The sequence below is a fragment of the Gymnodraco acuticeps genome, unplaced genomic scaffold (genome assembly GCF_902827175.1).
Source record: "Gymnodraco acuticeps unplaced genomic scaffold, fGymAcu1.1, whole genome shotgun sequence".
Lineage (NCBI taxonomy): Eukaryota > Metazoa > Chordata > Actinopteri > Perciformes > Bathydraconidae > Gymnodraco > Gymnodraco acuticeps.
Genome location: NW_022992090.1, coordinates 1,572,410 through 1,826,030, shown reverse-complemented (window position 1 = coordinate 1,826,030; position 253,621 = coordinate 1,572,410). Strand labels below are relative to the sequence as shown.

The window sequence follows — 253,621 nt, the reverse complement described above, 5'->3', positions numbered from 1 at the left end:
TTTATGTCACATTCGTTAACACAAATTCTAATTCTAGAATGTTTGTCAAATGTTTACTCGCTAAGAAGTAATTTGAGGGCTTGCTGTTGAAAGGATGAATATCAACCATCAGATAAATAAATTGTTGCGTGACTTTAATGTTGGGTAAAATGATAATCACTGGATTCGATTTTTATTTAGGATTACATTTTAATGCAGCAATACAAATATTTCCAGAAAAAGGTCACAACTTTGAAATACATTTTAGAATTGATTATTGCCTTCAATGATTTTAATCCCCCCTAAATGACAGGTCGTTTAACAAACCACAGAGCAAGGCTAGTGGAATTGGATTGAATACAGTCCTGCGTCATAAACCAACATTTAGCCTGCAAATATTTATGGGAAACTCTAAATACATAGTTATTTAATGCCTTTGGGTAGATGTGCAAAATGCAGTGCTGCTGCATTCAGAAAATAGTCTTTTTGCAAATAGGGCCTACAGGTCGCCAGTCTGATTCTATTGGAGACTAATTGTCAAAGTAGATTATGGCCGTAGCCCCCCCCAAAAACTATTTATGTTGCAGGATTGTCATTAAACATCATGTGATGCTTCAAGGAAGCCTGGAAAATGATTTTAAAATGTTTTTTATTTTGGCTTTGAAACTGGATGTTCCCTTTGTCACACTCGTTATAAATATAATGAATGCAAAATGTAAAAATGTGCATAAATGTAGGAGTAACCATTTATAAGCAACATAATCCAAACTATCATTTTGAACAGATGATTATACACACATAAAATGGTACCTTCAAATGTGAATTAAGTTTAAATAAACCTTTTTTTGATGTACATAACATTTATTCAGAGAAATGCCAAAATCACATAACAAAGAAAACACATTCAAGCTCCTGGCAGGTAATGAAGTCTTACATCTCTTACCTGTTCTTCTTCTCTCTTTATTGTTTTCTGAGTGTCCCACTGTGCAAGATCTCAGCAGAATATCAGATGCCTTGACATTTTCCTGTATACTTCTTCCCCTTGCTCCCGTGTTGTTGCTGTGTGTCTGTATGATCCAAAGGGGGCTGTCTCTTTGTAGGAGCGTACTGCGTAACGGTTGTTTGTTATGATCCTTTCCACGAGGCCACATTCCTCCCCTAAAAATATATCCGTTCTTTGGAAACACGGTTGCAGACTCACATGTTTTCTCAGTATATGTCTGACTCCCGCACTAATCCTTCTGTCTATTTATCTCAGTTTCTTTCCCCCTATCTCTATATCTCTAAAACATTTTTAACAGGATTAATTTACTGCAGAAGAAACATAAACATAGAGGTAGCCACCACATGACTTACTGCCCATGACCATTGACATCACAACAAAGTCCCCATGAGCGCAGTGAATATGTCTAAGAAAACATTGTTGTTGTTGATCCGTTGAGCATAAAGAAATGTACTTTAAGCAACAACAACAACAACAGCTGCTGGTGTGTCCTTTCTTTGTACTTTTCTGGGGTTTTTTTCATACGTCCTGCAACTGAATATTTATTTTTACTTAAACACATTTTCAAGTGCAAACCATTGCCAGTTCGTTTAAGCTGGAGAATACTCAAATACTCTGGATCGTTTAATAAAGGCACATTAAAATGATACACAAACACAGTGCATTTTCAATCATCACAAAGTGTGACATGTTTTTCTTGTACTCAGACTTGTTTACAGAGTTTCAAATCAGACATAAATAGCTCCCTTATATTCAACGATCACTAGACTTTAATGTCGATTGCACAACACAGCTTAGACCATAAATGACTTGTGCTTCTATGTGGACAGCTCATCATGTTGTTGTTTGAGGGCTACACTGCAGCACACACATGCAATACAACCCAGAAATTACCAAATGGCATGCATGAGGATTACATTTAAGAGAACGTTGTAAGTGCACCACAATAACTCCACATGTGACACGGTAACCATAAGTCACAAGCAGTCAAAAACAAATAGCACCATCTAGTGTTCAGTCCACAAAAGGTCAGTTTGGCAAAACCTGGTTCCTTTTCTTTTGTACTCCCTGCCAGTTTAGTGTGTGGTCAGTGGTTTGTTTAAAGCAGGGGTGTCAAACTCAAGGCCAGCGGGCCAAACCCGGCCCGGGACCTCATTTTTTGTGGCCCCAAAAAGCTTGCAAAGAATATAATATGAGATACAATTGGTGTAATTGTTGAATATTTGCTATGAATTATTTGCCCTAGACTTCTGCTTTCAGACTTAGTTTTTTATGAAGTTATTACCAGAACTGATAATAATCCAATGCAGAGCCAATCATTTTATATAATACATTATTTAATATATATTATATATTTATATATGTATATTTATAGTCTTAAAGTTACAACCGGCCCTTTGAGTGCAATCATAATGCTAATGTAGCCCGCGATGAAATTGAGTTTGACAGTTTAAAGGTTAGATACACACTAAACAGGCTAAATTGTAAGGTAGTAAGTTGTTCTGTTTACTTAAAATGAGGACCTCCTGTTGTATAAACCCTTCATGTGTGATATTGACATTCAAACTATCTCATCGATCTGCATATTGGAGGGCAAACAGTTAACTTGTTTGCCCAGAGGACAGCAGTGTCATTTATTTTATAACACACACTCTCATATTCAAAGCCTTGATTGCATCCTTTAAAGTTAAGCACATTGTCTGCTATCTCTGTTCCCTCACCTTGGCAGGAAGGACTCATTAATGTCTGCCTTTAGGCAACAACTTATATTAAAAGTTAAGGCACTGGCACACAGTGTGCAGCAGAGCATTTACATGCAGCAGCGTTACTGTCGCTACCCGTCTGTATCTTCATATCACCAAATGATTATCTTCTCATAAGCACATGGTCTAATAGAGCCGATACCCTGGGGATTTAGATCCCACTGATTAGTATAGTGTGTGTGTGTGTGTGTGTGTGTGTGTGTGTGTGTGTGTGTGTGTGTGTGTGTGTGTGTGTGTGTGTGTGTGTGTGTGTGTGTGTGTGTGTGTGTGTGTGTGTGTGTGTGTGTGTGTGTGTGTGTGTGTGTGTGTGTGTGTGTGTGTGTGTGTGTGTGTGTGTGTATAAGGACAGACTGCTCTCCATGGTCAAATAAAAGACAATTTGAAAGCAACATGGACAGTGAGTTCACATTGAGTTTACTTCCTGTGCTGTGCTTAACTTCATTTGAATTGTTCTCTTTTATATACTCTGACTTATTTTGTCTTGGATGTGGAGCTCTTTATTTATTTTTTACAATTTGTCAGTATTCATTTCACTGTTCTGTGATAGGCTAAAGACAACCTAGGGAAAAGGAGAGCACCCATCCCTATATTGGTAATGATTTCCTTTCATCTCTGTTTGTTCAATTAAGGCCTTTTTTATTGCCTCATTGTGGAAGTGAATGAAGCCCTTTGCATCATTGCTACTTGCTTTTCCACCAGGGAAGAGTTAAAAGCCAGCACAATAACCTGGCTTTTCTGTTTAAATGAGGATGGTACCTGTTTCTATTACTCAATTGTAAGTTTCTTCCTGACTGCCTTTCTTCTTGGTTTGGTCTGAACTTTAGTAGTTTGTCACTTTGTCTTGTTGGTTTAGATAACTCGCCTTGGCCCCCGGGGGCACCCACTCTGCACTTGACTAAGTTTGCTGAGACTTTCAGTCAAAACAAGCCTCGCTTCCACAGCAGAGTCAAAAAGGACTATAGCCAGCACTTGGATCTGTGAAAAATAAATACATAATGATTCTTACAGTGCCAATGGGAATAGTTGGTTATCTGAGCTATACAAGGTCATTATTAAGCTTTATAAAGCATTGAGCCATTAATGACCCCATCGGGTCTTGTATAGCCCTTAAAGTTTTGATCCTGAATATTCTTGTTCTTGTATTTGGCTTTTAAGGGGACCCCGGTAGTATAGTAGTGTGGTTTGATAAGAACCTTAAAGATTATAACTTGCTGGCATTTCCTTATACAGCTCATCTGTTTATGAATGTTGATTTTCTTTGACAATCATTTGTACGTTGTAAGTGGTTTGACTTCTTACTAATGAATAGAAATAGTGCACAGACACAACATTCTGGTGTCATATGGCAGCTGAAACATGTGAGGTATTGTTGATTTTGAGAAATAAAAGATGGTTATGAGAGACCCAATCTAATTGTTAGGGTCTGTTTTGCTGATTCCCCTTTCAGAACAACATTATTGTATCCACTAGGTGTCAGGCCAACGTTATGCAAATTTCAAGCACTTTTTTTCCCTGTGACTTCTAAGAAGCTCTCAAGGCTAAACTCGCAGTCAGTCTGTAAACAAAACAGACGCGTACTCTGCTAAGATGAGAATTGGTTTCCTATTTTTTAAGCTATTTTTAGGTGAGCCCAAAAATGCTATTTTCTAAAAATACACAGAAAGAAAACAAAGCTATTTATCTGCTCATCTAAACATTGCACCTCTGATGTGAAATCTGAAATGGCTATTTACTCTGACACAGTATCAATTGAAACAGACAGTGAGAATAATGTGATAACCTCTTGAATCAGTCTGCCGTTGGGTAATACTCCCAAGTGCAAGAGATCAATGCCAGGCAACGCTGAGATACATCTGGCTTTGATGGAGAGACGTCCACACGTAAATCAACAAAGAGCGGGGGGGGGGAGAGATGGAGGTTTGAGGAGAAGCCTATACAGAGACAAAGAGATAGTGAAATGTGTGTGTGTGTGTGTGTGTGTGTGTGTGTGTGTGTGTGTGTGTGTGTGTGTGTGTGTGTGTACACATTCACACAGGCCCAAGCATGGATGAGGTCTTAAAGGGCTTACAGTTAGCTGCTTAAAATTCTTCTGATGTAACCAACACACGCAGGACATGTTTTTTTGAGAAAGAAAAAAGGTGCTTTGTAGAAACAAAAAGTGGAGAGGTGGAAAGGGAAAAACATTGTACCCTCCACTGTAGCTCTCCCAATGTTCCTCTCTTGATGGTATGGCGGTCATTCAGCCTGCTGTGCCACACGGAAAATACAGCCTGCCATTATGTCTACTCTAATAGAGTCACCTACACTGTGGGGGTTAGTGCTGTGGGGATGGAGATATGTGTTTGCCCTTTGAGTTTGCTATATGTTGGTATATGTGAGGGGGTGAGCATGTGTGTGTGCAGCATATATTGATATTCCACTAGCAGCAGAAGCTAAAGCCAATGTCTTTAAAGAGTCAGCCTCTCCGCAGCCAGCCAGGTGTGCCAGAGGTTCAGAAGAGAGAGACAGAGCGATAACATGTAGTAAAGGGAACAAAGGAGCAAGACATAAATATAGTGGAAAAAAGACAGATAGCAAAAATATACAAATGCAGAGAAGATGTAGAGACAAACACAGAGAGAGGAAAGCGCTGTAAACGGTACAGAGGAAAAGGGAATATATATTGAGAGGGGTGAGGAGAAGAACACTTTTGGGAATTGAAATTGCTCAGATGTCTTTGAAGGCCTCTATGATGGTCTTTGCCCTCTGTTTTCTGGCCGTGAGGCAGACGGACAGAGAAAAAATGGACACAGAGGGAATGGTGGATGCAGGGACAGGCAGAGGTTTCAAAACAGAGCAAATTAGGGGTATTAAGGTTCAACCAGGGTCAGTGAGTCCATGATAACACAAAAGAATAATTCATGAAAAGGCATGGTGTGCCGTTAAACCGACCCCCAATCAAAACTGCTGCAACACTTCTATAGGGGCTTGCATCAGACTTTATATGGAAAATATCATATACCTTACCTTACCTCTATTTAATATTGTGCTGGCCTTGTGTTTCAAACCGCAGATAAAATACTATTTTCAGCCAGTCTTTCTCAAGTATACTATTTGGAAAGCTAAATAAAATGTTTTTGTAGAGCAGCACGAACAAATGGCACCCCTCACTAAAAAGAAAGTAATACGTTTCTGATGGAAAAGAAGAATCCCCTTCCTTATCATCACTGAAGCTGCTCCATTCAATGTTTAAATGTAACAGTTGATCGAATAACAATATGTAATGTGAAACATTTTAGTATCATTGTTATCATTTCCAGGCTGCTCCAGATAATGTAATGTCAACAAAAAATGTAAAACCCAATGTGGACTACTTACCTTTTGTCAAATTATTATATTATATTATATGAAAACTTACCTTTTGTCAAATTATATTATTATATGAACATAGGGAAGCACTACAGAGTTATTTCCTTAGTAGCTGGTGGAGACCAACAACAGAGCAAAATTAAGATTTCGTATTGGACTTATATTTGCCAAGAGGCCAGAGACTTACATAAATTAACCAACGTAGCTTTAATCAAGTCAGAATGTTCACTTTGACTTCACAAAGGACACAAATGTGTGTTTCTGATTGAAAATCCTGAGTTTGTTTGACCCATTGGTGAACCCCAACCTCCACCATTAACTCTTACCACTTCCTTATTTGCCGACGTCATAATTACTCTGGCCACTAGAGGTTGCTGCTTAAAATGTTCAACCTCCCTGTGACACAGCTTCCCAAAAGATGGTAATGGCACCCTGAGCAGGGTCATACCACCTCAAAAATATGCTCCCTAAGATGATAACTGATTTGAAGCTTGTTGGGAAGCTGCCAGCTGAGTAGTGTGGAGATTGAGGGGCCTTGCTCAGTGCCTTGCTCAAGGGCCCCTCAGTAAGGGGAAGCATTTCTTTGAATTCGAACAACATTTTCGTTCAAACATAACCCTTAAATGCAAAGTTTTCAGCTCAAGCCTACCTGTTTTGATCTGACTGTTCTTCACTCATTATGCTGAACTCTACATCACCCCCTCTTCATGTCATCCATCTTTTCCTCTAAGTTCTTCTTGGCTTCACCAAGTTACCATTTGTGTTGCATTCACAGCTCCCTCCTCTTCTTCTTTGCCTCCCCATGTCCTCCTGGAAACCTATTACACTGCTCTCCCCTCACTCCTCCCGCACTCCCCACTCTTTCCTCATTCACCTCCCACACATCTCTAAACAGCATCCACATTAATGGAATGTACTTTAGTAGCAGATAATGCAGCTTTCTGATAACGACGGTTCTGACCTTGTCTAAGATGGCAGTGTTTTGTCAAACCAGACCCATTCGGTGCCTGTGTATGGATTTACGTAAAAAGAACCATCAAGAGCTAATCATCCAAACACTGATACAGGACTATTTGGATTCAGCATTCCATTGAATGAATGATGCCTCCTTCTTGTGAAAGCACTCTCGAGCCCTACATTTGTTTTAGACGCATGTATCTCTTTCCTGGAATGGCTGCATGTTGTTAAAGCTAATGTGCTGGCTCGATTTCAGCATCCAAATACCATTCTTTACATCTGATAACAGCAGAAATTGTGTTTATAAGCATAGACATTTTTTCAAAGAAAGACCCTCTTAACACTGTTAGGGATTTCGTATGCTCAGTGTGAGCATCCTTGACCTCAGGAGCTGCCTCTCAAGTTACTTTTCTGTTTATTGCCCACTGTATCATTAAACCTACATTTACAGTATTGTCCCATCTGCGCTCTGGTCTTTTTCCTCCTGACCTTAACTGTGAGTTAAGACTTGAACTAAGGGAAACATAACAGGTAAATACAGGTTTGCACAAAATGTTGAGTGGCATTTTTTGCGCTCAGCTAAATGCTCATTTTCAATAACACTCACACATTGCTTTTATTTTCCCATCAACATGTTCAGTTAGCCTCGACCTTGGGACCGTGGGATAGAGGCCTCTTGTTGATGGAGATATGGTTACATAACTAACATTTTAGCAATGCTGTTCAATTCCTTTTAGGCGCTAAAGCTGAACCAAACTTTGCTAATGCACTTCTAACAGAAGAAACATTGTTCAAATGTGTTGTTCAGCATCACAGATAAGAGGTTTATGGGTTGAGATTTCTACTTGAGACTCTTGTACAATGTCACAGTTCTTTGCCTATGTGTTACTTGAGGCCACATAGAGAAAATACTTTTAGTCTTTTTTTCTTTTCTTCTAAAGAACAGCCTGTACAAGACGTATCCAAAATAACAACCCTGGGTCCTATTCATTCGTAGCAAATAAACTCATATTACTATTTTATAAAAATATGTATATATCTGTAGACACCATTTTGAAATGAACACAGATTGGCAGAAACAAATCAAACAAATGTATTTTAAGGCACATTTTACAAGAAAAAACATATTGTGCAAACGGCTAAGATTACATTTTTTGGAGGAAGATCTTGTTGAGATGTGTGTTTAAAAGTGTAGCCTTCTTTTCTGGGATTGTGCCATGCACTGCATAGGAGGTCATTTAAATAAAAAAATATGTTCCAAAACACTCGAGCGTAATGGAGCTAAACGTTGACTGATGTGAGCAGAGCCTTTTCCTTAGGAGTCTGGCAGCAGAGTTATGACCAAGCATAAGGTGATTTATAGTTCACTGACGCACTGCATTTAAATGAATAATGCATTATAATAATATCACCAGTGAATTTTGTTGTCATCTCTTGACACAATGGATCAATTTTTAACAGTTTTTATGTCATTAAGGAATCACCACTGGGTCAATTGTGTGGTGATTGTGAGTTTTTTTGTCTAGATCTCAACCCCTGAGACATCATGAATACAAAAATAAAACGGATAATTACAATAAAATGTATACTGGAAACAGATTTATTTTGCAAATGTAGATACAGTTAACCTAGGCACATTTTTCAACCATAGCAGAGACTATGACTGTAATCTATTTTTTGTCATCATTCATCAAGTGAAAATGTTAGGCCTTCCAACCACTACAAGCAACAAACTCAGCTGAAATCAAAAATATTTTTAGTGTAGCATTTCAAATGAACACTACCTGTTTTAAATGTTTTTAATGCATTGTTTTATTATAAGAAAGTAATATGTTTAAAGAGGAAATGTATGTGTCATTGTTGTGAAGCTGTTGGTCCATGTTTGGTTTCTTTGCACAACCAGAGGACATATAGAGCTCAATAATCATATGCAGGATAAGGTCAATGCTTCCCTAAATAATGAGTTGGCACACATCGAAGGGGCTAGAGGAGATTTTCATGTGGTTATCAATGTCAATATGACGTGGGAGACAGGTGGACGAGAGTAAGGTGTATTAATGTTTGAGTCAACAGTAGTTCATCTCTTTTTGTTTACATTACATTGCATTTAGCTGACGCTTTTATCCAAAGCGACTTACAATAAGTACATTCGACCAGGAAGACACAACCTTGAAGAAAACAGAATCATATAAGTACATCAGGTTTCATAGAGCCAAACATTTCAAGTGCTACTCAACTGGCTATAGATAAGCCAGTCCTTTATTAGTATAAAAGTGCTTCGTTAATAGTTATAACGCTCGAAGTGGAGTCGAAAGAGATGAGTTTTCAGTCTGCGCCGGAAGATGTGCAAGCTATCTGCTGTCCTGATGTCAATGGGGAGCTCATTCCACCATCTTGGAGCCAGGATAGCAAACCCACGTGTTTTTGCTGATGGGAACTTGGGTCCCCCTCGCAGCGAGGGTGCAGCGAGTCGTTTGGCTGATGCAGAGCGTAGTGCACGCGCTGGGGTGTACAGTTTAACCATGTCCTGGATGTACGAAGGGCCAGATCCATTCGCAGCATGGTAAGCAAGTACCAGTGTCTTGAAGTGGATTCTAGCAGTTACCGGAAGCCAGTGAAGGCAGCGGAGGAGCGGAGTGGTGTGGGAAAATTTAGGAAGGTTGAAGACCAGACGAGCCGCTGCATTCTGGGTGAGCTGCAGAGGTCGGATGGCACATGCAGGTAGACCAGCCAGGAGGGAGTTGCAGTAGTCTAGGCGTGAGATGACGAGAGCCTGGACCAGAACCTGCGTCGCTTTCTGTGCCAGCTGGGGACGTATCTTCCTGATGTTGTAAAGCATGTATCTGCAGCAACGGGTTGTGGCAGCTATGTTTGCAGTGAAGGACAGGTTGTTATCTAGGATCACACCCAGATTCCTTGCAGTCTGAGTCGGGGAAACAACACAGGTGCCGATGTTGATTGTCAGGTCAAGAGTGGGACAATCTTTTCCCGGAAGGAAAAGCAGCTCAGTCTTGTCAAGGTTGAGCTTGAGGTGATGAGCAGACATCCACTGAGAGATGTCAGCTAGACAAGCAGAGATGCATGCGACGACCTGGGTCTCTGAGCAGGGAAAGGACAGAATTAATTGGGTGTCGTCAGCGTAGCAGTGGTATGAAAAACCATGCGGGCTAATGACTGATCCGAGCGAGTTTGTGTACAGGGAGAAGAGGAGGGGACCAAGAACAGAGCCCTGAGGGACCCCTGTAGTTAATTGACAAGGGTCGGACTCAGACCCTCTCCAAGTTACCCTGTAGGTACGGTCTTTGAGGTATGAGGTGAGGAGGGAAAGTGCAGAGCCTGAAACTCCAAGTTTTTGGAGAGTGCGAAGGAGGATCTGATGATTCACAGTGTCGAATGCAGCAGACAGGTCCAACAGGATGATGACAGAGGAGAGGGACGCTGCTTTGGCAGTGTGCAGTTCCTCAGTGACAGCAATGAGAGCAGTTTCTGTGGAGTGACCTGCCTTGAAACCAGACTGGTGCGGATCCAGAAGGTTGTTCTGATGGAGATAACAGGAGAGTTGTTTAAAGACTGCACGTTCAAGTGTTTTAGACAGGAACGGGAGTAGAGAGACAGGCCTGTAGTTTATAACATCAGACGGGTTGAGAGTGGGTTTCTTTAGGAGAGGGTTTACTCTTGCCTCCTTAAGACTGTTTGGAAAGTGACCAGAAGTTATGGCGCGTTTCCACTGCAGGCCTCGCTCGGCCTCGCTCGGTTTGGTTAGGCCTTATTAGGCCCGGCTCACTTTAATGCTGCGCTTCCATTACAGTTTAGGAACTGGTGCAGTTACTATAGTAACGCAGTGTAAGCGGAGCCGTGACGTCATCTTCAATGAGAGCCCCAGAAAAACAACATAACCGTTAGCTCTTAGCACTCAGAGCTCACAGCTCCTCATATCTGTTCAGAAACTAGACAAAAGTTAAACAAGTACAAACCACAGACTGTCTGTGTCATGGTGAATACAGTCGCTGGTTTATTTATGTCTGTATAGGCCGTTGTTGTGAGTGTGGACGGTCGGAGCATATATAACGTTAGCTTAGCCAAGCTACATTTAGAAAACACGCATTTTAAAAGGGTTTTTCGCCTGCCGTCTGTCTGCAGACTTGTCAAAGCATTAATTCATGGTTTTTACTAACCGGTATCAGTATGTTGTTACTTTGGCATCATTTTTAAACGTGTATTACAATTAAATCACGGTCAAATATGTTCATCTTGTTGTAGTTGTAGCCAGTACTCAAGTTGTAAAAAAAAATCAGGGGGGATGGTGGATTTTATCATATGGGGACATAATTTGTGCTGATAACCCGCCGAGGGTGGGAGACCTACCAGCATAAAGATGATTATTATACTCCTAAAACAACATGCATGTTATGGATGTTCAGATACTCCTTTCATTGCTCTTGACCAAGGCACCTCAGAATTAGAGTAGAATAACATTTAGGGTCAAATGCAGAGGACAATTAGGGCAAAATATTTTTTTCAATTTAATTTAAAGGAGGGGAGGGAATACAAAAATGTGGTTATAATGAAGTATATGGTACAAATCTTGTAGGTTAACAGTCCCTCATTTATTATTCAGATGGATCAACTGATTATACTAATAATAAAGTCAAAATAGTTTTTAGAATATTGAATTATAGTGTATTTTTTCAAAAAAGCAGTTACTGGTATACGATCAAAACTGGTATCTAAAGGGTTACATTTATATCGTAATTAATTAAATCATTATGTAAATTCTTCATGAATTTTTTTAGGAACAGGGCATTAAGTGCAAATTGAAATTGTTTACGAAATATGAAAATATATGAAAAGATTATACAGATAATACAAAATAGGACCAATGTTGTCAATGGCTGCCTACTCCACTTTCCCCCATCTCATAGAAGTTTCCAAAGATTTTCATAATCATGCTTTTTGGTCTCAATTTTTCTGGCTCTTGCTTTCGGATTGTTAGCTAAGCAATGGCTTTGAAGCCAAGTCTTGACATATACCTCTGGTCTGAACTTGTTCAGTGGAGGGCCTACACACTTGATGAAAAGCAAGGCTGACATGCTTTTTACCTCCAGGGAGCTTCTAGTTGTGGTTAAAATGTTCATCTGACTAAACCCACGTTCACACTCAGCTGTGGAGATGACCAGAGTGTTCACTGCTTGAAGGAGGGGTTTCAGCTCTTCTGGTGCAGGTGGTATCATTTCAGCAACAGTTTTGAGTCTTACCAGCTAGCTAACACGAGAGAAAAACGTAGCTAAACTCCAAACTAAGTTGTTATTGCTGCTTATGTCCATAGATTCCACCTTTGGTGACTAAAGTAGTGAGTAATGACTAAGATTACTGATTCTTGATTTACCTGAAATGTTATTTTTAGTATTTTTAAATATGAAGTCCCTCAGATCGCGTTGTCCTCCTGGTTGCTTGGCCATTGTGATGACCGTTACCTGCGCTTCTGGCATAGATCAAACAGGCGCATCACGGCGCTCTGGCGCCCTCAAGGGCACTCGCATAGTATAGCGTCAGTGACTTGGTAAAAATGTCATTGCGTGTGTGCGTGCTCCCTCGCTCACAGTATTTTACTCAAAATGCGCACAATTAATGTTGAAATAGCAGTAATACCAGTGCCACGTTCATTGATAAAATTACATAAGGGATGGAAAGGGGGGATGGCAGTTTTAGAAGGGGGATGATTTTGACCGTTTTTATTTCAGGGGGGATGCCATCCCCCCTCATCCCCCCTCAACTCGAGTACTGCCCCCTTGCCAGCGATTCTCTCTCTAGTTTAGCATACTCAGCCCGACTCAGCCTGGTTGTTCCTGGCCCTAGAACCACGATTTAGTCGGGCCAGAAAAAAGGTGAAAAAGTAGCCCCGGGCCAAAACTAGGCCAAGTGGAAACGCAACCAAAAACGGGCCCCGCACGGCTCGGCACGCTTAAAGCGAGCTACCCGCTGCAGTGGAAACACGTCATTAGAGAAGTGTTGATGAAATGGGAGAGAAACGGTAGAATATCAGGAGCGATAGTCTGAAGGAGGTTTGAAGGGATAGGGTCCAGAGGACAGGTGGTAGGGCGGGCAGAGGTAATGAGGGTAAGAACCTCACTTGGAGAGAGAGGGGAAAAGGAGGTTAGTGTGTTGGTGGAAGGAGGGTCTGGTGACCCAGCGGTGAGTAAAGGTGAGTCAGAAAAAGAAGAGCGAATATCATCAACCTTTTTTTCAAAGTGGATAACAAAGTCGCTTGACAGAAGTGAGGAGGGGGGAGGGGCTTTGGGAGGGTCCTAGAGGGTGGAGAAGATGGAAAATAGTTTTTTGGGATTGGAATAGGAAGATTGGATCTTATCTTGAAAGAAAGTGCTTTTTGCCTGAGAGATCGAAGCAGAGAAAGAGGAGAGGAGAGCCTGATAGGTTAGGAGGTCGTCACGGTGTTTGGATTTCCACCGTTTCTGCTCTGCTGCCCTAAGGACGGTTCTATTAGCACGCAGTGCGTCATTTAGCCAGGGAGCAGGAGGGGACTGACGAGCCTGCTGAGATGTGAGAGGACAGAGAGAGTCCAGAGAGGATGAGAGAGTAGAGAGGAGAGTTTCTGCAGCAGAGTTTGGAGGCAGGAGTTGGAACGAGTCAGAAGAAGGGAGCACCGATGAGGCAAAGGTAGAGGGGGGAGAGGGAACGAAGGTTACGGCGGACAGGTGCAGGATGAGAAGAGATTAGTTTGTTATGTTTGGAAAGGGGTAGAGAGAATGAAATGAAGAAGTGATCGGATGTGTGGAGCGGGTTTACAGAGAGGTTAGAAGTAGCGCAGTTCCTTGAGAATATGAGATCAAGGACATTGCCAGCTTTATGAGTTGGTGGGGACGGAGACAGTGAGAAAGCAAAGGCGGTTAACAGAGATGTTAGTTCGTCTATCTTCCCTGTCTGGAGGTTGAAGTCTCCAAGAAGTACAGCGGGAGGACCAGTTTCAGGGATGTGTGAGAGGACATTATCTAATTCCTCCAAGAAGTCCCCCAAGGCGCCTGGTGGACGGTAGAGAACAACAATGGTTAATTGTATAGGATGGGTTACTGTGACGGCATGGAATTCAAAGGTGGAAGGAGTGAAGTTAGGTAGCGTTTAATCCCTAGAACGTAAAAAGTCAAACTTCTTCACATTTCTTTGAGGAGGCAGATGTAAGGGAAACTTCTGTGTAGCTATGCAGTGGGAGTCACCGACTCAGGAAAGAGACACGGTAGGAGCAGTAGCTTTGATGTCAAAACACTGATGATTTATTGGAGTTTCGGCTGGAGCATTCACATCACAAATCACAGCAGTCCCGGTGAGACTGCACGGGTGGGTTGCCACGTCAATTCTAAAGAACTCTACCTCAGACCCATGTATTTAACTAGTTCTGAGAACATCATCAAACTGCTGCATAACAAGATAAAATCATAACACCTCTATCAGCTGACGTCAACAGGCAGGAACATAGAATCATAACACTGAGAGCACAGCAGCCAAGGTTACGAGGTGCGTGTGCTCAGTCAGGACAGTTTGAACTGATAAACTGGGTCAAAGTTATGGGCCTTGGAAAATATTTCCACAACAGTTTCTTCCTTTTTATCAATTTTGATAATCTAAAGTACCTTTATTTTTATCAATTTTGATAATCTAAAGTACCTTTATTTTTATCAATTTTGATAATCTAAAATCCTTAGTCTAATAATATTTAGTTCAATACTTAAATCAATGTGAATCTTCAGATTTCAGTGTGGACTTACACAACATCAATTACATCAATAACAATCACATTAAGATTGAAACATTCAATCACAATGATTGATACAGCCAATCATAATAGAAAAATCATCTCTCATCAGTGTTTGATCATCCTTTGTCAAAAGCCTAATAATGAACACACATAAAACACAGGTGCACAATAGCAAAAATATTTGTTTTAAACTTATATCTTTTATCATTTACCATTAGTTAATTTCATTCATCAAACTATAAAATCAAAACCAGCTTGCCGCTTTAAAGATTTACTTCAAGGCAATCACTAGTCAAAAGCATTTTAAAACTCAGTGCAGTGTCCTCAATTTTAGGATTACTTTTACGTTTACTTAAATACGCTTTAGTCAAGAGTAAGGCACTTAGTGAAATCAATACATTCATTTTAGTCAAGTACATTGTTCAAAATCTGAAAAGGAAAAGTTAGGCAAATATTCAAAGACTTTTGTAAAAACCTGGAAAGGAAGGATTAAACATTCTTAAAACTTGAATTATTACATTTGTAAATGCTACCACTGATCTGTACCAAATTAAGTCTATCAATTATTCCTATTAGCCATACTTACCTGAGCATCTACTTATGGTACTTGGAAAGGATTCTTCTGTGTTTATCTAATGTTGAATATAGAATATCAATTTCTTTAAATTATACTTCTCTAATTTGAGGATCAAATATGCTACATAATTGTTATATGAAATATTATAAATATTTGTTTTGGGCCAAAACTGAAATTAATCCAGTACTTGAAACATCATTGTAGGTCTTTCTGTGCATGGATAATACATTAAAGAGTAGTGTTGTTAAGCCTGATTGCTGGACGATTAAGGATATTAACATTATCTGTGATAATAGTAGAAATATCTTATGATTCAATACTTTATAATCTGAATTAATTTTGTTTAGTGCGAAAGTGTAATCTGATCCGGCAAAAATATATTAATCACCACTATTCAACACATGTCTGGTCATTGGAAAAATAAAGACAGTCATTAATTGTACATATGTAACCATCCAAGATATAAAATCAATTCAAAGTTCATCTTTGTACGAGAGCTGTAAAAACGTGTCCTTCAGTCTTTCTGACTCGTTCTCCTCCTCTCTTTATGACAAAGAGTGTCTGGTGTGTAAAGGCATCCTGATACTGTAGATTAGCACTGAGGTGCTGATTGGCTCAAACTCTTCTTCATCAGAGCGCCATATTTAAACCCCCCAATTGCTCTGCTTTTGTGTGGCTCATTAGTGAGCACTGTAGTTGATCCCCCAGTGAAATGGAGGCTCATCCGCCTGCATTCCTTCTGCTATCTGCTTGAGAGCAGTGCCAGACAAAACTGCGTATTCCAAGTGGCGCATCCAGGTCTCCCCCCGTGATGGGAGAGGTTAGGAGGATATCTGCCCCCCCTGGTATGAAGCCTCTGAAGTCCTCGCTCGTCCCGCAGGGTTGTCTGCGTGAGCCCACCGAGCAGAATGGTGAAGAAGCATCCCATCTCCTCAGATAGTTGAAGATTAGAATCCTCTCATCTCGAACGACCTCGTGCCTCCTTGCCCGTGGCTGGGGGTGCCCTCTGCAGCCGGAGAGTGTGACCCTCTCTCTCTGACCCTTGGCCTTCAGAGCTGTCCTAGTTATTGGGTTAACACTTGATAGGGATGTTTTCCTGAGTGCAGACAACTCAAAGTAATGGATTAGCACATTATCATTCAATTACAAAAATAGGATAGGCCCCTCAGAATTATTTGGGAGCCTTCCTGACCCATGCACATGCATAAATGTAAGGTTTGTGTTAGTCATTTAACATGCAAGAATCATATACTCATCAGTCCAAAGCAGAGAAATGTGAAAATGAAATGAAAAGTGAAAGGTGAGCTAGTCCCTGTGGATATCACCCCTTCTCAATGATTCTAAATGTTATATTAATTCACCATTTACCGTTTGATAACATATTAGTTTATCAGAAATATTTTCCTCTTCCATAAAACAGGTTTGAGAAATAAATGTTCCAATATAAAATCAATTAATAATTAATATAATTGACTCTTCCCTCCCTTTTCTTACATATGTCACATATGAAATAATAACTTAGGAGTCTATTTAAGCATGGTGTAATCTATTACTCGAGAAGACTCAGTATCACCTGTGTGCAGCTTACAAAAAAACAATTGTGAGAAACATATATTATGCAGGAACTGTATACCTTTGTTGAAAAACAAAGCATATCTGATTTGGGAGGAAAAGCTTCATCCCCCTTAACATCTGAGTTACCTCTGAAGGCATAGCATGAATGATAGTGGGCGTCTGAGGGTGTTATTACTGAGAAATGTCAAACAAATTCAAAACCTTACATTTGAAAACAGGTTTGCATTCCTCCACTTAAAATGACGTTATCATTGGAAACAATAAAAGCTAATTGTTTTGATGTAGAATCTATCAATTGAATCGTTAGAGCAGAACAGAATGGTCGTATTGTAGCCTGAGTACCGTGCAGCCTTTAGTTTTACCAGGTGGAAACATTGTCCCTATAATGTGAATACATGTAGAACTAATGGCGCGTTTCCACTGCAGCGGGTCGCCCCGTTTAAGCGTCCTTAACCGTCCTCAAGCGGCCAGGCCGGTTTTTGGTGGCGTTTCCATATAGCCTAGTACCGGCCAGCGGGTACTTTTTCCCTCTTTTTCCAGCCTCATAAAATCGTGGTTCCCTCAGACCAGGGCCAGGGCTGAACTAGTGACGTCAACACTCTCGACTGCTGATTGGTCAGATAGAATCGTCACAAGATTGCGCGCGAGTTCATCCCTAGCGTCGCATATATATCTAGAAGCAAGCTTGCAGCATTTTTATACACAGCATTTTGTAAACGGAGGAGCTACAAAAATGGCTACTTCTAAGAAAAGCACACCGTGGTCGACCGAGGAGGTGACGACGTTCCTTCATCTCATTGGGGATGATAAAATCCAGCGGGAACTCGACGGAACAACTCGAAATGTGAACAAAAACAAAGCCGATCGCCCCGCCTACACTGCGTTGCTACCCCAGGTCCTAAACTGTAATGGAAATGCGCCACGGCCTGGGCCGGCCAGCGAGGCAGCCCGAGGCCAGAGCGAGGACGCTTAGGGACGCTTAAACGGGGCTACCCCGCTGCAGTGGAAACGCGCCATAAGAGGCCCCTGACATTAGGCCTATTTTTAAAAATAGTAGGGGCTTTTAACAGCTTGCCAACCTACAGGCATCCTCTGCATAGCAGTATGAATAGCCTTAAAAAAACAACCCACTCTGCGGTAACGAGAGTCATATTTCTGAACCAAATGCCCTAAGTTAAGCCGTTAGTCCCATCTGACTGACCCAAGGGTTGGTGCTGGTGTGACCGGGAGGCTTCCAGGTGTTCAAAGCAGATGTCAAGCTTTCAGTTCATGGCTTGGTGGGGGGAGTGGCCCACGTGAGACAGTATTGTTCAGTTTGAGGAGCGGCATTGTCTCTGGGAGCAGGGAATGGTGTCCATTCTCGGACCAGACCATTAATGTCATTTCATGTAGAGCAGCCATAGCATCTCTGTGACTGCACTCAGCCGGACTGTCAGAACTGGGTGACTCTTAGTGAAATCGTCCAAGGCCATAGACGGAATGGAACCACGTACCAACAAAAGGGACACAAGGTCATCAATGTCTCTCTTTACCATTGGCCTAATTGCACAACAAATTAGTGGGAAAAATGTGGAGCACTAATCCATCATGTGAAATGTTGAGTTAATCTAAATAATTACTTATGGGTTGAAATCTCCTCCCGTTCCTGTCTAAATCACTTGAACGCGCTGTCTTTAAACAACTCTCCTGTTATCTCAATCAGAACAACCTTCTGGATCCGCACCAGTCTGGTTTCAAGGCAGGTCAATCCACAGAAACTGCTCTCATTGCTGTCACGGAGGAACTGCACACTGCCAAAACTGCATCCCTCTCCTCTGTCATCATCCTGTTGGACCTGTCTGCTGCATTCGACACGGTGAATCATCAGATCCTCCTTCGCACTCTCCAAAAACATGGAGTTTCAGGCTCTGCTCTTTCCCTCCTCACCTCATACCTGAAAGACCGTACCTACAGGGTGACTTGGAGAGGGTCTGAGTCCGACCCTTGTCAATTAACTACAGGGGTCCCTCAGGGCTCTGTTCTTGGTCCCCTCCTCTTCTCCCTGTACACAAACTCGCTCGGATCAGTCATTAGCCCGCATGGTTTTTCTTACCACTGCTACGCTGACGACACCCAATTAATTCTGTCCTTTCCCCGCTGAGAGACCCAGGTCGTTGCACGCATCTCTGCTTGTCTAGCTGACATCTCTCAGTGGATGTCTGCTCACCACCTCAAGCTCAACCTTGACAAGACTGAGCTGCTCTACCTCCCGGGAAAAGATTGTCCCACTCTTGACCTAACAATCAACATCGGCACCTCAGTTGTTTCCCCGACTCAGACTGCAAGGAATCTGGGTGTGACCCTAGATAACAACCTGTCCTTCACTGCAAACATCGCTGCTACAACCCGTTGCTGCAGATACACGCTTTACAACATCAGGAAGATACGTCCCCAGCTAACACAGAAAGCGACTCAGGTTCTGGTCCAGGCTCTCGTCATCTCACGCCTAGACTACTGCAACTCCCTCCTGGCTGGTCTACCTGCATGTGCCATCCGACCTCTGCAGCTCATCCAGAATGCAGCGGCTCGTCTGGTCTTCAACCTTCCTAAATTTTCCCACACCACTCCGCTCCTCCGCTCCCTTCACTGGCTTCCGGTAACTGCTAGAATCCACTTCAAGACACTGGTACTTGCTTACCATGCTGCGAATGGATCTGGCCTTTCCTACATCCAGGACATGGTTAAACCGTACACCCCAGCGCGTGCACTACGCTCTGCATCAGCCAAACGACTCGCTGCGCCCTCGCTGCGAGGGGGACCCAAGTTCCCATCGGCAAAAACACGTGGGTTTGCTGTCCTGGCTCCAAGATGGTGGAATGAGCTCCCCATTGACATCAGGACGGCAGATAGCTTGCACATCTTCCGGCGCAAACTGAAAACTCATCTCTTTCGACTCCACTTCGAGCGTTAGAACTATTAACGAAGCACTTTTATACTAATAAAGGACTGGCTTACCTAAAGCCAGTTGAGTAGCACTTGAAATGTTTGGCTCTATGAAACCTGATGTACTTATATGATTCTGTTTTCTTCAAGGTTGTGTCTTCCTGGTCGAATGTACTTATTGTAAGTCGCTTTGGACAAAAGCGTCAGCTAAATGCAATGTAATGTAATGTAAAAATCAAATTAACATTAGAACTAAAGTCAGTCAAAATTGGACTTGCACGGATCAGAATCTAATCTATACACCATTTTCCCAGCTCTGTAATGAAAAGGATAACACGATTAGGTACATTACGGGAGTGTTAAAACACCCAAACATGCACACTTATCTTATTCTAGTAGAGATTAGAGGACAAGGTCTAATGTTGTGAACAAAATGATCAAGTCAAAGTTATTTTGTTTATTATATGTTATGTACCACATTTAATTTAATAATTAATCTTGAATTACTAATAACTTTAAAGAAGGCAACAATTTACAATTTGGATAAAGTGATTACTCATCCAAAGTGTGTGTGTGTGTGTGTGTGTGTGTGTGTGTGTGTGTGTGTGTGTGTGTGTGTGTGTGTGTGTGTGTGTGTGTGCGCGGGCGTGCGTGCGTGCGTGCGTGCGTGCGTGTGTGTGTGTGTGTGTGTGTGTGTGTGTGTGTGTGTGTGGGTGGGTGGGTGTGTGTGTGCTTGTCTGCCCAAGTTTTAAAACATTTGGGACAGCACAGCAGTGAGAATGTTATGAGAACCAATTTGTTGTTTACACTAAACTCGAAGGAAGCTAGACTGGAACATTTTAAATAAATCAAAACACTTGCACATTAATTAAATACATTTAACATTTAGCTCGAGCTGGGTTCAATACTTTTCTTTATGGTATTTAAAATTGGGCTTGAGTAGAACCCCTGGATTTGGCTTGCAACACAAAGTGATACTGATCTCTGTAGGACTTGGAAGTGTCATGATTCAAAGTGTGGGCCTGTGAAAGAGGGGCCCTTGGAAAACAACATCTATTTTTTAACTGTAATTACTTATTTTAAAGAGATTGCAACATTATACTTTTAAAGAATTGCTCAATTAATTTAACATTTATTATGCACACAATAAAAACTTCAACAAATATATTGATCCTGGCTTAACCAGCGACCTTTACTCTGTTGTTCATAAGCTCGGTTTCAGAAAACTTGTCAGTAGTTTAACAACTATTTTAATTTTAGTAATGTCTATGAAGACCAATTGGTTGATACGAGAAATAATTTGAAGCAGTTTAATAAATAATGTTAAACTATTTTTAAAACTGTAATTGAACTTCAACTTATATTAATTATCTGATTCCAGTGGCCAGTTGGAACAGATAATCAACAAAGTTTCCATTTTGCAGCAACAGCGCAAAAGGTTTCAACAACAATTAGTATTATGTCTGAGTCTAGTTCTGTCTTATCTGCTTTGTTTCGGAATGTGTTCAATACATTACGTTTTTATTCATTATCACTATACAATACATAGATTAAGAATAAATGAAACAAATAATACAACATTGACCTACAAAAACAGATTTTGCAACCCTGATCTCCTCAGGCAGGTCTCTGAGGGTCTCGGGGCGCAGGACGGGGCATAGGGTTTATACAAGGTCACAAAGATATCTTAACATACCAGCAATACCATTTAAGAATGGATTCTTAAAGCAATATAATCTTATTTTCTTCTTACACCTAGCGCTCACCCTGAACAGTGGGCTTCTTGTTTACATTTTCCCCTGCACACTCAGAGGCAGGACATAAAAACACTCTTTTGCTATTTATTTTCATTTTGCAGCACATTTATACGACCAGAATTTTGCTTTACATCTTTATATTATTTATTTTTCTCAAGTAATTTACTTTTGGTGAGATAGCTAAAGTTTAGTTCATTTTACCCTGTCTATGGACTGATTCATTATTAGTTGTTACAAAACATACACAAGACGGCAGGACAAACCAATATAGACCCCCCACAAACAATCAGACAAACAAAACATGAACTCGTAATAAACACCAGTGTGACCACAAAGCTCATCCAGCTCAATTTAGTCCGAATTAGGAGGTTTTCAGAGGGGGTAGGGAATTATAGAAATGGAGCACCTACTCGCGCATCCACCCTTTTACAAGTGCTAAGATCGTGCCTGAAGACCGTCCAAAAGCAATAACTAGCTTATCCTCTTACGACAACCACTATTATATTCTAGTGGCGCTATGATCCCCCGACCAGGAGAACATAGACTTTTTTTCTCTACCCTTTCTCTCCAAAAACAGCCCAGTTAACTGTAGTCCTACTCGACCAGCCTATACACCCGCCATCGAGTTCATCACAACGATGAAACACAGTTTTGTTCTACACTTGCTTGCCACTGCCCACCTGTGATCAATTAGCCTATAATTTTTATGTATGCACCCCGGACCGCCACCAGCTGGTCCAGCAACGTAGGCAACACTTTCCAAGCAACGTAGGAAATGTTCCTCCAGCAGAGTAGAGAGCTGTGGCGCATCGGGTGATGCACGCACCTCGTGCTGCCCCAGCCTTGCCAGCAATGCAGAAGACGGTCACAACCACAAGTGCTTTTAGACCATCCTGTTTTTAATAGGGATGGCGGTGGTGTGAGTTAAAGATATAGACAAAAAGCTGTGACTTTCTTCCTCTCAGCTGCACGGCCGCAGACACGGGGGATGTTTACACATACACCCGTGGCTGCTGCTGGAGCCGTGCTCACAGAGGCGATGGGGGGAATATCTCTGGCTGCTTATTTTTAACTGCTGTTTTGGCCACTGAAAACCCCAGAATTCGGCGATTCGTTCAATACAAATCTTTACATTGCTTTCATACAGAAGCTCCACTTTACTGATGTATTTCTTTAAGGTCACTCTAAACATGAGCTGTGTATGCTTGTATGGCACTTCCGTCCCTGGCAGCACACACAGAGGAAATCAGCCAGGACTGAGTCCCCAGACACTGATTCCCTGGGTTTATTATCCCCAAATGTTCATTAACCAAAACGAAACGCAGCCGCTCAGTTTCACAGGTAATTTTAGGATACCGTCAATCACAGATTCTGGTAAGGCAATGTCCAAATGTAGATTTGAAAATCACACTTACCAGCTCTGAAGATCTGTTGGCATCCTGCCGACAACGCCAAATTGTAAGGGAAACTTCTGTGTAGCTATGCAGTGGGAGTCACCGACTCAGGAAGGAGACACGGTAGGAGCAGTAGCTTTGATGTCAAAACACTGATGATTTATTGGAGTTTCGGCTGGAGCATTCACATCACAAATCACAGCAGTCCCGGTGAGACTGCACGGGTGGGTTGCCACGTCAATTCTAAAGAATTCTACCTCAGACCCATGTATTTAACTAGTTCTGAGAACATCATCAAACTGCTGCATAACAAGATAAAATCATAACACCTCTATCAGCTGACGTCAACAGGCAGGAACATAGAATCATAACACTGAGAGCACAGCAGCCAAGGTTACGAGGTGCGTGTGCTCAGTCAGGACAGTTTGAACTGATAAACTGGGTCAAAGTTATGGGCCTTGGAAAATATTTCCACAACAGCAGACAGATCAGATTTCTATGCAAATATGTTAAATACTTTAAAAGCAGTAATGCACGTTTTGAGACATCCAGGGAGTTAAAACCATCAGAGGGCTCTTGACTCAGCAAAACGTTTGTACCTTATCATCAAAGTTTAAGGTGCTTTGGCCCCATACTGTAGCCTCCAGACGAGTTAGTCTAAGCACAAATATTCAGCAAACCTAAAGGCATCAGTATGATTTGTCAAATGCTTGTCCAAAGGTCCACCTGCATCTTAAAACCCCCTTACCCCCAATCAAAACATCAGAAGTGATGGAGCCACCTCCAAAAAATTATAAGACTTCAAGAAACAGTTAAGTTTACTAATATCTCAGTATTGTCCCTCTTCATGCAACAACTTATGTCATTTATTCTTGTTTCCAAATGAGTGCAACACTATTAAAACCATAGAGGACAAACTGTTGTGTATTTGCAAGAATCTGGCGATAAGTATCATGATGCTGGGGTTACAATGCAATATGATGTCATAGTATAAAGAACACAGCCCAGGATGCTTGCTTGCGTAGAGCCAACCGTTTTCTCTGCTCAAATATTAAACCTAGATATACCTGAGCAATGTAGGGTAATACATTTTCTAGAGACAGATTTTACTCAGGCATTCAGTACGTATTGTGCACTAACAATGCTGCACTCTGGTATCGTGGGGTTCTTGAGAGGTCATTTAGCCAGTGAAAGAGGAAGGCCTCCCCTTGTTGCCACAAATAATGACCAATGTCCTTCTTTCAGGTTAATAGAAAAACACAGCAAGACCTGGTCCACTCTAACATCTCCCCAGTTAAATATGAACCAATGTGAGCACAGGGGTGAGCATTATTAAAAACGATCAGTCAATCAGATTGCAGCTCACACTCTTACCGCCAGCCTAAAGCTCTACGTGTCTCTGTGGAGCCCCTGATATTGAATAAAGACTTGCCACACTCAGAGAAAATAGCTATGCTTTAATATGCAGCAGCAGTAGAAACCTTTCTTTCCCCTGAAGGCATTAGATTTGAGTGTGCCATATCCCGTTGTTCAATGGCCTGCAGTACATAGAAACAGAGTCCAACAGAGAGGAGAAGAGGCTTCTCACTGGATTTGAGAGGTTATGCAGAGGGAACCAGACAAGTATAATTTCACTCATTCTGCTGTCTTAATACATTAGTTTCCAGTGACAGCAACCAAACGATGTGTTTTCACTTAAAGGCAAACATTAAGTCATAGAGAAACAGAGGAGAATGTTTCCAAACACGAAATAGCCAGAGCCGTGAACCAGACTACTCGTCGTAAAGTAAAAGTAGCCCAACTAGGAAGGAGCCTCTTGTTTAGTTTTTTCAGCTGATAATGATTGCAAGTAGAAACAATAAAGCTTTGGATCCTAGAATGCACTTCAAGTCTCATGTAATAAGCTATTCGTTATATCTGTTCACTTATATGAACAGATGTAAGCTATTCCAAGCCAATCCGCACAGGGGCCTTGACCACATAATATCTTAAATAGGAAAAAAGTTTAAATCTACTTATAATAAACAGAAATGACATTTGGTTTTGACAGTCATTGCTAGCTGAACTCATTGCTCTGTCAATCTCGTTCATACAACTCAGAGGAGAGGAGAGGTAAGGAATACAGTCAAATGCTCATGTGGAGAGACCATCCAAACAGTAGCCCGATGTTTAACTGCAGTTAAATATTAAGAAGCTTGTCTCTGAGGAAAAACAGCCTAATCTGAAAAGAGGAACTACAGTGAACTCTTGATGCAATATGGTGTTTAGTAATATGTGTGTAAGACTGTATGACACCAACTGAAGCCACATGCCGCCATGTAAGAAATACTCTGATCTTTAACTACTACATTGGTAAAATGATCTGTTACGAGTCAAATTCCATCCATCCATCCATCCATCCATCTTCTCCCGCTTATCCGTGATCGGGTCGCGGGGGTAGCAGTTCCAGCAGAGAGCCCCAAACTTTCTTTTCCCTGGCGACATCAACCAGCTCTGACTGGGGGATCCCAAGGCGCTCCCAGGCCAGCGAAGAGATATAATCCCTCCACCTGGTCCTAGGTCTACCCCTTGGTCTCTTCCCAGCTGGACGTGCCTGGAACACCTCCCTAGGGAGGCGCCCAGGTGGCATCCTAACTAGGTGCCCGAACCACCTCAACTGGCTCCTTTCGACGCGAAGGAGGAGCGGCTCAACTCCGAGTCCCTCCCTGATGACCGAACTTCTCACCTTATCCCTAAGGGAGACACCAGCCACCCTGCGGAGAAAACCCATCTCGGCCGCTTGTATCCGCGATCTCGTTCTTTCGGTCATGACCCATCCTTCATGACCATAGGTGAGGGTAGGAACGAAAATGGCCCGGAAGACCGAGAGCTTTGCCTTCTGGCTCAGCTCCCTTTTCGTCACAACGGTGCGGTAAAGCGACTGCAGTACCGCTCCCGCTGCTCCGATTCTCCGGCCCATCTCACGCTCCATTGTTCCCTCACTCGAGAACAAGACCCCGAGATACTTGAACTCCTTCACTTGGGGTAAGGACTCATTCCCTACCTGGAGTGGACAGTCCATCGGTTTCCTGCTGAGAACCATGGCCTCAGATTTGGAGGTGCTGATCCTCATCCCAGCCGCTTCACACTCGGTTGCGAACCGATCCAGTGAGTGCTGAAGGTCGCAGACCGATGAAGCCATCAGAACCACATCATCTGCAAAAAGCAGTGGTGCAATCCTTAGTCCACCGAACTGCAGACCCCCTCCCCCATGACTACGCCTCGAAATCCGATCCATGTATATTACAAACAGGATTGGTGACAAAGCGCAGCCCTGGCGGAGGCCAACCCTCACCGGAAATGGGTCCGACTTACTGCCGAGGACCCGGACACAGCTCTCGCTTTGGGAGTACAGAGATTGGATGGCCCTGAGTAGAGACCCCCCTCACCCCATACTCCCGCAGCACCTCCCACAGTAACTCCCTGGGAACTCGGTCATACGCCTTCTCCAAGTCTACAAAACACATGTAGACCGGATAAGCGTACTCCCAGGCCCCCTCCAGGATCCTTGCGAGAGTAAAAAGCTGATCCGTCGTTCCACGACCAGGACGGAATCCGCATTGTTCCTCCTCAATCTGAGGTTCGACAATCGGCCTGACCCTCCTTTCGAGTACCTTAGAGTAAACTTTCCCGGGGAGGCTGAGTAGTGTGATGCCTCTGTAATTGGCACACACCCTCTGATCCCCCTTTTTAAATAGGGGAACCACCACCCCGGTCTGCCACTCCTTCGGTACTGTTTCCGACTTCCACGCAACGTTGATGAGACGTGTCAACCATGACAGTCCCTCAACACCCAGAGCCTTCAGCATTTCCGGGCGGATCTCATCCACCCCCGGGGCTTTGCCACTGTGGAGTTGTTTGACGACCTCAGTGACCTCCCCCCGGGAGATTGGTGTTGATCCCCCGTCATACTCCAGCTCTGCCTCTAACATAGAGGGCGGAGTTGTCGGGTTCAGGAGTTCCTCAAAGTGTTCCTTCCAACGCCCTAACACTCCATCAGTTGAGGTCAACAACGTCCCATCCTTACTGTACACAGCTTGGATGGTTCCCTGCTTCCCCCTCCTGAGGTGTCGGACAGTTTTCCAGAACAACTTTGGTGCCGCCCGAAAGTCCTTCTCCATGTCTTCTCCGAACTTCTCCCACACCCGCTGCTTTGCCTCGGCCACGGATGAGGCTGCTACCCTTCGGGCCTGTCGGTACCTTGCAACTGCCTCGGGAGTCCCCCGGGATAACAAATCCCTGAAGGCCTCCTTCTTCAGTCGGACGGCTTCCCTGACCACCGGTGTCCACCAGGAGGTTCGAGGGTTACCGCCCCTTGAGGCACCTAGGACCTTGAGACCACAGCTCCCCGCCGCGGCTTCGGCAATAGAGGCTTTGAACACCGACCACTCTGGTTCAATGTCCCCAACCTCCACAGGAATGCCCGAAAAGCTCCGCCGGAGGTGTGAGTTGAAGGCCTCCTGAACTTGGGCCTCCTCCAGACGTTCCCAGTTCACCCGAACTACACGTTTGGGCTTACCAGGTCTATCCAGAGGCTTCCCTCGCCACTCGACCCAACTCACCACCAGATGGTGATCAGTTGACAACTCCGCCCCTCTCTTTACCCGAGTGTCCAAAACATACGGCCTCAGGTCCGATGATACGATAACGAAATCGATCATGGACCTTCTGCCTAGGGTGCTCTGGTACCACGTACACTTATGAGCATCCTTATGTTCGAACATGGTGTTTGTTATGGCCAATCCATGACTAGCACAGAAGTCCAGTAACAAACCACCACTCCGGTTCAGATCAGGGGGGCCGTTCCTCCCAATCACGCCCCTCCAAGTGTCTCCATCATTGCCCACATGTGCGTTGAAGTCTCCCAGCAAGATTAAAGAGTCCCCTTCAGGAGCCCCATACAGGACTCTTTCCAGGGTCTCCAAGAAGGCCGTATACTCTGAACTGCTGTTGGGTGCATAAGCACACACAACAGTCAGAGTTTTCCCCCCCATAACCCGCAGGCGTAGGGAGGCGACCCTCTCGTCCACTGGGGTAAACTCCAACAACGAAGCACCTAACCGGGGACTTGTGAGTATCCCCACACCCGCCCGGCGCCTCACACCTTGAGCAACTCCGGAGAAGAATAGAGTCCAACCCCTATCCAGAAGTAAGGTTCCAGAGCCGACGCTGTGCGTAGAGGTGAGCCCAACCAGATCCAACTGGTAACGCCCACCTCCCGCACAAGCTCCGGCTCCTTCCCCCCCAGAGAGGTGACGTTCCACGTCCCCAAAGCCAGCTTCTGTCGCCCGGGTCTGGTCCGTCGAGACCCTCCGCTTTCACTGCCACCCTTCTGGCAGCGCACCCGACCCCATTGATGTTTCCCGTAGGTGGGGGGCCCGCGGGACGGAGAAGCGGAGGTGTTGCCCACGTTGCCTTTTCGGGCTGGGCCCGGCCGGGCTCCGTGGCAAGCCCGGCCACCAGACGCTCGCCGACGAGTCCTCCTTCTGGGCCTGGCTCCAGAAGGGGACCCCGGGCTTCCTCCGGGCCGGGTATCCTCACTTCTTGTATCGTCTTTCATGAGGTCTTTTGAACCAATCTTAGTCTGGCCCCTTGCCTGAGACCAATTTGCCATGGGAAACCCTACCAGGAACACAAGGTTCCAGACAACACAGCCCCCAGGTTCATCAGGGCACACAAACCTCTCTACCACGGTAAGGTGCTGGTTCTTCTCCACCATTTAAAAATCTTACTGAAGCAGAAGTACAACAATATTGGCATAAAAAAATACCCAAAATATCAAAAGTAAAAGTACTCTATATGCATATTTAAGAATAATATATTTTTAAATGACCAGATTATGACTATTGGGACATTAATGTTTTCATCACAGCTGGTAGAGCAGGTTATGTAAAGTAACTAAAGCTGACAAATAAATGAAGTCTAGTAAGAAATTCAATATTGGCATCCAAAATGTAGTACAGTAGAAGTACTGTATAAGGCAAGGCAAGGCAAGGCAAGTTTATTTATATAGCACTTTTCAACACAAGGCAATTCAAAGTGCTTTACAAAAAATGAAAGAGATTAAGAAAATGGCATTTAAAATCAGTCATTAAAAAGAAAAGCTAATAAAATAAACATTAAAAGAAAAAATACATGGATAAAAGTTACAGTGCTGTCAATTAAACATTAAAAGAAAAAAGTACATGGATAAAAGTTACAGTGCAGTCTAAGATATGAATAGTTCAATTAAAAGCAGCGACAAAAAGAAACCAGCACCTTACCGTGGTAGAGAGGTTTGTGTGCCCTGATGAACCTGGGGGCTGTGTTGTCTGGAACCTTGTGTTCCTGGTAGGGTTTCCCATGGCAAATTGGTCTCAGGCAAGGGGCCAGACTAAGATTGGTTCAAAAGACCTCATGAAAGACGATACAAGAAGTGAGGATACCCGGCCCGGAGGAAGCCCGGGGTCCCCTTCTGGAGCCAGGCCCAGAAGGAGGACTCGTCGGCGAGCGTCTGGTGGCCGGGCTTGCCACGGAGCCCGGCCGGGCCCAGCCCGAAAAGGCAACGTGGGCAACACCTCCGCTTCTCCGTCCCGCGGGCCCACCACCTACGGGAAACATCAATGGGGTCGGGTGCGCTGCCAGAAGGGTGGCAGTGAAAGCGGAGGGTCTCGACGGACCAGACCCGGGCGACAGAAGCTGGCTTTGGGGACGTGGAACGTCACCTCTCTGGGGGGGAAGGAGCCGGAGCTTGTGCGGGAGGTGGAGCGTTACCAGTTGGATCTGGTTGGGCTCACCTCTACGCACAGCGTCGGCTCTGGAACCTTACTTCTGGATAGGGGTTGGACTCTATTCTTCTCCGGAGTTGCTCAAGGTGTGAGGCGCCGGGCGGGTGTGGGGATACTCACAAGTCCCCGGTTAGGTGCTTCGTTGTTGGAGTTTACCCCAGTGGACGAGAGGGTCGCCTCCCTACGCCTGCGGGTTATGGGGGGGAAAACTCTGACTGTTGTGTGTGCTTATGCACCCAACAGCAGTTCAGAGTATACGGCCTTCTTGGAGACCCTGGAAAGAGTCCTGTATGGGGCTCCTGAAGGGGACTCTTTAATCTTGCTGGGAGACTTCAACGCACATGTGGGCAATGATGGAGACACTTGGAGGGGCGTGATTGGGAGGAACGGCCCCCCTGATCTGAACCGGAGTGGTGGTTTGTTACTGGACTTCTGTGCTAGTCATGGATTGGCCATGACAAACACCATGTTCGAACATAAGGATGCTCATAAGTGTACGTGGTACCAGAGCACCCTAGGCAGAAGGTCCATGATCGATTTCGTTATCGTATCATCGGACCTGAGGCCGTATGTTTTGGACACTCGGGTAAAGAGAGGGGCGGAGTTGTCAACTGATCACCATCTGGTGGTGAGTTGGGTCGAGTGGCGAGGGAAGCCTCTGGATAGACCTGGTAAGCCCAAACGTGTAGTTCGGGTGAACTGGGAACGTCTGGAGGAGGCCCAAGTTCAGGAGGCCTTCAACTCACACCTCCGGCGGAGCTTTTCGGGCATTCCTGTGGAGGTTGGGGACATTGAACCAGAGTGGTCGGTGTTCAAAGCCTCTATTGCCGAAGCCGCGGCGGGGAGCTGTGGTCTCAAGGTCCTAGGTGCCTCAAGGGGCGGTAACCCTCGAACCTCCTGGTGGACACCGGTGGTCAGGGAAGCCGTCCGACTGAAGAAGGAGGCCTTCAGGGATTTGTTATCCCGGGGGACTCCCGAGGCAGTTGCAAGGTACCGACAGGCCCGAAGGGCAGCAGCCTCATCCGTGGCCGAGGCAAAGCAGCGGGTGTGGGAGAAGTTCGGAGAAGACATGGAGAAGGACTTTCGGGCGGCACCAAAGTTGTTCTGGAAAACTGTCCGACACCTCAGGAGGGGGAAGCAGGGAACCATCCAAGCTGTGTACAGTAAGGATGGGACGTTGTTGACCTCAACTGATGTAGTGTTGGGGCGTTGGAAGGAACACTTTGAGGAACTCCTAAACCCGACAACTCCGCCCTCTATGTTAGAGGCAGAGCTGGAGTATGACGGGGGATCAACACCAATCTCCCGGGGGGAGGTCACTGAGGTCGTCAAACAACTCCACAGTGGCAAAGCCCCGGGGGTGGATGAGATCCGCCCGGAAATGCTGAAGGCTCTGGGTGTTGAGGGACTGTCATGGTTGACACGTCTCATCAACGTTGCGTGGAAGTCGGAAACAGTACCGAAGGAGTGGCAGACCGGGGTGGTGGTTCCCCTATTTAAAAAGGGGGATCAGAGGGTGTGTGCCAATTACAGAGGCATCACACTACTCAGCCTCCCCGGGAAAGTTTACTCTAAGGTACTCGAAAGGAGGGTCAGGCCGATTGTCGAACCTCAGATTGAGGAGGAACAATGCGGATTCCGTCCTGGTCGTGGAACGACGGATCAGCTTTTTACTCTCGCAAGGATCCTGAAGGGGGCCTGGGAGTACGCTTATCCGGTCTACATGTGTTTTGTAGACTTGGAGAAGGCGTATGACCGAGTTCCCAGGGAGTTACTGTGGGAGGTGCTGCGGGAGTATGGGGTGAGGGGGTCTCTACTCAGGGCCATCCAATCTCTGTACTCCCAAAGCGAGAGCTGTGTCCGGGTCCTCGGCAGTAAGTCGGACCCATTTCCGGTGAGGGTTGGCCTCCGCCAGGGCTGCGCTTTGTCACCAATCCTGTTTGTAATATACATGGATCGGATTTCGAGGCGTAGTCATGGGGGAGGGGGTCTGCAGTTCGGTGGACTAAGGATTGCACCACTGCTTTTTGCAGATGATGTGGTTCTAATGGCTTCATCGGTCTGCGACCTTCAGCACTCACTGGATCGGTTCGCAACCGAGTGTGAAGCGGCTGGGATGAGGATCAGCACCTCCAAATCTGAGGCCATGGTTCTCAGCAGGAAACCGATGGACTGTCCACTCCAGGTAGGGAATGAGTCCTTACCCCAAGTGAAGGAGTTCAAGTATCTCGGGGTCTTGTTCTCGAGTGAGGGAACAATGGAGCGTGAGATGGGCCGGAGAATCGGAGCAGCGGGAGCGGTACTGCAGTCGCTTTACCGCACCGTTGTGACGAAAAGGGAGCTGAGCCAGAAGGCAAAGCTCTCGGTCTTCCGGGCCATTTTCGTTCCTACCCTCACCTATGGTCATGAAGGATGGGTCATGACCGAAAGAACGAGATCGCGGATACAAGCGGCCGAGATGGGTTTTCTCCGCAGGGTGGCTGGTGTCTCCCTTAGGGATAAGGTGAGAAGTTCGGTCATCAGGGAGGGACTCGGAGTTGAGCCGCTCCTCCTTCGCGTCGAAAGGAGCCAGTTGAGGTGGTTCGGGCACCTAGTTAGGATGCCACCTGGGCGCCTCCCTAGGGAGGTGTTCCAGGCACGTCCAGCTGGGAAGAGACCAAGGGGTAGACCTAGGACCAGGTGGAGGGATTATATCTCTTCGCTGGCCTGGGAGCGCCTTGGGATCCCCCAGTCAGAGCTGGTTGATGTCGCCAGGGAAAAGAAAGTTTGGGGCTCTCTGCTGGAACTGCTACCCCCGCGACCCGATCACGGATAAGCGGGAGAAGATGGATGGATGGATGGACAAAAAGAAAAGTCTTCAGCCTGGATTTAAAAGTAGTCAGAGTTGCAGCGGACCTGCAGGTTTCTGGGAGTTTGTTCCAGATATTTGGAGCATAATAACTGAACGCTGCTTTACCATGTTTAGTTCTGACTCTGGGGACAGAAAGCTGACCAGTCCCTGAAGACCTGAGAGATCTGGATGGTTCATAATTTAGCAGGAGGTCAGAAATGTATTTTGGGCCTAAACCATTCAGTGCTTTATAAACCAGCAGCAGTATTTTGAAATCTATTCTTTGACACACAGGAAGCCAGTGTAAAGACTTCAGAACTGGAGTGATGTGATCCACTTTCTTAGTGTTAGTGAGGACTCGAGCAGCAGCGTTCTGAATTAGCTGCAGCTTCCTAATAGATTTTTTAGTGAGACCTGTGAAGACACCATTGCAGTAGTCGAGTCTACTGAAGATAAAAGCATGGACAAGTTTTTCCAAATCCTGCTGTGACATTAGTCTTTTAATCCTAGATATATTCTTTAGGTGATAGTAGGCTGATTTAGTAACAGTTTTAATGTGACTGTTGAAACTCAGGTCAGAGTCCATGACTACACCTAGATTTCTGGCTTTATCTGTTGTTTTGAACATTGCACACTGAAGCTCAGCGCTAACTTTTATACGTTCTGCCTTGGCTCCAAAAACCATTATCTCAGTTTTATCTTTGTTTAATTGGAGAAAGTTCTGACACATCCAGTCATTGATTTGTTCAATGCACTTACTCAGTGTTTGAATTGGAGCATAGTCTCCTGGTGAAATTGTTACGTAAATTTGTGTGTCATCTGCATAGCTATGGTAACTTATTTTGTTGTTCTTCATTATCTGAGCCAGTGGTAGCATGTAGATGTTAAAGAGAAGAGGCCCCAAGATGGAGCCTTGAGGAACCCCACATGTCATATTTGTCAACTCAGATGTGTATTTACCTATAGAAACAAAGTTGTTTCTGTCCTTTAAGTAGGATTCAAACCAATTCAGAACTGTTTCCGAAAGTCCCACCCAGTTCTCCAGTCGGTCTAGTAATATGCTGTGGTCAACAGTGTCAAACGCAGCACTGAGATCTAATAATACTAACACTGAAGTTCTGCCACTGTCTGTGTTTAAGTGGATGTCATTAAAGACCTTTACAAGAGCAGTCTCAGTGCTGTGGTTTGGACGAAAGCCTGACTGGAACACATCAAAACAGTCATTTAAATGCAAGAAATTACTCAACTGTTGAAAAACAACTTTTTCAATGATTTTACCTAGAAATGGGAGGTTTGATATGGGCCTGTAATTGTTCATTACTGAAGCATCTAGATTATTCTTTTTTAAGAGCGGTTTAATGACTGCAGTTTTCAGGGCCTGTGGAAAAATACCTGAGTGAAGAGATTTGTTTACTATATGAAGTAGATCTGAGGCCATGCAAGGCAAAACATCTTTGAAAAATCCTGTTGGAATAATATCAAGGCAGCAAGAGGAGGATTTCAGAAGTTGAATAATGTCCTCTAGGTTTTTATCATTAATCTGATGGAATTGTGTCATGATGTCTGAATTGATGTTAAGTGGAGATAGGGACAACACATTTGCTGTTCCTGATGCAGAGGCACTGACTGCTTGTCTGATTTTCTGAATTTTGTCAGTGAAAAAGGCAAAATCATTGCACGCCCTGGTGGATAGAAATTCAGAGGCTACTGACACTGGGGGGTTAGTTAGTCTGTCGACGGTAGCAAACAAGGCACGTGCGTTGTTTTTGTTTTTGGTAATGATGTCAGAGAAGAACGATTGTCGTGCGTTTTTCAATTCCAAATTATAGAGGCCAAGTCTCTCTTTATAGATTTCAAAGTGAACCTGGAGATTTGTTTTGGAGCATGAAACTGAAATAATGCAAAAATGGTGTGCTTAAATTCAATACTTTAAATCCACCACCACATGTGTTTAGTAAGAAAACATCCTAAATAAAAGCCTATACAAACCTCTGGTTCCCATGTTCAGTGCTCCACAGAGCATTTATTTCCTACCAGCCAGTTAATTACATTGTTGTGTCAAGGGCCTAAAGCAGTCCTTCATTAGCCGGCCAAAATGAGAAACCAGCGGGCCAGCATTGAAGACCAGTGATACAAACAAACTCCCTCTCTCCCTTCTCCAAGCTGTAATCCTGTGATCAGTTGTCCAGGCAACAGCGCAGGCTACCGTTCCGCCACGTGCACAGTGCTGCCGGGTCAGGATGAAAGTGCCTGGAGGGGGGCGGGGGGGCAATGCTAATCACCCATCCCTCCCCTCTGGAGATCTCCATTGAAATCCTGGGCAGAAGCCTGCCCCGAGGTTTTTCTCCCGGTGATGGTGCAACACCTCTGTGCGTTATTAAGGCTCTGGTGTGAAAGGTCTCTGTCTCTCACATAGATAGATGAAAGTCATTCCAGAGATTATATTTGTTGCTACACTTAAACCCAGATATTAGTGGTGTGTTTACACGCACTGTGTATTATGGATTTTTTGGCTTATTTGCTGCTTTGTCAAATGTATATTTAATACAATAGACTATTTTACTCCAGGGCTCTATTTACATATCAGCAATTTACAAGACACATTGTAACTGCTCAAAGTAAACATATTCATTACTTTTTAGACTTGCAAAATGTTGCTATGTATCTGCTGAAGTGATATAGCTGTAGGAATGTGGAAAGTTGAGTCTGTGAAAGACCAAATACGTGTACACGTGGTACACCACTGTCATGTGCTGTGTACGCAAATACAAACACAGCTAGACTGCTCTCTTACGTGGCATCAATAACACTTATCGGGCTCACTGTTGTTGAGGAATTAGCTCATAACCTTGTGCACTGTAGCTTTCTGATTCCTCCGTAATCTCTGCGGCAAACTTGGTGTGAACTCTGCTCGTATAATACCATCATTCAGGAGTCAACAATGGCATGTGGAACAACAGAACAAAGCGGAGTTTCAGAAATGTTTTTGTAGCAAAATAAAGAAAGTAAAAGGGATTTTTTTGGTGGTAGGGGAAGTAGGCTCTTTGGGCGTGGACCTTCTTAAAAAAGGCATGTGTAAATATAACGTAAATAATATATAAATGGACAGCATCTACAAAAATGAAAGTAAAACATTGTCAATTTTAAAAATGTCCATACACATTGTTAACAGTGAGAATACATGCAAAGTGTTATTGTTGTACTGACACATGTCTAGCCCTTTATAAATGTAGGTTCAAATTGGAATCTGTTCACTTTAGCAGACGCACCACATTGTTTATTGGACATTTGATGGGAAATGAAAGTGTTCTTTTCTTACAGGGACTCTACTTTCCTGTGTCAGTTATTGTCAATCCCCCGGTCATTTTCATTCCCATTGTCAGTCTATCTGCCTCCCCTCAGCCGTCTGTCTGTCTGCATCCTCCCTGACTGTGATCATAAGGACTGCTGCTTTTGGTTGTCAAACAAAAACAGATGCACGGCGCCTGATAGAAATTACAAACTCTTGTCAACAAACAATGAGTGCGTTCCATTTTCCACTCGGGGGCGGTTAGAGTATATTTCCCTCCGACAAAGTGACAAGAAAGAAAACAAAGAAATCTGTCATAGAGTGGTGGCTGAAATTACAGTCTCGTGGCTTAATGAGAAGTGGAGGCATAATTTGGCAATTTACTCTTCAATGAGCTGGTTTCATAGACGCAGACCATGAGTGGTTTTATCTCTTTATGCACAGGAATACATTGTGGTGTGTATATAAGCAAAGCGTACATACAAATAAACAAAGGCTCTTCTCTATATGTGTGTCATTTAAATAGCTTGAACATTACCAGATTGTAAATGTACTTAATTACTCTGAAAGTAAGCTGATGAGTCCTTCTTTGTCTCCTATAGTTCTGGTCTTTTCAGCGTAATAAGGTCAGACACCTGTGCCAGGGTTTCACTCTTTGCAAACTCCCCTCAAGCTTTTTTGATTTGTGTCGCTTTTTTTCTCCCCACTGCTTTGTCACTGCGTACCAGACCTGTAAATACTCGTCCTGACCTCGAATAGCCAGACAGCCGTCGGAGATAATCCCACAGCCTCACTGAAGAGTGGAGAAACTGTGGAGAAAAATCCCCGGGGAGAGAGTGACTGTTGGAAAATTCTCCCTGACTTCCTTTTTCTTATTTCTCTTTGTGACTCTGGGTCCAGAGACAGGGATGAGAGTGTTGGCTAGGCATGTTAGTGGGAGGCAGTGATCATGAGTGGCAGGAGAGAGACAACAGTTAAGGAAAGGGACACCAGGGCCAGGGACAAGAGCTTGCGATGGTAATGCATGTCACATCGATGAGTCCATGCCAAGAGGAGATGGTATAAGGAGCAGCTCCACATCCCTGCTCCAAGTAGAATCTCTACTTGGAGCTCCAATTTTCCCTGCTATCATTTGTTTGGTCTTTCTCTGTCTCTGTATTTCTTTTCCTCTGTTTCACTGTGAATGTTCTTCCTTCTACTCTGCCCTTTCTACAGCGTCCCCTATTCATCTGTCACCCTGTCTTTGTCCTTCTGCTCTTTCAGTCTCTCCAAACGTCCCTTCAATTCACTACAATGTTCTGGACTCTAAACTTGTTCTCATATTTATTAAAAGCAAAGCCCCTAGAGGCCTGCTTGTGCGACACAAATAATTGGGATGTCACTTTTTATTCAAAATAAATATTAGATTTTCAAAAACACGTTGTGTTAAAGCACAACAGCCTCTGACCTGTAGTCTATTTTACATTTTCTGTGTGCCTTACCCATTGCATGCCCCATTGTCCAACTAAGCTGTAGTTTTTCTCTTTGCTTTTGTAGAACGGACAAGACTAGCTTCTACACTTAACAGACACACGTTTTTTGAGAGGAAGCTTATGTGAAAAAGCATTTTGACTCCAAGACCAAAGATGGAAAAAATCTGAACAAAGGTATTGCTGTTTGCTGACTTTAAAAAAACAGTCATATCCTCGTTGCGAGATTCTTTCATTCAGTGTGTGAATGTTATATTTCAATGTTATATCATAGGTCCTGGATGGATATCCTCGTGGATTCATCTTCCTATTATACACACATGCATTTCCAAACATTTGGACTACCTATGTTGCAAATGTATTATCTTTTCAATTTACACACGGCATCTATTGCACGTCTGTCCGTCCTGGGAGAGGGATCCCTCCTCTGTTGCTCTCCCTGAGGTTTCTCCCATTTTTCCCTTTAAACTGTGGGTTTTCTCCGGAAGTTTTTCCTTGTACGATGTGAGGGTCTAAGGACAGAGGGTGTCGTATTGTCATACTGATATTTTGTACAAACTGTAAAGTCCACTGAGACAAATGTAACATTTGTGATATTGGGCTATATAAATAAACATTGATTGATTGATTGATTGATATTCCTTTAGCAAAGTGGCACATTGCTCTGTATGAATGGGGTGTGAATGGGTGAATGATGGCTTGTGTTGGATAAAGCGCTATATGAATACAGTCCATTTACCCAGGGCCGCCCCTCCCTACAGGCCAATCACGCAGGCTGCATGGGGCCCCGCCTTGCGCAGGGGGCCCCGCCCAGAGGGCCTCAGCTGCTGTGCACAGTTCTCCGCTCAGTTCTCCGTGCACCCCCCGCGAGAGTGAGAGGTGACAAGGGGAGCACGTCTGTAACCCGACACCGTTGCAATGAATCGACATCTGACCAATCACGGCTTTGATACGGCCACTAGTGCAGATGAAGAGATGTCGGTGAAAAGACAGTTTCAGTCCGGGGGCAAGCAAGAGGGGGAAAAAAACAAAACTTGAAGAAACTAGAGCAGGGGTGGGGAACCTTTTTCCTCTCAAGGGCCATTTCAATTTTTCCGACATCCTCCGAGGGCCGTACAAATGATTGACCTCTGCTTAAAAATACTAAAATCACAGCCCATTAATTTCACCTTTCTTTCATGGTGTGCAAAGAAAAAGCAACCTCTTAATCCAGATATCTGACCATGACTCGTGCATGCATTCACGTGCACGGTTGTGGCATGACCACCAAAACAGAAAGATATGGACACAAGATGTGTGCAAATGTATTTAGTTTCCTATCCATGTGGACATGATTTAAGTGGGGGGGGACCTAACCTCCTCTAGGGGGCTCTGGGGGCAAGCTCCCCCAGGAAGATTATTTTTTAAATGTTGAAGTTAAAAGCATCAATCTGGTGCACTTTGAGAGCAAAATTAGGAGCTATATGGATACATCTCTCAACACCCATATGAAACAGAACTGTAAGCAGATTTATTTTTCTTTATGGATATTTTACAAATCACTCCCCTTTCAAACTGTGGCATGTGGCTCCTTATGGGTACTGCAATTTTTGGAAGTGCCGGAGCGGAGTGGCGTTCTGTTGCTCTCCGTCAGAACTACACCCCTGTCAGACGAGACATATACCACGTGATGACACGTTAGGCTCGTGTTGTGTTCAAGGACTCTGACCTTGGCCAGGAAAAACAGGCACTCGCTTGTTTAATTTTTTGCGGTCTAGATTTCTTTCATTTTTTTCTTTTTTGCGTGTGTTTATAAATTACCTCGAGGGCCGTACCAAATTGTCTCGCGGGCCGTATACGGCCCGGGAGACACCCGCAGGTTCCCCACCCCTGAACTAGAGCATCACTCGAAGGTGGGTTATTGTCAAATGTACAACTTGCGAATGTTGTATAAGTCAAATTGCCAATTGCCATATTAAAACATCAGCTGCAATTCACGACATGAAGAAGGCAGTCTCTGCATAGCATATAGGCTCATGGAGATGCAGTTATTTCCAGCATTCTTTATTTAACATTCATTCAAGTATGTTATGCCTTGTATCTGCTGATGTACAGGAGGAAGAGTGATACACTGTCTGTCTAGTTGGCTTACATAACAGTTCAAGTTTGCAGCCTAAAAAACATGGAGCATTTTTTCCCCTTTTATTAATTTTTATGTCAATTTGCACATTTCATGGTGATGCTCAGCCTCTCCCCTTAAGGCAAGGCAAGTTTATTTATATAGCACCTTTCAACACAAGGCAATTCAAGGTGCTTTACAAAAATGAAAGACATTCAGACAAAGGCATTTAAAAACAGTAAAATATAATAAAAGAAACATTAAAAGAAAAAATACATGAATAAAAAGTAAACTTGTACTCCTAACAGTCATCATCATGTCAACCACAACACAGAGAAATACTGATAGAAATGTGTGTGTAGTTGTTGATGCATTGCTGACAGAGGGAACTACATTTGAATACAGATTTAAGAAATATCAGTTTTTGAGCATGTCATAAGCATGTTTTGTCTTGACTATATTACAACAATATTATAATAAAAATAATATATTTATATTATTGAATTGATTATGATTATTATTATTAGTAGAAGTAGTTTATTTGCATTAATTATATTTTAATCTTTTTGAGGCTAGTATTTGGCAGGAAATGCAGACGTATTCACCTGTAAACGCATACTGAACGACATACATGCACATTTACCATTTACCTCACTGTATACAAAAGTAACTGTGTTGATAATAATAATAAACAGCAATTATATTTGCAAAGTAGCCTACTTTGTTTCCAAAAACAACTGTCAGTTGGGGGGGGGGGCCTCATCTCACAATGTCGCTTGGGGCCCCAAGTTGGCCAGGGGCGGCCCTGCATTTACCATTTAACAGCGACCTTGTAACTATTGACAGCAGAGGCAATGCAAACAAAGGATGAGCAACGGATGTTACATGGTTCTCATGTTTAACGCTACAGCCCGAGTATGCTACACTAAATAAAAAAAGAGTACAATTGTGGTATTGCTACTTCATGTAACTTTATTCTTACAATATACTCCACTACATTTCCAAATCAAATCAGTAGTAGTAGAACTATGAGTTGATTAACATTAATAATAAGCTTTATTTATATAGCGCTTTTCTTTAGCTTCCACAAAGAGATAAGCTTTACTTTAAGAGTGTCACTGCTAAGTTCACCAGGCAGAGAGATCCATAGTGTGGGGCCTCTAATAGCAAGAGTGCGATAACCCTTTGTCACAAAGCATGACCTGGGAGTAACCATCAAGGCTCCATCCGTGGTTCTTTATTGTCAGGAGGACACATACCATGTCAATAATTCAGAGATGTGCTTAGGAGCAAGGCCATCTAATGCCTTAAAAGCAAGCAATACAATTTCAAAATCAATTGGACATTTTAACAGGGAGCCAGTGTAGGGAGAAAAACATAAGGGTGATGTGATCATGCCTCTTTGTCCCGGTAATGATTCGAGCAGCAGCTTTTTGTACCAACTGGACACGGTGGAAGGAGTCCTGGCTGTTACCTGAGAAAGATAATCAATCCAGGATAAAAGCATGTGCAACTATTACTTTGTGAGTCTGTGTGTGGACAGAATTGTGTGACATAGCCTGATTTGGTTACTCTTCATTTAGCAGGTGTGTCGTTGAGAACAAAATGAATAAATGTTGAATAGGAGTAGTCCGTCCGAGGGCGCTTGAGACAGGGGCGTAAAACGTTCCGGCGTCCCGGCTGGTTTAATTCCATCGCAAAAGGACAAAATCTAAAAGTGTATCTTAAAGTTTGAAAAAAAACCTGACTGAACAATATTTTACATGAGGTAAAGAACATATAAACCCTAGAGTCCTAGCAGCCAGCCTAATATTACTTGACAGACCAACAATTTCAGTTTGGGGGACCTTACAGACTGACCTTAGACTCATTATAATTAAAAAGAAGACATGTGTTGTTATGTATTTTCTGCATTATGTTACTAAAACACTTTCCACACCACTGGTGATAATCTACATTTGCGTTGTTCCTCTGCATTTGCACTCTGTCATTCCCACAGAGTGCCAGGCGGGTGGCATTATGCTGGGTGGGCGACAACAAGGAGTCCAAAATCTCTCTGCAGCCCATTGAGCTGCACAGAGCTTAGGAAGGAAGAAAACAGTGCTAATCATTACCCACACCCTCACCCACCGCCCCTTCCTTTTCCTCTCTGCTCCTTCCCACCTCCTTCCTCTCATTAAAATAAGTCAGAGAGAGCAAGCCTGCATACTGATGCTTTGTTAAGCGCTCTTAATTGAACTTGAGGATTCGTAATGTGCCATCATTCAAACGCTTCGTCTGTGTGCTCTCGGCTGCTTAGTCCGAATTGCCCTCTGTGATGCATTTATTTCCACGTCCTCCGCTGCACGTCCATTCAGCTTTGGGTGGAAGGGAGGAAGGGCTCTGTGGCAGATTTGTAATGTGCGGGCATGGAGGGAAAGGACATTGACTTACAACAGAGGGAACAAAAGTGTTTGCTCGGTGCCAGCTGGGAGTTTCATCATCAGCCGGGAGAGAGAGAGGGCAGGGTGAGAAAGTAAAGTAGAAAGGAAGGAGTGGGAAAGAGAGTGGAAAAAAAGTTATTGGGTGCAGTTTGACATCAATAGCATCCCAAGCAGGGGCACAAATGAGCCGGGCGAGAGGCAGCGCAGCATGGGAGCAGACAGCTGGGGCCCCACGCCCAATGCCACCGGGGGATTAGCGGGGTTTCAGGATCTGACACAGAGGGGATGAGCGTCATGGGTAGAATAAAGAGCAACGCGGGGATTAGAGGGCTTCCCGACACTCCACCAACACTCATGAAGGGCTTAGAGGACTATAGATATCATTAATGAATGGACATAGAGAGACAGAGGGGTTGAGGGGGGGGGGGTCTTTTTCCTTTTATTCAGCCCGACCCCCCTGCGATGCCACTGTGATTTCTAATGATCATACATTCCACGTACATACATTAAAAGTCAATGAGAGGCGAGCAACAGAGTAAAACTGTCCGTGTGTTGATCTTCCAACACCAGACAGACATGGCCGCCGTTGACTGCTGTACGTTTGGTTCACGCCACCCTCTGAATTATTCATCTGGAAGTCGTGTTGAAAATGCCAAACATGTATTTGAATATTTGTACACCTTTTTGTGTGAGTCTACTGGAAAAAACAAATAGTAGTCATTGTGCTATGCATGGGTGTGCTACCGGGATGCGTGTAGGTTCTCAATTCTGCATTCAGATGCTTGGTGCGGGGTGATTTGAGGGGCCACACGGCTGTGTCTTGTTTTATAAAAAGGAAATTGCTGAATTTTCTCTCATAAGCAAAAGCGTGTCTTGGATAGGCTCAGCCCCACCGGCCTGTCTGCACAACATCTGCAGGGATTTGACACCAAGATAACCTATGTATTTGCCAACACGCCAAATGATTTTGGGAAAATGTTAAAGTTTGCAGAATATCATCACAATCTGTGAACCTCAAAATACCTTTCCCCGATTATATGAAGCTCCACTGGGATATCCTGACCAGGAAGGCGCGGGGACATAAGTCTCCCTGTTGTTTAGTAACATGGAGTTATCGTCTCCTCCCTCATTCCCGGAGCTGTATGTGTTGCACTAATGGAGTCTTCATCATGAAAGAGTTAACTACTTATCACTGCTCCGCTGCTACAGATCAAGAGCACAAATGGATTTGCTGAAGGGGCAGAATGCCCTTTGATGAGCTTCAGTCAAAGTTTAATGAAATGTGCGACCACGGTAGGGCCTTGGCTTGCTCGCTTAGCGGTATCTCATACTGTCAGTATACAGGATGGCTGTTTTGAGATAGAAGGTGCTGTAAGAAATGAAACGCATGGCAGAGCTCTTTTTGTCGGTGTTATGGAAATAATTATCATAAGACGCCAATTTGTAACATACAGGACAAACCTTGATGTCTGTTTACCTTCTTTAAGGACACAGGCGGCTTAGCCAATAATGTTATTGTTCCCATTCTGTGACCGGTCAATACTGGGATACAGATGGTCTGTGTTGTGGGTACACTGGGACACTTCCTTCTCTATATTTGTGGACTCCAAGGTAAAATCTTCGAGGTCATAAGTGTCCGACGCAAGTAGCTCTGTGTTCCCACACTGTTTAGGCTATCTTCTCAAATATGTTGTTTACTCTCTGCGAAACCAGTTAGATGGGCTGGCAAGAGAGAGGCTCTCCAGAATTGACGTGGCAACTCTACCGTGGAGTCAGAACCTCTGACTCTTGGATTTGTGATGTGAATACTCTGGTACCAACTCCAAATAAATCACAGTGGTTTGACATCAAAGCTCCGACTCTTCCCGTGTCTCCTTCCTGAGTCGGTGACTCCACTGCATGCTACACAGAAGTTTCCTCTACAGTCGGCACATACTGTATGTGTCGATGCATCAGAAATAAAAGTACATGGTAGTGGATTTGTCACGTCTGAGGATCAAACAGAGAGACCCAACATAATTATTCTTATTTTTTCCTTACATATTGGACTCATTAAACCCAAATTACGCACATCCAAATTGTTTTGGAAATTAAACCTTTGGTACACTGTCCTCCTGGCGTCGCGCTGCGTGCAAACACATAACCCATTCAAGTCCTGCTGTGCCAGAGAGACACACCGTGTCCCTGTACAGTATCCCACCATTGTCCTTAGAGATCCCCTGAGATGATGAGGAAGGGTATGTGTTTGTGCAGTGTTTGTGCAGTGTGTGTGTGTGTGTGTGTGTGTGTGTGTGTGTGTGTGTGTGTGTGTGTGTGTGTGTGTGTGTGTGTGTGTGTGTTCCTTCTATGCATTCTGAACAAACATAGTGTATAACCTGTTGTATTATGTCTGAGGAACAAATAATATAAAAGCTGTGTATGTGAAGTTGTTTTAATGTACTACACTTGTTGTATTCTGATTGATGTTACACAGAAGAGCCTTGTTGCAATTATTTTTGCTTGTTCTCTTGACAATATAGGTGCATGGAAGAAAAAAAGAGACCCTGCTAGAACTTAATTTCCAAGAAGAAACTCTCATAAGTGAAACATTGCAAAACCAATAATATAGTTTTGTGTAATTGCAATGATGATGATGGTGTGGGCGATTTTCTATAAAACTTTTGTATGGAAGCAAAAAAAAGGCGTGAAAATTGAACACAGCTTAATTGCTTCTTTGTTATCAACGCACTTTGTTAAAAACGGAATGAAGAGCTTTGTTGACAATAAATCTCAAACTCAGACCTTAAAGTGAAGCATTAGCTTTGCGGCAAACACTCGGCTCGGGAAGGCAGCGCTGCTGATCTAATTACCGCCTCCCGATTTCACATTGAGATTTTAATCATCGGCTACAGTATTTCTGATTGATGTGTGCGTTTGAATTTGCGTGTGCGCGAATTGTGTGTGCACACATATATCCGTGCACACACGGGGGGTTGTAATACATCTTCGTAATTAGTCTCATAATTATAAGGCAATAAACTGCAGTACACATGGGAGACTGATCCATCTCTGGGATACTGCAATTACCCTACGAAGATGCGGTGCTGTGACAAATCTCCAGAAGAGGAGCCTTACTCTATTCTGCTTAAAACAACATGCAGAACACAGGCTTAGTTCAGTTTTGTGTTTACAAATGTGTGTGGGGTATGAATTTGTCGAAACAAAGGTGGTTATTTGAGTGGACGTAGTTGTGGAACCGAATAATCCCCTTTAAAACATCAGTGTAACTCTGATTTCATTTGAAATTCCAGTCCTGTTGATTGTGATTGATTGACTGTTGCCACTTCTTTCCCATCACATTATTTTTTTTCCAAAGGGCTGTCTAGACTGCAATCCCAAGTCTTGAAATGCTGATGCACAACAGCTCGTCTTCGAGTTCTCGTCAATCTGTTCGATGTAGTGATATCACACAGCCTCTGACTGAGTCTAAATTGGCTTTGCTTCCATTAGCTCCAACAGTGCCTCATTATCAGCAGCCAACATCTCGCCTGCAGGGCCAGACCTCTGCTACTCCGCCACCCACCATTTCAACATCTCTCTCTCACTCACACACAGAACACACACACACACGCAGGTATGAACGAGCACACACAGACAGGGATCTTATTGCTGTCTCTCACACTCTAATACTTCAATTTTCATGTCTTTGATTAAGCCAGCAGGATGTTCACTGTTGCTGCTGCGCACACCTGCTTACATTGCAGACACCCACAAAGGATGATGGGAGGATCATCGACTGGGGACGGAACAGGAAATCAGAGTGATGTTTTGTGAAGAAATTAATTAATTATAACTTAACATTAACACACAACAACCAGACCTTTTTTCCATTCAGCATTAGCGATCACATTAGGAACAATATGGACATCATGACGGCAAGTCTTACTCCCACAAACTAATGGATCAGTGGTTGCTAACCTTTACTTTAAGATCAAAAGCACACGTTAGGATGAAGGACATTATATACAACCATGTTCAAGCATAACTTGTGTATTCCTCACCCTAAGTGACTAATGGAGACAACAATATTTGAAATTGGTCCAATATTGAGCGGCAGTGCAGCATCTGGCTCAGTTTTCCTACTGGGCCATTCTGCATCATCATTGTACAGCAACCTAAAGTGTTTATTCTGTCACTTACATGCTACATTTTTATTAGAAGAGCGTGAAAACAACATAAAAAGGTGGTTACAGAGAAATGAAATGTTTATGTTTACTTTAGCTTGAAAAGGTTTGTTAATTGTATCACGTGACTAGTTGCAGGAAGTTGTATAAATGATGGAAATGAGAGTTAGTGAGAGACGTGGCAGTGTCCGAGTTGACAGAGGGAAGCTTTGTGTTATCTGAAGGACTTTAAATATTTCGCTGATTCTGACAATGTGGATGCAGTCGACATTGGATTTCAGAAACAGACTTCTAGTGCAAAAATGGTTAGACACAATAACAAACAGACTGGATCAAGTAAAAGGTCAGGAAAAATTATTCGTAAGTTACCTTTAAATGTCTTGGTATCTGTAAGGGAAACTTCTGTGTAGCAATGCAGTGGGAGTCACCGACTCAGGAAAGAGACACGGGAAGAGCAGGAGCTTTGATGTCAAACACTGATGGTTTATTTGGAGATTCACATCACAAGTCCAAGAGCCAGAGGTTCTGACTTCACGGGAGAGTTGCCACGTCAATTCTGGAGCGCCTCTCTCTCTCGTTAGCCCATTTAACTGGTTTCGCAGAGAGTAATCAACATATTTGAGAAGATAGCCTAAACAGTTGGGAACACTGAGTTACTTGCGTCTGACACTTATGGCCTCGAAGATTTCACACCTTGGAGTCCACAAACACAGAGAAGGAAGTGTCCCAGTGTACCCACAACAATAAACCATCTGTGACCTAGGGTTGCCCGGTCATAGAATAGGAACAACAACATTATGGCTGAAGCAGCCTATCTCCTTAAAGGAGATAACAGACGTCAGGGTTGGTCAAGCACGTCATATCTAGGAGTCTAGGACAATTATTTCAGTATAATTATATATAAGTATCTGTCTTCTGGCTGTCTATTTACTGTACAGGTTTGACTGTCTTCTCATCACCATGTTTTCCAAAATATCAAACTATAACTTTAAGGCTTCTGGAAAAACCTATTAGACTCCTCCAGAAACTTGATAATGATCCCTGACTCTGTAGTCGGTCAAGTGTTTTGTATCTCAAGCATTTACTGCTTATTTTTCTGTGTGTTGTGCAGTAGGGATAGCACTACTCTTAACCACCCGCAGTCATCTATAATCTGAAAATCATTAGAAAGCATGAGGCACAGTTACCATGAAAGCAGATGTGAGAAACTCTGAGTCATGGACGTCATTGTGAGTCGACTGAAACTCAAAATATGAAGAGCAAAATATGAAGAGCAAAATATAAGCAAGAAGCTAACAAGGAAAGAGAGCCATGAGGAAGAAAGGTATAAAATAATCAGTCGCCTGATTTCTTTATACTGAAAAAAACCAGTCCTGTCCCCAACAATTCAACTGACACAAGGGCAGCAACATGGAATTTAAATAATAATAAAAAAAGAGTGCCGGGAGGAAGTTGTTAAAAGACAGCTGTGAGGGTATGGCTCTAATTGCCCAAAGAAAAGAGACTATGAGACAGGGGATTAGTACTCTAGCTTCCAGATGAAGCCCACTCACAGAACACTGAGCAATGTGGAGCTAATGTGAAGCATTAGCCATTTGGGAATGATAAAAACGTATATGTTGGGATACAAGCATTGGTGAGAAGCAAAGTACATTTACTGAAGTTCTGTAATCAAGAATTTATACTTTATACTTTTACTCAAAAACATATTATAGGAAAATATTAAAATTCTTACTCCACTACGAAACTTGTACTACTCTTGTGGGGCCCGTCTGCGACCTATCGTTTTTCCAACCCTGTGTAGATTTAACCACGCCCACTTCCGCATTACGCAAGGATCGACGTAGCTCTACGCGATAGCGTCATAGACGCGGCACACCTGCGAAATCTGAATCTGACAAGCGAAATACCATCCTTTTAAACGCCGCATATTAATATACAATATAATAGTGCTTATTTGTCAATATGACTGACGACCACACTTATGCAGTGCTGAGGTAATGTTAATTAATCATTTAATATTAATTCCTGATGGATATAAGAGGGATACATTAGCAAACATCTGTATATATAGCCTATATATAATGTGTAAGTGCAGCCTTTACATGTTCATAATTTAACTGTAATGTGTATTTTCTAAGTGTACTAATTATTATTGTTGTAATGTTTCATTCGTGCAATATTTAGTCTTTTATTTTGAAGTCCAAGCTCACGTCTCGTTATGCTGTTCTCGCGTGAGTTAGAGAGCGAGAACATGAGAAGCACCCGCAGAGTAAGATGCACGGATACTTACACCTCCATTAGTGTTGTATTCTTATACATACATATTACATTACATTACATTGCATTTAGCTGACGCTTTTATCCAAAGCGACTTACAATAAGTACATTCGACCAGGAAGACACAACCTTGAAGAAAACAGAATCATATAAGTACATCAGGTTTCATAGAGCCAAACATTTCAAGTGCTACTCAACTGGCTTTAGGTAAGCCAGTCCTTTATTAGTATAAAAGTGCTTCGTTAATAGTTCTAACGCTCGAAGTGGAGTCGAAAGTGATGAGTTTTCAGTTTGCGCCGTCCTGATGTCAATGGGGAGCTCATTCCACCATCTTGGAGCCAGGACAGCAAACCCACGTGTTTTCGCCGATGGGAACTTGGGTCCCCCTCGCAGTGAGGGCGCAACGAGTCGTTTGGCTGATGCAGAGCATAGTGCACGCGCTGGGGTGTACGGTTTAACCATGTCCTGGATGTAGGAAGGGCCCGATCCATTCGCAGCATGGTAAGCAACCAGTGTCTTGAAGTGGATTCTAGCAGTTACCGGAAGCCAGTGAAGGGAGCGGAGGAGCGGAGTGGTGTGGGAGAATTTAGGAAGGTTGAAGACCAGACGAGCCGCTGCATTCTGGATGAGCTGCAGAGGTCGGATGGCACATGCAGGTAGACCAGCCAGGAGGGAGTTGCAGTAGTCTAGGCGTGAGATGACGAGAGCCTGGACCAGAACCTGAGTCGCTTTCTGAGTCAGCTGGGGACGTATCTTCCTGATGTTGTAAAGCGTGTATCTGCAGCAACGGGTTGTAGCAGCGATGTTTGCAGTGAAGGACAGGTTGTGAAGAGAACTGAAGAATATTTCCCTCTGTTTACAGAGCATTCAGCCCAACGAGGGAATTACATTACATTGCATTTAGCTGACGCTTTTATCCAAAGCGACTTACAATAAGTACATTCGACCAGGAAGACACAACCTTGAAGAAAAAAAAAATTACAGTGAAAACTCGACTGTCCATCGACGCGAGTGTGTCTTAATTGACGAAGCGGCAACTTCAGAGGATCACGGACTGAGCACGAGGCTGTCTTCAAATGGCCGCCGGAGGAGGAGGAGAAACTACGGATGCACACCATGGATGTATAATAAGAACTATAGGTTACTTACGTAACCCCAGTTCTCAGAGTAACATGAAGTGAGATGTCTCACTATGGGATGCGCCTCATCGCGGAGCAAACAGAAGCATCAATCTCATTACGCCAATCCTGATTGGCTGGTGATCTTGACGTCAGCGTCATGGAATTCACCCCCTATAAGTAGCTTGCGCCACGACGCATGCGTCATTCAAAATAAGCACCTCTTCTCGCTTCACCATAGCAAGGAGGGCCGTCTGGTGAGACATCTCACTTCATGTTACTCTGAGAACTGGGGTTACGTAAGTAACCTATAGTTCTCATTCATAACACTCCGTTCGATGTCTCACTATGGGAAATTGTAGCTCCCGTATTGTCAGACGAGCTTATCTCGAAAATCACCAAACCAACCAGAACTTAACAGGTAGAGCTCTGACTCAACCAGGTGCCCAGCACTGCTTGAGTCACACTGGGAGCAGAACGTCCAGCCTGTTAAGAGGCGGACAAAAGTGAGCGGCGAGGACCAGCTCACCGCTGCACCAATGTCTTGGATGGGAGACATCCTGGACAGAGCCCAGGATGCAGCCAGTCCCTGAGTCGAAAGAGCTCGCGGACCCGAGGGTGCCTGCGAACTCTGACTCATATGAGCCCCAAAGCAATTGCTTCCACAAACCAGTGGGAGAGCCGTTGCTTAGTAACAGGCTTGCCCTTATAAGGGTTAGCCCAGGACACAAGGGGTTGGTCATTATGACGAAGCACCCTTGATCTGTCTCTGTACGTGCGTAAAGCACGGGCTGGACACGGCAAATCCGGCCGCTGTTCCCCGGAGGAATACAGTGGCGGGGAGGATGCCTCAATGTCAAATGTGGTACCTGAACCAACCGCCTTAAGATAAAGGCAGGGTTGGGCTTCAACCACACTCTGTTTGCCCTGGGGCGAACTGAGTGCATGAAGACTGTACAGATAGCGCATGAGTGCCACTGGCTCGCTTGGCAGCTGCCAGGGTCAGCTTCATGTCACACTGTATTCAGATTGTACCACTCACGGGCCAGGCCCATAGAGCCAAGCGCTCTGGGTGTGGGTGAAAGATCGCCCCCCCCGCTTGGGACAGTATGTCCCTGCGTAGTGGGAGCTGCCATGGCTGCCCGCACAGCAGCTGATATATCTCCGCTAGCCAGTACATAGCTGGCCAGTGCGGAGCTATCAGGATAAGTGTGTGGCGTTGCTCTCTCACTCTGGCCAGAGTTGGGGGTATCAGAGCCAGGGGTGGGAACGCGTACAGAAGGCCCGGAGGCCAATCGTGCGCGAGTGCATCCACGCCTAACGGTGCATTTAGATCGTGCATCGAAAAGAACAGCTGACACTGAGCGTTGTCTTTCGATGCGAACAGATCCACCGCGGCTCTGCCGTAACGCACCCACAGCTGGCTCACAATCCTTGGATGTAGAGTCCAGTCTGCATAAAGTGGTATACCTCTGGACAGTAGATCAGCCCCGAGGTTCATCACTCCCGGTACGTGCGTCGCTCTCAGAGAGAGGAGACGTCTACCGCTCCATAGGATCAGTTTGCGTGCCAGTGTGTGTAACTGGAGAGAACGCAAACCCCCTTGGCGGTTAATATACGATATTGTGGTCGTATTGTCTGTCCTCACGAGGACGTGATGTCCCCTGAGGAAAGGCAGAAAGCGTTTTAGGGTGAGAAACACCGCTAAAAGGCTCCAGGTAATTTATGTGCGCTCGCTGGAGGTCTCTGCTCCAGAGACCCCTCACCGGGCGACCTTCATAAATACCTCCCCAACCTGTCAGACATGCGTCCGTGGTGACCACTTTCCGTGAAAGGACAGCACCCATAGGCACACCTCGTACTAGAAAAGTCGGGTGCAGCCAGTGGCGCAGTGCCATTACGAATTTCACAGTAACCATCACTCTCCGCGCGCCATGGTTTTAGGGCGGCCACCCAGCGCTGAAACTCCCTCATGTGTAAGCGTCCCAGTCGTACGACCAGGATGGCTGACGCCATGAGCCCCAGCAATCGCAGGCATGATCTGAAGAGAACATGTTTGCGCAGCTGGAAAAGAGCGAGACAAGCTCTGAAAGCTTTCACTCTTTCCGCTGACAAGCGAGCTGAAAAGGGCACCGAGTGCAGGCGTAAACCCAGGAAGAGTATAGTCTGCGCGGGGCACAACATGCTCTTCTCTGTGTTTATTATGAAACCCAGGTTGAGCAGGTGCTTTACGAGGACATTTGTCTGCGTAACAGCCTCCTGCTCCGACTGTGCGAGAAGCAGCCAGTCGTCCAGGTAGGTCGCCAGACGAATACCCTGTTGCCTTAACGGGGCTATCGCGGCTTCCGTACATCGTACAAACACCCTTGGACTGAGAGACAGACCGAAGGGGAGTACTCTGTATTCATAACAGATCCCCTGAAATGCGAATCTCAGATATTTCCTGTGTGGGTAATATACTGGGATGTGAAAATACGCATCTTTCAGGTCGACTGATGTAAACCAGTCGTCTTGTCGCACGAGCCGCAGCAGAGATGTGTGAGTGAGCATTCTGAACTTATATCTTTTTAGATATTTGTTCAGAGCCCTCAAATCAAGTATTGGCCGAATTCCGTTCCCTCCCCGTTTGGGAACGAGGAAGTACTTGGAATAGAAGCCGCCCTGACTCTGCTCGGCGAGTACAATATATATAGCCCTCTTTTCTAGGAGTGAGATAATCTCTCTCTCCAGAATATGGGCTGACTCTCCTCGGGCCTGCGAATGCAGAATGCCCGAGAAGCGAGGGGGAGGTGACGGTGACTTGGAGTCTGTAGCTCCGTGTAACTGTCTTGAGAAACCCAAGCAGATGTCGTGAGCATCTCCCGCTGTATGCTCCTTAGAGCCAGCTGAGATGTCACGTCTCTTCCCCTCTGAGTCTCTATTTGTTGTGTTATGGGGCCCTCCAGTGTCTGAGCACTGTGGTGCCCCATTTCGACAATCCCCACCGACACAGCGCATGCGTGTGGCGGTGGTGCCCTTACGGCTCCAGCCGGCACTGCGCATGCGCATGACGGTGGTGCCTTCACAACCCCAGCCGGCACTGCGCATGCGCATGACGGTGGTGCCTTCACGACCCCAGCCGGCACTGCGCATGCGCGTGACGGTGGTGCCTTCACAGACCCGTCAATTGTCCGCCCTTTGAGAGAGGCCGTAGCTGCTCTCAGAAGGGGAACAGTTGACGGACTGTTTATTGTTTTTATTGTTTTTCTTTTCATTTTTTCGAGCTGCGCCCTTGGCTCGAAGCCTGGATGCGTCAGCAGAAAATGTTTTATGACAGAAAAATCAATAAGTGTGTGACATGTGTTTATGCGGACTTGAGGATGGTGTTGAGGCATCTCTCGAGGCATCGGGAACACATTTAGAGCTGGGGAACCGTAGACTTCCAGCTCTGTCACAGAGGGGAGAAGGAGGGGCCGTCACGCCACTCGCTTCTTCTTCCTCGACTGCTGGCCGAAATTCTGGGTTGGCTGCGCCTGAGCTGCAGCCGGAACCGGAGATTTTCTAGGCCAGCTCGCTCTCGTCCCCTGCCTGGGCTGGGGACTCGGGGCGGACTGCGACCTCTGCGTTTTCGGTATTTTGAACCGAGCAGGGTTCGGGGCAGCTTGGACGAAGGGCTGCCGCTGCGAAGGCAGCGGCTGGGCCCTTCGAGGGAGGCAGAGGTGGAGGGCCTCGTCCTCCTTCTTTTTCGACTCGCATCTCCTCTGCATGGAGGCAAGAGCGGAGCCGAAAATCCCCTCGGGAACGATGGGCATGTCAAGCACATCCTCCTTTTCCCGGTCTGGGAGGTTGGTGAGGTTGAGCCATCTAGCTCTTTCCTGCACCACCATGATCCCCATTGTTTTGCCCGTGGCCTGGACGGCGCAGCGTTGGACACGGAGACAAATGTCTGTGACCGCGGCCAACTCGTCCAGAACGGCCGGTCCAGGATTACTCAACATATCCTCACAGAGCTCCGCTTGGTATGCGGTTAGCAGTGAGGAAACGTTCAGAGCCCTGGCGGACAACGCTGCGGCTCTGTAGGACCGTTCAGTCATGGTTGACTGGAAACGGTCCATCTTCGCTGGCAGCGTGGGGTTCCTGCTTGGTGACGGGCCCATCCTCAGTAGGAGGTGGGCTGCCACCAGCAGTTCCATCGGCGGTATGCGGAGCAGGCCGAGCCTCTCCATACCGTCGCAGTCTAGGGAGGAGGCACCCTGGATTGGGGCCTTGTTGCTAAAGGGTCGGTCCCTCCACGAGACCGACACCTCATCCAACATCTCCGGGAAGACCGGGAGGAGTTGCCTCCTTGTCCTCGTTGCTTGGGGAGAATGTTTCCCCTCGTAAAGGGACCTGGCGGTCTCCTTGGCCATTTCGGGCCACGGGATGTCTAGCCTGGACGCAGTGCGCTGACACGCGGCCTGCAGGTCCATGCTCAGACAGGGCGAAGCTGGTGTGCTATCGCCCGGGAGAGCAGCCATCGCTCCCAGCTATGCCGTTTGAGCCGATGACATGAAGATATCTTCTTCTTGCTCATCCGAATCAGACAGGAGGAACTCAGAGGTGTCCTCTTCGTCCTCCATGTAGTCTAATTCCAGGACATCCTCCGCGGGCGAGACCATGGTGAGGTCTCGCCGGGAGCTCCCGCCTGGTGAGGCGTGGGGCTCCGTTCCCGCGTCTCTTGCCGCCACCGGGTGCCGGCCTGACACGGCGTGGGATCCCGGTTCCGCAGCTACCGCTGTTAGTGAGCCCCAGACCGACACAGTGAGGGGCTCAGTCTCTGCGGCGGACGCCCCCGTGTCTTGATTGCCAAACGGCGAATCAGTGGACATGAGGGAGTCCTGTTCCAACAAGCTAGCTTGGTATGCTAGCCGTCGGTGGAGGCTCTTTCGGGAGATATATATAGCGAAATAAACACAATTACACTGCGCTAAACTGCCACATCGACAAACAAACGAGAACCTAAATAGTATGTAATTATATCTAAAACCACAATACGTTTAATAATTACCTGTACTCGGTGCGCCATATTGTTTGTTGTCTGTAAACCTCCATGTCTCCTTAAATATCCTTGCGTCAGCGTCTCACGTGTTGGGCGTGCTCTCTTCTGACCATATTTGGAAGTACAACTTTCGCGGCCGCAGCTAGACCCTTCTCAGCCACCGTAGTGTCGTGTCAGGTGGGCGTGTCGTGTACCATCTAGCTCAGGGGTGCCCAACCAGTCGATCGCGATCGACCGGTCGATCGCGGGGAGATTCCCAGTCGATCGCGAGATGTGTCTAAAAATAGAACAACAATATTCTGTTTTATCGTTAATGTCCTGCAACATAATCTTCCTGTGCCAGAATAATGCACTTGAACGCATAAAAGCTTTGTGATTGGCCGGCGTGACCCCATGTGTCGGGGCGTGGCTAGTGGGCAGTGCACTAATTCGCTAACGTTGTCCGTGTCAACAGGAGTGACAGTCCGCACACAAACAAGAGCGCAATTAGGGCAGAAGCAAAACATATATATTAGGGATGCACCGAATATTCGGCCACCGAAAATTATCGGCCGAAAATGGTTATAAAGTCCCTTTCGGCTTTCGGCCGAAAGGGAAAAAATATCACCGAATGTCAGAACAGGCTTACGTTGGTAACCTAACGTGTTGTTGTGATGACGTAATGAAGACGCGGCGACCATGCTCGCGGCTGGCTCACAGGGGGGGGAACATTGACCTTTGTCATCGAGATTGCCCTGAGCCTTTAACAAATCGTATTAAATAATCTGATGACAGACTGTAAACAGAATAGCTGAAATTTTAACAAACTAAATAACTCAGTTTCCTCTAATCATTAGCCCATGTTTGTATCATGTAGTTAACTCCGTGTGTTGCTGCTAGCATACATAACACCTGACGTGGAAACGTTACTCGTGGATGGAGCTACAGAGCTGCTAGAAAGACGGTCGAACCCGGTACATTCCTCCGTCTGCATGCGGTGCACTTTTGCTAAATGTTTAGACAAATTGCTCGTGCTTACATGCTAAACTCTTATTGCACTTATGGTAACAAGTATTCTCCACATCGAGACGGGTAAAGTTTAACCACACCTCGGAGCGCGTTCTCTCCGCCATCTCCGCAGTGTGCTCCGCTGCATGTAGCAGCTGCGTGTGTGTAAACTGCCCCGCCCCCTCGCACACAGACGGGAGAGAGATCTCGTCTGATCGAAAATACATCATAGACGCATTTGTTGTCTTTGCATATTAGAAACGAGTTGGCGACACTAAGACTGCGATATAATGTTTTTTAGCAATAATACATGCCATATATAAATGTACTGTATGCATTCAAAAGTGCTGAATAAATGTTTTATGGACCCATAATAGTGATTATTATTTAAGTTAAGTTTTGCCATAATCATGTCTATTTCCATAATCAGGTAGCTGAACAACATTGGTAAAAAATTTATACATTATATATATATATTTCTTAATCATTTTCGGCCTTTCGGCATTCGGTTTTCGGCCAACTGTTTCCTATTTTCGGTATCGGTTTCGGCCAAGAATTTCCCATTCGATGCACCCCTAATATATATAATTTTAACTCCGAGTGGGAGGATGATTATTTTTGTATTTATTCCAATTCAAAGTCCATCTGTCTCATCTGCAATGCGAGCGTGGCTTTATCGAAGAAGGGTAATTTAGGAGCGGCATTTCAAAACAGTGCACAAACGCTACGAGACGGAATTCCCTCCTAATTCTGCCCTACGCTCCAAAAGGGGAGGGGCCTGAAAGGACAGCTAAATGCACAGCAGTCCATTTTCACCAGGCCCAACAACAAGAGCAAGGCTGCTACCAGAGCATCTTATCGTGTCAGTCACGTTCTTGCGAAACACACGAAGTCTTTCAAAGACGGCGAAGTTGTGAAAGAAGCTTTCCTGGAGGCTGCCCACGCGCTTTTTGGGGACAGTAAAAATAACAGTAGCATTTCAACAGGTTTTTGATATAATAAAAACTCAAGTTGGATACCGTTATTAATCAGCTGTAAGTTTTAGTTTGTTTGAACTTATTCATTATAATTATTGTAGAAAATGGTATAAGAATGCAAACTTAAATTGATTATAGTCTATTATCAATTCAGGTTAAGAAGCTAGTGTTGCTTGCATCCTATTTTAAAGGCATTTATTTTTATACTCTACTAAAATGCAACAAAAAAAGGGTTTGATTCTATTAATTTTGTCTTTTTTATTGCACTTTGGCTGCAGATTCCTGTGTAGCTTCAGATCTGAGTTGTCTTAGCCTAATTTATACTTTTGTAGCCACACTATTTTTATATAATGGCAAAGAAAGGGTTCAGTCTTTTCTTTTTGTCCTGTGTCATATGTGGCAGCACTGTTCAATGTTTCTTGAAAACATTACCCACTGTAGTGACGTGTGAATAAACTCCAACTCTGTATCAACAACGCTGTTGTGTAACTTCAGTTAAATACTTGTATGTGTGTAGATTAGAAAGAGGTAAGATAAAGGATCTGCAGTATTTTATGGAGTATTAATCGTACAAAGGTCAGTTTTATACAAGTAGAAGTGTGTATTTACCTGGCTGTCAGTAATGGCTACGCCTCTCTATTTGGACTGGTAGATCTCGGCAGACTGGCAACTTTGAAAGTAGCTCTCGGTTCAAAAAAGGTTGGGCACCCCTGATCTAGCTAGACCCTTCTCCAACTTTTGAGAGAGGGAAACGTCACAGATTACCCGGCATGCCTGAGAAGTACCCGTATGTGCGCTCATAGCGCATGCGCAACTTTAAAGATCAAATGCAAAGCTTTTTGTATAATTGCCAGTACAATCGAAATCATATAGCTACAACACTATCTAAGACAGTGCATGACATTAAGGATTTTGGGAGATGGCCCTGTGGGCCATCTAAGCTAATTTACAGATGGCCCTGAGCCCAATAGAGATTGCCCTGAAAAATGCGCGCGGACAAAATGACGCACGAAGGGTTTGGGGGGCCTCCCCCTAGAACATTTAGATTGTTGCAGGTCTTAGATGCTGTCTGGTGCATTCTCTAGACTGAATTATAAGATGAACCACCACAATATTATATTGTACAATTTCAATTTTATTTTTAATTTCACTTGTTTGTTTGTTCTTGTTTGTGTTTGCTCGCTTGCATGCCCTGCATAGCTTTAAGAAATACTTAAGTTGTTGGTCAAGACACTTTCCATCTGATGAAGGCAAATGCCTTCCCAGATGTAATAAAAGTAGAAAACATTACATTCAGTTATAACTGCCAAAACAAACATTATTTACACTATTATGGCCCCTGTTAAAAATGTTTGTAATGTTATCTAAATTGGTCGAACGAATGCCTCCTCATCCGGAAGCTGACCGAGCAGACCCGAGCAGCAGTCGAGAGGAGCCGAGCGCATCCGCGAAGCACACAAAATGGCGACGTCAGAGTTCCCGTTAGCCGGCAAATCTAAATATCTTCGGTCAAAATAATTTCCCTTTAGCGCAATACCGCTTCAGTTGCGCCACTTATGTGACAGACAAGAAGAGTATGTGACAGACAAGAATAGTCCATTCTAATGTCTAACACTTAATGTGGAGAAAGAGATGTCCTGTATGGGTTGATTGTGCGTTGATCTGTTGGTAATGCCTCGGGGTTCCGGTGGGCATGTAAACAAATGCATAATGCTGCGCTATACTTTGTGGCCTCATCCGGTTGCATAGCGACATTTATTGTTTAGGTGTCTTTTAATAAGCAGGTAGTCATATCATTAGCTAGAACTAGCTGGATCTGATCGATATGGACATAAACGCGAGTGAAGTCTAATCTGACGGGAGAGAGAGAGATCAGCTGCTGCTGACGAGTCGACACGACATGCATGATCACATGCAGCGGTGAGCGGACAAAACACACACTTTAGTTTAGAATATCACACGTAGCTATTTTAATTACCTCTCAAACTACCTAAACTAGTTATAGATAAGTTTAGTTTTACTGTCGGGTCTCTCATTACTGGATCCGCGAGCTGCATGATCAGTGCTTGAATTGGAATGAAAAAGGTGCCAGTACTCTAAAATCAGCAACTTTTTCAAGTCAATTTTATATATACAGCCCACAAACAAGAATTTGGCTACTATAATGCTGGTGGGTTTGTCTCTTTACTACTGTATATTTTAGAAAGGTTCACTGTACTTAACATTTTTTATGATAGGCAGCGGATATGGCTAAAGCTCAGTAAGGTCAATATTAACTGAAAATATAGCAATCAAAGTCTAGATCTTCTGCTGAAGACACATGAAGCAAAGACCTTTCAGGTGAGAGCCCCTCTGGTGGTGTTCAACATTAATGACAAGGAAACAAAGCTCTGGTCAGAAGCATTTTTTATAAAAAGCTTTAACAAAATTAAGTATTTCTGTACATTTTGAATGCAATCTAACTTTCCAACTCAGAAAACGAAAAACGAAAAAGTGCCAAAAGTCTTCTCACATGGCTGAGCTGCTTTGCAATATACTTCACCACTGAAGAATACAAATATGTATAAAGTAAACTATGATGCAATCTAACTTTCCAACTCAGAAAAATGATAAAGAGCATGAACAAAGAACATGTAAAAACAAATGCAAAATTTGCACAATCTAAAATGAGAAACTGTAACTGCAAGTAACAAAGTCTGAGCCATGGTAAAGAGTTACATTGAACACCAAGCTGATCAGATAACTCCCTGGTTGGTCTGAAGTCCTTCTATCTCCAGGATCTGTACAAATCGGCACATTATGCCAAAAGTCTTCTCACTGGGTGAGCTGCTTTGCAATATACTTCACATTGTTAGAAAAGGCTCCAGAAGGCCTTGGGGACATCAGTATCAGGGGCTGGAGCTGGACAGGCTCTTTCATCAGCACTTCTCCTTCCCTTTGCCAGCCAGGACCTCACATACTGTTCCGGATTGAACTGTCCTAGTGATGGTCCATTACATTTAATGAAAACCAGGCTGGACAGTCGGCTGACAGAGAGAGCATTCCTTTTTGCAGTAAGGATATCGTTCATGCAGCTGAATGCCCGCTCACACTCACTAGTGGAGACAGCGATGGTTCGGACTGCTTTCAGTAGAGGCTCCATGGCAGCAGGTGTACGGGATGCCCTGGTTTCCTTGTATTCGCGAAAGCCCTGAACAGTCTCTCTTCTGTCCACTTTCAGCACTTCGCACAAACGTAGCACCTCTACGTCCCCATACTGTACGTCTAACTCCTCTTCAGGCCAACTTCCAGGATGGATAACTTTCATGTCCTGGATTAGCTGATTGTCCCGGGCCTCCCGGCCATGTAATGGGATTTCTCTTGTGCTGACATGAGAGGAGGTTGTGGAAGTCATTCTGTGTCTCAGATTCTCTACCATACTGCGGAAAAACTGACCTGCATGAATCTGTACAAGCCTGCCATTCTCACGCAGGGCAACACCCTTGAAGGACTTCTCAGCTAGAGCTGTATGAACTGTAGTCATGTGTGGGCCAGGCATGGTGACCATGGATTCAAAAACTCGTATTTCTCGAGTTAAGAGCCTATCTGCTGTAGGCAGTGTCATCTCTCTTTTTTGGAGTTGCCGAGAGAGGTCGCTGAGCTCTGTGAGCGCATCGTACATCAGTCCCAGATTGCTGACAAACGTTGCAGATGTGAGCACATCATCCAGGCCCTTGTACTTTGCTCTGTCTCTGGAATCCCTGCTCGTGTCGTTTGCAGCATTTGTGAAGTGATCATGAAGCACTCGGTAGTTTTCCCAGACTGCTCTGACGCTCCTTTCACTTGAAGCCACCCAGCGGATGGACAAAACACGCCCTATCACCAGGAGACGCTGTCCGACTGCTTGCGCACACTGCGCTAACTGCCTCTGATTTTTGGGGGAGGCATGGAACAAGGAATAGAGTTTGTCAAAAAAGATCTGGAAATGATTGAGCCCTGAGACCTCCTTGACCACATCCCCAACTGCCAGCTCTAGACGATGATTGGAGCAGTGCCACACAAACAGGCTTGGGAATTTACTACACAACTGGGTAGCAACGCCTGTTCTCTTCCCTAGCATGACTGAAGCCCCATCACATGCAAAAGAAACGAAACACTGACCTAAAAAGTCCTCGTTAAAATCTCTTCCAAGACACTCCATTAACGCCTTTGTGATGTCATCAGCCGTTGTTCCATCCAACTCGATCAGCTCCCAAAAAAACGTTTCGGGCTCAGCATCAGCTAATGCTGAGCGTAGACACACAACAAGCACCGTTTTACCACTAATAGTGGTAGATTCATCGACCAAAACACAGAGTTTTCTTTGGTTTTCTGTAATGTCTTTTGCCATTTTTTTCTTCAGCTCATGAGCTATGTGGTCGATGATTTCGCCACAGGTTTTATTGGAGTGCAAAACCCTGCCCACGTTCAGCCCATTCAGTTTCTGTACATTCAAATCAATTGGCATGTCTGTGAATGGCCGGCTATGTTTGCCAATTTTATATGCCGTTCGAAAAACTCTGATAGTGGTGTCTAATTCAGATGTATGCATAGACTGCACTTGATGTTGAATAGTTTCACGTGAAGCAGATGTAAGGATGTCAGCAGCTTTTACATGGGCTTGTGATTCTTTATGTTCTTTGATTTTTTTTCTCAGGCTAGCTTGTTGTTTGCCCTTGTCAACACCGAAATGAGACACTGCACACTCACCCCATTCAGTTGACAGTTTCAGTCCTTGTCCAGTGTATATTCCCAAAGATTTGACATCTCTGCATATCCGACATCCTAGCTTCTTATCTTTAAGAAGGAGCCATGCATTGGTCTTGCAAAAATATTGTACCTGGTCCGTTGTCCAGCAGTCAGGTGCATCGCTTTGCCCGGTGTTGGTGGTGGCAGTTGCGCCAGCAGCAGCTAACGTTAGAGGCTCTGGAGGAGGCGGCGGAGCTAGTGCTAATGCTAATGCACTAGAACTTGGAGCAGGAGGATCAACCAAAGAAAGCTCCCCATCAGACACAATTTCCAACACTGGCACAGCATTCTCTGTATTTGAAGTTTCTTCCGGCGACAACCACTGTCTTTTTGCACTTTTATTAATCCACGCTAACATTTTAGAAATGCTAATTTGTGACGTGACTTGCTTTCCTTCTCTCGGGGGCGTGCTTGCTCTGTTCTATCACTCTACATAGCCACCCACTGGGTGGGAGTTGCACTGCATAAACACAACACACGTGCATCTAGGTATGTAAATTGTAAAGCATTAAAACATGGTTTTACTAACAGTTTTCAGTATGTTGTTACTTCGGCATTATTATTATTATTATTTTGAAACGTGTATTACTATTAAATCACGGTCAAATAGGTTAATTTTGACATAGTCGTTTCCACCACAGTATTTACATGGAGAAGATAAGCCCCGCCCCCTCTCCAGCACGTTCTGTTTGAATGACAGGAGTAAACAGCTGACAGCCGCTGTGAAACTCCAGCGGTTATAGCGATGAGAATGTCCGTTCGGCACCTCATGACGCATCTACTGAGTACCTGGCGGCTGTATATATATATATGGATGTATAATAAGAACGGCGGGAGAGTGTTGAGTACTGGCACGGTGCATGAGTACCGGAGTACCGCCAGCATGCCGGTACTGAGCAAGAAGTGCTGGTACTCCATGGGTCAGAACCAGAAGTGCCGGTACTGCGTACCGGTGAGTACCGGCCCAATTCCAGCACTGTGCATGATACTGGCATAATAGATTGCCCGATCGGGCAACCAGCAGGTGAGGCTTCATTGCCCGAGCTAAATACTAGATGGCCCCGGGCCATCGGGCAGTCCTTAATGTCGAGCCCTGCTAAGATATTGCAGTATTAAAATCGGAGATAATATGAGTCTGGCAATGCACAATATTAATTTTGTTCAACCCCCAACACCAAGTCCGACGATTTATTTTCTCCGCCGCTCCTCCGCAAGATGGCGGCGCGTGACGTCAGATGTGCCAAACATATTTCCACCTGGCTTATCAATCACAGCGGCTTCCGCCGATAGTACAACTAGTTTCGTCTATCATGTCTGATTCTGAGTAGACTATAGACTAAAAGCTTTAGGAATCCAAACTATAACATATAATAAGTACCCTGTATCAAGATTGATGCAAAACAAGTGAAATTTGACCTTTTTAGAGAGGTTTAGAAAAATAAATTCCAGGCGGACTCACCTCACAAGGACGAGGTGGATGGGAATGCTAACAGTGAATTAGCCCCGAGCGAAAAATGCTAACCTATCACTCCTAGCGCCCTTATTACTTATCCTAGCTCCACATCCAACACATTGTTTATGATCTTAAAGACACAGAATCTAACGGTGCCCACCTCTATAAGCAATAAAACTGCAATTCCGTTATCTGCGTTATCTGCTGTGCTCCGTGCGCTTTGAAATCTAATCAAAAGTTGTTTACCTCAATTATTTGGCGTTTCTGCATCGCCCGGCTCTTTCGTTCTTTCAGTGGTTTCTTGTGCTGAAATGTGGAGGGGACGGCTCCGGGTTTCAGCCTCCGACGTGCTATTAATGCTTCTCCACCAACAGACTTCATGATAGCAGGATCAACGTCGTATGCATCACACGCGAAGTGGTCAGAACACAACTTGCTCCATTTTGTCGGTTGCCATCCAACACGATTCACTAAAAAAATCCATTTTTTGCGGATGATTTGGTCTTTGGGAAATGCATGTAAAACTCTCCCAGATCCCGCACCATTCGTACAACAAAAAGCTCAACAATAACCCATGTTAATTCAGTTTTCTTTTCGAAAAACATGTGACCGAGACTGCCGAGTCGGGATATTTGGTCCAGAGACTGTTTGGCCACTATTACGTCACGCGCGCGGAGGCTGCTGGGAATTACATGTCAGACATTCAGACGGCTTTGGGTCGAGTTTTGGATCAATAAAAAGCTTTTTTTGGGGTGTATTATCTCGATTTAAATCAAATAAAAAATACAGGCAGTCTTAAAAACAACATTTCTATAAAAATTTAGCATATTTGGAAGCTTTGCATTTGATCTTTAACCAAAATGCTCGTTCACATCAAGCACGTAAATGTGCGTACACGTAACAGCACCGCACGTTCATGACAGCATGGTAATGATTTGTTATTATGATGGATTTGATATTAACGAGGCGGCAGTTAGCAGCTAGCGGCTAGCTAGTCATTATGCTAATGTCCACATCAATCGTTATGTACTTATATTACGCTGTAACAGGATCTAGTGATATCCAAGCAACAGAGCTTCATTTAGCATGACATAATTATTGCACTGTATATATATATATATACTTATAATAATAAGTAATATTAACTTTATTTAATACAACATTTACGGTACAAGATTTAATCATACAGCCCATGTAGTATAATAATGAATTATAGCAAACATGTGCAATATATCCATGATTACAGCTCCGTGGGATGGCAGTAAGACGATATGGATCCGTTCTTATTGTGTATCCATGGGTAAAAATAAACGCAACTCACATTGGTTTCTCAAACAGCATCTCTGTAAACTAGCCTACGTGTATTGTCTTCACTGAATTTCACTCTCTGCCTTCAGTGATGTACCTGAACGCGTTCAATGAACGATCGTTCATGAACGCGTTCATATTTTGGGCGAACGTGAACTGAACGTACTATATTTCCGCTAGATGAACGTAATTGAGAACGCGTTCATTCTCAGCGCTGTATAACGGCGTTCAAAAGTGCGTTCATTCTCAGCACTGTATTATAACGGCGTTCAAAAGGGTGCCAGATTTCATATGCCTTTCAGCTGAAAACCCAGTTAAAACACACCGTAAACAGGCTTCAAAATAATGCGGAAAACCACCCAATCTGGCAACAGCAAGCTGCCTGTGACGCGTACGCGCCTGTCACCCCTGGCTGTCGCACTAAAATATACGTCATCAGACTCCTCACAACAAACAATGTGGAACCGCTGAACCGGCGAGCATTGAATGAATGAATTCATTAGTATGGATGAAGCCGAGAGCAGCTGCAGCAGCACTCGCTCTGAGTCAGACTCTACGGCGTTGGCGTATGAGCATTTAAAAGAGTTTTACGTTAAAGTCAGTACTGACTCAGACGGAAAAAATCTAACGTTTGCCTGTAACCTTAGTTTCATACCTCAGCCTGGTTCCTACCTCGTGTTGTGTTAGTACAGAGTTATGTCGGCACATGTTTATATGTTATATGTTTGCACAATGACTACTTTCACTTTTGGTACTTAGTATATTTAGATTATTATACTTAATAAAGACCATTCAAGCAGCACGTTTTTCCTCATGTTTTTGAAAATATACTGTAGAGATGAAAGCTGCAGCTGCTACTAGTGTGGACTGAATGGGCGGCAGCAAAGCGTTATGGAAATGCCAGTATTCTGATTGCTGTCTGTGGTTCTATATGGGTTGTGGCAATCATTTTGACAAATAATAGCTCGCAGCAACGTATTGAAAAAATAACTATAAACTATAAATTAGTTCATTTTTGAAACCATGAACTTTAGTTAAAAAATTTGAATTATGAACTATGAACTGAACTAGTTCATTTTAAAATGTGTGAACTGAACTAGTTCATTTTAAAATTTGTGAACTGTGAACTGAACTAGTTCATTTTAAAATGTGTGAACTGTGAACTGAACTAGTTCATGTAGAAAGTGAACTTTCCCAACACTGTCTGCCTTTAACGGCTCGTTGTAGCCAGAGCCATATAATAGAAGAGTTATGACATCTCCGTTCACTCCAATGGACCACTTTTTTTTACAGCAATGGCGGATCGTGGAGCCTCTCAATCGTTCCCCGGAAGTTAGCGCCAAGGCTAGCAGAGCTGTGGAGTTGCAGCATAATAGACCGTTCGTGACGGACTTTTAAAGGTAAGAAGAAGTTTAAAGATTTATATTGCGGATATTATCAGTACATCTGATTCAATTGAACATGTGTATTAAAGGATGTCAGTGGATTATCTCTAAATTAGTAGATTTAGGGAACGTTTACAGATAACAGATCAAGCTAGGATACCGAAGCAAGTTAGCAACACACGTTGAACAGCCTTTTAATTGTAAATTCCGTTCTCTTAATGTCTATTTGGTCCAACGTTGTTGAATTAGAGAAGAGGGTCTTCTAAACGGGATTGTATGCGGGGGTGGAGGGAGTTAAATATTAGATAAATATAACTTTGGTGCGTGTAAGAGTGAGTGTTTTTAGCAGAGCCATATTATGTCCTTGTGATTATGTTGATTATTACCTGTGTGTATAATGTTGCAGCTCAGCTGATTTTGGATTGATGGCAAAGGGAGAGGAACTTAAGTGAGAGTGAACACACAAGGTAAGTTTAATACTACTGTTTTATATAAGTAAGCATACTAAACATGTATTATATCACTGTATTATATAAGTAATCTTGTTGGTAACCTACTGTATGGCAGGTGGAGGGGCAGTGATGTTACAGGTGGAGGAGCAAAACTGCAAGACTGCAAACTCACAAGACAGAGAAATCGAAGTTTGTTCTCCAGAGAAGAGGTTGATTTCACTTCAATTTTTTCATATTTTCTAAAGATGTGGAAATGGCACAAAAAAAAACTTGAGAGCTCTAACCAAGACAACTGTACCAACATGAGTAGACAGCCACCAAGGTTTTTCAAGTCCCTCTCTTACTCCATTTTGCCAACCCAAACTTCCAGGTACATGACGGGACACCTTGCTTGTTTTTGTTGTTTGCGCTCCTCTGGCAGGTGGAGGGCAGTGATCCCTTCCCTTCTTCCCTCAATCTTTGAGACTAATGTAAGTAGAAGACATGGCACTGTAAATGTTCGAACATTTAAAATATTATACCACTTAAAAATAAGAAATATTACTTTTGTTACTAAGAGTTCATACTTATTATACCTGTGTCACCTTTCACACTATCGCTGTGATCATGAGCTATGGGCTTTGTAGATACAGGTCCTGGGGTGAATCGTGGTGCAGGGGCCCTTCTCTTTTTGACCACAGGGCGATGCACGAAGATGGTGGGTATAGCCTCTGCTCTCAGCCTAGTCTTGCCCTTTTTTGTCTTGACAAACTGGTCTGCATCAAAATGTGCCTGCGGAGTGACTTGAGGTTACTTCACACACAGAACAACTCAGTTTTGTCTGCCCACATACATATTCCATAGTGGTTGAATACACAGTATTAGGAAACACTTTATACTTACTGGACATGTTATACTCATTACATACTGTATATACAATATGACCAAGAATGTGAGACAACTTTATAGAAATTCATATCACATATGTTACTGATGCCATTTGTCATACTTTGTTAAACTCACAAATAATAAAGTTCCATAACTTCAGTTGGGAACAAAGACCACACCTTATCTCCCCAAGGCAATTTCCCATCCAATAGGTGTGCTATATAGGTGTGTATAACCCTTTCTCCTGTCTGTTTATCCCTCTTTCAGCACAAGAACCAGAGGGGGATTCAATGAAGCATGAATACCTGCACTGAGACCCTCACCCTGCACCCTGAGTCTCAACTCTGTGTTTTTCAAGCCTTTCCCTGTTTTTTGTATTAAACAAAACATTAAGCTTTCCCAATGGTGTGGTTTTCGTTTTGTGAAAAAGTGCAAATGCAGTATTTGTATATAAATCACATATTTTTTTGCTGTTGGTCGTGAAATTGCTCCTGCTTCCTCCGCTCTGTGTCAGTGGGGAAGCTGTACATTCGTACTCCTTTCTCTGAGCGATTGGAGCATCCCCAGGCAGCACAGCAAACCATGGTGGCGACTAGGAGGCAGCACAGCAAACCAGGACAACACGGAGGAAAAGGCACAGACAAACTGCATGATATGCTATTCAATGTTTATTGAATTCCATGTATTTGCAATGGATGTTCCTAAAACAACACATTTAACATCATCATCATCATGCTGCTGCTGCTAGTCCTTTGATAGTCACCTGTCGGTCTCCTGTCCTTTCTGAAAGCCATAAAGATGACATTAGTCATTTAGATAACTTGTGTCCTCAATTACCATGGGATTACTGAAACTACCATGAATTTAAGAAAATGGTAGACATTAATCTAATCTGAATTTTAAAGCATTACTTTAGATCCCCTCCCTCTAAATATATCAATAAACCTTAGAAAGTGATGCTCCTGACTACCATACAAGTTTAAGAAGATAATATTGGTTTTAAAGAATTCAAAGCTATAAATAAACAGCAACAGGCTCTTTAACCAAGGCACTGTTAGCCTAACATGTAAACTAGTTGTTCACACTAATCCTAATATTATCACTTAATATTAGCAAATTCGATTTTATTTTTTAAAACATATTGATGTAAATACATACACATATCGATTTGTTGTATAAATATTGCAAATCAAAACCTTTATTCACTAATCATTACCAAAAATCGTAGTTCTATCTCCTGTTATCAATGCATTCACATTGCCCGCCATGAACTTCCGGGGAACGATCCTCTTCTACATGAACCACGTGACGATAACCGTTTTTGGACTTCCGTTGTCGTAACTCTTCTATTATATGGCTCTGGTTGTAGCCAGAGCTGCTTCTCAGGTCGACTATTTTCATTTCCTCGCTCCTCGGTCCTCGGTCTCACCGGAAGTTGATTTGCCTGCGCCATCTTGAGTACCGTCCCATGGCTCTTATTTCTGCCGGAGGACCGAGGATCGAGGAGCGATCATGGAGGAGCGATAACCGAGGAACCACCAGACCATCCTCCGATGAAATCCTCAGATACTCACCCCGCCCCCTTACTGTGTATCGCTCACTGATTGCACTGATCTGATGCTTCTTGACATGAGAGCAATACCCCAGCGGAGTGAAGAAAATACATGAACCTCACGGGACTCACTCCTCAGTTTATACTGTGTTTTGTTTCAATTCATGTATCATTTAGTTACAAATATGTGATATATCTGAACAACAAAGTGGTCAAACATTTTTTTATTCATTTATTGGAAACATTTTCATGATCGCTTTTTTCATTTATACATTTTAAGAATGGCGTTTATCTTTTTTGAGAATGACTTCTTATTTTATTTCATGTATTTGGATCTACAACAGATGATACTAATGTTTATGTCAGTAAATGTGCACTAACAGAGGCGGGGGTGTTTGTGGAAATAACGGGTACAGAGCTGGCTGCTGCCAGACGAACAGCTGTGCAGCGTCATCACAAACGGACGTCGCTTCACGTGACGCTCCTGAGGAAAGGACGTCCCATTGCTCTTAAAACTCATTTCCCTGCTTCTCGTGGTTTCCTTGCGTCCCTCCATGCTTCCCTGGTGGGAGGGACTAAACGCAGGGAAACGACGCAAGTGAGGGAAGCAAGGATTTCATTTAATCGACCTGAGAAGCAGCCCTAGAGAGATAGGAGTTACGACACTCTTTGATGTCGCCGCCAGCCGGTCACGTGGTTTATGTATACCGGGATAGTTCAAAACGCACTTCCGTTGCAATGCTTCTCTATGGCAAAAACAGCACAAACATGGTCAAAATTGTCATAGATTAAACCAACGCTGTTATTTTTTAAAGATTGCTTTCATATTTACATGATGTGGTTACACTTTGTATGGATTGGCACTATTTATAAGTTTCGTTATTTAACGATATTTTGAGGGGAAAGTGTGGTAGCACAAGCAGGCTATGTTGCTGTCACTGCCAGGGCAGTCACGTCCGTAGTATAGTTGCGCTGCGCTGTCATGTTCTTCTATGGGACAGACAGACAGCAGCGATTGCGTTATTGAATGGTAAATATATATATTAAAAAAACACACACACCCAAGTACTTTTTCAGCTGTAATTGCATTATTGCATACTTTTTATTGACAGTTTTGCATTTGGAGAGGCAGGGTGACAACGGAAAGCTTGGTAGCCTATTACTTAGATACGTTTTACATTTTTACATGACCATGTTTTAGGCTCATCCTTCATTCACTGCTGTAGAGTAGCCTATTCAGTAGGCTATTATTTGTTTAAGACTGAATAATACCTTTGAAGAACAATCATTAAACTAGTGTGTATATTACAATACAAAGGAATCTATCCTAGCATGCCATCAAGCATTAAAAAGTAGCGCTAGGCTAGTTGTACAGTACAGATGAGGTAACAAGGAACAGTACCAAAAAAAACAAAGTACAGTCAACATGTCACATAATGAAATGTTAGTATATCCCAAAATTCAATGAAATATTTATCACAAACGCCACCTCATTTCTACTAGTGCTAGCAGTTAAGTCATATCATACAGAAAAAGCCGACTAAGGATGGCTGACACGGTCAGGTTCAGCGGATAAAAACCAAAATAACAATAAAAACACATAATCAATCTAAATCCTGCTTGTTAGTTAGCCAGCATCATAGATATATAAGCTAGCGATTCATTACTGAAATATTACCTTCAAAGCTGACGAAGTCGCGCTAGCTAACTAGCAGGCAATGCTAGCTAAATTGGTTGTAACAACCAAGATAAAATATAGATAATTACGCTGTGCATATACAAATGAAGACCAGTATAAGCATCATAAAGGGCCTCTGATACAATATAGACAGTTAACAATTCAAAAGAGTTCGATATTTCAGCAACTTACCTCTGGAACTAATCGACGCGCCGTAATGTAAGTGAATGAGGTTCAACGCCCAAATGACAATATTTGGAACTATTTCGATGTCCATACCCCGGAAGTAGGCGCCGCCATTTTTTACAACGGAGGTCTATGGGAGTGTCGTAACTCTTATCTCTCTAGGGCTCTGGTTGTAGCTCCAATAGCTCCAGCCCCCACCCTTCCTGTGAGCACAGTGTGCTCTGATTGGTCGGGACACGTAACATGAACGTGCCGGGCGGCGCGGTCCCGTGGGTTAGATGCGCGTTCATAATGCAGAGGGAAATAACTCTCAGAATAACGTTATTAGCACATTATTACAACTTGAGGAACGAATGTTTTTAATAAGGGCTATACAAGTGTTCATACTGGGTAGTTTATTTAGTTTCAAAAAAATTATCCAACGATTTACACACCACTCTTTCCCCATGTAAGTCAATGGGAAAAAGTGTTTCCGAGCCTGGCAACCAAACGGTAGTGTAGTACCGCCGTTTGGCCAGCACGAATATTTTCATCTGAGTCCGGCGCACTTCCTGGGGGCTTGATGCACACAGTGGACGACGCGCGCAGTTTTTTAAAAGAGCAACGCTTCAAGACAGAGCCATAAAGAACTTGGACACTAAGAAATCAAGAGTGATCTGAGTAAACGGCTTCTGTAAAGGTTTGCTAAACCATTATTACTGTGAGTGCCAACTATAGTAGCGTGTGTGGTTAGCGTTTTGACTTATTTGCTCATGTCATTTTATTAAGGCTTGTTAATTAAGGCGTAAAGTTAAAGGGAACATAAGTGTTTTTATTTCCAATTTCTAATTCAAAGTGTGTTTTTGGGAATAATAAGTGAAAGTTATTTCATTGAAGTTCTGAAGTCTTATTTTTGAGTATATTTTTGAAAGGTGTAAAGTTCAATTAAGCTGTTTTTTGCACATTTTCTATTTTAAGTGCATTTCTACCTCTATTGAAGTCTTATAGGGTACATTTAAGTCACACTTACATTTGAGTAAGTGTTGAAAGTTCATTAAAAGGTTTAACTGCATTTTGCTGTTTATAAAAGTGAGTCACTTTAAAGTAGTGATTACTAATGTCTAAGTCTAGTGAGCCTACATTTCAGGTTAGGGAAAGTGCAGAGTCCCAATACGAAGCTGTGGATAACACTGAAGCACAGCAGCTAAGAAGAGGTCAAAGAACTAAAACTCCTACAGAAAAGGGTAGAGAAATGCAAGAAGAACAAATGAAAACGCTACAATTATGAGAAATGGAGAACACAAGTGAAAACAGCAAAGCGGTCATTATCTCAAACAACAGAGTCTTTGTCTGAAGATTTGCTTAATGACATAATTCATGATGTCACAAGTTTGTCAGAAGATGTCCAACATGTTTATGAGGATCTGCGTACAATCTCAACTCCAGACCAGGACACGCGTCGAAGAGTGGATCTGTGTGCAGAGATTTCTAAGTTTGTCATCATCAGAGCCTCAAGTCTCCTGGATGGAAAGGTTCCAGAAGGAGAAAAGAAAGATTGGCCTGAAGCAGGTTCTCTCTTTAACTCAAGCACCTACACTTCTTCTTCGAAAAGCAACTCCAAGCAATCGAACCAGTCTTCTGTGAAACGACAAGAAGCTGCTGCTGAGGCTGCTGCAAGCCAAGCTGTTCTGAAAGTGTTACAAGAACAAGAAAGAGAACATTTGGAGATTCAGCGCCTGGAAGCAGAAGCTAAAAGAAAGATAGCTGATCAAGAGACTGCAGCCATGAGGCATTGTTTAGAAAGAGAAGCAGAAGAGTTAAGACGTCGTTTAGAAAGAGAATCAGAAGAGTTAAGACATCGTTCAGAAAGAGAATCAGAAGAGTTAAGACATCGTTCAGAAAGCGAGGAAGAGGAAGCTAAAATTAAAGCTCGTCTAGAAGAAGACCATGTAGCTCTACGACAGACTCTGGATGACAAACGGAGAAAAATACAGCATTTGGAAGCAGTAAAAGATTTAAATGCAGCACGAGCAAGAATGCAAGTGTATGACCAAGAAGAGTCCATTAAAGAAGAATGGAAAGACGTGCTAGAGAGGGATCTGGTAAGTAACCCAGTGCCTGCTCCCACAAGTCCTCAACGACAGGTTGTCACTACTTCCTCAAGTGAAAGTACAGCAGAGCTTGTTAAGGTGCTAGCTGGTGCCTTAGCTGCCAACAGAATTCCAGTTCCTGAACCTTCAGTATTCAGTGGGGCTGCATTGAAATACAATGACTGGAAACTTTCATTTGAAATACTGATTGACCAGAAGAACATCCAAGAAAAGATATACTACTTAAGGAGATATGTTAGTGGACAAGCTAAGAAAGCACTTGATGGTTATTTCCTGCTCGGAACCAAATCTGCCTATGTTGCAGCATGGGAGATTTTGGAGGAGAGATATGGGAATCCATTTACAATTGCAAAAGCCTATAGAGACAAGCTTCAATCGTGGCCCAAGATAGGATCTAAGGACAGCTTTGAGCTCAGAGATTTTGCAGACTTTCTCCGTAGTTGCGAGGCTGCCATGGTCCATATCAAGGCATTAGAGTTCTTGAATGACTGTAATGAAAACAGGCAAATACTTTCAAAATTACCAGATTGGCTAACTGCAAGCTGGAATCGGAAGGTTACTGAAGTCCAAGAAGACAGTAAACAATTTCCCTCCTTCAGCCAATTTGTAAAGTTTTTGACAAGAGAAGCAAAGATTGCCTGTAACCCTGTCACATCATTGCAATCACTGAAGCAAGGTGAAGCTGAAAACACCAAATCTCAAAGACAACAAAGCTTTGCAGCAAAGACACTGACCACAAGTTCAAACGAAAACACCGTCTTAACATGTATTATCTGTAAGAAGAATTGGCATTCCTTGCACAATTGCAGGAAGTTCATGGAGCAAGCTGTCCCAGACATAATCAAGTACATTCAAGCTCAGAAGCTATGCTTTGGATGTCTCGAGACTGGCCATCAGTCAAGGAGCTGCCACAGTAGGAGTGTATGTGAAGTATGCAAGAAGCAACATCCTACCTGTCTGCATGAAGAGCGTACAAATCGAGAAAGATACAAAGAAAGACTTCAACCAACACAACAAGAAGAAAGAACCACAGCGGCTACTTCCAACAGAGTAATACTTGGTGAAGGTAATACACAAACAGCTGCTATAATTCCAGTCTGGCTTTCATCCACATGTCAACCAGCAGAAGAAATCCTTGTATACGCTCTGTTGGATTCTCAAAGTGACACAACATTTGTGCTAAGTGAAGTAGCTGAGGCTTTGGAAGCAAGTAAACAACAAGTCAAGCTCAAGCTATCTACTATGACCTCAAGCACCACAGTTGTAAGCGCTCAAAGAGTGAACAACCTACAAGTCAGAGGCTTTAACTCCGGTAAAAATATTCCCTTACCACCAGTCTATACACGTGACTTCATTCCAGCCAACAGAACTCACATACCAACAGATGAAACTGCAAAAGTTTGGTCTCATCTAGAGCACCTCCAAGGAGAGATTGCACCTCTACAAGACTGTGAAGTGGGTCTGCTCGTAGGGTACAACTGCTCACAAGCTTTACTTCCAAGAGAAGTTGTGTCTGGCAAAGAAAATCAACCTTACGCACAACGTACAGACCTTGGATGGAGTATTGTTGGAAACATGAATCCCTGTCTAGATTATGGAGACGCCATTGGTGTTAGCCATCGCATAGTAGTAAGACAAGTGACACCAGGTGTAGAACCTTCTCTCAGTCTCAAAACTGAAGTACACTATGTGAGCCGAACCAAAGTTAAAGACAATCCAGCAGATCATGCCTCTCGAGGTTTAAGTGCAGAGCGACTGAAGACTTCAAACTGGTTCACAGGAGCAAAGTTTCTTTGGCAAAAGGACCTACCTGTAAGAGAATGCAAGGTGGGAGAAATCAATGAGGATGATCCTGAACTTCGCAAGGAAGACGGGTCATTATTGGATCACTTACAGAAATGCTCTGATTGGTCAAGAGCAGTTGCAAGACTGAAACGACATGCCAAAGAACACCAAGGTGTGAAACAAAGAACCAATGAATGTATCCATTCAAAGGTGAAAGACCAAAGTTACCTGACAACAAGACGTGCGCAGTACACCGCCTAAATTGTCTTGAAAGAAGACTAAAGAAGTCTTTCCAGGGTCAGATAGTAGGGTCAGAAAACTTAAATTACTGGTTAGCCAAACCACATTTGACAAAAAGGGGAAACCCACAATTAGGACTGTTCCTTGAAAGACCTGTACACAAGGTTGTTACTCTGCTTGAGGCAGAATAAGGTGTTTAATGTGTTGCCTGAGATTCCATGTTAAGTTGTTATCTACAGGTAATGTCTATTTCAAAGGGTAAAGCGTTTACTTTGTACAAACAATCTTTTGTGTGAAATCTCACGAGTAATGTGTGATTTGGTGGGAGTGTAAGTGCAGCCTTTACATGTTCATAATTTAACTGTAATGCGTATTTTCTAAGTGTACTAATTATTATTGTTGTAATGTTTCATGCGTGCAATATTTAGTCTTTTATTTTGAAGTCCAAGCTCACGTCTTGTTATGCTGTTCTCGCGTGAGTTAGAGAGCGAGAACATGAGAAGCACCCTCAGAGTAAGATGCACGGATACTTACAGCTCAGTTAGTGTTGTATTCTTATACATACATATAAGTTGTGAAGAGAACTGAAGAATACTTCCCTCTGTTTACAGAGCATGCAGCACAACGAGGTATGTTGTTGTGCTTGTATCACTTTTATGTTTATTACCTTGCTAGTTATCTCACATGCTGTGCATGTTATTGTGTGTCTAACACGAAACTATGTTTGTCATTTATACTGTTTGTTTGTGTAGTTTTCACGGTGGATTCGGAGGAATACATCCGTAATGAGAAAGCCACTTGTGTCTGCCTGTGCTTCGAGGGAATTACATAATGTTTCGGTTTTTTGTTTGTCATGTAACATATTAACGTTTTGACCTTCTGTTTAGGATGTAAAGGTATCTATTTAATATTTTATTTAAAGATAGACATTTATAATATGTTATAAATGTCTATTTTGTTATATAATACAACATATAACATTTGACATTAATAACAGGCATGATTATTACACATTCTATAACACATAGGTGTGAGCAAGCTCTCTGATTGGTCAATAGGCGTGTTTGATTCCACGATCAAACAACGATCAAATAGAACGTGCCTTTTCACAACAAGTCAGTATCCCTCCGCGTCTGAGAAAAACAGTATACCGTTGGGCCGAAAAGCTTTTCGAACTGGAACAAGAAAGCAGCGGAGAAGTAACGGGGCAGAAACCCTCCTTTTTACACAGCGGTCCAGACATAGACATCAAACGGCAAAACATATTCAGTGTGCAGTTCCTTTGGCATTAGGGCAGGGATATCTAGATGTTTTATAAATATATTTAAATGTATTCCGTTACGAAACAAATTTACAAAGCATAAGATGGAAACATTTAAGATTAACTTCGACCTCCGGGGGGGGTCTTACTATGGAGGAGTGGATTGAGGAGTGCCTATCTCCAGAAAAAAAAGCACATCAACGACGACATGCAGAGCTACGTGAAGAGCAGGTAGACCAACTGGAGAAGTACCACCATTCAAAAGCTGTCTGATGCGGGTCTTGAAACAAAGCAGATAAATTATGACCGTTAGTGGCCTGCAGGTACGAAAGCTCTCTCCAGAGCTACTGAAAGCCCAATCTCGGGGACCGGAGAAAGTGCGATAATATATTATTTACTATAATTATATTATATCAATAACTGTAAGCGGGGTAGCAGGAGTGTTTGATCGGCTATCGTTACAATAGGAACTACTTTCTAGGAACTACTTTCTAACGGAGATTAACTCAAGCAGAAAGCGTAGGTTTGGGAGCAAATTAGACCACATTATGAAATTATTTTTACGATATTGTTGATTGTTGATTGTTGATTGTTGATTACAATGATAGTTTGTGTAATAGAATCGCAATCATACACTTGAGGCCGTTCTTGAACGTCATTATTGGTACTCCAGTACAGGCGTACGGACCGAGGCGCTTGCCGCAGTACTGTCGTACCAATAATGACCAATCTGGCCTCGTTTGTTCCTCTCTGTTTCGCAACATGTTCGCTATCTATGGCACGTCTCTAATGGGAGTTGTAGTTTTAAAAGACGTTTTCGTATTTCCCATAATGAGAAGTTGCCAGTATTAAACTGTGTACATCCCTGGAGGTTTAGGGGATAGGAAACACTCCAATTTAAAACATATAATTAATAAATGGGTGAAAATTGCTTGTGCCCATAATGGGCAGCATTAATATATATACACACATGCCAGCTAAGGTCAGAAGAGCTTTATTTAACAGCTGGTCTTATGTTTGTGACCCCTGTTGTTAATTGATAACATTACATTACATTAATTGATAAGCCTGAAACATGCACTTGTCAAGGTTCAGAGGCACATTTTGCAAATATGGCAGTAGCCATCGATCAGCTTAAGATAATATATACTTTATTGATCCCAAGTTGGAACATTTGCGTTACATCAGCATGTGTAAAAGTTGTAAATATGCAGTGGTGTTTATTTGTAAATCATTTAGTATAATCACACAAATTCTGTGTTTTATATTTAACAATTCTGTGTTCTTTATTTATTGATTGTTCAATACCTGACAAGGTCGGAGATGAAATATCTACATACATCTTATAAGAGTATAATACATTATGCATAATATCAGTTAAAATAAGTGCTTCAACATAGTTAACATTGCTGGAGGTATGCACACATATTGATAGATGTCTTGTAATGCACTATTGAGGAACTTGCGACCCAAGTTTTTCATTCAATACATAACTACACCATAGTTGTGTAGGCCTATATGATATGTCAATAAACCTTAGAAAATCTTGAAATCTTGAAAGGGATGTGCAAAATAGTCATTATATACAGTCTTTAATTAACTATTAGTAGAGAATAACGAGTAATGAATATACTTTATAGGGATCCTATTAATATCTAATAATACAAATAATGAAATGCAATAACATGCTTTAACCACTAGGTGTCCCTTTATATCAGCTGTGCACCTTTATGGTGTAAATACAGCCTATCTACCAATTGGATCAAATATAAAAGTCAGCCGAATTAGTGTTGATACTGCAAGGAGACGTATTGTGTGAAAATAAATGTAAGATGTTGTTTAATGGCTGATATATTTATGATCCACGTCACGTTTTCAGTTCCTCATGTTTGTCTAGAAGTCTTCTCATCAGGGCTCTATAAATACAGAACTACGGCAGATATGTAATATTTAATGCAGCCGAACCGTGTATTACAATGCCGTTATGTGATGACTTTCAAAGAGAAAAGCAAGCACACTCGGAATAAAGTATTATTTTATTTCTTAAAAATGTTTTCGGTCTGTTTCCGGTATTTGTTAATGACGATGTGCTGTGAGATGTGAGACTGGAATTGCACAGAGGAAAATAACGTAGGCTATCTTTAGATGCAGATTTTGTTAAACTAATATGTTTGCGCTGTGGACCAACACTATACATTGACGGGGAAGGGGGTAGCAATAAAGATAACACCATTAAACAGATACACAACATAACAGAAATAATATCGATAGCAGCGTCCCTAGCAACCACCTTGGTAACAATGAAAATGTCACGATTTCCTGAAGTAATCTTCGTAATAACTAGCAAACTAAAGATCATGTACATCCACTGCACACATAATCTGAAATAACAACTCATATTTTTCGCATCAAATGACATCAAAACGCATTTTAATGGCCAAATTAACTTTAAAATAGGCATTTTCCACCGAGAATAAAACGAAGTTCGGCCATGTTTTTTTTTCTGCAGGGAGAAATTTGAAGATCACGTGACATAGACGCCAGCCATTGGAATGAATGGTGAAAAAAAACGGGGTTTGTCAAACAGAGCACATGGTGTAGTCCAAACGATAGCTGGGGATTCTGGGTAGTGTAGTGTCTTCTGCCATCCTTTACTCCGAAAAAATATTTGTTTCTCCGAATCGAAGGGGAAAAATAAAAAGGCATTGCACACAATTTAAACCAATCAATGTTGTGTAATTAACAAGGATAATCTGGTGTTTTTTAGTCGATGAGTAGTGCAGATATCACTGTAAAATCAATCGACAGTAAGGGGGATACTTACTTCCGGGTGTACAATTCTCCGTTATCCAGTGAGAATGGACGCTCACATTGCCTTTAAGGGCAGCCGACACAAACGAATGCCGTTTTTCCATGAGCGTCAAATCCCGCCGCAGATGGGAATACATTGCAATCAGTTGAAAGCTATTTGCGTCCCTTTATGAAGCTGAAGGAGCCTAGGAGCGTCACAACTGCACGCCACGGACACTGACCAAACGTCGCTCCTGGACGATTATGGAGTGAGAGTGTGTTGTGTGAAGCGACGCGGAGCTTTGCTGGCGTGGCTCGCTGCAAAAGTTGAGCAATGTTCAACTTTTGAAGGCTCGGCAGAAGCGTCAGCCAATCGAATCATATGCCAGTACAAGTTCTAGCCAATCAAACCGCTGCTTGTGTGTCAGGGGCGGGAGATTCATGTGATTGTTGTTGGTCGAGTTTCAGACACGCCCGACGGCAAGCTTCAACGCACGCCGCTGTGTAGACGGGCCGTTACATACTACTTATACTAAGTAGTTCACAAAGTATCCAAACTTTGCTCCACATGATCATAACAGGATATTATAATATTCTATAATAATACAACACTTTTAAAATTTTCATCTGCATAATGAATACTTATACTTATATTTCTGTACTTTGACTTAAGTGACATTTTATAACTCCTTTTACTCAGGAGTTTTTTTTAAGACTGTTTTTTTCCACTCCTTGTTACAAATAATATACAAGTTTCCTCTAATCTCTTGATATCAAGGACTGTAATATAACAAGCTAAATCCTCTGTATTCAGATATACAAGAAGAAGAGATACAACAAATAAAGAGCGCAAAACTGAGGAAGAAAAATTAAGACTTGTATATATTTTAAAGAACTAAAACAGTATAATTGTCATATTTGTACTGTAGCTTAAATTGCGAGGCATGATTCTCAGCAATGTCCCAGAATAAGATGAATGCAGATCACTTTTGAATCAGCCTGCTATAAATAATTGAAGGGACAAACAGGTCGGAGTGCTTGAAGGCAACAATTCTCAAGCACGTCTCTGGTCAAGTATGAGTATGGTTTAACAACCACTCTGGAGCCTCCCATCCCTCTCTTCTTTTACTTTTAATGGCCCATTCATCCATCACCATCCACAGGAACAGGGTCAGTTTATATGAAGCTCTCCTCGGGCCCTTCCTTGTTGTCTGGCTCTGCTTATGTAAACCAGACAGCCTTGGCTGAGCGGATACGACAGCTCAAACTAGAATAGAGCCTGATCCCATTCTGACGAGCCCCTCATCAGCTCCCGTTGTCTAAGAACTCACACTTTTTCCTCTATTCTGATCAAATCAAAGATACTCTTCTTCCATCCTCTTACAAAGCTATCCTTACACGAGATGCCTTAGTTTTTTCTTATTCGTGTTTCCTTGTTATTTCCTTTGAACCGTCATGTCTTTAAAGTGATCTTTTCTAAACTCAGCATTTCCCCCGCTGTTTACAGAGGCTATACTTTCACAGCCTATTGCTCAGTCCTACGGAACCACATGTGTCAAGGATAGTGAAAGAAAGCACAAAGGAAGGAAGGGAACATTGGTCACCCGCCTGTATTTGTGGTATATAGCATGCAACCTAAACTTAATTGTTGTGCAGTTGAAAAAGTAGCAGGTGCAGCACAAACTGTGAAACTAGCTTATGGGAATGTTGCTTTAAAGAAGGAGAGAAAACCCAGCGCTCGATGGAACTGGGAGGGAATGAACTTTGTTATTGTGCGGCTGAAAAAACAAACGGTCATCCCACGCCGGGACATGAAAGAATCACAGTGTGAATCTAACAGTGCATACAGGTCAGTCCAAGCCAAAGCAGTTGGAGTCCATTTCAATGATTAACCCAATGTTGGGGATGGTGCTTGAAGTAAAGTTTACAGTGAAAAGGTGGGGGGGGGGGGGGGGGGGGGGGGAAGTTTTGTGAGATGCAGCTCTCTGGATCAATAACCGTTAATGAATGTAGTTAATTTTGGAGATTCATTAGGCTATTCTCTCACTAATTCACAGGAAATGGAAGGGTCTCTCCAAAGACGAGCATGAACATGATTCAGGTGAGTGGGCAGTGAAAGTGGCCTTACAAACAAAAAGCCTGCAGCTCTCTGTTCATGCGATGATGTATGTAGGTGTATTTTGAGGAAACAATTGAATATTTTTAAAGGTGAACTATTAAAGGGACAGTTCAGAACCAAATGAAAAATACATATCTTTCCTTCTTCCTGTTATCATAAAGATTGTTATGGTCTGAGTTCCTGAGGGTTGGAGATATCTTCTGTAGAGATGTCTGCTTCCTAGGGGTGTAACGGTATCTGTATTCGTCCCGTACCTTCACGGTTCAGACGTCACGGTTCGGCACATGCAGTCACACGACGAATACGCCTTTTTCTTTTACGAGTGGGAAAAAAGTCCGTCATTCAGGGCAGTATCCACTACACTATATATAATCCAGGGGGCGGTATTGCGCCTAAAAGCTGTTTGCCAGCCGCCCTTAAACAACAAATGAAGAACAAGAAGAAACACAACAACAAAACGAACAAAATACAAGAAGAAGAAAAGTTAGTATGGCGATTTCAGATAACACACAGGAGCTAGAACCCACCTGCTTCTTTTAAATCAGCTGTGTGGGAACATTTCGGGTTCCCTGTGGATTACAATAACGATGGAGTGCGCGAGTGGTGGATCGGACGAGGACGGTGTGTCGGCGTTGTTCGATAGCGGTGCGGTATGCTAGTGGTAATACACGCCAAACATGCTAAATCATATCAGAAGGCATCACCCAGATTTGCCACTCACCGGAGCTCGGCAAAAGACAACAGCAGTTCAACAGCTTATCCCCGCCGTGAGACCAAAATAAATAACGGAAGCTTTTGGCATGTTTTTCAACGGCTATGCGCTCTTGAAACACTTTCTTATTATTTATGATTTAATATTTTCAAGACAATCTTTTTAGTTTTACAGCTTGATGAAACCTTTTTGTTTGACATCAGCCATTATAGATAATATGGCCATCTGAGTGTGTGTGGTACTGTTTGTGGTTTGTTTTTAACTGTTTAATACAGTTAATTATTCAAAATGTCAGAGTTCCTTATTTTTAAACTGAAACTTGCACTACTGTTCAAACATAAATAACAACAAACGTGGAATTATGCATTTGGGACTTTTTTTTGCTTTTTCTTGTTCCTAGGGCTGAACGATATACCGTGTCATGGCGATAACCGCGGTATGCGCATGCGCGGTATTCACACCGCAGGGACGTGCGGTTTTATTCATTTAAAAAAAAAAATGCTAACGCACTTTAGCACAGAATTCAAAATAAAGATACCCTTATTACTTATCGAAACTGCACATACAATATATCCGATTAAAGCTGAGACTCCACAGCTTATTTAAGTATAGTATCTAAGCGATCCGATCTCGCAACAGGGGAAGCAAACACAGACATCACAACACGTACCTTTTACGGAGCTTTTACGGGAGATCGTCTCACCGTAGCTGTCAATCTGATCAAAAGACGTGTTCAATGGCATTAAAACGAGAAAGAAAAAACGCAGCTGAATCGGTTGATCCATAGGTTGATAATGTATCTGTGGCTTGGAAGCAATTGTTTATAATCCATAATTCAATTTTTATGTAAAAATCGGAGCACAAATGCAGCTTCCGGTTTTGGCTACGCGTCACTCTCACTCCTTATTTGTTCATGTGTTGGTGTGTGTAGAACTTCCCCTGCATGCACAGCAAACCACCAATCACAATCATTCTTGATCAGATCACAGCACGCCAAGACCGGAAGCAGCAGCCACTCTGGTAGCTACCATTAGCAGCTAACTTTTGCTCTGCGATATTTACATAAAAATGGAATTATGGATTATAAATTAAATCATTTTTGTATACAGAGACGTTAAAAACCTATGGATTAACCGATTCAGCCGCGTTTTTTCTTTCTCGTTTTAATGCCATTGAACACGTCTTTTGATCAGATTGACAGCTACGGTGAGACATCTCCCCTAGAAGCTACGTAAAGGTACGTGTTGTGATGTCTGTGTTTGCTTCCCTTGTCCGAGTTCAGATCACTCAGTGATGATACTATATACCTAAATAATCTGTGGAACCTCAGCTTTAATCGGAGATCTTGTAAATGCAGCTACGATAAGTAATAATAAGGGTACTTTTATCTTGAGTTCTGTGCCAAAGTGCGTTAGCATTTTTCGCTCAGGGGTCATTTAGATGCTTCTTATGAGACTTGTGTTTTGTTTTGGTAAAAATGGTTTGTATCGTCAATTAGCTGAGATTATTTTCATTAATCTGGTATAACACATTAATAGGTTCTTAAATATTAAGATCCCCTGAGACACTGTCGTGAAAAAAAAAAGTAAAGTACCCGCCGGGACCTTGGGGTTTAACAGGTTAAAAAACCGCAATATATACCGCAGGGGGGGGGGGGGGGGGGAAATCGCGATGTCAGTTTTTTTCAATACCGTGCAGCCCTATGTTGTACCGAACCCGTACCGAACCGTGACCCCCAAATCGAGGTACGAACCCAGAGCCCTAGAGAGATATCTTATCTTAGAGAGATAATTATCTCTCTAGGGCTCTGTACGAACCGAACCGTGACTTCTGTGAACCGTTACACCCCTACTGCTTCCCCTTCAATGTAATGAAGATTATATGCTCAAAGCGCCATGGAAATACATCTGAAAAACTAAAAAGAGAGAAAATACTTACTACAAGAAACGGCTCACAACAAGGTCTGGATTATCTTGAGTAACCGGGTAGAGATTTCTCGCTGTGGAGATCCTCTCTATGGCCGGTATCTCCAAAACTCTGCATCTAACACCAAAGCAATCTAGATTGATATACTTCGGACTACTGGGAAGTGGCCTGGTTATCAGAGTATCATACTGTTAACATCATTGCTGGACAAATTTAGATTGAAACCTTCAACATGGCGCTGCTTATGAAGGGCTGATGTCATTTTAATAATCTGTTTTATTATCTTATAAACACACTCTCTCTCTCCCAGCAGGCATTCATAAATCCTGCTCTGTGCTGCTCAAAGAGGATATTGGCAAACACTTTAGCTGTTTTGCTGTTTGAGCAGCCAAAGTGGCAATCTTGAACAATCCCTGAGGTGTGGTTCATACAGTAACAAGTCGAACACGAAACTTGAAATTGTCAAATGTCCTAAGACTATCTATCTTTGAGCTCCTCTGTGTTTGTCCCACATGGATAACAATCTAGCAGTGGCTCGAGGCCACGTCTAAAATACACTCCCACTTCCTGTAGGCCTGTCAGATAGAATCTCCTCATGAGCACACTCATCATAAATTCAGACATGTTTGTGTGTGGGAAGAAGTTTTTGTAGATAATGACATTATGTAAACATGGGGTGGGTTTGATTTGAGCACTGGCACGTCCCCAGCTTCTGTAATGATGCCAGTTTTGCCTGAAGGCTGTGGGCTTTCCTCCAATCCTCCGAAGGAAACATGACAGACTCACCGGCCAAAAGGCTGACGTGAATGAGCCAATATGTCAAAAACCCAAAGCTTCCCCTGGTTACACTTGTTTTGTGTCATAGTAAAGAGGGCTGCCTCACACTCTCACAAGTCCCATTTTATCTAGTTTGGTTACAGATCACACTGGTGGCCTTTTTTCCTGGAGTCATTACACGTTTAATCTGGGATGCACTGGCTCAGCTTTCTCTGGCAATAGGACTGAATGTGAGATTGTCAGTGTAAGCTAAATTGAACACACCCTGCAGAGATTTTACATCTAGGAATGTGATGTTGGTCTCTGTTTTTTTTGGTCAGTTCACACAATTCTGTTCATCCATAGTTAACAAAGAAGATTAGAATTGCTACAATTAGATATTGTGATACTCAAGCTCAAATAAATACTTTATGTTTTGGTGTGTATCACAACAACAAAACTCTTTCCAGATTTCGTAGGAAAAGAAACAGCACAATAAAGCCATATTTAGATTGATATTAACTCAGCTGACAGCTTGATGGCTTTTTCTTAGCTGAGTGTTCATTATGTACCAGCTTTTCATAGCTCAGAGAAAATCAAATTGAACCTAATATATGACGGAAGTATAATTCCATTTCAGCTTTGTCACACAAAATGAAAAATGAGAGTTAGTAATATTAAGCCACTCTACTGGTAGCTGCTTTAACATTGTGTGCTTAGCCCAACGATGCAGAGATTGTATTGGTGCTAAAAAAAAAAAATATGACTGATTATCATAAATATGCATCAAACACACACACACACTTTAGATTCCATCACTGTGGCAAACCACAGAGGAATTGATGAAATGCTAATGTGTCCGGCAGCTTTCTTATTTGGTACCTGATGACGATCGTGCTTTAGGTCCAGTGGGACTCTACCTGCAGCAAAATAAGTATGGTATTATCTCCATGCAAATATCACCAGAGGAGAGCAAACCGGCAGAGAGAGTGATTGACCGGCTGGCTATGAGGGAGTCATCAGCTTCCTCTGAAACGCAGGGGAAAAAACAAGATGTCTCACAGTTCAAAACAACCTCAGAGCCAACTGTAATTTCCGGCGCAGCCTCTGTGAGCAGGCCGTTAGGTGTTTCACAGGCTTTTATTATTTGACATTACTTCAACTATATTTAACATAATAGATATCTCAATTGTGCATCTACTTCCGGTTGTTGATATAATATATTTTCATGGACCATTTCTTATTACAATCTTAAACTCATCAACTCACATTTTTATCCTACATAAATGCGGTCTGTATCTTCATTAAAAAATAGATTTGGAAGCATGAATATTGAGCCAATTTGTGGGTGTAACGATTTAAAACTGCACTTTTGACTGATAGTTAATTTATGGCTGTAATTCCAGCAGGAGGAGGGAAAGCCAAACATGGGTGAGCAACACTCTTAACCTGCGGCTAAACTTTAAAAAATGACTTCTCGTCAGTCAGCAGAGGTGTAAACAAAGCAAAATGTGCAGCAATGTTGGAACACAACCAAACAAAACAATGCTGGCATTTAAGAATCACGCTACCTTTCCCGAGAAGCATTAAATGATTGATTTGCATTGTGATACATTTTTTTTTTTAAAAAGGTAAAAGTTGCAATCCTTCACTAAAAAGAGAAATACTGTTCAAATATATATATATTTATTTCCATATACCTTCATACAAACATATTCTTTAAAAAAAAATAAACTGTTGAAAGGGGTGAATCAAGTGCACAGTCATAGTGTCCACAGAGTATTCAAAGAGTGGGTAAAGCTGTGTCATGATTGGATACAAAGCAACAGAAGGGAATCCTCAAGGTTCACACAACAAAAATACATAGACATACCGTCTCTCATCTATTGATCTCCATCACCTGAGTTTCAAGTGCTATCAGCCCTCTCAGAGATTCCTTGGATTAGAAAGATAATTATGGGCAATTTAATTATTCAACCCCAAATGATTAGCCTGCAGGTGCAGCTCTGATAATATATCCATCACTCCCTTAAGGTTCAGTATGTATAATCACATTTTAACATGAGTGCTTTCACTTGTTTTCGATGTGAATCAAATGTTGTTTTCACGCTTTTTATCTGCTTTGCTGATGCACTTGAGCATGAAACAAGGATCAACCCTGATTTCAGGGCTTTAAATTCTCATTTTAGGGGGAAATTATTCATTGTAACACCCTCTGAGGATGTGCTTGAGTGGCACATGCGCCCAAGCCCCCAGACATAGCTCTTATTGGACTGACTGCTTTGTTTTCCAGCGTGAAAAGTTTGCATTTTCCACTGTCAGTTGGCAAAATGGTCCTCCTTGATTTCATGTGTTGTGTTCAAGTGGTTGGCCAGCTCTTGCATCACAGCATCTTTGCCAATCTGATCGTTCCTCCTCTTTTCCATGATCACGTCCTCCAGGCTCTGAAACTCCAGGACGTGATTCTTCTTCTCCGAAAAGAGTAACTTTAACCTGTACGGCTGCTTTCCTATCCTTATCTCCCCTCCGATTTTAAACTCCCGTTTGCCAAAGCGGCACCAGGCGGCAAAGCACTCAGAGTTCCTCCAGTACAGCTCTCTGTCTCTGGATCCAACATGGTCCAGGGCGTTACGCACGATCACCTCCGGCGGGAGCGCACAGTACCTGTAGAGGCCGTTCACAATCCTGCCTTTTTTGCCTTGGCTCACATCGGTGAGAAAGTTGTTCTTGATCTCCGCCCGTTGCAGATGAACCACCTGGAAGTCCCCGACGTACACAGCCCATTGGGGATACTGTCCGGTGTTCACAAACTCCAGCAGGTCTCCGGGTCTGCACTTGTTCAGGAGACTTTCCGCGGAATGGGTCTCGGCTCCGGTGTTTGTCTCGTACACGCACTCCTCCCGGTAGAAGATCGAGCACTCCAGCTGGTCTCCGGGGTCGAAGGGCTTCTCCTCGTGGTTCACCATGTTTTTCTCCGATGAAAAGCGGTCCAGATTCTCGTCCTGGTCGTCGTCATCGTTGGAGAAAATGTAAGAGACGCCGATCCGTGGTCCGTTGTCGTCCGGTTCGAACCCATTTGGGTCCGATGTTGGCACCTCTGCGTAATTTAAATGCGTTAGTTTCTCCACCTGGTTCCCCATGAAAGGTGACAGGTGGATGAGAGGAGGTAGAGCTGAACACAGAAACAGGATCCACCTGTTTTCACCGGGGAGGAGACACGGAGAGAAGCGCAGGGTTGTGCCACGCGTCTTAACTAAATCCAATGTATCCAGTAATCCATATCCGGCTGTATAGATCCTCCGAATGAACACCAACTGCGCCACCCTGTATAAATAAACAAGAGAGTAGCTCAAACAAGGAGTTCAAAGCACATCAAACCAACCTGCAAGTCAAACTAGTATACAGAGCTCTCCCAACAGGTGCGACCTGACACACCTGTTGCCTCACCGTTTTTACAGCTGGATACTTTTTACACAGCCTCAGTACTGTGTGCAGTACTGAGGCTAGTGCGATATCACTACACTTGTTGTCATGTTTAAGCTGTTGTACACTACATTTAGTCCGGTTCTTTTTCAATAAACTCTCTAGAGAGTAGGCTCACCTGCAGTTCAGCTCCCTCCTGTTGTCACATCGGTAAAATGAACCGGAATGAGAGTGTATGTGCTGGCGGAGCTGCTTCCTGTGTGTGGCTGTGGTCAGTGCTGTCTGAAGTATGAACCACAGCGAGTGTTGCAGCGAAACTCACCCGGGGACTGCTGGGAGGTGTTGGCTTTTAAAGCGACAGTACGCCTTTTTACCTCATTTACATATCTGGTGGTACTTTCTCAAAATAAATTATACATTATCAGAAACAAAAGTGCGAATAACTCAAATATTTTAAATTGGAAACGTGGCTCTACTACAGTGTTGAAATACTCTGTTAAAAGAAGAAGTCATGTATCCATGTAAGTAGAAGTACAAAAGCATCAAAATAAAAAGTAAATAGAGTGGCCCATTTCAGAATAATTTATGTATAATTGTTGTATATGATATTTATTGATGCATTAATGTGTTTATCACTTCAATGTTGCACTTGGTAAAAGCATAGACTGTATATAAAAGGTGTCATTGTTTTTGAATTACTTGATATACTGCTTGGTAGCTTCACCTGTACTGATGATGATTTATTAGTTGATTTATATTTTGAAATGTTAATCTAATGTGCAAAATAGCTAACTAAAGCTGTGAATAAATGTAGTGGAGTACAATATAAATTGCTGGCAAATTGTAGCGGATTAGAAGTTTAAATGAGCATTTCATGGAAGTTCTCAAGTACAAGTACCTGAAAGTCATACTAGAATGCGGCCCACCACTGATAAAAACAATACAAAAACCTAACAACGAGCTGACTTTATAATATTATGTTAAGGCGTTTACTAAAGTAAAATAATGTAATTGGTTCAATATAGTTAGCACATTTTTGTATTGGATGAAAGTAATATAATAAAATGTGAATACATTTCGTTGGAGCCTATAATACTTTGAAAATAAAAAGTGTATTATTAGGTCAGGATAAACCCAGTACCACACAAACGATCTGGAGTTTATAAATTGATGTGACCAATGCATTGCTTTTTCTTTAGGTGAAGGATAATCCTTAAACTCAAAAACATATAGCATTAAGCATGCAGTGTGTTTGGTTTATACTCTCACATCTTTAAATAAAAAGAGCAGTTTACATTGAATTCTAACAAAAAGTTTAATTAAGAACACTTTCTCATGACATTCTCCCCTTTGTTATCAACACTGGGTAATACCATAGACTGGGTAATACGTTTCAGCCAAACATCGTTCCAGTTCATTATTGTATTATTTCCATACTCTGGAAGCTGTCTGCTATGATGAAATGAGCTTTAAAATGAGAAATCTGCTTAACAAGTACAAGCTTTTTACATTGTAGAAGGATTTATGATGTAATTGGAGGATTAGTATCTCAAAGAAAAAGAATGCTACTGATTGAAACTAAATTCTGTTCAAACCTAGACTTTTTTATTTGATCTAATTAAATGTGCTGCTAAACTGAGGGTGTATATTAATTGAATTACATTATTCCACGAGATTTGAGGTTATGTCCTTTTAATAATAATCAAACTGAAAAATTATAGTTTTATTCCATATCTGAACCTGATGCCAACATGTTAAGTATCTCGGAAATGCACTCTGACTGTATCAAACTTTTCAGCAGACTTGTCATATAAAAGGCACAGGTGCTATTAATAACCAGAACTATTCTATTCAAGTGTCTCAGGAAGTGATGAGGCACACTAGCAGGACCCTGCGACCAAAGCAGCTAACCACACGTCAGCCATCATTCAGTCCATTTGACACCTGTGCTTTTAATACTGTGACAAGTCAAAATATGTGAAAAGGCATAATCCAAGTTTGCAACTTGTGAATAGGAACACAGGAGTCCTAATCAAGATTTACATAACACTATTAGCAGTACTTTCTTTAAAGGTCTGGTATTATGTGCAATTAACTGAAGTCTATAGGTGCTGGTTTTAATCCCTTTAAAAGAGGCAGGTCATTTTACCCATAAAATAATAACCCAGACTTCTTCTTTTGATGGGTGTCATACTATTTGGATTCAGCCCATACAAAGCAGTGTGAGAAAAGCACATGAATCAAACAAGATTGTTTGGAGTACCAGCTTCATCTGAGACCCTGCTGTTCCCCCCTCCTCTCCATCCAGGACTCATTTGCCAACAAATGAAAGCTATGTTCTCTTCCTGCCAGAAGGTACAGTCTTCCTTGGACATGCCATATATGGAGGCTTGCAGTGTCTCAGGCAGCCATTGCACCTTCTTCTCTGAGCAGATGAATGTGAATTCCTGATCAAACATACAGAAGAAAGCAAGCCTCTATGGGGAATCGATTGGGAGGCTTTTCTTCTCCTCGGCATGGAATGTCTGTACAATGTTGAGATTGAATTTCTGAGGATATTCACAGCCCTGCCTCCCTCCAAAGAAACAGCTTAATGGCTCAGCCTGTGATGCGCTGAATGCAATGCTGATGCGTGCTTGCGTGCCCTTCCCATAAATTGAACCCTTGTTGTTAAATTACCTGTGACTTCACATGTTGTTCAGTAAACAAGATTAGCTTTGCAGAATGCCAAAGAGAAATCAAGTAGAGTGTGGAAATGAATGAGTCAACATTGTAGACAATTTGTTGCCAGTTAATATGTTCATTGGCGAAATGCTCTGAGTGCTGCGTGACGCACACTTCGGAGTGGAAGCGCAATTAAATACTTTTTATAATGCCTGATGCAAGGTTATTAAAAGATTAGCTTCACCTAGTTCCATCTTAACACAGCCTTTGTTTGTTTTTATTTGGAACAAAGACCCTTCACAGGAATAGCATGCAGGAAAGGGAGGGATTTAATCTCATAAATACAAAGTGCAGTCCCACAAATGCCGTAGAATGCTTTGTTTATGGCGCATTCACAAAACTGATTGAGGAAATTAATTTAGTAGATCTAGTATCCTACTTCAGTTATGTGTGAAAATAAACCGTTATTTATTAAATAGTGATAAGTCGAATTTAAACATGAATTAAATGTTCGTTCATAATTTGAATTCAATGTACATAGGCTCACTAACTTGAGGCTAAAATGACCCATGCCTGTATTTATAGTTAGTGGATACAAGTCTCCAAATATCCTTTCAGCATACCTGAAGCTGAGAATTAAAGAACCCCAGATAAGTGTCTTTCCAACAATAATCATGTGTCCTCATGCAGACACTGCTCTCTTGTGGTTCTGCCGACTTACTGCATCAGGTAAAGGTACCATACTCCCAATTATAAATGCAAGTTCGGTATTAAATGTGTATGAAAAGATCTTCAGCTTTATTTCAATTCAGAACACTGGAGTACAAAAATATTCTTCCCTTGAAATAAAAACAAGTCCTCAGTTCTTAGATTCTAAACTAGTGGCAGAGTTGCTGACAGGTATAAAATCTAAATGTACATTTTCCACAAGCATCAGCAGGTCAGAACTGAGTAAAAGATTCAACAACATATTCCTTTCTTATAAATATAATAATACAATGGCACAGGTATAATGATGAATGCCAAATCAAATATAAAGAAAAGTACTACGTCCGGTTGCCGCTTGTCTTCTTGCTCTGGATCTTCCTCCTCAGGATCTGGTCAGGAATCAGATCTGACTGTTTCACATCTGTATTCCCACAGCCCACCACAGGACAACTATAGAACGGGAAATTATTATTCAAAGAGTATCGAAACATACAAATAGAATATGCAAATTAACACAAAGCGCAAAAATATCCGCATCGATACTGACAGACACTTCAGGGACAACAACATGTGACCAAGTACTGCAGCATTTCATCAGTTTTAAACTTAATCGCAATACGGGAAAGCCTCTTGAGTATTGTAGCTATAATTGTGGATAAAGTGTGACCGCAGTGGGGACTCCAGACAATAGGCAGGTGTCTAAGAAAACAACATAGACAGGCACTGGGAATTCATCAGCGTTTCTTTACGAGCCGCTACATTTAATTTATTTCTGACATCAAAGCAGTATCATAAAGAAAATATGAGTTAAGGCAGATTGCTTGTCCCTCGCCAGCACGCAGAGATGTATAGAACCTGACTCAACTTGCTAACAGTCCTCTAAGGGAGAGCGTCTTACCGGCAATTCTTTTTCTGGCTGTGTCTTGCTTTGATCATTGCCAGTATGGCCCCTTCATCGTAGTGGTGATTACACTCCTTGTTCTTCATCGGGTTCACCATATCCACCTTGAAAACACATTCACAGTGGATTGTTATATGATACATATACAAAGAAACACAACTTTAGCCACTAAAACGTCAAATCAATGTGGTCTTCTATGGCTGAAGATACTGAAACAAGTGTGTTATTGTAGGGAATTAGGAAGAGTTGTAATAATACAATTTTAAATGAGTAAAAATAAGACATTAGGAGGCTGGAAAAGTCTACCTGTGTGAGTGGGCAGGTGAAGTTCACTTGGGTCTGTGTGACAGCGATGTCTTCATCCAGCTCCTCCATGTTCTCTGCCGTCTCTTCGTTGCCTGAAATATTATAAATACAGTCAGTTTCCACATTTCTAGATAGATTATGACCTGGATCAATGACAATATGTCCCACATAGATAGTAATACATTCAGAGCTAATTTTGCATGTTATTTTAATGCCAAAACAAATATAATTTAGCTTCAAAAATATACCAGTGTCCACATGAAGGAGTTAATGTTTGCCCCATTTCACCATCTTTCATCAAATCTTCCTTTAAAGTAACACACATAGCCTTGAGACATTACACTAATAGATGCTGTTACATACATGAACACACACACACACACACACATACACACACAAAACAATCTCCCCTTTTTTAGCCCACGCAAAGATCACAATATCTACTGCTGTTGTCCCAGTGAAGCTCCAACTATCCAAAAGGCTATTCTCTGCTTAGGGTATTAAAAAACATGATGCATCCTTAAACTCTTCCACGCAGTGATGCAATGGTCCAGCCAATAAGAGAACACTTCAGTCTTTGGGAGAGCAAAATGTAAGCTTTATTAATGTATTCCTCAATATGAACATGAAGTGATTTAGCAATCATTTAATTACCAATTATGATGATTGATGGATTAGAGCTTCACAGAATACAAAATAATATGTTGACTGCAAATGACATTATCTCATATAACCATTTCTGTTCACACCCTAAAATATGTTTCCTTCCACAATGCATCTTTTGGGAATGGATCAGACTGGGAGATTAACATTGGTGAAGCAGCAACTTCCCTTATAGCGTCTACAGAAAACAATATGGCCGTGTCTAAGCGTGGCCATGTCTTTAATAAGGGGTCACATAGGGACACTTAAAGAGCAGAAAATAACTGCTACAGGGTGACAGGCAAACATAATTATTCAGCAGTAAACAAAGGGAGTTAAAATTAGGCTAATTATTATTAAATAAGGACCCAATATTTCTGTCTGTCATTGGCTCAGATTCCCTCCTGCAAGCACAGCTATCATCAAAGTATTTTATAATTCCTAACTTTATTTCATTGAGAAGATCAATTCTGATTATTTCTCCTTTATTTCCAGGTCGTACCTTGGTTCAGAGTGTTCTTGATGGCGTCCTTGAAGGCCACGACTTTCTGGTGTTTCTGCAGCTCAGCGTCAGAGAGCAGGGCTGTTCTCTCTGTGAAGCGCTCCTTCACTGTGGCAGACAGGCTGAACATGGCCTCTGGCTGCTGTGAGGTCACCTACAGAAATAAAGGTAGGTTAGTATGCTGAGTCAACTTCAGAGTTTCTCCCTGATATCCAGAAAACCCCCATCACCTTGATATTTGGACTTGCCACTCCAAAAAATCTGGTTGTGCACAGCGTAGCACAAGCTAGCATGAGTAAGCTTCCAAATAACTAATCATCTTTATGCACTTTCCTTACATATAAGCCTTATCCCAGTAATGCATCTTGAGGATCACCGGATCATTTAGTATAAAGGGCTAAGGGTGTTTTCCTCTTATGTGATTAGACCAGGCCAGATTGCGCTCACCTCTCCTGTGACTTGTTGCACTATATCAACAAAGCAGTTAATCTCCCTGTCCAGTTTGGCACACTCCAGAATCATGGCTTCCATCTCTTTGATGCCAGGGTTCGTCTCTTCACCTGTAGTTTAGCAGCACACAACATGAGCGACAACATTTTCAGATGATCCACTTGAGTAAAAGTAACAACAACAACAACACACTAACTTGTTTACGGGTAACCTACTAGTTTACCCGTAAAAGTCTTGCATATAAAATTGTGTTGACATTTTACAAACAAACACATGTATTAAAAGTACAAGCAGTAGGTTGTACACAGTATGCCTAATGCAGGCATAATATTATATTTGACTATGATCACCAATGCATTAACATGTAAGTGGTATTAACTGTTCAACGTGGAGCTAATTTGAACTACTACTACTAATGCTAATTCAAAACAAGAAATCGTGGGTAAGGCCCCGCCCTAGTATAAAACACATATGACTGTATGTATAAAATAGAGCTATTGAAGAAGGAGCAGCAAAGCTAGTGACAGCACAACACTACTGAGTGTACTTGTATGTGTTACCAAGAGACTCCGCCAGGTCTATAGCCACATCTGTCACTATGACCATTGTGGTCCCGATCTCCTCCCGACAGGACTGCAGACTCGACAGTGTTCCGCGTACGGTGCTGAGAGACATTACGAAGGATGACTGATATTCCCAACAACACAAAGTTTAGCTACGTTATCCTGGCTTGCTAACCGTACCTGCTGCATACACGATACGTTTAGGCTAAAAACACGGCTCTGGCTAAAACTAATCACCCGCGAAAACTACAACAGTAGTTATGGCTAAGCTAAGGTCCGACTTCCGGGTTTGTTTTTCAAAATAAAACCCTTGACGAAAAGATGAGAATCAACTGAAAAGAAAAACACTATATTTACAACAATCGTATTTATTACAGAATTTATTTTGGAAATGGCACAAAGTGAAAACACATAAAGTTGGCAATAGACTATTTAAACGTGTATCTATGTACATTCAATTATTAGTGCATTAAGACATTATCGGTCAATTACATCATGTACAATTTAAGTAAACAAGTCATCAGTTGTTTTTATAGTAGACATAAGTGTAAATAACAAAAATAATTAAGACTAAGTATGGCTTACTGGAACACTTAATTGAACAAAGCGATGGTTAATGTTATTAGTAACACACTTCTGTTTTTAACTAATATGTCAAGTCCAAATGTCAACAGTTTATGGCAACAAAAGCAGAATGGGATGATGAAAATGCTTCATCCGGATCTTCACAGTATTGTTCTGAACTCATCAAAAATGAAACTTGGCACATGGGCTTCTGCGACCTAAAGGACATAGGAAAAAAAAGAAGAGAAATATACATTTAATGTATTTGATCACATTTGACAATATTACTAGCAGCATTACTAGGGTCAAGGTTGTCCTACCTTGCGTGACAGTTTTGTGTACTTCACGTAGTCTTCAAGGAACATCAGAGCTCCCACCACATCAGAAGGCATGTCAGGGATCTTCTGACTGTTATAGGGGCAAATGGATAACATTCACCTGTTTGTAACTTACAAATGATGTATCACTTGTATATAGACTCTTATGGCACTACTTCTATTCTATTTTATTGTATTTACTTGCACTATTTTATCTGTTTTATTGTGTTGCACTGTTGGAGGAGTCTGGGACCTAAGATCTTCATCGACATAACTACACTGCAGCTAATGTACGAATGACGATAAAAGCCTTGAATCTTGAATAAAGCCATTAGAGGATACATTTCAAAACAGTATTCAGAACAAGCTAAATAAAACATAATTTAACCTTGAACTGTACAGAAATAAGTGTTAAAATGTTTACTTTGTATTCCAAAGTACTCAAGTCTGGGTCTTCTTGTTACCTTGTGCACTGCTCCATGATAGAGCGGATGAACTGACCAATGAGAGCCAAGAACTGCTGTGTGTATCTGGAGTGAAACTGCTTGAGCAGGGTGAGCATGCCGAGCACCAGAGGAACCCAGTCCACTGGATCTGCAGCTTTCCTGCAGGTCATTCCTGAAAAGACATGAGACATATGGCCATTAACATGTAGAAGCAGCACCAACTCTGGCATACTGACGGAATAATCCCCCATATCATTTTTCACTATTAGTCAAAACATATGGTGTGCAGTCAATCCTTAAACTTACCGGTAGTGACTGCCTACATTTCCTGGAATAATTATGTGTGCAGTAAGTAAGTAGCATACCCATTTAATAACTACATTTAAACTATAAAATAATAATAATGGTTGTAACACAACACTGGTTGTATGAGTTGCACTCACATGTATACAACTTATAATCATCAACCACAGTACATTAAAAGCTGTAAATGCTTTTTAAAGTAACTGTAAAACAATTTGCCTTGGTTTTTGTTGTACTGCAGTTTAGGCAGCTGAGCGATAACAAACAGGAAGTTGATGATGTGAAAGTACGGTAAACGCTTTGTGGTGATGTAGATCTGAAAGAAACACAAACAGAAGAAAGACTGTCAGTGTCCTGCAATTCATAACCACAGAAAAGAGACAGAACATGGCGTGGGGGAGAAATGTGCTCCAGTTTGGGTGGTTTTTGAAAAATGCATTAATATTATTTAAATTGATTATTTATCACATGGTGTGAAAAGAAACAGCAATAATCTGCAGACCTTGTTGAGTGGGTTGTGAATGCCGGCGGCCTCTAGGTGAGCAGCGATGTCGTACAGCAGAGTGTTGTCCTCTTTAGGGTAGGGCAGGGATGGATCCTGGTAGTGAGCTTCAATATCTGCCAGCAGAGACCTGGCAATGGAAAAATAAAGTTTGACGTATGGTAGATTAATGAAGGAGTAAGATTCTTAAATAACTCATAATTTATCAACTAGTACTTAAATGGTATTAATAAACATTAAATGCCTAAATATGACCATTACTGTGAAGCAATAACCCTCTTGCTGGTCTGGGAACAAAGCAATACTTTCCCTTCACCACTAATGATAATAATGATATAATAACACAATAACAGAGACATTAGAGAGGTGGTGCTTTAGGATTTGACTGACTTGTTGAGGTTTTCCAGGGCAGCAGCCAGGTGTTTGGAGTCAAACTTGCAGGAGAAGTTCAGCTCATTAGCAATCTGCTGCCGGAGAATCTGCATCTGACCAACCTACAACAAAGACATTTATTTCACTTTATTGTAACAACATCATAGCTTTATTGGCAGTTAAAGTGGCATGACATGATGGAGGGGGTGATAGAAATGCATTTAAGAGCAAATTGAGCTTAGGTTTCATCATCAAAGAAGGCACATTTTGTGATCATTAATTATCAATAATTATTTTCAATTATAACATTATAACATTTCTTGAACCAGTACCTTCATGATGGCCTCCAGGTATGCACCCCAGATCTTTTGGGTTTTGGCCACAGCACTAGCGTACACTTTGCTGGCATTACCTGTTGCACAAAAAAAACAAAACACACAAATTGATATTCTTCTCGAGGATTAGGAAATCATGGCAGTTAGTAGGATTTCCTGAATGAATACCTACCCACAATACCCTGGACTGGGTTGACAGCATACAGGACGGCTTTAAAGACATCTACCACAGCTTTGTCCTTCAGGATGGTCCTCTGAATCATCGTCAGGAAGTTCTGATGTGGAAACAGTGCAAATATATTCAGTTATGCATCCATTTGTGCATTAGAGTCGCACAGCCCGAGACGGTAGGCTAATTACCTGAAGTTCCTTGACAATCATGAAGCAGAGCAGGCGGTCTAGTCCATTGAGGCCGAATGTACCCAGAGTGCTCTGGATCTCAGAGAACAGCCGGTTGTTGGTGACCTCGTGGTGGCTCCTCAGGTCGTACCAGGTGTTCATCTGGTCAATGTAGCATGTTACCCTGTAGGAAAGTGTATTAGGTGGCTGCAATATTCAGCATCTACATAAATAACCAAAGCAGTGTCATTGTGATGTTTGAGGAGGCATACTTGGGATCAGTGATGCGGAGGATCTCTCTGCAGAGACGACCGATGAAGGTGGCAGACTCGTCCACAGAGGGAAACTTTGGGATGGGGATGTGGGTGGACTGGTGCACACTCTGCCAGTCCTGGATCTGATTGGAGGAAAGTAAAGGACCAATCACTCCGACAGATAGACAGAAAACAACCCAAGCATTTATCATTTCTCACAAAGGGGTGACGCGATGTCGGTCCATTAGTCAGGGACATGATCAGAAACCGTAAAAAGCTACTACTGTGATGAGTCTCACCTTGGCTCTGAGGAAGCTGTTGCATTCCTGTTCCACATTGTAGTTGATGATGCGGGACACTTCTTCCTGCCAGATTTTAAGGCCGTAAATGCTGACGTAGTCCTGGATGTACTCAAACGACCTGTAGAACCCATCCATGATGGCCGCCATGTCCTTCAACTTGGGCATCAGCTCACTAGACTGGGAGATTGAAAGTCTCTTAATTGAACTGTTATCCTTGATTCTCACAGGGCAAAAGGACATTGCCAATACATTACAATTCTCTGCAAAACTTGTATTTGCAAATTGTTTTGTCCTGGGGAATCTCCTCCAGTTTTATTACTACTTTGTATTTTTGTATTGTTTATGTGAAACTTCCAAGATATGACACAACCTTGATCATGCACTTTAAATCACAAAAGCATAGATATAATCATCGAACAACACATTGCAAATAGTATGTCTTACCTTAGCCTTGGGGTTAAAGATCAATCCTTTGTGTAGAGCATACGCTACCCTCTTCACCAGCTCCTTCCTGATGCCATCCTCCAGAAGCTGCTTAGGGTCCACCTTAAGCACAACAGTATGTTTGTAAAGTCACATCACAGTAATGTAATCTTAGACTGCACTGTGGTCCTACCAAAAGTTCAAGAAGTGCATACAACTTTATCACATCATCTACCTTTATGATCCCAACTAGAGTTGTCTTCATCATCAGGATCCCCTCAGTGAAAATGGAGATGTCATGGGTGAGTTTAGCCACCTTTAATCACATGAAGACAAAATATGATTAGCCACTCAAATGAGGGATTAAATTAAATCAATACAATGTAAAAGTACTAGGATAAGCTATTTATATAAGCTGTTATATTGTCCCTTTACCTGCATATTTAGAAATGTGCCTGCAGATGAGTTTAAAAAGGTCCTTACACACATGCCCGGCGCCGTGGGAGGGCCAGGCCCTCCCATTTGACATTCCTGCCCTCCCCTAATAAACACGTTTTTTATTATTTATAAAAATAAAATAAAAAAAATATATATTTTTTTTTTATTATAAATAAACTGTAAACTTTTATGCTACGATGTATGTGATGTCAGATAGGGCTACGTCAAATAAATTCATGTGTTTGTTGTGATTTGTGATTCGTCCACATTTAGACCAATCACAGCGTCACACTCTGCCGCCTATTCTGGATTTCTTTATTGTTTATTCTGTAGACTCCCATTTCTGTTTGAATTACAAAATGGACATCATAAATTGGCTTAAAAGGTCTAAGGATTTATTAAAACGAAATAGCGCTGAAAGAACTGCAGCCGATGCAGCAGCACGCCTTAATGTCACAAGCTTGACCTCGACAAACCCCGGGGCTGAGTTAGCGAGCCCAAGCCTTGACTCATCAAGGCGGTCGCCACCAACGCTGTCCTCCGATGCACAGCTCCTTGTGCCCCTACCATCACCACCTGCGTTGCCACACCCTACACTACACCCATCATCATCATCATCATCCTCCTCCTCCTCCTCCTCCTCCTCCTCCTCCTCCTCCTCCTCCTCCTCCTCCTCCTCCTCCTCCTCCTCCTCCTCCTCCTCCTCCTCCTCCTCCTCCTCCTCCTCCTCCTCCTCCTCCTCCTCCTCCTCCTCCTCCTCCTCCTCCTCCTCCTCCTCCTCCTCCTCCGCCTCCTCCTCCTCCTCCTCCTCCTCCTCCTCCTCCTCCTCCTCAGACGCTACCTTGCAGCACATCAACAGGTACTATTGGGCCAGCAACCACTCCAAGACGCACCAGCCCCAGATGATCTTGGGGTTAATAAACCCAAGCAGGTGAAACTGGATCGTTATCCAGGGAGATTGTTTTCAGGAAAGAAGCGCACTTTAGCCGCTGCATGGTACAACAACAGACCATGGCTTGAATATTCGTTAAAAGCAGACGCAGCCTTTTGTTTCCCCTGTAGACAGTTCAAAGTAAACACGTCTTCATCTGATGCGGCTTTTACTGTCAAAGGTTTTTGCACCTGGAAACACGCATTACAGACTGATAAAGGACTGCTAAGGCATGCCGCATCAAAAGAACACATTTCATGTGAGAGTTTGTGGAGAGAGAGACAGATACGCGAGGAAACAAATAAGGAAATGAGTACTTTGGTGCAGATCAGCTGCACGGACCCGTTATTACGTGTCAGCTGTCGTTGATATTATAGCTTTTTTAGCTGTCAACCAACTCCCTCTCAGAGGTGACCACGATTCACTCCACAGCATGTCCGAGTCAGGCAGTGGGCTCTTCCTATCGCTGTGAGTATGCAGTACAAAGATGCAGAGTTGGCCAAAATAATGGAAAGCATTCCCCACACAGCAACACACACCTCTCACGACATGCACAATGCCATAATAGAGCTAACAGCAGTTCATCGTCTCCGTCTCTACTATTTCTCTCAGAGTGCAACGATGAGGAAGCTGCCATCCTTAACCAGTGTGCCTTGCTCGTGATTTACCAGTGTCTGTGCTGCCACGCACACAATGTTTCAAAAGGGGTTTCTATGTTGCCCTTTATTTGTGTATGTATTTGCGATAAGTGTGCGTCTTTGCGCAATGCTGTTGGCCTTGCTGTTTGATATATATTGTGCCGCAGGCCCGCAGCACGTGACGGTTTTGTGTGCCCTCCCATGAAAATCATATGCCCTCCCTTTAGATTTGTTCTGGCGCCGGGTCTCCTTACACACCAAGCCGATTTTCGGCGTCGATAGATGTCGGGACGTTGGTGAGCGTCGTGTCGCTCCGATTGGTGTGTCTTGGTGTGTACTGCACCGTAGTGTCTTTTCGGCTGTGCCGACACCTTCCGCCGCTGATTCGACATGTTGAATCGGGAGGCTGTCGGCTAAAGGCTGTCGGCCAAAGAAATCACTCTGATTGGCTGTTCAGCTTAGCGAATCAGTGCATGATAAGCGAAACGGAAGTGAGGGACCCAAACAAACTATAAAGAAGGCAAATCTGAGATTTAATTTGACTCCAGTTCTCGACACAGGTTCGGGAAAGCTCCATGAGCTTCTCGCTGTAGAGTGAAAATGGAACGCACACGCTATTTATTGTTTGTTTATATCACGCAGTCTGTTCTTCTTCTCTCGGTGTATCACGCAGTCTGTCTTCCAGTTGTTGCCTCTTTTGAATGACGAATACACACTACCGCCGCCTGCTGGTAAGGAGAGTTATTGCCACTCACGCATGCGCAGTTCGTACGTGCTACTTGGCCGTCGGCTGAAGTCTTTGCGGTGTGTTCCAATGCGACACATGGCCAAAACGCAGGAGACGTGAGGCGACATTCCGTCGGGACGTGTTCTTTGGTGTCAGTTTGGTGTGTAAGGACCTTTGACGTCACATTCAATTCTAAATATCAGCCTTTCTTATCCAATTTATAATTTATGCATGTTCAAGTAAGTGTCAGAGCCTTATTTTCTAATCAGATCAAATCAATTGGCAGCTAGAATGATTGCCTCAGACTCATATACAGTAGATGAGTAGACTTTGAGGCAGAATCGGGCCTTTTTTTCTATCTGTAATCTAAGGATATTGAACATGTTTTTTTACTTCATAGCGAGCCCCGAGCTGGGAGTAGTCCTTCAGCTTGTCCTTATCGAGCCGCGTGGGCACCTCCATGATGTCGTGGATCTGAAGCTTGATGATCTTGGCCAGAGACGTGAACATGCTTTCTGGGATGATCTGCAGCACCTGGAAACAAGGACAAAAAACCACAAACTGAGTAAGCACTAACATTGATCTTACTTTATGCCTTTGAGGTTTTTTTGGTTAAGACAGAAGAGTATAGATTAGCCTTCAAAAGCAGATGGTGCTAGATGAAAAATCTTGTGTACAGCTAGTAGGAGCAAATCTTCTGGCATAGAGTAACATGGCATGTGGCTGATGAAACCAGAAGGTAATAAGGTACACATCCACTAGTTTTTGGGGTAAATTTGCCAAACAGATGGTTGTAGAGAAATTAATCGTGACTGCAGGTGTTGCTGCAGCTTCTGGAAAATGATTCAGAGCATGCAGAGCTCATTTGTCAAAGTGGTGAACCATGTTCATTTGTGAGTGCCAAACTAAATGTTAAAGACTGTGAAAGAAAAATGTTTATTTTTGTGAAAACGTGACTTCATGAGTTCACATTGTCTGACCTTTCTGACGTAAGCCACCAGCTCTCCAGAGTAGAACTGTGAGACACTCAGCAGGTCGGCGCTGTTGGCCTGGTTGATCCTCAGCAGAGGAAGGTCCAATGCAGACGCCAGCTGGCCACACAAACAAAAACAACTATGTTGCTCTAGGGCAAAGTTAGGCGACAAATGTATTCATTGTTATTAATATTCCAGGTCCTTACCTTCAGAAATGTAGCTCTCAGTTTGGTGACCATGGACGGGCTGACTCTGATGCTCTCCTGCATTATTGATGTGAAGCTGCAGAATAAAACATAAGACAGAGAAAATGAATTATGCTCTACAGACAAAAAACTAAAAGGAACTCAAAATAACCGCAGGTCGTCTTTATGGCTAAACAGAAAGGTAAGCAGACTGTCTTAACATCTTTTGACAATGAGAAAGACACCAAATAATATATATTACAGTGATAAAAATAAATATAACAGAAAATAAGTGGCTAACATAGCTTTAGCAACTAAAGGATTCCTTCTCTTTTTATTCATGTTTGCCCTACCATTTTCTTCATAACCAGTCAGTCTTTTTTATGTTTCAAGTACCTGTCAATGATCTGCCACGCGTAGGACAGATCTCCAACTATCTGCATCGTAATGAGGACCTCTTCTTTGATGTTGATGGTACGGATCATTTGGTGCAGAAACCTCCTGGTGTCAGACAGGAACTGACACACCTGAAGGTTAGACTCCAGCTGGTGGAACTCCTGGACCTGAAGACCAAACCAAAAACAGCACACTCAAAAATCTGCATCCACTCGTTTTATTTTCTCAATGTTTGAAAGACATTATCCTTTATTGGCTTTCGTTCAATTTCTGAGGATCATTTGGTGCTGGCTCAGAAGACTGTACCCATTGACTCGCTTATTGTGTAAACAGTCTGCGGCAGAGCAGACAGGAGAAAATGAGGGTGTTAAAATCCACTGAGCCCACAAGACATTTCTATTATGTATTCTGATGTGCCTCTATTTATATATACATTTCATAGCAGTTCAATTTGTCATTTTGTTCTGCTATCATTGTTATTGCATTCACCTATTAGCTATATTCACAAGGCAGAGGCAATCTGGACATCTGTGAGCTGTGAAATAGTACACAATTATTCAAATAGGGGTATCAGTTTAATGTAAAAATGTAAAGCCAGGATAAAAACAATGTCCTTATCTTTCTCTCACCTCAACGAGAGCCTGTATGAGCTGAACTGTCTTCCTCCCAGCAGCTGTGGAGTCCTCATAGTTCAAAGACTCGATCTGCTTTGAGATTTCTCTGAACCAGGCCTGTAAATTCTCTGCGAGGAGTGAAAAATGGGTTTGGTACAATCGGAGAAAGAATGTTATTGAAGTATTTTTCACAAGTGTTGGTTAAGAAGAATGGGTCTCTCTGCTAGAGCTAGAAAACAGAAGACAGCTACAGAAATAAGTATGACTGATGTTATTTAATCCGCCTCTCTGTGCTTGTCCTTGATGCATTTTTTTCTCCACTATGTTTCCCTGCCTCAAAATTTTTCTCTGAGTTCCAACTTAAACTCATTATGTGAAATAATCCATAACATTGTAAGCGTGAAGCGCTGCACGGCTGAGGTTCCTTTAGTCAGCCACACGTCTTAGCCGTGTGTGTAATCCTTTCATCCTTACAAACAGTGTAACTCACCGTTTTTCTCCACCCTGGTAAGAGGTTTGACGCCAGAGAAGACTTCGGCCAGCTCCGTCATTCTCTCCGATCCCTCCTTCTTAAAGCTCTCCCATTTGATCTGCTTCTCCAACAGCATCTGCTTGAACATCTGGAAGAGGGACAGCACAGACACAGTGGCATGGTGGAGGGATTAGTCGGATGAGATGCGTAATGAGAACATTAGGTTTGCGTCCTCTCCTAATGATAGACTGGCTAGCCATATGCTGTGTATGCTAATAGGAGACGGAGCGGACGCACCTAACGAGAAACACAGTTGGCTGGATCACGTTGAATTATTCAGGCATATCACACTGTCATGAGAGGAGCTCAGAGCGTTTGACAGCAGATTAACAAGCCCAGAGTCCCTCCTCCTTTGTTTAACATCTATAATAGTACTCAATTTGATCTTAATTCCTTGTATTTCCATATTTGTATTCATACTATCTAGTGTTGAAGAGACGTACCTCTTTGAGTGTGAACTCATACTGAGCAGTGTCCAGCAGCAGCTGGAACAGGATCCTTGGGTTGTACTTGGAGTCGTTGAGTACTTGTTCTTTGATCTGACGCATTCGCTTGTTGTTCAAATCATAGGCTGGAATAAAATAACGTATTTCAATTAACTGTCAATTAAAAACAATGTATATTCGCACACTTTGGAGGTAAAATAACTCATTTGGAAGTCTGGAGCGAATGCGATACAAATATTACAGCTCATAAAAGTAAAATTCAGGCTGCGTAAATAAGAAGTATACATTTCTCACCATTCCTTGAACTTTAAAGTTATTCTGAGTTTAATTAAAACATCACAACAGATTTATGTAATTTTCTGCATGCTACATTGTGGTCCTAAGTGAAAAATCTGCCTAATATTCCCACCTGACTCAGCGGAGTGCAGCATCAGCCAGCGGATGGCGACGTTGCAGTCCCTCAGGCAGTTGAGTAGTTTGGGAATGTTGTCCAGGATGATCTCCTGCCTGAGGAAACCCTCCTTCAGCAGCTGCTGCACCTGAGGCTTCAAGCTGTCCATGCTAGCTGCATACCGAGTGGCCTAAACACAAAGTGATGTGTGAGTGTTGGGTACGAGATATGGTTAAAAGTATGGACAATATGTAACTAATTCACTTCTAAAAGTGGCCTTTAGGAAGCATGGTAATGTCTGCAGTTGACACTCTAAACAGGGGAAAACGTGGTTGGCTCCTCCTGCTTTGGCTGCAGAGTTCTTCATGACTATGACACTGCACATTTTTGTTAGTACCTGTACGTCACCATCGTTTACCAAAACTTTTCAAGACAAGTTTAAAAATGTCTTTCCAAGGTCACAGATTTTATGAATACCCTTGTGTTTCAATTGAATTGTCGTATTGACTTGCAAATTCTGTAGACGGCAGCTATCAGGACCTGCATACTCACTGAAGGACTGTAAATTGGGGATGCTGAAGTCTGTGTGACATTGAAGCTAACCAGTAAAATGTTAATACCTGCTCTTTAATGTTAGCAGTCTCTAGAGTATAGTTGAGAGCAGTCTTGGCAGCTTTGTATGGTTCCCAGGCCTCCACCAGATTCACCGTGATCCCCATGTAGATGCTGATAACCTGCAGGTAGATGACATTAACCATTCAGCACAACATTCACAATACAAAAAATTGTTGTTTACATTCAGCTCTAATCTACTGGCATGATTATTGGTGCATATTGAGCTTGCAGGACTTCCAGTGAACAATCCTAGCGAACAACAAGTGTCTCACCCAGTTGTCAGGGAAGTACTTGTCCACTATCTCCCTCATCTTTGCCTGCTGGGTTTGCAGTATAGAGGGGCTGAAGTACAGGCACACATAGAGCATGGCTGCCTGGTTAGCCAGTGCTGTGCTACGATGCTCTGGCAGAGGGTACGCAGACACCTGGTGGACAGGAAGTTAAATGTGAACATTTGACATTTCTGTGAATCAAATGTTCAAAATGTATGTTCGAGCAAATGTCTCTCACTTGGTTGTATATGTCGTCCGAGCGCAGCCGCCCAATGACCATGCTGATTAAAGTGGAGCTGATGGGAACTCTTTGGAAGTAGCTCTCGGGGTAGTTGGCAGGACGTTTGGCTCCAGGCTGACTGGAGAAGCCTGTGCTACGCAGCAGCTTACAGATGTCATCCAGGTTGGAGTCGCCTGAGGAACGGGCGGCACTGAAATAGAGACAATTTAAAATGTAACTGAGGACAAAAGCTCCTTTTTTTTCTGATGATCACTTGTAACACATCAATTGATTATTAAATAATGTTGCTGTAATGGTTTCAAATGTTCAATTTAGTTCAGTCCAGCATGATTCTGGAAATGTTATTGACGAGATTAGATATTTTCTGTCAATTACACATTAACATATTGGTATTATATTCATATAAGAACTAATCTTTTCTTGTAAACTTATGAGCGTTGAAAGTAAGACAAATTAAATGCATCGTAATCACATCACATTTCATTACATAAAGAGTTGATGCATCTGAGAGGCAGAAGGAGCGAGATAAAAAGAGATCAGGTACACCAGCTTTATTGTTCACTTTGTATAAAATGTCAAATGAATGCTCGTATGAGTCAGGTAAAATGACTCATCTTTGCTGTGAGCGAGCTCACTGGCTAACGAGTGGTTGAGAGTACATTGATGCAGTGAGTCAGCGAGCCAATGTTGTGAATGTGTGTGTGTGTGTGTGTGTGTGTGTGTGTGTCCTAGCATTACTATACTTGTGGGGACCTAAATCTGTTTACAGTCACGTGTGGCGACTCGCCTCCCTTATGGGGACAAATTGGAGGTCCCCATGAGGGGAATCATTGAAGACTTGGTTAGGTTTAGGATTAGGGTTAGGGTTAGGCATGTGTTGGTTATGGTTAAGGTTAGGATAAATCCAGGAAATGCATGTAAGTCAATGTAATGTCCCCTGAAGTGATGTATACATGGTATGTGTGTGTGTGTGTGTGTGTGTGTGTGTGTGTGTGTGTGTGTGTGTGTGTGTGTGTGTGTGTGTGTGTGTGTGTGTGTGTGTGTGTCAGGCTTGGATTTTCGTCATTTTAGGGGCAAGGCTATTTGGCCTTTGGTGTCACACATTCTTTCAGGGCGGAAAGGCCACATGCCAGGGCACAAAGGCCATTGAGGGAAAAATTAGGATTTGGAGCTTAAAAATAAATAACTTCACTTTCTAATTACAAAAAACAAATCACTTTTTTAATATCAATAATCGTATCATCATATACGCCTATGCCTCCTTAGTATTAACGTATCTACAATGAAATACTTTACTTTGAATAATTAGTGTTTGGTATGTTTTCCATCTATACTACTCCCATTCACAAATCCGAAATAAAATCTAAAAATCAAAAATTCTATTAATATGTAACAAATATATTCAATTTCAGAGCAGAAGAAACAGCCTTCAAGGATCAAACTCTGCACATACATCATTCAGCAGTGCACAGTGAAGCTCCAACATCCAACTGTATGAACAAGCAATACTTTGAAATGCAAAAGTGTGTGCGTGTGTGTGTGTGTGTGTGTGTGTGTGCGTGCGTGTGTCTCTTTAATCAACTCCTCACAGCTCCTCATATCTGTTCAGAAACTGGACAAAAGTTAAAGATGTACAAAACACAGACTGTCTGTGTCATGACGAATACAGTCGCTGCTTTAATTCTGTCTTTAGGACGTTGTTGTGAGTGTGGACGGAGCAGCTACAACGTTAGTTTAGCCTGATCGATCCAATCTCCATTCACAAAACACGCATTTTAAAAGGTTTTTCGCATGCCGTCTTCTCTGCACACTTGTCAAAGCATTAAAGCATGGTTTTTACTAATCGTTATCAGTATTTAGCTACTTCGGCATAATTTTGAAACGTGTATTACAATGAAATCACGGTAAAAATAGGTTCATTTGGTCGTAGTTGGTTTCCACCACAGTATTCACATGGATATAAGCCCCGCCCCCGCTCCAGCGCGTCCTGTTTGAATGACAGGAGTAAACACAGCTGACAGCCGAGGTGAAACTCCAGCGGTTAGAGCAATGCGAGTATTCGCATCGCGTCCATTGTGAACGCAGCATAATGCAGTTCAGAAACCACTGTTCTGACGCTTTTAAAGCAACTTTTAACAGTGTGAGGGGCCCAAAGGCCATGGTGGCCGTAGGACGTACAATTATTTGTGGGGCATAACGGCCAGACCGAGGGGCTACGACGGCCATGGCCGTCATGGCCGTCGTGAAAATCCCACCCTGGTGTGTGTGTGTGTGTGTGTGTGTGTGTGTGTGTGTGTGTGTGTGTGTGTGTGTGTGTGTGTGTGTGTGTGTGTGTGTGTGTGTGTGTGTGTGTGTGTGTGTGTGTGTGTGTGTCACAAGCGCACCTGTATCTATAGTAGGATACAAGCATCCTCTCTCTGAGCTCCCCTTCTATCTTTTGGTCAATGACCAGCAGCATGACTCCATAAAGGTAGAGAGCCTCACACTGGAGGGAAAAGAAAACATACACAATCAACTCAGTAAACCTGTATCTAATGCGTAATGAATGTACATCGATCACACAATAAGTGACACAGAAAAGTCATTCTGACTCTTCGCAAACAGATATTTATTTTGTAACCTTGTTCCTGTAACATTACAAAAAAAATTGATTTGCATGTGTGTTACTTACTAAAAGCTGTTTCCCATCCTCATTTAGAAGCACCGTCTCCAGGGTCTGCTGAATATAAACACCCTCATGTAGGTCATCCAAATATCTGAAGAGAGGAGAACATAAAACAACAACAAATGGTTATATAGTCAACACTTTTAGTGGTTTAAAACATAGGGGGTGGGAGTGCAAATCAAGGTTGGGACTTTGTTGTGTTTTTCAACAGGACAAAAACATGTTGTGTATTCTGAACTTTTACTGAACTGAATCTGAATTAAAAAAACAAACCCTATATAGCTAGGTCCTTTCTCACCTGATAAGATCCACTATGTATTTGTGGACACTCTCAAAAGCCAGATAGAACCTGGACAGAATCTCAATGTTGTTCTCTCGAAACTCCTCATCCAGGTCTTGAAGCTCAGGTTTGGCTTCCAGCTTTCCCTCGTAATACTCCGGACCCTGCGCAAGAAGAAAACATTGAAACAAGTGCAATCAATAAAAGATACAGAAAGATCCTTCAAAGGGAGCACATTTGAAAGACTGGTTCAATAATAAATCTTTCTTTTCCTTCATGAATCGTGCACAGAACATGATCTTTCATGTTCTAAACTCTAGGGGAAACCTACAACACCACAAAGCCAATATTGAAATCGATAATTTTAACAGAAGAAAAAAAATGACCTACCACAAAAAAAGATATTGGGTTTAATATTTACTTCATCACAATAAGCTTGGATCATGTGCCTAGCATTTAAAGTCAAAAAGTATATATGTAATGAAGTTGTCACTTTAGCTGTTGTATGTAAAGGTTAGGCTAAAGGGTGAGACTAACTAATTGTTTGAGGCCAACATGCCTTAGAAATCCAGCCCTGATCAAGTCCATACCTTAAAGTAGCTGAAGTCACATATAATATCTCCATATTTCTGTTGGTCGCTCTTGTCTTTGAGCCTGAAAACAGCAGGGATGAAGTCAGAGAGACGCAGGAGCTCGGCAATGATGGCATTTCCTCTGGAAACTATCCTGAGGATGGCCTGGCCGCACAGGTTGTTCTCCGCTAGGAAGTCCAGCATCGTGGCAGGAGGAAGAGGAAGACGGTGATGCACACAACAGCTACTCCTTCAGCCTGTGTTTCAGCATGAACTGGCTGCTTAAAATACTCCAGCTGAAAAAAAGAAGAAAAACACGATATTTGAAAACAACTGGTGGGTCATTTCAAGACTTTTAAATTAGTTTATTTCTTTCAACCAGACAGACGAGTTTCATCCACCATTCTGAGGTCTCCTTGAGCAACACAATGAATGGTAATGGTCCTGGTTCTCCTGACAGAGGCTAAGAGGCCATTCTCCCAAGGTAATAGCTTATAACATAAGTATTAACCTTATTTGGCACATGTATAATACTATCAGAGTGCTTTGCATTGTAATGGACGTTGATATACAGTTTGATAAGCATTAAGGACTTGACATGGCACAATATACTTATTCCTATTGTGTCTCTGTTTGTAACATTTTAACATCTCTAGGTTTTACAATTCCCAGGTCTCATGAAGGCACTTGAATATAAATTCAAAATACTTGTTTAGCTTTTAACTGCCTTTTTGTTTGGTTGAAATATACTCATTTTGGTAGTAAAGAAATACACGTTATGTTCATGCTAACGTTAGCATGTGGCCTGCAAGCCACTTTGCCATACTGCTGCAGACGACAACACAAGAAAAGATGATAACATATCCTGGTAAACTGACTTTTTACGTCTTGGTGAATTCATAAAAAGAACAAATCATAAGTCAAAGGGAAAAAGACTTGCCTCTGTGGATCTTCTCTCTCTTCCCTGTTTACTTCCTCATGACCAACCACATGACTCTGTCAGTGGGTGCGTTTGATTTGTTTCACGCTGCACGCCGGAGGAGAGCGGGCACAAGTACATCCATGGGTTCACTGACTTTAACAATTGGAATTACGTTGACATATTTGTTCTTTCTTTTTTTAAAGGATGTTATGGGTATAAAAGGAAGAATGGTGAGTAATTGTCGAACATTTACGAAACTCACAGTTAAGGGTAGATTCTGCACTCAGTTTGGTAATACGCGATAGATCGTTTGTAATTGTAAAACTACTTGCTAATGTACATTTATTTTGATCAGCCTGAATTATATAACACACTCCATTAAACAAAGACACAAATCAGTCAGCTGAGTTAAGTGGGTTTATCTTCTCTTAAGTCCCAAACTCCAGCTTGGTGTACTTGTTTCACCAGATGGCGACAGAGATCCACTGAATCCTTTGTTTCTCTTTTTCTGCTTCTCCACAACACTGAGGTTCAGTGAGTGCAAATTCAGATTTCTGGCTCCAATGGGATGCAGTGATTTGCAGTGGATCGAGTAGGGACAACAAGCCTGCACTGCAATTAAACCAAGCCACTGTGTAAAACTACATAAATGCAAAATATACAGCTAAGAAATGTAACATCGTATACCCTTTAGTTGAAAATAAATCCTACTAAAATATACTTGTAGGCCTCTGAAGGGGACATTCTGTATTTTGCCTGGAGAAATAGTGAACCTTGATGGTAGTTACTGGGGTCTATCACACACTGTGTCACTGTGTTGACAAAAACTGACAGCCAAAATGTGTTCAACATGGGTGAATAAGCACAAGCCCTCATGTTTCCTTCAAATTCTGATTGAATTGGACTTTTATTGCCAATAAGTCTAACACGCTGGCAGGCACTTCCTTTAAGCAGTGTGAGCCAGAGGTTAATAACAGTCATATGGAGGGAGCTGTTTGTTTAACATGTCTGTGGCCAGGTTTCATTTCAGTCCTGAAACAGTTGATGTATGTGCCTCTTCATTCCGTGTTGAAACTGTCTAGTGATACAACACTGCTGCAACGTTTTAATTGCATTTCATCTTTGGTATGCAAATTATGCTTAGCTTCAGGGCATTTCTACAGATGATCTTCCCTTTAACTTTATTCATTAGAAGAGAGTATGACATATGGCAAGGTGAGCTGCGATTAACGTCCCCAATAACGTGCTTCTTATCTCACCGAGCCACTGAAGCACCATTATTTCAATGCGTTTTTAGAGTGGGGACAGGGGAGGAAGACAGACAGGTGCAATTTGGATTCATAGCTGGCCTCCTCATTGACCTGGCTGTCCACAAACTACACGCGGTGTCCCTGCGGCCGCCAGATTTATTACCCGTTTACCATCACACCAAGGTCACATTCTCAGTGGCACCTGGGTCAGCTATATGAGCTTCCTGGGAAGCATCATGAAAGGTTTTCACTAATGAGGTCTCCTACTACACTGCTTCTTTATTAACCTTCTGGTGCCTTAAGGGTTTTCACTTATTGTTATCCTTATTGGTCTTTGAAGACTCTCGTTTGAGAATTTCTGTTATTCTAAAATACTATTGTTGCACATGTGCAAGCACCATACACAGCAGCAGTGCAATGTTAACCTACTAAGTGATGCTCTAAACATTGAGTATTCGTTTAGACATCAACTCAAGAGTGCAAATGACCCTCACGTCTCTACCCATTAAGAGCATTGACGGATCTCAGTTCTTACTCCCTTAGTAGCCTGGCGGCCATTCACTGATGGGTCAGGTAATTATCATTAGTCAGTGAAACCCTTGAATTGGCTGACGAATGATGATTGCCTCTTACCTCCGGGCTTCTTTATGTGCTAACAAACCCCCCAATTTAAAGACTTCAGATAACGTTTTCAAGAAAGAGTGACTCTGAGCGTTATAAACTAAAAGTTCTCATCAGTATTCAGCAACCATAATTGGTTATTAAAGTCCTGTGTGTGCATGTAGTCTAAAAATGGTGTGAATACACAAATACAAGAGCATCCATGTATATGAGTGTCTGCCTAGGTGCATTAGTAAACACACACACCTGCGTACACGCGTCCTCTCAGACACTGTGTGCCCTTTATTAGCAGCATGTTGACTCTATTCAGCTCGGCTAGTGATTACGCCTTTTCATGGCAGGAACTTTCACACCGCTGTGAACTGTGTGAGGTGATTAAAGGCTGCTCAATTTGTAGTCCAGTCCCTCTGCTATTCTTCCTCATTGATCTTTTGCAGGCCCTTGAAGTGAGAGCCGCACACAGCAGGCTTCTCTCATGGGAATATCCGGATGCACACTCTACTCTTTCTGTCTCGCCGCTCTCATGTCGGAAAGTATTTCACTGACATGTTTCCAATCTAATTACACCACAAATTACCTGCCATGTATGGCTTGTATTTTATTATGTTTATGTGATTAACTTTGTTGTGTTTCTTTTGATATGTAATTAAGCTCATTTATCTTGAACAGGATGCAGTTTGCTCTTTGCATATCAATCAAAATTATATTTATTAATCTAATCTAAATAAGAACTTTTTTTAATGTTGATTTTGTTTACTACTAAACTTATAGTCTGTGAGGATACATTAAATCAAAATAAAATAAAACCCAGGAAGAGAGGCTGAGGAAAATGTAATACATTTTGAAGACATTTGTTTCATAACAGCAAATTTCAACTTCATGGAAAAGTAACCAAAGTAATTTGGACCGATCCACTATACACGTGATTGGAATTCATTCCATTGCTATTGGGATATACAGTATTTGTCTAGAATAAAGAGATGGACCAACCAACAAATTAACAGCCTGCTTTTAGTCGCCGGAAATCTTTTAATTCATCTGGAGTCTAAGATCTTGTTTCACTGCTACTTCTGTTTCCTCTGCTGCTCTTCTTGAAGTTCCTCCCTTTTGATTATCAACACTGATAGTTTGAGGATAAAGGGTGTTGTTCAGTATATTGTTCAGATTTGATAAAACCCTACATTTGTAATTATGCTGCATATAACTTAGACTGACTTGACTTGTCACCATTGAATAATGTGCCCACTTTCATCCTAGCCCGAGAGTGCACAGCTAAAACACAACAACAACACTTTCACTGACTGAAAGACAAGAAAAGGCCACATGAAGGGTTATTACATCAGCAGTGCTGATGCCAAAACACTTCCCACAAGATCCTCAAACCTAACACGTGGTTTCAGGACAAATAGCAAAGACTGATTGTGGTAATGTTCTTATATTTCATTTCATTTCATTTTTATTTGTCCCGCTCATGGTACGCAAAACCAAATGTACAATAATTGCCACAAAACATGACTCTACCATTGAGCGAAAAGGAGCAGGGAGAAGAATCAAATCTTGTGTGACCTGCCCCTTTCTAAAAAAAACAAATAAATACAAATAGATGGTCTGCCCTTCATAATAATACTTTTTTTTTCACAGCCAAACATAACAGTATCTTAGGATACTAAGAGAAACACACAAAAAAAATACTTATTTCCAACTTGACGGTTAACGGAAAGAAACAAAACAACACCAAAACATCACATGTATAAGGAAAAGAAAAGTGCAACACCCTCATCCGAGTCCTACTGGAGCAGAAGGTGGAAAGCGACACATGATGATAATAATAACAACAATAACAACAATAACAATAGCAATGGGACCCGCAAATACAGAGGGGACATCACAACAACATGAAGGTCCAGAGTACACAGACTTATTCACATTCTGCTTCATATAGTCCCATCTTTCTTCATTTATACAACTTCTTTAACTGAAAAATACATATACAATTCTTTAGATCCTTGTGTTGAGAATTCCACAATTGTACACCAACTACCGAAATACACATTTGTTTAAGAGTAGTCCTTGCATATGGATGCTTAAAATGTAATTTCCTTCTGTGGTCTTCCTTGCCTGATCCAAAAACAAACAACTGTTGTAAACATGCTGGTAACATTTTGCTTTTTGCCCTGTGCATTACTGATAATGTCTGCAGCTCAGCTCTGTCTTTGAGTTTCAAGAGTCCTGACTTAAAAAAGTGGTGTGTTCTCTTGAGTCAGCTTTATGAATTATTCTTACTGCCCTTTTCTGTAATATTGACAATGGCTTTATGTTGCTCATATACGTGTTGCCCCACACTTCTATACAATAAATGAAAAATGGCAAAATGAGTGAACAGTACAACATCCTCAATGCCTTGTAATCTAGCAAATACTTTGCCTTGTTTAGAACAGAAATATTCCTAGACATTTTGGTTTTAACATGTGCTATGTGTGATTTCCATGTCAGGTTTTCATCCAGCGTCACACCTAAGAATCGAAATTCAGAAACCCTTTCAATAAAAACTCCATCAATGGACAGTGAAATGTTTTCATCTTTTTTTCTATTAGCAAAAACCATAAACTTTGTTTTATTCAAATTTAGGGTTAACTTATTTTCATCAAACCATCTTTTAAGTTTGACCATTTCATGTCCAATACACATTGCTAACATGTTTGAATCATCTCCTGAACAAAATAAATTTGTGTCGTCTGCAAACAACACAAATTGCAATAATCTTGACGTTTCACATGTCATTGATGTACAAAATAAAAAGTTTAGGCCCTATATCAGATTTGATCAAGAAGCAGATGTATTTTTATTGCAAGTCATTGCTGCTGTCACACCTATTAGCATACAAATGGTTTTTAGGCCTTTGGAGACCTCAACGTTATTGCAAGCGTAATTGAATCTGATCTCTGTTCTGTGATTGAGAGGTTCCAACACACACGCGTTGTAGCACTCAGTGGGTGGTGAGCAATTTGTGCCAATGCAATCGCGTACCTACACACTTACACACAAGGGGGTTTTCTCTGTTCTGCTCATTGTCTCATTCTCAAGTACAAAGCAAGAGGAAAAGAAGGAAAATAGAAAAGAATATAGGGAATATGATAATGTCCCCCATCAACACAACACATCAATCTCCTGTACACTGCTTCTAACACAGTTTGGATTCAAATTAAAACATAAACTATGAAAATGTACTTGCTATTAAGTGGTATATCGCTTTTTTATCTAATCCTAAAAAACATATTACACAGCGGAATCAGACGGAAAACATTTAAATAGTCAACGTTTTAACCAAACTGCTGGATGCAAATGAAAAGGGAAATGAACAAAAAATATGAGGTACTGCTCACTGTTGCATTTGTATTCTGTTCATTACCAAGAACGATATAACAGGGTCATAATAAGGTGGCAGCTTTATAGTTCTACCATTCAATTTTAAGTGACACGTCCTCATGACTTTAGTACATCAAATTAGAATTATCGCTGGAAATAGACTGACTTTCCAAATCCACATGGGGTTGCTATTTGGTAGAATCACATCTTTCTCTGCAGATATGTCACAATGAGTCTCCAAGCTCAGATCTCTGACATGCTTTGGCTGTTGGTTCACCACTTACAGTACAGTCTGTAGGTCAAGATACATTCTTCAGCAGTTGTGGATCCCCTTCTTGTATGTCAAATATGCTATTTCTAATACTTGTTTGTGACCATGTATCGTCAGACAAATGGCATTAACATTTAACTCAGACAAACTTTTTGTTTAGTGCTAATAAGCAAATGTTTGCATGCTCATTTGCACCACTCTCATGTTGTCTGTTAAATGTAAAGCCATAGCCAGAAGCTGGTTAGCTTCGCACAACAGGTCGAAAGAAAGGAAGAAAATATGCATCCTGGTCTCAAACGTAACACAAATGAACACTACTTCTAGCTCTTTGAATCTGGGGGACTACATCTGAGTGTTGTAAAAATAAATGAGGGTGGTTACGTGCAGAACTAAACTATTCACTTAAGGTAAGTTCACAGAAGTTCATTTTTATTTTTTTATACAACCTAAATTGAGATGTTTCCCTTTTCCCCCCAAAAGGAAAATGTATAAGTACAAGAGATAGGTACCAACAGGATAATTCATGCAATGTATTATTCTCTTACACAAAGAAGCTGTGCTCTCAGCCTTTTTTGTAGTATACCCAGACTTTGAGGGGGCTTATAGAGCAACACAGGCCCAGCGAACTCCTGATCCGAAAGAGGTGACCACCCCCAACAGCCCAAACAGAGACCTCACAGGGATGATCCCATGTCTCACAGATGCCCCCAGTCCCGGAAACAGCCGCATCCTCAAACAACCTGACGCTGCAGCTTCATGGTAAATGCACAAACATTGAGAAAAATGTATCGTCATCTCGCTTTCAGCAAGAAGAGGATAAGCACATTTTCCCAAATGTCATCTAATGAAATCATTTTTTGGGGCTACTGAACTGTCACTTGAGAAAATAGCTATCTACGTAGCTTTTCCGCTTTCGAGAAAAATGAAACAAGATATAAAGTAGAGTATATCAGGTAGATCTCCTCTTAAATCCTTGAGGGGGATCTTACCGGCCCTTTGCACATAAGGACACTTCAATATGTCACCCTAACCAGTTCACTGTTAGTCCTCATACACTCAAATGTAAATTGTGCATTTCAGCATCAACACAGATGGATGAGGCTCCTCACCAAGGCTGTCAGTCTCAGTCAGGAGGGGGCATTCAATCACTACATCCAAGGCGGCACTCTACATGAAAGAGCCAGACACATACACAGCATTCCCACATCACTGCAGTCATGCATCTGTCTGCAAGGCTCTTGCAAGTTTCACATATTCCTATGTGTATGTGAGTAAGTGAGTAAAGCCAGCAGCAAACAATAATCTATGCAGCATTAGAGTTATTAACAAAAATTAACGACCTCAAAATGTATTCAGAAGTATAATAAATCTTCATTTGGATGCTTAGTAGCTTGGCCGTCTGACTCGCTGGCTGGCTGGGGAAACTATGCTGACCTGGGTGCATCCAAATTAGATATTGGCATGGTTGCATGTATTACACAGTGGGAAGGCTGCTCTGGCTCAGTCACCCCGCTGCTAAATCTGGCCCGTGCTCAGCTAAGCAAACACAATGCAACAGCAGGGAAACAGCATCTCCACGGTCTCAATAAGCTGCAAATAATAGCAAGAAAAAAAAAAAACCCACAGCTGTTTTTTTAAATGTTTTTTTCACTTGAATCCAAATGTTGTTTGTATCCTCACACTGTCATCGCATTGGTTTTGAAGTGAGTCACCCAAAAACTCTACTGAAAGTGCAAAAATAAATGTCTGACTGTAAAGTGGGGGACTGTCACACTTACACATGGATGGACCACTTTAAAGAGCTTGAATTAAAATCCAGTGACATAATAAACAAAGTGCATCTGAGCCTTTTCGTGGAAAAGCTGAGGAACATCCATCTATTTAAATCAGTCACCAGCGGCACCCCCTTGTAAATGAGGGATGAAAGGGAGAAGAGATGGAAAGAATGCCAGAGAGCAGCAGAGGGGGGGGTAGAGAGTAAGGAGAGGTAGACGGGTGGATTGGGGTGGGTGAGACAGAAAGAGGAGAGACAAAGAGAGAGGGAGGAGGTGGCCATGATATCCCTGCCTCTTTGATCAGTGGTCCATGGGGAACGGAGACTGTGCAGATAGCTGGTCCACAACTCCTGAGGAACGCAGCTTCACATTCCTCCTTGCGCTTTCCGTGCTTTTGCAAAATCACTCCTAGTCTTTCAGACCACAGCAGCTGTGAAAACACATCATGGCTTACTACATGCCAGAGGAGACCTGGCTAATGCACTGTAGTGCTATTGTCCAGCTGGTCCTCTTTCACTGGTGCTATTCATCTCAGGGCAAACTATAGTCTTACCTAGTGTTTTTTCTTATATTCTACTCATATTTATATTAAGGTCAGAGGTCCTTCAGCAGAGCAGTACTGGTATGACTCAGTGATCCAGTTATTTGTGCATGCTGAAGAAGAACCAAGATTATCAAAAGACCGTATCAGAAGGCATCAGAATTCAACATTAACACTGGTTTATGCATCAAAATATTTTTTTAATACATTTATCTGAAACCTAAATCTCTTCACAGCACAATCTCAGTCCAACAGCCCTTTGCATGGATAGTTTATTTACTGACAGTGCATCAAAGGACAGTGCTGAAACTGGTTAATGAGATGAACAACAAACAATAAAGAACACAAATTGGAATACAGTAATGTGATTCGCTTATCAAAGGGGTTTCGTCCTGCATCATTATGTACAGCACTTTTCAAGGGAGACCTGCTAAATGTAATGCATTGCATTACATCTCGTAATGTAATGCAATGACATAGTAAAAACCCTACTAAACAGCAATTCAATGGGATTTAAGGTGATATTATTGCTGCCTATGTGTTTTACTGTACTGTAGTAGTTTTTGATACTTTAAAAAAGTAAAAAGCCTATGGATTGCCAAATAAATCTGCAATCAAGAATACTTCAGTTTTTACGACCTGATATAGTTAAGTAGGCAAATCGCAGACCTCAGTATATCTCCCTAAAGTCAATGAGTGCAGGGACTGTTCCTCCTCGCTTCCCTCTGGATATGAATGGGTACACTGGATGCCCCTCCCTTCTCGGATGTGACGCTAGCCAATAGCAACGCACCCTGCGCGGTGAAGGAAGGAACGTCACATCATCAGCAGCAGTCGTTCGGCTGGGACTGCTGGGCTTGCAGTCTCCACAGCACTGCTTGTTTTTGTGTGTGTGAGCCACCACTTAAATACTACACACGACTGGAGAACGAATAGGTAAAGGAGCCCGTTGGCTTTGTAGGAAGAGCGAAGTTGTGGACGAATGAAGAGACATTGTTTTTGGACAAAGAAAACAGACTGCCTGGCTTCCAACCAGCGATAAAGCTACTTTGATGCAGCCGCTTAGCTAACAAGCTAACTGGGAATGTTTTCAGAGACTAGCCAGTCGGCTAGCCCGCTAGCTAGCTAATTCGGATGGAGAAAGTCGCTGTATAGTGTATACATTAAGCCAACAGTAACAATGAACATTTTATCTTTCGGTACATTTAGTGAAAGAACTGTGGCAACGTCTCATACTGAGTATGTTGAATATTTAGGGCTCCAGTGCTTTGTTGCTAATATCTAGTAGGGACAATAGTTTACAGACCAGGCAACAAGTCTGGCACACACTACCGCTTTAACGTTACTCTACTTTGTACCCATTTTGTGCAATGGTGTTATTAGTTACCTTGTTGTTATTAGTTAGCAAAGCATCATACGTATAGTGGGAATAAGCGTTTTGAGGAAAGTATAGGTAAAGATATACAAAGGAAAGTGGGGTGCTACTTTAACATTAGATCCCCATGTTTAGGGGGATCTGGTCACTGATGTCATTTATTGGCGAGGAGGCGAGTTGGATGAACATTTTAAATCGCCCACATGCTTTGGATCAGTTCCTGGACTTGTGAAAGGCATCTGAAGCAGGAGGTGGGTGACTTGAGCACAAGAAGATGGCGGAGCGTTCCTGCAGAAGGTGGTGAAACCAAAACTTGGGGGCTTCTTGGATTTATTGCCAGACATCTTATCCCAGATCGTAGGACACATGCAGGCCAAAAAACGGTACTTAACTCTGTTCTCCGCCGGTGCGTGTCTCATCCTGTTGTTTTGTTTTGGAGGGATACAACTCCCCCTCTCCAGACGGGGTCCCAGCCGGCGTGATGACCGCAGCCTCACCGGTTATCACCCCGGGGAGCGGTGGCGTCGCTTCCCGGGGTCCCTGCAGCCTTTCAGCCCCTGGGAGGAGGACCGGGGCGATAGTCACAATGAACACATATCTCCTAGGCAGAAGAGAGACGCTAACTCAGGCGTTGACTCTGGAAAACGCTGCAGAATGGACTCCTGCTTTGATTTCTCTCTTTGTGAGAGGAATGGATTTAAAGTGTACGTCTACCCCCAGCAGAAAGGGGAGAAGATGTCAGAGAGCTATCAGAACATTTTATCCTCTATTGAAGGATCTATGTACTATACACCTGACCCAGGACAGGCATGCCTGTTTGTCCTGAGTTTAGACACTCTGGACCGGGACCAGCTTTCACCCCAGTATGTGCACAACTTGAAAGTAAAAATCCAAAGCCTTCATCTGTGGAATGGAGGCAAAAACCACATCATCTTCAATTTATATTCTGGCACCTGGCCAGACTACACAGAAGACCTTGGCTTTGACATCGGCCTCGCCATGTTGGCTAAGGCCAGCATCAGCACCGAGAACTTTAGACCCAACTTTGACGTTTCTATCCCTCTTTTCTCCAAAGACCACCCTAGGACAGGAGGGGAAAGGGGCTACCTGAAACATAACACCATTCCCCCTTATAGGAAGTACATGCTTGTTTTTAAGGGGAAGAGGTACCTAACAGGAATAGGTTCAGACACTAGAAACGCTTTATATCATGTTCATAACTCTGAGGACGTGGTCCTCCTCACCACCTGTAAGCACGGGAAGGACTGGCAGAAGCATAAAGATGCACGCTGTGATAAAGACAATGCAGATTATGACAAGTAAGTACTTTCTTTTTAACTAACTTTAAGTGTATAATTACTTTTCTATTCACAACATTCGGTTTTTGTATGGGTTTGGTTTTTTACTTGCACTCTGCCTTTTATCGTGTTCAAGTGGTTTCTCTGTATTTGACATGATGTGTTACTGCTCTGCTTCACACCCATCTCAGATAAGGTAAGTGTTGGTGTCATGAAAGTTGACAGAACATAATTTCCCTTGGTTTGAAGCTTAATTGACCACAGTGGGCTCTTTGACCATTTGATACTACAGATAACCCTCAGAGTAGTAGTATATTTAAATGGCTTTAGGTCTTTGTTCCCACAACATCACATTTATCAAAATGGTTTATATTTTGTTATTGTTTCCATGGTGTTGATTTTTTCCCTCTATTTGATAACTCAATGTAGATGTCTGAGTGGTCCTTTACTACACGTAGATACACTTTGTTATATTCCATGGAATGCTCTCAACATCCCGATAGTCATGTGTGTGTCCGTGTGTGTTGGAGGAGGGGCTCTGTGAGGAAGTGGCAGATTTTTTTCGGCTGTGTATTTTCAAATTCTAGCTCACTCGAGCCGGTTTCTCCAAAATGACCTACCCCACCTTTAATGTGTCATAATACTTTCATGGGATGAAGGAATTTAATTGTGATATTTCTAAATCCATCTTGGTCTAAATACTGTATTAAGTCCCAGTTTTCCCTGATTTAATTTAATAATGAATGAACTGATTCACTCAGTTACAGTTATCACAATGCAGCAATCAAAAGGTTCTAGTGGACAATGGTGATTTGTCACTTCAAGTAGATTTCACATCACATGTCTTTATTTACCAAATATCACATCACGAGTTACAGATAAGTAGATTTGCCTAAATGTCAGCCACAAGAGACAGTGCATTAATGTAATTCAATTGATATTGCCATCTGTTTAAACAGCCTGGTATTCAGCATTGGGTGAATCTGCTTCTCTCGGCATTTCCCCCTTTCTGCCTCTCAGTGTGTTATGAGTCCTGATCTTCTCTGACAGAAATGGTCAATGCAAAAAACGTACACACTCAGCTGTCAGTTATCACGGTGCCTTATTACAAGCACATCGTTGTTTTAATAAGCAAGTAAATAAGTTAATTTGCTTAAACTCTATTGATCTCGAACGTTATATTTCTCAGTAATAATGTCCCAGAACTTCCTGCAGAAGGCAATATTGCACAGCTCCATGGCCCGCAAAAGTTGCTCAGTGATCATCACCACCCAGTCCTTCCACTAAGCCATGCTGTTCTCTGTGCCCAAATCCGATGAGCAAACTGGTGTCTGTCTCCCTGCTCTGGCCAGTGGGATTCATTTCGTGTCCCCCCAGACCGTGCTGTGTTGTTACTGGTGACTGTATGGCGCTGTGTATTTGACTGTGGCTCTTTGGAGTGGATTAGTTGGGACAAAGCACTGGTGCCAGTTAGGGGAAGCCACTCTGGCCCCTGTTTGCTCAGTCATTTCCCAGACTAACCCAACTGCATCAGCCAGGAATGCCCCGGCCCCAACCTGTGTCCTCCTGCGTGACCCCCACCCCGCCCCCATGTGGTTTGGGTCTGTTGTGAATAACCCAACTTAGTAGGTCAATTCTGCTTTGTGTGTTGACGTGAAAAGTGAACGCACAGTGTGTGTCTCTGTTTAACTTTTTTCCTTTGAAATGCATAATCCAAGCGTGTATTAATTATTAATAAACGCTCTGTGGCGCTCCGTCAGTTATTGTCTTAGTTCTCAGTCCAAATGTCTAAATCTGTGTGAAAAACATGTTTAACAACATTCAAGCCAATATTTCTTGCCTCATTTTTGGCCACACATCAAAGGCGCTCAACTGTAGGCACAAAACAAAATGTTTTATTGGATTAGAATTGCAGACTTCACCTATTTTTTTAAATAAGCCTATGTGTTAATATTAAACATTTAAATGTTATTGACAGTTAATAACATATATACTTTTACAACCCTGTCTGTCAAAATGACAGACAACAAGATGGTGCACAACCACTGTTATGGTTTTGTTAGTTTTGGCAACTGACCATTCCAATGTGTGTTCAGTTCAGGGGTCTGCTAAGAAACCTGGCTGCAGCATGGATTACAGCGGGAAGGAGGTGCTTTCTTTGTAATATTGTGATGTGATAAAGATGTGTTTGCTTAGCATTGATCCTCAGAGGATTCTCATCTCTGTGTCTGCCTATGCAGCTAGGTATCAGTTTAGAAGGTTCCTCTTTTGGCTCAGCAGAATAACATTCTCAATATCACTCTTAAGACATGAGCTAGCTGCTCTCTCTTTCTGCCAGCTCACTGCCAGGGAGTGATTTCACACAGTGAGATGGGTGGCATTGAAGCCATAACCCAGAGGGAAAATTAATCCAGCTGTCATTAAGTAGCATTGGGAGAGAATTTGGCTCTTGAGTATCTCTGTAGGCCTTGCCGGCTTAACTTCATTGCATGTCTACAGTGTGTTTAGTGGTTGTCAGTCAGTACATCCTGAGTAAGTCACACCACTATCAGTCAACAGGCTTTGGCTTCATCCCCAGTCCAGTGCTGAATTCCTGTTAAATTAATGTAATTTGTTGATCCTTACATTACCTTCTATGTGTACTGGTAGAGACCCCATATTCGACAAAGTCTCTTTATACAGGTAACGTGTTTAGTTGTGCTTTTCTGTGTGTGGGTCAGACAGTATAGTCTGTGGTCTAACTGGGGGGAAGTAATAGTTTCTGCCTGGCTGTGGCCCTTTGTGCAACAAATCCCTCTTATCCTCTCCCACTGACAACAAGGACGTTTTGACAGACTGAATGCAGCCCCTCACCGTAATTACCATGTCATGGCCGTGTAATCTTTGTGTTATGGTTCAGACTGTATCCGCCAGATGTTCATGTGGAATGTATATGGGTTTTGGATGTGCTACGTAATGTTTGGCCTGTTGGAAGGAAAAAATCATTACATTTGGACACTGTATTTAATGCTATGATGCACTGTGTGATTGTATTGTTTTGGTTACCATTTCAGCCAGTGTATAATACAAATCTTCAATTTTGAGATTTTTGGTGGTATTTTAAGCACTTCAATTTAGGCTTGTTACTTATGTGTGCTTGTGGTTCATTTAGTTTTTCTTAGTGGTGCTTTAAATGTGCTTATTACCATTAGGTCTCTTCAGTAAAGAAAACATGTTTAAGGATCGCTGTGCTCCTTCCCTGCTGGGATATTACATACATGTCACAGACTCCCACACATAACTGTACATATGAAGAGAAGAGAACATGTGTATTGTTGTATCATGGTTTATAAAAAGATCACACGTTGGTAAAAGGTTGTATGAAGCATCAATGTCTACAAGCTACCTCCTTGTTCATAGCATATCGTACTGGAAATTGATTATAGAGGCATGTTGTTAGAGGGTTAAAAATGTCAAGTATAAAATTCACATATTTGGGTTTCAAGTAAACTCCAGCAGTCTCCCTTTTACCTGTCGTTTACCTGCTGCTTCCAGGCCGTGGCTACTAGAGTCAACCTTTGTCTTCCCTCTTCACCACACTCTGTCCTTCAGACATCTGCACTCAGCCACTGTGTACAAGCCTGTAATGCAGCCAAAGGAGAGAAGAAAAGATGCAGCAGGAGGCAGGTCAGATGCAATTTTAAACTCAAACTGAAAGCCCTCGCACAGCTTGTTTCCAATTAAGAGACCCTGCCAAGCGAGAGAGTACGAGAGGGATAGAATGGGCGATGAGGGGAGCGGGAGAGACATGGGAGATTGGGAGACAAACTGAGAGTGAGTTGGAGGGAAACATGGGAACACAAAGGGAGAGCAGTGAGAGTCTGAGAAAGTAAAAGCAAGAGAGGCTGAAAAAAAGGAAACCGCATGCCAGCCATCCAGCAGTGAGAGGTGAGTGCAATAGCTGGCTGGGAGCTAACATCGGGCTGGTAGGTGTATTTATAGACTTGCAGGGTTTTAATCCTCAGTATTGGCCAAAGCCCCTGGCAGAGGGCTGCTAGCCAACTTGATGCAGGCTTTTACAGAGCTTGGGGGGAAAAGATAATCATGCAGGGAGAATCTAAGAGTTCCTGCACATGATCGCTCAATGCTTTTATTTGAGTTTATATTGTGTTTTTATATTCCCTTTTTTGCCGTTCTTTTTTGTTCAGATTGCTTATTCCTGGATAAAACTTGCACACGCCACAAAGTTCTTCGCATGTTTGATAGAAAGTGGGATGAGTGATGTATTTCAGAAAATGTTTCGGAAATGAAAGCGTCTCAATAGCCCAGCATTTTGTAGCCGCCACAAGTCTGTCTAAGTAGTTGCATTGGAGTTTTTAGCCCTTTGTCATTAACATACAGAAGCCAGGAAAGTGAGGCCAAACTCAATCAAATGGTGAAATTCAAATGTACTTGCTCTAGACAACCTACTGCTTACAGTACACATTGCCTGAAGTTGATGCAATGTTTGGCCACAGTCACATAACGTCAGCCCCTTTGGTGCCCAGCTGCCACAGGCAACCGTTAGCTTGCTGTGTCACTGCCTTATAGCCGCCAAACGGCAAGATCTGAAGTCTTATGGGAGATATACGTGAATCCCTAAGTTGTGGTATTTAAATAATTGCTTAGGTTTATTGTTTATATATTCAGTTTTCCTGATTGGTTTACAATACATTATCTATAGTTGTCTGCGAGTAAACCAGAACGGAGCATTTGTGTAATGAAGGTAGGCCAGAGATGCAGTATTCCCATGGTGATAGTGTGTTTTCTTGGGATGGAAATGTAATTTGGAAAAACTGGGACGTCATTAGTCTTATGCTGTTGCCATCTGTTATAACATTGTTTACAGTTTGTTTTGCACTGCAGTCTGTGTTTCTATCGTGCAATGGGTTTGGTTGACTTCAGTTCATGAAAAATCCCCTCCTCGGGAAGGCTCCTCCAGTTGCTTTCCTTTCCAGCTCAGCTCTGCCGGTAAACCATCGGCTGTTGGCCCTGCCGGAGAGCATAATGATACAGCAGGCTGGTAAACCACAAAACCACTCCGCACAGATGATATGTTTGCTCTCTATCAACGCAGTCCCAGACATTACACTTACATGACCACCTAATCATTTGAGAGTGGTCAGTGTTTAACGTACTGTTTTAGATGTGTTGTGTAGGACCAGTTCTGTAAGAATGGAAAGCAATGGAGCAAGTTGGATGTCAACTCAGTGTTTTGCTTTTACATAGTTGATGGTTGGATGTTTCAAAGATTCTGTCATTATAGTAAACTACATAAATTGTCGACAATAAAATGATATGCACAGTGCAGCTTCTGGCTGATTTATGTATGCTGTTGCTCTTATGGTCCATAGCTTTGTGTTGAAAGGCTGAACTAGATGGATGATGCCGTTTTCTACAAAGCCTGGAGATTACAAACTGCTCGTATTTAGAGGGCGTATGGAAAATGAAAGGTATAGAAACAAGGCAGATAACTGAGTTAGAGCAGTCAGGCTATCACATTGCCGGCATTGTTGTTCTTCATAGCGTCATGTCATGGGAAAATGACAAATTCTGAGTAAAGACAGAGGCACCGTGGGCCGACCTGATGATTTAGAGCTAATTCTGTTAACATTAGTTTAAATCAAGCTGATCACATTTGCAGGCCATTTCTTTCTGTTACTGTACTTTTACAAATGAGGAAATGCTATGGATAAATATAGTTGTCATCTGAACTGCAAACATTTTTCTTTGGCACGCTGTATAAATATGCTAATGTATACGTTGGCTTTATTTGTTTGATCATTTACAATGAAATATTCTTAATTGTCTTTTAAAACAGTGTGTTCACATGTTGGTGGACATATTTAAGTGTCTGCTTGATTCCTGGAACTCCCAAAAGTGGACTGTTTCCCAGAAGCATGATGTGTACTCGCCTCTCAATTGATTGCCTTCTCATTTTTCACTGCCAGGATTTATAGAGAGGGAGGTTAAGGGGGAACAGAAGGTAATAACATCAATGTCCACATCTTGTCACTCATTAATTACGACCAGGGCCTGTGAAGGAGCTGGCTCGACATTTTCTTGACTTAGCCGAATTGAGTCGAATTCTGGCAATTGATCATTTCTGATAGTCATTTTTTTTTGTTTAAATAACAGTTAAATCTTTCACTTTCTGGTTTTATCAGTAAAAAACTCAAATGTTTTTTTCTTGAGAGAAATGTAGTTTAAAACAAAGAAGCATGAAAATTAACTTTGAAGATACATTGATTTAAAAAAGGTTTGAAGTGACTTCTCTGTTGATTGGCTAGTCTGTTAGTGAAATGGATACAGGCCTTGTCCGTGGCCATACTTTCTTTCACAATTTTCTGATTCAAATTCTTTATTTGCTTGAATGGGTTTTTGCTGCACTCTCACTTTCTTTGGAGGCTACTTGCTTGTGACAGAGGGCAGCGGGATTTGTTTGCTATGTTCCCTCTCTAGCTCATGTCCTGACAGGATGATATATGTCTCGTCCTTGGCAGACATGTGCAGGTGATGTATTCCTGTTGGAATGCCGGAAGAGTGGAATAAGGGAAAGGACGTCCGCGTCAGAGTGTGGTCCATTCAACACTTTTCCTGTCACCATGTGGAGGAACAAATCAGCATTTCTTTGCTCCTTGACAAATGTTATATAGTTGGTCTGGAAAGACAGAAAGAAAGGGTTGCTGCCAAACTAACCTGCATCAAAGAAAGTTAGGGTGTGGAGACCAACAAACAAACGTTAATGAAACACAAGCAGCAGTTTATGGTGACCAGGGTGACCTTTGAAGGGTAGTTACAGAGAAGTGATTCAAAATCAATGTTTATGGTGTCTTCACACTTTGCTCGGATTGGAAATTGCTTTGCCTGACTCCACATTGGGGTATGTTTGCCTAAGAGTTTGAGTGGTCTTTTATCCACTTCAAAGCATTGGACTATCGCCTGTTTTCTTAAAGCTCTAGTGCCATCCGCTGATATGAATAATGTGATAGTTGTTTAAAAAGGGACCACATCCGGTTGTTACATTATATATATATATATATATATAACTTAAGTACATTTAATATTGGATTGGTTTCTCTACCAAAGCCATCTTAAGTGCCCCTGATTGAGCATCGAGGGACAAAGATGTAACTTTAAGGAAGTGACTCATCATTCAGCAAGCCAGGGTTTGCGTGACGCATGAGGCCCATTTACAGCCCTTTTTTAAACTACCAGTTAAGTTGCTTGCTGCGCTTGACGGGGATTTTCCCAATTATCCCTCATCTACAATTAAATGTGTTGTGAGAGCTACATGCAGAATTAAGCGGCACCCTTAAATGGAGGCCATCCAAATCCTATGGGTTCTTAATCCTTCTGTCAATGCGGAGCAAACACTTGCCAAGCCTACACACATTTAAACTCAATGTCTGTGACTCTCGGGCAAAACTATATATATCTTTTTAATTTATGTATAAGTTTTGGAATGGAGGAGGGTATTAAGGTACAATAATACATTCTACCTTAACCTTAGTATTTTTGACTTGAAGACAGGAATGATTTTTGAGACTTGAGTGTGATTGTATTTTCTCAAAGGCAATGCATCATCATCTAGGTTGACACCATGGGGCACTGAGTTATTGGTAACCACACTTTGCAACAGAGAGACATTACCAGCCACCATGTTGCTTGGCTTGGTAGTGGCTTGGATCATCAAATAAAACACACACACGCACACACACACACAAAGAGAGATATAAGCTATCTCGCTGTCCTCTTTGGACTCCACTTTGTCAGATAAGGGCGTCAACCTGCAGTGTGAGAGGAAGGGAAGCTCTAGTGCACATGATGATAACCCTCAGTATGTGATAGTCTTTACTCTTCCGTGAAATGGTGGACTTATTCAACCTGTTTGTTGTTGCAGTCTTTAACAGATAAATTAGCCATTAAGTCTCAATCCTTACCATTTAGGCTCACATTAAGTCACCTAATTATGCCAAGAAGAAAAAGAAACGGAGTAGCTAGATAAGGTAAAATGTGTTAAATGTTTCTTTAATCCACTTTTTGTCTTTATCAAATCACCAAATTGCTGAGATTAAATCTGAGTTTGGCTTTGATTTTTCTTCTGTTGGCTAAGCTTCATACCGTTTCCTTCCTTCTCTCACCCGGTTAAATCTGTGACTTCCCCTTTGTGAGGTCACAACCACAGGGCAAGACAGGAAGTATTGTCTTTGATCTTTCCCGCTGTTCAAGCTAATTACCTGCCCGCAGCAGCAAGCACTGCTGGCCGTGGAATTCATTAACAGATGCTAAAGCTTTGTTCTGGGCAAGGATGCAAGAATCCAGCTGCCTCAGAGGGTACTGTGTGGTGCACATTCCTCTCTGAGATCAGGTTAACTTGTCCTTGGTTTGAACATTGGGAGGTTTGTGATGGTGTGCACCAGCATTTTCCCATCCAAGACTAATAATTGTATTGCTCCCAGCAGCTAAGTTTTTCAGATTGTTTAAAAACACCTTCAAATGTTTGCCGCTTGGTAAAAATGGCCCAGGTGGAAAGAATAGACTGGTATGTTAAGGAGTAGAGAATATAAATAATGACGGATGTTTGCTGCCTTTAAACATTTATGGCATGATAAGGAACTTAACATTGTTTGCATGGTGCTAATATGTGATGACTGTAACAGGATATGACCCTTTAAGTGACTTAGTCATTAAAACCTGTGTCAACACTTCTTATCCTCCCGCTGCCCTCTCTTTGACTTCAAATGTATTTTAGACGCAGTGTCACCCGTTTACCTTCCTGTGTTGGACTACAGTTTTGGTTTTGATAACGATAACTAATTGCAATTATTCTGACTCATATTGCATTACAATATGAGTCATGATAATGAAATAATAACTTTTTCTTAAAGAGGATCTGTACCTAACAAATATGTTTTGTTAAGTCTGTAGAATACATTTTGTAGGTCGTGAAAAATGTAATTTAACAAATATTATGCCTTTAACAAATACTGTGATCTTGCATTTGAGGATTAAACTAGTCCATATTGCAATATGATGACATTCTGATGAATTGTGCAGTCCTACTGCATTATACAAATAAATACCCACATTTTATGATGTATTTATTTGTGATTCTTTTTCAAATTGATGAATGTCTGGAAATGGCTTCTCACCTAACTCTAATTCCCTTTAACTTTCCGTAATTGGTGTATAAAAAGATCTTAAGATTTTAGCTTTTGCTCAGATTTGTTGTCCCGAATAGCCAGTATGTAGTTGTGTGTGGTGTATCATGGTACCAGCATAGGATTAGCCCACCCCCCCCCCCCCCCCCCCATGGTCATCACATTAAGTGAGTGAGAATGTATTAGATGGGTTAAAACCCAAGGGGCGGTAGGCTGCGGCAAAGCCGGCTCTCAATTCAATGTAAGCCTTTATGAGAATGACTGGTACCGATACATCAGTGCAGGTTGTAATATGCCACATCATTAATGTGACACACAAATCAAAAGTGTTTATATTTACCCAATTTGAGTGGTTACCATGTTTGTTGCTTAATCAACGTGTTCATAATTTAATTATTTGACAGGCCTACTAGAAATGTCCTGCAAGTATTTTTAAGAAAATAAAGAGTTGCCATGTGTAACGTAATGCTGCTTTACTGAAATGGAAAGATGTTGAGTGCCTCTGCATGTTAATAAGTTAGTGCTTTGAGAAAATTGTTTAATTTAGCAGCAGGCACCAAATGAGGCATTCCCTCTTCATCTTTCACTTTGAAGTGCATTGCCAATGCTTTAGCCAAGTGCCACAGACTTCTGCTAGTTGCTGCAATTTTGTGTATCCTCTGGGATGAACTGCTGTATTTTTTCCCTTCCCCATCATCATTAGAACTGCCGCCACCATGTAATCTCTCTTTCCGTCACCGAGGCAATGGGGCTTCTCTCTCCTCTGTGGTCTCGTAATTGTGAGGTAATCATCTTTTTCCTCTTGAGAGCTAAAAGACTGTGTTTACACCTTGTTTTCGGCGGTTTGACTTGGCGAGACACTCCTTTACTCTCTCAGTAGCAGAATCTGCTCCTTTCATTACTTCACACTTTTGCACTTTCAGCCCTTCACAGTGCATTTGAGGCTCTTTGTCATCACAAGGTTCTATCAACTCTGTTTTTTCTTTTTTTCATGTGGCACTTTTATCCAAGTTATAAAATGGTTTTCTTACTTGCCCCTTGTGGCATCTATTCACTCAAAATGGTTATATTTGAGAATGATCTGTCTCTGAGATTCCTGCCTCCTTTGCAATGTACTACAGGTCAATTACATTTTCTTTGTTAAAAACACCTTTTAAAATATTTGGCAGCAATATTTCTTTCTGGAAGTGATATCTAGGTTTCCTTGAGGTAACTGCTTTTTCTTTCTGAAGAAAGGCTGCTCTTTTAGATGGTTTCAGTCAGTTCATCAGCGGCTCTCTTTTTCTTTTTTGCAGGACTTTATGACATTTAGTGGGGACAGTTTACATAATTCATGCTGGATTTGCAGTGATAATAGCTCCACTGACCTCAGTTGATCGCTTTTAAGATATTCAGCTTTTGCATTAAACTGATGTCCTTTGTCACATGGACACACTCTAATGTCCCTGAACTGCAAAGACCTGGTGAAAGGCAAACCTCCAAAACATATATAAACTTGCTCCTTTTTGCCTTTTCCCAATAACACACTCTATCTGAAATACTTGCATAAGGCTTCCCCGGGTATGTCCTAAAAACAACCCCTAGTCTGTACACATTAACACATGCACTAATGTACATGGTCCTCCAGTTTGGCTGACGCACTTCCCCTCCGATATTGTCCCAAATCACACCCACACACAAGCAAACATGAAATGGTTAAAAACTCTCAGTGCAGGCAGATGCTACCCGCAGCCACCAGGCTTTATCTAAATCCCCCTCTCTGCGTGATGGATTGGATCAGATCAGACACGGCCCACAAGTCCATTTGATGTCGCATTGATAGCACATTCACTTGATAACATCCCATATTCTGAGACATTACAAAGCCTCCTTCTCCCTGTCATTGCTATCTTCACGCTTGCTTTGCCACTGAAACGAGGAAGCTGTCTGAGCTGACACCCTGCTAAAAAACTAATTGTTTTTCGGAAAAGCTCTCCCATGCTGATACATTTACAGAACTCACACAGGTAAATAGATACTTGCACAGATGGATATCACCACTCAGTTTATTTCATTGTTTTGTTCCTCATTTAGCTGATTACATTTCCCTCTGCATTCTCTCTTTTGTCTCCAACTTCTTTGCCTCCGGTTTCCCTTCCTCCGACCCTGCTTTCCCTTTCACCCCCCTCATTTCTCTTCACTCCTTTCCTGTTTCACTTCACCCTCCACCTTTGTCATTTAATCCCACTCTCCCGTTCATCACTATCTGCCTTCACACACCCTTCTCAGAGGTCGTGTAAACCGAGTATTTTTCGTCTATGACGGATGTTTTTGAACAATGATGGAAAAATCTGAAAGCAGTCCGTCATTTTGGCAGATTAGAACAAACTCAGAACAGCGCCATAGTTTCCCCGCAGCGAGGCTCTGGTGTTATGCAGTGTTAGGCATGCCCGCCAAAAAGGAAATGATACCGTTTCCAAACCTAACTTTGCCGTACAAATCATTGAAATGTCTGAGTTTTGGCTTTACACTGGGCGCTCTCCCGCGAGGTGCAGTTCACGAGCGTGCTCTCCCCCCCCCCCCCCCCCCGGTTGACAGTTCACTCTCTCCCCCCCTCGTCAGAGTTGTGTAAAGGCCGACAAGTAGTACTGGATTTTTACGGAAATGTTACGATCCTGTCCGTCAAAAATGACGGGCAGCGAAAAAGTCTAGCGCAACCTCTGATCCTTCTATCTCTTCCTCCATCCATCCGTCCTTGCTTGGCTCTGGATCAGAGACATTCCTGACCTGGGCTTCTCTCTCGAGCCGAACAGCATCAGCAGCTCGCCACCATCTCCAACATAAGTCAGTTACATTCCTTCAAGCTCGGGGAGCTCTCAGATCAATCTGCACCACTTCTATCTTGGCTGTAAAAAAAAAACACTTGGAATTTGTGTAATGTCCTTATTCATAAGTTATTTACCAGAGCCTCGTTGTTGGTAGTTGATTGCTCGACCAAGAGATCGGTAAGTGTAACCACCCGGAAAGTGAGTTTGTCGCCTTTGACCCAGAATGATACACCAGGTGAGGTATCATTGAGTAAAAGTGGTCGAGACAATTGCTCTTTTTTTCTCCATAAGGGCAGGCTATAAAAGCATTAAGTAATCCACCAAATAACTTGGGCCTTAAGTGCTGGTAAATATATAATCCTTCACAGCAATTTCCAAAAGAGGGCAACTCTTTTCGTGCTCTCTACAGTAAAGTAAATTGACCCGAACTGTCTGGTCTGACATCTTTATGTTTGCTGTATTTACCAGTCATTATCCTTGACATTCCAGCACTAATGGCTGTTCCATTAACAAGTCATTTCATTATCTCCGACACTCCCTTGTTCTGGGTTTCGGTATCCAGAGAGCTCTTCAAAGCATCCCTCTCATCAACCTCATCAAGCTGATGTATGGCTGATTAGAGAAGTGGGCAGCTTCCTCCAAACTCCTTAAGGAATCGGTGGAATTAAGCAGCTCTTTAATGGCACACACATTTTCTGGAGGGATGTTGATGAATTGGTTTCGGTCAGTATTTGTGGTGCTACTGGAACTAACCTAAAGACATGTATGACTCCATTTTGAGAATGGTTGTAGAAATGAAAGGTTATTTTTGTTCTACTGGTAAGAAAAGGCTTTTGAAAAAAGCAGGATTAAAGATTCATAGCATAATAAGTAGGTTAATTATCCTGGGGTCGTGTAAAACTGTGGAGGTACTAGAGACCCCCCTCTGTGAGACTGTAAATGTTTTATAAAACTGTCTTTGAACTCATTAACCAACCGAGGATGATAGAACCAAAGGTGCCTTGAGGAAATAAGTAAAGGCTTTGTTTTTCATAAAGTCATTCTGGTATTACTATCATCTTTGCTCCATTGACTCCGGGTGGAGCAGGTACATAGTGCTCCCTAAGCCCCATTAGGCAACAATGCTTGTTTTTACACCATGAGAAAAATGCCCCCTTTTCCTATAAAGGGTAACTCAACCATTCACTTCCATCTGTTTATACGTACAAAGACAGATTCAGTGGTTAAAATGCAACTTTCCCACTTTTTTTGAAGAGAAATCAAACAATTATCCCTATGTTCTCCTGCCTCTAATTTGTCTTTGCCTTGTGTTTGTTAAAACAACTTATTCCATCTTCTCAACATTTATTACTCATCAATAAACATTATATAGCCTTATTGGGCCTCAATCTTTACCATGAAGCAAAGAAATTCCTTACTAGCACTTTTCAGATGACCTCAGAAATAAAGACTGGATGTCTTTGGAACTGGATATTCTACCCCAGAGACCATTTTCTTACCATTTGAAAAAAACTAATGAAGGTAAAAGATAAAGTAATTTTATTACAGAGTAATAATTATACACATTCACCCTTAAGGTAGCATTCCACAGCCAAACTCGGTGTAGATTTTTTTTTTTTCAATTACATTTTCATTTCCCCCAAAGCTCTCCTGCCATCCACTTTTTTATTCCAGTGTTATGTCCCTATTCCTGCTGGAGGGGCAACGTTAGCCAGCTCCATCGCTTAAAAGATTCGGCTCATCTATCTATCTAGGCTGCAGGTAAAACAGCCTAGATTAACTACACCATTAAGTACAAGATAGTGCGGTGAAGCTCATTCATTATAGCGTTGGTCGTCGATCTCTATTGCTCTCTTCCTGAGGCTAGTGGAGTATTTTGAGCTCCATAACTTCAGGCATGTTGGTGTCACACTGTTCATAGTCATTTAGCCACTGAAATGTACGTTCTTAGGTAGTTAACACCTCTTTTTTCAGGGATTCTCTTTCTACAAAGGACTGTACACTCTTTCTATACCAGAGGTGTGCCTTTTCATTTTCATCTCAATGTCTAATTAACACCACGGAAGATGATTATGAGGGGTGCTCATTAACCACAAAAAAACGAGCAGCCGTTTGATCCCCTCATGAAGATCAAAACCATTATCTAATTATTCCTCTCATGCCTGAGAACAGTGGATTTTTCTAATGTAAGTCTTTCCGAGAGAAAGTACTTTGTTTTATTTGAATTCAGTGTTTTGTGCGCTATGTTAGTTTCCCTCCCTTTGCATGTCACTATTTATTGTACATGTCTACCTCTTGGTGCGCAGTCTTTTCAGGGGAAAGAAAGCAGTTGGGTCTAAAGCGGGTCTGGCAGTTTCAATCAATCAATAAATCAATGTTTATTTATATAGCCCAATATCACAAATGTTACATTTGTCTCAGTGGACTTCACAGTGTGTACAAAATATCAGTATGACAATACGACACCCTCTGTCCTTAGACGCTCACATCGTACAAGGAAAAACTTCCAGAGAAAACCCACAGTTTAAAGGGGAAAATGGGAGAAACCTCAGGGAGAGCCACAGAGGAGGGATCCCTCTCCCAGGACGGACAGACGTGCAATAGATGCCGTATGTAAATCGAAAAGTTAATACATTTACAACATAGGTAGTCCAAATGTTTGGAAATGCATGTGTCTATAATAAGAAGATGAATCCACGAGGATGTCAGCAATCTTGTGGGAGCCATCAGGGAAGTAGTATGATGAGAGTCAGGCAGGACCGCAGAGACAGGTTCAGCCACGACGCGAAGTCCAGGACTCAGATCCAGTACTCAGGATAGAGGATCCAGGACACACGACCACAGCAACAGGATTAGCCTCGACTCAGGATCCCGGCGTATGACACAAAAAAGAGATTTGGGGGAAACTGGGTTAATCGGAACATGAGACAGAGATGTTCACAAGTCTTTTTTTGCAAGTCCAAGTCAAGTCTCAAGTCTTTGGTCACGAGTCCAAGTCAAGTCTCAAGTCTTTGTGGGGTGAGACTTGATCAAGTCTCAAGTCTTTGGTCACGAGTCCAAGTCAATTCTCAAGTCTCTAAAAAATCAAAGTCTCATGTCTCTTCTGGTTGTAATAAGCCTTCTATTGTCTGCTGCTATCCAGTCTGTTAAGAATACTGCACAGCTATATCTAAGAAATTCAAAGCATGTACTGTATTATTATCACTCCTATATCTATTAGCATACAGTATCAGTACTGATTAGTTGTTTGTTATATGATCACTTTAAACAGACTATTGCAATGCAATATGAGGAAAAACATCACACTTTAGCTAAATGCAAACAACTAAGCAAAACACTTCAGAATCAAAAATCAGTATCACAAATACTTTATTAATCCCCCGCAGGGAAACTGTGTTAAAAGTACTTCAAAGTAAACATTTGTTCTGTGCCATTTGCAACTAAAAAACTATTGCTGCAATATTATCTGAAATATACTGAACTGGTGATATTAAAACATGACCTGTTCCAAAAGAGATATCTACCATTAACACCATTTACCAGCCAAATGCTGGTAAATCATGCAAGTGGCTGGTACTGTATGTTGCACGCACCAGCCAGAAATAACAATGGCAATCTATTGAGTGGCTGGTAACATTTCAACATTCACTAGGCTAGCCATTTGGCCAGTGGACAAAAATGTTCAAATTTGACCTCTGCAACCGTATTGTTTAATTACACTGGGTCTCTAATTACATATTTTAAGTCTACTATAAATAAACATATTCCTCTATCCTCTCACTCAAACTGTAACCTGCCTATAAACCGACAGATGTATTTATGTATGTAACTATGTATTTTTCTACGTTTAACGTTAGCCAGTAGATGGTGGCAGCGGAACGTAATGATTAACGTTACCGACCTTTTTTATGTCATGTCAAGAGTTGGATATCAACACCACTCAACGCAAACAAGTGTGACAAGCAAACATTCACTCATCTTTTCAAATATTCAGTTACAAAGCTAGTAGCATGCTAAGTTAACATTACATAGCTGATGCTGAGCTAAACATGTTTGCTAACCGTCCATATGCGTTAATGTGACTGACCTCTCCGGGTGAGTTTTCAAGTGCCTGATGAAATTTGACGTTGTTGCACCAGCATCCTTGATTTTAATATTGCAGACTTTGCAGTGTGCGCTCCTTTTGTTGGTGCCGCCGGCGTTTTGTTCGAAGTTTTTATAGTTGAACCTAATTACAAGCGGTACAGCTGCAGGTGTGCCGCCGGTCGCCATGGTGTTACCATGATGTTAATGTTAAAGGTGGGGTAGGTAAGTTTGAGAAACCGGCTCGAGATACACTTTTTGTTATATTCCATGGAATGCTCTTAACATCCCGATAGCCGGCCCGGCTAAAGTAACTGGATGGCCTACCTGCCTGTCAGCCTCCCATCGGGGCACAAACTTATCTCGTGCCCTCATTGGTCATGTGCGCGTTCGTGTGTGTTGGAGGAGGGGCTCTGTGAGGAAGTGGCAGATTTTCTACGGTTGTGTATTTTCAAATTCTCTAGCGATCTCGAGCCGGTTTCTCAAACTTACCTACCCCACCTTTAATACGCCAAAAATAGAAAACACAATGATTGTTCACGAGTCCCAAAACACGAGTCCAAGTCGAGTCCGAAGTCTTTTGAGCAGGAGTCCAAGTCAAGTCTGAAGTCTCTGTGTGTGCGACTTAAGTGCGACTCGAGTCCGAGTCGCAGACTCGAGTCCCGATCTCTGACATGAGAGTACACAGGTACAAACAGACAGAAAGACGGAGTAAGGTGCCCCCCTCAACAGTCCAAGCCTATAGCAGCTAAACTAACGTGTCTACATACATGCACTCCCTTAGGATAGGTTGAGGGAAAAGGGTAAGAAGTAGGAAACAGAGGTGGAGAGGCACACACAGGGAGAAAGGTCCCAATTGGAACCTGAATTTGTCAGAGGTAGGAGTGGGTCAGTGACTACGTTCCACACTCCCTGCAACCTGTTACCCTCTAATAAACCTCAAGAGGTCATAGAGGGGAAAGGTTTGGATAAAGTTTTAAATATAAGATCTAAGTTTCTAGGATTTAAGTGAAAGAGTAAGAACTAAAATGTATAGGTGAAGAGGCATAACATATCTACGTCAATGCACTCTTATTAGATTATTTTATCACTATAAGCTTTATCAAAAAGGAAGGTCTTAAGCGTACTCTTAAAAACGGATAGGCTGTCTGCTACCCGAACACAAACTGAAGCTGATTCCACAAATGTGGAGCTTGATAAGAAAAGGCTCTGGCTCCCATTGTACTTTTAGAGACTCTAGGAACAACCAACAACCCTGCATTCTTGGAACGCAATGCCCTAGTAGGACAGTAGGGTATAATGAGTTATTTGAGGTAAGATGGCGCCTGCCCATTAAGGGCTTTGTAGGCGAGAAGAAGAATTTTAAATTATATCCTGTGTTCTATAGGGAGCCAGTGTAAGGCAGCCAGAACAGGAGTAATGTGGTCCCTTTTCCTAACTCTGGTTAGTACACGAGCTGCAGCATTTTGAATCAGCTGAAGCGACTTGACTGACTTCTTGGTACACCCTGATAATAAAGAGTTACAATAATCCAGCCTAGAAGTTTAGACTAGTTTCTCTGCATCGTTTTGAGGCAAGATATGCCTAATTTTGGCAATGTTGCATAGATGGAAGTGGGCGGTCCTTGAGATTGATTTTATGTGGGCGTTAAAGGATAAATCCTGATCAAATATAACATCAAGATTCCTTACAGTCTCACTGGAGGCCAAATTAATGCCATCCATAACTAGTATATCTTTATATAGTTTGTTTCGTAGATTCTTTGGGCCGAGTACAATAACTTGTAAAAAATGTAAGGTCATCCACGTTTTTAAGTCCTTGAGGCAGTCTGGAATTGTATTTAGGTGATTGGTTTCATCAGGCTTGATGGATAAATATAGTTGAGTATCATCCGCATAACAGTGGAAATGTACAGAATGATTCCTTATAATATTGCCTAGCGGAAGCATATATAGTGTGAACAAAAGTTTCTTGATCTTACAAAGTCGATCTGATGTGTGTCAAGATCAAAACTAGGCTTTGTTTGTTTTCCTTATGTGTGACATTCTTGCCATGGGTGGCTCTGGCTGTGTGGGGCTTGGATTCAGCATGCGGTTGTCAACTGCTGTTTTTTCATCCTTCCCTTTCTCATCCGATGACAGTCACTTTCACTCGGTGCCTTTCAGGCTGAAATTCCTCTGGCTTGAACTCATAGTCTTGGCAACAGCCAACTGCCCATCAACTCGGATCAACAGAGAAGAGGAAGCAGAAAATGAGATATGAAGTCCGTATTGGGATGAGAGAAGAGTAAGAGAGCGAGATAGTGCTGGAGCTGCCATCACTTTCCCCTCTGAAGTTTATCTCTGAGAATTCCCCGTTATTGTGTATTCGCCCTAGGACCAAGATGAGTGACGGCTACACAATGAACTGGAGGCAGAATATTTTAAAGAGTCCAGGTGACAATTTAACTAATTTAAACTGCTTAGACCCTTCTGTGGCCTTTTTGCCCTGTACAGATGAATTATGCCTCAGCTGAGCTTTCCAAGAGGTTCATCTTTTGACCATAATCGAGGGCAAGTTGTCCGTTTACTTCTTTTTCTAGATATCCAATTCCTTTATCCAACTTCTTATGATGTGAGTTTTGTTGAATTGCAAGAACTTCCAAGCTAATATTTCAAAATAGTTTTCTTAATTTATTTTGCATGTAATTTTGCAGCATCATATTGGGTCGCTTGACATGATGTTGCAAAATGACGACAAAAAGCAGATGAAAGGACAAGGATCGCAAAATTAGGAGCAAAGAAACGATGTTGCTCTCAACAACTGTATTGCTTAAGCAGCAAAAATACAAACATATTTTATTCCGAGCACTTAACTGGGCTTATCAATTGAGAAAATGCTATGGAACAGCTATGAAATGCACCTCAAGAATTCATGAAAATTAAATGTGCGATATAGAATGAAGTGGTGGAAAAAGTAATAGTTGGATGAATTAAGAGAGGAAAGATGGGCATGTTGTCCATCACAGAACACAGTTTGGGGGAGTCTACATGAGCACTGTGACTTGTCGTGTAACAGATGAAGCAGAGCCTCCTTGAATTCGGTCCTTTCTATGAGTTGTGTTGTAAATGTGTGTGGTCTGCATGGATTATGAGAGACAAACGCGTTGGCTGTTCTTCTGAATCTCCTTGGGCACTTGACAGAGTGAGCCATGCATTTCTTTTTTATACCATCCATTTCTTGTTGCTAGGAGACTGGTTGATCTTTTTTATTCTTTGACCCGTCTAGCTTCCTGTTATCCTTTTCTCTTTCTGTGACTCATGCTGTGTTTCTTTCTTGGAGTATTAATACATGACCTTACATTAAAACAGAAGATCTCCCAGAGCAATACACCAAAAGGTGATGGGTCACTGTGTTGCCGTCTGGTCCTTTCTCGTTCTCCCAACTAAAAGATTGAGGCATGTACCAGAAAATACTTTTTCATTATTGATCTATCTCTATACCTCCATGTCTATATTGACCATCTCTTAAAATATGAAAGTTAGCGAAGCCATTGTATCGATATGCCAAAAAGTAACTGGAGTTCTATGAGTGCCTAGCTCTCTGATGGACTGTGCTAATAGACATCAAATGTACATAATGTGTCTCATTTAATATGTTACCACTGATAGTGCTATGAAACTCTATGTAGTCCCCTGATTGGTAGAGAGTAAATCAGAGTTTCCCCTGCTTCTATAGAGATGTTCAGGACTAGTCTGTGAGCAGTAGCATGATCTAATCTCTGGAATGCATCCTGTGTCATGTCTTTCCTTTATTAAACCTATTCAGGGTTTCTAATCAACAAGAGAAGGACTCTTAAAACCCCTAGAAATGCACTTACAAGCTGCTTCCCCCCTAAAGAACACAATAGACTCTAAAGGTATTTTTTTGCTGCTATACACATCTTTCAGTGTTCACATAACGTAGTCATATAAAATAACTGGCATTTCTAAAAGATGGTGGTTTTCTGACCAAAAGCAACTGCACGGTCAGGAAATGTCAACAGTGCAGTGTGGTCAGTCTGATGGAACAGTTGGTCGAGGTTAAATCCTCAGTGGGTCTGTCAGTCTCTCAGGCTGAAGCTCTACAGTAGAATCCATTGTTTTTGTAGTTTGGTTTGTCTATTCTCATGATATCAGTGTCTTATCTGAAAGGTAACACTTATTTAAACAAATCCTCTGGTATTAGTTTATTATGTCAGTTAACCCAATAATATGGGACTAGGCAGGATTTACGTCATATCATGTAGAGTTAATTGCTGCAAGATGCAAGGTATGACTCACTGACATGACATCTATCCTGACTTTTTTTCTCCAATCAAATCAATCTGTTGAACGCATATAGTGCTTAAAATCTGACAGAAAAGGAAAAGGGTTTATGTAGAAGATATGTTTTGAACACTCATCCTTAACATCTCCGCTGACATGCGGTGGCATACTGTGAGACTGCTCCTCCCCACAGGCAGCCATCTGGAAGAGTAGGGAAGAATGAAGGTATGCAGGGAGAGGAACATCTGGTCTTTTGCACTGATTGCACTGACAGGATATGGATGGATAGGAGATGTACACGCAGCCAGGCCCTGCTATGGACCTATACTTTTGTTTTTATAGGCCTGAAAAAAGGTCAGTTAATATGTGCCTCTGTCATGCTTAATGATAGCCTGTCATATCGGTGATGGAGTCAGACGTTTGAATCAGATTGTTGTCCTAATGGATGTACAGCCTGCAGTGTTCTCTGCTTTGCTAACATGGGCTTTATGCATAATGGATTTCTGCGTACATTACAGTGCATTACTATAAATCAAGCATCAAGCTTAACTGTAGCTTTTATGTTTTTTATGGCTATTAATGTTCTCTAAACTCACTGTAGTGGCTGTTAATTGTAAATGGTGTGTACTCTAAAGGGGGATTATCCAGATAGATATTGCATAATCAGCAGAGATGATTCAACATTGCAGTTGATATTTTACCTTGCACTTATTTGTGACCCCAGTGTACTGTAGAACAACAAGAGATTTGTGCGTAACGGGTATTGCAGTGGCTGACAGAATTGCATCTTATGCACTTTATGCCATGCTTGTACACCAGGGGGTCCTTCAAATGTCACACAACCATGACCTCCACAAGTAAACAGTTTGTGTAGCCTCTCAAAGGTCAGCCGAGTCTGTTGAACTCAGTTTTCCCTCAAAAACATCAGTCAGGAAATAGTCCATTAAGCTGGAAGCCAGAACAATCTGCATACTGGGAGGATAAGGGCCCAGTGTTTTATTTGGCCCACAATGGCTTCTGATTGGTTTAAACCACATCCTACTGCTTACATTGTACATACTTTGATGCTTACACCTCTAAGTCAACGAAATGCAAGTGAAAGAAATGCAGTGTGTCAATGTTTGATTTAGAAAATGTTGCCTGGCTCTTATTTTCAAAACAATGACACCAAATAAATGTGGTAACAATTTTAAGGAACTCTCTCTTCATTCAAATCAAACATAAAGTCTTAAGGGGGGCTACAGCTATATCTCTGTGTAGCGCCAGACTAGCAACAGTGCACTTAGAGACACAGCCAAAGGCATTATAAATCAATACAATATAGAAAAGTATAGGAAAGTAGCCCCAGGCGCGCGCTCTCTATGCTCACTCCATTCTTCACTCACATTTACATCCGTATTTGCTTTCCTATGCAGTGTGGTCGCATGTTGTTTTAAATGCAAGTACACATTTGCACGCATGCTTGTTAATCTGTAATACCCTGAGGAATAAAATGTGCACACTTAGAGTCCCATGAAAATGAAACGACATTGAGTCAACACATAAAACTCACTCTCACGTGCAGAGGTATAATATTGACACTGAAGGAATTCCAAGCAGCTCCTTAATCCCAGCAAGTGCTGACTGAGGCTTAGATTGGATGGGAGAGAGATGTTGAGATGTGCATGTGAGAGGGCAGGGGAATTAAGGATGGGTGTGGAGAACGTAAGAGAGAGGAGTCGAGATCAAAGTTTTGAATTTTTGAAATCTTGTGCTTTCTAGGTATTTCATTGATCTGCCTTCTCTGTTCTTTCCCCATCTGCTGCATTGAGACTGTTTCAGGAAGCTTAGCCTTGGTATTGTCTGTGATCCTACATTCAGACTGCTATGTTTTCATATCAGTTTAGCTGTTAGCTTTAGAGTTAAAAAACATAAACTAAAGCACTGTATAATGTTCAGTTCTGGGACTTACTTTGTGACCTTCTCTTGTATACTTTATGAGTACACATTCTTAGTTGCTGATGTGTTTCCCTTTGTATCGCCCTACAGGTATGACTACAGAGAGATGCTGTACAACTCCACGTTCTGTCTGGTTCCTCGAGGAAGGCGGCTGGGTTCTTTTCGCTTCTTAGAGGCTTTGCAGGTCAGTGACACATGCAGATGTTGCTCATTATAGCTAGGCTTTAGCTGTAAATAAACCACCATCACTTATGGTAGATGCATCACTGTGATTCAGAACACATGCACGCATACTGCAGCAGTAAATATCACAGAGAACAGATGTTTCTTTGAACACTGCAAGTGCTACTAAATTGTAATTAGAATTGTTTAAGTTTGACCAGATTAAAAACCAACTCAAAGGCGGACCCCACTTAGATCCTTGTGTTCTTAGGAGTTCATATCAATAAGGTACATTTTGAAAATTGGGTTGGCCGCTGAACATAATTACCAAACACAAGTCTAACAGGTTTATAGAAATCTTCTATGGCGTCAGTCCTGAATCTGCGGTGACTAAACAATGGAGCCATTAACCAGGGAGAATGGAAAAAGTGATGCTTTCGCTCTCTTACCCACATTTAGACATGTTGCTAATGTGCTGCCAGTGTTGATACAGCTGCCTCTGACTCAGTGTCTTCACTGCTAACCCTGACATATTTCACTTTCCCTTTATTTGAGCGTCTTCACCCAACTCTTGAAGTCATCCTACTCTTTCTCTAACTTTGCACTTATATTCCTCTTCTTATTTTGGTACAGACTTCCCCAAGTGTCTTGAATTCCCTATGGCAATTCCCACTTACTGCCTCATTCTCACACTCTGCCTACTCACTTAAGAGATGTCCAAGCTTCTTTTGGGACTCAGCTATACTTAGAGAGGGCTCATTCAGTACAAAAGTTTCATTTGTATTCAGTTGTTCTTTGCTATAGTTCCTTCTTGTGAGAATAGTGCTTATTTAATTACCATTTGCTTTGTTTTTGGTAAATACATAGCGTAGCAGGGAAGTCAATGTGTTCAATTAGATTCAACATTTGAGCTGTTTTTGCTTCTCCAGTGAGTTAAAGTAACATGACACAGTGGTAAATAAGTCAATATTTTTCTCATAATTAATGAAAAGCAGCCACATTCTTGGTGCTATTTTCCTCCTTGTGGGTTATTTTTTTGTCAGCTAATGTAAGCACTACTCCTGGGAAAAACTGTTAGGTAAGAAAGGATTGTTTTTTGAGAAAGTAGAATAGAATGATGACTTCTGAGCTCACTATAGAATTTGGGCAGCAACTCTTTATTGACTGGAAAGGGCGGATAATTGCACCACTCGGGAACCAGGAGTTAGGCGATGTCAGAGAGCAGACTGAAGACCAGGTGGACAGAAAGTGGAAGTCCAACAGCAGGGGAAGAATCATGCAAAGGTTGTCTGGAGAGTAGAGCTGCCTCATGGCCTGGAGGTAGGGCTGCTCAATTAATCGTATTTTAATCGCGATTACGATTTTGGCCCTTTTAAGTCAATTACGAAAACAACGTCATCTAAATAAAACGCATTTATTTTTTTTTCAGTTGAATTATACTTAAAGTTCAGGGTAATCAACTGTTAAAAACATACTCTTCAAAAAAAAATCTCAAATAAACGGATGTTTTCAAAGTCAATGAATAATCGCATTTAATTATCGCAATTACAATTATTGACCCAAATAATCGAGATTATGATTTTTGCCATAATCGAGCAGCCCTACCTGGAGGTATCGGTTTATTCACAGCCTTATGCAGGAGCTAAGGAAAACAGGCAGACGCTGCTGTATTAGTTACCTTGGCTCATCTGAGTATTCAAAGAGGCCAGAAGAGGGGAACTGATTTGGCAGATAATGAAGAGTGCAATCTGGCAGGAGGAGGTTGTGCAATGCAGGTGCCATGAGAGGCACAGAGTCACATTGATGAACTCTGTTATGCATGTGTTTGCAACATTTAGGAAGTTCATGGCAGTGAGTTTTATTAATGAATGTTTGTGTGTAATGTGATGAGTTGGGGGGAGGATTGAGCTGCAGGAGTCTAGTTCATTAGTGAGAGCAGATAGGTAGGGAAAGCATGGCACATTTGAGCAGATTGCTGCCTTTGCTAATGACACCGAGGAGATTAGACGAGCACTGCCGCAGCACGCTGATGCAAGAGCATTTGAGCTTGGACGTGCGTGAGCATGTGTAGTGACCGAGGCCAATCGGGGAATGGTACCCCTCTTAACAGATTACAGGGCCGGTCACTGCCGTCTGGATGCTGTACTTTTCAACTCTCAACAATCACAGACTTTAACTTCCAGCACAAACATGCACATGCGTTTGCACACACGCACGGAAAATGGTTGATTCATTTCACATGAACATTCACAAACATGGATATACACAAAGCAATTTCATAAATCTCTCACACACTAGCTTAGGGATTATTAATAATAATAATAATAATACATTTGATTTATATAGCGCTTTTCCTGCTGCTCAAAGCGCTTAATCTCTAGTATATTTTGTTCTTCCTTTGCACTGAACATAATGATTGTTTTTATGAAGCTGCACTGCCTAGTCGCTTTGAGAGTTAGTCATCAATGTGTTGGAAGATATGTTTCCTCTATTTGTTCAATTGCCGGTTTTATTGCTTGTGAAATGGACCCTGCACACTGATGACATGGGTTTGCGCAGCATAAGCCAATTGCTAATATTTTGTTCAGTTTGATCCTCTCTATCCAGTCTGTCTTTATAATATTGCCTTAGAAATACAAACTATACCACAAGCATTGTCAGGTTGTTCCGTTGAATATAAATATTTGAAGAGTAACGTCACATGGAACAAGAGCTGTTTTCTAGCATTATTCACCTCCATGGTATCAATCGTCCTGTCATTCATCAGCACCTCAAAGCGTGCATTGATCTCGCTTTAACACTAGGATAAGTTAAATGCAGAGTTTACATTTCATTGTGTGTGCTCTGCAGAGTGCATTACTTGACGTGCCAACAAATGGCTCGATATCACTGGCCAATCAAGTTACTCAATTAGCCTTGTCAGTCAAATGACTTGACTTAAAGGGCCAATCAAATGACTCGATACAAAGGGAAAATCATCAATCAAATAACTAAATAGACCTCACATTGAAATTACTGGATACAACCCGCCTATTAAATGAATCGATACAGTGGGATATAAAATGACTGGGTACAATGGGGCAATCAAAATGCATAAATGAATGGCAACCTGGTTAGAGCCATCTAAAGCCCCCATCTCAACCTTTGGTTTGGGGAGTCCTTTTAGTCTTCTGTGGCTCCTAAGAATGGTGTCTTCCCCAGCAGGAGAACCAATCAAAGCCTCCGATGGGACCAACAATGGTGACATTACATATTAGAGTACCCTACTTACATTATGCAACGTCTCTACACCCTTGATTTAATACATTTATTTATTCATTAATCATTTCTTGTTGATGTATGTTTACCATTCATGATGTGACAATGAATAAACAGTCTATTGTTTGCGTGTTGTTACTCTTACAGGCAGCATGCGTGCCAGTTATGTTAAGTAACGGCTGGGAGCTGCCGTTCTCAGAAATCATCGACTGGAATACGGCAGCTGTGATTGGGGATGAAAGGCTGCTATTACAGGTAGGTTCAGCTGCTACTACAGTTGAAACTTTGAGGATTTAGTCCACACTGCTAGAACTAACCAACAGAAAGAAGAATATTTGTGCTGCTCTACTGAATCATTCACAACGCATCCTTTTTTTCTTGAGGATAACAATGTTAGTGAATACAAAAGGTTATTCATACAGACAGCTGCCTCCTTAAACTACTGTAAGCTGTGAGACAGATGTATTGTACCTGACGGCGGAGGCAGTCATTGAGGCAGATCTGGTACTTGTTCTGCAGTCAATGCATTTTGTGGGGGAAATGACAAGAATCATTGTAATTCAACAAGGCTAGACTTCTTCTCTGATTTAGATATGCTAACATTGATTTCTTATATTCCCAGATCCCCTCTACAGTGCGCTCCATCCACCAGGATAAGATCTTGTCCCTTAGACACCAGACCCAGTTCTTATGGGAGGCGTATTTCAACTCTGTGGAGAAAATAGTACTGACCACACTGGAGGTACCGACCCATGTTTATTTATATATATATACAACTAATTTAAATAGAATTTAATATGAATTGCTGTACATTCTTTTCTTATTATAAACCGACTGAAAAGAGGCTAATACCCACGACGTGCCTGCTTGTTTATAATGATACTCATTTGTGTGTCAGTATTTTGCACTTTTTTTTTACCTGTTGTTTTTGAATCCAGACATTACAAATGTAATACTGCTTTTTTTCAGCTTGAATTGCAATGTTTTCAACCCTGTTTATCCCGCTGACTGACTTTGTACTGACATCTTACAATCACAGACTGTGTAGTTGCAGACAAACAGTAATACCCAAACTGATTGAAAACCAAGGGGGATGATGTATATAGTTAAACACTGCTGTCATGTTTTCAAGGCTGTTTCTTGCTGCAGCCTTTGCTATCAATCATGTCAGTAGTTTTGTTCCTGTCAGACTCCATTTATCTTTATTCTTTCTAGTCAGTAGCAGGCTATCTTACAGCTCTTGGGCTAGAATTACAAACAAGCAAAGATGAGAGCACGGAGGAGAGAAAAAGGATAAGGGAGCAAAGCAGAGAAACCGATTGTGTAAGGCAGGATTTTTCACTGTAGTCATACTTCAAATTCACCATAGCCACTATCAGCAGTTGACTTCTCAATTATAACTGGTAGTCGAACAGAATGAAGAAAATATGCATGTTTCAGAATTTGCCTTCTATCTTAAGATTATTTTATTGAAAGTATTTTTGAATCATTATTTGAACAAAAAGGAAAAGCACTGCTGCCTGCCTGCAGTTTACACCAGTAGCTGCTGTCCTCAGATAGTGTTACAGGGCCTCGTCCCAGGAGGAAGAAGTCAGGCCACTCCAAGGCAGGGCTGGATATTTCTCTGTCAGCAGGGTACAGTTTCACCCCCAAGAAGCTGATCTTCGATCTGTTTACACTCAGTATCTTAACCTCGTTCCAACACATGCCATAGTACGAGGCTGGTAACATGGCAGTGTTTTGGCTTCAGGTTTAACCAATTAGTGGGGATTTCTAGATATTTGACTGTAAACAAGGTGAACATTAATACTCTGTTTATCATCACACTATCCTACAGGGTGCACTTTCCTCTGTATCTTACCAATAGATCCTCAGAATGCTTAATATTTGTATTAAGGTATCTTCTCTCTCTTTGTAAGTGGAGTGGGAAAATGCTGTGGGCCTGTAAAGCCTGCAGACACATTGCATGTGATACGGGCCAAACAAACACATCAACTTGCAAATTCTGTTATAAGATTATGGAACAGCTTATGCCAAACTACTTTAAATACTGAATTGATGTTACTGTGTAATTATATTCTTTAATTTATATTTTGTCTTTTAAAAGACATGACAGCATAATGAAAACAAGTCATTTTCAGTTTGCGGGATTTTGGTTGATTTGAACTGACTTGTTTTTGTTGTTAGTTTACCACAGGATATGTGTCAGACCTCAGATTCCAAACAACATAAGACTGACATTATTAAGGTTTGATTTAAAACGAATACACATGGGAGACCTTTAAACATAGTTAATTTAATGTTGATGTCTTACTTCTGTTACAGTTGTTGTACAAATGACTGTGATATCCAATTTCTCACACAACAACAAGAATAATTTTGATTTGATTGATATTTACCAATAGCAATCCTTCTTAATGTACAAAACTTAAATTTGGATCCATTTCACCCTTCCTTTCAATCCAGATCATCCAGGACCGGGTAATGCTGCACACATCAAGGAGTAACCTCATGTGGAACAGTTTGCCTGGAGGACTTTTCACCCTTCCTCAGTACTCCACGTACCTGGGAGACTTCCCCTTCTACTACGCCAAGCTGGGTCAGTTAATTAGCCGTCTATGCAGAAAACAATCATCACTCAGGCTCCCTGAGCTTTGATAGACTGATTTTAATTTACGGCAAAACACAGGAACAGCTGGTGCGTGGCAGCTGTTGGGTACTCGTAAAAAATAACATGCGAATCAGTGACATTGCCACAAGTGAAGCAGTATATCTTTATTTATTCAAGATTTGTCAGAGAGGCTCACCAATTAGACCTGCCATGTTGTATTTGTGCTTGGTTAATTGGCCAGATATGGTGCTTGGTGCTGACGTTGGGATTTGGTTAACTGGCACCTTTTCCTTTACAAGCCTAATTAGACCTGTTCAGCTGCACTGTGTGCCAATTAAACACAGATTGAAGTAAACACGCATAAACTTGAGACCCTCAAAGCTGTCAAAGAGATAACACAAAACTTGTTTGTGCACTTAGGGTTTAGAAGTGTTGATATTATAAAGCTACAGCAGCTTACTCATAGAAAATAAAACCATAGTTAAAGGGGACCCATCATGCATTTTTTGATGTCTTTTATACATATATATGTGTCCCCGGTGTGTCAGGGAACTCACGCAGCGTCAGAAAATAAAACCCTCTCTCTTTTCCTCCGTACCCAAATCTCTAAAAACGGGGCTACAACGGAGCTCATCCAGATTTGCGTCCGATATGACGTAATATCGGAAATGTAGGCTGGCTTTACACCCACGGCCCTATCAGAAACGCTGCTATCAGAAACAATGCCCGACTGTTTTGGACGTAATATGGTCGGTGTTTACATTAGCATCGCTAACACTCAGAGCTAACCTGTACTGGAGAGCATGTGTGTGAAGAAGCAGGAAATAAAAAAGAACTCACCTTGTGGTATAACCGGCAAGAGAGAAAGCCTTTGAGCTCCATACTGTTTCAGAAATAATCCTTGATATGGCGTTTCATCACGGCAGTATTTAGCTTAGACAGCTCTGCCGGGTCCCTCATGAGCTCAGCCCCCTCCTTTTTTATTTTGTATCAATTTTATTTTTTGTAAAGCTTTATACCCAAAATTAGCACTTTTGAATCAGGAAGTTAAATAGAGGGATGTGAGGCATGGCTAGAATGGGTGATCTGTTTGGTATTTTGAGCAAAACACTTCATAGACATGTTTTTTATATATTTTTATATATCTGAGACCTATACTATTGCCTAAAAATGGCATGATAGGGGCACTTTAAGCTTAGTGCAGTTCCAAGTGATACTACTAAGTTAGCAATTTACACAATTATTCTGATGCCAGTAAGAATTATTTATTTTCTTGCTTTTGGTGTTTCCTGGCTGTTTTCAGGTGTTAAACCATACACCAAGTTTACAGCGATCGTTCACGTGGTGAGTCCACTGGTCTCCCAGTCCCAGCCAGTGATGAAGCTGCTCCTGTCTGTGGCCAAATCCCAGTACTGTGCTCAGGTAAGCTAAACCCAACACAAAACAATACATTACTCATCCCCCCCCAGTTGGGATTACATTGGCCAAATCTATAGGATTTGAGTAGGGCTCCACAGTTTGGGAAAAAATAACTGGAATCTGGATTATTTTGAGTAAAATTGAATTTGTTATATGACTCAATGTCAGAGGGAATTATGATTTTTGAAACCTTGGTCACATTATCAATCCAAAAATATATTGAAAAGATCATGGTTTAATTTTGTTAAGAGAATCTCTACCAAACAATGCATTTTGTGTACGTAGAAGACCATTTGTAGGCCAGGACTTGACTGCAGCCCCACAATACTTAAAACATGATATTTTGCCTCTTTTTCTAAATATTGTGCTTACAGTGATTTGGATATTGCACCAGTCCATGTTAATATGTAACATGATAAATTGTGCAGCATTAGATGTGAGAAGAGACTATAATTGAGCCAAAAAAGCTTTCAAAAACCATGATTATGCACAGCTGTTAAACATCAAATCTATATAGAACACAACTTTAAATTATCAGTGAATTTACACACATGGTTGTAATCATTTGAACTGCTAGGTCTCTTTAATGTTGTGGAGCAATGGTTTTCATGTGTACAGTATATTCTGTACGTAACTGGCATTTTCTAAACTCATCAAAAATATGGATTCAGGTTTTTTTTTAATTGAAAACTGCAAAGCTAGCATAAAAGTGTCACATTTTTACATCTACAGTAATACAGTTTGTCACTGTCTTATAACTGTAGCTAGTGTGACAGTTCTGAAAATAGATCTGCAGTAGAATAAGCAAACGCTGGTCTTCCACATAAAAAGGGAGTTAATAGAAATAGAGCTTTTTAATACACACATTGTTCTGTACATAAAGCCAGACATGTATTATCAAACATTTATAGTTCTCATTTATAGGCTCTTTGAACATATTTCTAATTAGGTGTTCTTACATGGGTGTGCAGATGTTGTGTTCTGGATGATGGCTAACTTGTATTTCCCCTTGGTGCAGGTGATTGTTTTGTGGAACTGTGACAAGCCTCTTCCTGCCAAGCACCGCTGGCCTGTCACCTCAATCCCTGTCATCGTTATAGAAGGCGAAAGCAAGGTAAAAAACCTAGACTTCTCTCATTAGGCAGCCATTTCACATTCAGCACTAGAAGCTTTCAGTTTCGTTTTAATTCAAGATAACTGCAGGCTCCTAAAAGTTTTACCAAGTGTTACAATGTGAAACTGTGTGATGTACCCTGCTGCTTAAATTCTGAAAAAAACAGGACTTTTCCTTTTTAGAATTGGAATAAGGGCATCAATCTATGTCATGTCCAACCAATTTCCGTTAGAGTACAATATAGCTTTTTAATTACTATTCATACCAATTAGATTTCTTGGCTTGCATTTGGAAATAGTTGATGTGATTTCTTTATTTAAACCCACACCCTTCGTGCCTTAATACGGAGAAAGGTGGCAAACAAATGTGTCCGTCAGCTAATACTACTTTAGATTGACGGACTTGCATATTAAAGGACCATTTGCCAATGAGGTCTCAAACATAATAAGCTAGACAATGTAGAACTGAAAAACAATAGACAAGAATATGTGCATTTTCAGCAGTTCTAAAATCAACATTCTCATACAGTGCATGATATTTTAAAACTTGAGACAGCTAATTAAAAAAAAAACAGGATCAGGATATTTCATATGTATGGACTGTGACTGACAGGCTGTGTATAGAGGCTTGACAGGTTGAATAGTGATATGGCTAACAAGGATGTTGCTGTCGGGGATAAAAACCTTTCAATATATTTTGAAACATATCATCAATGTGCACATATTTCATTAATTGGAAAGAACTTTGTAAGCAGTTGTTAGAGTTATTCCTCTCTAGACACATGTCAGAAAGCAGGAGCTGCTGGACGAGATTTGTGTCTGTGAAAATGCTGTATTTCTGCTGTCATTGGTCTTTTGTCAGCATGTATTTTTGAATCTGCTGTTAACACAGCAAGATGAAACAGCTCTATAGCACAAACAGACATTAAGAGACAGGTAGAGCTGCATGTCAGGCCCTGTTTATAACATGACTGTTGTTGTTGAGCTGCACGGTAAAGCTCTTTATTATCTTTAGGCAACCACTTACATTGTTTTTCTGTGTTTTTACGTTTCATACCAGGTGATAAGCAGCCGTTTTCTGCCCTACGACACCATACCCACTGATGCTGTGCTCAGTCTGGATGAGGACACGGTGCTCTCCACCACAGAGGTCAGATCACCAGGACATTTACATTTTCAATCATTTCAAATCAAAATCACATGCTGCAGACGTCATTTTGACCAATGAAGGTGTGCGGGGATCATGTGTTTTTGTAGACTGCCCCCCAATTTGGCATCTCAAGGGCTCCCTCCACAAAAAGCAATGGAGTTTTTCCTTATTGAAGGAAATAAGATCTGATGCAAACAAGTATATGATCCTTACATGTTTTGTTCAGCAGGATAATCTCCACATATTAACATCACTTTTTAATTAAGGGAAGCGCAAATACAATTTACAAAAGTTAAGAGCTAATGTTAGGCTATAAACAAACGTCCTCACAGTCACAAGACTTCATGTCAACACAGCTAAGATAAAGGCAGGCTGTGTTTTGCTTGATGACGTTTAGTCGTCTCATTAAGCCACTTGTTCACTAGTGGGGTATTTGCTGACATAGAATATGTTGTAGAACAAAACGTGAGAATATTTCAGGCCTCTAACAGAAACTCAATCAAAAAAACATTTACTTGAGGGACGAGGAACCCAGAAATGGTAAAATGCCAACTCATTCCTGTGTTTAGCACTCATTCCTGCACCACTCTATAGTATACTATAGTACTATGGATGTAGTTTCCTGGCCTCATGTCTTCCCTCCCTCTTCTGTCTGGCTCCAGGTGGACTTTGCCTTCACGGTGTGGCAGAGTTTCCCGGACCGTATCGTCGGCTACCCGGCCCGCAGCCACTTCTGGGACGGCAACAAGGAGCGGTGGGGCTACACCTCCAAATGGACCAACGACTACTCCATGGTGCTGACCGGGGCTGCCATCTATCACAAGTACTGACACACCTCCTCTGCTTCTGTATTGTATTATAGTCTATCAGTTACATTTAGTTCAGTACTAACTTAATGCCACTCTCCTATGTTCTCCCTTAGATACTACCACTATCTGTACACCACCTACCTTCCAGCCAGTCTGAGGAACATGGTTGACCAGATGTCAAACTGCGAGGACATTCTGATGAATTTTTTGGTGTCCTCTGTGTCTAAGCTACCACCCATCAAGGTCACCCAGAAGAAACAATACAAGGAGACCATGATGGGACAGGTGAGGCAGAATATTTATCTTGGAAAAATGTAACCCTTTCATAGTAAGACTGAAGGTAGAACAGGCACTTGGGGGAAAATGACTGGAAGTACACTGTTGAATTGATCTGGAAACTGCTAACAGATAGAAAATACATTGGTAATATAACACCTATACTTGGAAAAAATGCAGGAATTATATTCTCTTAGGAGAAAACTCCACACTTTTTTTTAGCAATATCCAGAAACGTTTTTCTCAGAGACCCTTGCTTTTCCTCAGTACTGCAAAGGCTAATGGCTTTTGACATTGCACCACTTAAACCCTAAAGTGTTGATTGTTAGACAGATCATTGATCATTTGTACATTTGTATTCAAATGAGTTTCTTTTGCAATATGGCCTTAAAGAAACATTTGGGAATAATTACAATAGGTTCCGGAAGGTCAGAATAAATTGTGATGCATTATTCATTTTCCTCTCACTCTCCCCCCCCCCCCTAGAGCTCCCGGGCGTCTCGCTGGGCCGACCCGGACCATTTCGCCCAGCGTCAGACCTGCATGAACAAGTTTGCCAGCTGGTTTGGCAGCATGCCCCTGGTCCATTCCCAGATGAGGCTGGACCCGGTCCTGTTCAAAGATCAGGTGTCCATACTGCGGAAGAAGTACAGTGACATCGAGAGGCTATAACCCTCCAAAGCCCCCGCCCCCCGGACACTAAAAAGGCGGGGGCGAGGGGGGCGGACACGTCGAGAAGCCTTTCCATGATCGCATGGCTGCATCAACGGAGACGCAAATGGGACTGAGAGGAGGAAACTGGAACTGGAAGACATAATGGTCTCCTCGGTGGTGCCCTTTTCTACCCTTCCTCGTGTGTATTGGGGGATAGCTGAGCACACATGTCCCACTGAAGGACACCGGAGGACTTTTTAAAAAGGCTCGACTTGGCCAAAGTCACGGGGTTGGAAATCATAGGTTGCTGCTTCCTTGTTGAAGCAGTGGATACCCCCCCCCCCCCCCCCCCCCCCCCAACTCCTCTGTACACTCTGCACAGGTCCCCGAACGTTTCTTCCGAGAGAATATGATTGATAATTATAACTATGAAGATGATTACTCTATTTTGGATTGTGTTTAGCTATTTTTTTTATACAGTGAATGAATGGCCAGCAATACTCTCTGTATTGTCTTAATTGAAACCGATAGCAGGGTGGGTGAAGAGAGGATAGACAGCCCACTCACACAGACCTGAGTTATGATCTGATATTCACAGTGCCTAAAGTTTATCTAACGGCGTTGGGATCTGGGAGAAAAAGACACGGCGCAGAATGAGCACCTTGGTCTTGCTGCTTTCCATTTAGTTTTTCGTGATTTGCTTTTAAATTGATGGAATAATGGATCTCGCAGTCAAGTACAGCATTCATATTTCTGAAGTAAAAAGACATTTAATTTGTATTTAGTTGACGTACAAAATCATGTGCCATTCTGAACATTTTCAGCATCACACAACTAGCTAGACTCACTGAATATGCTATGTGGGAATTGATATCCACATGACGGAAATAGAAATGCAGAAATTGAATTGAGTTCTGTATATTAATTTTTAGCAAGAATTCTTCCTCATGTCTCTTCTTCAATTTTGAAAGGCTTATATGAAAAGCTTGAATTAGTACATGAGTATGTGCTGGCCTGGAGAATAATAGATCACAAGAGTTGTCTTGGTTAAAAGAGGATGAGCTTGCTAAATTCAGCCAACCAATCGTCTGTTTTAAATAAAAAACAATAACAACAAGGCAATGAATCTATGGGCTTAGATAGCGAGGGATATTTATACACAGTGATTGTTTATATGCCATAAACCCAATTTCATTTAGTCCAGTGGCCCAGGCTGACAAGTGACGTGAGCTAACTCTGCTTTCATCTAGAAGCATCAAACAATGCTTCAGTCAGAGCTGGCATCAGAACAAAAAGACTACTCAATTTGAACAATATGACCAGACTGACAAGAAATCTGAACAAGCATTTGTGGAACATTTAAAAAAGCATAGGACATGTTGAGTTATGCATACCATTTTTTAATTTGTGGTATTTCTTTAACATAAATACATGAAATAAGAAGCCTTTCAATCTACACAGTATTAGCAGAATGCAGAATTGTGTCCTTGATAATCACAAACGTAAACACCAATTCATCTCAGTTGGATTCTGATTGGTATTGTGCTTTAACACATTCAAGAGGCAAAGTGTGAAACCAGGATGTTCCAAGTATATATTAATAATTCTGTCGTTGTCATATATCTTGATCTGAGACTAATTAACTGCAAATTGGTCAATTGAATAGCAGTGGAACTTCACAGGGCTAATTCATTCAATTAACTTAAAAACAAATTGTTCTTCATTTTGATTCCGCCTTGATACGTCATATCAGCTTATCCAAACTAGTTACACAATTTGATGGATTTAAAATGTGCCCATGTATTTTTAAATCACAGATCTGTCCATGAAGTATCGCTCTAAAGCCAGCAACATTTCTCGAGAACAATCTAACCATACCTGCCCCGACGCCTCCTGTGGTAGCTTTCATTTTGTGAGGTAAACTTCACCATAATATGTGCCAATAGATCATAAATAAAAAAATGTTAACACATTTTCATCTTACAAGGATATTCATACTAGAGATGCCATGCATTCCCATTTTTGTTTGGTTCATTCAAAGTATTCCTTGTCTACATTAGAAAGTAAAATGTGTGAGACAGAGGGGAAAGGAAGGGTGTAGGTGTGAGAGATTTGTGCTGCATGGTATTTTTACACGTCTTAGAATGTGACATCAGCTTCACAGCAGATAAACAATCCCGGCATTACTAAACACAGTGCTATCAAGACAACTGAATATGGTCGTAAAGAGAATCACATTTCAGAAATGAACTTGGTGCAATATTTAAGATAATATTTTCTCTATCTTTCTCTCCTTCCTAAGGTTCTGTTTCAGTTATATATTGATGTGCCTTCAGAAGAAATACACTTTTTTTTTCTCATCTGGCTTGTGCGAAAAACAGGTCCTAGTTTTCATTTCATTGTCTTTTTTTCTTTATCAATATCCAGTAACACATAAAGGCTCCCTAAATGATATTGTTTAACACTGGAATGCTACCAAGACTTATCACTACATCTGATGCTGACATTCCTGTAGGAACTTGTACATGTACCACATGCATAATTCTCTCTTACACAGTATTTGTGAGGCAGGATGTCATCCCCACTGAATCTCTGCCTGCTTCCTTCCCTCTCTTCCGTAAATGCAGACCTAATTTTATAGAGATTAAACTGGAAAGATAGGGGACAATTCACCATTTTGTAAAATAATTTTATAAAATAAAAACTCAAATAAAATGTTTGATTAAAAAATGTATTTGTTTTTGTCTGACGAGTGACCATGTGTGTTTGACTTTGAATATAATTTAAAATATTACATTACACTTGAAATTCGACCCTGACCTAGTTGTCATCCCTCTCTGACCTGCTAGTAACACAGTTTCAGGGATCCTAAACACATTTCCCATGTTGGGTTTATGTACTGCGCCCTCTGAGGGAGAGCCAAACGAAATAATACCTTTAACCTCCTTGTGCGTGTGTGAACCCCTTCCTATGCCAAGAAACTGCTGTGTTTACATAAATCTGTGTTAGGATGATCGGTTTAGACACGCTGCATAAATAACAGCATCTATCCAGGATGATCCCATGGTGCATGAGCGCTGCCAACTCAGCTGCAGCAACAGCTACACGAGAGATTGCTAGCCCCAAACCACACACACACACATGGACAGAAAAACTGGGCATAACTCTTGTAGGAAAAAGCTGTGCAGTATATAAAACTGGGCAGGAAAACATTTGGACAATTCTGAATGGTCTGTGGAAGAAAATCAGGAATACATCTCAGAGATCCAGATGTGCAGATGCTTTGTTGCACAGAGAGGAAGGAAATAAGTGATTTTTGGTAAACCATGAAGTAAAAATGCTGTGCTGGGGAGGTCAATCCACTGCCAAAGGTCTGCTTGTGTGAGTTAACAGAACGCTAATCAGTTTAAAGTCTCACGATCCTACTGAGGAGATGTGTATCTGCAGAGGAGATGGAGCTCCGCATGCATGCAGTCAGTACCCCACTGGAAGATGTAATACTGTGACTCCAGCCAAGTTTGAGAAATGTCCTTCCTTTTCTAATAGCTTTAAATCACATATTAATGGAGCACGTTTCAAATACACTCAGGACAAAAAGATAGAAGGAAACCCATCACTTAATGTATCTAATCAAACATACCACTATATTATATATTTAATGAGCTAGAAGGTGAAAACAAATTGAAGATTGTTCCAGTGACAGTACTACAGCATGTCATACAGTGCCTAATCAAAAAGCAGTTACAGATAAGTAGAAGGGGATCCCTGTGGAGATATAATTAAATAAATTAAGATTAGGCACATTATGGCACCATTAGCCAGAAACAATTCATTTTGAATAAAGCAATCTAAATCTCAACTCAGCAGTTGCCTAGATACAAATCAGTCGTTCTTTTCAGCCCACATCTCTCCTGAGTACAGTTTGTGCATCCATACAAGACTACTTCGGCAAATACAAAGCACAGCATTTCATACAGCTGTGCACATTCTGGTATGTATAGATAATCAGATGTTCAGCCTTTGTGACTCACACATTGTACGTCAACACAGTAGCTCGTCTAAAAGCAAGAAAGTATAGAAGTGGTTGCTTTCTCTGAGGCTGTTTAGAGGTCTCCGCCACATGACGACAACAACCAGCATTCAGCTATCTGGATAAAATGATCCTGTCTAGCAGATGGCAGACCAAAAGTGTGTCACCGTCCAGACATGTGCATCTTTGTGTTAAAACGTGTCCTACATTAATGTATTTGCATGATTCAAAAGACACTATAGATTTTGATTTAAAATGATCATATTGCTAATACATTAAAAGCTCCCTCCATCAGGTTTTATATTATACCTTTTTTCAATTCATTTTTCTCTCTCCTGCATCTGTCTGCTTTCAATTTGGGAATGGTGTAGTAGTTTGGCCTAGATCAATATTAAATTAATCTCCCAATGAGCCTGTGAGTTTGTGCAGCGGGGTTTCTGATTGATTCTGAGCATATTTGCACACATTGCATTACTTCCTCTAAAAGTAATGAATGCTTACCGCCAATGTTATTGTCCTGGGATAATGATGCATTATGTGACTTTACCTTGTTTTCAATTTGTGATGTCACTGCAGATATCCAGCTACACATTGGTTTGCAGGGCATGTGACTTGAACTGATTCGCTAAATCAATTCTCAATCTATGCTGATAATAACAACCAAATGTAACTGTAATCTAATGATGTGGAGCCCTGCTGCTTGTAAATCATAAACATGCTCAACTGGCAGCCGTTCTACAGCAGCAGATGCTGTAGCCTATGAGACAAATCCGCTTTACTGCATACCAATTTTGCAATTTGATTGTAGATGAGTTGGCCTCTCTGCCAGGCATGCTCCTCATCTCTCCATCTAATATTGGACATTGTTTTTTGTAGTCTGCATGGATAGCTAGTTCCCTAGTTGGTATTCAACTCAAAGGACTGCATATGTTAAGCAGGCGTTGTTCATTTCAGTCTTTCATCCTTATGTACACAATGTGTCACCTTATTAAAGTTCTCGTGATGAATTTGCCCAAATAACCTTAATTACATTACATGTTACTTGTTAGACGCATTTATCCAAAGCGACTTACATACTCAATACTGTGGACAATCCCCACAGGAGCAATTTGGGGTGAAGTGTCTTGCCCAGGGACACAACGACATGCTGACTGCAGGGGGGTTTGAACTACGCCACACGCCTCCCTAATTAATTGAATTAATCATTAGGCTACTTACTTTCTGACAGCAGAAATGTGATTTTTTTATAGCAGGATATTTGGTTCATGTGTATCAAGATAACGTTGATTATGGCTCTGCTGGCCTACCAGAGCGTACAGAAACAGAGCCCTGCAACTGAGACTCCTGAATAAAACAATCAGGCCTACTGGGAAAAATGTGCATTACCTAAAAGATGCCGATTTGGTTGGGGCCACTCTGTTGATAGTGAGTCGTAATGAGCCTGGGTAGAACCATAATCTGTATAAAAGTAGGTTAAGTGTCTATCTGCCTTCAGCAGCCATGAGTAGATTCATACAGAGGTAATACTTACTATGACCTACACTTTATTGGACAATGGGTAACAGTGAGAAGTGAACCCCTTAACAAAGTTAGGAATATTATGAAACAACAACAATTTAGTACTAATCTGATAATAGGATATGCATGGAATGAGTCTACTATGTAAAACACGATGCACTGTATTTCGATAACCATATTTTGTCAATGTATTGGCCAGCAGGCTCTCTGGTAAGCATTGTGACACAGCGCCCCCTGTCTCCGCTTTCTGCTCACTGTGCGCCGTCTGTTAGCGTCGGCCTCAGCAACAGACTCCTCCTCCGCCATTTTTGACTGTAAACATCCTGCCGATTTTAAAAGGACAGCGGTGAGCGGGAGGAAGGCGACTGGCGCCATCTTGGCTGTTTTAATGAGTACAACAGGGGAGAATTCGCTGGGAGAAATAACATAATCATTGGGATTTCATCGTAAAGGGGGTGCTCCCGGTAAGTGTGCTTGCAGCTGAAATATTTTCGGGTTGTTTTGTGTGTTTTACGAGGTGAAATAAGCATGCACGTTTGTGTGGATTTATTGCGGCCTTCACTGTACAGGGAGCCGTTAGCCACCAGCTAACGATACAGTTGTGCTACTAGAGGAGGAAAAAGTACGATTAGGTTGTGATAGACGCCTCGTTCCGGTTTCTTTACTGTTGTTTCATTGGCAAATTATGGTTTGTCCACCGTTTTTTAAATCTATAACTCTATTTCAATTAACCTTAATCTGTATGAATCGGCTTCATTGCTCATTTTGGAGTTAGCTGGCGGCTAATTTAGTTCATCCCACTTGATGGCGCCGACTATTTACTGGCGCTGACCAACCCCTTGGCGCCCTAAACTCATCACATCGCATTTATTGCACACAAACCACGCAGAGTTCTTTTAATCATCTGGAAACAGGAAAAGTGTAGGTTACCGTAGGCAGACATGTGCATTTCTAATGTTTGATTCTCTGGTAGGGAAATAGGCGGAACTTGAGTGAAGTCGGCGCTTGTTTTGTTTAAAATCTCATTTTCAAAATCTCATTCCGTGCTTTAGATTTTTTTACATTCAATGAGTAATGTGACAAACTGTTTAAGTTAACATTTCGTCAAATTAAGCAGCAAGAGACACAACGAGTGCTTCGAAGGAATTTTATCGATGTTAGTGCTCGTTATCCCATGAGGCGAGATAAGATTAGCAAATGTTGTAATGAAATAAATTCATTTGGAATATAGTAGGCCCAAATTCTTTTTAAATGAGTTGCCGGTTATAATTAATTAAGAACCATCTATGTCTAACATTACGTTTGCCAAAATCATTCAACGTTGAAGGGGGTTTGGGCTTAACTTTTCTCCTCTTTGCTGAAGAGGGAAAATAACCCTGAGTATCAATACATATTGCTCAATCTCTAAATGTGTTTTGGCGGTCTTTATTTATTTGGATTTCTTTCTTATGCCAATATGCATTCTTATGCCACTTTTCTTTAAAGATTAGTTGGATGTTTGATAGCCTGCTTATTCTGATAAGTGCAGTTCCAGCTGTTTTCTTCTTCAGGCTTGCTTTTAACTTCCCCCAACATTATTGAGCACGATTTTCTGAAAAGCTTGATGTCAGTGAAATGTTCAAACTGTTCATAATAACCAAGCATATATTCTATTAAGAAATCATGTTCTCTACTCATGAACTGTGATAATTAGCTAAAGTTATGTTAAAACGACATTGTTTCTCAAATGCGTCTAAGGAATAATATTGTTTTTGAAGTTTGGCCTTTCTAGAATCCCTTTTCTCTGTGCATAAACTAATCAATATTCTCTTCCAGGTGAACCAGGGCGATGTTTTACGCCCACTTTGTGCTCAGCAAACGTGGGCCGCTGGCCAAGATCTGGCTAGCGGCCCATTGGGACAAAAAGCTGACCAAGGCTCATGTCTTCGAATGCAACCTCGAGAGCAGTGTGGAGAGCATCATCTGTCCAAAGGTAAAAAGACAAAAGTGCTCTCTCTGCATCCTGATGTTCCTAGTGCAGTGCTTCAGCTCACAGTGCACGCTTCAGTGTTGCTTTAGCCCAGAGTTGTTGAATGGCTTTTATTCTACTGTTGATGATAAAGAGCTAAATAACACATTTTTCTACCAAATAAGGATAAATGAAAACACATATGAGCAAAATGTTTTTGGCCGATCCTTTTAAAAGACTTCAATTAATCCAATGATCTAAAAATAAGGCTTATTTGTTATTTAAAAGTATTTAATCCATCTTTCAAAAGTCCTAAAATGTGAACACCTTGAAGTTTATGAATAATTTATTTCTGGTGTTGCTCGGTTTTTAAATGTCCCAAATCTAACTTGCCTTAAGCTTAGCCTCTGCAAATCAGCAATTTGTTGAGCCTTTGTAAAATGTTTTATTTTCACTGTTTTTTTTTTTTTAAATCACCTCATTGCTGTTCAATGTTGTACTCCCATGACACAGTACAGTCTTGTTTTTAGATGAAGGTACCCTACTAACACGACATATCATTGTTCCATTTCACACCTTTTTTTACTCTTCTTAGGTCAAGATGGCGTTGCGTACGTCAGGCCACCTGCTGCTCGGGGTGGTGAGAATCTACCACAGGAAGGCCAAGTACCTGCTTGCCGACTGTAATGAAGCCTTCATCAAGATCAAAATGGCTTTTAGACCAGGTAAGCAAAAATGACAAGTCAAAATAGTCCTTGAGCACAGTGCTTTCTGTAATGTTCTTTTAAATGAGTCACATGGCTGATATACAAAAATATGCATCTTTGGCTTTGTGAAGCAAAGGGTCATGGGAGAACAGTTGCATGGTATAACAACATTACTTGTATGTACCTTAAGGTGTGGTGGATCTACCTGAGGAAAATAGAGAGGCAGCCTACAATGCCATCACCCTCCCAGAAGAGTTCCATGACTTTGACCAGCCATTACCTGATCTGGAGTAAGTTGACAACATTTACTGATCTGTTTTCCACCCATCATCATTTGTAAATTGATGTTTTATGCGCACCGGCTGCTTCCTCATCCTCAATGCTTTTTCCAACAGTGACATAGATGTGGCCCAGCAGTTCACCCTGAACCAGAGCCGAGTGGAAGAGATCACAATGAGGGAAGATGTTGGCAACCTCAGCCTCCTGCAGGACAATGACTTTGGTACAACACTATACATCCATTGTATATATTTGATGTCAACTCCTACCATACACTGCATATGTATGTGTAGATGGTAGTATATTTCAACATGATAAAAAGGAAAACATTTTTAACACGGCATTTACTGATCAACATTTTAAATCTGTGACTCATCTCTAAAAATAACCTTCTCTACACTTCAGCTGACTTTGGTATGGATGACCGTGAGATGATGCGTGATCCCAGCACGTTTGAGGAGGATATCATGCACGGCGCCTCAGCCTCCAACCTTTTGCTGGAGGCTGAGCCAGGCCCAGCTGCTCTCCCTGAAAAGTCCAACCACATGGAGTACGACGACTTCGGGGACGCCTCCTTGGGCAACACTGATGGGGGAATGCTTGGTAAGATTTTCTATGGTTCATTTATATACGTTAAAAAAAGAAATCTGAACATTGGCTATATTAAACTACAATTGAAGTTGTTTATTAAGACTTTTACGATTTAAAGATCAAATGCAAAGATTTTTTTAGAATTGCCAGTAAAATCGAAATCATATAGCTACAACACTATCTAAGATATTGCAGTATTAAAATCGGAGATAATATGCGTCTGGCAATGCGCAATATTTATTTTGTTCAACCCCCAACACCAAGTCCGACGATTTATTTCTCAGCCACTCGTCTCCGCAAGATGGCGTCGCGTGACTTCAGAGTGGCCAAACATATTTCCACCTGGCTTATCGCTCACAGCTGCTTCCGCCGATAGTACAACTTAGTTTCGTTATCATGTCTGATTCTGAGTAGACTATAGACTAAAAGCTTTAGGAATCCAAACTATAACGTATAATAAGTACCCTGTATCAAGATTGGTGCAAAACAAGTGAAATTTGACCTTTTTAGAGAGGTTTAGAAAAATAAAGTCCAGGCGGACTCTGGGTAATTTGGGAACCATCAGTTCCATTTGAACTTTGTCACTGTAAAAATCATTTTATTACTTTGAATTATCACTATAGGTATTCATTCCATCCAAATACAACTGTTGTGAAAAAAAAATAAAACATACTCTGTTATCCTCTTAGCCCCACGGACCCGAAATCGCGTCATTTGCAGGAAATGACGTCTAAGGAACCTTTATATTTAATAAACTATGAATATTTTATATCCATATAACGGGAAAAAACTCATTTAACTGATCTTTTTCATTTATTAAAAAACAAAACAACACAATGCTAACTGAGCCTCTGAATTATCCCAGAGAGAAAAATGCTAACCTATTACTGCACCGAAAATCACTCCTAGCTCCCTTATTACTTATCCTAGCTCCACATCCAACACATTGTTTATGATTGTAAAGACACAGAATCTAACGGTGCCCATCTCAACACTGAAAGATACAAACTCGCGAGGTTATCAACAAAAACGTACATCAAAACAAGTGGCGCTAGGTGGTCAAAGCACAACTTGCTCCATTTTGTCGGCTGCCAGCCAACACGATTCACCAAAATAATCCAGTTTCGACAGATGATTTTGTCTTGGGGAAATGAATGAAAAATTCTCCCAGATCCCGCACCGTTCGTACATCCGAAAGCACAACAATAACACATGTTTTGCGTGATTTCGCGGATATAATTCAGAGTTTTCTGCACCAGTCATGAGCGAAAAACACCGCTGACATGTGAACAGCGCACGAGACTGCCGAGTCGGGATATTTTGCCCAGAGACTGTTTGGCCACAATGACGTCACGCGTGCGGAGGCTGCTGGGAATGACATGTCAGAAATTCAGACGGCTTTGGGTCGAGTTTTGTATCAATAAAAAGCTTTTTTTCGGGTGTATTATCTCGATTTAAATTAAATAAAAAAATACAGGCAGTCTTAAAAACAACATTTCTATAAAAATGTAGCATATTTGGAAGCTTTGCATTTGACCTTTAAGTAATAGAGTTAATCCTGATATATATATATATATATATATATATTTTTTTTTTTTTTTTCTTTTTCTCCAGTTGATAAGCTACTGAGCTCTGAAGATGGGGGAGGTATATTTGATGACCCTCCAGTCCTCACAGAAAGCGTCATGATGCCTCCAGATCACGGAGACGACGAGGACGACTTCGACAACCTCCAGTCACGTAAGTAAAGTTGACTTTGTCTTATTGCACAGCGTATGAAAAAGTTAATTCTGCACTTTCTTCTCAATCGTATTGCTGTAGTTGGTGCACACTATAAAACTGCACATCGTATAATTCAGCTGAAAACCATGCTTAGTTGTGTGTTATTATAAGTTATATGCACACTGTGGTATAACTTGCATGTTGATGGAGAACTTCCATTTTGTGTGTGTGCAGCGGGTCCAGAGAGCCCAGACTCCGGCCCAGCAGAGCCCCTGCCAGCCATGGCTGACCAGACAGAGCAGACCACTCTGGTTCACAATGAGGAGGAGGCCTTTGCCCTGGAGCCCATTGACATCACTGGTAAGACCCTCCCATAACCTTCCTGTAGAGATGTCTGTATCTGAACTTCTTATTTTTTCTATTTTTGTATACAATTCAGAGTTAATTCTTCTTCTCAAAAGCAATTCTGCAGAAAGTCTCATCTTCAAGGTTCCCATTTTTTTCAATGTTCCACAATTTCAACAATATAGCAAACGCAGGAAGATAAAAATAAAAGTGCATGAAGATTATCAATATACCTTAGTTAACCATTAGAGATGTTGCTGTACCTTTTCTAACTTATGAAACACTACTGGTTGTATTGTGCAGTTGCAGGCAACGTTGCAAATATGCACAGGACTGTTTTTAAAAAACCGTGTAGCATTGATATTCAATTGAAAATGAATCCTTTATGTAGTGCTTTATTTACAACAGTTTCCGAAATGATATATTTGTAATGATGGAGTAACAAAAGCAAAGCAGTCATATAGTATTCATTTGTCCCTTCACTCCACAGTGAAAGAGACCAAGGCAAAGCGTAAGAGGAAGCTTATTGTCGACAGCGTGAAGGAGCTGGACAGTAAGACCATCAGGGCCCAGCTGTCGGACTACTCGGATATCGTCACCACTCTGGACCTCGCCCCTCCCACCAAGAAGCTAATGATGTGGAAGGAGACCGGAGGGGTGGAGAAGCTTTTCTCTCTGCCCGCTCAGCCCCTGTGGAACCCCAGGCTGCTCAAGGTAACAATCGCTTGACATAAATATGCATTTGTGGATAAAAAAAGTACACGTAACTATTTGAATCGTACCAGATCTGTAAATCACTGACAAGCAGTATTACCACTCTGGGAACGGTAATGAGCAAGCCACACAGCGGAGGTCTGATTCTCCCAAGTAGGTCAGACTCAGGCACTGTTTAATAGAGGAGAAGGAAGATTTATTTTATTGTATTGTATCATTCATTGACATTCAGTTCAGGCTGTGCGATTTAAAAGGAGAACATTGAAGGAACAGGAGGTGGAGAAAGGGATTGGTTTCTGTCTTTTTTCCCCCATCCGCCCACACCCACAAGTTACCCTTCCAGAATACTGAATAAGAAACGTGTTGATGCATAATTGAGCAGAGTAGACTTTTCTTTTTGTCTAGCATCCGTCCTCCCTAACACTCCCTATGCTTTATTATACAACCGACTTTGCATAAAGTGTTCTGTTTTAAAATAAAACTTTTGTAGAAGTTTAACTTTTAAAGTGTTTGGTGTCAGATGTTCACCCGCTGCTTGACGCCTCTGGTGCCGGACGAGCTGAGGAAGAGGAGAAAGGGCGGCGAAGCAGACAGTCTGGATGAGTTCCTCAAAGAGCTGGAGAACCCAGAGGTGCCCAGAGAAGAGGTCCTGAATCCGCACAGAGATGTTATCGGTAAGACACGCTCGAAGAGACGAGGGGAGGTCATATCCCAGTGCAGACATGTCATGAGTTCTGTGAGGGGGGAAAGGGACCAGTGGCAGAAGACGCCTTCAGTTATTAAGGCTGTGTTCACGTCCGCATTTGACTTTTCATTAACAATCTCCCTTATCCTTCCCTCAGACCAAACTATCATGGAGGATCCCAGCATGGTGTCAGCCTCTGTGATGGAGGGCAGCAGGACCACCCTGGACGAGACCGTCATGCCTCCTCCCTCCACCCCTCGCGGGGTCAAACGCAAGACCATGGACAAAGAGGTCTCTCTACCTGTGAGTACTTGTCACCTTCATTCTTCTGTCTCAAAACACTGGAATTGAGTTTGCAAAATGTTTCCATAGAACTTCCATACAGAAAAAAAATGATGTTTAACAGCCTCTAATGGTTTGATTATTCCACTTAAATCAGGCCACATTGATCTAATCTATTAATGAACGGAGCTATTATGCCATATGGTGGCTTTCTTTTTTTCTTAAATGATGTTTTACTTATTTGAATTCTGACGCAGCACACTCGGAAATGCTCACAAATCAAGTAATGACTGCTTTCCTCTCTTTCAGATGGCTCCCTTGGAGCCGCAGCAGGTGGCTGACCGCTCGGTGCTCACTCAGGGGTTAGACATGCACGCAGTGGACCTCCCCCCAGAGGAGAGCAGCCTCAGCCTCACACAGCTCGTCCCAGAGCTGGACCTGCTGGAAGAAAAGGATAAAGACAAGAAGGATGATAGCGACGAAGAGGAGGTGAGGGGCAAAACTTTCTCTGGTTAACTGTATTCTGAATGAATGATTTGATAGTAATCAGGGTTCCCGCAGGGTCTTAAAAAGTTTTAATGTCTTACATTTGATAATCTGATTTTAAGGCTTTAAAAAGGTCTTAAATATGACCCAAAAAAATAAGAAAGGTCTTAAATATGATTTAGTAGGTCTTAAAAATGATCGGATTTGAAAGGTACTTCTGTGTTGGGATCGCGTCTAAATGTGTTTTGGGGGAAATGTCCGGGCTGCAAAGTAACCAGTACGGTAATAGCCTTTCAGTTCCCAACAATTTGTATTGAATTAAATCAACATGGAACCAGTAATCACTAACTTTGTTTCCCCCGGCCCCTTATTAGAGAACACCCAGCTAGTAACCTAGCAACCAAACTTCAGCTAGCGGCAGTCAGAAACTCATGTATCTTCAAATCTACTTACAAATAAATATGGGGAAGTGTAAGTTCAACTGTATTTGGTTGGAAAACATCACATTTAGTGCTTGATTGAAACCAGTGGAGGGAACGTGTTTGAAGCCCGCTGCACCTTTTGCAAAATAAATTAGCGTTTGTTTTGCTAATGTAGCGTTAGCTAGTGTAGCAGCTCCCGCAACAACACCGGGGGACCGCCGGGCGACGTTTGGCTCTACGTCAACCAGTGTTTCCACCAGACCAGGGCTGAGAGGGCGTCCACCCCGAGAGCGGGGTGAAATTAGTTAATATTAATATAAAATATTAATATTTTTGGACGCCCTCGGCTTGCGTTCAGGGCGTCCCGAGCTGAATAAGGGCGTCAAATGATGGCAAGACGCCCCCTGGCGGAAACGCTGACGTCAACCCTAAAAGCGGAGGTGCTGTAGATGCTAAATACCGTAGTTAAACACCAATCGTACAACAGCAACGATGAAAGATTGTAGCCAAGGCAGCAGAGCTCTGAATATAGCTCTTGTCACTCTCTCACACACACACACACACACACACACACACACACACACACACACACACACACACACACACACACACACACTAGGGCTGCTCGATTATGGCAAAAATCATGATCACGATTATTTTGGTCAATAATTGATATAAAATACGATTATTTATTGACTTTGAAAACATCCATTTATTGAACTTTAAAACAAATAATAATTTGAACTGTATCTTTTTAACTGTTACCCTGAACGTATAATTCAACTGAAAAACCAATACAAAAATATATTAAATAAATGATACATTTAAATACCAATAAACAAGATCAACAAATATTTGTTGCACTTCCACAAGCTACTAAACATATATAAATATGATAAATAAAAACAAATTAGACTAAAATTAATTAGATCAAATATGTTGTGGTGCACTGTCACAACCTAGCAAAGCAAAATAATCGTTTTTTTCGATTATGTTGTTTTCATTATTGTGGCTGGCCAAAATCGTAATTGCGATTAAAATACGATTAATTGCACATCCCTAACACACACACACACACTTTTTGTCTAACACGCTAACACAGGTCTGTGCTGTTATGTTCAGTCATTGTTCTTATGTTGAACATGAATACATTTACTTTGTAAGTAATTATGGGATGTATTTCTTCTTTCATAGCAATTTTCCTTCATACTTTCTTGCTGTGAAATAAGTCTTAAATTCTATTCAAAGTGGTCTTTAAAAGGTCTTAAATTTGAGTTGGCGAAACCTGCAGGAACCCTGAGTGATGCATTCTGGTAGTTAGTTTTTAAGAAAGTGCTAGAAGAGAGCAAGTAAAACAAAACAAGTAATTATTGCAATTTTTATAGTGGAGACTACACAAAGGCAAGTGTGTTGGGTTCTGAGTATGGGCCATTTGATGCTAATGATGGTGTGTTTGATCCACAGGAAGAGGAAGGTCAGGCTGGAGATCAGGATCAGGAGGAGAAGAGGTGGAACAAGCGAACCCAGCAAATGCTGCACGGACTCCAGGTACAGAAACAGTTATTTACGACATTTATCTGCATTTTTATAAAGTAGACTGAAACTGTTGTCAGAGGCTTTCTTTGTAAAACCCTGTGATTGCATTTTGGTTTCAGAGATTTAACCAGGATTTAACTTTTTGTCTGCCATGTGCAAAAGAGTTTCTCTTTATATATTTGAATAAAATAACACAATTTAGAAATCTTTATTCCTGGTTTTATGGAAACATTTTGTGCTTTTTACCCCATAGCGCGTCATGGCTAAGACTGGTGCAGACTCAGTCAGCCTGATCGAGTTGTGCCGGAACAACAATAAGAAGCAGGCTGCTGCTAAGTTTTACAGTTTCCTCGTTCTCAAGAAGCAGCAAGCCATTGAGATCACCCAGACTGAGCCCTACAGCGACATCGTCGCCGCCGCTGGACCAAGATTCAACCTTATTTAGACATTGGAAGAACAGACGCACTCTGCTTGCAACAGACATACTTTTTTAATTACTCAACTATTTGCCTGTCAGCCCATTTTTTTCTGGCGGAGGGTGTAGTGGGAAACGGGTTTGAAGCTTTTCAAATAAAGGATTTTACTGTACTACAGGTGGAATCATGCAGTATTCATTTGGTTCAAACAAAGTGAGAAGAATGTTTAACAAGTATATTTATAAAGCATCTTTTTTCAGTCACCAATTTGTAAGCTTCTGTTTTGTAAGTAAAACTTCCATTGTCTTCTTATTTCACAAGTTTCATACCCCTCGCACCTGAATCATTGCAGATTTTAGATAAAGAGCCCTGTATTTTCACATGGAATCCTGTATTGACTCTGTACATGTTATGGAAAGGTACTGTTTTGTTGCTCAGAGGTGTAACCTGTCCCATCTGCTCCTTGTTGCACTTGTTCTTTCATGATAAACAAAACAATTAATCTGTCAAAAATAATTGTGAATCTTAGCTGGCATTAAATATCATGTTTCAGATGTTGATAATTCAGGCAGTTTATCACTTAAGTTTTATGTAATATTTGTTTTGTACCTTTTTACGTTTATGCTTATTCACCTTTTTTGCATTATGTAACTAGGTAATGTTCTTGTTACAGTTGAGTTCAGTATCCCACCTTTTTAGTCTTTGGGTAACCTAGTTGTGATACATCTGTAAAGATTTGAAATAAAGTGTTTTAAGTACTTGGTTAATGGTCATTATTCACTTTTAGGGTCATTTTCTAATAATAGGCTTCATAAAGCTAGACATGAAGAAATAATCAACACATATCAATATAGAAACCATGTTTATTTTTAAGTGTATATGTGTGGTCTGATTGCACACAGTAGAAAAGACAATGGCGTCTAATTCCCCATTCTATAGTCGTACACCGAATTGCAGTGGTACTAAACCTACCGGAAACAGGATGGATAAATACTTAATTTATCCCAAGTTGTGATATCGTTTTGTCACAGTAGCATTTTTGACAGTTGTACAAGAACGACAATTTTCTTACAAATAAAATACAGCAATTAATAAAATACAATATATACATATTTACAGTAGAAAATACATATATTCAGCAGAGTATCTAAGAATACACACTATAACATACAGAATAGAATACTCTCCAAAAGACCAAGCTACTAAAGGGACAGACGCATATAAACATGTGTCCCATATATATTAAAAAGTGCACCGCACAGTAGCTATTAATTAAAAATGTATCCTGTTACAACACGAGCCCGTCTGACTTCCAGTCGAATAGATCAGATCAACCGTTGATTAATGTTATTAATGTTTTGATAAGTTTCCATTTGTATGATTAAAAAACGGTCTTAATTCGCTGCTACATCAGAAATAATTTATTTATCCCCCAGGGTAAAGTAGATATGGTGTTATTGCATTGTTCGAGATGTATCATATATCTCATCTATTGGCCAATTAATATACTAAAATACATAATTTCCCTATCCACGTACAAGCTATGTACTTCTTGCGCCCTACTATTTGCAACCAAAGGGGAATCTGCAGAGCCCCTTTGTTTCTATACGGACAGGAACACAAGCGCATCTTTACCGGAAACGTCCGTCCCCGAACACTTTCCTCCCTTTTTCCGCGTGTTGCTGCTTCAATATGGCTTCACGTAAAGAATCTGCTACAGCTTCTACCGCCGTTATGGCTATTCCAGCCGGCACGTTGGACTCTCCTGTCAACCAGATCCAGATTGAGGGCCTGGTAAGTGTTAACTATGGTGCTGTGTAACTGCGTGTTGAGTTTTGGTTAAGGACGGCAGAGAAACCGCTTCCCAACTGTTGCCAGTGATGGCCGGATGCTAGCTAGTGTGAGCATCGTCATGGCGGACAGATAACGTTAATGTAGAGTGCTCTCTTGAGCTGTTTCATACTTAATGCGTACTGCGTTATTCAAACCATTACTTTACTGACTTACGTAAATAATAATTCCTCTTACAGCCTCCCAACCGGCTAAAAGGTAATAATAAGCTAACAGTATTGTGTGAACCATAGATGTGAACGTTAGCTTTCGGGGAGCCAAGGAGGCGTTTGATTTTCAAACCAGGACCTCCCTGAATGTGTTCCCTCCCTCAAAAGTGTTGTTTAGATTAAGAAGCATTCATTTTCTAGACTTAATTATACACATACAGTGACTTAATTGTTGTAACCATACTTAATAATTATTTTAGTATACCTATGCCATAGGGTTTTTCTACCTTATTTGATGCACGAGTTTGATTTACCATGGCCTTTTAAATCGTTCTTGATTTGTAAAAACATGTACGGTTCCTTTATTGGTCCCACGTATGAAACAGCCCCTCTATTAGCACCTACTACATATGAATAAAACAACTGTGTACATTGATTTAAACAAATCTCCCCCCAATAAAAAGCTGTCGCTGACATGTCTGTGCCCCCTCTGATCTGTCCCTACAGCACAAAGAAACTCATCCATGTTTGTTCATGGTCTCTAGTATGTGGTGCTTTCAGCAAAAATGTTATTGAATACTTTGTTTCTACTTCTGTCTGATGTTCCCCATCTTCCAGTTGTTGGTCAGCTGTTTGATAATTGAATATGATATGAAACATATTTGGACAAAATGATATATCACGATACACAATTACATCGTCTAAATTGACCTCAACAAGCACAATCTGATCAAACTATTGTCTTGATAACTCTGTAAACATAGTCGATTCATAGCTGAATAATGTATTTATTCTTCATAATATCACGTGGAACTATTATGTTCAATTTACACAGGATCATACAATAATACATTTGGTATTTTTAGATATATTGTAATTCAATGTTAATTGATTATCAGGATAGAAGATTGTGGCCTTATTACTACACACATTGTGATTTGATGGTAATTTTCTGCACCTATTTCCTTGTTTTTTTTTAGCTGACATGTTTTACTTTGAAATTATTTATTGCTTCTTTGTTTTTATTCATCTCTTAAGGAATGTTTAAAATTTTGTGACCTATTTTAAAATGTAACTTCCCACAAACTATACATTGCAGTATTTTTATTCTGCAGTACCTCTGTGTAAACAGTAGAGGACAAACTTGCTTCACAGCCATGCACTGATGTTCTCCCTCTTCCTGGCGTACACCGTACTGGACACAAAGCAGCTCATTTACCGTGTGTTCCCTGAGCACAGTATCAGGGCCTAAAGTTACCAGCTGCTGCTTCCTTCCTTTTATCTTGCACATTAAAGCTGCCCTAGAGTCAAAGGCCCTAATTTCAAATCTAAATATTCACCTCAATGTGTATTATTTAGACCACTAATGAGATTTTCCTAATTTATTTCCCCAGACGTATCAACCATTTTTAATCGCGACAGTTGAACTAACCACAGTGTGATTCAGACGGTTTAAGAAAAGGTGTCTATTTCAGGCAGAGTTATGAAACGCTGTTCACCTAAATGCATTGATATGCAGGCAGTTGCCGCTGTGTTGCGTCATGACCGGTCTGTCAGAGGTTTAGTTGGAGGGTTGCCCACAGACAGCATCATCACTGTGTGTTATAATTTGTTTCCTTGCTTTGAAGAGGATTCAGTGGTTGCTTTTGCCACAGGAGTAGAGTGCTGCACGGTAGAGGGTTCCAATTAAACACCTACTGAGATCACACATGTGCCTGTATGTTTAAAAAAAGTATTTAATCATTTATTCTGACGTATGATGGACGTCAGAATAAAGTTTTTTTTCATCCCTGCCAGAACAGTCTCTTTTCCCCGTTGAGGCCTTACTATTGCTCTGACCCTGGTCATCAGGGAGGTGTTCACATACTACATAATATGACACAGATTGGCTGTAAAACACGGACAAAAGAGATAGGTTACTACCCAGAGTACGTATGTCCCCATCTGTTCAGTAGAGTTACTCACTTCCGTGTTTGTCTACTATCACTGCTTTGGTAGACAGAATCTAAAGTTTATGTTTTCTAGGTACTTCTTTTTTAGACCTAAGCCTACTGAAGTAAGGTATGACAGTTTATTAGACACACTGACTCTGAGTAGCTACTTTGTCACAACATACAACAGAAGAGCAACTGAAGGTGTACAGCCAAACAAACACATTTTGTTTTATAAAAAAGTCAGTCGGATTTCATTTGCAGCTGCAACAGGGTTTCATGCTAGGCATTACTCCGCACTATAAGGTAAAGTTGACTATCTTGCGTTTCCTTCTTGTTCAATTACTCCCTTGAAGACATTACAAAATGTTGTCCTCACGAGAAAAATACTGAAAATGTATGCTTTCATGTTTCCTGTGGCCACTTCACAGTCTAGCAGAAGCCAATGGAAAAAGCCATTAACAGATTAAGTTTAAGTCTAGCAGCAAACCCTGCATCTGCAGAACTAGCCCAATGCAGTGCCAACAACTGCAGTTCCTTCAATGGCCACTTAAGGTTGTTCAACAAAGCGGTGCTAAAACAACTTGAAATTAGAAAAAACATGTTTAATGCCTTTTACAAAAAACATTTTGTCCTGTATTAGCTATATTCCAGAGTCAAGGCAACTGGGGGTAATTTTTATATTTTAAAACTCACAGATTGCATTATAGCAAGGATTATAATTATGCATAAATATTGGATTTAGATTAGTTTAAAAGTATATTTTAATATAGTCTAATTTCACCAACGATATTGCATTCTGATATTGTCACAGTCAGTGTTTAAAACAGTCAATACCAGCTCACCATCTTCTGTAATAAGACTTGGTAACACTTTATTTGAAAGGGTTTTGATAAGACTGATATATCGCTTGTTACTAGGGCTGTACCCGAATATTCGACTATTCGAATATTCGTTCGTTGGCCAACTATTCGGGTTTCAATTTCATTATTCGGATATTCGTTTTTTAATTTTTTTTCCTAAATGTATGCTATCAATAAAGGCGAATTGCCATATTCTTATACTATATTTATACTTTTGAATTGCACTGTTAAAATTTGGAAATATATACAATCTCAGCCTGTGCTCCTGACATCGCGTTCACTCAGTCACGAACGCACACGGCACGCTTCACCTCGCTTCAACTCGTTTCACACACCTGAACACAAAATGCTGAAGACTTCAGCTGTGTGGGACCATTTTAAATTGGACGACGGTAAGAAGAAGGCAGTGTGCCAAATATGCTACAAGAAACGTATTATTAAACTTATTATACATCCATGCAAGAAACTGGCCTACCACGGTGGCACAACAACTCTGAAAAGTCACCGGATGCTGTAAGTACTAGCCTAGCTTAGCTTAGCTGTTGTCAAGTTTCCATGATGAAGCTGCTTTATCCGCCGTTTAAACAGTAACGTTACACATGATAAAAACGTGCACTTACTTTGCTTGGAAAAATCATTGCAAGCAAGCAACCGAATTGTTTTTTTATATTAGTTTTTCAATTTTATCCGAATAGTGAAAATAATAGGAGCAATGTGGAACATCTGGGGCTAAGGCAATTATTGGCATACAGTTCGTTCATTTATTTTTCGTTCTTCATTTATTTAAATACTGTTTACTGTATCGGTAACAAGTATTACACTGTTAGGCCTACTGTTACGGCTATGTTATTAAAAGTATTGTTGTTATAACAGAAATATGTGTTTTGTATCTTCAGGTTGTAAAACGTTATAGATGGAATTTGGAACCGGATTTGGTCCCCGGGCGCTCCACTGCGGCTGGGTTAAATGCAGAGGACACATTTCGTTTTAATGTATGCGAGTACTGAGACAATAAATACATATAAATCGTAATAGTATACTCTTTTCTGCGCTTCTGCTTAACAGCGTGTTGTCAGGTGTCTCGGAGCGTGTTATGAAACTTTTTATTTTTTTTAAATGTTCTTTAAAAAAAAAAAAAATCTCTCCGCACCGAATATTCGGTGCTGATTACTACCGAATATCCGGAGCCCGAAAAATGGTATTCGGGACAGCCCTACTTGTTACATGAACTAATCCTTAGGATTCCTTACTGTTGTCAATAAATGTCGTTCAGTCAAGTTACTCCAACACAATAACACAAATGCAACAGTTGATGTCATGTTCATGGCAGTGACATATGGGTCTTATGCAAATCCCTAATAAAGTAGAACTGCAGAAACGTGTACACGTGGTACGTCGTTGGAAGATGGAACAATAACCTGGTACACTGTTATCAGTGAGATGAAGTTAAAAACTATTCCACTGATTACAGATAACATGCAGAATTGTTTTCTTTGAATCCCTCAAGCTCTTAAAGCAATTTCCTGCCATCGTGCAAATGGCAGACCCTTCAACACATAGACTTTACTTGGGCGGGCCGGGCCATTTAGGTTTAATTGTTCTTTTCTGTCTGCGAGCACGATGCGATCTGCGATCGATTAACTAGTGTACCACGATCCCTCGCTCTACCCCTGGCTCTGCTATCGCGTGAAGTTCACGAGCGAGCTCCACTACACTTATCGATACTTTTCAATAATTTGGTGTAGACATGATTACAAGATGTGAAGATTAAACAACAATAATTTTATTGAAATTTATTTTTATTTAATGTAACTTTTTCAATGTCATACCAAGCATGTATGAGTGTGTTTGACAGTGTGGGTGTTTCTGAATCGCGAGGATGCTGGCTTGGTAGTCGCGTACTTCCAAGTCACTTCCTTCAGAAACGAAGCAAGTATGCTTCCAAGCCACGGCTTCGGAAAACGAAGAAGAATGGAACAGGCTAACAAGTGTGCCACTCTCTCTAACGGTTTCAACATGAACTGTACTGAAAATAAATACCTCACGATAGGGCTGTGCGATTATGGCAAACATCATAATCACGATTATTTGGGTCAATAATTGATATCACGATTATTTTGACGATTATTCATTGACCATTTATTGAACTTTAAAACCAATAATATTTTACCAATAAACAAGATCAACAAATATGTTGGAGCGCACTTCCAAAACCATACTAAACATATATTATTAATATGATAAATAAAAATAAATTAGACCAAAATAAATTAAATCAAATATGATGCAGTGCACTGTCACAACCTACTGAAAACTCCTTAACATATAGCCAACATTTTGGTAAAACATATTCAACATATTCCACTCAGTTAAACGTTGAAGGCTGGCCAACCGTCATGGTCCAGAAGTAACAGGAAATAAATGTTGAACTACAATTTAAGACCAAATAAAAATGTTTAGGCCACCATGGCAAATGCTGGTAGGGCTGCTCATGTCATCTCTTAAAGATGTTTTGCAAGAAACACCAGCCTGTTGACATGGTCTAGTTTCAGAGATGAGCGCAGGCAGGTGACGATATTGCCACCTGTACTGAAGACCCTCAGCCACGCCCCGATACATGGGGTGACGCCGGCCAATCACAAAGCTTTGATGCGTTCAAGTGCATTATTCTGGCACAGGAAGATTATGTTACAGGACATAAAACAGAATATTGTTGTTCTATTTTTAGACACATCTCGCGATCGACTGGTTGGGCACCCCTGGGCTAGACCATAGGTCTGTTGTGGTCGCAAAGTAGTCAGCTGAAGCCACATCTCTCTCAACATCCCCACGGCATTTGTCATATAGTGCAGGCAGCGCAGACCTGCTGAAATAATACCGAGACGGCATCGCGTAACGCTTGTCCAACGTGTTGACAAGTTGCTTAAAGCCCTGGTTGCTAACAGTGCTAACTGGGCACATATCTTTAGCGATGTGGAATGTAATGGCACCTGTAATATCTCTGTGTCTCTGCGAGCTCGTCGCGTAGGCCGTTGCTCTGTACAATGCGTCCTGAATCGATGACTGTGATGATGTGGTGGATGAAGTCGAGCGGGCATCTGCTTTTTGTTGTATTACTGCCCGGTCGTATTGCACTTTGTGGTTGTATTTCAGATGATTAAAGAGATTGGTTGTGTTAGCGTGTGGTGCCAACACAACCTGGTAACAAATCCTGCACTGTACTTTATTTTGCTCCATGTCGGACTCCTGAAAGCCAAAGTACTTGCAAATAGTGGAAATAGTTTGACCCTTCTTTTTAACGAGTTGCTGCTCTTGTTCTGACATCTTCGCTTGCGCTGAACACTCACAACACATGTCACTCCCACGTGGCCGAGTGGGCTTTTAGGGAGGGACGAAAGCGCACCCAGCAAAATAATCGTATTTTGTCAATTATGCTTTTTTCATAATCGTCGCAAGCCATAATCGTAATCGCGATTCAAATACGATTAATTGCACAGCCCTACCTCACGATGTCTATCTAATTATGAACTTGCTTTACGTTCACGGAACACATTTTTGGTAATAACAAATGTAACAAAGTAACATATTTACCAACATATGTTCTACGCCGCTACATACTTACATTTAAATGTGTGCTGCGTCGGTTCAGCAATTCTCCGTAAGGGTTTTTGAAATTGGTCCATGCGCAAAGCATTGTGGGGATTTTAAGGACGCGAAGTCTACCCATACATGTGCAGCCTCGAAATTTCCCCCAAACCAAGGACGCGGCCTCGGTGGAATTCCAAGTATGCTGGAGATTGGAACAGTCCTTCGGCGGCACTTGATGACGTGGCATCCTTGAAATATTGGCTTGGAAGCCAGAATCCTCGAGATTGAGAAACGGCCCCTGTCTCTGGATGGGGGGCGGTAATTTGGGCAGTTCATAAATCCATGTAAACATGACCATTGGTCAGTTAAAAACGAGATGCTGCGTGCGCACCTCTTAAACCTGAATCTCCGGTCGGCTAACCATTATAATCTGTTTATTATTTATAATTGTAATGATGGATTATCAGTAATCATTTTAAAGTTACACAGAGACATTGGATTAACCGTTTTTATGCCCTTGAACCAGGGCTCTCGAATAACTTTTTTCACCATCCTCCTGGAACCGTCCCAAAATACACGTGGACCTTCCCGAATTTAAAATATTAGTTTTTCTACATTATCATTTGTTAAAATCATTCAAAGTGACCGTTAACATAAATAAAACATCATACATATCTAGATGATAATTCATCAACCTTTTTTATTTTAGGAAATCAGTCAAACAAAGAAACAAAGGCCAAATATATATATTTTTAAAAACACACAAACGAGAAAGTTACTCTAATATTGAATCCAATCAAGTCCCATCCAATTAACAAAACAATCCAACACACTGTCCTGAAGACAGAACCCAGAGTAACCACTAACCAGGATGACAGTCTGCAACACAGTCAGGAGACCTTTACAAACTGCTCTGCCCCCTCGCACACAGACGGGAGAGAGAGATCTCTTCATCTGGAGTGGAAAGATCAAAAATACATCATAGACGCATTTTGTAGTCTTATTGCATGTTAGAAACGGAGTTGGCGAAACTAAAACTGCGATATAATGTTTATGTAGCAGTAATACATAAGACGTATATTTTTTAAATGTCTCCAGTTCCATAACGTCGGAGCATAACGGTACCACGGTCTTTAATAATTTCGGCCCGGGGCCCGTTTGATACCGGGGCTCGGTACCCATCCCTACATGGGGAGAATCGCAGCATATTGCTAAGGATTGAATGCGATGGAGAGTTCTCATTATTCGCGGGCCAGGAATTTGCGGGCAGCTATGCCGCTGGCTGTCGGTATACGTACTGTGTGTGTATTTTGCGGGTTGCTAAATGTTTTGTGTGTGTGTTTATGTTGACAAGGATGTTTAATAGGGATGCTCCGATCGATCGGTCACCGATCGAGATCGGCCGATACTCACTCTCTACCGATCGATCGGTGCTCTCTAAACATGCCGATCGCGAGAGCCGATCGCATGACGTGAAATACATGACACTTTTCTCTGTGTGCGGCAAAACAAGCTCGCCAAAATGGCTTCACCGCTCTGGCATTATTTTAAGGTGTCCGAAAAAGACAGTAAAATAGCGGTATGCAACGTGTGTGTGAAGCAGAAATCCTGCAGCTCCGCCCGCCGGACCGGTAAGCGGAGCGAAACACACAAGAGTTAGACCTAACACACTTAGCTATTTTATCTACCTCTGGAACAAGCTAAACTAGTCATTATAAATATATGTATTCTTCACTGTCGGGTCACTCATTACTGGATCAGTGAGCTGCATGAGATACTGACAGGCTGTCAGGAGAGAGAGAGAGGAAAAGAGAGCGCTTCCGCTAATTTCTCCCATGTTATTATCCAAAGTGAATGTAAACTTGAATAATGTACATCATTTGAATGTAATAATTAAGTTGATTTGTTTGTGGAAGCTCCAGTGAATGAGCCCCATTAACTGAGTTTAAACATCACTTTAAATGGAAGATTTAAAGTGATGTTAAAAATCTTCCATTTAGGCCGATACTGATTCCGGCGATCGGCAATCGGCCCCGACATTGGCGATCGGAGCATCCCTGACGTTTAATAACTGTGCTACACAAAACGTGCAGTCAGTTTCATTTTCATCGCCGTTCGTAGAGAGTTGGCAGGGTATTTTTATTTTAACTCTCGTCCCAAATTCGTCCCAACATTTTTTTTATCCTCCCCGACCCTATTTTTTGCGGGCCCGAGACAACGGGACGCCCTTAAGCTCGAGCCCTGCCTTGAACACAACTTTTGATCACAAAACAGCAAAGGTAAGTCATAATTATCATCGTGGCTACGTAAAGTAAAGTTGTTTGCTTGCTCTTTCCTGGCTGCTAGTTCAGTGAGTATTGGTCGTACAGTGATGAGACTTATACCAATGGAATCTGTGGAATCTCAGCTTTCATGTGATATGTCGTTTGTTTCGCTAAGTGTTGATTTAGAGCAGTGGTTCTCAAACTTTTTCTGTCAGGCCCCCCCTTTGGAGAAAAAAAAAAGTCGGGCCCCCCCCAACACAAATAGTCAGGCTCAGTGGCGGCGCCAAAGATTTATTTTGGGGGTACTGTGGGGTAGCTTGACGTTTCATAGAGGGTGCTCAAACATTTAGGGTTTCCCATTAATGTACCGGGCGCTACAGTGGAATGTTCTACTGCAACACTCCCCACGTATACACACAGTGTACCCGCAACTGTTACAATGAAGGCTCAATAATCAGCTCACGGCATATAGGTGTAAGCAGGGGTAAAGTGCTATTTTTATAGGTGGTGTGTGGACCTCACATAGGGGGGAAGATTTATTTTTAAATATTGAAGTTAAAAGCATCAATCTGGTGCACTTTGAGAGCAAAATGAAGAGATCTACAGTATGGATACATCTCTCAACACAGAACTGTAAACAGATTTACTATTTCTTTATGGATTTTTTACAAATCACTCCCCTTTTAAACGTTATACATTTTTTAATGTCATATAGTATTTCATAATTGTTTTTAATTTATTTATATTAATGGTGACCAAAACGTTTGAGACCCACTGAGATAACACTGAGAGAGTCCTTTAGCTCACTGAGTCTCTCAGTCTGACAGGAGAGGACTCTCCTCCACTTTGTTGTTGAAAAAACTCCTTATATCCGTTAGCGTAGCTCGCTAGCACCAGAAGCTAACATCAACGATCTCCGGTACCGGTGCGCTCTCTCTCTCGCTCGCGCACACACACAAAATGGCTCGTTCCACACACACACACACAGAGCCGAGCTTTAATGAAACACAGACACCCAGACGTAATAGTACTGTACTGTATCATATTGTTTTCGAATCAATAATTTTTCAAAATATGATTTTTTATTTTTTTTTTTTATTTTTTTTTTAAATCTTTCTTTTTTTTTTTAAATAACCATTTTTTCTCCTGGTCTCTCGCGCCCCCCCTGTCATGCCTCTGCGCCCCCCTGAGGGTGCGCGCCCCCCACTTTGAGAACCACTGATTTAGAGTCTTGGTGTTGGACTTCTCTTCCGTGTAGGTAAAATGGTTAATATCGTCTGTTAGCTGAGTTTCTTCCCGTTAAGTGGGTATGCATCATTAATAGGTTGTTAAATGTTAAGAAGCCTTGAGACCGTGTTTCTTGCAAGATGTTGCGTCTTCCCCCGGGAGTCTCACAATAATAAGAGCGCTGTTAGGAGAGATGACGAGTGGCATTCACAGTGGCCAATCAGAGTGGTACTCAAACCGGATACGTCACACGGGATGAGGGTTCCCAACCAACCAGAATTGTTTAAACTAAGGAAGTAGTGTAATTCATATACCGATAGCAGCACCGTTTGTCCAGCGGCTTAACGGTATACCGATACCGTCCAATCGGGTACCGGTACTGACTTAGTACCGGTTCTCGATACCCATCCCTAACCACAGGTATATTTCAGTTCTGTGGGAAACACTGAACTAATATAAAGTAATATAAACAGAGGTAATCAAAAATAAGAATACTGAATGCTTAATGCAGACCATGAATAATCAAAAAATAGTTTATTTCATTAATATCCTATGAATTATAATGACATCCTCACTAGAATAACATTCATGCTATAAACTGGTTAACACTCAATTTGGAATTGCATACTTATGTGAAATGATCCAACCTAGGTGTCATTTTGTAATGGTACATTTGAGAATTATTGCTACAAATGAAATTGAGTTAGCAGCTAATGAAGAGCGGAGCAGAGTTGTACATCTTACCAATATAATATGAATCTGTGAGCAGGTGCTGGATTATATACTTATTTTCATTGCAATAACACCTCCCATTGGTTGTTGCCAGGGTCACTGTGTAGTCTTGAAAAACTTGGCTCTACACGTCCAAATTGGCTTATCAAACAGGCAGGTCTCTGCAGTGTGAGCAATTAGTTTGCGAATATTAGAAATTATTTTGGCGCACTAATATGAGCTCTGACTCCTGTAGTGCTAATAAACACAGATTGAGCTCCCACACCTCCAAAATCTTTTATGGAATCCCTTATCACTCCTTTCTCTCACAATTAGCAAAAAGCAGTGTACAAAACATTCAGGTAGCAGCTTCTACTTTACTTGACCCATTTACATCCTATGTATTGAAAATGTTGAGAAATCTCTTAGTTAAATCAGCTCTTGTGTGTTGTATTTTGTGTTAAAAAGAGATACATTTGTGGAATTTTACAAAAACAAAAAACTCTGGGCCAAAAGCTGGCACTCCACAATGAGGTGAGTTGTCTTTGTCGGATTAACCCCATGCAAGCCACACCAAAGTGTTATCTCAGTCGGGTATATCACAGCCAACATTGAGTAGAGTTTGTCTGCACATCTGTGGCGCTAAAAGAAAACTCATTACCGGATCATCCTTCTTGCTGTACTTTCTCATAACTTGAGCCCGGTTGCGGTGGGGATATGAGCCCTTTTGTGTGAGTGAGAGAGAAGATTTATGATAAGAATTAAAGGAAGCCAATGGGGGATTTGGACCGCAATTGATTTTGCACAATTCAATTTTAAGCTTGTTGATTTATAACACGCTGTCCACATATCAATCCTGAGCCCTCTCCACTCGTTCTCGCTGGGCTAGCTGCTGGTGAGCTAGATCAATAAAAATGTATGCAAGTCGTGTGTGAGAGGGTATCATGAAAGGCGGTGCAGGAGATAATTAGTCTATATGTTTGTGGGCTTGCATAAATCAAAAGCTCCTCGAGGATTTGCTTATAATACCTGATGGCATTTACTGGGCACCAGGAAGCCAACACAACACATCCAGTGAACCCCCCCCCCCCCTTTCTTCCTTCCCTTTCTTCTAAGGCAGGTGCCTCTTCACGTCCCCTCCTTTCTGTAGATTTGGGAGTTTTCTTCAAGCTTGCTCACATTTACTTTTATTTATTTGACCTTCCTGGAGTTGTTTTTTGCCAATTGTCCATCTCTCGCCCCCTCCTTTTCCAGACGGACACTATTTAAGTGTGTGATGAACAGCTTGCCAAGAGTTAGATAGCTCAAGCTTTGTGTATCTGTGCTATCCACTCTCGCTGATGGAGGAAGACTAGAAAAGCTATTTGCTGGCAGAATAAGGAGCCAATGCTCAAAGGGGTGGGGGTTTGAGGGGGGCATGAGGCTTTCTAAAAGCAGCCAGTGCTGCCGATTCTAAGGTATTTTGGTTGTGACGGTATGGATTCTTCTTACCGTTGTAAAAAAAGCAACGTAATCCCACGGTTTGGTGGTTTCCCCGCCCACTGTAGCAAGGTGGTCTCGATCAATCAATATCCATATGCTAATAATTCAACCACATACACAGAATAAATAAAATGCACTAAATGCCGATTCTAAAGTAATTTTTTCTTCTCCATTCATTTGACTGAGCCATGACAGAGCAGATTGTAGGCGGGGCTAAAAGACAATGCAAGTGCACACACTCTATGGTCCCAATAGATGTGGAGATTTGCCCCTAGATCCAACAAAGATCAGATATTTTTTTGTTCTTAACGGTGTGTCCACACAGCAGCTTTGACCAAATCTTGAAAATCCTGGAGCTGGGCGTGTCTGACAGCTTGGGGATTTCGCGACCAACAACCAATCACATGAATATCACATGAATATCCCGCCCCCGACATACAAAGCAAAAAAACCCGGTTCTTCTACACTATTGTCAAATAGGAAGGGCTATGATGAACATTTATTTTTTTAACATTTTGAACATTTATGAGATTAATGTTTATGGTGCTATTTTATGCTACATTCCATGCTGGCTAATGATACTGTCTATGCTTGCTAGCAACGAAGTAAACTGGATATAAAATCCCCAAACAAGCGAAAACCTACCAGTTTCACCCACTGCCTCTGCCACCTCCCTCCATGCCTGGTTCCTCCGGTTTGTATCCCGGTAAGTAAATAGGGACTGGTCATAAAGAACCGGGTGATTTGCTACCGCAATAACTAAGTTCTCCTCCATTTTTGTGGAATATAGAAATGAACTGCGGGTCTGGTTCTCCCAGCTTGCACGCGGTTTGATTGGCTAGCGCTTGAACTGTCAGATTTGCATAAACGGATCTGATTGGCTGTCGCTTCCAGCTCAGCCTCAAAAGTTGAACATTGTTCAACTTTGGAATCCTGGAAATCCTGGAAATCTTCGCCTCGCCCCCCCACAATGCAGTTCGGCGACAAGCGAGGGAAAGTGACGTCATCCCCATTCAAAGTCAATGGGCGGAGACGCGCTGGAAGCGGTGGACAAATCGCCAAAAGCTGCTGTGTGGACGGGCCGTAAGAGTTGGGCCTTTTTGGCTTAATGTGCCACTTAGCAACTTTCATAGGAATGAACATGGCCCCCGCCTCCAATGCTATATCCAGTTCTCCTTATGCATCCATGACCTGGTCCGTCCTGCTCTTTTTGGTCTTTATTTCCCTTGTCCTGCTGGTTTCTCCGTCACATTTCCATGGCTGCATTTCCTCCCTACTTTCGCCCACCACTTTCCCCAACAAGATCTCACTCTTACATTTTCTCCCTCTCTCTCTCCCCCATCCATCCCCCCAGCGCCTATTGTTCAGACCTTCTTCCCCTCTCAGTCAGAAAAGCCAAGCAGGCAGGCAGAGAATGAGATTTGTTTTCCTACCCACTCCACCCCGTATCACCTCTCCCTCCCCTAGCTCTTTTACTTGTTCCATGACAGTTCCAGCACTCTATTGAAATAAATCATCTCCCAAGACAGATTCATATGTGTGTGCGTGAGCTAGTGAGACGGGTAAGGGCTCCCTCATGGTGATGATGTGCGTTTTGTTGTGAGCATGGCCCAAGGACTACCACCCTGCTCCTGCCTGCATGTGTGTGTGTGTGTGTGTGTGTGTGTGTGTGTGTTATTAATGCCTCTGGTTGTGACCTGCCCACACTGTTATCAGCGTGATTTATGCTCTCCCCCTCCACACTTCGCTTTCATGTCCTCTTCCTGTTCATTTAGACGCTTTGCCTTATTCTCCACTCTTTGCCTTGGCTCTTTTTTGCTGGTTGATGTTTCTCATGATTGGTAGGCGTATGTGTGTGTTTTTCTGTGCGAGTGTGTAGAAATAAGCCATAGGCTTTCCCTGCTGTCCTTGGTATAGGTGATGCAGCATTAGTGCTTAAACCAACTCTTCAATCATGTGGATGCTTGTCCTATTGGCCCTTTTTTATCTGGCATTAAATATTAAAAGCGTACGATGATGCATGACACCCTGTCCGGATGCGGCAGGGCCATGTGGGTTTATCAGACTAAAAGTCCAAATATACCCTCCCACTGTACGAGGGTAGCATTCTTTTCAAGATTCCATCAGATTCAGGTTCTTATTTTTCGTGTGCCACCTCTTCTCTCTCCAGTGTAAATTGCTTGGCTGAGTTGAATACTAACTGGCCTTTTGTATGCAATCAGAGATGAACAGGTGTTGAGGACTGCAGGTGGTGGAAACAACTCAACCTGCAACCAAATCCAGCCAGTGATAGTTACCTGTCCCAGAATGTCCACTTAAGGGCTTTTGGGTGGTTTCCTGGTTTTATACAAGAGCTTAGTAACCAGAGAAGCCTCCAGAACAGTGGTTGAAGATTTATTATGCAATTAAAACAAATTTAGGGAGTGTAGATCATGATTTAAATATACAGCCATTGTGCGTAATTTCCCACTTTTCAAGGAGATAAAAGCTTTTTTGACATATTGGTGGACACAGTCTCTAGGCTTCAGGCCTCAGTGGGCTGTTGACTGACATCTGGGGCCGGTGTTGCTAGGAGACACTGTCAATCCTGACGGGCTACTGACAGGAGCACATCATATCTCAGTAGCCTGTGACCGTATTTAACAAAATGCATTGGAACTATAGTGATTTAGGAGGTCTGTCCTATACAGCATACTACATAAGGAGGCCCTGTTGTTGTATGAATGTTGGACTCTACTCCAATTTGGAAGTTAGCAAGCTGGGCTAAGTTGTTTCTCAAGGTATAGCCATAAATCGACCAGGACGATACATTGGCTAATAGAATCGTATACTTGAATTTGTGCAAATGTGGGCCAATACGTTACAAGGAATTGTATCAAACCGGATTTCAGGTTAGTTAAAAACGTGGTCAACCTTAAGTATATTTTTATTTGTTAGAGAATACAACTATGTATTGTTATTTGATTCTTTAAACTTCCAAAAAGCAACAGTATTGGCCTTAAGAAACCAGTATTACGGCTAAAGAAGCTTCTGCTCTTCCCGTCCCAGCAGAAAATAGTTACATACATTTTAAACACAAGTCAGAACAGTTTTAAAGACCATTCAAGAATGCTGAATTTAATAAATGAAATCTTTTTCTATCTGGATTTGTTTTCTCTCTTTCTCTGACAAGCAGCTGCAATTCTATTGAACACTATGCTGGCAATGTTTTTTTAATTGTTTTTAATTTCAAAGATGTGGAGTAGGAGTTGCTTTATTATAGGTTTCCAGAGTGGAGGTGGTGATGGGTGTGCTGAACCATGAAAGCATTAGCACAGATAAAGGCTGCACACACGCTAAACACAAGCACTCTAACACTAGAAAAATCGAATTGTTTCCAATGGAGCAGTATTAATGTATCCCCTTGCATATCTAGTTCCTCTTTTAAATCCATCACTTTTTCTTTGTGCCAAATATTTGCCTAGATCAAACTCTTATAAATATAGAATGCATCGTCTGTACTGTAATAAACATGGCGTCTCCCAATGCACATATTAGAGTAGTGAAATGACTAGTAATATTGTGAACTAGGGCTGAACGATATACCGTGTCATGGCGATAACCGCGGTATGCGCATGCGCGGTATTCACACCGCAGGGACGTGCGGTTTTATTCATTTAAAAAAAAAAAAAAAGCTAACGCACTTTAGCACAGAATTCAAAATAAAGATACCCTTATTACTTATCGAAACTGCACATACAATATATCCGATTTAAAGCTGAGACTCCACAGATTATTTAAGTATAGTATCTAAGCGATCCGATCTCGCAACAGGGGAAGCAAACACAGACATCACAACACGTACCTTTTACGGAGCTTTTACGGGAGATCTTCTCACCGTAGCTGTCAATCTGATCAAAAGACGTGTTCAATGGCATTAAAACGAGAAAGAAAAAACGCGGCTGAATCGGTTGATCCATAGGTTGATAATGTATCTGTGGCTTTGAAGCAATTGTTTATATTCCATAATTCCATTTTTATGTAAAAATCGGAGCACAACAGTTAGCTGCTAATGGTAGCCACCAGAGTGTATGCAGCTTCCGGTTTTGGCTACGCGTCACTCGCACTCCTTATTTGGTAATGTGTGTGTGTTAGACTGCGCTGGACTGCCGCATAGCCAAGACCGGAAGCAGCAGCCACTCTGGTGGCTACCATTATCAGCTAACCTTTGCTCTGCGATATTTACATACAAATGGAATTATGGATTATAAATTAAATCATTTTTTTATACAGACGTTAAAAACCTATGGATTAACCGATTCAGCCGCGTTTTTTCTTTCTCGTTTTAATGCCATTGAACACGTCTTTTGATCAGATTGACAGCTACGGTGAGACATCTCCCCTCGAAGCTACGTAAAGGTACGTGTTGTGATGTCTGTGTTTGCTTCCCCTGTCCGAGTTCAGATCACTCAGTGATGATACTATATACCTAAATAATCTGTGGAACCTCAGCTTTAATCGGATATCTTGTAAGTGCAGCTACGATAAGTAATAATAAGGGTACTTTTATCTTGAGTTCTGTGCCAAAGTGCGTTAGCATTTTTCGCTCAGGGATCATTTAGATGCTTCTTGGTAAAAATGGTTTGTATCGTCAGTTAGCTGAGATTATTTCCGTTAATCTGGTATAACACATTAATAGGTTCTTAAATATTACGATCCCCTGAGACACTGTCGTGAAAAAAAAAAGTAAAGTACCCGCCGGGACTTTGAGGTTTAACAGGTTAAAAAAAACGCAATATATACCGCAGGGGGGGAAAAAATCGCGATGTCAGTTTTTTTCAATACCGTGCAGCCCTATTGTGAACTGTTCATATTTTATTATCTTGGACTTCACTATGTTGTGATAGTATTTACAATGACCTGAAGACACCGTTAGTAATGTGTTGATTAAAGTCATTAAATGCATAGGTGTGATAACAAAATAATAATTAACTATATATTTTTAACCATGTTCTTAATCAATATAATTATTTTACAATACATTTCTGTACAGGAAAATAGTGGTAATGTGTACTGGGAAATAAAGGCAATTTGTTTCTTTGTGCCTTTTTTCCCATTGGCATTAATTAAATACTTGAATGTACTGTGATCAAATATAATGTGGAAAAGAACAGAGAAAGGAACAAGAAAGTCTGCAGCAAGGCGTATGAAAAAAACCCAAGTGGCTTGAAAAAATATCTCATACAAACTAACCAAAACAGAAACTAATGAGCACAAATCAACATGACGAGCTGAGGCGCAATTGAAATAGATGACATAAATCAAAAAACGATAAGATACAATATCAAGCCAAGCTCTGCACAATAAATACATTTGCCCCGGTTTATGAAATGACATTTTTTTTCTGAAACTGTTACTAAAGGAACCTTAAAGCCACCTTTCCTCTTCTCTTCATTATGTTACGGTAGTTTGATACTTCAGTGACATTGCTCTTTCTGTTGTCGCAGGTGGTGCTGAAGATTATCAAGCACTACCAGGAAGAGGGCCAGGGCAGCGAGGTGGTGCAGGGCGTCCTGCTGGGCCTGGTGGTGGAGGACCGGCTGGAGATCACCAACTGCTTCCCCTTCCCCCAGCACACCGAGGATGATGCCGACTTTGATGAAGGTAAACAAGAGTAGTGTACCCTCTTTGTTTATTCTATTGATCCTCTCCAGCAGCTGGAAAAATGCACACACATACATACATACATACATACATACACACACACACACACAGCAGATATATCCACATCCCACACTGACACACACAAACAAACATCACAACCTAGTTTCAAAGGAAAAAGTGCCGGCAGACAGTAAAACATGTCCTTAGAAGATGAAGCGATGGGATCCAGTGTTGGAATGGCTGGTACATTTTTAGGAGATGATGATATCAGAATGCTTCAGTGACATAAAGGCTTTAGTCTTAGTTTGTTCACAAATAATAAAACCACAAAAGATTGATTTTTTTGTTAAAAATTCTACTGTATCCCATCATGAATAATAAACAAGTTTTTAATTAGCACTGAGTTTTGTCCACACTGAGTTGACATCAAATATCAGTGAAAATATTCAGTTCGAACATGTTTGAGACATTTTTATTTTGGTTGAGGAAACTCTTTTGTTGTTTTATTATTCCTTGATGGGTGAGCTGAAAAGTAAATTTTGTGTCAAACCCCTGGGGTTTACCATTCTGAGCCAATTGAATTAACGGAAAGTTTAAAGTAATAACTTTCTATTGACGTCAGGATCATATTAACAACTCCCTGAATGTTGGTGTGCATAAGGAGTCCCTCTGCACGACGTTAAGGACAATGCTGACTTTTAACTAGGCGCTGGGTGTCCTACACTGTCAGGTCCAGGGTTGATGTGTGAGGGCAGTGGTGCGGGGATGGAAGGGCTGCATTGTTTGGTTTACAGGTGGGTGGTATTAACGTGCACAGGATTTGATTTAGTCTTTATCCACACGCAAACGCTATTCTCCCCCCCACCCGCCTCCCGTCAGCTTTCATAGCAAAGGATGCCCTGTCCTCTGACCTCAGCCTTTCTCATATCAAGCGTTGTTGTTGCTCGCACCTTGTTCGCGCAACAAAATCCGCTACAAGCCTGAAAGATGGGAAGGTGAGAAGATGCGAAAGACAGAAGAAAGGGGGAAAATCCTGCTCCATCAGGCCTCTGCTGCTAACAAGCAAACGTCAAGAATTCTGCAAAATATGCCATTAGTGTCTTAAGGTCATTAGTGTCAGTAACGGCTCACACATGTGTGTCTGTGCTGGTGAGTGTCATGGTGTGTTTGGTTGTTAACTTTTGACGCGCTATATTTTGCATCTGTCACTCCCTAACAAGTGCATCAGTGAACAGCGCCAACATTCACAGAACAATAACAGAATTCCTCTGAACCGGCTTTTGATCCAGTTTGAAAAAGGCGACAGACTTCATGTATATCTGTCACTAGGGAACCAAGTTCAAGATGGAAACGTGCACGGAGTCATTCATGTTGTGCCTGCTGTTTGTCGTTAGAATGATTTAGATAAACGGTACAGCACAGAGAAGACAACTCTGTAGACTACTCTGTTAGCCGTCTCCGCTCACAGTGTGTTTGCAGAAAAAAGGGTTAATGCTACACATGATTTTATCTACTGAATAACAGCCATGGAAGAAGATTTACTTTGAGAAATAAATGTACCTCACAGAATCCTAGAAAAAAATATTTTATGTCTGTACATTTGGTAGTTTTGTATGTCAGCCCGAATTGTCAACCCACGCACACAGCTGACCAGCCAGATCTCACTCGCTTTCTTTCTTCCTGTCTTCTCTATCCCACTCCCTCTCTTGCCATCTCTTTCCTTCCCTTCTCTCGCTCTTCCTCTCTAATTGCCAGTGTTTCTGCTGTTCGGATGTTGGGACAGCAGACAGAACAGTGTTCATGTCGGTGAACTTACTCATTTTTTTTACAGTTCCAAATCCGTTCTCTTATGAATGATGGTGTGTAACCATCCTATGTCAATATGTTGACTCGCATATGCAGATACATTTTTCTATCGGTATAAGGGCCAGTTTCATTGGCCTTAATGCAGTATTTTCGACACCAAATGGGTTTGTTTTTTAGCAAGTAAAATGGCTTTCAATTATTTTGTCAAACAAGAGGCACGCACCTCTTGTTTGACAAAATAATTGAAAGCCATTTTCACACCGCAGTACTTTTCCCACAAAGGTTCATCAGAATGTTTTGGTTCTCATGAACTAAGTACAGATCACGTTCACACCTGAATAAAGGCCCGTCCACACAGCAGTGGTAAAAAAATCTTCCAACGCTTCTGCCCATTCACTTTGAATGGGGTGACGTCACGTTGCCTCACTTTTCGCCGAACTGAATTGTGGGAAGCAAAGCGAAGATTTCCAGGATTTTCAGGATTCAAAAGTTGAGCAATTTTCAACTTTTGAAGCTGAGGTGGAAGCGTCAGCCAATCAAATCCTGTTTATGCAAATCTGACAGTACAAGCGCTAGCCAATCAAACCGCATGCAAGCTGGGAGTGACATACCGCAGTTCATTTTCTATATTCCTAAAAATGGAGGAGAAATTAGTTATTGCGGTAGCAAATCACCCGGTTCTTTACGACCAGTTCCTATTTACTTACCGGGATACCAGGCATGGAGGGAGGTGGCAGAGACAGTGGGTGAAACTGGTAGGTTTTTGCCTGTTTGGGGATTTTATATCCAGTTTACTTCGTTTTAACATTGCTATTGCTTTGTATGTCGGGGGCGGGAGATTCATGTGATTGGTTGTTGGTCGCAAAAAATCCCCAAGCTTCAGATACGCCCACCTCCAAGATTTTTTTCCGCTGCTGTGTGGACGTACCTTAAGTCCCTGGGGGAGGATTAGGCAAATGAAGCTGCTGACGTCACTTCTTCTTCTTCTGCTTTGGGTTTACTGGCAGGCCGCAAACAACTTCACGGCGTATACTGCCACCCGGAGTCCCCAGCCGGAAGTCCCCGGAGTTGGGGACTGGCTTCAGTAGAAGCTGCTGGGACTCCCAGCAGCTTCTACTGAAGCCTTCCGAGTAAATCGCCAGAACGCCGAGACCTCCTCATCTCTACCGCTCCCAAGTTTTCTTTTGTGTTGCCATAAGTTAGTCTCTCTGCGTTTCTGCGCTGGGCTAATGCTAATGCGAGGATAATAAAATGGCGGCTGCACAAAACTTTTTGGGAGTTTTACGGGGAGTGGTTTGCATTCCGCCCAGCCAATCAGACATAGGAACCTTTTTCTCCCACGAAAGTACCTGCTCTCTAGCAGGGACTGAAAACTGACGGAAAAGGGGGTAAAAAGGTTCTCATGAACACATTTTAGTTCCTGCTCTTTTTGGTGTGAACGCGACATTTCGGAACTAAAGTGGGAAAAGTACTGCGGTGTGAACACGGCTTATGAGGACTTGCAGGTGGGGCTTTTAAGGTAGTTGCTCACACCTGCGTTGTAAGTAATGCCGGGTCCACAGCTTCTGTGTCGATCACCACTTAGTTATTCTGTACCGTGCTATCTTTCTTTTTGGAAGCAAATGGCCTAAATTGGTATGTTATTGCGAGTAACATTTTTCAGGACAGATGAGACAAACTCACACTCTCACGTTACGCCACATGCACAGGAGGATATTTGGCCAAAATGTTCTCGACACTTTTTGAACAATGTCTCACTGAATGTGGATTGAAACCGTTTATTTATTTTATCAATGTAGCCCTGTCTCTGACTATTGTATTGACTTACAGATGCATATCAGCTAATCGCTACGCCCCAGATAAAGCTCAAGATTAGGGTGTAGAAAGACTCAGAGCAGAACGCAGTCTCTTCACCTCCGATCAGGCACCCTAGACACGTTTACCTTAAAAGGTGTGTGTGTGTGTGTGTGTGTGTGTGTGTGTGTGTGTGTGTGTGTGTGTGTGTGTGTGTGTGTGTGTGGTGTGTGTGTGTGTGTGTGTGGTGTGTGTGTGTGTGTGTGTGTGTGTGTGTGTGTGTGTGTGTGTGTGTGTGTGTGTGTGTGTGTGTGTGTGTGTGTGTGTGTGTGTGTGTGTGTGTGTGTGTGTGTGTGTGTGTGTGTGTGTGTGTGTGTGTGTGTGTGTGTGTGTGTGTGTGTGTGTGTGTGTGTGTGTGTGTGTGTGTGTGTGTGTGTGTGTGTGTGTGTGTGTGTGTGTGTGTGTGTGTGTGTGTGTGTGTGTGTGTGTGTGTGTGTGTGTGTGTGTGTGTGTGTGTGTCCCTTACGGCCCGTCCACACAGCGGCGTGCGTTGAAGCTTCCAACGCTTCTGTGGGGGGGTGACGTCACTTTTAACCGAACTGCATTTTGGGAAGCGACGTGGAGCGTAGCTGGCGTCAAAAGTTGAGCAATGTTCAACTTTTGACGCCTCGACGGAGGCGTCAGCCAATGAAATCCCGTTTATGCAAATCTGCCAGTACAATCGCATAGCCAATCAAACCGCGTGTATGCTGGGAGAGACTACGCAGGTCATTTCCTCATATTCAAAAATTTTTAGGGGAAATTCATTGTAGCGGTAGTGAATCACCCGGTGCTGTATGATCTGTTCATCTACCGGGATACAAACCGGAGGAGCGAGGCATGGAGGGAGGAGGCAGAGACAGTGGATGAAACTGGTAGGTTTTCGCCTGTTTGGGGATTTTATATCCAGTTTACTTCGTTTTAACATTGCTATTGCTTTGTATGTCGGGGGCGGGAGATTCATGTGATTGGTTGTTGGTCGTGTTGCTCGCAAAAAATCCCCAAGCTTCAGATACGCCCACCTCCAAGCGTCAACGCACGCTGCTGTGTGGACGCTCCGTTAGATCAGAATGACTCCTACTATATATATATTTTAAAGGGTGTGTGTGATGCTGCCTTTTCATCAACAGGTGACAGTGTGGAGCTGTTCCTGCAGGACAGTCAGTGGCAGCAAATGTGACCAATCTGAGTGAGAAAAAGATAGAGAAAGAGAGTAATGGACTGCGCACAGTGGAATCTGCCTCAGATAAAACCTTGGCTGAACCCTAGCCCCCCTATTTCCCATGTCCTTGCATACTTTGTCCTTGTGTCATTTACAAAATGTATGGAGAGATGAGAAGAAGTGCAGACATTATTCTCTAGGCTTTTTGTGCTCTAGAGGCAAGCAAGTAGCATGTTAATAATGTGCTTTGGCCATTATTCTTTTGTTGTGATATAAGCGATAATGCGAAGCAGAGGTTAGGGACAACGGCATTTACATCAGACACTCTAAGATAGTTATATTAATCCTCCCTGCTCTTGACACACACTAAACACTAGGGGTGTAACAGTACACGTACCCGTACCGAAATTATTCGGTACGAGCCCTTCGGTTCGGTACAGGTGTGTACCGAAGTGTACCGAACGAATATAACGTTAAACGTAAAAAATTGAGAACGTGAACAACTTTTTGGAAGTAATCTCAGGTGCTGCGTCGCAGCATTCAGAGTCATTTGCTCACATTGGGTTCAACGCGTCATAGAGCGAGCAAGTCATTTCATTGGATGAGAGGCATACTATGAGAGCTGGTCAGAGGGATGCGTTCAAATGTAGTCAGTAATTTGAGCAACTGTCGAAAATTAATGGCGAACGCAGATAAAGTTGAGCTGGAAAATCCTCCAGCATCATTGAAGTCTCCGGTTCGGGAACATTTTGGTTTCGCAGTTACGTACAAGGATGACGGACAAAGACAGGTGGACCGAACCAAAGCTGTTTGTCGGCATTGTTCAACTAAAATTGGTTACGCGGCTGGCAATACATCAAACTTGCACACTCATTTGAAAAGGCATCACCCGAACGTGAATATCACCGGTACCAAAAGAAAAAAGACTGAAGTGTAAACCCAACTCCCGCTAGCATGTAAGCCTCCACCACTCGCAGAGAGTTCAGACCGAGCCAAAGCTATTACAAATGCCAAATATCCTTATGTTGCCATGTTAGCAAAGCGCTACCTGGCTGTATCTGCTACCTCTGTCCCTAGAGAGGGTGTTCTCCACAGCAGGAGACATTGTTAGTGCCAGCAGATCTGCCCTTTCGGCAAGCAATGTGGACAAGTTCATCTTTCTTTAGAACAACATGAAAATACAATGACAAGCAAGTCCTAATGTCAAACTGGCTGCTTAGGTGCTAGTACAGTTTCAAATACAGATTATTTCAGTTCATCGAAATGCTGCACCTTAATGTTCATTTTATTATATTTTGTATTTGAGTGAATATTCACAGTTTAATAATAATTAAAAACCCAAAACTAATAGTTTATGTTTTGTGAGAACTAGTACAGTAAAGTTCAAATACAGATTATTTCAGTTCATCGAAATGCTGCACCTTAATGTTTATTTTATTATATTTTGTATTTATTTGAGTGAATACATTATTCACAGTTTAATAATAATACAAAAAAAAAAATATATATATATATGTTTTGTTTTGTGAAAAAAAATTCTGCTGTACCGAAAACGTACCGAACCGAACCGTGACCAAAAAACCGAGGTACGTACCGAACCGAAATGTTTGTGAACCGTTACACCCCTACTAAACACACAGTTGGGTAGATGTGTTTTGTATATTAGCTGCAAATAGGAGTTGTTACATAAGGGAATACATTCTGTGAACAAAATGTCAACCATTTGTGATGCCTATATCTACGTTAAGCAGTAAACATTTCATCTTAGTACATTGCTAGTAGTGCCATTGAGAATCAGCACCAAGTTACCATCTCAGTTTTTCAATGAACCAGTCTATTAGATAGTGGTCTTGCCAACCTCTACAGTCTGTCAACCCATGGTGTACGTCTATTGAAAATGTCACTGCACTTAAAGTTTTGACATGTGGGGGCGTTTGAATTCTTTCTTTCATTGGAGGGGGCAGCGTTTCCGCCAGGGGGACGCCCTCTCAGCCCTGGTCTGGCGGAAACACTGGGAGTGGGATAAGGTATTTTCAAGGAAGAGGATAAATCATGAAACTTAAAACAGCTTTTACCTTTACTTCAAAACCTTCTGATCCTAATGAATAGCAACTCTTTTATCTTTTAGAATAGTTGAACATTAAAGAAAAACAAATTGTTAATATCAGTTGCTTAAACAACTGATGAAGTGTGGCTTGTGGCAATTTGCAGGCTTGAAAGCATGGTTGGGTGGCCTGTTAAACTTGTAAGGAGGGATTATATCAAACGAATCGTATTCAACCCATGTCAGCATGTATTCAGACGGCAGCAGGTGGTATCCTGAAGGTAGAACAAAATTGCTCCTTTTCTTCCTTCACCCTCCACTACTTCCCTTCACTCTCCTTCCTTTTTTTGTAACTTACTGCAGGTTAGAAAGCTGCGTCCTCCCATCTCCCTGACCATTTCCCTTCTCCCTTCCCTTCAATCACCGCTTCCCTCCTTCCTTTTATTTTCCTTTTCCTTCAATCCGCACCACATTGTCACACCCAACAACTCTACTTCTGTCCATTTCTGGCAAAACAATATAGAAAGATTCATAAAGGAACATACTGTTAGAGAGGGTAACGATGTCAGCACCCAACCGATTTCCTGTTGGGTTTATTATGTCCTGAAATTGAAGTTTTAATTTAGACCCAACAAAATTAAAAAAGTAATCTTGCATGCATGCTTTATAGTATAACATTGACATATTATAAATCTACTTCTTTCACATCATCTTTATGTCAATATACATAGTATTTTTTTTTAGGGGTTATTTTTTCTCTTATTATAGATAGTAGAACAGCTCAGAACTTCCTTCTGGCCATCCCGCTTCCCCATGCCAAGCTGCTTGCTCTGCCCAGGTGGTCGGGGCTGCCAGACCCCTTTCTGGTCTCACACCATGCTTCACATTGGCTCAGATGAGGGGAACAGTTGTCACACTGGTGAAACAACAAGTTTAAGGGAGTTTGTTTTGCGATGTGTCCTGATTTGAGCAATTAATGTGTTTTTGCCCCTCAAACAACACATTATGGTCTTTTCTTGGCCAAAATGTGTTTTCATTTGGATATTTGACATGACAACATATAACAAGGCTGATTCTTATCCTCTCCTAATAAGACGGTTAACAAAGAAACTGTTGGTTTCTAAACAACCTGCAGTCATTACCAAGGTTGATTAAGCTGATTGGCACCATCCTTTCAGTTTGTTATTTGTTGTTTATGTCACTCCTCCTGCCACTGTTTGAATTAATCGGGAAACCAATTAGCCACAGAAATGTAGATTGAAGTGAGTATGATTCTGCTCTGAGATAGAAAAAATCTGCCTGCTGAGACTTAAGCAGTAAGGAAAGCTGAAAGACAAGTGCACGTCCATCGGAGGTTTTTAATTTCGCCTGATTTAGATCACTTCTTAGGACTGTGGGTGTGTTTCATCAGCTTGGTTGACATCTCGCATAATCTCTGGGTAGTTTTCCGGCAACCTTTATCGCCACACTGATGTGAATGCCCAACAAAGCCTTTTCAAAGACCTTTCAGAAGTCTAACCTGCCAAGGGATCCTCGGGGCAACAGTAACACATAAGGAATCTCAGCATTGTTAATTTGCACATACCACCCACATTGTAACGATATACATGCTTGGAAAAACATGGATGTGCATGATGTTCCATTCCTACCCCAGGTGAGGGTCCTCGTACATCTGCATTAGGGCTACACAATTAATCTGAAATATTTTCTATCATTATCGCAATATCAACATTCGCGATAGTCTCATCGCAAAGACTGCTCAAACTGCGATAAATTATAGCCTTTTCCATGTGCCATGCATTCACGCCCTTCATGCTAATATATCTGACCAATCAGATGAAGCCTTACTGCTTTAGATGTCCCGTCCCCCACATATAGAAGTCCCGCTATTGGCCGAGGTGGTGATGCCAATGTTAGCGGAACATATTGAGTGCTGAAGGGAAAGAGACTAGTGAGAAAAATATCAGTTTTATGTAAAAAAAGACAGCACTTCTCTTATTTGGAAGTATGTTTTTTCAAGAAAGATTGCGTTTTATAATTAATTTATATATTGATTCATATTTGGTCCGACTTGAATAAGTTGAACGGTCTTTTACTCCGGGCACAGCCTTAGTGCCGTGATTTGAACGATCGGCGTATGTACATTGATAACAGTGGACTTGAGCACATAGAAAACCCTGTGTGTACTGTACGTTAGGGCTGCTCAATTAATCGTATTTTAAACGCAATTACGATTATGGAGTGCAACGATTACGAAAATAACGTAATCGAAATAAAACTATTCTTTTTTATTATTTACATTTTTTTTGTATTGGTTTTTCAGTTGAATTATACTTAAAGGATAATCAACTGTTAAAAACATACTGCTAATAAAAAACTCCAATAAATTGATGTATTGATTGATTGAAGTAAATGGATAATCGTTTATAATAATCGTGATATCAATTATTGACCCAAATAATCGAGATTATGATTTTTGCCATAATCGAGCAGCCCTACTGTACGTAGGAAAAAAAAGTCCCTGAGTGTGGTTCTGGTGCGCTCCGGCACACACATTGAAACTAAAGCAGCAGCGGTGTCACCATGCCTTAATCTGAACCCTCAGTTTCATGGAACATATCTTTACTTGGCGAGTAGAACTACATGTTTTATTAGCACTGCTGCCCTCTCTCCCCTGTAAGTGTGCAACTTAAATGACGATGTTTAAAGGAAAGAAAATATAAATATAAATTCATGTGTGTTCTGTGATAGAACAGATGGCCAGAAAATGTTGTAAAGGGTAGAATTGGGACGTTTTTAAATAATATATATAACAAAAAATAAACTATATTGTTGGATTGGAACTCATTTTTAATTTGTTCAGGTCTGCATATTCTACTGTCTGGGGTTATGTTTGCAGTGAATCCAAAGCAATTTATTTGAAATCGCAATTTATATAGTTATCGCAATATTTAATGTGTTATCACATATTGCAAGTGTTCCTGATATCGTGCAGCCCTAATGCGTTGTATTCCCTAAGTTTGATGCCATTTGGCTGACCTTGTAGATTTGCGTGAACATGCATACACTGAAAGTACGAATTAGGGATGGGAACGATTATTCGAATATTTGAAATTATTCAGGTATTCAAATTATTATTCATGTATTCGAATATGAGTTCTGAATATTTTGATAACATTTTTTTTTTTGGGAGTGATGCCTAAGTTTATTACATATTATCAAATTGAATACGACAGTGCCATAGCTAAATGTGTTATTTGACGTCTAAAGGTGTGGTTTGCTCCGCTCACCGGTCCCTCACAGCGGGCAGAGCTGCAGGTGCTGATCTCTCTCTCTCTCGTCCGGTTATACTTCACTCGCGTTTATATCCAAATCCATCAGATCTAGCCAGTTCTAGCCAATGATATGGCTGCTGCCCCTCCCTACACGCAAATCTCATTTTAGGCCCAAATGTGGTGCAAATGCGCTCCACAGCGAGGTTCAGGCGCTAACAGTTCATGAGCGTGCTCCCCCGCCCCCTGTCAACACTCGCGACACATGAGTGGCCAGCCTAAACAACAATAAGCGCTGCTTGGCAACCGTGTGTGGCGGCAAAGTACATAGACATTTTGACAGGAGAGATTTAGTTTTGCCGGTATTCAACATATTTTACCAGTCATAGTCCGGTAATTATTTACACTCTAAGAAGAGTCCTACACAACAGACATGGCGTCAAAAAGGAGTAATGTGTGGAAATATTTCGACCAGGTTAGTGAGTGCGGTGTAGAGGTCAAACTATGCCAAATTAAACTTATACATGCTATACCCTGCTATATCGCAACCTCCGTTCCAGCTGAGAGGGTCTTCTCACATGAAAGCTGTAGGACTATAGCTGTCAAACTGTGATCACCAGTTCAATACATTTGACAAATTCGACTTGGTTTCTACACTTATTTGAACATGTATGTATTTATTTCCAAAAATTATTGAAAAAAAATTGGGTTAAAAAAAAAAAAAAATTCTGAAATATTTGTTGACAAAAAAAAATGTTACCCAATTTTTTTTTTATAGGATATGTACATTTCGGTTAACCGGTTAACCGTTTTTCGAATATTCGAATATACATTTGCTTTCAAATTCCCATCCCTAGTACGAATTGACCTTAAAGTCAGTTGAATATCGGGCAAAGCTTCCCTTTAAAGTTGTTTTTATAAACGGTTTTAATAAATGCAGTTGTCACAAATTAAGAGTTCTATGCCTTGTCATAGACTTGACAGGTTACATGCCGAAAGTGTGCGAGGCTCAATTGGATGCCAATGTGCATATTGCGGGGCTGTAGCGTTATTGTTTTCGCAGCTGTGCTTAAATCCCTCAAGCTGCAAATATATTAATATGACACTGATCCAGTCGCTGGACATGGCAGATCAGATGACATCATACTGGTTTTGATTAATGTCATTTGATTGGTGTATCTTTAGTTGTATGTGGTCCTGATGTAATCATCACGGTCCATTATTCCCCCTCTGAATAAAAGACTCAATGCAGTCATTCTGACTTGTCAAAGAGAGGTCACTAATTACGTCACTCATGGCAAAGCTGTCTTAACTGGTAGTTATACTGAAACCTAAATGGGACGGTGCAATATTCAATGTCATTAGTTACACCTGTGATTGTAATGCTGTTACAAGCCAAAATGTCTGCTGTGAGAAAAGTCTATACATTATGTCTCCAACTGCCACATGACTCCAAAGCATAATACATCCACTGCGATAACGGTTTGCAATGCTTCTCTCCTTTTTGTCAGCCATACATTTTGTGATTGCCGCCAAAGAGCAATTTTTGTTCCATCGGTCTGCAGCACTTTGTTCCTAAATGCCTTGGCTCCATCCAAGTGTTGTGATGCATACTGAAAGGAAGGGTGCTGTCTGATGCTACAATGAGATCATGTTAGTGCAAGCAACAGTGTAAGGACTGTGCAATCTGAACATGTCTGCATTTACATACCATACAATAACCAATCATTATTTGATATTAACATGGAGGTAGTGCAGAGTTTTAGGCTAATAGCACTACTCAAAGAACAGTTATCTTAAAAAAAAGAAAGAAGATGTCCTTTGATCCAATAAACACTTGTATTTACACCTCAAGTAAGCTGTTTATGGATTTCTAAAGCTAGTACTTGGCTTTTCTATTTAATAAAGTCCTTGGCATTAACACTAAAAATGGCATTGATGCATCACAAAAGCAAATGACCAAAGTCCTCGATGAAGTGCAATGTAAAGAGGCACGCCTGAATTAATGTTACATCTCCCTTGTCATCCATTGACCTGCCATGACCTTTCTATGTTAGGAAACACATTTGTAGAAGTGTCACTCTATTACTGTGGAATCAATGCACATACAAAATTTCTGTATTATTTTTAATATTTTTTAAATAAAGGACTATTACATCAGCATTTCCCTCCAAAAGGGTCTGCAAGGTTAGTCCTTAGTTTTAGGAACTTTAATTGTAGTCTGGCGCAGACATTTTCACATTGGGTTAATTGAAGTCAGGGGGATTTATAAAGCCTCTGCCATGATCTGTCCGCTCCTGGCTGTAAATACACTTTTCAGTATGCAGCGAGGCGTTTGGTGTGTGTGTGTATTTTGTGAAAAGTTGGCCCTCTCCCGCTCTGATAAGGTCTTCCGCGGGGTTAGCTCTTCAATAGATCACTTTACCTGCCCCAAATGGGAAATTGATTTCCTCCGTTTTTCCTTGCTCTCCCTCAATGAGGCTAATTAGAAATCACTTGGCAGGCCACCTTTAGGGGAAATATATAAACATTGAAGATATCATGTGCATGTGTTATATTAGGATTTTGAGGGGCACTTTGCCTTCTCCCAAGCTCTGAAAGATTCTCATTGTCTTTTGCTCCTTGCCCCCAGTCTCTCATCTTTCTCCTCTATCTCTCTATCCTCCCTCTCTCACTGTAGTGTAGATCTGAGACTGGCTGTTAGCAGCGAGCCGGGGCTGCATGTACTTTTGAATGCTCACCCGGCATAATAAATCAAGTATGTGTTCCCGTGGGTGCCGTCACCATCGCCATCAGTTCCACTGTTTTATTCATCCGCTCCTTTGTCTCATCATGATTCTGCCCCACATTACATTTTGTGTGTCTCTGTGTGGACGGGGGTCAGAATGCATTACTGCAGGCTGCTGCTAATCCAGGTGGGCTGCAGGGAGAAGGGGGGATGGTTAAAGGTAAGGAGTGAAGCATGTGACAAGGATAAGAGAATTGAAGAAAAAGCATGACGAGAGAGAGGGGAGAGAAGGTTTTGTAAGGTGTTGGGATGGGGTGATGGTAAAGAGAGAGAAATGTGAGGGAAACATTGGGGCAACCAAGCAAAAGATTGAGTTAGGTGAGGAGGAACAGGAAAAGATGGACGGCAAAAGTAAACAACTGTGAGATGGATACCGGGGCAAAAAAAGATAAATGGCAATGATGAGTAAATGTGAGAGCAGCAGCCCAACAAAGACAAAAGACTGAAAGCCACCTTTTATGATTTGTGGTGATCAAAATAAACGAATGAACAAATAGTCAGCCACTGTGGGAGAAGTCTAAACAACAGCAGGAGAACAGTACCTTAGTACCTGAACCTTTATGGTGGCAACAAGCTCTTTGACTTTTAATCAACGAACCAGATACTTTACAAACCAGTCACTCATATTTTATAATAATGACTCGGCTGTTTTATGTCCTTACAATCCTTGGATGCGCTCCAACTGACAGTCAGTTAACAATGCCTATTCAGAATGTAGGCCTTTTTATATAGAATAAATATGATCGCTTTAGCTGTTTAGAAGGGACAAAATAATGAGTTACCGTCCATACTTTATGCATACTCTGCATTCTATAGCTCTTGCTAACGTGTGAATTAAAACGAGTACTGACGGGGAGATCAAGAGAAATCATTGTTTACCTTTTCTCCAACAGTATTTGATAATGTGAGCAAACATTATCACCATTTCCCCATCTGCATCGTCAACCTATTCCCACTGTAAAAACAAAGCCCTGTGACAAGCGACGCTGTCAAATCTGCATATGGTGAACTCGTCAGTGTGTTATGCACACAAAGCATCTGCTACACTATGCTCTCACTCTCTCGTGCATCTCAGTGTGTGTATTTCTGTTCGTGTGCATGCGCGCAAGGAAGGCAGCTCTCCACAGGGCTTGCTTAACTAAGATTAATTGCACCTAATCCACTGTGCCAGGTGGAACATGGACTGCTGTGGGTGCACACACACAAACACAGAGACACAGTCACAAACAGACACACATCCCATTATAGCCTTGCTGCTGGAAATTAGCCTCGTACCTCTCCTGACACCCCGGACCAAACCACAACTCGATGGCACCATTTACTTCCCTACACCTGGCACATTTATCACTGCTCCCTCCTTCTGACAGATACACGTGTGGACAGACAAAATGCAATGACAGAAGGACAAGCAATCGGCTCTCTCTGATCACAAGCAGCTGACCTTCACAATATGTAGAAAGTGTTCTTTACAATCGTTGCTAAGATGCAGTGCAGTAAAAGTGACACGGTCAGCAATAAGCTTATTGAGCAGGGTAGTAAGGGGATGTTAATAATTAGCTAATGAAATTACCTGTAATAACTTTGAATTAGACCTTTTTGTTTGTACATGCATTTGTATAGCATATTACCATGCTGTTGAAAGATATTTATTGACCTGAGGTTATACCTGTCCTGGTCATCAGTGCCATTCAAATCTGCTAAACAGTCAGTCTGCAGGAAATGATGTACTGCAAATAAGAAATGATTTACAAATGACATGGGTGTCCAATTTTCAGAATAATCTTTGGCTAAACTTGTGCTTCACTGATATTATTATATTTATCACTGATTATTCATGTGAAAAACCTCTTCTGGTCAGATATTTGCTCACACTACAGGGACCTAGCATATAAGCGAGATCAGTCCTTTTTTAAATGAATGGTTATTTTTCATCTTTATTTATTTCTGGTTAGTTTATTATCAGTTGCAGTACATGGTGCCTGCATGCCACTGTTGTGCTCTGTACCTGCTTAAGGTACAACAAAGTATTTTCTTGATACTAACAGTACTTGTATGTGTGTACATGAAAATGTGTTCTTTTCTTGTGAGGGTGTGCCTGTCTTGCAGGTTGTTTAGTTGTTTTGGTCTATAGTAGAGGAAGAGAGATTGAGAACCAATAAAGTAATCAATGCAAGACTTATGTAGGCAGCACTTCTTAGCTTGCTTGTCTGTTAACTCGATGTGTAATTGCCTTGTTGTCCTGCTCCATTGGGACAAAAGACACACAGCCTAAGGAATGAGACTTGATGACGATGTCTTAAGTGGCTGTTCATTGAGACCCCGTTTACACGAGGACGATACGGGTTGTATCTGCATAGTTTCTCTTGCGTATAGCCCTTTCGTTTACACAAGGCCGTAACAAAACGCTAGAAACGGTCCCCGCAAACGATAACGGGTCCCAAGGTGGATAGATCTGCAAACGGAACGCTCTGGGGGGGGAAACGGAAGGGCAACCATGCTCCGGGGTCTTGTTCGCTGCTTTTGGTGTATTTTGTGGCGGCAGTGGCGCCACTTACAGGCCTTGCATATGTACTACAGCGTTTCCAGCGGTCTCGTGTGAACGGACACGTTAATTGAGCCGAATGCTTGTGAACGGAATACTTTTTTGAAAACGCATACGGTGCGCAAACGCAAACGTTTCCGTGTAAATGGGGTCTGAGGGAACAACAGTTTAGCGACACCTATGTCAATGCATTTATCATGTCAAATCTCTGTTACACATTGGCAATGTGGGGTGTGGTGAAATGGGCATTATTACGTATTTTCAGGTTCATGGCTTGGCACTTGAAAAAGTATAATGGGGACCCTTTAAGTGTCCTTGGGAACAATGTCATGTATTTTTTCCCATTCTGTTGATTATGGAGATATGATTTTGATTACTAGCTTTTTATTACAACATGGACTAAGCCTTTCTCAAAAAAAGAAAAAAAGAATGATGTTGACCCAAATATGTACTGGGCATCAATAGAACACTTGTGTATACAGGAATTGAGGATGTTACAGTTCACCAGTGATTGGTAATGTGATGAACGTACTCAAGAGGAGGCAAAAAGTGCAATAACATCGTCAGGTATCCTCTGCTTCTGTTTTGGGACTCCAAAGGAGTAGCAAGGTGAAATAAGGCAGGGTAAACAGGAAGGCAGCGGTGGAATGACAGCTACTCTCAAAGCCTTCAAACATACAGATTGACTTTGTTCTTAGCAGCAAACAATAGCAGTTGTGTATTGTTCAGTCGTATAAGGGGCAAAGTCGAGCAAGGTGTTTTTATAGACTGCTTAAAAGGATGTCAAAGAGGCTTTTAAAGAAAACGAAGGATCAAAATAAATGTGTAAACACAGAGATGGTAAGAACTTATTGCGGTTTTAACCTTAAAAACAGATTGGAGTTTGTGTCGAGGAGTAAATAAATAATCAGATTAAGGAGCGGAGTAAAAGTAGGTTGTCAGGTGTGTTGAATGAATGGGTCAAGAGTGTGGACTCATTAAGTTAGGACTGGTGTGCTAAGTCTTATGGGTAAAATGAAAAGAGAAAGTAGAGGGGAAGCCCACACCCTTCTCCACAAAGCACAATGCTGGTCGAATACATCGTGCTGTTTAAATTGTAATGCACCCGTAACACCTTTTTTTCTTCTTTTCTCTTGGCTGTGGAGTATTTATGAAATGCCAAGATGAGCATGCTTTGCTGTCAGCACTGAGCACCACTGGCAAAATATGAGGAATTAGTCATTTAGAGCAGCCAGCAAAGCTAGCAGTCCTATCAATGCAGGTCACCCTTGAAAAAGAGATCTTTTGATCTCAAGGGGCTTCACCTGGTTAAATAAAGGCTACGAAATCACCCCAAATGGCCGTGGTTTTGTGTTTTTCAGTGTCGACTTTGAGAGGATATTGATGAACAACACAAAGTAAAAACTCTGTCACGGTGGGAATTACGTATGGAATAGAAGTATTCACATTACTTAAATAGAGCAATATGTCATCTGCAAATGAACTAAGCTTGTATTCATTTCGCGAAGCTTTCGACAATGTTATCAGGTTGTTGTTTTTTTAAAGCGATCTGATTGTACCCTCTAGTTTCAATTTAAGTGATACAAAAAGGGGAAGTGAATAGTAAAGGTAAGTTGGCCAAGGTTAGACCTTTGACATTGTTTTATTTTATTTGTTATATATTGTTTATCTGCTTTACTTAAAGGGGACCTATCATGCAAAATGCACCTTTGGACGTCTTTTATACATGAATATATGTCCCCGGTGTTCCAGGGAACTCACCAAGTGTCAGAAAACACAACCCTCTCTATTTTCCTCCTTCGCCAAATCTCTAAAAAAGTGGCTGAAACGGATCTGAAAAAAACGGATCCAGATTTCAACACTTTCCTACGTCACAAAGAGACGTGCTCCGCTTATTGGTCAACTCTCCACCTATCAGGGGAATGAGCCACGGCCACGTGTATTGCCGGGATCAATACCAACCATCCGGGAGGTGTTTATGAACTTCTCTCAAGTCCAACACGGATATGCCTCCAAGCTAATGCTAAACCCGGGATCAATACCAACCATCCGGGAGCAGGCCAGTGAGGACACATCCAATTATGAAGCTGTAAGTTTTTATTTAGCGGTGTTTTTCCTGATAAAGCTATCTCTAGCTTGTAGTATGTAGCATGTAGCATGTAGCTTCGCCGTATCAATGTCGCCTCAAACCCAAATAGTAATCGGTTAGGTGTTTATATGTTTTTATAACATTTTATATTGTACGCTCCGCAGTCTTTGTTTGTCTTTTATTTTAATTATCAGGCATTTGCTAACATGTTCAGTCATACTGCCGTAATGGCGATCTGTGTGAAGGCTGTAAAGCCACGCCCTAGCCGATAACACAAGTATTTATTCTCCTATTTATTAGTATTTTGTATCCTCTAAAATCATATTGAGTAAGTTATAATAACAAACGTAATCTTCTGTAGGTAAGTGCCGTTTTTTGCAGCGTTATATGTAAAAGATTTTGTGATTGTAGTCTGTAAGAACGATCAGATCTGTAAGCTAAGCTACGCTACGCTAATGAGACATGCCGTTTTTTGCAGCGTTATATGTAAAAGCTTTTGTGTGTTTAATTGTTTGCGCACATGAATATAAATGGGGGTGTGTGAGGATACAACACTGTGTGTATGTATGCGAGGGGGGGACACACACCACGAGTAAAACGGAGCTAAAGCCCCGTTGGTATGTTGTTGTTGACAAGGCCTTACCTAGCAACAGGCTAATTAGTGGCTAGCACAAATTACAGTCAGTCTACTGAGCTCAGCCCCTCTCCAACACATCATCTGTATTGAGTCAGAAACACAGCATGCACGTTACGGTTCAAAACTAACTCAGATTGGAAAAGGCTAAGCAAAGAGCTTTGCTAAATAGAGAGTTTTAAGCCCCATCTTTTGGGATTTCAGACTATATTTATCCAAATAGTATTTTCTCATCCTGAATACTAAATTGAGATGATTTTGTTCTAACTATGTTTTCTTCTTTACAGGCCAGCACCTCACATACTTACTAATTAGTGACAATTTGTACATCCTTTGCTATTATTTACATTTTTTTTGTATCATGGCGGAAATGAAAGACTGTACCTGGCAGCCCTGCACTACAATGAAAACGCTGAGCGTGCACAAGCCAACATCCACTGGAAACCCTCTGTATAAACTGCAGTTCCCAAAGGCCAGGAAGGGAGAATGCAGAGCAAAACCAGTAAAGACTGACCCCACATTCCGTAAGTGTTTAAAATATTTATTATACAACTATTTACAAATATAAAATTAGAAAGAACTTTCAGTTTTTTACATGCATATACTAATCTAAACCACATTTTTTGTTGTGCTTTTTTTTCAACATTGCACAGGCTACGTGGCCAACTTGATGGACCTCATCTTCGACCAAGTCTTTGTGGACCCTGCACCATTATGAGCGACCTGACAGGGACGAGGTCATCGCCGGGTATGCTACACGGTTCAATTTGGCTGCTGTCTGAACCCAACATCGACATTTTGCGGATCAGGAAACTCCTGCCTCCTTGAGGACAACGCAGGCCGGAATCACCACTCTGATCCTGCGTCCAAGGAAGCCCCAGCACCAGCTCACAAAGCTTCTGTAGGCTAGATACCTGTGACGCCTGAAATCATTAAAAAATATATTTAGTGTAATTTATACAAAATACAAGTACATTTAATTTTTTTTTATGGGTTCAAAGAACCGTTGATTTTGACAATAAAGTTCCGAGTTGATATCAAATGTGTCGTGATTATTCATGTTTGGATGGGTAAAGAATATTCTGATTTCAAAAGCATAAGGTTGTGTGTGGACTTTTTTTGTCGTACACTTGGGTGTGTTATGCCATTGCTGTGTAATAATATATATATATATATATATAATAGTACATGTACAATGAAAGATTGCATAAAGCCATATACACCAGTATTTATTTCCATGAACAATATTAGCATTCGTTTTACAATTTCAGTCAAAAGAAACAAACCACTCACTGCTCTATTTGCCTCAACTGTAGTCCACCATGTTCAGCTCTGTAAATATTCAATGCATTCTGCAGGGAGAACACATTCAGGCACACAGGCTCCAATCCAGGATGGTCCACCATACAGGTTACAGAGTCCTCAAGTTCCTGCATCCGTCTTGACACCTAGTGTGATAAACATATTGAATGACATGTTAAAAATGCATTCTCTAAACAGACAACTTAGTGAAGCTATCAAAAATGTTACCTGTGGTATCTCTATGCAGCACACATTCTCCGGTTCAGAAGGCATCGTGGCGCAATTTGCACATGTACACCTGTAGAAAGAAGTCAATAACTGAGCTTTTAAAAACACATGAAACTACACACACTGCTGACAACTGAGGTGTTGTTGGAGTTATACTTTTTATCACCCTAAGTTATTGAACTTTCCAACGGTTGTTGCACGATGTTGGAAGAAAAGGGCTGTAAACTATTAATAAACGCAATGAGGCCATTGTATATATGCTGAAAATATGAATGTCTCCCTTTATAAATATATATATGTATCGCTGTTTTTGCGTTACAAGCTCTAAGTTATAAACTGTACACATAGCATTCTTGCTAATTAGCCAAAATGTGAACGGTATAAGTAGCAATCATCGTAACAGAGTAAAATAAATAGGAACAACAGCTTGTCAACTTACCATTCAGAAACGTCCTGCTGCAACCGAGATCTTTGCACCTCCACCAAAACCTCCGCTGCTTCAGGGTCAGTCTCTGGATCAAATTGATAATACGCTTGAACACATGCATTGCTCTGAGATGACATGTTTATTCCACACTCGTAATCACAGCAAGCATGTTAACGTGACTCTCACCGACTCATGCCCCGCTCTTCTGCAGGGGGGCGTGGTCAGCTGCTGCTCAGAATTTTCAAAGACAGGCTTGGAAAAGAGCGAAAATGAGCGAAACGAGGCATGGCTAAAAAATGATCTGTTTGGTATTTTGAAAAATAAAATGTATAAATATACCTTATATAGGTATGGTCATACACTATATCATTTAAATATAGCATGATAGGTCTCCTTTAACATTAGTGGAACAAAACTTACGGCTACAGTGTTTGTTTTGTGTTTATGAAGTGAAACCGCAGCAGGTAAGGCCCAGTCATCCAGTCAAGGTGGTGATTCCAATGTGTTGCGACAAACGTGTACGTGCGTCCTCACACACACACTGACACACATCTTCCAGCCTGGCTCAGATGTTGTGGCCTGCAGCAGCATGCAAGGTCTGATGCAGTTCACCTCTCGTGTCATTGGCTATTAGAGTATGGACTATCTGTCGGCTTCATTGCAGAGACACACGCACACACAGACACAGACACTGGTAGTGCCTGGTTGATTATGACTCTTAACATTACAGCCCTAGGTTAGGAGTTTAGCTCCTAGCTGATAAAGGCTTCCACTCCACTATACATACATTCAACACAAACTCACTTTATATGTACAGCTTGCAGTACATGTCTTCCTTAGGCTTCACACATCTCAAACCTTTCTTTTATGTTGCTCTTTTTCAGACATCCTCACATTTCTGCTTTCCCACAGTTTGCGCTCAGAATAACGTCCTGTTCTCTTCTCCCTTTCTCTTATCTTTTGGTTTCACACATACTCTTTTAAATACACATTCGCTCTGTCTGTCTTACACCTCCTTTCCCCTCACCGACACAGACACACACACACACACACACACACACACACACACACACACACACACACACACACACACACACACACACACACACAAAATCAAGCAGCGCTAAGGGAATGGACAGACTCATTCCCTGTCTGGCCTCGGGACCCAGATTGATTGATAGGAGAGGTGGCGGGGCAGCAGAAATGAGTGAGGAATAGCAAACCGTGGCACATGCCTCCACCCCCGCACCTTGATGATATTGTGAAATTGGCTATTCTCTGGCTTATGCTGTCGTTAATGTCCACAGAATGTTACCGGCTGCCTCGGTATTGCAACAATGGGGAGCAGGAAGTCCAGTTTTGTATATTTCAAGCTGAGAATGTAGATGGCTCCTGAACCAGCCTGTCATGAAAGGAGCTACATGTTTTAGGATTAGAGATGTCCCGATCCGATCACGTGATCGGGGATCGGAGCCGATCACGTGATTTTTAAAAGATCGGAATCGGGAGAAAAAGATCGGGGATCCTTAAAAAAATTATTTTATTTAATGTTACAAAACAAAAATGACCATGTTCACGTCTTAAAGTCATCCTGAGGCCTTAGTTTTGGTTTAAAATTACACAACATCATGTATGTGTTGCTTCTTTTGGGCTTGTTTTCAGACCTGGTTGCTTATTTCTCTCAAATCTGGCAACAGAGTGGGCGCAGTGTCTAATAGTAGCAGTAAGCTAACGAGAGGCTACGTTCAGCTGGTGACTCGGAGTCGGCACAGAGAAAATGTCAGCAGTTTGGAGGTATTATAAAATTGAAAGCGAAGGCAGTGTAACAGCCAGATGCAATGTTTGCAAGAAGGAGGTTCCGCGTGGTGGAAAGAACAGAGCTACGTTCAACACGACCAATCTAATACGATTGTTTGTTTTTTCATTTTTTTCCCCATTTTATTTTCAAATTGAATTTATTGAAATCTCCAATATCAACGTAAGAGCTTGTGCCTCTTCGGGGGGTGCCAACACTTAACCACAAACGTTATCGTTTACTTTCTCCGTCTTTATATGTAGATATTACTTTTCTCCGTTAATCTCCGTCACGTTGTTTCCAAAGCAACAACAACTTCCTGTCAACAGCGCTACCTCTCCTTCAAAATAAAAGCATGTCCACAAATAGGAAGCCAAGCCAAATTACACTTAAGACATATACAACTGCAACGAAAGTAACAAACACAATGCGATATCCTTTTCAATTTCAAAGAACACAAATTGAGTTACATTAACAAATAACTATAAAACATCAATACTGTAGAACAGGGGTGGCCAACCCGCGGCTCTCGAGCCGCATGCGGCTCTTTGCCTAGTTTCATGCGGCTCTTCAGTTCATATCGAATTGTATATGTGTGAGTTTGGGGGAGAGACACTGACTCCTGACTAGTGTTGCACGGTGTACCGATACTTGAAAGGTACCGCGATACCCTGCCGTTAAAAACGTTACTATTCCTCCGTTTCATTAGTATCGGTACTTTAAGAATGACGGGGGAAAGTACTCCGGTGAGAAAGCGCCGTTTAATAAGAGCCGTGTGTGTTCAGCGCTCTGCTTCCATTCCCTGCACTGCAGCCGTGCCTGCAGTCCCGCCCCTCTCAAGTACATTCTAAGTCCCTCCCCTCTCAAGCACGCTCTAAGTGCCTCCCCTCTCTCATGCACGCGCTAGCTGCCAGAGCATGTGAGAAAACGAGAAGCATGGCTGCAAGTGGGAGTGCAACTGCTGCTGCGCCTCGGCTTGTTGACAAAAAAGACGCCAGAAGCGAAATTTGGAAGTATTTGAGCTATATCTCTGACAGTGAGGGCAAGCCACGGACACCACGAGGCCCGTCTGTAAGAAATGTATTAATTTGATTTAATACGAATTATTGTCATTTGTTTTATTTATTGTTCTCATTGTTTAAAAGTTTGTGTTATGGTTCTGGTGTGAAATAAAGCACGATAATTACATTTAAGACGGTTTCCCTTTTTTTAAGAAAAGTATCGAAAAAGAATCGGAATCGCAATTCTTGACTTGGTATCGAAAACAAAATGTTGGTATCGTGACAACACTAGCTAGCTACTCCTGACAGTTAAACCTGATATTTAGTAGGTCTGTTAAGTATTAACGTAATTTGGCCGGTCAAAGTTGTTTGGGCTCGGATAAAATCGCTCCGTTACTTTCGTCCCGTGTTACTTTCGTCCCGGCTCTCCCTACGTGTGTATGTGTGGTGTCAGGAGTCAGTATGAGAGGATGACAGCGCGTCTAATTTTGATGTGGCCCAAGAGCCAATCACAATAATACCTGTGATGCAGTGAACCAATCACCTTTGAGGGGGGGGGAAACCTATCGTTGATTAAACACTATCCAGTGTTTCCCCTACCATTGTCTTGGAGGGCCGCTGCTTCCCGCCAACGGAGCCCCGCGCCCCCCCTGGAATTCAAGGTGTTTAAAAAATATATATTATTATTATTATTTTTTAATATATACATAGCACCAAATTGCAAATAATCTATAACTACTGTCACTTTTCACATTGAACATGTGCTCTTTTATTAAATAAACTAAACGCTTTCATTTTAAGTTGTGAGTTTAGTGTTTTTGACCCTAAGAAACACTGATGCATTAATCAATAACAATAATCCACAGCTCCTCTCTCTGCTCCAGAGGATTTAAAAAATATATATCCCAATGCCACAAAAATGCATCAGTGACGTGGTTGAAATCTTGTCTCCAGAAAACAAAAAACTGAAACAAGCGGTATCAGTGACTGTGTGTTTGATGTGGCTCTTTGCAGTAAAATAGAAAAAAATTGACTCTTAACCTCTGACTGGTTGGCCACCCCTGCTGTAGAATAACCAAATTAATGCCGTGAATACACCGAAACACACGTGTTGAAGTGGTTTGCTGCTGATTACTATTGAATTGTGTTACTCCAGTAAGATGGAAATATAATACTTTGTCTATTCATGTTATGTTAAGCTGCTGTTGTTCATTGCATTATTACTAGACTAGTTAGTCTTAAGGCTAGAATTCTGCACTAAGCCACATTTTTATTTTATTTTATTATTTGTGACTGAATGTGAACTTGTGAAGCTAGTCAAGCTACCTCTTTCCAGTAGAGTTATTTTTGTTTTGTTACTGCACTATCTGCACTCAATTTGTTTACATGGTTATTTTGTGGTGGACCACTGATAAGCTTTATTTTGCTTTGATCCAATGCTGCACAACTGAACTGATCCATGCTGCTGTGAAAAAAAGAAGCTATATCCATGTTGGATAGAATGGATAGTTGGGTACTGTCATTTAAATAAAAAAATAACCTTAACAACTTGAATGCTTTTTCCTTTTTTTTCTCTTAATGCATTGCATAAAGATCGGATCGGGAAAAATCGGTATCGGCAGATTGTCAAAATCAAATGATCGGAATCGGATCGGGAGCAAAAAAAGGTGATCGGGACATCCCTATTTAGGATGGTTGAGTCTCATCCTGGATAGGACTTAGACGGGAGCTAGATATGAAAGGTATTGTTATTTGAGCAGACTCCTTACAGGTCTGTCATCTATGGTGGCTCCTATTATGATTAGAAAAGGAGAGAGAAGCATTCACATCAAGCTGATTTGCTTGTAGTGCAGATCAAGTTGTTTGAACTAAAACACTTGGCTACTACTTGTGTTTTTCTTTTGTGCAAGGTCATCAATCTGGGGAATTTTTTTCGCAACATACTCTGATTATCAGTGCACTGCTTTCATTAGGTTGGGCATATGAACGCTGCACTGCCTTCAACGGCATTCTTCCATAGTTGGTGTAAGAGCAGCTACTTGCAAGTGGAGGGAAAATACTTCACCAAAGTTCACTTCGACCTCAACAGTATTCAAAAGAATGAAAAACGATATTCATTCATGTACACCATGTAGATTACCCTAACCAGAACACAGTCAGCTGATCTCCTGTTTCGGTCTCTTTTGTCCACACAGTGTTTCCCACAGAATTTGATTCTATTTGTGGGGGCACCGCAACCCCCCGGCAAGAAAAGCCAAAGGCCCCTTAACCTATTTGGGTGGCCCACGCATCCACCCCCCCCTCAAATAACAAAAATACATGCGAGTTCATGGCTATTGTAGACAACGTTCTTGTTGCTCTGTGTTGCATTGTTAATGAGTGAAACACACCGGAGTTGAGGATCTGTGGGGTTTATTCTCCCAGAAATATAATTTACAATTCAGGCATTTAGCAGACACCTTATTCCAAAGCGATTTACAATTACCAATTACAGGGACATTCTCCCTGGAGTAACAGAGCGAAGTGCCTTACTCAAGGGCACACTAGTAGTGGTGTTCCAGGCGGGATTTGAACTTGCAACCTTCCGATCATCAGCCCACCTCACTATCCATTAGACCAGGGGTCGGCAACAGGCGGACCGCGGTCCGGATCCGGACCCAGACGCCGACCTATACGGACCCGCACCTATAATTAATCAATGCATTAATAGGGGATTTCAATGTTGACGGGGTGATTCTATTTTAAACGCCGCCGACAGGGGGCGAAAGAGACGAGTGGGCGATACAGGGAGAGAAACACAGAAGATGAGAGGCGGAGAGGAAAGTGAGTAAAGACCGTGGCGCTCATTAAAAGTGCCAAAACGCCACTATGAGACAAAACACAAAGTGTTTGACCAAACATTCCCTCTCAAGTCAGAACTGAGGTCACAAAAAATAAGCAGTCTCAGAGCCCAATATGATCAGTCCACCAGGATCAAAATTAAAACTAAATATCGTTCCAGGGCAGGCTAACCGGGGCTAACCAATGAGCACCTACATGTGTGTATGAGAATGGCCCTGACACCATTTCAGCCCAGATCTAAACTCCTGGCAGGACAAGCTCGAGCTCAATTCTCACACTGAATTTTAAAAAAGTGAGAGAGGGACTGCAATATAAGAGGGAAAGAAAGAGAAACTTTAAAACTGTTCAATTGTTATGATGTGTAAAGACTGATATTGTTCTATAATCGGCTGAAACTGTTAAATCATGATGTGAAACGGTTAACAAAGAAAAAGGGACACTCAAGCTGCTGCTACACTTTATTTTATTTATCTAAAATTAAGCACTTTTGAGATGCACATATTTTCAAAAGCTATTTTATTTATTTTCTCTATTTCATTTTTAAATGCAGCCCGAGAGGAACATTACACATAGCCACAGTATTTACTGTATATCTGTATAGTTCAATGTTAATTGACAATAAATTGTTGTTTTTGAATTATACTTTCTTTATTTGATTGGCAGTCAGTTCTTGATTACATGCAGACGTTGATAAAGCTACAGGTCACTTCAATATCACAGTAATTCATGAAGCAAGTTAGACATTTTGATGTTCCAGACCTTTGCATGGGGACATTTTCTCTAACTGGACCTTGTTGAATTTTAAGTTGAATACCCCTGCATTAGACCACCAACATTTATAAATAAAAAATAAAATAAAAAATGAGATCCATTTGTGGCGTACAATATTTAATTGAGGCGGCCCACCACAAATAAATCAATATATGGGAAACACTGCCACATATTGCCATAAATACAGATAATTAAAATGCTTCTCTCTCTTTGTCATGTATGAATCTTTGATACCTGAAGTTATAGTCACTTTTTGATTAACTGATCAACAAAGGTCCTTCTGAAAAATAGAAAACATTTGATGGTTACAGCTTCAGAAGTTCAAAGATTTAGTTTCTTTTTGCAATTATCTTTTCTGATCATTTTTTAAAATTATTTCAGAAATGTAGCTATTGATACAAAAATAATCCAGATAATAATCCATTTTTCTCTATCAAACCTACCCTGTTTCTTCACACCACAAGTTTTCCTGAGTCTTTCGTACTTCATTTAGTGCACGCACGCACACGCACGCGTATGTCTGATAGTCACTGAGTTTATCCTTTTTGGCAGCTGTAGTTCTTGGTTTGTGAACAAACAAGGTAGTGATCCTGTGGTATTTACAAGGCTCTGCGCTCTGTATAGATCTGTGCTGGATGAGCTGGTTGGCCTGTAGTCTCTCTCCGCTTCTCTGAATGAATCTCAGTTAAGGTATCAGGCTGCATGCCAGTCCGTAGTCTGCATGTATATTCCGTCAATTCCCTTCTGACACACACACACACACACACACACACACACACACACACAACCTAGTACATCGTGTACTAGGTTGTTTGTAAGTCTGCTTTTCAGCATGAATCTCGAGTGGAAGCTGCGTGTCATCCAGATGGGATAGCATACGAGTCACTCTCCTTACTGCCTTCAAAAACATTCAATCTCCTTCTGTTGTTTTCATATTGTTTGTGTTGCTGTAGACATTATTGCAAATTAGTAACAGAACATGTTTTAACCAATTTTCAGTGGTCTGTATAAGATGGCAATCCATCACATCTTCATAAAAAATGTCAGGAGCATAGATGTGCACGTGTTTCGTTTTCTTCCCCGCACATTTAAAATAAATAAATAATAATTATCGAAATGTATTGCAAAATCTATTAAAACAATAAGGATGTGCAGCTACTAAATATGTTGCTTCATCTGAAGGGTGAGGGTCATTGTTTAAGTAGAGAAGACTACTCATTCACCCAAAAATATCCAGTTATCCTAAAACTGTTCTTTTTTAATTCAGAGAAACTTCAAGCACCAGTCGAATCATTTGGTTCCATTATCTGCTACTGTGAAAATGATTTGTAAGGAGCTCCATGTTTCTGTCCCTGCTGAATGATATCTAATATGGGCCAACAATTGTGACCCGCTCTATCGAAATCAGTCGGAAGTCGCAACGGCTCATTTCAAAATAAACGTGGATTTGCGTAAAAAACTATTTTTTCGGGGTTCGGGTGTTTTGTTTGATTTTAAACAAACAACGTCTTGGCTTTCAGAATATGAAACTTTTATTTCCAAAATCACACGATAAATACATTTTTGAAGCTTGAAAAGGGACGAAGACAGCACTCACTCACAATCTGCTCTTCTGCAGCGCCCGCCCCCCCTCCCTCCGGCTGACATTATGAATGTAAGAGTATAGTTATCATAGATAACACGGCAGGGTCCGTTACAGTTTGTTTTCATCTGATTTCAATTAAACAAAGTCTTGGCTTTCAGAATATTAAACTTGTTTCGGGAAATTCAGATGATAAATACAAGTTTGAAGCTTCGGCATAATTACAAGCGGAGAACGGAGTAACTTAACGTCACAGCAGGCATAACAATAGCCGGTGTTTCTCGTGAGTGTTTTCCCCGGGAAACAAACACAATACACACAAACGCAAAATTACACAAACACACACACACATGTATACACACACACACACACACACTCGCGAGCTTCCCCCAGACCAGTAATCCAAATGAAAATATCTTCCCTCCGTAGTATTTTGATAATTTGCTCCGCTAATAATCAATCAGATCGATGGATTCCAGAGAAGAGGAAACTTTAAAGGCCTTTTTCTCAAAATGAGGACTCAGTGACAGTCATTATATAATGTGAGATATTTTGCTTAATATTTGGAGTACAACAACAATCCTGATATCATTAGAAAGCTAGGAATATCCTCTTTCCAGCAGTGTATACAACTCAAAATGTGTCTTCGGGTCAATGCGACAGATATTTCGATAGAGCAGGTCACAATTTCCATCTCTACTGTGGGCTCTCGGTCACTTGGTAGCTTGCGGTTTCTCAATTGAACTACCATCTCAGGGAGAACACTGTAGTCCCATGATTTTTTGGAACATACTCTGCGCTTTTAAAATTCTCGGCAGTCGAGATATTATTTAACCTTTTTCAGGCTTGTGCCTTTTCACAGGTCTTTGAATACCACACCAACTGTTGGACTATTCCAATACACAGCTTCTAATTTTAGCACTCAATAAAAATAATTCTGATACAATTGTTGATTCGCAGTTTAATAAAATGGCAAGCAAAGAGATGGCAAGTTGTACATATTGTTACTTACAAAATACATGACTGTGAGAACAAATGCTCAGTTGGCAGGAGAAAATCTCACTTGTTTAGTTGTCTTAATCTTAGTGACACATGCTCTAATGATGCATTCATTTTTATTTATTTTTTAAAGATATTGTTTTTGTCTTTAAAACATAGAGAGGACAAATGGACTGGAAATGGAAAGACATTTTAGAGGTTCCAAATACAGGGTTCGTACGGTCATTGAAAACCTGGAAAAGTCATGGAAATTCAAAATGCAAATTCCAGGCCCTGGAAAAGTTATGGAAAACAATATTTTTCCCAAAGTTTTGGAAAAGTCATGGAAATGTAAAGTTGCGTCAAATTTAATTTACATTGTATCTAATCGCCGAAATAATCTGCGGTCGCGAGCTGTTATGTGCCATCATGACGCGCATGGTGTTATTTTTTAATATATGAAGCGCGAGCTGTGTGCTCGAGTCTTCCTGCCTATCGAGCCGGCTGAACTCTGCTGCTCCGGGATGAGGGTCAGCTACATTATCTACGGTGCGTTCGTTAACTGTGCGGAGTCACTGTGGCACAGACTGAGCCGCTGGTGAACAGCTGTTAGAACGGGCCGTTCAGAGCAGAGCGGCAGAGCGTGATGTGAACTGAAAAGTTTTTCTGTCGCAATATCATTTAAGGAATCGTTGAGCTAGCTAGCTAGCATACATTGCCACTATCTGCTAACGTTAGCTTTAGCCTTCGTTTTCTAATAGTTTTTTTCATAGGCTATAAACAGAGGTGGTATAAGTATAGATATTGTACTAGAGTAAAAGTAGAAGTACTCAGATCTTGTACTTGAGTAAAAGTAGAAGTACTCAGATCTTGTACTTGAGTAAAAGTAGAAGTACTCTGATCTTGTACTTGATTAAAAGTAGAAGTACTCAGATCTTGTACTTGAGTAAAAGTAGAAGTACTCAGATCTTGTAGTAAAAGTAGAAGTACTCAGATCTTGTACTTGAGTAAAAGTAGAAGTACTCTGATCTTGTACTTGATTAAAAGTAGAAGTAGATCTTGTACTTGAGTAAAAGTAGAAGTACTCAGATCTTGTAGTAAAAGTAGAAGTACTCAGATCTTGTACTTGAGTAAAAGTAGAAGTACCAGAGTGTAGAAATACTCTGTTACAGTAAAAGTCCTGCATTCAAAATGTTCCTCAAGTAAAAGTAGAAAAGTATTATCATCAAAATATAGTGAAATTAGCGACAGTAAAAGTAGTCATTGTGCAGATTGGTCCATTTCAGAATAATATATATGATATGTTTTATAATGATTGATCATTAAAGTGTTCTCAAAGCTGGTAAAGGTGCAGCTAGTTTGAATGACTTTGTATACTGCAGGGTAGCTTGTGGATTTACTCCAGGTGGAACTAAAGTCTGATTTAACACTTGATTATATTTCACATCATTCATCCACATTTTGTAAAGTAACTAAAGGTATTAAATACATGTAGTGGAGTCAAAGTACACCCGTTACCTCTGAACTGTAGTGGAGTAGAAGTACACAGTAGCAAAACATTGAAATACTTAATAAAGTACAAGTATCTCAAAAAATTTCCGAAGTATAGTACTTGTTGAGTTTATGAACTTAGTTACTTTACACCAGTGGCTATACAGATAGAAAGACTAAGCCTTGCACAGAGGCATGGGAATACATTTTCAAAATGCTCAACAGTGCTGCCAAAATTATAAACTGACTGCTACACAATTAAAATAAATGCTTTTATATATTTCTAGATGTGAATCTTTGGCATTTCTGTTATTATTACCTGCTGCTTTAGTTGTTCTGACTGCTAAAATCCTCTGTTATCCCTAAACCGATATTCCATGGGGTCGGGTCCTTGTCACCTTTTTCATACCTGATGAGTTTGCCTCCCTGACTACAGTTGCTTCAGCGTGTAGAAGCTAGTAAGCCTACTATTTGATTTGTTTTAGATAGGCACAACATGTTTCATATGCAGACCTTATTTTCCTGTTCCATGTTAAAATAAACCATTTTCAGTGGTAATTGTTTTTTGGTCATGGAAAATTAGGTAAAGGTCATTGAGAAGTCATGGAAAGGTCATTGAAAATCATTGGTGAAAAAGTGTATGAACCCTGCAAATAGCATATTGGAGTGTAAGCTATCAGACCTTTAAATAAATACAAAAAGATGACTTAAATATGTACAATATTATTTAGTAGAATAACATTGTTGCCGTGTAAATTGGTTGTAAACAGTGACATGGCAATGTATCTACTAGATTGCACAGATACGTTTCTTTGCAGGCTAACATCCCCAACACACCTTATCTATTTTAATAGAAAAAAGGAGTAGTGTAAATGTGAAACCGCAACTATATAAAACAAACAAATTTTGCCATTTAAAGATAGTGTACAAACATTAAGGTTATAAATCAGTAGGAAGGAAGCTAGCGATTGGTTAAGACATGAGAGATGGCTGATTGGTTATCCTGCTCCAGTTGTCAATTCTTCAGCCATCAGCTTCCACTTCAAAGACAGATCACTTTGTGCACAATTTCCCTGCTAATGATAGGGTGTTGAGGCAGGTATACGCATCAGTGCCGCTTGAGAGGTAAGTACCCATACTGATGACCATGGAAGTGCAGAGAGTGATACAGTACTTAGGTGGCAGGCTAGCTTCCCTCTCCAGTGAGCTCCGTGTTTGCCCCTGGGCAGAGCCACTCTCCAACAGACCAACTCTGCCTGTCACAAACACTCTCTCTTTTGCTTCTTCTCTTGCGTGTTTCGTTATCCACACCATATTTGAATTCTGACTAGCTTTTAATTTCTCTCTGTAGAATCAAAGGGAGTTTGATTATTCTCTTACTTGCTCCAATAAAATGTTTATGCGTCCGTGCAGCCAGCTTTGGCTTGAAGCCTTATGTTTTTCTGTAGGTAAGATTGTACATCTCAACCTCGTGAAAGCTATATCCATCGTACACCCCAAGGGCTTAAAATCTTGCTTCTAATTACACTTGGACTTAAGAATGAGTAGACTTTAGTGGTATAGGGTCAAGATCACAAGACACGGGTTGGCCATATCTCAAGAATAAATATGCTAGCAATGACAATTTCAAATAATGTGTAATGTGTTAAAATGGAGGTTATGACATTGTGGATGGACATGGCCTAAAGTGCAACTTCACTCATGGGCCGAGGTATAAAAGCAGTGTTTCCAGTTTTCTAGGAAATATACTATTCACACATTCTCCGGTGGGTTTGCTACTATACTCAAGAATCACAGCTTAGGCAACACACACACACACACACACACACACACACACACACACACACACACACACACACACACACACACAGTGCCATGCAGACACAACCTGACACCTCATCCCCCCGTGGTTTGTCCCACAGTTGCAACAAAGTCTGCAATCTCCCCCTCATATACCCCTGCTTCCTCAATTCCTCTCATTCCTTTCCATTTCCTCCCTACTGTATTATCCTGTCCATCTTTTCCGATGTCTTTTGTCTCACTGACCATGTCAATCACTATATAAAAAGAATAGATTAAAATGCTAGATTGGTAGATCCAGTCCATCCCCTCAGGACGTGCTGTGAATAGGGACTCTGCCGGTCTGTCCCCATCCAATGTTCCAATCCGAATGTTCCGTGTTTTATTGTCTGGAGGAAGAGCCACCTCAGTGCAGCCCTTCCCCTCATGCCGCACTCCTGCAGGAATTGAATGTGTAATTGTTGGACTACCTGTGCCTTTTGTTTCCCATGTGGAGTACAGCAGAGGCAGTAAAACAAATGACAGCGAGCGAGAAGTGCAGCTGTGTTTGTGGGAGGTTAGTTAATGACTGGATAAGTGAATGCAATTAAAGCAGAACACATTGTGTGCACGACTACTCCCTTTGTGAGCACTTCATGAACTCTCAGAGGCCAAATCCATTGAAGCGACAAACGGACATTTATTTTGCAAATATATTCGGGACTGAACTAATTTCTTGATTTACATACAGGGGTCGAATTCAGGCCAACTCTTTTCTCTGTTGCACACACATATTCCCTTCTATTCTCCCCTCTTTGTCACCCTCAATCTTCCATTCACCTTTCCGTCTTCTATGCTGTTTTTCTTTTCGTCCACTTTCCGCCATCCTTTTTCTCACCTCTCCAGTTTGTTCTTGCTAACAGCCCCAGCAGGAGAAGGATGTGCTCTACAGGCTGGGGTCTAGGGGCCACAGCTGCCCAATAACACCCTGATTTATCAACCTCCTCCAGCAAGCCTGCATGGAGATGCTGTTTTGCTCGCTTGCTTTGGTTGTTACTTACAGCTGGCGAGGCAGGTTGTTTGTATTTCTGGCTGCGCGTCCTTAGGATGTGTCTGGTGTAATGAAATGGCTCTCCTTGTAATGTATCTAGCCTTCTCGCCAGTAGCTGAAGCCTGTCTGTGTACCTATCGCTCCTGTTTTTTTCGCCACCAGGATATATTTACTGACATAATGAATGAAAGGGTGACTGGTCCTGGTTCATGTTTGTTTTAGAAATCTCCACCTCCACCACCATTTGATAACAGACGATGAAGTCTTGTTTTTTTTTTCTCTCTTTCAGTGCATTCATATACTTGTTGCTCTTTTTTTTGTTGCTCACTGTACTTCTTATTTTTCTCACATCCTCTCCCTCCTTCTGTTCATACACCATGTCCAGTTACAGATGGAGACAAGATATTCACAGATTCCAAAAAACTTCATTCTGAATTAAATGTTTTCCTTTTTTTTCTCTTTTCAATCTTTTTCACTTTCTCTCTCTCTCCATCTATTTCTACCCCTCTCTCTGCCTTTAGTCCAGTACCAGATGGAGATGATGCGTTCCCTGCGTCACGTCAACATTGACCATCTGCATGTGGGCTGGTACCAGTCCACCTACTATGGCTCCTTTGTCAGCAGAGCGCTGCTCGACTCCCAGTTCAGCTACCAGCACGCCATTGAAGAGTCCGTTGTACTGATCTATGGTAAGTAAACGCACAGTGAAAACACTCACAATTGTGCATGATATCATACTCTTATCAAATAGAAACGTTCTATGCAATGGAGGGAGTCAATAGCACTACTATGTCCATAAGTTGGGCATGTCACATTAAAACCTACATAGAACTTGATTAAAGTCATGTTCACATACTTTACAAATAATTTTAGACCAAAACTAATGCTTGAATTGTATTGTAATGGTTCACCCAGCGACGCTATAAAGGTAACATTTGAGGAATTTGGTTTTAATTGCCAAAAAGATGTATTATTACTGTTGTTCTGTTGCTCTGTCAAGACACTCATTTAGTATGTTTGATTATCCTAGATGGCGTTGAACATCGGCCAGGGCATGTATATTCTGATGGTCTAATTCTTATCAAATCTATTACCATCATTACCAGGAAATGTTATATTGACTGAGTTGTGAAAGCGCATGAATGCAAAGATCAGAGTCACTGCTATATTGTTTACCTGTCACACAACCATTCAGACAGCCGCTAATGACGGAGGTTCAAGCTGACGGAAAGTGGTTCCAGGAGAGTAGGGCAGCACCAGTTAAGATTGACACAATAGCTCCACAAAATAATGCTGCTGTGTCATAATACAATGGGGAAAACATTCTGAAATTGCAACACCTTGCTGAGATATTAATAGCCCACATCAGTATTAGATTGCACTTCCCAGACAGTAAAATGGCACTGCTACTACTACTACTACTACTACTACTACTACTACTACTGTGTGGTTCATATTCAATTTAGATTCAGCCATGATTAAACAATCACAAGTCAAATGTGGTTTCTCAAATCAATATATATCCGAGAACAGGATGACCTGGAAAGTCTTTATATTCTACTGTGGTTGACATTCAGAGAATCATAACAGTAATTCGATTTGACAGATGTAGGAAAAGATTAGTTGAGGTTAGCACAAATATTTTAAAAAAAACATTGTTGCGTTTCAAGATAAATCTCGCAAGTGTCTCTGTTGACATCAAATACATTTAAAAATAGAAGCGAGAGTTTGAAAAAGATTTATAAATATATTCTCCTTTTGCAGTTTCAATTTATAAAATGCAAACTGCCATCAAATATTAAGGTAGCGTGGTGCATGAGTAGTGCAGAGGCTTATGATCTCGGAGTAAATCATCAATGGCAGGAAAAGAAAGGACTCGGAGGTAACACATGTCTGTCTGCAGCCCTTGAAAGGCCAACAGCAGAGGAGGCAGTGACGAGCAGAAAGCAGGGCAACACACAGGATTAACAAGGTAGCTGGTAACCACTTACATGAATGCACGGACATCATGTGCCTGCACCTGCTTCACAGTAAAGACCTTTAAGAGCTGCCCTTAATTACTGCACCACAAATGCCATCCCAGATGGTGTAAGCTTTCTTTCAAATGACAGCAATATTAAAACCTACATGACAGAAAATTAAAACCTGTCACTGCAAAACAGTGTGCAGTTCAATCATCAGTGAATGATGATTCATGATTCATTACTACATAACCACTTCAAGTGTTTATTGATTCCGGAAGCAGAATATTAGGTCATTACATGGATATGTGCACATTGAAGTACTTAAAACAAGTATTTAATCTGTCGCTGGTTTCTATGAGGGCACAACTCATCTCTAGCTATATTCATAGTGCTGAAACAACTTTGGCATTACAGAATGTTTTTAAGCTGAAGACATATTGGAATGTAGACATTGGACAACTGGCAGATCAGTCATGATGGTATTGAAAGGGGGGGGTGGTAACTTCTTGCAACAAAGGTTCCAAAGCTAAATTAAAATGCCATGCCACACACAATTTGGCTACCAAGGTGCTCCAAGATAGTAATTTCTGCCCGTATTGCACACTTCATAATGTGCTGAGCTTACCTCCTTAAGGTTTATGAGCCGAAAAATAAGTGTGAAGTACATCCAGGGTGACACAAAGCGTCTTACAAGCTCACTGACCTGAGATCAGTCTTTCATTAAAACAGCTCACTCAAAGTCAAGAGTGAGGCAGCAACTGGAATTGCCATTTAAAAAAAATGATGAAAACAGCTTTGAATTTCATCAATGTTTCAGCGCCGGTGAGTGTCAAGGAAGTCCCCCCGGCCCTGTTCTTTTTCTCCAAAATCACTTCAGGGTTCTCATGGTCAGATTGTACAGATACATGACAGGCAAAGATTAATTTTAACCAGCTGACACTTGAACCCCTCTGATCAAGTCCTGCCAGGCAGCTGGCCAGGCAGGCATTCAGACAACCCTTTCCTATACTAAATGAGGGCTCCTGGTAATGTCAGTCAATAATGCAACGCTTAATGGATCAAAGCGCCTCAAAGGAATTGACATTCTCTCTGTTTAAAGGGAAAGACAATTGATTTCTTTTTTCTTGTCTTCGTCATTAGCTTACAAGTCATTTCATGCCTATGGGTGAATCAATCAGGTGGCCAACTGGCGAGTTATTGGCTTCCTCCCAATGACAGCCTCAAATTGGAGTGGGTTGCTACAACAATTGGTTAACATGTTTTCCACAACAATCATTTTTCCTGCAACAGTATAATTGGTTTAAATGGACAAGCATAGAGAACATCTACAATAAAGCTTAGCACTTTAAGAGTTTTGAAGATATGTATTTGTTTATGTATGAATTGAATTTTGGAAACCAGCAAGTACAGCCTAAATAGATCCTTGGCAATTCAAAATGTGCTCAGTTCAGCTGAAATTTCATGTGCGGTTTTATTGACTTTCTTGGTTTGGAATTTACAAAATGAAGACAAAACTTAAACAAACCCTGTTCATACTCTCCATGCAGTTTACTTCATATTGATCAAGCGAAAGCATCCGTGCAAAGACACACATGGTAGAGTTAGGCATTTCCTGACAGGAAAGTTAAATTCCACATATTCAAGTGGATCCAAGGAGCTGTGTTTTGATTTATTTACCAAGCTTCCTATGGAAATGAAAGAGTTGTCTTATTCAAATGTGGCTGTCCCGCAACCAGTCTCAGTAAAAATGGGCCTGCATGAAGATTTGCTGTATCTCTTTTGGGAGTGGCTCTGCCAAAGGCAAATCATTTGTCACAGTTGGCTGTTGAGAGGGAATAAGTCACACAAACATTTCTGATGGACTGTAGGTTGGCGGCGTTGAGCCTATCCTGTATGAGCCAAAAGAACCACTTTCCCTCTTTCTCTTTAGCAAGTGTAATAGAATTGGACGACTTAGCCATTCCTCAGGGCCTGTCTAGATATATGTTCTGTTTTTTTTTTTAAATGTTACTTTAGCTAGGCTTTCCAGTTTGTTGAATTGATTTAATATAACAGAAAGCCTGCTGTTCAAATGCAATTTTGCAAAAGACTTACTACTAGCTCCCCCACTCGCCTCCTTACTACTCAAAATGGTAAGCCTGTACAGACATACATGAGTGTTTTTCATTCCTATTAAGGATTGAATGGAAGTTATTTTATAGAGATGGTTCAGTCTTTTTAAGTGGGGTTGATTGAAGTACTTATCCATAGCCAGCGAATTATCTACAGTGGACAGTAGCTTGGCGTGGGAAAAAAATTAGGGGAAGCCAATAATACGTCCTTTCTCTTGGGTCGGGGGTGTGGTGGTCAATGTAATAACGTAACCAGATGAGTGATTACAGCACCCGGTATCATTTTACACACATTTGTATCAGATGCAGGACTTACACACGCCTGTTATCTAATCGACAGGTTAGATAACAGCACTCTCCAGCCGAAACTAATAAGCATTCATTCACAAACTAAATCAGGAGACCTTTAACGTTTTACGTCTGATTCGCTCCTTTGTTCCTCGCTGTACACAGCTCCAGTTTGGGCATCGGCCTGTCATCAGATTGTATTTGTTGTTGCTGCTGTAGCGGAAGTTTAGTACAATTATTTTTGATTAAATACTCCAAATCTCCACCCTCCATAATTGCACTTGCTTCAGTTGCTTGCTACTTTCTAACGGCGGTGAGAGTGGTGCAGTGGCGCTATCTATCTTCTATCGATTAGATTTATGATTCGAAAATTATAAAAGTAGGGTAGACATGTGGATATTATCCGACTGAACAAAACTTGCATTTATCTAACAGGTTCGTTTTCCACTGACCTTATTTCGAGCTATTTTCCTAAATCCTATGGAGAAATCCCATTGCTTTTTTGTCGAGGGAAACCGAGCGCAGCTTACTTCCGGATTTTAGGATGCGTCACTGCAACACTAAGTTGATGCGATTTGATTGGATTGTGAGGCAAGGGAAGCCAGCCGCCTCTGGCTTCCCTTGGCATGGCCCTGACCAATCACAGGTTGGCAGGGGCATCACGTGAGCCTCATCTGATTGGTCAATCCCTCAATTTTTTTCCACCAAGGGAAGCCAGATTCGGCTAGCCTCCTCTCGCAACAGTGAGTGCAATCTACTGTTTCACCATAACATCTAGAGGGGCGTTGTTTGTTTCACTCTTTGTAAAATACTCAATGAGAATGGGGGAGAGACGGGCCGGCAGCAACACACAGCAAAGGAGAATTATCGAAAGAAAACAAAGTGTTTTTATTTATTTATTTAAATTGTAACTACAATCCGAAAAAACAGGGGAAGCCTGGCTTCCCTTGGCCTCCGGGAGAAAACGCCACTGACAGTGGATGGCAGTCGGCACGTCCCTACATTTTAGAAACAGGCAGGAGTCCCAGCAGGGAGCAAAGCAATGCATCTTCCCTGATTTGTTTTTTTATGGTAGCTCCCCTGCTGCCTTCATCTTGTTGTTTCCACTCACGACAATAGTGATGCTCAGATTAATCAGACTTCTTTCTTCGTTTGTAAATAGTAACTTGACACATGAGATGTGTAAAATAAAAATGCTTTCATGTTTTAGGTGACAAAAAAAAACTAGATTTGCATTTTTGATTTGTTCAATTTTAAATCAGTCCTCTGATTATATCACTTTGTTTTATAAACGTGTTGAGCAAATGGATAAATCTTGTGAAATGGGGTTCTTATGGCGCATTTCCACTACAGCGCGGGTTTAAGGCCCGGCCCGTTTTTGATTGCGTTTCCACTTGGTGTAGTACCGGCTAGCGGCAGAGGTGTGTCCACCAATTTGATGACTTTGGACTCGAGTTGACAAAATCACAAAACACTTGCGACTCGACTTTGACTTGAACACCAATGACTCGGGACTTGACTTGGACTTGAGCCTTCTGACTTGAGGTGACTTGATAATTTAATTCAGAGGTCTCCAACACGCCGATCGTGAGATGCCGCTAGAAGAGCAGACTCCAGTCGGGGAGAGCAGAATCTTCAGCCGCTTCTACTCTTGCTGAGAATCCTTGCAGGCAGGGGCGGGTCTTTATTTAGCTGGGCCACCATGCGGACAATCATATGTAAGGACACACTAGGATCATACCATTATGTGAAAGAAGGGTGGGGGGCAGACGCTCCAAAGACGAAGAAGAGAAAATTGATTATTAAATTATTAATGTGACTAATAAAGAGCGGTTTAATTATTAAGTATTATTCTGTTGATCGATGTCATTACATTTGGTGAAAAGCACATAATGACTTGTTTAAGACTCGTTTTGTCAAAGTTTAGGACTTGGACTTGACTTGAACTTGCCCATCCTGACTTGAGACTTGACTTGGACTTGCAAAACAATTACTTGGTCCGACCTCTGGCTTGCGGGTACTATTTCACAGTTTTTCTGGCCCCATAAATTCGAGGTTCTTTCCGGGCCAACAACCAGGCGGGCTGAGTATGCTAAACTAGAGAGAGAATCGCTGGCAAGGGGTCTACAACTACAACAAAATGAACATATTTGACCGTGATTTAATTGTAATACACGTTTCAAAATGATGCCGAATAGTAACAACATACTGATACGGTTAGTAAAAAACCATGAATTAATGCTTTGACAAGTCTGCAGACAGACAACAGGCGAAAGACCTTTTTTTAAATGGGTGTTTTCTGAATGGAGATCGGCTAAGCTAACGCAGTATATGCTCCGACCGTCCACACTCACAACAACGGCCTATACAGACATAAATAAACCAGCGACTGTATCGCCATGGACACAGGCAGTCTGTGGTTTGTACTTGTTTTAACTTTTGTCTAGGAGCTGTGAGCTTGAGTGCTAACAGCTAACGGCTGATGTTGTTTTTCTGTGGTTCGCATTGAAGATGACGTCACGGCTCCGTCTACACTGCGTTACTATAGTTACTGCCCCAGCTACTAAACTGTAATGGAAACACAGCATAAAGTGAGCCAGTCCCAACACGTCCCAACATGTACTAACAAGTCCTAACAAGGCCTAACTATACCGTACTGAGCCGAGCGAGGCCCTGCAATGGAAATGCGCCATTAGTGAACTATATCACTGGAAAATACATTGATAAAGATATAGCCATACTTCAGGAATCTTACTGGAGAAACATTAATTCTATACTTTGAAACGTGTATACAAATATTGAATAAATGAAGTGTTTTAGCTGATGTCAAAATAAGATTTAACCTAATAAAAGCATGGGTTTGAAATGACAACCTAGGAATCACTTTTGTTTTATTTGATTGGTTAACCTAAGGAGGGAATCAAATTTTGTTGAACAGTTTAACCATTTATATTAATCACTCTCTCTCTTCATTTTAGACCCCATTAAGACGGCACAAGGCTCCCTGTCCCTCAAGGCCTACAGGCTGACCCCCAAACTCATGGAGATCTGCAAAGAGAAGGATTTCACACCTGAGGCGTGAGTAACTTTTAGAGAAACACACAGATACCATGGATGAAATTCACAATCACATGCACAAAGAACTTTACATCTTCACAATAAATCTGTTTTTATTTGTGCTTGTAACCAAAATTGTCTCTGTGTGTCTGTCCAGATAAAGAAAGGGAAATGTTCTATTGTAGTAAAATCATACAATGAAGTATTAGCAATGCCACTTTTTCCCCCTCAAAGTAGTAATGCTTTGACTTAATTGAGGCCATAAAATGTTTGTGTTAGCTTTTGCCCCCCCAAATTACCATATAGCATTGAAAGGGGACGCAACTGGTAGGTGTTCTGCTTTAGACTTAACAAAGCGAGATGTACATTTGTTTTTATGAGCAGTTCTTAAGAAAGCTCAAGAAGACAGGCGCATGTTGAATGGCACTAGTTCATTTAAACACTTGGCTTCACATTGCTTACAGAATATAAAATTAAAATGTTTTGCCTTTTTCGCTCTTTTGATTCTGCTTATCAATGAATCCAAATATAGGCTTGTGCATCCACAGGGGAGGCACTTAGTAGCAGTTGTAGATTGACGCTGATGATGATGATTTATCAGTTCGCCCTTGCACGTCAAACAAATACCGTGTACCAAGTACCGTGTTTACCCATTTTTTGACCCCGAGGCTTATCGTAATTGCTTTTAAATTGCAGCTAAAAATGAATGTAATGAGCGGACCATTTTCCACGGCGGTTCACGATACTCCAAATGCACAAACTCGCGCATGCATATACACGCACTGGCAAATGCAAGTAAAACTCAATTTAAAAAAAAAAAAAAAGTCCCACTCAGAACATCGAGATATACATTTTACAATTCACTAAAAGCGAGTAGATTTGCAGTGAAAAAGGGACAATTTAACCGCAGCATTTCATTTCTCAATCCTATTTCCTCTATTTCCCCACCTGTGTGTCTCTATTACCTGCAACTCTTTCTCTATTGACCCAGTGTGTTTGGCCCAGAGTCGGGAACCTACTCATTTTTGCGGCTTTTCTTTAGTTCATATGATTTATTACAACTCTACAACTACAATCTGTAGCTATCAGAGTTCCCAATAAGCCCACTGTTGAGAGGGGGCAGGGCAGGAAAGGACAATATCGCTCATAGCAACAATTTTGTCTCGATCCTATTATTTTTCTGACAGACTCGAAATCTGAATATCAATAATGTTTCCATGTTTTTTTTACTCCGAGATGCAAAACTTCAAAAGGGTTTCATTTCCTCCACCACTACAGTGTGTGTAAAAAGAAGTCTCTTTCATGTTGGTGTATTTGATGTTACATAAGCTTGCATATATTGTGCACCTTTTTGAAATGAAAGGCAGGCATGGATGAGTGCCTGAATAGAACCATCCCTTTGAACTGCCCTCCAAGTCTGCTGGGCTATGGAGGCATTGGTCAACAGCCCTCACTTCAGCACACAATATGAAGCATCAAATTAGTCCGACAGTGTAGTCAACCTTTGGCTTTGTCCAGCGGGGCCCAACTTGGAAAGAGCGTGCATTAAGTGCGCCAAAGTCCAGTAGGTTTGACCAATTTGTCCTGCCTGGAATGGCCTGCATTCCTCATTGGACACTTTTTTGTATCGCTCTGCAGGCATTTGCAAAGGTCATAATTTACAGGAAATATTCTAAAGCCCTGCAGATGGATAATTGTGCCGATATGTATAACAAACAGTATTTATAACATTATGGATTTACCTTATAGATTGCTGCCTATCCATACTAATTTTGTTCTACGATCTCCAGGCCTAGGGGCAGAATATTCCACTTTTGCTGCCGCAGTCTCCTCTTAAAAATGATTGCCGGAGCTGATACTCTACTTGGAAAACGAACACACTTTTTTTAAAATGACCATATCGGAATCAGATGATCCTCCACACCGCTCTTTACCACACAGACAATCACAACAATATAAACACTCCTGTTTCTGGTAGATTAATGCAGTGATTTTTATTGATCCCAAAACAAGCAAGACGTCCCTAATAAGCCAATATTAGACGTATACAGACATTAGATTTGTTGTTCATGCACTAGTGACAGGCAGGCATTCAATGCAATTGGATTTATGTGAGACATTAAGCAAAGTTTGAAAGGGTCCTATTTGTGGTTAACAGGCCCATGTCAGAGAAAGAAAGAGAATGAGCTTTTAGCTACCGAGGAACAAGAAGAGGTGGTTAAAAATCTGTCGTTGCTTTGCACACTTATCAACGGTGCCCATAAAAAACTCATTTAGGCTACTTAGTCGAACATTGCTTGGGGTGTGCAATGTGAACATCCCATCTTATCACACCATTTTGTCGAAATCAAAATGCAGCATGCATAACATTACTATTCATTTTGCTTTTATTTGGCTGAGGTGCAATTTATTGAGATGTAAAGGGCAAGTGGTATAGGTACAATACTCAATTTGCAACCTTTCTTGTCAGCGCGTATAGAAAAACAAATGAAAATAGAGAGCCATGTCAAAGCAGACCCGAGGAAATCTCTTCCCTCAACAAAGCAGATGTTTAAAGCATGGAGTTGCATTAAACCCAAACATAAAACAACCTTGAACCCCATCCACTCTGTTTTCCTAAAACATTTTCAAAATGGCTCAGGTGTCGAGAGGTTTTGTTCCTGATGGAGCTCTGGCAGGAGGCTGCGCTCCATCAGGACCAATCCCTCTCCCCACCTGAACACTTTATTCCTCTCTGCTACCGACCTCATTAATAAGGCCGGGACTGACACTTGCCTTCAGCCACCATACAGACTGTATGCATTACACTAATGCACACCATGCAAACAATATCTTGTTTTTAGCTATTTCATTTAAGTATTGCCTGTTCTCCACAACCCTCCAAATATTCACTCTTCCTCCACTTCCATAACAATACTGCACATATTTGATTTGATTGTATTATTCCAAGTACTTTGCAATACTATACTGCACATCTTTTTTTGGTATATCCACATTTCATGTAACTAATTTTGAATTTAATGTAAGTAATGATGAAAAAACTATCTGGTCTGACACATTGTAACATAAGCTCTCTTCTTCTGCCTCTGTCTGTCCTGTCCTTCACTCATCCAGCTTAAAGAAGGCTAACATTGGCTTCGAGCACATGGTCGAGGAGGTGCCCATTATCATCAAAAAACTCCCACCTCATCAACGTGCTTATGTGGGATCTGGAGGACAAGTCCACGGTTGCAGACAAGACACGAACTGCTCAACCTCTCAAGAAGGTAAGATATGAGCTCACTAATGCCTTTCAACCTGTTTTTCACGAAACTGTGTCTCAGGGCTTCTTAACATTTAATAAACTATGAATGTGTCATACTCATTTAACAGGATAGAAACTCAGCTAACTGACGATACAAACCATTTTTACCAAAAAACAAACACAAGTCTCATAAGAAGCATCTGAATGACCCCTGAGCGAAAAATGCTAACCGCACTTTGGCACAGACTCAAGATAAAAGATACCCTTATTACTTATCGTAGCTGCACATACAAGATATCCGATTAAAGCTGAGGTTCCACAGATTATTTAGGTATATCATCACTGAGTGATCAGAACTCACGACAGGGGAAGCAAAACACAGACATCACAAAACACTACCTTACGGAGCTTCTAGGGAGATCGTCTCACCGTAGCTGTCAATCTGATCAAAAGACTTGTTCAATGGCATTAAAACGAGAAAAAACGCGGCTGAATCTTTTAATCCATAAGTTGATAATGTTTCTGGTCATATCTTTTTTAATTTATAATCCATAATTCCATTTTTATGTAAAAATCGGAGAGTAAAAGTTAGAGCTGCTAATGGTAGCCACCAGAGTTATCGCAGCTTCCGGTCATTGGCTATGCGGCAATCTCACACACACACATTACAAAATAAGGAGTATGTGGGAGTTCCCTCGATTCCATTGGCTCTGACGGTTAGAAAGAGATGTCAATCAGCAAAATCGACCAAGGGGGGCCAGAGATATGGAAATCCACCCAAATGACCCCAGAAGTGTTTTTTTTGTGCTAAAATCTCTCTAAAAAAAGTCTAATTTCACTTGTTTTGTATCAATCTTGATACAGGTACTGATGTCTTTTATACATAAATATGTGTCCCTGGTGCGTCGGGGAACTCACGCAGCGTCAGAAAATAAAACCCTCTCTCTTTTCCTCCGTACCCAAATCTTTTAAAAACAGGGGTACAACGAGCCGATACAGATTTGCTGCTGATCTGACATCAATCGTCAAATTGCGAAAATTGCAATCAGAAACAATGCCTGACGTGTTTTGGACGTAATCTCGTTTCTGTTTACATTAGCAAGCCTCGCTAACACTCAGAGCTAACCTGTACTGTAGAGCACATGTGTTTTTAAAAAGCAGGAAATAAAAAATGGAACTCACCTTGTGATAAACCCGCAAGAGAAAAAGCATTTGAGCTCCATACTGTTTCAGAAATAATCTTTGATGTGGTTTAGAACAGGATGGCGTTTTATCACAGCAGAATTTAACTTTATCTCCGGTATCATTCTGATCAGGCATTAGCTCTGCCTCCTCTTTTTTTTTTTTCAAGCTAAGGATCCAAAATCCGCGTTTCTCTAACAGGGCTGAAAAAGAAGGGTATGAGCAGTATGAGGCATGGCTACAATGGGTGAACTGTTTGGTATTTTAAGCAAAAAAAAACCTCACAGACATGGTTCTTTAATCAGCAGTCAACTATCAGCAGTTGTTAGGCTTTAATAGAGTGGCGAAGTCCCTCCCCTTCCGGTGGACCCCATGGGACCTTATTTCGAAAAAATTATGTATTGAAGTCAATGGAGAGAGAAAGATTATCTTTCGATCCCGTTTGAATTGTGCCACGAATTACACATATGATGTTAGTCAATTTAAAAGATAATTTTGCAAGTCAAAAAAAAAAATGTGTCGTAAAACTGTGAAGTAACACATTTGTTTATGTGAAACGCTCAATGAACTACATCTCTGGTCTCGCAGAACAACACACGTCACCAAGATGGCCGTCACTACTGTCTTGTCAACAAAACGATTGACTACCCTCACTATCACCACAATGAAACACGTCCAGAAGAATGTCATGCAAAGCTGCCTGCCTGCCTTCCTTTGATTCTCTCTGAACTGCCTGGTCTTTTTAATGTCAACCATTTGTGCAGATAGCATGAAGTAGAAAAGATCGGCAATAGGCGATGCTAGCGTTAGCATAGCTCCCCCTGGCTTAAATTGTGTATTATAGAATGATCACACCGGTGACAGTACTCTTCAAAGGGTTCACGAAATATGACTACTACTCTTACTGTTTAACAGTTTGGGTTACTTAATGTTACTTCATGTTAAGGCTAATAAAAATGACAAGGCTGTAATGCTAACTAACGTGCTAGCTACTAGCTAGGTAGCTAACTTGATCCAGCCACTCCTGGTCCTTTCATCAGACGGGAAGTGAAAGAACGAGCAAGATCCATTGCTGGTATGATAACAACCTGGTACTAAGCACACAGGCATCTTGTTAAAGTTATCTTATCTTAGCCAGCGCCATATAGATAGATTATATCGATATGGCGCTGATCTTAGCTATCTCTTAGTGGAGGAAAACAATTGTGATTGGGATTTGTAGTCTTTCTAGTTGCGTATTTTTCATAGTCTTATATTTCAACAGTTTTATGACAAACTGTGACTTTTTTGACATGGAAATGATTTTTTAAGATTGACAAACATCATATGTGTAATTCATGGCACAATTCAAACGGGATCGAAAGATAAGTTTTCTCTCTCCATTGACTTCAATACATTATTTTTCCGAAATAATGTCCCATGGACCGGAAGCAGATGGGTGTGACTTCGCCACTCTATAGGTATGGCCCAACAATATATTTTTCCAATATAGCATAATAGGTCCACTTTAATTGACATCAGAATCAGATTAATTGTTTTTATAAATATATATATTTTTTAATAATGGGACACAGGGTTCAGTCCGGATTGATTTGCAGTTCGGTCCGGATCCGGACCTTGGTCCGGAGTTTGAGAAGCCCTGCTCTAGCGGTTAAAAAGAGATGTCAATCATCAAAATCGACCAAGTGGGGCCAGAGATAGGTCAAATGGCCCCAGAAGTGGTTTTTTTGTTGCTAAATCTCTCTTAAAAAGGTCAACTGTCACTTGTTTTGCATCAATCTTGATACAGGGTACTTATTATGTTATAGTTTGGATTCCTAAAGCCTTTAGCCTCCGATCCCATCATTCAAGGGTGGTTTTCACTATAAGTAATGGTTTTTATTGGACGGACACTTTAATTTTTATTTTTTTAACTATATTCGATCTGAATTTACTTTTAAAATAAAAAAAATCTATATTGATTCTGATTTTTTCTACATCCAACTCACAGGTGTATCATTGCTTTGAGAAAAAAGATTATTAATTTACCCCTTTTAGAAGTGAAGTTATGGTCATTTGTTCTGGGAATGTCGTTTTCGAGCCTGAGACCTGGAAAACAGGCTCGGGGCTTAACAGGTTAAGAAGGAGGCTTTAGGAGACAATGCAAGTACTTTTGCTCTTTGAATCAACTATTTCGATCTGTTTTATCTCCTGTCTCACATTTACAACATGTTTTTGCATGGTCTCGTCCAGCACTGACTGGGTTCATCAACATCTGTCCTCACGTTCATCTCGCTGCACATTTTCGAATCAAGCAGTGAACATGTAGGTTATCCGAAAGATGTAACTGCTTTGGATACTCATGATTGTTTCTCATGCAAATTCATATTCTTATACTGCACTTGAAGTCACCATTTAAAGATCAGAATGGCAGGAAGCTTTTCAATCTCTTGACTTATTTGCTCACTTTCTGGTTCTTGTTTCATTCCACTCTTACATTACAGCATTGTCTATTTTTATGACACTGCCTGCATAATGGAGGAAATACTCTCATAAAGTTCGTTAACAGACCTCTGTGCCAAATCACTCTACCATAAAGTCCAGGAAAACAAGATATTGATAGCAATAACATCACCCAATATCACTCAACCTTAAGCGAAGTGTCACCTCAATTTGATTAATTTGCACACAGGGACTATTGTACTGTACACGCATATCTACTAAAGAATAATGACTTCCTTAAAGTGTCTTACAAGCTTTAAGACAATGTCATGGAATCTCTTTAAACCTGCAGGGCGCTTTCACAGACATGAGTTAAAGCTAGTTCTAAATTAAAATTGATTTGACATTAGGGCTCTCATGGGCATTTGTCTTGTGCACTGTTCTTAAGTGTGCCAGATTGATGGAAGGAATATGAGATCTATCGATGTGTCTTGGCTTATGTTTATCCTCCATACATGCTTTTAGTGCCATTTTCAAGCACTGCTTAGGAGGGCTGGTTTGAGTTGTATCTTTATATTGTTATCTCAAGACTCCCACCCAAAAGTAAATCCCATAACGTAAATTACTGAACAGGAATAGTATTTTATCCAAAGCTCAAGCTTCTGTGTAATTATCTTAAAAAACCTATTAAACACCATAACCGAGTCATATTATTGCATCGGGAGACAAATTCCTCCATTATAATAAACATGGTCTCTTTAGTTTATTCGTAAACGTCACTAGCAGTTTACATGTTTTATTTCTTTATGATACTGGCCGCTACAAAACTATAGACCGAATTTTTGACCGATGGGAAACAAATGCTCATGCTGTTCACCTCGCTTTGTTAGCTTGCTTTACCATTTATCATTAGTTGCAGAAAAGACCGTTTGTGTACTATGTGATGGTCAGATTCGGATCATTTCCACAATGTTGAATACGCAGCCGACAACACTAATGAAGTTGGGGTCAGATCGGGTGGATCTGCGATGTCATAAACTGGAGTACTCTGGAGAAAATACAACAAGCTGAACAGCATAAACTATACTGGCCATGTTTTCTCTAATGAAGGAATATGTCACTCTGTGCAACTTTATGGTGTGATTGAAATCGTTTTTAGAGGATAATGTAAATCTATGGCGTACGATTTATGAGCCGCAGACGATAGTTGTTGGTATATAGAATTAATTATTTGCTGGGTTTGTTTTTTTGTGGATGACAATGAAAACATTACAGATAACACCAGCTTTATCCTTTAAAGCTAATTGTTGACCTTCTTGGACTGCAGTACAATGTGTGTGTGAGGGACACACCATCAGGACATCTTCAAATGTTTAACCTGCCAGTCATTGAAATGTTAACTGAAAACTGTAGCTTGTGTTGTGCATCTTAGGGCTATAAAACAAACTCCAGTAGTTGTTGCATGGATCTAATCCATAAACAACAAAAAGCCAGTCCATAGAAATATTCTGGTTCTGAACTAATGGGTGTACCCTTGAGGTAGTATCGGATGTTTGATTGGGATATCCAGCCCAAAACTTGGTACAGTAAATGCCACATCTAAATGTCAAGATATATTTATTCAGAAATGTCTCCAATAACAATACTTGCCATCTAACTTTTGTCTTCCATCACTAATGAGCACAATATGAACAAATACCAACCCCACTGTATCAACTCGCAGCCTGGCACTTAAAGTCTCGCATTATGATCTCGGAGGCTTTCAGTCTCAGGAGAATTTATCAGCAATCATTTATGGAGATGAACCGCTTCAATTGGAGCAACAGCTGTGAAGCTTCCCAGGGGCAGGTGTGAGACATTAGCACAATAACGACTCGAAGTGCTGATTTACACACTGTTGGCGTGCAAAAACACTCCATGCTGACTTATGCACTGCAGTTTAGCACCTCAGGAGTTGTTGCGATTTTTTCTCATGTGTCCTGTAACGCAAGTAAGACATGATCTTAAAGAAATTGTATGCTCATGACACTCATTTTTAAATAATTATCATCCGATAAAACAGACTCTCTGCCAGTCTTTTTCTTTCTTTTTTTTTTATCCGATGACATTATCAGTGATTTTAAACTGATTAATTACCGAAATAACATCAACACTGTGGGCGGCGCCATTTTACCGGACGTGACGTAAACCATGCGTTTGGTTTCCAGGACACGTTGATGTTCATGTTATTTACTGTAGTTTCTCTCTTCAAATATGCCTCATTGTATCGCGAAACATTGCCACAATTCTGATAGGAACAATCCACGGAATGCTCGGTTCCATCTGTTGCCAAAAGGTAAGCGTAGGAAGTACGTTCGGAGGCAGTGGCTAGCGAAATGTGGCCGGCCCGAACCGAAAGATCCACAGGCGCATGTATGCAGCGAACATTTCAAGTTTCCGGACGACTACTCTGAGAGTATGATAAAACATAACATGGGATTTATTGAACAACCATTACTTAATGGAGATGCAGTACCATCGGTCTTTCTGGTGTCATCACCGACCAGGACACCAGTTCGGCCAGTTGAGAAATCGCCCTCTGCAAGTGTGAAGCGACGGAGGACCAGAAGTAGTGCTCGGAGTAAGAATAAGGTATGTTATAGCGCATTTCCATTGCAGCGGGTAGCCCCGTTTAAACGTCCTTTATCGTCCAGGCCAGGCCAGTTTTTGGTGGCCTTTCCATATAGCGTAGTACCGGCTAGTGGGTATTTCCCCCCAGTTTTTCCGGCCCCATAAAATCGTGGTTCTAGGGCCAGGGACAACGAGGCTGAGTATGCTAAACTAGAGAGGGAATCGCTAGCAAGGGTGGTACTACATGCATACATATCTAGTAATCAAAATCATTGTATCTACTAAGTAGTACTAAGTAGGCTCGAACCTGTATGGCTGAATTCCCCCATCCAATCTCTTCATATTGCTCAAAACTTCTTCCTCGGCTGACGAGTCCGAACTCAAATACTCCACCATGTTTTCGTGTGTTTACAAAGTGAACGCATGGATGACGTCACGACCATCACGTGACTACTGAAAATGGGCAAAATGGCAGCGGCCTGACGGAATATACAGGTTTTGATAAAAAAGAGCTATAAAATCATTATTTACCGGGGAATATCGCTGATTTCTTCAGGGTATGGTTTAAACATAATGTTTCACTAAATACTGAAGTTTTGATTAATTATCTAATGAGTGGATCATTCCTTTAATGAACACAGCGCCTATGAACACATGTGCCTGACGCCAGGCAGTCATTTATTAGAATGTGTCAACCAGACTGAAGGAGAATATTTCACTTTTCTTGCATATTATTCTATTTTTCAAATGACTACTCTGAAGTTGAAACACAGCTTTTGCTATGACCCTGAATGGGGCAGAAGCAGTGAGGCCCTCCCCATAGGTTTCCCTGCATGACTGCCAATGGGATGTCTGGTAAAGTGAAATTGTTTCCTGAAGTTGTCAGATTGCTGCGCAGCTCGGTCCACACTTTGGATTGTAGCGTCCGTTTCTCGTCTCTCCCCATCGTCTGCTGACAGCCCCGCCCTTTTCTTCTCATTTCCACCCATTCAAAAAAAGACAATGATAATGGGTTTTATTTAATGTTTTTCCTTTTTGTCTCATTTTCCAATCTGCAGCCCCATTTGTCATTGTCATCCACGTCTAAGGCTGAGTGAATGTAGTTTCACTCCAGCAAACAGGGTTGTTCTTACCACAGATGATGATGTTGATGGTGGTGATGGATTGTATGAAAGTACATTCATTTATGGAGCTATTTTCCCATAAACAGTCTGCAAATGCCTTAATATTTACGATGTTAGAAAGCAACCTGTATTCATGTCAGGTCACAGAGCTATCTTATATGCATTAGAAAGCGCCCACTGCGTAGTCCCTGACATTGTTCTTTATGAATCATCCTTTAAACCTCTACTTTTTGTTCTGTATGAATGAGCAACTAGTCAGTCCATTACCTCCAGTCGGCTTAGTTGAATTGGCCATCAGCATAGAAATGTTGGACAGTGGAAGGATATGTAAACATAAGATTCTTTCTACCCTTATGATATGTATTCAGTCAGGAAAATGTTAGTGCAGGGCGAAAATACAAGAACTGTGAGGCGTTGATAGAGCTGTAGAAGGAAAATGACGATGGTGAAGTAGCTTAAATTTAAGATCGAGCGGATAAAAGTCCTTGAGTGACAAACTGTCTCCTATGAGATGTTTATAAGAAATATTTCTTTATACTCTTACAGTTTCTTGTCTTTTTCTGCAATGAAATAATGATTATGGCCAGGGAGAGAGATAGACTTTAACACAAAATGAATAGCCTTTTCACTCACGTAAGGATTATGAATTTGCCCAACCCACGACAAATCTTTCTGAAAATATTAATTGAACGTTTTATCTTATACTTTCACAGAGCTAATGCTATAAACTACATTGGGACAATGTTAGATGTAGGCTATTTCATGTCCTCTTCAAAACCTATTATTCTGCTGCAGAAGCAAGCCAGAGATCCATATTGTGCCCCAGTGCATCAGTTAAAAAGGCTCCATCAGAGTATTACACTCATTATAAGAATGGAAGTCACTTCCTTTGGCAGCTTTGTTAAAGAACGCCTCTCTGAACTTTCAATTTACTGAATGTCAGATCACTTTCGCCCGCACATCAATACAGTTCTAGAATTTGTCCTCGATTGTCCTGTGTGAATATGAGCATGTAGGCCCGGGCATACATTCAGCACACTGTATGAGCTCCCTCGAACCCACACCGTGAAACAGAATCCGTGATGATAGGAAGTCCTCCCTTGGACTTTGATTTCTTATTCAGGATTGATCCGAAGGCTCACTGACCCATCTGAATAATTCATCTCTTAGGAGTGTTTGACCAGACACTGTGTAGTGTAGAATGCTTTATTTAGTGGGTACATTATTCCAAGCATGTATTATTGGCAAAAATGGTGCACAGAATTCTTTTAGCAGAAATATGTTTTGCATATTCTGGCTTTTATAAAAGTACTGTAACAGGACATGCTCAAAAACATGAACAAACACAGTAAAGTAAACTTGATGCGTGTGAAAGCATCCCTTCATTACCAAGTATGTTTCAAGCTCAGAAAGACTCACAGTATGAAATACAAACTAAATAAAAATCCAGTGCAGTCACTCGTAAACACGCACTTCAGTCCAGCTTTAAACTCTTGACAAATACATAAACGACAGATGTGCGACTGATTTTGCTCTGACTAAATGTTTTCCTTTGCATATATTATAAACATGCACCAAACAAATTAGCTACCATATTGCTCGATGGAATAGTTTTAAATGGGCCTTCGTCAGCGAGAATCAATTTTGACACAGTCGGAGGGACTCCGCAGGGAAGTGCTGTGGCGAGATTTGGTCCTGGGCCAACGGTTTCCATGTTTACAGCTCTGACACTGCAGTGGAGGGCTGACAGACTGATCGCACAACAGTCCTCATAGGAAAACACCATCGGGGCTGAAAGTGTCGCAGCAGCCTTAACTATGGGGAAGCCAATGTGAGCCCCTGAAAATAATACACTATTCACACCTTAATCTGAATTTTGAAAAGTGAAAAAAATAAGGGAAATCTGACAGAAAACCCATTTTGTCCACATAACTTGTGCGCCTGACATTTGGCAACGCAAGGGCAGCCGACAGACCTTCAGGCTGAATATTTGATCACTTACATTAACACACACCTCATGCAGGTGTCAGGCAGAGATGGGAAGTGTTACAGATTGTCAAGCATCCGAGAATAACATTATAAATCATCACCAGCAGTGTTCATACAATTATCTGCATGCATATGGTGATATTAGTTTTCTCTCTATGTGCAAGCAAGCTTGATATACATGTGTATTTCTGTTTGCATGTAAATGTGTTTAAGGTGCTCGGTCGTATGTTAAACGGAAATTATTACGATGAGTGGCTTCATTGTGTGCATATGTTTTAATTATAAAAACACGCATGTAATCTATTCTGGTGTTTGTTTTGGCCATAGTCTGTTGCGTTGCAGTTTGTGAATTACATAACCCTAACCTTATTCACTTTTTAATCTAGTTCAATCACCTTCTTCGCAACAAGAATACTACATTTGAAGCTGTGAAAATGAATGTTAGAACTGTCATGTGCATACCATAGTTTTTAATATTGTGAAACCCCCTTAGGCCATTGTAAAACTATATGTGCTTTGTTCCAACAGTTGTTGTAGATGAAGCTTGCAGCAGCATAGTGACAAAGTGAAACAGCTCTCAAACAATTGCTATGCTTCTTATGCGAATACATGTTTCACTGAACTACATTGATACACCATAAAAAAAGTTTTTACACTTAAGATATTGGCTCGAATTGGCAAGGCAAATGAGTTTTGCTCAGGTCAATTTTGTACCAGCAAGTGTTTTAAAATGTAAGACTTTGCACAGTCTCGGAAGTTGAGTCTCTGTACTTTATCTTGACAAGATGATTTCTCGTAGCTTGCAACAGAAGACAGAGCATAAAAGAGCCAGGGCACGGGAAGCAATATTGATTTATAAATGTGCTAATTGACAAATCTCGCGGCAGGGAGGAAAGCAACTAAAATCACTCAAAACACTCTGCACTATTCCTCCTCATAATCACACAAACAAAGAAACACACCAACAAAGCAGTTGCATCAGAGCGAGAGCAAACACAGCCAAAACGTACACGGTTGCTGGCGGTCCTTGCGGGTACGATTTCCATTTAAACAGATATTTGGAATCTGTTTTCCCACAGTACACGCTGCATTATGTAGCACCCAAACAGTCATGAATGAAACAGTATAAATCCACAGAGGAAAGTTTAAGGGGTCGATGTTTTGAAGGGGACCACTGCTGCTCTGTCATGGTTGAACTTGAAGCAGTAGTGAGATATCTTGTCAAAAATGGACCTCACGGGAGGAGAGGAATACCGGTGGAGTTGTGTCAAGTGTTGTCAGGGTGATGGTGTTGGGAGAAGATGAAGGATGTGATACCGAAGCAGTGAGATGAAGCACGGGGCAAGAATAAGAGTCCTCAGGTCTGAGTACACTCAAACCCCCCTCGAGTGGTTTCATGGCAGATGTCTTTCAGGATACACAAGAGCAACAAATCTGGAGGGAGGTGACATTTAAGATGAGGTCAGACTGGATGGCTAACATTGACTGTTGGAAAGTGCATATGTAGCATTTTCTACAGCAACCGAAGGTCTCTGAAGGGACATTTAAAGCTGGAATAGGGTCTACCACTAGCTAATGTTTTCTGTTGCCCCTTTCACACCAGCGCTTTTTCAGCTCCGGCTCTGAGCTGGAGCCTGAAAAGCACCGTTTTTTCCTGTTCACACCGCAGCGGCGCCGGCTCTTAGCTCCGGAATCCGGTTCACTTCCAGCTCCAAAAAATTGTCGGTCTAGAGGCAAGAGCTTCGGAGCTAAGAGGTGGCGTCGCTTACGTCTCTCTTACGTCGAGGCGTGCAGGAAACTAAACCCACCTCCCCCGAACATGGGTCGACTGTCATGCCTGCCTACAAGCAGTAGTGCTTATAAACACACTTTATAAAGTCAAGCAACACTAACCAGGCTTCGTGTGATTCTGTTTATTTGTACCTTACTTTGACCGTCCGTTCATTGTTATTGATCATTGTGGAGAGAGGCAGACGTTTTGTTTTGTATTATAGCAGCTATCGGATGGAATCAATACATGGGCTGCACAGGTTGTCGTGTCCGACTATCACAAGTAGAATCATAATAAAAATACGCCGGTAAAATGTGCCTGTAGAAAACGGTTTATGCCACAATAGGATAGCAATAGCAAGTAGTCAGTTTAGCTTCGGTTGCTATGCTAACATCACCCATTTTATACCAGAGAAACTTTCATAACAGCGTTGTGATACCAAACAGCGTCAATTCAGACTGACACACATTCAATTAGGCTAAGGGGAACTGGGGATATGTATCAGCTGCTTGTGTGAGTCGGACAGTGAATACTTTAGAGCGGCAGTGTGAGCTAACCGGGAGCTAACGGAGGAGAATAAACTCCCGTGGAAGAGCAGCCAACACTGCAGCGGTCGGTAAATGCTGCAGAAACACATTAATAAACAATGAACCACGGCACTCTGGAGAAAAGCATAAGGTTGGAGAAGTCGTTATTCAATTTATTCTGGCTTCGTGTGATTAAAAGCAACACGATCATCGACCCGACGCAGTTCCCCGTTGTTGTTGTGAGCGCCGTAATGCCGTTGGGGAGCAAATCAGCGATGTAAACGGTGACGTCATGACGCAGCAGCGGCAGCACCAGTCGGGTGCTGGGCGGTGTGAACAGAGCGGGAGCAGAAAAGGGAAACCGGAGCTGAACCAGAAAAGCTCTAGCTCGGAGCTAGAAAGGGAAAAGCGCTGGTGTGAAAGCCGCATGTGTGTAGTGGTTGCTACTTGATATAAGGATCTCTCTCTAAGGCCTATGGACTCTTTTAAGATTACTTCACACTGAAGGTGGTTGTAACGAGTTGCTAGTATTGCTCGAGATGGTTTGGTTGAAGATTTGCATCCGAAGGTAGTCAAACTGCACTGATGCTTTTTAAGATCTGTAGGATCAACTATTTGTTAATTATTTCTTAATGCACGTCATTATTGCCCAAAAATTATATTCTCAGCCTATACTGTGTTTTATATCATATAATACTGAATATCTTCGGTAACTTGACCGACAAACAACATTTGTCGACATCACCTTGGACTTTGAGAAACTGGGATGGACATTTTCACAATTTTGAGGAGACTAACTAGAAAATATACAGCACACTTATAGATAATACAAATACTAGCCGTTGTTTGAACATGGCAAGAAATGTATCACAATACAAGTCAGACCTGCAGCAGATATGATCAGCTGAAAATAATTTACATCACAGCACACACAACTAGTGCTGCGTACCTGGACTCACATTCAGGTTCAGGTCCGGACTCAAGTCCAGAGGTTCAGGTTCTTATAAGTCCGGACCTGAACCCATGGCTTGTGTCAAGTTGTGTGAGTAACTAAAGTGAACTTATTGTGAGCTAATTATCAATTGAAAATAAACTCATAATCAACTCAAATTCAAACTCGTCAGGTTTATTGTGCTCCCTTCCAACTTGTGTCTACATTTCTCTACAAAGTACAAATGTAAAAAAAAAAACTTTTTGCCACTTAGTCTACAAATGACTTATGACAGCAACTACAGTGAACTACTACAAAGTTCAAACATTTATTTCATTTACCAAACTAAAGTAACCAAACAGTCCCTGAGCTGACTGAGCCTAAATCCCTAAAACGTTGCTGAAAGGTAGAGTGTAGAGTAGACTATACGCATTACACTGTTACACACCTACTATACAGTATAGGCTGCACTGTAGTGACTGTACAGTCAGAGTGTACTGTACTGTCTGTACACCATGTCTTTTCTACAACTCTACATGTGTACATTATACAGTACATACTACATACATAGTGATGTACATACATACTGTTAGAAATTAAAATCAATGTTGATATGGCGTAATTTGAATTAAATACACTATTTAATTTAAATCAGTTTTATTCTGAAAAAAACAGAAGTTCACACTATTAACTTAATACTTTTATTCTGAAAATTATTCACTTCCGGTTAGCATTAGCATGTGGCGAAATGCTACGTTTTCAAACCGTGAATCGAAGGTGAAATGACATGTGATGTTGTACACTGAGCACACTGGGATTAGCACTAATTTATTGACGCTGAATAACGTTTATCAGGGAATGTTTAAATAACCACAGACACCAGAATGATGTAATTTAGCAACAGAAAAAGGCAGGAATTGCATTGGACCCGCCCCCCGACGACGCCGGCCAATAGGAGAAGACCTCAGATGACAACAGGAAGAGCAAGCCAAGAATTGATCTCTTCTACCCCCTGACCTGGGCTGACGGGAGATGAGGAGAGCGCCGCCTTTTGCAATTTCATTTGTACACCACCGCATCTTTTGTGTAATTAAATGCTGTTAACTTTTATAAGCTTCCCTTGACTCTTTTCAGTCTCTCCTCCCTTCAGGGAGGTTTTAGATGGTTTATAACAAAAAGGAGAATATATGTAAGTGCTAGTTTTTTTGCGAGTCCAAGTACCGGTTCCCGACGTTCCGGTTTTAACCGGACTTAAACCGAAACTTTTTACAAGTCCAGTACCGGTTCGGCGAACCGGTACGCAGCACTACACACAAGTACTAATGGCTGCACAAAACCATGTGAATGACACGCTGTCGTTTTCTTTCCAGCAACCATTTGGAGAAGAGCCTTCAGCTTCTGATGGACAGGGTGGACGACATGAGCCAGGACATTGTCAAGTATAACACCTACAGCCGCAACGTGAGCAAGCAGCAGCAGCAGAAGCACCAGGTAACACCCGAGCACGCACACGGACACGCCACACTACCACAGACACAATGAACAAGCAGCAGACAACATCACCCTACCAGTGTGATTATAAGGGAAAGAGTGACACACACACACACACACACACACACACACACACACACACACACGTACATACTTGCAGCCACAAACTCAGCAGGAAAACAGCAGGTATATTTCTCTCATTCTTGGATGCAACCAATTGCAGCTATAATCACAGCAGGGAACCTGTTTGACACACACACAAACAAACCTCAGGCTCACACTTTAATGGACATGCACCCACTGAGGACCACCTGAAGTAACCACAGTAAATGGCAAAGGTTAGAGTTATATAAACATTCAGTGACATCTGTAACTATACTCACATTTTTACACATGGATATTCCATAGGCATACTACTCAGTAATGCTGTGTTCACAAAATAGAAGGCCTTCTCTGGCTCTCTAATGAAATTGTAGTTCTGCTGGTACGCAGTTCTAAAAGAAGGCAACAGCCTCTATCTACGCAGCCCATTTTTGTTTCACCACAGGACTACTTTTTGTCTGAATCAGCCCTTAAAATACGAGGAAGGATCAGACTGGTGCGTCAGAACAATACCTGCATCACGTGATCAAGAACAATTGCCAAGTGCTCGGAAAAAGACATGCATGTTTTTACTACTTTATGCATATCGTTATCTAATTTCCCACCGGTCTGATTTGGATCACTAACTTAATTAATATACCATTTTTTTTTTTTTTAAAAAAGGACAATAAAAAGACTGCTTTGCTTAACAATTGCATTAACCTACTGATGAGTGGATGAGTGGGCGACAAGCTAATCACCAAGACCATCAGCAGTAATGTCTCAAAGACACAGACACAGGTTTAGTGTATTGTTTTATTCTGAGCACACACTAATGAGATAAAACTAACACTTATACATATGTCATAGTGTTCAACCCTCACCTCAGTGCTGACATGCACCCACTGAAGACTAACATCACTTAATTTCAGGCACGCTTCCCCTTCATCTCCTGCATTATTTTCCCCCTCAATGAAATGGTCATGTTATTCACTACATTTATTTACATTTATGTGCAGTAGAGTAGGTTCACAAGGTTAGAAACCAGGCTCTCAGGATCTTTAAATACCACCCAGGGGGAGATGATGCATATGGAAGCAGAGCTAGTATTAATGAACAGACCCTTTCTTTATTTTAATGAGAAAGTGAAAGTCTTCTGTTTTTATTCCTATTCCCTACCAGTGAGACACAGACTTAATTTAAAAGCAGTAGCACTTTGTAAAACACTCACACACGTACTGCAAAGACTCAGGACACACACTCCACCTAAAGTACAAACTCACCAGAAGCATCAAAAAGGATCAGAACAAAATGTACTCACACAAATGGAATAAGCCACGGAGCATCTGCAACTATAACCTCAGCCAGATGCATCATAAACGCAAACACAAAAGGTCACACACACACACACACACACACACACACACACACACACACACACACACACACACACACACACACACACACACGCACAACTTAGGAAAATGGAAGCATAGGCGTTCAAGGTTACTCACTGATGCCTCTAAACATACACCTACATTCAAACAATTCCATTATTCTCAGCAAGTAGAAATGTCTGAAGCATTAACGATAGTCGGCGCTGAGTCATCATCGCCTCGGATGACAGCCAAGTTCACACACATTACACAGACTTACAAAAAAACAAAACGCATCTGTGACCACAGGTACTCCACCGCATGCACACGAGGAATTCACCGCCCGGGCCAGGGAGAAAACACACACCTGCGTAGTGCGTACGTACACACATCCCCGGGCCAATCTCACACACTACAGCCATTACGATCCATCATCCTCCTCCCCTTCCAACCTTCTCATCATCGCAGCCCGCAAGCCCGTACCCCTCCCTCCCTGACACACACACACACACACACACACACACACACCACACACACACACACACACACACACACCACACACACACACACACACACACACACACACACACACACACACACACACACAGAGAGGGTCATGTCGTACACAATATCGTACAGACAACCCCTGTGATGGTGTCTTGTTCCATGCGATTCTCTACAATGAACAAACAGCGCGCACAGAGCCTCTATTACGCCTTTCACACATCTACAGTACTTGCTCCATGTAATCTTGTGCTATTGACTCAGCTGCTTCCCGGACAAATGGAACCTTATTAATCATCATAGAAAGTTGCGAAAAGGCGCTGTGCTCAGAGGGCTCCATTTTTCATTTGCAGCTCTCCTAAATTTGGTAAATAGCAGGTTCCCCGGCCCAATCTGTGGCCGAGTTAGTCTTTGTACCGGGAAAATGTATGTCTCACTCCCCCCGATTTATTCATTTTCAATTTTCTTTTTCTTCTCTTTTCACATCGATGGAAGCAGGCAACACTTTGCAGAAGATTGGTTATGGAGCAATGTGTTAATCTTATGAGCTGAGGAGTCATGATTCATAGTTCATGATACAATTCAGCAACCATTAGATGATTCAGCAATATTTTCCAAGTCATTATTTCTGAGCCGTGTAATTATTTTTGATGTACAAACAGTAAATATACACATAAAAGGCAAGCCAAGTCGTTGCTAGGAGTCTATTTTGATGTAGTAGGTGCTAAATGGATACAAATCCATTTCTCCAAGTTTTTCTCAACTTGGAAAATGATTATCAGTTCAAACTGAAACAAAGAAAATCAAGGGTGAACGATCTGATGTAGAGTCCATGTTGGATCTGTGAAAAAGAAACCCAAACTTAACATTCATTTTTTTTTTTTTACAAAGGACCTTATCTTGAAGGGAATCTGAGGGAATAACAGATAACACCTACACAACAGAATCATGACCCATCAATTAGCTAGCAGTTTTAGTAGAGCAATGAATATATATATACGTTTTAGAAACTCATCAAAATATTAAAGTTAGTACGTTTCGGATTATTTAAATAGAACTCAAAAACATATGTAATTTTAAAGAATTGTTTTTCACAAATGGAATTGATGTCCTATATTATGAGTTCCACTAGTTATTTTGATGTACCATGTGATCTAATCTCATATGAGTACGCTCTGATGCATTCTGACCACCTGGGTTTGAAACACTGGCTTGTATCACTGAATGCAATTTGCTCCAAACTTTCTCACATCAGGCCTCTAGTCCAGTTACCAACTTTGGAAGTTTTTTTAACCATAGCACATTGCCAAAAACACACCATCTCCAGCATTAGTCAGTGTTTTCAGTGGCATACTGTGCGAGGTCTTCTCTGCAGTAGCCCCTGGAAAGCTGGGTAAAATAAATTCTAAGAAGTCCTGCAGTTGTCAGTACAAGACCTGTGACGTGACAGTTTTATTTTCCACCCAGACAATGACCTCCAACACAAAGCCAACACTACACGGGAGTCCAGATCTCAAGCCAAATCAGACTTTGTAGCAGGACTTGACAACGGCTGCCCCCCCCCCCCAGTCCCCATGCAACCTGACAGCCCAAGCACTTTGTAAAGAAAAATTGGCTGTAAAAAAAAAACCTTCTAAAATGTCTTCCAGCAAATGCTCACTTGAACAAGGTTGTTTTTGTTCGATTTTTTGTTTTCATTTGAATATTTCTTTTGATGGAGGGAGGTCAATACTTTTAAGGTTTTTTGTCTATATTTATATATGGAAGGTGGAAGAGCAAAACTGTTTTAGTTTGGTTGTTTAGAACATTTGCATATATTAGCATTCTGATTATGCAAAGGCTTGCTGTGACGCATTGGCAGGCAAAAAGAAAGAACACTGGAGGAGTGGATGGTTAAATATTTGACTCAACGCTTATGTTGAGTCAGCTTCAGTCCCCCGTACAGGTGCGTTGAGAGATGTGTGGTTGAAAGCACTCTAGTTGCTCCCAAACAATTTTTTTCTCATCTGCCGCAACCTCTCCTTTTGCCGGTCTGTGTCAGGCTCTCCTCCATCTTGCCAAATTAACAAGGCTTTTAGGATCTCCAGAGACCCGGCACCTCACTGATTTACCGACTGTCAGCCCTCTACAAATCACTCCATTCCTGTCAGCCCTTATAACTCCTCTCTCTGTCTGTCTCTTCTTTCATCGCCATGTATCTTTACAGCTCACTTCCTGCCTGTTGCTTTATTATTATTATTATTATTATTCTATGCAACATTGTACTTTCTACATCTCTCTCCACTTTATTGCCCTTTGTCCTGTTCCTGACTTACTTTCTTCATACCTTTTCTCTCACTTTATTCACCTGCTATCTCAAGTCCATGTTTCACCCTTTCTCTTCGCCTCACATTCTCACTGTCTATTCTGCCCTTGTTTTTCTTTCTTTCATTTCTTCTTGTGCCCCCTGCTTCTCTAACCCCGCCCCTTGTTTTCTCTGTGTCCCCCCCTCCAGTACGTCCAGAGGCGGACGCAGGAGAACACCCAGCGACAGAGCCGAGGGGAGCCCTCTCTGCCCGAGGAGGACATGAGCAAAATGTTCAAGCCTCCTCAGGCGCCACCACGCATGGACACGCTGCTCATTGCAGGTACGCACATACATTCACTATGGCACAAACACACAGCCTTCACGCACGGACTGAGCTCATTTAGGAGACCCCCCCCCTCTCCAAACTCCAACAGCCGCCTCTGCTCCCCTCACAGGAGCTCAGGTTCTGCTTTGTAATTATCTCCGCCATTATCTTGAAATTACATTAATTTAAAGTTTATTGACTCAATCTCCAACTCGCCTGCCCCTTTCCGTGCCGTTTCACGCTGTTCAGCTCTCCCCCGCCTTCTGACAACATTCTGATGCTTCCGTTTACTTTGTTCCACACTAATTTGATGTTTTCTGTTCCTCCTCCCCTCTCTCCCGCCTCTGCCTCTTTGCGTGTATGTCTGTGTACAAATGTATGTATATTTATGTGGGTGTGTTTTTGTTGTGTGGGGGCGCGTGGATGCATGTGGCTACCTTCCAACAGGGCAAATTAACAACTACTGCCAGAACGTGAAGGAATTCACCTCTCAGAACCTCGGGAAGCTGTTCATGGCGGAGGCTCTCCAGGGACACAACTAGAGGAGAGAAACTGGGTGAAAGAATCTGCGATGGAGGGGACGAGAGGCCGGATAAAGAAAGGAAACGGAGATCCAAAACCACCTAGATTGGAAGAATACACCATCTTTATTAGTTTTCTAAGGATTTACTCATTGTTGTTATGCCTGGTTCCATCTTGGATACAGAATGATCTTTGAAAATCACTTGATTTAAATAAAAGTATTGCATCTTTACATTTTTCTCTGACTCTGTATATCTTCATAGTGAATTACTATCCAGCTTTTAATTGCTGCATATTTTATTTAGTTTGTTTTCTGTTTTGCTGTACAAAAATGATATTCTTGTACACAACATTAGCATGCCTAAATGGGACTCGTGCTCATAATTATACATTGTACTCGTACATGATTTCATTGCGACATGCATTTCGACTTGCAGTTTGAACATCCAACAGATGGAACCAATCATTAGTGGATTTGCCGGAGCTTCGGTTTGCATAGTGGAAACAATGATATCCTTGTAAACGCAACAGTATCAGTGAGAGTTGAGCGTTAAATTAAATGTCGGTTACCTGCCTCAGCCCCCACTGTCGCGCTGCACTAAATAGGCTTTGTTTGTGTTGTTTGTGCCTTTTTTCCCCCACACAGATAGCAATTAGCACCTGTTTAATTTCAGGATGTCGAAAAAGTTCCTATTGTGAAATTTGGTTTGAAACAAAGATTTTTATTGTTGGATTCTCAAGGCAACGTTTGAAGAATTCCCTGCAGGTGTATGTCAGGCTGCA

At 41.6% G+C, this 253,621-nt stretch overlaps 7 protein-coding genes across 7 annotated transcripts in view; 3 read left to right on the top strand and 4 right to left on the bottom strand.

Annotated features, from left to right (window-relative positions):
* The window catches only part of LOC117537482 (kelch-like protein 38), a 4,233-nt gene extending 3,191 nt beyond the window's left edge, over positions 1-1,042 (bottom strand). The window contains 1 exon segment of the mRNA XM_034202718.1: positions 923-1,042. The gene's annotated coding sequence lies outside the window, so the exon portion shown is untranslated.
* An 84,454-nt stretch (positions 1,043-85,496) lies between these two features.
* On the bottom strand, positions 85,497-87,556 carry lratd2b (LRAT domain containing 2b). Its single transcript, XM_034202647.1, has 2 exons — positions 87,429-87,556; positions 85,497-87,151 (listed from the first exon to the last, which is right to left on the bottom strand). The coding sequence occupies exon 2, from the start codon at positions 86,965-86,967 to the stop codon at positions 86,146-86,148; it is 822 nt and encodes a 273-aa protein (XP_034058538.1). The 5' UTR covers positions 86,968-87,151; positions 87,429-87,556; the 3' UTR covers positions 85,497-86,145.
* Positions 87,557-90,684: 3,128 nt separating this feature from the next.
* nsmce2 (NSE2 (MMS21) homolog, SMC5-SMC6 complex SUMO ligase) lies at positions 90,685-94,254 on the bottom strand. The gene is made up of 6 exons (XM_034202717.1): positions 93,984-94,254; positions 93,421-93,533; positions 92,974-93,127; positions 91,830-91,921; positions 91,521-91,627; positions 90,685-91,072 (listed from the first exon to the last, which is right to left on the bottom strand). The coding sequence occupies exons 1-6, from the start codon at positions 94,096-94,098 to the stop codon at positions 90,961-90,963; spliced, it is 693 nt and encodes a 230-aa protein (XP_034058608.1). The 5' UTR covers positions 94,099-94,254; the 3' UTR covers positions 90,685-90,960.
* Positions 94,255-94,334: 80 nt separating this feature from the next.
* Positions 94,335-110,078, bottom strand: washc5 (WASH complex subunit 5). The gene is made up of 29 exons (XM_034202716.1): positions 110,001-110,078; positions 109,079-109,356; positions 108,507-108,652; positions 108,215-108,299; positions 107,928-108,028; positions 105,541-105,733; positions 105,303-105,455; positions 105,036-105,149; positions 104,434-104,605; positions 104,022-104,149; positions 103,537-103,666; positions 103,062-103,174; positions 102,433-102,599; positions 102,058-102,133; positions 101,858-101,968; positions 101,271-101,411; positions 98,379-98,459; positions 98,165-98,266; positions 97,718-97,897; positions 97,437-97,561; positions 97,186-97,348; positions 96,998-97,100; positions 96,823-96,902; positions 96,509-96,612; positions 96,119-96,248; positions 95,836-95,932; positions 95,332-95,485; positions 94,871-94,958; positions 94,335-94,768 (listed from the first exon to the last, which is right to left on the bottom strand). Exons 2-29 carry the CDS (start codon positions 109,262-109,264, stop codon positions 94,712-94,714), a joined length of 3,480 nt encoding a protein of 1,159 aa, XP_034058607.1. The 5' UTR covers positions 109,265-109,356; positions 110,001-110,078; the 3' UTR covers positions 94,335-94,711.
* Positions 110,079-118,640: 8,562 nt separating this feature from the next.
* LOC117537462 (exostosin-1a-like) lies at positions 118,641-156,957 on the top strand. Its single transcript, XM_034202691.1, has 11 exons — positions 118,641-120,500; positions 142,866-142,959; positions 146,343-146,450; positions 146,818-146,937; positions 148,662-148,794; positions 150,110-150,228; positions 151,244-151,339; positions 152,399-152,488; positions 153,151-153,311; positions 153,411-153,582; positions 154,060-156,957. Exons 1-11 carry the CDS (start codon positions 119,548-119,550, stop codon positions 154,243-154,245), a joined length of 2,232 nt encoding a protein of 743 aa, XP_034058582.1. The 5' UTR covers positions 118,641-119,547; the 3' UTR covers positions 154,246-156,957.
* Positions 156,958-160,064: 3,107 nt separating this feature from the next.
* Positions 160,065-170,666, top strand: LOC117537477 (double-strand-break repair protein rad21 homolog A-like). Its single transcript, XM_034202715.1, has 14 exons — positions 160,065-160,239; positions 161,591-161,747; positions 162,319-162,448; positions 162,621-162,720; positions 162,826-162,932; positions 163,115-163,312; positions 164,915-165,040; positions 165,257-165,382; positions 165,858-166,081; positions 166,602-166,755; positions 166,924-167,069; positions 167,358-167,537; positions 169,421-169,504; positions 169,746-170,666. Exons 2-14 carry the CDS (start codon positions 161,604-161,606, stop codon positions 169,935-169,937), a joined length of 1,911 nt encoding a protein of 636 aa, XP_034058606.1. The 5' UTR covers positions 160,065-160,239; positions 161,591-161,603; the 3' UTR covers positions 169,938-170,666.
* Positions 170,667-171,496: 830 nt separating this feature from the next.
* On the top strand, positions 171,497-253,070 carry LOC117537442 (eukaryotic translation initiation factor 3 subunit H-like). Its single transcript, XM_034202655.1, is given in 10 exon segments — positions 171,497-171,702; positions 189,461-189,617; positions 223,555-223,722; positions 230,375-230,474; positions 233,568-233,625; positions 233,627-233,692; positions 233,694-233,719; positions 247,623-247,743; positions 252,199-252,331; positions 252,764-253,070. Coding segments are annotated over 10 exon segments (1,026 nt in total). The 5' UTR covers positions 171,497-171,600; the 3' UTR covers positions 252,859-253,070.
* The last annotated feature ends 551 nt before the right edge of the window (positions 253,071-253,621 follow it).

What these genes read in the sequence shown, in the direction of transcription:
- lratd2b (XM_034202647.1), bottom strand. Translation starts at nt 86,967, where the DNA reads ATGGGGAACCAGGTGGAGAAACTAACGCATTTAAATTACGCAGAGGTG.
- nsmce2 (XM_034202717.1), bottom strand. Translation starts at nt 94,098, where the DNA reads ATGTCTCTCAGCACCGTACGCGGAACACTGTCGAGTCTGCAGTCCTGT. An exon ending in AGACCTGGCGGAGTCTCTTG is followed by an intron (nt 93,534 to 93,983) that starts GTAACACATACA and finishes GCTAAACTACAG; the next exon opens with GTGAAGAGACGAACCCTGGC. An exon ending in TGCAACAAGTCACAGGAGAG is followed by an intron (nt 93,128 to 93,420) that starts GTGAGCGCAATC and finishes TTATTTCTGTAG; the next exon opens with GTGACCTCACAGCAGCCAGA.
- washc5 (XM_034202716.1), bottom strand. Translation starts at nt 109,264, where the DNA reads ATGCTGGACTTCCTAGCGGAGAACAACCTGTGCGGCCAGGCCATCCTC. An exon ending in TCTTTAACCCCAAGGCTAAG is followed by an intron (nt 97,898 to 98,164) that starts GTAAGACATACT and finishes TCAATCTCCCAG; the next exon opens with TCTAGTGAGCTGATGCCCAA. An exon ending in CTCCGCATCACTGATCCCAA is followed by an intron (nt 97,349 to 97,436) that starts GTATGCCTCCTC and finishes ACTTTCCTACAG; the next exon opens with GGTAACATGCTACATTGACC.
- LOC117537462 (XM_034202691.1), top strand. Translation starts at nt 119,548, where the DNA reads ATGCAGGCCAAAAAACGGTACTTAACTCTGTTCTCCGCCGGTGCGTGT. An exon ending in CGGTGCTCTCCACCACAGAG is followed by an intron (nt 152,489 to 153,150) that starts GTCAGATCACCA and finishes GTCTGGCTCCAG; the next exon opens with GTGGACTTTGCCTTCACGGT. An exon ending in GGGGCTGCCATCTATCACAA is followed by an intron (nt 153,312 to 153,410) that starts GTACTGACACAC and finishes GTTCTCCCTTAG; the next exon opens with ATACTACCACTATCTGTACA.
- LOC117537477 (XM_034202715.1), top strand. Translation starts at nt 161,604, where the DNA reads ATGTTTTACGCCCACTTTGTGCTCAGCAAACGTGGGCCGCTGGCCAAG. An exon ending in CCTGCAGGACAATGACTTTG is followed by an intron (nt 162,933 to 163,114) that starts GTACAACACTAT and finishes TCTACACTTCAG; the next exon opens with CTGACTTTGGTATGGATGAC. An exon ending in TCCGCACAGAGATGTTATCG is followed by an intron (nt 166,756 to 166,923) that starts GTAAGACACGCT and finishes TCCTTCCCTCAG; the next exon opens with ACCAAACTATCATGGAGGAT.